This window comes from Salvelinus alpinus, chromosome 21, assembly GCF_045679555.1.
Source record: "Salvelinus alpinus chromosome 21, SLU_Salpinus.1, whole genome shotgun sequence".
Classification (NCBI taxonomy): Eukaryota; Metazoa; Chordata; class Actinopteri; order Salmoniformes; family Salmonidae; genus Salvelinus; species Salvelinus alpinus.
In genome coordinates this window covers 15,748,026-16,036,383 of record NC_092106.1, presented here as the reverse complement: position 1 = coordinate 16,036,383, position 288,358 = coordinate 15,748,026, and the positions used below count along the sequence as shown (strand labels likewise).

The following is a 288,358-nucleotide window of genomic DNA, read 5'->3' as shown; positions in this document are numbered from 1 at the left end:
TATTGGTATATTCCGTTTTGGATAAATGTTGTTCCCTTGCAGATAATCCATTCTGCTATACAGTAGTCAGTGACTGCAGTTATTATTATTGATGTTGTTTGAGGTGTAAATGCTAGTCTATTTGCTTTTGTTATGTGCATTTTGACCAGACATTTAAAAACGTACCTGTTTGATTAGGTGCCAATGGTTTAGCCCGTTTTGTGACTGTATGTTCAGGCTATGTATGCCTTCCTCCATTCATTGTTCACTTTTAAATCCAATATTTCCAACATGTTTTTATTCTATGGTTTGTTCTGTGTGCTCAAACCCTCCTAACCAGACTGACTGATCCTGTTTAACAATGAATACGATCAGTTCTACACAGAAACTCTTTTTAGTCAAACTTTTCGTTCCTCCTTGTGTTTATCATTACCCCAGTCAGGAGGATAAATGAGGATAAGTGTACTCAGATTCAGCCTGGTTATTTCGGGAGTGACATTTTTCACACGTCTCTGAGGGGGTGTCTGTCTGGCTTGTGTTTGACGACATTGATTGACTGTCAACTTCAGCCAGGCCCAGGCGCAATGGATGTAACAGATATGAACATGAAGGGAGGTAGAGAAAGAGAGATGGAGAGAGAGAGAAGGGAGAGAGAGAGAAGGGAGAGGGAGAGAGAGAGGGGGAGAGAGAGAGGGTGGAGAGAGAGAGAGAGAGAGAGAGAGAGTAACAAATGAGCAGAGTAAGACTAGATGCATAACTTCAGAGGGACTGTTTATAGGCATCTTACAGGAAATGTGATATGCGGGCCAATGATATCCACCATAGATCTATTTCTCTTCAAAGCATAATATAGAGGAGGTAAGATGGCTCTAAACAAGCTACATTACACTGCCTTGAATTAAACAGTGAGGCAGTGAGAGGGGAGGGAAGGAAGGAGGAAGAGCGGAGAGGGGAAAAAAACAGCACACACCAGCGGCTCCCCCGCCCTTTAATTGATGAGTTATTAAAATCATTATTTCTCAGAGGCCCAGTTCTATCAGAGAGATCGATGGGAAACACACATCCGAAAAGTTGAGTATGCGCACACACACAGTGTGTGAGGAATGGTCTGGTGGTTGCCCTTCAGACTATGGTGTCGTCCCCCGTCACTGACACACACACACACACGGAGACGAGGAAAACACATCACACGGGTGAATTGATGAGAAGAAAACAGACCAAACAGAACACACTAGTTCAGGTTTATTATAGAACACCATTGCATAACAGGTATGACATGTTATGTTTATTACATGGAGGAGAACAGGAGAAGAGAACACACACTGAAGAATGAAACACATAGGACAACAGAACACACACACACACTCACAGACACAAACATCTGTGAGTGAAGCGATGTAGCGTATGTGTCATGGCTATCTGTCGGCCGGAGGAAATGTCCAATCGGGGAAAAGAGCTGTATCAGTAGGGATGCTCGTTAGTCGGAATATTGGAAATCAATTTACATGAGCAGCGCTGGCAGGAACGGATGTATGGAATGCAACATGTACTCTCGCACGGCTTCTGAGTGGGAAAATGGTCTCTTAGAATGCAATCACTTCCACTAAGAGGGATATATACATTTAATGGACACAATCATATGATTACAGGGCTTGAGTGGAGACTGGAATAATTAATGTGGATGAAAGGCACCTTGAATGTAATGGCCATGAGATAAAACAACAGCAGTGGATAGATGAGATTCTTCCCAGTCCCACTCTCTATGTCAATAAGAACCTATCTGCAAGGTGAGGAAGAGGGGGAGATGGACGGATGGACGGACAGACAGCCGGATGGACAGCGATGGGTGGACGGACAGACAGACAGACAGACGGACAAACATACAGACAGACACATACAGACAACAAACAGATCAGATGACAAACAGGATGACGTGTGTAATAGCCCACATTGGTTGCCAGGATCCCCTGACAGAGTGGCAGTTGCACACACATCAATAGAAAGACCATGGAGGGAGGTGGAAACTGATCGACGAAGCAGCGATAAGGAGCCGCCTCACCTTGGAGGCGACATCAAGCATGCAGATATGGAATTCATTTCATATCTATAATTAAGCAGTTCATCAAGGGTGAGACAACCCCATTTTCACAAGGGTTGGATATAGCCCTGGGTTTATGGATCCAATTCAAAGATATCTGCTCCCCTGAAACGCATACTTACAGTACACACACACACACACACACACACACACACACACACACACACACACACACACACACACACACACACACACACACACACACACACACACACACACACACACACACACACACACACACACACACACACACACACACGCCCAGGCTGGATGCATGAGAATGGGGTGTTAGGGGAGGATGGAGATGGGAGATGATGAGGAGTGAGAGGGAGGGAAGGAGTAAAAAAGGCTAGTGAGATAGGGGGAGTGAGAACATGGGAGAAAGGGAAGAGGGAATAGAGAGGGTGAGGGATGGGTGGGATGATGGAAGAGGTGAGAGAGTGAGAAAATGATCATATGGTCTATCAAAATGTAAAATGGAGCGGTTTGGACTATTCCCCTGGTGCAATTAGCAAGTGAAGAGCTGCTTTGGTAAACATATGGTGAGAGGGAGAGAGAGAGAGAGAGAGAGAGAGAGATAGAGAGAAAGAGAGAGAGAGAGAGAGAGAGAGAGAGAGAGAGAGAGAGAGAGAGAGGGGGTGAGAGAGAGAGAGAGAGAGAGAGAGAGAGGAGGGGCTGCATGGTTTCACACAGTGTCAGAAAGCCTGGCTCTCACAGTGATCAAAGACACTCATTTAGCCCAAACCAGTCTTCCAAGACATGCTAATGAGTTGGAATGTGAGTGAGCACTGGATTGCCAGGAGAAGGAGAGTATGTGTATGTGAGTGGAGAGTGGAGAGTGGAGTCCCACGGGGAAGTGGAGACGGCACCCAGCAGAGTGGAGTCCCACGGGGAAATGGAGACACCATAATGTACTTCTGAAATATGACCCCCTCCTTCACACACTTTTACAGTAGATCTCACTACCGTACCAACTCCACTATGCATTAGTTCACTGTCATGGATCCTGTAAACTACATGTTCAATGGGATACAGTGGACCAGTGCTCTTCACTTCTGATCCACAGGGTGTGATGTGCGTAGACTTCTGTTCAAGCCCAGCACTAGACCTGATTCAGCTGTAGACAAGGGTTTAATATTACAGCTGAGAAAGGCGTATTAGTGCAGGGTTGGGACGATTTCAAAATCCCAGCATACACAGAAGCACACACATCATACGTGGTAGCATACATACAAAACCACGCTCACATTACAGCTATGTGTACTGCTCTTTTGAAGGTGGACATGCTAGCTAGCTGTCGTGTGGATACGTACAGCTTGTTCCAGGGCAAAGATACAAAGAACTGCAGACTGCCTTGAAAGGCCATGTTTTTCACTGATGGTTGTAATCAAATTAAATCAAATCAAATGTTATTGGTCACATACACATAGTTAGCAGATGTTACTGCGAGTGTAGTGAAATGCTTATGCTTCTAGATCCGACAGTGCAGCAGTATCTAACAGGTAATATCTAACAATTCCACAACAAAACCTAATATCTAACAAATTCCACAACAAAACCTAATACACACAATCTAGTAAAGGAATGGGATAAGAATATATAAATATATGGATGAGCAGTGACAGAGCGGCTAAGATGCAATAGATAGTATAGAATAGATAGTGTAGTACACAGTGTACAGTATATACATATGAGATAAGTAATGTGAGATATGTAAACATTCTTAAAGTGGCATTATTAAAGTTAGAGATCCTTTTAATTCTCTATTTGGTTAGGTCAGGGTGTGACTAGGGTGGGCAATCTATGTTTTCTATTTCTTTGTTGGCCTGGTATGGTTCCCAATCAGATGCAGCTGTCCATCGTTGCCTCTGATTTGGGATCATATTTAGGCAGCCCTTTCCCACCTGTTGTTTGTGGGATCTTGTTTTTGTGGAGCTGCCCAGAACATCACGTTTTCTTCTGTATTGTTTTTGCTGCGCCTTGGTCCATTAATTCAGACGACCGTGACAAAAGTGACTTTTGTTCCATTTATTAAAGTGGCCAATGTTATGTAGGTAGGCAGCTGCCTCTATGTGCTAGTGATGGCTGTTTAACAATCTGATGACCTAGAGATAGTAGTGTGTATCTCAGCTTTTGTGGGTTGCCAAAGAGCAGTGGCTTGGTCTTCTGAGGGTGTAGCGAGAGCTTGTTGTCAGCGAACCAAGCTGCTGCCCTCTTGATGTCGTTTCACACTGACTCCTCACACTCCCTGGTGGTATTAGCTGAGTAATACCATACTGTGTTATCTGCATATACAGTACCAGTGAAAAGTTTGGACACCTTGTCATTCAAGGGTTTTTCTTTATTTTTTACTATTTTCCACATTGTAGAATAATAGTGAAGATTTTAAAACTATGAAATAACACATCTGGAATCATGTAGTAGCAAAAAAGTGTTAAATATTTTAGCCAGCCTTGATGACAGCTTTGCACACTCTTGGAGTTCTCTCACCCAGCTTCACTTGGAATGCTTTTTCAACAGGCTAAGGAGTTCCCACATATGCTGAGCACATGTTGGCTGCTTTCCTTCACTCTGAAGTCCAACTCATCACAAACCATCTCGAGGTCGGGTGATTGTGGAGGTCTGGTCATCTGATGCAGCTCTCCATCACGCTCCTTTTTTTTAGGGGTGGATCAGCTTTAATATTGTGGATAGTTTGTAGCTTCCGTCAATGTAATTGTTTGCATCATTTCCAATCCCCCATATATTTTTTGAGTAAATATATATATATATATATATATATATATATATATATATATATATATATATATATATATATATATACATACTGTACAGAGGCCCATTATCAGCAACCATCACTCCTGTGTTCCAATGGCACGTTGTGTTAGCTAATCCAAGTTTATCATTTTAAAAGGCTAATTGATCATTAGAAAACCCTTTCGCAATTATGTTAGCACAGCTGAAAACTGTTGTCCTGATTAAAGAAGCAATAAAACTGGCCTTCTTTAGACTAGTTGAGTATCTGGAGCATCAGCATTTTTGGGTTTGATTACAGGCTCAAATGGCCAGAAATAAAGAACTTTCTTCTGAAACCCATCAGTCTATTCTTGTTCTGAGAAATGAAGGCTATTCCATGCGAGAAATTGAAAAGGCCAGCATCCCGGAGTCGCCTCTTCACTGACATTGACATTGAGACTGGTGTTTTGCGGGCACTATTTAATGAAGCTACCAGTTGAGGACTTGTGAGGTGTCTGTTTCTCAAACTAGACTGTCCTCTTGCTCCCACTCCTTCTATTCTGGTTTGAGCCAGTTTGTGCTGTTCTGTGAAAGGGAGTAGTACACAGTGTTGTATGAGATCTTCAGTTCCTTGGCAATTTCTCGCATGGAATAGCCTTCATTTCTCAGAACAAGAATATAGTGACTGTTTCTCTTTGCTTTTTTTCAGCTGTTTTTGCCATAATATGGAATTGGTCTTTTAATATGGCTATCTTTTGTATACCACCCCTACCTTGTCACAACACAACTGATTGGCTCAAGCGCATTAAGTAGGAAAGAAATTCCACAAATTAACTTTTAACAAGGCACACTTGTTAATTGAAATGCATTCCAGGTGACTACCTCAAGAAGCTGGTTGAGAGAATGCCAAGAGTGTGCAAAGCTGTCATTAAGGCAAAGGGTGGCTACTTTGAAGAATCTCAAATATAAAATATTGTTTGATTTGTTTAACACTTTTTTTGTTACTTCATTATTCCATGTGTTATTTCATAGTGTTGATGTCTTCACTAGTATTCTACAATGTATAAAATAGTAAAAGTAAAGAAAATCCCTGCTACTGTATATGTATACGGCATTTCTCCAGCACTGGTGGAAGGTTATTTATGTAAATACAGAACAGCAGGGGTCCAAGCACACTCCCTTGTGGCATTTAATTCCCCACAGGTACCTGGGCTGACTGTGTGCTTTGCAGTTTAGTGCACTCATTCCTCCCCTGTAAGTATGATGTGAAGCACTTGATTGCAGTGCTGTCAAAGCCTAGTTTGTCAAGCTTTCTCAAGAGCGTGTGGTGGTGAACAGTGTCAAATGCTTTCTTCATATCCAAGAAGTGTGCTGCTGTGACCTACTGACTGTTACATGCACCCACTGTAGTCCTTCAGGACTAGTGAAGATCACAACATGGCCAACATGTTGCGTTATTCTCTTTCCAATCCTGTTTAAATAACCACTGTATAAATGGTTAACACCACCTGCTGGCCGTAAAACTCTGCTTGCCGATGGATTTACTTGGTAATGGATGGTTGGATAGACAAATGATTGATGGCTTGGTAATGGAAGGATGGATGGTTGGATAGATGAATGATTGATAACTTGGTGCTGGATGGTTGGATAGATGAATGAGTGATTACTTGGTAATGGAAGGATGGATGGTAGGATATATGAGTGATTACTTGGTAATGGAAGAATGGATGGTTGGATAGATGAGTGATTACTTGGTAATGGAAGGATGGGTGGTAGGATAGATGAGTGATTACTTGGTAATGGAAGGATGGATGGTTGGATAGATGAGTGATTACTTGGTAATGGAAGGATGGATGGTAGGATAGATGAGTGATTACTTGGTAATAGAAGGATGGATGGTAGGATAGATGAATGATTACTTGGTAATGGAAGGATGGATGGTTGGATAGATGAGTGATTACTTGGTAATGGAAGGATGGATGGTTGGATAGATGAGTGATTACTTGGTAATGGAAGGATGGATGGTTGGATAGATGAGTGATTACTTGGTAATGGAAGGATGGATGGTTGGATAGATGAGTGATTACTTGGTAATGGAAGGATGGATGGTTGGATAGATGAGTGATTACTTGGTAATGGAAGGATGGATGGTTGGATAGATGAGTGATTACTTGGTAATGGAAGGATGGATGGTAGGATATATGAGTGATTACTTGGTAATGGAAGGATGGATGGTTGGATAGATGAGTGATTACTTGGTAATGGAAGGATGGATGGTTGGATAGATGAGTGATTACTTGGTAATGGAAGGATGGATGGTAGGATATATGAGTGATTACTTGGTAATGGAAGGATGGATGGTAGGATAGATGAGTGATTACTTGGTAATGGAAGGATGGATGGTTGGATAGATGAGTGATTACTTGGTAATGGAAGGATGGATGGTTGGATAGATGAGTGATTACTTGGTAATGGAAGGATGGATGGTTGGATAGATGAGTGATTACTTGGTAATGGAAGGATGGATGGTTGGATAGATGAGTGATTACTTGGTAATGGAAGGATGGATGGTAGGATATATGAGTGATTACTTGGTAATGGAAGGATGGATGGTAGGATAGATGAGTGATTACTTGGTAATGGAAGGATGGATGGTTGGATAGATGAGTGATTACTTGGTAATGGAAGGATGGATGGTTGGATAGATGAATGATTGATAACTTGGTGATGGATGGTTGGATAGATGAATGAGTGATTACTTGGTAATGGAAGGATGGCTGGTAGGATATATGAGTGATTACTTGGTAATGGAAGGATGGATGGTTGGATAGATGAGTGATTACTTGGTAATGGAAGGATGGATGGTTGGATAGATGAGTGATTACTTGGTAATGGAAGGATGGATGGTTGGATAGATGAGTGATTACTTGGTAATGGAAGGATGGATGGTTGGATAGATGAGTGATTACTTGGTAATGGAAGGATGGATGGTTGGATAGATGAGTGATTACTTGGTAATGGAAGGATGGATGGTTGGATAGATGAGTGATTACTTGGTAATGGAAGGATGGATGGTTGGATAGATGAGTGATTACTTGGTAATGGAAGGATGGATGGTTGGATAGATGAGTGATTACTTGGTAATGGAAGGATGGATGGTTGGATAGATGAGTGATTACTTGGTAATGGAAGGATGGATGGTTGGATAGATGAGTGATTACTTGGTAATGGAAGGATGGATGGTTGGATAGATGAGTGATTACTTGGTAATGGAAGGATGGATGGTTGGATAGATGAGTGATTACTTGGTAATGGAAGGATGGATGGTTGGATAGATGAGTGATTACTTGGTAATGGAAGGATGGATGGTTGGATAGATGAGTGATTACTTGGTAATGGAAGGATGGATGGTTGGATAGATGAGTGATTACTTGGTAATGGAAGGATGGATGGTTGGATAGATGAGTGGTTACTTGGTAATGGAAGGATGGATGGTTGGATAGATGAGTGATTACTTGGTAATGGAAGGACGGATGGTTGGATAGATGAGTGATTACTTGGTAATGGAAGGATGGATGGTTGGATAGATGAGTGATTACTTGGTAATGGAAGGATGGATGGTTGGATAGATGAGTGATTACTTGGTAATGGAAGGATGGATGGTTGGATAGATGAATGATTACTTGGTAATGGAAGGATGGATGGTTGGATAGATGAATGATTACTTGGTAATGGAAGGATGGATGGTTGGATAGATGAATGATTACTTGGTAATGGAAGGATGGATGGTTGGATAGATGAATGCAGTTCCCAGGGATCTTGTGTAGCACATTAATCTCAGGCAGGTGCATTTGCTCCAGTGTAGCCCAATGACCTGCACATTTCTATCCACACATTTTTTGACAATTAGTGAATAGTATTCTAAGCAGGTCCTCATTGTCTTGGCTTCATAAACATCCTCTGGTAGCTGTATGGGCTAGAGGGTATTGATTTCTTCACGCTTTACAAAATACTAATCAAATCAAATAGTTTGCATCTTGCTGCTGATTGGAACCGTTATGAATTATTGTTGAGTGGATTAATGCTGTGGGTAACTAACCCCAGGCCTAAGGCCTTACCAAGTTAGAAGATCCTATAGCCCATTATCCTATTCTGCAGGAGTGTAAAGAAAGCAAGAAAAATAACCAAATTGATCTAGAATGAGTGGGAACAACCGAGTAGCCTATACAACTGAAAACTAACAAAGTGGAGAGGGACGAAAAGCACAGCGCATTATCACAACACTGACAGCATCAGTATTACATATCACAGAGCTAGAATATGCGGGATCGAGCAGTGCTTTCGGGCGCGCGTGCGCTCAATACCCCCGTGCGCGATAATGCGCTGCACTACATCATTGGTATTAAATATACACGAGCTGCGCGCGGCCAGGTGGATTAGTTGCAGTCTGACACATGCGCACGGACACACACATGCATGCACAGACACACACACGCAACGACACACACAGACAAATAGCTCAATCATTGAAAGTTTTTTCTTCCGCTGTGTGTCAAACTGTCAACTTTGTTGTGAGTCATGTAACTGTTATTTGTCTACGGCATATAGACTTGTTAAAGCAACAGCTATACCCATTATTTTCGGTCTAATCACCAGGATAATTTTCAATAGAAATAAAAAAAATACTGTGTGAACCAAACGTGGTGGAATTCTGCTGGTCACCTTCATGTAATTCTTATGCACAAGTAAGCCTAGTTTATCTCGTTCGATGCACTAAATGAATCAGATTTTATTCTGAGATTTAATTAAGGAGTGAGAGGTCGCCTGCATTTGCCTTTTCTCGGCTAGAAATTGAAAGTCGTGTGGAGATTGGTGGATAGGGTTTTAATGAGACCTTTACAGCTGCGGCTGGCAGATGGAGAAAAGTGCCAGCACACGACTCGAAACCAACGATGAATGACACACGGAATTGCTTCAGTCTACTGTTTTATTTGAATTGGCTGGTAAAGCCAGTTAACAAAATTACCGTTGGAAGACAAGGAAAGTATGTGTGTGTGTGTGAGAGAGAGAGAGAGAGTGAGTGAGAGAGAGAGTTGTACTAACTACACTACCAACAACTACACTACAAATACGGGGCTTCGCTGTCCATGGTGCTGAAAGAACAACTCCCAGCCGTAATTCAACGGGTTGGACTTGGTGAAACTGAGTGCTTGCTTGGAAGACTTTCAGTTTTACTGTAGGCTACCTTTTGCACAGGAGACAGCTGTTGAACGAGACTAGAATTATGTCATAGTAGTCGATTCCAGTGGAACTGTTTATGTTATATTTTAGGAAAGCTTTGCCCATTGGATTCCGCAAAGACCACTCTTCACACATTATCAATCCCAGCAATGACCAAACCAACTGAAATCAGCCCATGCACACACAACGACTCAGACCAATAATTAACACAAATCCATTTCAAAATCATACAACTATCATAGGTAGGTTACAGAATAATCGTCAACATGTCATAAATCACCAACGCATAGGCTACAATGTACTCTTTAAACGATCGATGTAAATGCATTTGAAACAGCAACGGGATCGCTGGAGGCTGGTGTTTAACCTACCTGGTTGATGCACAGGGCAAGACGTTTCCCTTCCCGCGCGCCGCCCAGACTCCCGCCACGCAGCCTCGTGCCTTCTCCTTGATACATGTTTCTGGAACGACACATGCAAAAGTTATGTCAATTAGCGTAATATCTACATTTACACAGTAAAACACAGATGTCTCCGAGTGAGAAGCAGGTGACTATAGTAGGTCTCTCCGCATAGATGCTGGTAAACGTCTATAGAGCTTGTTATGCTAGCTAGAACGTGATGCAGGATTCCATCACTCAAACTAAGTTATAACAGAATATGTCACTTATCAAACACCCACGACGGGTTCATCGCTGTCATATCAGGGTAAGATCTTGACTAACCGATAATTGCCGGTCCTGAGCATAGCTGCCTCTTGCCACCGTCAGATAAAAAACAGCAGTGGAGAAAGTAGAGTGGAGCAGCCCGACAGTCAGACAGAGCCGACTTGGGAATTGTTCTCTCATCCAATAAGATGTTTAGGTCGTGTATGATTTATACCGCGTATGTGTCGCGGCAAAGGGGGAGTAATTTAGCGCTGTAATCAACGTAAATAACCAGTTTCCAAGCTCTCTCTGCAAAGCATGGCGTTAAAATATATATTGTCATTCACGGGTAAGCGGGGAGGAAATTACAATCCTCATGTGTCGCCAGTGGACGTACAGTCGCCAGTCACGGAGTAAGACATGGGAGATGAATATGGGCACATAGATTGAATCACATGTATTTATTTGACAATAGCCTACTGTTGAAGCTGCCCTTGAGGTGCCCTTGTTTTTGATCATTATTGTTTTTTCTTCCGAAAAGTCCTCAAGAAAATGAAAGCATGTTGATCATACATTTTGTCAATGTAATGACAGCAAATCGCTGCAGGAGATCGTGTTATATATGACGCCATGACGATGACGTCATAGTGCCCAACCTTTTAAATAGGCGCACAGTTAGAACAAGGAGCCAGATGTTTCACCGGATGTATAAATCTGAAGCATCTGGTTGGAGTGGTTGGAATCTTCACCCCCCCCCCCCCCACAACATATGGTGAGGAGAGGAAGCCCATTGGCCGGCAGTGGGAGAGTATGAGATGGAACTGGGCTGATTTTCTCATCAAAGAAAAGCCATCCGATACAGCCATCCGAAAATGTTAGTGCACTCTGTTATGAAACAGAGTGCACTAAGTTTTGTAGATGTAAAAATGGCTTTGTTTACAAGGAGTGCAATGGTGAATTGAGATCTTGCACACAGAGAAGGCGTTACCTAACGGAAATATGTAAATACATGCTAGAACACCAATAGGATCTCGCTAGCTCATACTTGGCTCTGCCCACCTCCTTGATGGTTCTGCCCACTATGCTTTATTTGCGCTGATTGAAAACGACACAGATGAACTATCTGGGTTGGTTATACATATCTTTGTAGGTGGCTTGAGATGGTCTGGGTAGACTGACACTCTGTCTCCAACAGTAAGTAGACAGATATGTTATTATCAATGGCATTAACTTGGAAACAATGTAATGAATTCTTCATCAGCTTAGCTTCTTGGCTTAGCCTTTTTAGGTGTATCTTAGTGTGGTCTTATTGATCAAGGCAGGTGAGTTATGTTAGGTTTTACTTAACTTAAACTAGGTAAGTCAAGTGGACAAAAACTGGTAAGGTTTGGAGAAGTGTGTTTTTTTCTCCATTTGTTACAGAGCAGCCAGCAGCAGAAGTCAAGGAGTTGGAGTGTGTGCCGTCACAACTATGGTATTTTCCGGGACTAGAAACAAAAACTTCTCTCTGATGAGTAAGGTAAGAAAAGTGGATATGATCACCACCACCAAATCATTAAGATGTGCATTTCGATCAATAAATATTGTTTCTGTGTTACAGTTAGGAGATAATTACTTAAAACACACTGTTTTGCAATGATGGTCTATAGTAGCCTCAACAGCACTCTCTGGGGTAGCACCAAGCTGTAGCCGGAGGACAGATATTTTCCATCTTCCTCTGGGTACATTGACTTCAATACAAAACCTAGGAGGCTCATGGTTCTTACCCCCTTCCATAGACTTCCACAGTAATTATGACGACTTCAAAGGACATCCTCCAACGTATCAGAGCTATTGCAGCATGAACTGACATGATGTCCATACAATCAAAGGATCAGAGAATGAATCTAGTACTGAAAGCATAAGCTACAGCTAACTAGCACTGCAGTGCATAAAGTGTGGTGAGTAGTTCACTCAAAGAGAGAAAGACAATTAATTGAACAGTTTTGAACAAATTCATTTCTTAAAAAGTTATGAGAAGCAGCGGAGAGAGATAGCAATATTTGTTGTATTTTTTCTTCTTCCTAATTTACCTTTCTCTTACTTAGCTCATTTAGCCCACTCAACAATCTGACTCAAACGGAGAGGAATGCTATTTATGTTAGCTAGCTGGTTAAGGCTATCCAACACTGCAACTCTTACAAGTCAAGGTAAGCTTTTTGTTTTATTAATTTATTGCCACTGCTAAACTCTTTGCTGTACACTGTACTGTGTGATTGTACACATGGATTGGATTGTGAGTTTACTAACGTTAGTTTTAGTTCTAGTAGCTATGTTGAATATGATGTCAGCTAATATGGTGAAAACGATGTGGGCTGTGTAGCAGTTCGCGGTTAATGGTTATGGTATGAAGGTTTAGCTTCGATAGTTTTTTTCCCACCTAGTAACAGACAGCTGTTGTGTTGTACACTGAAGTCCACAAGCAAAGGGAAAAGGTGAGAGGAGGAGTGCACGTAGATGTGAGAAGGAATTATACAACGAGCAAAGTGATGATGCTGTTTGTATGTGACTTCTATGAAAGTAAACTTTGTGTGCAGGTGTGTTCATTCCGCCGATTCTGTTCCAAACGTTTCTTAAACGGAAGCAAACTGAATGAAACGGTGATGGACATACCTGAATTTGTTCTATAGAAACTCTCCTTCCTACCCTGTTTACCCTGTTTGGACTAATGATTACACCCCAGATCAGCTAGGTGCAGGCAAGCGTGTGTTGAATGTGTCACTGTCTGTCACCTTGATTACTCCAATTTGTCTCTCGAACTGTGCACCTACGCTAAAACCTTTCATTTGTCAGCTAGGTTGTAGCAACCCTCATTATGGGTTTATATAGGGCAATTTCGAGGATCATGTAGTAGCCTAAACCTATCAATGTTATATTGAGCTGGGTAAATGAATATGAATAACAGTCATCAAATATGCTGTAATGGAATCATGCAAAAAAAACACCACCCCTGACACACACACACACACACACACACACACACCTTACTTAACCCAATGAGTCCCACTGTCGTAATTTAGGACTTCTGACCCCTTCTAAACATTGTGTTTGAGCTACAGACTTCTGGTTTGTACCATTGGATTAATCTATTTATTTTGCATTAGTCTGTGTCATTAATGGGAGCTGAGCGAGAGTGGTGTTTGTGAGACAAAGGCAAATCCCGAAGGGGCCCGGAGTTGGGTCTTTTTGGCAAAAACCTCCGATTGGTCTGAGTTACAAACTATTAAAAGCTATCTATGAAAAGCTGAGACTGTCACGGACACGCAGTTGTTTTTCTCTGACGCTCACAAGCTACACGAGAGTTGTTAGAAGGTAAGAGGTTTTTCTACATAGAAGATTATAGTAAACCCCAGGACATAGTGTATATAGTACTGTAAGAGGTTCTTCTACATAGAAGATCATAGGAAATCCCAGGACATAGCGTCTATAATACTGTAATAAGCTCACATAGTTGCTGTCACAAACTCCAAACTCCTCACAGTTGTCTCTGAATAGTTGAGCAAACAATTGCTGTACTTACAGCTTTCAGAAAGTATTCATACCCCTTGACTTATTCCACATTTTGTTGTGTTTCAGCTTGAATTCAAAAGGGATTAAATATATTTTTTCTCACCCATCTACACACAATACCCCATAATGACAAAGTGAAAACATGTTTTTAGACATTTTTGCTAATTTATTGAAAATTAAATACAGAAATATATCATTTACATAAGTATTCACACCCCTGAGTCAATACATGTTAAAATCACCTGGGTAAAAATCTTTCTGGGTAAGACTCTAAGAGCTTTGCACATCTCGATTGTACAATATTTGATCATTATTCTTTTTTAAATTCTTGAAGCTCTGTCAAGTTGGTTGTTGATCATTCCTAGACATTTTCAAGTCTTGCCATGGATGTTCAAGCCAATTTATGTCAAAACTGTAACTAGGTCACTCAGGAACATTCAATGTCGTCTTGGTAAGTAACTCCAGTGTATATTTAAGTGATAATGCCCGAGAAGTGTTTGGAGGATATATTGGCGCCGGTGTTGTTAGGCTCGAGATGAATTTGAGGACCGGCAAACCGTGCCAAAAATCCTCCAAACACTGGCTTCGAGGGAATTTATACAACGGGTTAGCAACATATTCAAATAAGGATTGACATATTTTCATTAAAAACGTTATTTTTATACAATTTTTCATACTATTTCATCCTTCCACGAGCTATAGTCCTGACACAAATCTTAGGTTGCTACCCAAGCCGGCTGGTCAGTCGTTCTATCGGTTCAGTTGCCAGAGATGTGACCCAGTCGTTAAGTCTTTTTGTTCTGTATCTATGGACACGACCCAGTCGTTCGTTCTAAATGTTCCATTGCCATACTGGCTTGCAACGTTCTTATCCCTTGCTAGCTAGCCAACTATGGCTAACTTAGTCAAGTCAAACAGTGCAGCCAGAATAACAGCAAAGTAGCTGCATTTGCGTTTGTTTAAGCTGTTTACTAGTGACATTTATTTGGATACATCCATAACAATGAGCTAATGAAGCACAATTTTGCCTGGCATAGAAAACCTGCTCTCTCATCAGGACACTGTTATTCAGAGGAGCTGGCCAACAACACAGCTACAGTAAAACGATCACTTCTGTCACATCCTGACCATAGAGAGCCCTTGTTTCTCTATGGTGTAGGAGGTCAGGGCGTGACTTGGGGGTATTCTAGTTTATAATTTCTATGTTGTGTTCTAGTTTATTTTTTCTATGTTGGTGTTTTGTATGATTCCCAATTAGAGGCAGATGGTAATCGTTGTCTCTAATTGGGGATCATATTTAAGTAGATATTTTTCCCACCTGTGTTTGTGGGATATTATTTTGTGTTTGTGCATGTGCACCACATAGTCACGTTCCGTAGTTCGTTTATTTGATTTATTGTTTTGGCTTATGTTTCACTTTTGTAATAAATATGTGGAACTCAATATTCGCTGCGACTTGGTCCCGTTCTTACGACAACCGTGACAGACTATCCCACCAACAAAGGACCAAGCAGCGTGAAAATGAGGTAAGGAAGTTTTGGACTTGGGAGGACATGAGAGGACACGAGACCCTTCCTTGGCGGGAGTTGCCAAGGAGCATGGAAGGACAGCAACGACACCGGGGACCACGGCCACAGAAACCCCAGATTTGTTTTTTGGGGGGGGGTACATGTAGCTGGCAGTCGAGCAGCGGAGAGTGCCAGAGCCTGTTTGGGAGTCAGAGGAGGAATTTGATGAAAGATATCGGAGAGAGGTGGTAGCGATGAGAATGCTGCCGTACAGGCGTGCTGAAGAGCATGACACCAGTCCGGTGCCAACTGGACTGCGCATCTGGCCTCCAGTGCGCCTTCCCAGTCCGGTACGTGCTGTGTCAGCTTTCCGCACTCGCCCTGAAGTGCGTGTCACCAGTCCAGTACCACATGTCCCGGCTCCACGAACCAGGCCTCTGGTGCGCCTCCCCAGTCCAGTGCGTCCTGTGCCTGCTCCCCGCACTCACCAGTCCGGTGCCACCTGTACCGGCTCCACACACTCGGTCTCCAGTGCGCATTCACAGTCCAGAGCTTCCGGCGGTGGTCCCCGGTCCGGAGCTTCCGGCGGCGGTCCCCGGTCCAGAGCTTCCGGCGGCGGTCCCCGGGTCCGGAGCTTCCGGCGGCGGTCCCCGGTCCGGAGCTTCCGGCGGCGGTCCACGGTCCGGAGCTTCCGGCGGCGGTCCACGGTCCGGAGCTTCCGGCGACGGTCCACGGTACGTAACCTCCGGCGACGGTCCACAGTCCGGAACCTCCGGCGACGGTCCACGGTCCGGAACCTCCGGCGACGGTCCACGGTCCGGAGCTTCCAGGCACGATGTCCAGATCCGCTCCAGGGCAGGAGCCTTCCTCTGCGCCGATGCCTAGTCCAGGCACGGTGCCCAGTCCAGCTCCAGGGCAGGAGCCTTCCTCTGCGCCGGTGCCCAGTCCAGCTCCATGGCCGAAGCCTTCCTCTGTGCCGGTGCCCAGTTTAGGCATGGCGGCCAGCCCAGTTCCAGGGCCGGAGCCTTCCTCTGCGCCGGTGCCCAGTCCAGGCACGGCGTTCAGCCCGGCGCCATGGTCGGATCCGGGGTCTGGAAGGGGCTACGACCGGCACCGGAGCCGCCACCGACGCTAGTCACCCCCCCTAACCCTCCCATTTGGTTTCAGGTTTTGCGGCCTGACCATAGAGAGCCCTTGTTTCTCTATGGTGTAGAAGGTCAGGGCGTGACTAGGGGGTATTCTAGTTTAATATTTCTATGTTGTGTTCTAGTTTATGTTTTATATGTTGGTGTTTTGTATGATTCCCAATTAGAGGCAGCTGGTAATCACTGTCTCTAATTGGGGGATCATATTTAAGTAGATATTTTTCCCACCTGTGTTTGTGGGATATTATTTTGTGTTTGTGCATGTGCACCACGTAGTCACGTTCTGTTGTTCGTATATTTGATTTGTTTTGGCTTATGTTTCACTTTTGGAATAAATATGTGGAACTCAATATCCGCTGCGCCTTGGTCCCGTTCTTACGACAACTGTGACAACTTCAAACTGATGCTGGAAAGACCGCAAACTAGCTGCATTTCGTTTTTACCTGTTTTCTATTGATATTTCTTTGTATATATCCATAAAAATTATGCCAGCTGATTCATGATTTCAACTGGCTGAGAAAAGCTGTTTGTCGGTCTGTCTCGTCCCGACACATTCATTACTATGGGATAGCTGCAGATCGAATTTCAATATTGAAACAATGTTGTAAATGTCAGAGACAAAAAATATAATGCTAGTCTAAAAGAAATGAGAGATAATGTCTAGAGGCTCTTTATAGTGGAGATCAAGTTTATATATTGCCTGGCTGGGCTGATGAGACAGTGTATTGCCCAGTGAGATGGCACAGAGTATATAGGCATTTCAACATCATAGTTTTAGCCGGTGGTAACTTGTGGAATAGACACCAGCTGAAATGCGGTTTTAACCAATCAGCATCCAGGATTAGACCCACCCGTTGTATAATTGGTCTTGTGTTTTAGGTTATTGTCCTGCTGAAAGGTGAATTTGTCTCCCAGTGTCTGTTGGAATGAAGACTGAACCAGGTTTTCCTCTAGGATTTTGCCTGTGCATATTCCGTTTATTTTTATCCTAAAAAACTCCCTAGTCCTTGCCATTGACAAGAATACCCATAACATGATGCAGTCACTACCATGTTTGAAAATATAAAGAGTGGTACTAAGTGATGTATTGTGTTGGATTTGCCCCGAACATAACACTTTGTATTCGGGACATTAAGTGAATTTCTTTGCAACATATTTTGCAGTTTTACTTTAGTGCTTTATTGCAAACAGGATGCATGTTTTGGAATATTTTTTATTCTGTACAGGCTTCCTTCTTTTCACTCTGTCATTTAGGTTAGTATTGTGGAGTAACTACTATGTTGTTGATCCATTCTGGTTTCTCCTATCACAGCCATTAAACTCTGTAACTGATTTAAAGTCACCATTGGCCTCATGGTGAAATCCCTGAGTGGTTTTCCTTCCTCTCTGGCAACTGAGTTAGGAAGGACACCTGTATCTGTGTAGTGACTGGGTGTATTGACACAACATCCAAAGTGTAATGAGTAACTTCACCATGATCAAAGGTGTCTGTTTTATTTTTACGCGTCTACCAATAGATGCCTTTGCAAGGCATTGGAAAACCTCCCTTGTCTTTGTTGTTGAATCTGTGTTTGAAATTCTCTGCTCGACTGACCATACAGATAATTGTATGTGTGGGGTACAGTGATGAGTAGTGATTATAGTGATGACACTATAATTGCACACAGATTGAGTCCATGCAACTTATTATGTGACCTATTCACTCAAGACATTTCAGCTCTTTATTTCTAATTGATTTGTAAATATTTCCAAAAACATAATTCCACTGACATTATGAGGTGTTGTGTGCAGGCCAGTGACACATCTGAATGGAATCCATTTTGAATTCAGGCTGAAACGTAACAAAATGTGTAAAAAGTCAAGGGGACTGAATACTTTCTGAAGGCACTGTGAATTCATGTTGATCACGTTTTTACTTTGGTGGACGTTGTATTTTTTATTGACATTTGTCCCAAAAAATCATGATGCAACTTTTAATCTCAAGTTGTTTTTGTGTTCTACTTGCTCTGGTTGTCCTGAAAATAAGCGAGGCTAATTATAAGGGCTGGATATAAAGGAAGATAAAGAAAAGTCAGATAAAATGAAAAACCCATTTTTGTTGGGGTCTCGGGAACTGATGGGGTTAATAGAAAAAAGTGTGTGTGTGTATGTGTGACATTTGTCTACAAAGCTACATCTACACTGTCACTGGAAGTACAAGAAAATAGTAGAGATCTACACATATACCCTCTGGTAACCCACGGACTCTGCTGTGCAAGGTTTATGTAGCCCTGGTAATAATCGATTCATGGAGCGCGTCCTTTATTTGCCCATTAGTCGAGGAGACGTTGATGCCTTAGTAATGGCACACAGGCTAAAGCTTGGGTAAAGAGACACAAGGCTTTAACAAACAGTGATACAAGCATTCAGTCATTTTAAAGCCGGGTACATCTCTGGATGTATCAGTCTTTACGCAGTGTGGCATGAGAGCTCATGCTGGATATCACTGAAGGCAAGCTTGGGTAAACTCAAACAAACAATTGTAAAGCTTTTCAAAAACGCATCTTTAGACACACGGAAGATGCGCCCAGGTGAAAGAGGCTCTCCAATGGAGACCTGAGGGAGGAGACAAGAGATGAGTTAACTTCCAAAGACATCCAGGTGACCTATGTGGCTGTGACAATATGAATGGGAACAATAACTTCACCTTGTGTCCGATCTCGGACTCGTATAAAAGGATCCTGCTCCCTCTGACCTACAGCCTGGTGTTTGTTCTGGGTCTGACCCTGAATGGAGCACTGCTGTGGGTGGTGTGCTTCCGTACCCGGACCTGGAGCTGCTCTGTCATCTACCTGACCAACCTGGCCGTGGCTGACCTGCTGTATGTGCTGTCCTTGCCGCTGCTCATTGTCAGCTATGCCATGGATGACGTATGGCCCTTCGGTGACATAATCTGCAAAGTCGTCAGATTCTTCTTCTGTACGAACCTCCACTGCAGCATGATGTTCCTCATGTGCATCAGCGTGCACCGTTTCCTCGGTGTGTGCTACCCGATTACTGCACTCCGGTTCAGGACCAAAAACCTGGCTGTTTTGACGTCTGGCTCGGTTTGGGTCCTGGTGATGCTGGAGATATCACCAACCCTTGTGTTTGCCCACACCGGGTTCATCAACAACATGACGGTGTGCTATGAAATGACCAACCCTGGCCAGTTGTATACTTACTTTCCTTACGACATGTTTCTGGATGTGGTTGGATTTCTGGTACCTTTTATGATTATTATAATCTGTTACTGCTCAATGATGAGAGTGCTCTACCGGGCTGGAAGGGACAACTCACAGGTAGGGACAGAGAATCTCAACAAGTCCATACGCACCATTCTGGCGGGGTGCTTGATGTTCGTGCTGTGTTTTGTGCCTTATCACATTGCGCGGATAGTGTACCTGTTCATACGCGTCTATGTATCCAGTGACTGTAGAGTCATCAACTTGGTGATGATCGGCTATAAGATATGGAAACCCCTGGTCAGCTTCAACAGCTGCGCAAACCCACTGCTGTACTTCCTGGGTTCGGACAGGCAACGGAAGAAGCTCTGGGCCCAGTTATTTAGGAGTAAGATGGTCCATCCCGCGGTGTGCACAGTATAGCCAGATATAGTACTCACCGTGTCTGGTACTGCCAGAAATCAGTGACTGATTCTCTTTTTTTTTTTCTCTCTGCAAGTCAGAATTTTTATGTGATTTTAGTAGGTGAATGGCCCATTTTGTTCTATGTCTTTTGGCACAGAATTACCCATTTGTTCAGGCAGCCCTGCTACATAGAGATGGGTCCATCTTAGCCTCTACTGAACTATACTCTGCCACTCAGTCAAAGTGACAAGAGGTTAAAAGACTGATTCTCTGATGTGTTCTTAAGGGCCTTTGTACCCTATTCTGGAAATAACACACAGCACACCTCTTTCTCAGTTTTTTGGAACCAAATATTTTTCCATTTCACAAACAACAAAGTACAGAACTCATTACAATACTAAATCAAACACCTTCAATATATTACAGACACTTAGATATAGTGAAATTTACATACACATTTCTCAGTCACATACCAATAAAGGCATTGGCTGTATTCAGTCATGAAGGTAATATCCTCACCTGTAGGCATGTGCAACAAAAAGGTCGTCCATTCAAACTCAGATGGACTCTGACGTTGACTTTCATATTGTATCGCAGATAAACAGTGCCCTCTGCTGTTGACAGTTGATAACCATATCCACATTGCTGAGGGCTACAGACAAAAAAACACACAAAGAAACTTTCTCAAGACTTCACACTTACTGTACAGGGCATGGAAAACATACACATTATTACACCAAATAGTACTTTCAAGATACATAGTTACGATGTATATAGTAGCTCTTTTACACCATCAAATGTAATTTAGTGATTAGCTTAGAAATGGTAATAAATAAACAAAAAGGCACACATGTGGCTTTATAGCAACATATGGCTTTATAGCAACATATACAAAATACAGCAATAGCTTATCAGTTCTACATCAGTAAAACACCTGAAAGAACATTGAGTGGAGGATATTTTATACCTTTTGTCCAGAAACATGGACACAGACTGAATTTATATGTTGAGGGGGTTAATGCAGAGTAGGCCGCATCACTTCAGTACACTTCTGTGTGCCAGTGAAGACAGGTGGGTACGGTAGTGATCTGGGAGCCGGAGGAAGTAGAAGGAAATTTAGCATCCATGTGCATACGGTGTTTGTGTGTGTGGTGTGTGTGTACCTGAGCTCCTAGTCTGGACAGGTAACGGGTTGCGCAGGCCAAAACCAGACATGGGCCTGAGTTTGGCCAGCTTTTCCTCACTCTGCTGACTGACCCTCTGACACCTTTCAACTCTACAAGGACAGCAGGCGGAGTGGCATAATCATCATGGTAAAAATTGTCCTGAGACAATACTGTAGTATATAAAAGTCAATTTGATCAGACAGAATGACAATCAGATCTGGCAAGGACACAATGGCCTGATAATGATTTTTAACAAACACAGTGAACATCATATGTAACAGAAACAGGCTTTTTTTTTTTTTTTTCATAAAATTTTAACTGTGGCAATTTAAAATTGCCTAAAAGTACAAGATGTAGTTTGAGGTCATTTTTTATTGCAAAAAATAAAATATGGATTTGTCTCCAGGAACAGGGTTGGAGATCTTTGCTCTAGGCAGTAGTACCCATAGAACACATGTTATTTAGAGCTGTTAGAGAGCTCAACTCTAAACAGACAGCACTCATTGCAATTTACACAGACTATTCTGCAGATTACAAAGACAAAACAAACAGCCATCACAACTTTAGTGGTATATGGATAGGCTTCCTCCACCACAATATTTGATCTAATACTATGCTACGGCAAGCCACTTAGTTAAAGCTCGTGATGTCCTGCAGAAAACTGATTCAGGGTTAAAGAATTTGAAGCGATCATTCATTACAATAGAAAAACTATCAAAAGGGATTGACAGAATTATCACTTGATTTAGTGGTTTTCAACACATGAAAGTGTCTCTTGGCAATTTCCTGAGATTGGTCAATAAACAAAAAAACAAAACATTTATCCTTCATTCAGTTGTACAGCAAAGAGGGTTTCCACCCAATTGCCAATGTTATGGCAGCCCCCCACACCTCTCTGATTCAGAGGGGTTGGGTTAAGTGCGGAACACATTTCAGTTGAATGCATTCAGTTGTATAACAGACTAGGTTTCCCCCTTCCCCAATGTTATAGGGTTCTTCAAAGTACTCCTTCTTACACACAAGCCAGGTCATTTTCATGAAGGTCACTGTAAAACTGCTGCATTCAAAATTTGAGTTAAAAGTTAAATGGAATGTAATTATACATTGGGTGAATACTATCAAAAATGTTTCCCCTTTAAATTCCTTTATCACTTTGACAAGGTCTGCCTTAGCCTTGATGGTGTGACAGAGAGTCAAGTTTTACGAGCCTATATGACGAGCCAAGAGAAAAGGAATTTAATGAAGGAACGGCGCTATAAAGAATGTAACACAATGCAGATTCTGAAATCCTCCAGCATAAATCTGTCAAACTAGATGATGCGTATATGATTACTATTGAGAATGACCTCACTGGATGCAAAAGCCGGGAAAGGAGGTTGGTTTTGCGTTGCCAGTTTGACATTTTCTTCATGATGATTACACAGATTATTCATTTATGGGCGTTTCAAAAGTTAAGCACGCCAACTGTTTGTTTCAGATGATCAAAAACTTGAAGTAAAAATGTAAAGACCTTTCTGAACAATATACATTTAACAAAACATGCATAATATAACATTGATGGACAATTAAGTCCTTTCTAACACCCTGGTTTCAGAGAGATGCTTAAAATATTTTTTATAAGAATATTGAACCAGTTCACCTCTTATAGCATAGGTGATTTTACGAAGCAATAAGGCACATCCACACGTGCATTATCGGTGAATAACTTTACATCCCTGGAGTAAAAGTCACTCAGCCTGGGGCCTAGTTCCACAGACATTTAAAAACACGTCAAAGTCAGCTTAAAGTGCTTTCTGGTACCCCACTCTACTGACATTAAACTATGATTGGTGCTGAGGTTTGAGGTTCCAAAGCATGCACACAAACACCAGTCAGTCATTAGCCGGCCCTCACACAGCCACAGGAGGGAGGAGTCAGTGAGGCGGGGAGGAGGAGTCGGTATGTGATGTCAGATCAGAGGCATCTGAGCTGCGATGGGTCAGTATGTTGGTGGGAGGGGTCAGTTACATTGCAGGAATGGGTCAGTATGCAGATGGGAGGAGTCAGTCAGCTCCCTAGGGGGTGATTGACAGCTGTGGCCCAGGACTGTGTGACCTCTCACCTGGAAAACAGCACAGCACAGCACAGGGCCAATGCGTTAGTCTGGGGTACTCTGCACACAGCCACACACCAAAAGCCAACTAGAATGATAATTCCTTCTCTACTGCCCTTGTTGAATTGTTGTTAAGTGAAACATTAACTTCATCCTGTTTTTCACATCAGCATGGGCATGTCAACAAGGGCAGAGGGAAGGAGAGAAGACGTTGGAGAGGTATTGGGCCGAGAAGTGACGCTACATGCAAGAGCAGAAACAGGTTAGACCATAAACGGACCGCGTTCACACGGACCGCGTTCAGGAACAGTGTATGCGAGTTAGGAGAGCCAGAATTGGTTAAGGAGCAAGAAAACAATACATGAAAACATGATGCAGATTGAGCACTAAATACACTCTTGATCTAGATAAAGTCTACATCTTACTCAATCCAGAGCGTCATATGATCTACTAAACTTGCACATGTTCCTTCAGAATGTTAACTACAAACCTCTGATATGGCTTTTCTCAAATGTTTTCAACAAACCCACTTGGGATCATATATGGTAGAGCTTCTCTTACAACTTTCCCTGAGCCTTCAGATAAGGTGAGAGGTTGGGAACTCTAGTGAAGAATATCACAGTTGCAGGCTTTTGTTTTTAGTCCAGCACCAGTTGGATGTTTAATACTAGGTCCTTGCCTTTCTCCTTATGAGTGGGTTGAGAACCAAACGTTCAGTGGCTCTTGTCTATTGAGTGTGAGAGGAAGAGAGGGGGGGAGGTGAAAGGTCATGGATACTCACTCTGAATCTGAATTGGAGCACTTCAGGAGTTTGTCCCTGGCAGAGGCTGAGAGGTTCAGATCTCCTCCTGAAAAGAGAGAGAGGGAGTAATGGAGAGAGAGGAGGGGAGAGAGTGGCAGGGAGAGGAAACAAGGAGGGAGAAGGACAGAAAGAGAACGGGTGGGGGAGAGAGAACAGGAGAGGGATATCAGGTGCTGAGAAGTTGAACTTTTCAATGAAGAAAACCCTGCAGGGGGAAGACAGACAGAGGTGAGAGGACAGTCAGTCACAGCAGACCAGAGTACGTCCATACTATCACTGTAACATATCCCACCACCACATTAAGCACATCCCTGCTCCTGTCCTATAGGCACTCCTCACAGCTCAGACCAATGTACTCGTTATGCTGCTATTACCTTTATTTAACTAGGCAAGTCAGTTGAACAAATTGTTATTTACAATGACGGCCTATCCCGGCCAAACCCGGAAGACGCTGGGCCTATTATGCGCCACCCTACGGGACTCCCAATAATGGCCGGATGTGATGCAGCCTGGATTCGAACCAGGGACTGCAGTGACGCCTCTTGCACTGAGATGCAGCGCCTAGTGACTATGCATTGATAATGAACAGCGAGTAGCAGCAGTGTAAAAACAAAGGGGTGGGGGGGAATAGAAGATAGTCCGGTGGCCATTTGATTAGTTGTTCAGCAGTCTTATGGCTTGGGGGTAGAAGCTTCCTTCTGCTCTGACAATGTTCCCCAACTCTGAGGATTGGTTTTTCCAGCAGGACAATGCTCCATGCCACACAGCCAGGTCAGTCAAGGTGTGGATGGAGGACCACCAGATCAAGACCCTGTCATGGCCAGCCCAGTCTCCAGACCTGAACCCCATTCAAAACCTCTGGAATGTGATCAACAGGAAGATGGATGGTCACACGTCATCAAACTAAGCCAAGCGACTTGAAATTCTGCACCAGGAGTGGCATAAAGTCACCCAACATCAATGTGAAAGACTGGTGGAGAGCATGCCAAGACACATGAAAGCTGTGATTTAAAATTATTATATGGTTATTCCACCAAATATTGATTTCTGAACTATACCAAAGTTAAAACTTAGTATTTTGATGTTTAAAAATGAATATGAACGTATTTTCTTTGCATTGTTCGAGGTCTGACAACACTGCATCTTTATTGTTATTTTGACCAGTTGTCATTTTCTGCAAATAAATGTTCTAAATGACAATATTTTTATTTGGAATTTACTAGAAATGTTGTCAGTAGTTTATAGAAAAAAACTAAAATGTTCATTTTAACCAATACATACGTATAAATAGTAAAACCAGAGAAACTGATCATTTTGCAGTGGTCTCATAATTTTTCAGAGCTCTGTGTGTGTGTGATATATACATATATATATATATCCGTCTGCCTCTCCCCCTCCCCCAGTCTCTCTCTCCTCCCCCCCGTCTCCCTCTCTCTCTCCTCCCCCGTCTTTCTCTCTCCTCCCCCCATCTCTCTCTCTCTCGCTCTCTCTCCTCCCCCCGTCTCTCTCTCCCCTCCTCCCCCGTGTCTCTCACTCTCTCCTCCCCCCGTGTCTCTCACTCTCTCCTCCCCCGTGTCTCTCACTCTCTCCTCCCCTGTCTCTCTCTCTCCTCCCCGTCTCTCTCTCTCTCCTCCCCCCATCTCTCTCTCTCTCTCCTCCCCCCGTCTCTCTCTCTCTCTCCTCCCCCCGTCTCTCTCTCTACTCTCCTCGTCTCTCTCTTACTCTCCTCGTCTCTCTCTCTCGCTCCTCGTCTCTCTCTCTCTCTCTTTCTCTCTCCTCGTCTCTCTCCCTCTCTCTCCTCGTCTCTCTCTCTCTCCTCGTCTCTCTCTCTCCTCCCCCCGTCTCTCTCTTACTCTCCTCGTCTCTCTCTCTCTCTCTCTCTCCTCTTCTCTCTCTCTCTCTCTCCTCGTCTCTCTCTCCTCATCTCTCTCTCTCCTCCCCCCGTCTCTCTCTCTCTCTCACCCCTCCTCTCACCCCTCCTCCCCCCGTCTCTCTCTCTCTCTCTCTCCTCCCCCCGTCTCTCTCTCTCTCTCCTCCCCTGTCTCTCTCTCTCCTCCCCGTCTCTCTTTCTCTCTCCTCCCCGTCTCTCTCTCTCTCTCCTCCCCCCGTGTCTCTCACTCTCTCCTCCCCCGTGTCTCTCACTCTCTCCTCCCCCGTGTCTCTCACTCTCTCTCCTCCCCCCGTCTCTCTCTCCTCCCCTGTCTCTCTCTCTCCTCCCCGTCTCTCTCTCTCTCTCCTCCCCCCGTCTCTCTCTCTCTCTCCTCCCCCCGTCTCTCTCTCTCTCTCTCCTCCCTCGTCTCTCTCTCTCTCTCCTCCCCCCGTCTCTCTCTCTCCTCCCCCATCTCTCTCTCTACTCTCCTCGTCTCTCTCTCTCTCTCCTCCCCCGTCTCTCTCTTACTCTCCTCGTCTCTCTCTCTCTCTCCTGGTCTCTCTCTCCTCGTCTCTCTCTCTCCTCCCCCCGTCTCTCTCTCACCCCTCCCCCCCGTATCTTTCTCTCTCTCCTCCCCTCGTCTCTCTCTCTCTCTCCTCCCCCGTCTCTCTCCTCCCCGTCTCTCTCTCTCTCTCCTCCCCCCGTCTCTCTCTCTCTCCTCCCCCATCTCTCTCCTCCACCATCTCTCTCTCTCTCTCTCCTCCCCCGTCTCTCTCTCTCTCTCCTCCCCCGTCTCTCTCTCTCCTCCCCCCGTCTCTCTCTCTCCTCCCCCCGTCTCTCTCTCTCTCCTCCCCCGTCTCTCTCTCTCTCTCCTCCCCCCGTCTCTCTCTCTCCTCCCCGTCTCTCTCTCTCTCCTCCCCGCGTCTCTCTCTCTCTCCTCCCCCCGTCTCTCTCTCTCTCCTCTCCCCGTCTCTCTCTCCTTCCCCCGTCTCTCTCTCTCTCACTCTCTCTCTCTCTCCTCCCCCCGTCTCTCTCTCTCTCCTCCCTCCATCCATCCATCTCTTTGTCTCTCCTCCCCCCCGTGTCCCCTCACCCATATCTCTCTCTCCTCCCACCATACCTCTTTCTCCCCCTTTTGTTCTCTCTTTGCTTATGGATTGGTTTTCCTTTATACCAAGAGATGTACTATTCTGCCCTGTTACAGTCTGTCTATTGATCAGACACAGCTACTGTCATTTAACAAGGCTATTTCAGGTCTCCGAGTCCCTTTATCTTTCCTACCCACTCAGAGGATTAGATTACATGGTCACCAACTGTTAATACATGTTTTAATCAGCAAGGGAGAAATGGAATTAAAGATTATATTCTAAAAGAGTTTAACTAAAGATAATATTTATCCGAGGTATTTTACATGATGGAGAATAGACATTGTGTTCGAGGGGACGCGCTTGAATGAGGGGACGGGCTTGTGATTAAAAGCTGGCCATATTGGTGATGGTTTTGGCTGATAAGACATGATGAGTGATGGTTCGTGTGCTACTCACTGTCCCAGTCCGATGAAGGGGAAGATGGCCACGTAGTAGCCCACACAGATGATGAAGATGAGCCACAGTTGGAAGGGGAAGACCTTCACATCCGTCAGCTTGATCACTTCCCCTACGCACACAGAACACATGTTCAACACACAGAACCAGTCTTGGCTAAAGCATCACCTTGGGAAAGAGGTATGATAACAGCCAGTCAATAACCCACAGGAAGTAGTACTACGACCCCTGGCCTCTGCCCCGGTCACACTAGAGCCAGCCCAGGGAAACACAGGCTACCTTCACAATGATCAATTCTGACAACAAGATTACACACAACACAATTGGGAGTTGGAGGTTTCCCAGGTGGATAAAGAACTACTTCAATGAACTAGATTCATCCAAGGCAAAATAAGATTGGCTAATGGTGACAGGTAACAGATTAGTAGACGGAACCTCCCCTCCTCCACCTCCCTCACACTAACGCTGTCAGAATTCAGCGGACATGATAACCATAAATAATGACCGTCATCCCTGTCAATGTCATTACCCGGTGTTATTCAGCTCTGATTGGGACACGCATCTGACGCGGTCACAGAGTGCCATGTTAACTCACCGGTCCCTCCCTGTTCCTTGTTGAGGATCCTCTCGGCGCGCTTGTCCAGGTAGCCCAACACCAGAGCACAAACCAGAGAGAATATACAGGTCGCCCCAGCTGGAGAAGAGAAGGAGAAAGAGAGATCGATGAAGAGAGCGCGCGCAAGAGAGAGAACGGGTGAGGAGGGGATAAGGGAGAGAGAGACAGGAAATCATTACATCAGCTATGAACAGGTAGGTGTGTCTCATGAACCCACAGCAGCACCACAGTCCTCAGGAGAAGAGCCAGGGAAGGATCTGTAAAGCCCTGTCTAGTTCAGTCTAAATAAACATGACTGCCTCCTTAGGCCCAACAGTCAGAGTAATTAGATAACAGAGTAGCTCAAAGTTTTGCTTTGGATTTAGTGTCGAGAGCTGTTGCCGGAATGCTTTCAATTTCTTGGAGGTGGTCAATTGTTGGGACCGAGAGACTGAAAGCATCAAAGCTGGGACCGAGAGACTGAAACACAGCTTCTATTTCATGGCCGCCAGACTGTTAAATAGCCATCAGTAGCACCTTAAAGGCTGCTGCCCTATATACATAGACTTGAAATCACTGGCCACTTTAATAAAGGGAACACTCGTCACTTTAATAATCTTTACATATTTTGCAATACTCATCTCATATGTATATACTGTGCTCTATGCCGTTCCGACATTGTTCGTCCCAAATATTTATATAATCTTAATTCCATTCCTTTAATTTGGATTTGTGTATATTGTTGTGAAATTGTTAGATATTACTGCACTGTTGGAGCTAGAAACACAAGCATTTCGCTACACCTGCAATAACATTAGCTAAACACGTGTATGTGATTTGCCTCTCAAACTAAACTCTTTCACATCACATCCCTCCTCTACAGCAGAGGGGTCTGTGGTCCATCAAATATTCTCTATTAACCAGGTGAAATTTCAATAAGTACAGTATGTGGCTAAAGTATGTAGGCTTTGGTTTGAACTAACAGTAGGGTATGGATATATTAGACCCATCTCACAGGCTTAATGTTACACCTTTTTTCCTCGCTCAGTCTCAGTTTCTTAGTCCCCGCCCTTTTTTTATCCATCCCTCTATCAGTGCTGAGATTAGAGAGCATTTGTGATAGAAATGGTATGGTGATGCAGACAGGGCCGTCAGGGCTGGAGAGATATATGTAACCTGAGGCTCAATGTAGACAGCAGGCCTGGAATTGTAGCTCACTCTCCTTCTGATCAAATGTAGGCATGCATCTCTCTCTCTCACACACACAATGTGTGGTTCTATATTATGTCAAGTTTAATGTGGACGCCAGGAAGAGTAACTGCTGCTTAAGAAACAGCTAATGGGGATCCTAATAAAATACACACACACTAGTGATGCGAGGGTTGACTCGTAACCCGCAGTCCCTGTGGTTATATTGGGGGGGCTGGCGGGTGTAGGGTCATGAAATATTGTGTGGATGAAGGGCGGGCGGGTTGAATAAAGAGAAACAATTAATTATAAAAATCCATAAATGTATAATTCTTGTTCCTATCTATAGGCCACATTGAGTTTCATATTTTTAAGTCTAAGATATAGGGCCTAATGGTGTGCATGCCAAATACATGCGCCAATCTCCAAAATGCTTTTGGGAACTTGGGCAGGAAACTGTAACGTCAATCCACTGAGGCAAAAAGGACCGTGTCGGAGTTTAATTCATTAAGAGAAAAGCTGCAGAAACGAGAGGTGAAAATAAGGAAAAGGGAGGGAAGATTTGTTGAAGTGGTAAAAGAGGATGACAGCAGCCTGTTTTGTGTGATGATTGAGGCACTATACAAATTAGACAGTCACAAGACTTCAAATATGGCACGTCACACCTGCAGACAGAGCAAGCCCAACCAGCCAAACCGCGTACCAGCAGGTCAGGTCTCCAGCCCCAAGCCCATCTCATCTTACACGTACGCTGACAGCAAAACGATACCACTGCAGGTGACATACAAGCTCGTTGATGTTTGTGTGGACATTGTTTCGGGAAAGGGCTTCACCTCCATGGCGCAGGGACTTATTAACATCGGAGCCTGTTATGAAGCTGTCAACACCAACTCTGTCATCCCGCACAGACAGTGTGAAGAACAGGCTGCAACAGAGAAGGCTACACTGTCTGAGTCATTCAAAAATACTTTAGATGACGGTGGCGTTGCCATCACCACAGACATGTGGACGGATGATTTCAAGAAAAGAGCATACACCGTGCTCAAGTGCCATTTTTGGACCGAAGAGTGGCAGCTGAAAAGTTGCTCATCATCACCAGCGTGGAGTTTGAAGGCTGACATGCTGGAGTCGGTCAGCAAGCAGTAAACAGAAATACGGCAATTGCTGAAGGACAGAGACCAACTGGGTTGAATTAAGGGCATTTACCAGGACGAGCTGAGTACTCAGACTTCCTGTCAGTCTTCAAGGCAGCATTTTAAGAGCTAGAAGGAGAGACGTACCCCACTCTCCATTTGGTGATGCTCTGGTTTTACAAACTAAAACTACGCGGTGACCCACTCTACACGCGGTGACCCACTCTACACGCGGTGACCCACTCTACACGCGGTGACCCACTCTACACGCGGTGACCCACTCTACACGCGGTGACCCACTCTACACGCGGTGACCCACTCTACACGCGGTGACTCACTCTACACGCGGTGAATCACTCTACACGCGGTGACCCACTCTACACGCGGTGACTCACTCTACACGCGGTGAACCACTCTACACGCGGTGACCCACTCTACAAGCGGTGACCCACTCTACACGCGGTGACCCACTCTACACGCGGTGACCCACTCTACACGCGGTGACCCACTCTACACGCGGTGACCCACTCTACACGCGGTGACCCACCCTACACGCGGTGACCCACTCTACACGCGGTGACCCACTCTACACGCGGTGACCCACTCTACACGCGGTGACCCACTCTACACGCGGTGACCCACTCTACACGCGGTGACCCACCCTACACGCGGTGACCCACTCTACACGCGGTGACTCACTCTACACGCGGTGACCCACTCTACACGCGGTGACCCACTCTACACGCGGTGACCCACTCTACACGCGGTGATCCACTCTACACACGGTGACCCACTCTACACGCGGTGACCCACTCTACACGCGGTGACCCACTCTACACGCGGTGACCCACTCTACACGCGGTGACCCACTCTACACGCGGTGACCCACTCTACACGCGGTGACCCACTCTACACGCGGTGACCCACTCTACACGCGGTGATCCACATCCGCCCAGAGGCATCAAAGGTCCTCACCGAGAAGATGCTGCTCACTCCCACCTCGGAAACTCGCCACGTTCCTGTGCCCAAAATTCAAAACACTGAAGATGCACCTAAACGAAGAACGAGTCACTATGTACGACCAAGCCAGGAGACTGACAGAGCCAGTCAAGTTTCAGCACCACGGACCTGTCCAGCCACGATGCCTTGTGTCGACGCTGATGGAGTTTCAGCACCACGGATAGAGGATTTCATCCAAGATAACATATAATAATAATCATTAGGTCTATTCTTATTAGGTATTTTTATGATTTAGACTGCTATAGGTCTGAATCATTAGGTAAGCCTATACTAGTAGGTTATGGATATTCATACCTATTACTTGCTAAATGGTGTCACCATGCCCCATGGCCTAATAGCCAAATAATGTATTGAAAAAGATTCACATTACAGTTGGAAGCACAAGCAACTACTCCATAAAGAGACCAAGATTTAACTTGACGGAGCGGGAGGACAAGACAGAAGCCGAAGAGATCGACGGAATCCAGAGGTTTAGAAGCACTCACTTTTCCCTGGGGGATTGTGTTGGGGAACGTTTGCTTGCTTTCTGGGAGAAGCAGGAGCATAACTTCACTCAACTCCGGTCTCTTGCAAAGAGAATTCTCTGCATTTCGGCATCAAGCACATCGAGTGAACGCGTCTTCAGCACTGCTGGGCGCGTTGTTGAATCCAGGCGCAATCTGAAACCTGGCACAGTGGACCCTATTCCGTTTCTTAACAGTGCTGCTAGAGAAAGCAAGACATAGTAGACAATTATACCCTCATAACTGGACAGTGGGTACTTCGATTTTCTAAACGTGTGTGTTATAATCTATTTATTTTCTAAACCTATTTTTTCATATATATATATATATATATATATATATATATATATATATATATATATTTCAAATAATTCATATACCGGTATATTAGCCCAGACAGGCAGTCGGCCAACAAGATGTCCATATATTGTTTCACATTTTGTTCTGTTTCAGTAAATAATAGGCTACTGTTCAATAGGCACAAGCCTTTTTAAATGCTCAAGAGAAATGTAATGGTTCAATAAATTGTTTAAGAGAAGAAAAAAACTGCACAGCGCATTTTGGATATTTGCGGGTTAGGGTCGGGTGCGGGCCTCAGATTTTCCCTTTAGCACATATTGGTCGGGTGGTTGCGGATGGGTTATTATCAGTTGCAGGCGGGTGCGGGTGAACAAACAGCTGACCCACGCTGTCACGTTCCTGACCTTATTTCCTTTGTTTAGTCTTTGTTTAGTTGGTCAGGACGTGAGCTGGGTGGGCATTCTATGTTTTGTGTTTCTATGTTGGGTTTGTTGTTTGGCCTAATATGGTTCTCAATCAGAGGCAGGTGTTTGTCATTGTCTCTGATTGGGAACCATATTAAGGTAGCCTGTTTTCACTGTTTGTTTGTGGGTGATTGTTCCTGTTCGTGTGTTCATGTATTTTGTGTTCCCATGTTCAGGACTGTAGCTTCTTTGGTTTTCGTCTGTTTATTGTTTTTGTTCGTCGTTTAAGTATTTCCCATTAAATTATGGATTATCATCACACTGCATTTTGGTCCTCCTCTCCTTCCAACGACGAGAGCCGTTACACACGCATCACTAACACACACTTTTAACTCATCGATCATGAGTGAGACTCCCAGAGTGGTGTGTTCTGTCGAGCCTACCAGGTCAGCGACGCGGTTGTACACCGAGCCCATGATGTTCATGTTGACCGTGCTACCCTGAGGGAGAGGAGACAAGCAAACACTCCCTGATCAGCCACATAAATAATACCTCAAGTATTTGCTTCTGTATTTATATACAGTGTAATACTTAGCTTCCAGCATGTTCTTACCTGGCCATGCTGAGCTGAAGACCAAACACCAGGTTGACTCCCTGACGAAGGCCATGCAGCCGAAACGCGTCGGTTTTTAAACAACTTTGTTTCTATTGAACATGCCATACTAATAAAGGCATTTTAATTAATTATATGAAGAGTGCCTTGGTCCTCCTTTCTTTTTGATGACCAGGTTGAGTTCCTTCTCTTTGAACCAGTTTACTGCATAGGTGTTCTGGGCCACCGCCAGGGACTCACCGCCGATCCTACCCAGAGAGAGCACTTAGTTAGGGGGAGAGAAGTGGCTTGGAGCTGTAGCAAGGACAAGCTCTAAAAAGCATCTTACCCAAACACAAAGCGTCTCCATTAACCAGAATAGATCTAGAAGAGCCCCAACAGCAACTTTAACCTGTGGAAAAACACAGTGGTGAAAAAAAGCAACTCAGCAGTCATGCTTAAAAGTAAAGATAGCTTAATAGAAAATGACTCAAGCAAAAGTCCCCCAGTAAAATACTACTTGAGTAAAAAAGTATCTGGTTTTAAATGTACTTAGGTACAGTGCGGGAAGAAGTACTCAATTGTCATACTTGAGTAAAAGTTCAAAGTAAAAGTTCTACATCAAATTCCTTATATTAAGCAAACCAGACGGCACGATTTGAATGTATGTACAGATGAAGTCGGAAATTTACATACACCTTAGCCAAATACATTTAAACTCAGTTTCACAATTCCTGACATTTAATCCTAGTAACAATTTCCTGTCTTAAGTCAGTTAGGATCACCACTTTATTTTAAGAATGTGAAATGTCAGAATAATAGTAGAGAGAATTATTTCTCTCAGCTTTTATTTCTTTCATCACATTCCCAGTGGGTCAGAAGTTTACATACACGCAATTAGTATTTGGTAGCATTGCCTTTAAATTGTTTAACTTGGGTCATACGTTTCAGGTAGCCTTCCACAAGCTTCCCACAATAAGTTGGGTGAATTTTGGCCCATTCCTCCTGACAGAGCTGGTGTAACTGAGTCAGGTTTGTAGGCCTCCTTCCTTGCACACGCTTTTTCAGTTCTGCCCACACATTTTCTATGGGATTGAGGTCAGGGCTTTGTGATGGCCACTCTAATACCTTGACTTTGTTGTCCTTAAGCCATTTTGCCACAACTTTGGAAGTATGCTTGGGGTCATTGTCCATTTGGAAGACCCATTTGCGACCAAGCTTCAACTTCCTGACTGATCTCTTTAGATGTTGCTTCAATATATCCACATAATTGTCCTTCCTCATGATGTCATCTATTTTGTGAAGTGCACCAGTCCCTCCTGCAGCAAAGCACCCCCACAACATGATGCACCACCCCCATACTTCACGGTTGGGATGGTGTTCTTCGGCTTGCAAGCCTCCCCCTTATTCCTCCAAACATAACGATGGTCATTATGGCCAAACAGTTCTATTTTTGTTTCATCAGACCAGAGGACATTTCTCCAAAATGTACGATCTTTGTCCCCATGTGCAGTTGCAAACTGTAGTCTGGCTTTTTTATGGCCGTTTTGGAGCAGTGGCTTCTTCCTTGCTGAGCAGCCTTTCAGGTTATGTCGATATAGGACTCGTTTTACTGTGGATATAGATACTTTTGTACCTGTTTCCTCCAGCATCTTCACAAGGTCCTTTGCTGTTGTTCTGGGATTGATTTGCACTTCTCGCACCAAAGTACGTTCATCTCTAGGAGACAGAATGCGTCTCCTTCCTGAGCGGTATGACGGCTGCGTGGTCCCATGGTGTTTATACTTGCGTACTATTGTTTGTACAGATGAACGTGGTACCTTCAGGCGTTTGGAAATTGCTCCCAAGGATGAACCAGACTTGTGGAGGTCTACAAATGTTTTTCTGAGGTCTTGGCTGATTTCTTTTGATTTTCCCATGATGTCAAGCAAAGAGGCACTGAGTTTGAAGGTAGGCCTTGAAATACATCCATGGGTACACCTCCAATTGGCTCAAATGATGTCAATTAGCCTATCAGAAGCCTATCTAAAGCCATGACATAATTTTCTCGAATTTTCCAAGCTGTTTAAAGGCACAGTCAGCTTAGTGTATGTACATTTCTGACCCACTGGAATTGTGATACAGTGAATTATAAGTGAAATAATCTGTCTGTGAACAATTGTTGGAAAAATACTTGTGTCATGCACTAAGTAGATGTCCTAACCGACTTACCAAAACTATAGTTTGTAAACAAGAAATTTGTGGAGTGGTTGAAAAATTTGTTTTAATGACTCCAACCTAAGTGTATGTAAACCTCCGACTTCAACTGTATTTACTTGTCACACCTCATTGGACTGCTAATTCCTGCGCATTTTGGACATTGCAGGTGATTCAGTTAATAATTGATCTGCATTTACTTTACGGTTCCGACAGTGTTTTGGGTATCTATTTCTCCGAGAAATGCAGTCTACATTCTATATTGCTGTTAAGCTTGGGTTACAGAACCAGATCCGGTCAAGGCAGCTCAGCTGTTCACATACTGGACACTTCAGTACAACAAGAACAAAGACCACCTGCCCTTCACCTTGAGCTTGAGGGATTCCTTAGTGGAAAGGAACAGGACCATAATTCTTTTCTACAAAAAGTCAAGGGTGGAGTGGGCTAATGCACTGCAGTGCCGATTGATTGGTAAAAAAATCTAAATTCTCAAAATAGACAGATTCTAGTATGACGTTTTATTAAAACAACCTATAATGAGTAACGTTGACATGCAAAGTTCCACCAAAGTTTATTCTAAAATCATCTTAAATTAAAATGTCTTATTTGATTTACATTTGACTTACATAATTCTACAACAGTGGTCTCAACATTGGCATCCAATGGCTAGGTTTGCTGAGCTTGTGTAACTCTACATTGACTGATTTCAAATGTGTTTACAAGGTGACTCTGCCATTGGAGAGGGGGTCACCAGGTATGTCCTGCCCACTGTCATGGAACATTTTCAAAAATGGATTCCTACTTGATGAAGAGAAAGGTATTTTTTATATATTGATTTATAGACTTGTAGATTATGTGAAGCAGTTTTCTCCCAGGTCAGTCAAAAGGACATCTGTTTATTCTCAGGAGTCCTTGCTCCTTGCTCTTTGAGGACGAGCAGGACGATCTTGTTCCTTCCACATCTCAGGCACTTTTGGAAAGTGATTTTTTAATTGCCAGTTTTCATTGTGCACTGTCTTTGTCATTGATCAGTTGGACGGAACCAAGGAACTTTCAATGGATGAGAAATCGCAAGTTCTCTCTGTGACCCTGCCCTAGGACCTGCCAGGCTTCACGTCAGATAACAGGCACTGGCTGAGAGAGAAAATCCTTCTACATGCTGTAAGTTTTTTTATTTGTTATACTTATGCTTCATGTAAGTAAGGTTTTGTTGTGGATATTCAAAGTAAAGTCTAACTCATGGGAAGCAGATGCTTACGTCCAAGTTATAAAATGCCTTCGCTAACATGACTCTTAGTGTCATTATTTAGTTTGCTAAAACATTAGTGCATGAGAAAAAATCAGGATGTTTACCCAAAATACACTGCTCAAAAAAATAAAGGGAACACTTAAACAACACAATGTAACTCCAAGTCAATCACACTTCTGTGAAATCAAACTGTCCAATTAGGAAGCAACACTGATTGACAATAAATTTCACATGCGGTTGTGCGAATGGAATAGACAAAAGGTGGAAATTATAGGCAATTAGCAAGACACCCCCAAAAAAGGAGTGATTCTGCAGGTGGTGACCACAGACCACTTCTCAGTTCCTATGCTTCCTGGCTGATGTTTTGGTCACTTTTGAATGCTGGCGGTGCTCTCACTCTAGTGGTAGCATGAGACGGAGTCTACAACCCACACAAGTGGCTCAGGTAGTGCAGTTCATCCAGGATGGCACATCAATGCGAGCTGTGGCAAAACGGTTTGCTGTGTCTGTCAGCGTAGTGTCCAGAGCATGGAGGCGCTACCAGGAGACAGGCCAGTACATCAGGAGACGTGGAGGAGGCCGTAGGAGGGCAACAACCCAGCAGCAGGACCGCTACCTCCGCCTTTGTGCCAGGAGGTGCACTGCCAGAGCCCTGCAAAATGACCTCCAGCAGGCCACAAATGTGCATGTGTCTGCTCAAACGGTCAGAAACAGACTCCATGAGGGTGGTATGAGGGCCCGACGTCCACAGGTGGGGGTTGTGCTTACAGCCCAGCACCGTGCAGGACGTTTGGCATTTGCCAGAGAACACCAAGATTGGCAAAATCGCCACTGGCGCCCTGTGCTCTTCACAGATGAAAGCAGGTTCACACTGAGCACATGAGCACATGTGACAGACGTGACAGAGTCTGGAGACGCCGTGGAGAACGTTCTGCTGCCTGCAACATCCTCCAGCATGACCGGTTTGGCGGTGGGTCAGTCATGGTGTGGGGTGGCATTTCTTTGTGGGGCCGCACAGCCCTCCATGTGCTTGCCAGAGGTAGCCTGACTGCCATTAGGTACCGAGATGAGATCCTCAGACCCCTTGTGAGACCATATGCTGACACATGCACATTTGTGGCCTGCTGGAGGTCATTTTGCAGGGCTCTGGCAGTGCACCTCCTTGCACAAAGGCGGAGGTAGCGGTCCTGCTGCTGGGTTGTTGCCCTCCTACGGCCTCCTCCACGTCTCCTGATGTACTGGCCTGTCTCCTGGTAGCGCCTCCATGCTCTGGACACTACGCTGACAGACACAGCAAACCTTTTTGCCACAGCTCGCATTGATGTGCCATCCTGGATGAACTGCACTACCTGAGCCACTTGTGTGGGTTGTAGACTCCGTCTCATGCTACCACTAGAGTGAGAGCACCGCCAGCATTCAAAAGTGACCAAAACATCAGCCAGGAAGCATAGGAACTGAGAAGTGGTCTGTGGTCACCACCTGCAGAATCACTCCTTTTTTGGGGGTGTCTTGCTAATTGCCTATAATTTCCACCTTTTGTCTATTCCATTTGCACAACAGCATGTGAAATGTATTGTCAATCAGTGTTGCTTCCTAAGTGGACAGTTTGATTTCATAGAAGTGTGATTGACTTGGAGTTACATTGTGTTGTTTAAGTGTTCCCTTTATTTTTTTGAGCAGTGTATATAATAAGTATAGCAACAAAAGTAACAAATAAACTCTCACTGTCAACTGCGTTTATTTTCAGTAAACTTAACATGTGTAAATATTTTTATGAACATAACAAGATTCAACAACTGAGACATAAACTGAACAAGTTCCACAGACATGGGACTAGCAGAAATGGAATAATGTGTCCCTGAACAAAGGGGGGTTAAAGTAACAGTCAGTATCTGATGTGGCCACCAGCTGCGATAAGTACTGCAGTGCATCTCCTCCTCATGGACTGCACCAGAATTGCCAGTTCTTGCTGTGAGATGTTACCCCACTCTTCCACCAAGGCACCTGCAAGTTCCTGGACATTTCTGGGGGGAATGGCCTTAGCCCTCACCCTCCGATCCAACAGGTCCCAGACGTGTTCAATGGGTTTGAGATCCGGGCTCTTCGCTGGCCATGGCAGAACACTGACATTCCTGTCTTGCAGGAAATCACACACAGAACGAGCAGCATGGCTGGTGGCATTGTCATGCTGGAGGAGCCTGCAGGAAGGGTACCACATGAGGGAGGATGATGTCTTCCCTGTAATGCACAGCGTTGAGATTGCCTGCAATGACAACAAGCTCAGTCTGATGATGCTGTGACACACCGCCCCAGACCATGACGGACCCTTCACCTCCAAATCGATCCCGCTCCAGAGTACAGGCCTCGGTGTAAGGCTCATTCCTTCGACGATAAACGCGGATCCGACCATCACCCCTGGTGAGACAAAACCGCAACTCGTCAGTGAAGAAAACTTTTTGCCAGTCCTGTCTGGTCCAGCAACGGTGGGTTTGTGCCCATATGCGACGTTGTTGCCAGTGATTTCTGGTGAGGACCTGCCTTACAACAGGCCTACATGCCCTCAGTCCAGCCTCTCTCAGTCTATTGCGGACAGTCTGAGCACTGATGGAGGGATTGTGCATTCCTGGTGTAACTCGGGCAGTTGTTGTTGCCATCCTGTACCTGTCCCGCAGGGTTGATGTTCAGATGTACCAATCCTGTACAGGTGTTGTTACACGTGGTCTGCCACTGCGAGGACGATCAGCTGTCCATCCTGTCTCCCTGTAGCGCTGTCTTAGGTGTCTCACAGTACGGACATTGCAATGTATTGCCCTGGCCACATCTGCAGTCCTCATGCCTCCTTGTAGCATGCCTAAGGCATCTTTCTTTTGGTGTTTTTCAGAGTCAGTAGAATGGCCTCTTTAGTGTCCTAAGTGTCTTAATGATCGTTCCACAGGTGCATGTTCATTCATTGTTTATGGTTCATTGAACAAGCATTGGAAACAGTGTTTAAACCCTTTACAATGAAGATCTGTGAAGTTATTTGGATTTTTAGAAATTATCTTTGAAAGACAGGGTCCTGAAAAAGGGACGTTTCTTTTTTTGCTGAGTTTATAATATGATTTTCTTAGCAGTGAGACAGCTAACCATATTGGTATGTGATACAGAAACAGGATTCACGCACATGCTTATTAATAAGGATAATAATAATGACTGTAAAGTATGATGGTGAATGTTAGTCACTCATCTGGTTGATTGCTCTGGTGGTTAATTATCTACAGGTTCACCTAGCTGTTTGATGCATATTTTTTGCTCATCATGATGCTCATGTGAGCGGGTATTTGCATACTTGCATTGATTAGAGTAACCGCTCTGATACAGTAATCAAATACAAAAGTGTGAATGTTAGTGCTGGCCCTTTGCTGAAGTTGTGCACCATAAAGTCTTGAGCTTGGCCAACAGTCTTACTGGGGAGTCAGTATTCATTTATGGCATAGATTGTTTGTTGTAATTAGACCGAAAGCTTTAACACCTATTATTGTACAAAGTACAGTAATTGAAGGAACAGTCATTGCGAAATTAAGCAAAAAAGTAACACAAAACGGAGTGATACGTCAGTCGTAGGAGGCACTTTACTGTACACTTGTTTTTCTTTTGAAATATTTTTTACAAGGGAGGACGACCAAGCAGGTGAAACAAATAAGGAGAGGCCTAAAAGACACCGGTCTTTGGGAGTTTTTTAGCTCCAGGCCAGATACTGTGCCAGTTCTCTTTTCAAGGGCCAGTGACATAGAGATAACACCACAAGTAAGGCAAATGAATTAATAAATAGATACAACAAAACAATAATCTTAGTTAGCCATCCTAAATGTGATATAATTAATAATGTATTTGTCAGATTTAAAACTTCATTAGCTTTGAGTCATAAGATTTCTGTTTTATGATATACTGTAGCTTGCTCAAATGTATAGCTTGCTCAAAACTTACCTTTTAACATTACAATTTCTACATTTTGGTCCCATTCATAATTGTTAGAAGTGTATTTTTTAAATTCCTTTGTAAATGACCACAAACTAATGTAATGTAGGTCTGAAGAAGCTTAATCCTTATGAAGAATGCAACTTAACCAATTATTCTATTATTATTTTTTGATGATTCTGGACAAGATTGTCTGGCCTTGTGACGAGGACATTGATGAGGATACCCTCACCTTGGAGGACCAATGCAGAGTCTTACATTTCCTAAAGAAATGTATAGAAACTGGTTTAAGTCTTCTTCCATTGTTTTATGCACTGATAACCTTATCTTGATGTGAGTCTTTAATCAAATGTAACATTTTCTTTAGAATTTTTTTTATTATTTAATCTCTGATCACACAATCAGGGTGTTTTAAGGGGAATAAGTAATTTGTAAAAATGCCCCAAACACTGTCAGTTCAAGTAAAGGTTTTATGTGCATATATCTTGGTAGGATAGTGTTTCTTTTTTGGAGAGAGGGGTTAAAGTAAGTTTTTCCTTCATTACATTTTCAGCAAATGAAGTCGTCCACATAAGACACCATAGTCATTAGTAAATAATCTCGCTCAACCCCTCTGCTGAACACATCAGACCACAACCAGAGAAATGACAATCACCCTGAGCACAGGAGCCCTGAGGAGTGGAGTTGTAGTTCTGTTTCTCTGTCTCTATCTTACAGAGCACCCAGCAGCAGGAGCCCTGAGGAGAGGAGTTGTAGTTCTGTTTCTCTGTCTCTATCTTACAGAGCACCCAGCAGCAGGAGCCCTGAGGAGAGGAGTTGTAGTTCTGTTTCTCTGTCTCTATCTTACAGAGCACCCAGCAGCAGGAGCCCTGAGGAGTGGCGTTGTAGTTCTGTTTCTCTGTCTCTATCTTACAGAGCACCCAGCAGCAGGAGCCCTGAGGAGTGGCGTTGTAGTTCTGTTTCTCTGTCTCTATCTTACAGAGCACCCAGCAGCAGGAGCCCTGAGGAGAGGAGTTGTAGTTCTGTTTCTCTGTCTCTATCTTACAGAGCACCCAGCAGCAGGAGCCCTGAGGAGAGGAGTTGTAGTTCTGTTTCTCTGTCTCTATCTTACAGAGCACCCAGCAGCAGGAGCCCTGAGGAGAGGAGTTGTAGTTCTGTTTCTCTGTCTCTATCTTACAGAGCACCCAGCAGCAGGAGCCCTGAGGAGTGGAGTTGTAGTTCTGTTTCTCTGTCTCTATCTTACAGAGCACCCAGCAGCAGGAGCCCTGAGGAGTGGAGTTGTAGTTCTGTTTCTCTGTCTCTATCTTACAGAGCACCCAGCAGCAGGAGCCCTGAGGAGAGGAGTTGTAGTTCTGTTTCTCTGTCTCTATCTTACAGAGCACCCAGCAGCAGGAGCCCTGAGGAGTGGCGTTGTAGTTCTGTTTCTCTGTCTCTATCTTACAGAGCACCCAGCAGCAGGAGCCCTGAGGAGTGGAGTTGTAGTTCTGTTTCTCTGTCTCTATCTTACAGAGCACCCAGCAGCAGGAGCCCTGAGGAGTGGCGTTGTAGTTCTGTTTCTCTGTCTCTATCTTACAGAGCACCCAGCAGCAGGAGCCCTGAGGAGAGGAGTTGTAGTTCTGTTTCTCTGTCTCTATCTTACAGAGCACCCAGCAGCAGGAGCCCTGAGGAGTGGAGTTGTAGTGACTGCTGATCATCCTGACATCTTCAGGGACCACTGACTATCTACAACTGAACGCTGATGTGTAACGTTAGAAAAAGTGGCTAAAAGCTGGTAAGCTTTGGAGAAGTGTGTTTTGTTTCTCTGTCTGTATCCTACAGAGCAGCCAGAAGCAGGAGCCAAAGGAGTTGGAGTTGTAGTCACTGCTGACACCACTACGGCTTCGTTAGGGGATATCTACAACTCCTCTTTGATGAGTAAGGTAAGTAGTGCACATGACTAACACCACCACCATGGCATTGCCAGGGACAACAACTCATCGCTGCAGATTGTGGAAGAAGACAAAACACTTTGCACCACTAGCAGTCAACTATTTACTTTATAAGCGTGTGTGTAGTAGACATGTATCACAGGTAGACATTTGGACACTTCTACAAAGTGAGTAACATTTCTCATGGGACTGCAAGCATGCCCTGAGACAATGGGGTCAGGACCCTCATGAAGTCATAGGCCCACTCACTAACTGTAATCACGTGAATTTTCACTCTTAGCCCATGGCTCTTTTCAGTTTTTCTGTCATTTTTCAAAACTTTCTCCTATGAGTACACTACTGTATCGCCGGGGTTTATGCAATTTCCATTAATGTCATTTAGAATTTCCCACAATTCACTTCTGCAGGGTCATCTGTCAGATAATTTAATCTGAGGGTGAAGAATGGTCCTCCCCCTGGCTTCACTCACCGCTCTAACGGCATTGTAGCTCATTCATTTCCTGCCCAAATACCAGGCCGAGTTGCTGGCGAGGGAGGGAGATGATATTTGATTATTATATTAATCAGATGCACATGCAGACGCGACAGTAAATCAGGTCGGAGGTGTCCTAAATCCCCACGCCCATTTTGTGACTCTCCAGAAACCTGACTCAGAGGTGGCGCCAGAAAAGCCAATATATTTGACTCAATTTAAAAATGTATCTGACAAAATATCGATATGATTATTATTATGAATAATACATCCCTGCCAGCCTCTCTTGGTGTTGCAGGTCAAAGGCCCTTCAGTTAAGATTTCACTGCTAATTCCCATCAGAGCAGTGTGCCTGGTACACCCTGTGTCTTCAGTGTCTCTTACCCATCAGTGATTGATTATAATACATCCTAATCTGTTGTTACAGCATCACACATGGAGATCCATCCTACCCCAGCCCCACTCTCAGAGTTTGGAGCTCAAAGTTGCTGGAGACAACCGTTACCCTAGCCCATTCATAGATTGTAGACTAATGCTGGCGCCTTACTATCTGCCACACGGAGGGAATGCCCTGACGTTCCGATGCTGCCTCGATGCTCTGTATAAACATTAATAATCCTCGCTAGCTATACGGTTTTGGAAACATTGAACACTCAACTAAAATATCATCCAAAAATAACTTTACCAATACAAAAGGTACAGCTGTTTTACCACAGAATCCCACAGAGGTTTTTGTGTAACAGTTTTGAGAACTTTTATTTTTCCCTCCCGGTTTCCATTATCTCAGCAGGTAGTGTTGTTGTTGTAAATGTGCAATGCAAATCTGTTTTAAAACGACGCACGGTAAGTTTATCTTTTGTATTTGTAAAATTATTTATCTGTGATATGAAAGTTAAACTCCAAAGGTTTCCAAAACCATATCGCCAGGTAGGATTATTATAAACATTTCTAAACGTTAAAACAGAGCGTCAGCATTGTAGTACACATGGTCCATACGTTCAACTGGGAACCCTATAGGGCTGGTTGTACGCCCCCTTGGGTTCTCGAAAGCTACAATTGCCCCAAAGTGTAGATTTAGGATCAGGTAAACTTATTTGGATTTGTTAAATGAAATGTGTTAAAAGTAACCGTCCAGTGAGAATCTCACTTTTAAACATTCATAAAAGTTCAACTCATACCCAAATAATTTTGATGACTCATCCTATACTCGTATATGTGGCCAAAGTATAAATTGGAAAAAACAACAATTAAAAAAACTCAACTTCAAACTAGTATCTCAAACAGACCGTTTAAAAAAATACTTGCTAATTCTTCATAAAGGATGATGTCATCCTCCTAAGGAAGATGAGCTGGCCAATCAGTGGCCTTTCAACACAGAAAAGCTGCTTTTTAACACACTGTTACGGTCATAGGTCACAAGTGTTCATAGATACTAGATGTTTCTTGTCTGTTGGTCATTTGGAAATCTGGTTGTATGAAGGTAAAATGATACTCACATGACGATGCGTAATGTTCAGTTTTGCTGGAGCTAAAGCACCTGCCTGTACAACTAAGGGTATATAATAAACCGGAGATTCATGCCAGTTAAACTGTGTTGTTGTGTCCTGTTCTACACCTCCAGTGAGTATTAGCTTTGGAATTAGCCTACTTGTCATCTAAATGCTGTGCTAGCTGTAGCCCAGACTAGTCTTAAGTCATAGACTGTTCACTCCCGCAAGGCAAGCGGTACCGGAGTGCCAAGTCTAGGACAAAAAGGCTTCTCAAAAGTTTTTACCCCCAAGCCGTAAGACTCCTGAACAGATAATCAAATGGCTACCTGGACTATTTGCATTGTGTGTGAGGCACATTGTGAGGCACATTGTTTGCGATAATGCAATGATGAACTAAGGCATGTTTGCACATTTCTAGACATATTCGTTTGACTTTCTATCCTTGTTTTAGCCATTTTATTCTGACTGTTTTATGTCCAAGTATTTGCTCACATTTATTGATATTAAAACTAAAAAAATTGTACTATAACTGTTCCAGACTTCTTTTGAACCTTTTTGATGTGAAAAGCAACGGCCAGCTTCATCACAGAGAGGAAGTGAAATGCATTCTGATTGCGCAACATTTCAACATGCAGTCGCGAGAAAAAAGCAGTAGGCCTGCTGATGTGACTGTTGGAGAGAGGAGGGTCTCAGCTTTCTGTAGGTATGACATTTATGTATGACATTCATTTTTCGACTTTCAATATTGACCGTTTTAGCACGATTCGGACAAAAGTATACTATCTTTTGATATAGTAACAGATACTGACTGTTACTTTAACCCCCCTTTGTTCAGGGACACATTATTCCATTTCTGCTAGTCACATGTCTGTGGAACTTGTTCAGTTTATGTCTCAGTTGTTGAATCTTGTTATGTTCATACAAATATTTACACATGTTAAGTTTACTGAAAATAAACGCAGTTGACAGTGAGAGTTTATTTGTTACTTTTGTTGCTATACTTATTATATGTGGGGAAGCGCTCATCTGCCATTCAAGGTGATTGCATAGGTCTGTAGTAAAGCCTAGGCTATGGCGCGTGGGAAGCACGCATCTGCCTTTCAAGGCCTATAGAGGCGACATCATTGGGTGGTATGCTTTAAAGTTAAGACATTCCATTTCATTGGTTACATTGTTGGTCATCACTAGAGGGTTAAATCACAAAACAGGATCAACTATATGAAAAAACATATTTTCTAATTCATCATAATAAGATAAACCTGGAAGAGGCATGGCATGACTGAGTGGTATATGGTATAACTGAGTATTAAAACATAATGAACCATATCTAACTACTGATGTAGCTTTCTCAATGTAGTTTATCATATTACTAGTACTACATAAACTGAGATTGATACCAGAGCACCAGTCTAACCTATTGTAATTCATAAACAATAGTTTGTTTTATATTGAGAAGATATCAATGCACAAGATCGAAACGCTGACAATAATGGTGCTGCCCATGCAAAAATTGTCTTTTGGCCACCTGAGGCCGCTGTAACTTTACCACAGCTTACACAGCTCAGCTGAAGCATTTTGGTTAACCCAAAACCCAGGCTAGAGGGGCTGAGTGAATGTGGGCTGGACTCTGTGGAGGGGGGCCTTTGTGTGAGAGATGCCGTAGAAGGACAGAGTACCTGCCTTGGGATCCAGGAACACTCCTACTCTGGAGGACTGAGGGCCTGATACTTCAGTTGTAACATTATTGTGTGTGAAACAATAACCATCCCTAGAGCACTCTAAACTCCAGGGCTTGTCATTGTATCAAAATAAGGTGTCTCCTCCTTGTCTCTTAATGTCTTTATGTGACACTGCTGTATCAGTACCATCACTTAATTTAACCTCCCAGTAACATCGCCTGCCTGTATCCAGTGTCTGTGAATACTGTGCTATTGCTGTTATTATTTTAGGATTGTGTCAGACTGTTTACTTCAGGTTAAAGAGACTCACATTGTAAGAACTATTCTCTGGTCTTGGGCTCTGGAGGTGGCTGTAAAATATCCGTGTTCACTACAGACACACATTCACACAGAGAGGGAATATTATCATCGTGCCATATTCTAGGGCCCTGCATTTTTCACAATCATGTCACATGATCTGGATTCAAAAAATGTATTTAAAGCTTTTTCATCAAACTGTCCCCATTTCTTTTTATGTCAGACGGTTAAGCATCATCCTCAGACAATTGCTTTTATTTTTGTTGTAATTCTAATTTCTGGATAAGGCTTAAAATACACAATACATCTTGCTATGTCACATGATTGCGCAAAACACAGGGCCCTACATATTACACGTACACGTATAAAGTGATGGCTGTAGGACCTTTCATTGGTCTAAAGTAGACTCGCCAACCAACCAATCAATCAAACTTTATTGTCCCTAAAGTGAAATTTGGTTGGTGAGCAGGGGTTACATGATACAAATTGTCCATATAAAACTTGAGAGCATTAAGAGTTTTAAGTAAAGCGTTTTAGTATTTTAGTATTTACAACCCACCTGGAGTGGTGATCTTGGTCCATTCTCCTTTAAGGAAGTCTTCTAGTTTTTTTTCTCAGCTCAGACACAGACTTGCTCACATCTCCAAAGTATTGAAGAGGACGGACAACGATGATGGGTACGTCTGAAGATTCACTAGGGCAGGAGAGAGACTGATAACTCTGGAGAGAGAGCGAGGCAGAGAGAGAGGGCCAGAGAGAGAGATAGAGAAAAATAAACATCATAGTTTCACATTATTTTAAGTTCATTTTCATATCATATTCAGGGGGGTATTTGGCAGGGTCAATTAAGGTGCACTTCTAGCTCTAAGTCAGTGTTACATGTAATATGTTATTGCAACATTTAACAAGGTAGTATAGTTACCTGAAGAACATGGATGTGATCCTCTGTTTGTGAGAGCTCCTCCAGTTCAGCACCTCTCCTCAGCTATCTCCTGCTCCAGAAGTCCTTCAGCTCACCTCACTTCATTCTTCTCCTGGGCTCTGATCAGCTCTGATCAGCACCTGGTTCAGTGTGCTTTCCAACAGACACTGGGAGACGAATTCACCTTTCAGCAGAACAATAACCTAAAACACAAGGCTACACTGAAGTTGCTTACCAAGACGACATTGAATGTTCCTGAGTGGCCTAGTTAGGGTTTTAACTTAAATCGGCAACCTATGGCAAGACTTGAAAATGGATGTCTAGATACAGTATGATCAACAACTAACTTGACAGAGCTTGAAGAATTTTAAAAGAATAATTGGAAAATATAGTCCAATCTAGGTGTGCAAAGCTCTTAGAGGCTTACCCCCAAATAATCACAGCTGTAATCGCTGCCAAAGGTGTTTCTACCATGTATTGTCTCAGGGAGTGAATACTTCTTTTTCATTATTTAAAAAATTATGTTAGAATTTGTCTTCAACTTTGACATTACAGAGTATATTGTGTAGATCGTTGACCAAAATGACAATTAAATCCATTTTAATCGCAGTTTGTAACACAACAAAATGTGGAAAAGGTCAAAAGGTTAAATAAACTAAAGTAAAAGAAAAATATTTTAAAAAGAGATAGATAAATTCAATAAAAAATAACAAAATGAACCCAATAAAATAACAATGAGGCTATATACAGGGGGTACCGGTACCCAGTCAATGTGTGGGGGTACATGTTAGTCGAGGTAATTTGTACATGTAGGTAAGGGTAAAGTGACTATGCATAGATAATAACTAGCGAGAAAGCAGCAATGTAAAAACAAAGGAGGGGGGTCAATGCAAATAGTCCAGGTGGCCATTTTAGTATTTGTTCAGCAGTCTTATAGCTTGGGGGTAGAAGCTGTTAAAGAGCCTTTTGGACCTAGACTTGGTGCTCTGTACCGCTTGCCATGCAGAAGCAGAGAGAACAGTCTATGACTTGGGTGACTGGAGTCTTTGCCTTCCTCTGACATCGCTTAGTGCATAGGTCCTGGATGGCAGGAAGCTTGACACCAGTGATGTAGTGGGCTGTACACATTACCCTCTGTAGCGCCTTATGGTCGGATGTCGAGCAGTTACCATATCAGGCGGTAATGCAACCGGTCAGGATGCTCTCGATGGTGCAGCTGTAGAACTTTTGAGGATCTGGGGACCCATGCCAAGTCTTTTCAGTCTCCTGAGGGGTAAAAGGTGATGTTGTGCCCTCTTCACGACTGTCTTAGTGTGCTTGGATCATGATAGTTTGTTGGTGATGTCGACACCAGGGAACATGAAACTCTCAACCCGCTCCACTACAGCCCCGTCGATGTGAATGGGGGCGTGTTCGGCCCTCCTTTTCCTGTAGTCCATGATCATCTCCTTTGTCTTGCTGACGTTGAGGGAGAGGTTGTTGTCCTGGCACCACACTGCCAGGTCTCTGACCTCCTCCCTATAGGCTGTTTTATCGTTGTCGGTGATCAGGCCTACCACCGTTGTGTTGTCAGCAAACTTAATGATGGTGCTGGAGTCGTGCTTGGCCATGCAGTCGTGGGTGAACAGGGAGTACAGGAGGGGACTGAGCAAGCACCCCTGAGGGGCCCCCGTGTTGAGAATCAGCATGACAGATGTGTTGCCTCCCCTCACCACCTGGGGCCGGCCTGTCAGGAAGTACAAGATCCAGTTGCAGAGGGAGGTGTTTAGTCCCAGGGTCCTTAGCTAAGGTGGGCACTATGGTGTTGAATGCTGAGCTGTAGTCAATGAACAGCATTCTCACATAGTTTATTTTATCCTGGTGGGGAAGGGCAGTGTGGAGTGCATCATCTGTTATTGCGCCATCTGTGGATCTGTTGGGGCGGTATGCGAATTGGAGTGGGTCTAGATTTTCCGGGACGATGGTGTTGATGTGAGCCATGACCAGCCTTTCAAAGCACTTCATGGCTACCGACGTGAGTGCTACATGGCGATAGTCATTTAGGCAGGTTACCTTCACTTTCTTGGTCTGCTTTAAACATGTAGGTATTACAGACTCGGTCAGGGAGCGGTTGAAAATGTCAGTGAAGACACTTGCCAGACTTGGTCCTCGCATGCTCTGAGTACACGTCCTGGTAATCTGTCTGGCCCCTTGGCCTTGTGAATGTTGACCTGTTTCAAGGTCAAGCTCACATTGGCTACAGAGAGTGTGATCACACAGTCGTCCGGAACAGCTGGTGCACTCATGCATGCTTCAGTGTTGCTTGCTTCAAAGCGAGCATAAACAGCCTTTAGCCTGTCTGGAAGGCTTGCGTCACTGGGCAGCTCGCGGCTGGGTTTCCCTTTGTAGTGCGTAATAGTTTGCTAGCCCTGCCACATCCGATGAGCGTCAGAGCCGGTATAGAAGGATTCAATCTTAGTCCTGTATTGACGCTTTGCCTGTTTGATGGTTCATCAGAGGGCATAGAGGATATCTTATATGAGTACGGATTAGTGTCCTACTCCTTGAAAGTGGCAACTCTAGCCTTTAGCTCGGTGCGGATGTTGCATGTAATCCATGGCTTCTGTTTGGGATATGTACTTACGGTCACTGTGGGGACGACGTTGTCGATGCACTTATTGATGGAGCCGGTGACTGAGGTGGTATCCTCCTGAATGCCATTGGATGAATCCCAGAACATATTCCAGTCTGTGCTAGCAAAACAGTTCTGTAGCGTAGCATCCACAAATTTTGGTCAGACTTTCCAAATGGAGGGAGAGCTTTGTACGCATCTCTGTGTGTGGAGTAAAGGTGATCTAGAGTTGTTTTTCCTCTGGTTACACAGCTGACATGCTGGTAGAAATGAGGTAAAACATATTTAAGTTTGCCTGCATTAAAGTCCCCGGCCACTAGGAGCACCGCTCTGGATGAGCATTTTCTTGTTTGCTTATGGCTGTATACAGCTCATTGAGTGCGGTCTTGGTGCCAGCTTCGGTTTGTAGTGGTAAATAGACGGTTACGAAAAATATAGATGAAAACTCTCTTGGTTGATAGTGTGGTCTACAGCTTATCATGAGGTACTCTACCTCAGGCGAGCAATACCGTGAGACTACCCCTCATCTTACTGGAGATAGTTGTTCTGTCCTGCCGATACACGGAAAACCCAGCCAACTGTATATTATCCGTGTTGTCGTTCAGCTCCGACTCGGTGAAACATAAGATATTACAGATATGTCCCGTTGGTCGGATAGTCTTAAACAGACCTCATCCAGATTATTGCACGTTGACCAATAGAAAGCATGGTAGAGGCGGGTTACACACTCGCCCACTCGCTGACAAATTCTCACAAGGCACCCTGATCTCCGCCCCCCTGTATTTCCTTATTTTCTTCATGCGAATGACGGGGATTTAAGCCTTGTCTGGGAGCAGCATTATATCCTTCACGTCAGACTCATTAAAGAAAAAATCTTTGTCCAGTTCGAGTTGAGTAATCGCTATTCTGATGTCCAGAAGCTCTTTTCGGTCATACGAGATGGTGGCAACAACATTATGTACAAAATGAGTTACAAACAATGCGAAAAAACACACAAAATAGCACAACTGGTTAGGAGCCCGTAAAACGGCAGCCCCCCCTCCAGTGCCATTCTTTCGAATCAGTGTGTTTTGTTTGCAATGAAACTGTCCCTGTTGGCAAATAATTAAATCTGAGACGTCATTAAGAATCTGAGCATGGTACTTTCAAAAGTTAGGCCTACCTTCCAACCCCAGACAGAGTAGGCCTACCTTTCAAGCCCAGACAGAGTAGGCCTACCTTCCAACCCAAGACAGAGTAGGCCTACCTTCCAACCCCAGACAGAGTAGGCCTACCTTCCAACCCCAGACAGAGTAGGCCTACCTTCCAACCCCAGACAGAGTAGGCCTACCGACACAGAAAAATGAAAGCTTTAACTGCTTGCTACCCTTCTTCCATGGCTTAACCAAAAGTGTTTCCCTGAAAGCAGGCTGGACTCAGGGTTGTAATATCCATTGCAGCTTGTAATGCAGCCTAGTTTTATTTACACCATCCCAGCAGCTATCTTAAAAAATTACTTTCATCTGTGCTTCTCCGAGCATGCACTTTGTAGACTATAGCTTATAGGCTATGGATCATTTGATTGAGACCACACTAAATAGCACTTGGTATTGTGTGCCCAGCAGAGAATCAGAGATGAGGGGCAGCATCGGGCACACATCGATATACAGCCTAATAAGCAACTCATTTCTAAAACATTAAGCAATAGTTCAATTCATCAATTACAAATGACATGACCTTCCCCTGGACTAGATTTTAAAAACACTAAACCCTCCCCCTGACTGAAATTGAAAATGCATGAGCCTCCCCCATTTTCCTCCAGGTCTCCATTATGTAAATGTCGATCCATCGTAAATTTACATAAATCTAGTTGTAAGGCACAGCATTTACACTAGTTGGGTTTTTCTGAGTCAATGCATTACAGTTCCACTAGAGGGAGCTATTGCACTGTACATGAGACAGAAGAGGAAGAGAGACACCATTCACTGTTTTCAATGTCAATGAACTTATCCACCATATTTGGATGAGCATAGAATATTCTAGCCTACATGATGGCCTGACAGGAAAAAGCAGGACCCTCCCTAGTGATCAAAATAAAAATAATTGTTGCTCCCTGTGACCCAAAGAGAAAATATTACGACACCCCAATTTTCTTCGCACCCCCTTCCAATAAAAAACATCAGGTCCCTCAAGGTATTGTAGGACAATTTGTAAACTGTCAAATGACTACACTACCCATATATGGTCAGCACTGCTCTACTGAGACTCTTTGCAAATAAGGGCCATGAGATTTAGCCTTATGATTTGACCTAGGCCTACTACATGAGTGTGTTTGGGTTGTGGGTAGCATCCTGGTTCATGGGTAGTCCTATCAAATCATGAGAAATTTGGGACATAGTTTTTAAATGCTCTGGAGTTGAGAACTATAGCATCAATTAGGATCCAGAGGCAAAGTAGTTGAAGAGAATAACAGCACATGGGGGTTATTGAGTTGAAGATTATGTGGGGGTTTTCAATGATTGAAGGAGGGTCGCCGCTAGTGTAATGTAACAAGATTGTGATGACAATATCTGATGTCATATCCTGTTCTCTGTATGTGTATACAGTAGGTGCAGTGGATGCAGATGGGCAGAATAACGTATGGTTTCCAGCACTTGCCAGACGAAGTTCCACCCCAATTCACTTTCAACGGAAGCATGAGGAGCAATGCGCAGTGGATTGTGGGAAGATGAGCAGTGCGAACTAGCGGAGCTATAGAAAAAGTTCAGCTCTTCTCTACTTTATGCAAATTGCATGTGTCCACCACTGCCGTTAACCAATCAGGTGAGGAGCATATGTTTGCTTGAAAAGCTTCCATTCATGATACATAGTTCCACCGGTCATTAGTTCCAGACAAGCACAACCAAAAGAGATGGAGGAAAGCCAATCATCGCTGTGTCTGGTTTTCCAATTCCATATGATTTGCTTTGCTAGAATACAGAGACAAAATCATAAGGTCAATGGCATGAAGGAGGATTGCAGAGATTGTTGGTGTTGATGGTAGGTGAAGAGTTTGTTTGTGCTGCCTGCCAGCTATGAACATCAAACAACCTACACCTCAAAAATGTGATCAAACCACTAGTAAATTAAATGGTGAAATTTGCCCACCAAATAATAGAAATCACCCGTAACACGCGTTATAACATTGTAAATTCTACACTAAGCATGAATTTCCCATGTCATATGCTACCAATTTGATTATGGTATCTTAACATTACGATTCTCACATATTATAACTCATGGCTCTTTCACTATACTTGTGTCATAACATTGATGATTATAGCTCACTTCCTGTAAATACATAGACCTGCATGGACTTTAACGGAGTGGCTGCGGATCCGACTTCTCTGGGCCCCTCTTCCCGACAGTGAAAGGTTTCTACTTCATGCAGTCTCTGCTCTACTAGTTCAACTGCTCAGAGAACAAACTACTCAGGCGAATGGTGCTCGTCTAAATAAAGTTAGATCAAACTTAAATCAATGTGTCAGGATTTGGCCAGGATTGTTCAGGTTTTGGTCACTAGATGCCCCCATTGTGCTTTTTTGACCCTTTTGTTTTTTCCCTTGTTCCAGTTATTATTTGCACCTGTGCCTCATTTCCCTTGAAAGTATTTAAACCCTTAGAGTTCCTCAGTTCTTTGCTCTGTGTTTGTATGTTAGCACCCAGCCCCAGCCATGCTGTGAACATTTGTTTCTCTAGTTAGATTTTCTTGAGGTACTCTGGTTTTGTTCTTGTTTATTTTTGCTTATTCTTTTGAGGTTTGTTTTTTCCCTGCTGTTCTTACCACTTTGTGGATGTTTCCTTGTGTCTTGGAGGATATACAATTTTTCTCTTGGAATTACTTTTGACGTTGTGGATTTATATTTTTTGCCTGAAGATCTTTTCCTTTTTACTTTATTAAACCACCGTCTCTAGTACTGCTGTGTCTCCCTCATCTTCTGGGTTCTGCCGACTATTAGTGGCTCAGTTTCCTAAGTGACTGTTTCTCACACCGGAGACCCAGTTCGTAACCGGGTCCTGACACAATGTCTGCAAGATCACACAATGATAGTATTCTACATAAAATAACCAAATATAATATTATGACGTTACTGTCAGTGACAAATAGCCACATTTCTTATGAGATTTTAGGTTGATTGTGCCAATGGTCACATTTTTCTCTCATGTGGCCAGAACTCAACAGCCACACCACTAGACCAAATATGTGTTTTGATTGGAACTAAACACAGGTATGCTACAGTTTAACACCGTCTGCTGTAAAATCTGCTCATTGTACAACACTGTAGGCTACTTTGAAACAATACTGTATAACTGAAGATCTAGTTGCTTATCCCCACAAAACTGATTGAGATCAAATGGTTGGTATGCAGATGCTTCATGGGAGTTTCACAGGTAAAACTTGAAGATTTATCATTAAAGATTGACAGTGAGAAATGTGAACTGAGGGTGAGTATACCTAACTGTATACCTACAGATCTACAGCCTCGGCCTAATATAAAATGGCATATTCTAAATATTATCTTTTGTGTGTGTTTTTATCCTAATCTAGGAATTTATATAATTTGTTTAAGTTTCCCTAAAACCTATGGTGATAATGAATCACAAAGTGAATCACAAGTTTTAAAAAATAGAGTGGAAAAGTACAGCACTAATACTACCTCTGACATGGCACAATTGACCTACATTTCATCAAGTTTGTACAATGCCATATTTCTGTAATTCAGTGGTAGGTCTGTGAGCAGTATCACACGTGTGACATGACACCTGACAGGTGGAGTTAATGGTAATGGACACAATAATCAGCAGCTATAAACTATGGCCCTCTGACTACTATAAAGGGATAATCTAGGATTCAAACAACAACAAAACGGACACCCCAACACTTTCTTTTGCAAACAGCAGAGGGATGGGGCTGGAGAAATGTAACCACTCTCGCATTCATAGACAGGGCTTTAAATGTATTACAAGGACTGACCATGCATGAGATCAAAAGGATAGTTTAACCATGTTTTAAAAGTATAAAGTGTTTGTTTACAATGTCATTTTTTACAAACAATGGTGTAAACCAAGCTTACATTTCGTAGTTCTGTTCAGGTAACACAGCTGAACTCATGATACATTTATTATTATTATATATATATATATATATATATATATATATATATATATATATAAATAAATAATATTTTGAAGAATATAACTTGTAAATGTCTCATGAGTCATTATTATTATCATTATTATTATAAATGAATAAGTACAAATAGTACAATGTGTTCATTTATATATACTAGCGTTTGGCGTTTCTCACCAGCACTGATTTTGCTGGTAGCTGCTTTATAGATGTTTACATTTGATTTGCAATGACTGTAATATGTAGTTGTTCTATCTACTTTCATAGAATGTACTGACTGGATAAGTCTGCTAAATGACTGTAATATGTAGTTGTTCTATCTACTTTCGTAGAATGTACTGACTGGATAAGTCTGCTAAATGACTGTAATATGTAGTTGTTCTATCTACTTTCATAGAATGTACTGACTGGATAAGAGAGTCTGGTAAATGACTGTAATATGTAGTTGTTCTATCTACTTTCATAGAATGTACTGACTGGATAAGAGAGTCTGGTAAATGACTGTAATATGCAGTTGTTCTATCTACTTTCATAGAATGTACTGACTGGATAAGAGAGTCTGGTAAATGACTGTAATATGTAGTTGTTCTATCTACTTTCATAGAATGTACTGACTGGATAAGAGAGTCTGGTAAATGACTGTAATATGTAGTTGTTCTATCTACTTTCATAGAATGTACTGACTGGATAAGAGAGTCTGGTAAATGACTGTAATATGTAGTTGTTCTATCTACTTTCATAGAATGTACTGACTGGATAAGAGAGTCTGGTAAATGACTGTAATATGTAGTTGTTCTATCTACTTTCGTAGAATGTACTGACTGGATAAGTCTGCTAAATGACTGTAATATGTAGTTGTTCTATCTACTTTCATAGAATGTACTGACTGGATAAGAGAGTCTGGTAAATGACTGTAATATGTAGTTGTTCTATCTACTTTCGTAGAATGTACTGACTGGATAAGTCTGCTAAATGACTGTAATATGTAGTTGTTCTATCTACTTTCATAGAATGTACTGACTGGATAAGAGAGTCTGGTAAATGACTGTAATATGTAGTTGTTCTATCTACTTTCATAGAATGTACTGACTGGATAAGCGAGTCTGGTAAATGACTGTAATATGTAGTTGTTCTATCTACTTTCATAGAATGTACTGACTGGATAAGAGAGTCTGCTAAATGACTGTAATATGTAGTTGTTCTATCTACTTTCATAGAATGTACTGACTGGATAAGTCTGCTAAATGACTGTAATATGTAGTTGTTCTATCTACTTTCATAGAATGTACTGACTGGATAAGAGAGTCTGCTAAATGACTGTAATATGTAGTTGTTCTATCTACTTTCATAGAATGTACTGACTGGATAAGTCTGCTAAATGACTGTAATATGTAGTTGTTCTATCTACTTTCATAGAATGTACTGACTGGATAAGAGAGTCTGCTAAATGACTGTAATATGTAGTTGTTCTATCTACTTTCATAGAATGTACTGACTGGATAAGAGAGTCTGCTAAATGACTGTAATATGTAGTTGTTCTATCTACTTTTATAGAATGTACTGACTGGATAAGTCTGCTAAATGACTGTAATATGTAGTTGTTCTATCTACTTTCATAGAATGTACTGACTGGATAAGAGAGTCTGCTAAATGACTGTAATATGTAGTTGTTCTATCTACTTTCATAGAATGTACTGACTGGATAAGTCTGCTAAATGACTGTAATATGTAGTTGTTCTATCTACTTTCATAGAATGTACTGACTGGATAAGTCTGCTAAATGACTGTAATATGTAGTTGTTCTATCTACTTTCATAGAATGTACTGACTGGATAAGAGAGTCTGCTAAATGACTGTAATATGTAGTTGTTCTATCTACTTTCATAGAATGTACTGACTGGATAAGAGAGTCTGCTAAATGACTGTAATATGTAGTTGTTCTATCAACTTTTGTAGAATGTACTGACTGGATAAGTCTGCTAAATGACTGTAATATGTAGTTGTTCTATCTACTTTCATAGAATGTACTGACTGGATAAGTCTGCTAAATGACTGTAATATGTAGTTGTTCTATCTACTTTCGTAGAATGTACTGACTGGATAAGTCTGCTAAATGACTGTAATGTGTAGTTGTTCTATCTACTTTCATAGAATGTACTGACTGGATAAGTCTGCTAAATGACTGTAATATGTAGTTGTTCTATCTACTTTCATAGAATGTACTGACTGGATAAGTCTGCTAAATGACTGTAATATGTAGTTGTTCTATCTACTTTCGTAGAATGTACTGACTGGATAAGTCTGCTAAATGACTGTAATATGTAGTTGTTCTATCTACTTTCATAGAATGTACTGACTGGATAAGAGAGTCTGCTAAATGACTGTAATATGTAGTTGTTCTATCTACTTTCATAGAATGTACTGACTGGATAAGTCTGCTAAATGACTGTAATATGTAGTTGTTCTATCTACTTTCATAGAATGTACTGACTGGATAAGTCTGCTAAATGACTGTATTATGTAGTTGTTCTATCTACTTTCGTAGAATGTACTGACTGGATAAGTCTGCTAAATGACTGTAATGTGTAGTTGTTCTATCTACTTTCATAGAATGTACTGACTGGATAAGTCTGCTAAATGACTGTAATATGTAGTTGTTCTATCTACTTTCATAGAATGTACTGACTGGATAAGAGAGTCTGCTAAATGACTGTAATATGTAGTTGTTCTATCTACTTTCATAGAATGTACTGACTGGATAAGTCTGCTAAATGACTGTAATATGTAGTTGTTCTATCTACTTTCATAGAATGTACTGACTGGATAAGAGAGTCTGCTAAATGACTGTAATATGTAGTTGTTCTATCTACTTTCATAGAATGTACTGACTGGATAAGAGAGTCTGCTAAATGACTGTAATATGTAGTTGTTCTATCTACTTTCATAGAATGTACTGACTGGATAAGAGAGTCTGCTAAATGACTGTAATATGTAGTTGTTCTATCTACTTTCATAGAATGTACTGACTGGATAAGTCTGCTAAATGACTGTAATATGTAGTTGTTCTATCTACTTTCATAGAATGTACTGACTGGATAAGAGAGTCTGCTAAATGACTGTAATATGTAGTTGTTCTATCTACTTTTGTAGAATGTACTGACTGGATAAGAAAGTCTGCTAAATGACTGTAATATGTAGTTGTTCTATCTACTTTCATAGAATGTACTGACTGGATAAGAGAGTCTGCTAAATGACCTAAATGTAAATGTAAAAATCAATGGCTATATATAATTAATTTAAAAGTAATAAAAGGATGTCCCAATCCCAGAATGCCCCTTTAAACACCATACTATAAATTGTCCTCTGAAACACACTCCTCCCCAACTATAAAAACAATGAAATTCAGATGATAAGTTATGACCAAACGATGAGGATTCAGACATACAATAGGCCTGATAAACCACACTCTTCAAAAATATGTTGCTTCTGCATTCACTGGACCATGCAACTGTAATGGAGGTGTGAACCACAATCACATGCTGAGTAACCTTACCTGAGACCTGAGCGCAGTGGGCTAACACAGTCATGTGTGGTGACAGAGACTCGGGTTTGAACCTAGTGAGTCACACAACCAATGACCATCTCCAGGGGCCAGCAGGGGGGATTTGTTGTGGGATTGTTTCTGATCAAATCTGGATAACAGAAATCTATTTATTTTCCTAAAGCGATTTTTCAAGAGGGGGGGGGGGGTCAGTAAAACATATTTAACAGTTGATTTTGGGAGCTGGATAGTGTCATAAATAAGCAGGCATGAAGGGATAAGCATGCATTGGATTAGTTCAGGGCTGACCTGATTTGTGCATTGATTGCTAGGAGTGAGGAGCAGCTGAAAGGATGAGAGTCGACTGGGGAAGTTTGTAGGGGATTGGGACATGGAAAACATGGATGGAAACAGACTGGGGAAGTTTGTAGGGGATTGGGACATGTAAAACATGGATGGAAACAGACTGGGGAAGTTTGTAGGGGATTGGGACATGTAAAACATGGATGGAAACAGACTGGGGAAGTTTGTAGGGGATTGGGACATGGAAAACATGGATGGAAACAGACTGGGGAAGTTTGTAGGGGATTGGGACATGGAAAACATGGATGGAAACAGACTGGGGAAGTTTGTAGGGGGTTGGGACATGATAAACATGGATGGAAACAGACTGGGGAAGTTTGTAGGGGATTGGGACATGATAAACATGGATGGAAACAGACTGGGGAAGTTTGTAGGGGATTGGGACATGGAAAACATGGATGGAAACAGACTGGGGAAGTTTGTAGGGGATTGGGACATGGAAAACATGGATGGAAACAGACTGGGGAAGTTTGTAGGGGATTGGGACATGGAAAACATGGATGGAAACAGACTGGGGAAGTTTGTAGGGGATTGGGACATGGAAAACATGGATGGAAACAGACTGGGGAAGTTTGTAGGGGATTGGGACATGTAAAACATGGATGGAAACAGACTGGGGAAGTTTGTAGGGGATTGGGACATGTAAAACATGGATGGAAACAGACTGGGGAAGTTTGTAGGGGATTGGGACATGGAAAACATGGATGGAAACAGACTGGGGAAGTTTGTAGGGGATTGGGACATGGAAAACATGGATGGAAACAGACTGGGGAAGTTTGTAGGGGATTGGGACATGTAAAACATGGATGGAAACAGACTGGGGAAGTTTGTAGGGGATTGGGACATGGAAAACATGGATGGAAACAGACTGGGGAAGTTTGTAGGGGATTGGATCATGGAAAACATGGATGGAAACAGACTGGGGGATGACAATAGAAACCACAAAGAGGGAAATATTAAATAAAACAAATCTAGATGGAAATTGTTGGTGACATGGCTACAGTCAAATCCTTTGTGGTAATTCAGACAGATGGGCAACCGTGGAAAAAGAAGGGGAAGGGGGGTGACGTCAAATGGGCAACAACATCCTTATTTGGGGTTTTGGGGGGAGGTGGTGAGGAGGGGGTGTTAATAGCAGGTCTTCCAGTCATTTCTTTTAACGAATGAATGAACAGGCAGATAAGCACTGAGCCGGGCTTTGTAAAGGGTCTCAAAGGAGAGAGAGGCTGAGGGGAGAGCTGGGCACAGACAATAGACTCAACAGAACACCATTATCGTTGGTATGCTGTTAGAGAGTCTGATTTCAGGATTCAGTCTGTCAGAAAACTAACATCAGGGTCAGAAAACCTGTGAACTACATAGGATTTTTTACTTTGTTTGTGGTGTGATTCCTGTATGGTTTGGTGAGTGCAGTCCAAACTGAGCACAGTGGAAGTAGAACTGGAAGTGCTTCTAGACCTGCTGGGATTCTGTTGTAAGAAGCAGCCTCTTCACCTGGACTCGAGGATGATGCTCAAGAAGGTCCGCTTCAAGGTAAGCTATTATTCTCTTATGTTGTTTTTTAGTCAGGGCAAGTGTAGGGCCCTGTGTTTTGGTTAATCATGTCACATGACCTGGATTTGATCGTTTATTTGAAGGTTTTTTGTTAAACTGTCCCATTTATTTTTATGTCAGATGGTTCAGCATCATCCTCAAACAATTGCTTTCATTTTTGGTCTAATTTTCATTTCTGGAAAATGGTTAAAATAAAGGTTAAAATCCAGGTCATGTGACATGATTAACCAAAATACATGGCCCTATTATGATGCATGATTCCAGCTATGGTATTGCTTTATTAGACAATTGCTGAATCTGTAGTTTGTTTTTACATCAAGCTTAGGAACTTAAAACCAATGACCTGAAAAAAGATATGTGTTGTTGTATTTTGTTTTATAACCTCTTTATAAGCACTGTAAGAACTTCAAAAAATATTTGTAATGTGTTAAAGATCACAACCAGGGATAGAAAATGTTAATTTGATTTATAAATACTGTATTTGAAATTCAACATTCAACAGCTGTGTACTGTCCATGTCACCTCTGTGTCACATGTTTGGCCAGCTTACACTGACCGCCCATGCTCTGACAGACCATTATACGGTTATACACCCTCTTGATTAATCCTATCTAATATGATGAGATTCATCCCTTTCGCATTCCACAGAGGGTAGTCACAGAGGAGATGGAATGTTGTATTTACTCAGTAGATTAGAGTTGGTTGTCGCCACTTATTCAAAGGCGGTGGACATTGACCTTAGCGCTGCAGTTCAAATTAGGCCTGCTGTTGTGGCCCATGTGGTGACACCCAGGTGATAATTATGACACCGGGCTTCTCTTCCTGGGAAAGATAACACAACCACTTGGTTGGAGGTTGCCTGGGTTAGGGCTTGGAGTTGAGCGTCAACAACAGATGATCTACTTAACTTTGAGTAGGGGTTTAATGGTGTGGTATAATATCATCATAATACTACTCTGAACATGTGGACTTTTTTGACACCATGATATACAGTGCATTCGGAAAGTATTCAAACCCCTTGACTTTTTCCACATTTTGTTACGTTACAGCCTTATTCTAAAATGGATACAATCATTTTTTTCCCCTCATCAATCTACACACAAAACCCCATAATGACAAAGAGAAAACTGGTTCTTAGAAATGTTAATGTTTATTAAAAATAAAACACAGAAATACCTTATTTACATAAGTATTCAGACCCGTTGCTATGAGACTTTAAATTGAGCTCAGGTGCATCCTGTTTCCATTGATCATCCTTGAAATGTTTCTACAAGTTGATTGGAGTCCACCTGTTGTAAATTCAATTGATTGAACATGATTTGGAAAGGCACACACCTGTCCATATAAGGTCCCACAGTTGACAGTGCATGTCAGAGCAAAAACCAAGCTATGGGGTCGAATGAATTGTCCGTAGAGCTCCGAAACAGGATTGTGTCGAGGCACAGATCTGGGGAAGGGTACCAAAACATTTCTGCAGCATTGAAGGTCCCCAAAAACACAGTGGCCTCCATCATTCTTCAATGGAACAAGTTTGGATTCACAAAGACTCTTTCTAGAGCTGGCTGCTCAGCCAAACTGAGCAATCAGGGGAGAAGGGCCTTGGTCAGGGAGGTCAGCAAGAACCCGATGGTCACTCTGACAGAGCTCCAGACTTCCTCTGTGGAGATTGGAGAACCTTCCAGAAGGACAACCATCTCTGCAGCACTCTACCATTCTGGCCTTTATGGTAGAGTGGCCAGACGGAAGCCATTCCTCAGTAAAAGGCCCATGACAGCCCGCTTGAAATTTTCCAAAAGGCACCTAAAGGACTCTGACCATGAGAAATCAGATTCTCTGGTCTGATGAAACCAAGATTGAACTCTTTGGCCTGAATGCCAAGCGTCATGTCTGGAGGAAACCTGGCACCATCCCTACGGTGAAGCATGGTGGTGGCAGCATCATGCTGTGGGGATGTTTTTCAGTGGCAGGGACTGGTTGACTAGTCAGTATTGAGCGAAAGATGAACGGAGAAAAGTACAGGGAGATCCTTGATGAAAACCTGCTCCAGAGCGCTCAGGCCCTCAGACTGGGGCAAAGGTTCACCTTCTAACAGGACAATGACCCTAAGCACACAGCCAAGACAATGCAGGAGTGGCTTTGGGACAAGTCTCTGAATGTCCTTGAGTGGCCCAGCCAGAGCCCGGACATGAACCCGATTAAACATCTCTGGAGAGACCTGAAAATAGCTGTGCAGCGACGCTCCCCATCCAATCTGACTGAGCTTAATCTGCAGAGAAGAGTGGGAGAAACTCCTCAAATACCGGTGTGCCACGCTTGTAGTGTTATACCCAAGAAGACTCTAGACTGTAATCGCTGCTGAAGGTGCTTCAACAAAGTACTGAGTAAAGGGTCTGAATACTTATGTAAATGTCATATTTCAGTTTTGTAATTTTTATACATTTCCAAAAATGTCTAAATACGTGTTTTTTCTTTGTCATTATGGGGTATTGTGTGTAGATTGATGAGGGAAAACATTTTTAAAATTAATTTTAGAATAAGGCTGTAATGTAACAAAATGTGGAAAAAGTCAAGGGGTCTGAATACTTTCAAACGGTATTGAGCTCTTTGTCCCTGAGAAGGAGCTTCCTATTTTTGGTCATTCTCACCTGTTTTTCCTGTGCATGGGCCATGAGAGAGAGTGTGTGTGTGTGTGTGTGAGAGAGAGAGAGAGAGAGAGAGAGAGAGAGAGAGAGAGAGAGAGAGAGAGAGAGAGAGAGAGAGAGAGAGAGAGAGAGAGAGAGAGAGAGAGAGAGAGAGAGAGAGAGAGAGAGAGAGAGAGAGAGAGAGAGAGAGAGAGAGAGAGAGAGAGAGAGAGAGAGAGAGAGAGAGAGAGAGAGAGACAGTGCCAGAGATAGAGAGACAGAAGGAAAAGGAAATTGGATGCATTCTGTGAGAGTATGTGGAATTTCCTTCTCATGACGCTACAAACAGACGACATGACGACATGGATATTCAGCTAGCGGGATAGACGCTGCGCCGGCAAGATAGAACAGTACACTCCGGTAAGACGAGGGGGGGCGGTCTGTAAACAACAGCTGGTGCACGAAATCTAAGGAAGTCTCTAGATTTTGCTCGCCTGAAGTAGAGTTAATTGTGATAAATTGCAGGCCACACTACTTGCCTAGAGAGTTTTCAGCTATACTTTTCGTGGCTGTTTATTTTCCACCACAGACAGATGCTGGCACTTAAACCGCACTCAGTCAGCTGTATAAGGAAATAAGCAAACAGGAAACCACTCACCCAGAGGCGGCGCTCCTAGTGGCCGGAGACTTTAATGCAGGGAAACTTAAATCAGTTCTACCAAATTTCTATCAACATAGTAAATGTGCATCCAGAGGGAAAGAAATTCTAGATCACCTGTACTCAACACACAGAGACGCGTACGAAGCTCTCCCTCGCCCTCCATTTGGTAAATCCGACCACAACTCTATCCTCCTGATTCCTGCTTACAAGCTAAAATTAAAGCAGGAAGCACCAGTGACTCGGTCTATAAAAAAATGGTCAGATGAGGTAGATGCTAAACTACAGGACTGTTTTGCTATCACAGACTGGAACATGTTCTGGGATTCCTCCGATGGCATTGAGGAGTACATCACATCAGTCACTGGCTTTATCAATAAGTGCATTGAGGATGTCGTCCCCATAGTGACTGTACATACCCCAACCAGAAGCCATGGATTACAGGCAACATTTGCACTGAGCTAAAGGGTAGAGCTGCCACTTTAAAGGTGCAGGAGTCTAACCCGGAAGCTGACAAGAAATCCTGCTATGCCCTGCGACGAACCATCAAACAGGCAAAGCGTCAATACAGGGCTAAGATTGAATCATACTACACCGGCTCTGACGCTCGCCTTATGTGGCAGGCCTTGCAAACTAATACAGACTACAAAGGGAAGCACAGCTGCGAGCTGACCAGTGACACAAGCCTACCAGACGAGCTAAATCACTTCTATGCTCGCTTCAAGGCAAGCAACACTGAGGCATGCATGAGAGCATCAGCTGTTCCGGACGACTGTGTGATCACGCTCTCCGTAGCCAACGTGAGTAAGACCTTTAAACAGGTCAACATACACAAGGCTGCAGGGCCAGACGGATTACCAGGACGTGTACTCCGGGCATGTGCTGACCAACTGGCAGGTGTCTTCACTGACATTTTTAACCTATCACTGACTGAGTCTGTAATACCAACATGTATATAGCCTGTCTTTTTACTGTTGTTTTATTTCTTTACTTACCTATTGTTCACCTAAAACCTTTTTTGCACTATTGGTTAGAGCCTGTAAGTAAGTATTTCACTGTAAGGTCTTCACCTGTTGTATTCGGCGCACGTGACAAATAAACTGATTTGATTTGAAACAGTAGTGTTGCTGTTATGTGTGAGAGATCCACTCCCTCCCAAACAGACCATCAGCATGCTTTTGTTAGGGTCGATCCTAATCCTGTCACTCACATGTTATTTTAGGCCTAGCAATCCTATTTGTTTCCATTTCCTAGAGCAGCTCATGGTACTCAAAGGTATATAGCAAGACTGCTGTTTGAATCTTAAAACAAAACCACTGTTTTCTTTAAAGTATTTGTTATTCATCTGATATTTAATATATTTCACAGAGACGTGAAATATATTAAATATGACGTGAAGAGACGTGAAGAGACGTGAAGTGGAATGAATGATGTATTGTACCACCATTAGCCGAACGTATTTAAGTTTCTTGACCTAGTTAATCATATTATAGCCCATGCCTTATACCTGTTTGGGGTTTCCACCTCTAATTTTAAACTATCACTGTTTTACACTAAACTCCCACTAGGTGGCACTCTTGCTACATAATGTTCAGATCCCTGCTGAATATCTCTGTATGGCTCTGGGTCCATATGTATCAAGATATTCATTTAGGATCAGTGTTACCTTTTAGATCATAATGAATAAGATTACATGGACAGGGGGAACCTGATCCTAGATCAGTAATCCTACTTTAAGATGCTTCATACATACAACCCTCACGTTGAAAGGATAGAATATCCAACTGATACTTGGTCCTTTCTAGCTGTTGAGCAGTCTGTTGCTAAGAGTGAACTAGAATGGGAGAATACATGAAGGGATAGTGAGTTTTGCTAGTTGTTTTAATTCCTCATGGCAAGACTACTCAAAGTGGTCTGTTGTCATATTGCCAGCATAACAATATTAGAATGGAGAGTAATCTCCTACTGACAGTGATGAACCTATTTAGCAGAGAGCAGCTACGATCATTCATATGGTCATCTTGAGTTCTCACTTCATGAGGATGTTAATGTAGAAAATACTAAGCAACATAAAAGGATATGTGGCTACAGAATAGTAACATTTTACACATTTAGCCTGCAGCTAGTAGAAATATTGAATAATCCACTTGTGCTTCTGGAGAAACGGTGACCCATTTCCTTGGAACCTCTGAATTCCCACTATATTGTAGTCTGAAATCACTCCGTGAATTTCCAGCCCAGACTGCAGTACTGTTCCAGACCTGGAATAGGTTGTTTTGTTCACCGATTGAGACGCTGAAATCAGCTCAAAGGATCAAGTCAGTGCCTATCAATCCTTTTGATGTCTGTAATGAACGTTTCCTTCAAATTAGGCCCTGGGCCCTTCATACATGCTCCCACAAAGCCAATAGGAATTGAGTGGGAGGGGGGTAGGAGAAATATGCTATTCATTAAAGATGAAAGGAAAGCAGGGGCAAGCTTTCTACTGACACAGCCTGTCGTGTCTTCATTTAGTTTAACAGTGTACTGCAGGGTTGCATACCAAATGGCACCCTAATCCCTACATATGTGTTTACAGTATGCAGATCAATAGTGGGCTGTAGATAAAGTGCATATTTAATAGTGGCTCCTGAGAACATTGTGTGTATTTATACGGTATTTATCGTCCACTGAACATGGTTGTGAGTTGTTGAAGCTCTGAAGAACCTTGGAGGGGCTCCCGAGTGGTGCAGCGGTCTAAAGCCCTGCATCTCAGTGCTAGAGGCATCACTACAGACCCTGGTTCTATTCCAGGCTGTATCACAACCGGCCGTGATTGGGAGTCCCATAGGGCAGCGGACAATTGGCTCAGCGTTGTTTGGCCGGGGTAGGCCGCCATTGTAAATAAGAATTTGTTCATTACTGACTTGCCTAGTTAAATATAGGTTAAATAAAACATGTAAAACCTTAATGCGATCAATAGAATAGTCGTGGATGTAGAGAGTAGAGGTCGACCTCTAGTAGAGAGGCACTCTGTTGCAACAACCTGGATGAGTAGAGAAACTCAGACAGTATTGGTCAATACAACAACCATTCATTGGGGTTAAAGAGATGAAAAGGTACACTATATTTTCTCGTCTAATGTCTGTGTAATGGACATGGGCAGAGTACCATTTATTATGAATCTTTTTGATACAGGTAATGTATACCATACCTACAATACATTCACAGATGATCATTCTCCCTAGCTTAAAATAATTCATTTGCATACACGCACGGCACGTAGGCACGCACGCACGCACGCACGCACGCACGCACGCACGCACGCACACACACACACAGACACACACACAGACAGACAGACAGTGGTTTGGGGTGGAATTTGTCTCTCTGCTAGTCTATCTCTGTGGGGAGGTTAATTGCATTTAAATAGACGGTTTAGGCTTAGGGAAGCACAGACCACGCAACGTTGATGAAAGACTGCCGCTGCTCTCCAATACACAGCTTTTTAGGCAAATAGTTCTCTCCATCCTAAATGACTTCTACGTGTTATAAGGGCTTTCCAAATATCTGACCCACTTCTGCCTACCTGCTAATGCTTTTCCATCTAGCATTGAATTTCACTTTGATATAGATATATATACAGTATTTTTAAATCAGGAAAATAATGTGCTTTTTCAGAGGCTATAGGAGCTATATTTGTGGCTATGTTGTTGGCGTGTTTGTATTCTGTCTGTGTTAGAGCCAGGCTGACAAGCAGCAGCATCACTGGTTAGGTCAGCCATGACAGCTTGAACCAATTATGACAGCTGAGTCTGAGGCTCTGAGCATCTACAAACAGCAGACGTCTGCAGTTTACGTTCACTTTGAAAATAATAGACATTGCCATTATGTGATTAGTAACTGCCCCAGCTAGTTGTTGTATTATATGCTGTTTTCACCACTTACTATGTTTCAGTCATGTTTGACTCAGTCAACCAAATGAGCTGCAAAAAATATAGAGTTTGCAATACAAGAGTTTAAGGAAGAAATAGACTTGTTAATTTTATGTTGAAGAAGTGAAGCACCTGGTATTAAAATGCAGGAACGCAGTAGGTCAAAATAACTCATTGGATGCATCTTTGGGGCTGTTTCGAGGTAGAGACAGAGAGACTCTGAGCCGTTCAGGACATATCTAAGAACACAAAGAACACAATTATATCTAGCTCTCATGTTATTAATGACTATTTGGGAAAAGGTGGAGGTCCACTCCACGCTATGCAGTCACTGCCCTGTTATATGAGCTGCTGCCCCTCTACACTCTTAGAAGGTGCTATCTAGAACTTAAAAGGGTTATTTGCCTGTCCCCATAGGAGAACCTTTTGAATAACCCTTTTTGGTTCCAGGTTCTATCTATGTGGACAGCCGAAGAACCCTTTTGGAATCCTTTTTTTCTAAGAGAGTAGGGAGTAAATTGCTCTCATCCAATGAAAAGTCCCAGCACCTTACAGTAATTTAAATCTCCTCCAAAATATGCTGGTGACTCAAGGTGAAGCTGTTTCTGTAGGCTTTGTGAGAACAAGTCAGGATTTCTTTAGCCAGAAGAATGACTGCCTTGTGTCCTGCTAGGAGTGGTTGACAGCACAGGAAAACTGAGAGAGAGAGAGAGAGAGAGAGAGAGAGAGAGAGAGAGAGAGAGAGAGAGAGAGAGAGAGAGAGAGAGAGAGAGAGAGAGAGAGAGAGAGAGAGAGAGAGAGAGAGAGAGAGAGAGAGAGAGAGAGAGAGAGAGAGAGAGAGAGAGAGAGAGAGAGAGAGAGAGAGAGACTGTGTCAGCAGAGCAGAGTACAGGACACATTGCTTTCTCCCTCTTTTTGTCATGACAGTGTGATGTGAGACAGTGTGTACAGGACAGGGGATAGACGAAGAAAATCAAACTCCTGTTCTCCCTCTATTTGGATTCCATCCAGGGTTTTGCTGTACACGAAGAAGACTGACAGTGGTGCCCTCTATGTGACAAGCTGTGTGTTTGCTAAGTCCTGCTGTTTTTCTTTTGTTGTTACTGGAAACTTGCCCTTAGGTAAAGTAAACTTCCATCATGCGTTGTTAGAAGAATTGACTTTTTCAGACTGACAATCAGCTGGAGAGAGAAGTGGTGTATGAAAGACTCCAGGTGAGACACAATACTTTGTTTGTGTCGGCTGCATGTGTAGCTCTGTCAGTAGTCTAAAGATTCATTGATGAGTTTGTCTATTTGCATGTTATTCAATATAGTTTATTCTGTATTTTCTGTTGCTGGTTTAAAGGAGGGAGAAACATGAATGAATTAACTAATGAGTGGATCATATGCTTGTTTATCTTGTGATACTTTATTATTGAATTATAAGGGGTTTAAACAAACTGAACTAAATATATAACAAAATGTTATAATTGGTTGAGATTGTGGGGGAATTGTATAGTCAGTCTTGGTTGGATATCATTGGTTGTTGTTTGTGTCAATGCCAACCTCCAGGAGTGGGTCCTGTGACCTTGGCTTATCAGAGCCCCAGACAGACACAATACAAGCTTAGGTTGTCCTCCCCCGAGTCTGCACACTGGAAGCTGAGATCTACAGGGCAGATTGACTAGGTAATGCTTGGCTAGTTGGCTACGATGGAGACCAAACAGACAATGATCATGTCTGTGTACCTCTATCTCTTCTAAATCTCATCTCCTAGTCTCTTTGCAGATTCTCTTTTCAGAGTGGGGAGAGGGACAGAAGGACAGAGGGAGAAAGACAGAGAGAGGGAGACAGGGGGAGACAGAGGAAGAGAGAGAGAGGGCACAGACCCGTTACAAAGGCAACAGTCATTGCCACGTTTAGTCCCTTCTTCTTCCCACCCCTCAAACAGTGGATGCTATTGAGAGAAATAGAGGGAGTGAGAGAGGGGTTTTGCAGTGTGTCAGACACGTTTTGGGGGCCTAGTATACAGAGAAATGCTCCCTAGACACTGACTTAAACTGCAATAATAACTAATTTGTTATGGAAGGTTGTTTTGTTATGTTCTCACAGCAATCAGGGCCATGTCGTCAAATGTGACTATGTTGTTCCACCAGTCCGACTTCTAATGTGTGTACTTCGACTGGCCTGTTCCTTATTTAATTATTTTTATTTTATTTAACCTTTATTTAAATAGGCAAGTCAGTTAAGAACAAATTCTTATTTACAATGACGGCCTACACAGGCCAAACCCGGAAGACGTTGGGCCAATAGTACACCGCCCTATGGGACTTCCAATCACGGCCGGTTGTGATACAGCCTGGATACGAACTAGGGAGTCTGTAGTGACGCCTCTAGCACTGAGATGCAGTGCCTGCGCCACTCGGGAGCACCATTGCTTATTGCTGTTGGAAAGAGCCTTTTTGATACATTATAACTGTTTTAATAAGATGCATGATCCCTTTACCCCGTTAGAGAAATGCACAGTACTGACAGAACATAAATAAGTGGTCTACTCTGCTGTGCTCAAGCGGTTCATGACGCTTCCTTCAGTGCACATGTATGCTGGTGTTGGTGTGAGGTCAAATCTGGCCAATGCCCTTCTAACCCAGTAACACACTTTCTCCTTACTTCCCTGTCTTGCTTCACTGTCAGATCAAATAGGTTATTTTTGAGGGACATACAGTATCTTATATATTGTATACAATAGAGACTACCTGTCATATAGTATATTTATCTTGCTTTTATCTAATGAGTAGTTTCCCAAGCTGTGAGGATGCCTGTCTGTGAGAGAGTGTTATTGTTATAAACAGCTGTGTGATGCGGGGACTTCAGGCCTTTCCAACAGCTGCAATATCTGGGCTTCACACACTACCAGGCGGTGTCTGTCTTTGTAGATACTGCAGACTGGGTGACCTCTACTAAAGCTCTTTCCTCATGTGATTTCCTTTCTTCACTCTTCTTCTTTTATGTCTCGCCTCGAGGCAAGCGCTTCATCCAAAACAAAGAGATAATCATTTTCTGCCTGAATCATACTTTGCAATCTTTTTTCTATTTCATAGTCGGTTATTGCCTGTTTGCAAGGCCTTGGAAAGTGAGCTCAGCATTAGTCTTCACATTGTTCTCTTCAAATTGGTGGTTCCAATGGCTCAGTGAGGTAGAGCATGGTGCTAGCAACACCAGGGTTGTGGGTTCCATTGCTGCTTGGTCCAGATATACACACAGTATGTAAGTTGCTTAGATAAAAGCGTCTGCTAACTGACCATATTAGCATTCACAGCTTTGTTTGGCGGTAGTTAGTTTACAATGAAGGAAACCCAAAATTAGCTGATCATCATCATTACTGGTCCAATATCTGAGAACACACCAGACTGATGGTTGGGGTGTTTTCCAAATGTGTTGTCACGGTAACACATGGTTGGCAGTCCAAATGAGATGATGTCATCATGTGAGGCACTGGTGACATTTACAGCAGTTGAATAGTGCACCTGTTGTCATTTTGTCCAAGGAAACCGCTCTCTCTGGCTACTTGTCTGGAAAATGTCTCATTATAGGCCACATCATTTGATTACACATGAACACAGGATGCTTGTCCAAAACAAGAACTACACTACTATGATATATTGCAGGCTTTCTATTCATATTCACCAGGTTGGAATCTGTGATTCTGAATATCTGAATATGAACAATTAGAAATAGACTTGTTTTGGGAAGGAGATTCCTGAATGTAGCGGAGGGGGAGTAGAGGATTGCTGTCTGTCCGTCCAGAGGATCAGTTTCCATTACTTAAAGGGATATATCCCACACGGTCGTTTCCTCCCCACCCCAACCCTGCTTCCACCTCTTCCCTGTTGCTCCGTCTTCCCATAGTGCTGTCCTTAGCAACAACAACAAGCAATACTTTTTCCTCTACACACCAGACTGGGTTTGAGTTGGAAATTTCTATGGATATCTGAACTCATTTGTGAAGACCTCTCTCTTGTAACTGACTGACATTTGCCACTTGAGGAAGAGGAGGACCAATCTAGAGTCAAAAGGAGAAAGAGGAGGGTGAGTCTGTGACACTCTTGACAAGCAGCATACTGTGTGAAAGGGCTGCCTTTTAACTCCTAAAAGGAGGGAGGGTGGCTGCTGTTTTGTTGCGCTGACACACAGAGCCTTGTGTACTTGTTACTCAGCTTATTCTGGCAACACCACGTTCAAATTCCTGGCTCGCTGCTCATCTTTGTCTGTTTTTTTCTTTCTAAAAAGGGGGACTGCAAGATTAATGAATAGACCAAGGAGTCTATCAAAGGACTGTTGGCGAGGCACAGCCTGACACCAAAGAAGGTGGCACCAGTTGACACTCCAGCCAAACGTCACCTGGCTGGTATAGAGTTACAGACTTTTTGACTCGCTTGGAGAAAGAGAAGTATTGCATTTGCCTGCTGTATTTTCCATTTGGAGAATTTTCAGTTGGAGAAGAAGGAACTCTGTGTACACCATAGGAGCAAGTCCTGGGATAGTCTGTTTTGAGGATCCAGTAAGCCATGGCACCAGCGTTTCTGCCCACTGACCTAAACGGTGGAGCATTATCTCTGTTCAGCTAACATTGGGATCAAAATATTTCTCCCGTCAAATCCCCAAACTAAAATCCAGGTTGTACCAAAGGTAAGCGGGAGTATAGAGCTTAAATTGTGGCGATGTGCAGATGGATAAATGAATAAGGAAAACATTTGATACTTTAGTGAGCCTCATAGTTGGCATGTTGTGAAACATGTTGTGAAACATGCTCAAAAGGGCATGTATTGGCTGAGCTTAGATTAACGTAGTGTAACTGATTGTCATTTAATGTCTCTTTGTTTAACAAAAACAGTTGGGCTGTGGAAATGGAAAGTAGAAATGTTGAATTTGGAGACCAGATGTGTATACTAATCAACATGGTTGCCCCTCACTCTCTCTTGCTCGTTCTCTCTTTACATCATGTGGTTACGATATCAGTTGCTATTTCCCAAAGGCTATCGGTCAGCTCTGTTCTCACACACATTGTCCAATAATTCCCTGGGGGTTTCCCTGGCCATGTGCTGTCTGTATCAGCATGTGTGGTGGGGCAACTGTATAGGGTGGCTGGCCCCTATAACCTAGTGGAGTGGAGGAGGGTCCAGTCACCTAGTCCATTCCCTCTTTCCTCTGGGGGATTATGGACATTGAAAAGAGCTCTTTGTGCCGACCAGCACTGGAATTTCTGTAGAGCTCCATGTCTTTGGGAAACAAACAGCCAAAGTCAACGGAACTTTTGAGCAATGACCTGCTTTTGGAATACCATGGAATACCACTCTAACTCTCAAACTCCTTCTGCCCTATCCCCTAATGGTAGTAGGGAAATATCGGAGCCTGAGAAAGAATGATTCACTCCCTAACGGTTGCACTTGCATTTAAGCCAGGGGGTTAGTTTTAGTCAAGCTTGCCTTGCTGGTCATGCATTTATTAGATAGCAGTGGATTGCGGACAACAAGTGTTTTTGCATGTGAAGGATATATTCTTGTATGGAAATGTTAATCCGATAATTGTAGTGCCCCTCTTCTATCCACTGAGCTGCTCACTGTAGTTTCAGTATTTGTTGGTATGAGTTGTTCAGTGATGTCAGTGCTTGGGTGAGAAATCAGTCACATAACATACAGTCACTCATATTGGCCTTGTAATATGTCTTATGAAGAGGCTATAATGCATTGTAAGACTTTTATACAGTCATTATTATACAGTCTTATCATCACAGAATGTAAGGAGCGGGACTGTAACCCGGAAGCTTATAAGAAATCCCACTATGCCCTCCGACGAACCATCAAACAGGCAAAGCATCAATACAGGACTAAGATTGAATCGTACTACACTGGCTCTGACGCTTTTCAGATGTGGCAGGGCTTACAAACTATTACAGACTACAAAGGGAAGAACAGCCGCAAGCTGCCCAAGGACATGAGCCTACCAGCGAGCTAAATTACTTCTATGCTCACTTCGAGGCAAGCAAGTAACTGATGTGAGTAAGACCTTTAAACAGGTCAACATTCACAAGCCCGCAGGGCCAGACGGATTACCAGGACGTGTACTCCGAGAATGCGCTGACCAACTGGCAAGTGTTTTCACTGACATTTTCAACCTATCCCTGACTGAGTCTGTAATACCAACATGTTTCAAGCGGACTACCATAGTCCCTGTGCCCAAGAACACTAAGGTAACCTGCCTAAATGACTACCGACCCGAAGCACTCACGTCTGTAGCCATGAAGTGCTTTGAAAGGCTGGCCATAGCTCACATCAAACACCATTATCCCAGAAACCCTAGACCCACTCCAATTTGCATACCACCCCAACAGATCCACATATGATGCAATCTCTATTGCACTCCACACTGCCCTTTCCCACCTGGACAAAAGGAACACCAATGTGAGAATGCTATTCATTGACTACAGCTCAACGTTCAACACCATAGTGCCCTCAAAGCTCATCAATAAGCTAAGGACCCTGGGACTAGACACCTCCCTCTGTAACTGAATCGTGTACTTCCTGACGGACCGCCCCCAGGTGGTATGGGTAGGTAACAACACATCCGCAAAGCTGATCCTCAACACGGGGGTCCCTCAGGGATGCGTGCTCAGTCCCCTCCTGTACTCCCTGTTCACTCATGACTGCATGGCCAGGCATGACTCCAACACCATCATTAAGTTTACCGATGACACAACAGTGGTAGGCCTGATCACCGACAACGATGAGACAGCCTATAGGGAGGAGATCAGAGACCTGGTCGTGTGGTGCCAGGATAACAATCTCTCCCTCAACGTGATCAAGACAAAGGAGATGATTGTGGACTACAGAAAAAGGAGAACCCAGCATGCCCCTATTCTCATCAACGGGGCTGTAGTGTGGCAGGTTTAGAGCTTCAAGTTCCTTGGTGTCCATATCACCAACAAACTATCATAGTCCAAACACACCAAGACAGTCGTGAAGAGTGCACGACAAAGCCTATTCCCCCTCAGGAAAATATTTGGCATGGGTCTTCAGATTCTCAAAAAGTTCTACAGTTGCACCATCGAGAGCATCCTGACTGGTTGCATCACTGCCTGGTATGGCAACTGCTCGGCCTCCGACCGCAAGGCACAGAAGTATAGGACCTCTATACCAGGCGGTGTCATTGGAAGGCCCTAAAAATTGTTAAAGATTCCAGCCACCCTAGTCATAGACTGTTCTCTCTGCTACCACACGGCAAGCGGTACCGGATCGCCAAGTCTAGGTCCAAAAGGCTTCTTAACAGCTTCTACCCCCAAGCCATAACACTCCTGGACAACTAATCAAATGGCTACCCAGACTATTTGCATTGTCCCCCCCACACCCCCTCTTTTACGCTGCCGCTACTCTCTGTTATTTATCTATGCATAGTCACTTTAACTAAACCTACATGTACATATTACCTCAATTACCTCGACTAACCTGTGCCCCCGCACATTGACTCTGTACTGGTACCCCCTGTATATAGCCTTGACGTTGACTCTGTACCGGTACCCCTTGTATATAGCCTCCACATTGACTCTGTACCGGTACCCCCTGTATATGGCCTCGCTATTGTTATTTTACTGCTGTGCTTTAATTATTTGTTATGTATTTTAGATTTTTTTACAATTATTTTTCTTAAAACTGCATTGTTGGCTAAGGGCTTTTAAGTAAGCATTTCACTGTTGTCTTTGGCGCATGTGGCAAATACAATTTGATTTGATTTGATTTTGATCTGATAATGATCACAATTGACTGAATAACGGCCATAAATAAGTTATAAAGCATTATGACACATGTATGCTTCAACTAATTAAAGTGTCATACCTTCAACGGCTTTCACAAAGGGTATGATGATCTTGTGAGTCTGTGTTCTGTAGCTCTGCTGTTCCCCACAGTGGAGCAGGTGGTGTGTTTAGCCTGCAGCAGAGAGTGGCTGTAGTCCAAAACGAATAGCTCTGGGCCAGGGCACTGAGCCTGTGTGTTTAGAGCATCAGCTGAGGAAGGAATGACAAAAACTCTTCCAGGCAATGCAGAGTATGTCAATATTGATATCTTGCTTTATTTTCATTTTGACCAGTGTTTTTTTTGCTGCTTATGGAACATGTGGTCGGTTGGTTTGACACGCCTATTATTCCTACAGAATGATTCATTGTAAATCAGAAATAGTTGCACTTTATAATATATAACTCGGCATCAGAAGCGTAAGTGACCATTTAGTTGAGAGATCATTGTGCATATCAAATCTCCAATCTAATGTTTAAAACATCTGCATCTGTTGTTAGCAAATGTTAAAAGTTCTGTTTGCATTTTTGTCTGTTGCACCCTGATCTCTTGGACGGGTTTCCTGAACTACACACAGAGATCCTTGTATCCCTTATATCCCTCTGTTCCTTATAAGAAAGTGACAGAGGCCACTATTGGACCTGGAGACCACTATCGGACCTGGCCTTGGCCTCAGCCCTACAGGAAATGCTGCCTCTGTCGGCCACACAGGATGTCCACATATACTTACACTCAGAACCGTTGAGTCTTCTGCCTGTCCTTCTTTGTTTGTCATCTTCTTCCTCTTGCTGTCGCTCTGTCTTTCCGTGATCCTTCCGTGAAGAGATACAATCTCTTATATGGTTCACAGTTCACACAACACGTCCATCTATTGACTTTCTCAAGCTCTATTTTCTTAAACCTTATTTTAAAATCAGGCATTTTTCATAGGTGCTTCCATAAGATTTTGCTTGTTATATGGAGAATTTTATGAGAAAGTACCATCATACTGGCCAGTTTTACCTATACTTGTCAACCATAACTTGAGTTAAATACTGTGCATTGCTCACTAAACATATAGCCATAAACAACACTTTTAGCCATGTGCAAAAGTGGAAACCATTTATTCTGTCTGGGAGGCCACATCCATTGGTTGTATCCTGTTTACCAATGCTATTCATTAATCCATTCTTAGATTTCTGTTATGCTTTGAAAGCTTTGGATGGTTTTACAATGAATCGTGAAACACTAACTACATCCAAACTTGTGAGGCCAGTTATCCAGTTAAGAAGATAATCTCAGTTTAGACATTCTCTTTTTTATTATGTTAGACTGACCAACCCCAACCACTGACCTTGACTGGCATTGTACACTGCCTATTCCAGATTCCCTTTGTTCTCTGTGGCCTATAATAAACAGTCATATATCTCGCTGGTGCTAAAGAGAAGGAGAGTAGGGAGGGAAGCCTTTGATGCTCTTCACTGTTTAGCACCCTGTACGGTGTACATATTAGGACATACACCCCTCCTGACTGTCCCAGGTGCCCATTGGGTAGGTGAGTCATCTCCAGCCTCTGTCCTAATGATCGTAATGATGCAATCAGCCCATGTTACACAGCATGATCTAAGTCAGAGGAGTGGTTAGGAAGAGGAGTGGTTTGGCGTCAGGCCCTTTTAACACTCGGAGAAGCAGCTACTAAGGTCAGAGGTCACTGGAGGTGAAAGGAAGGGAGGGATGAGGGAATCACTCCCATCAACACTTCCCTCGTCACATTGCCACTATCTCACATCCTCATCAGGGCCGTGTTCAGTAGGGACAAATGTTTTGAAATGAGGAGGTACATAGTTACCTGAGCTTGTCCAATGAAAATCCCGTTTCCATTACCCTTTTCCGTTGCATATTAAAATGTTTAAACGGTGTGTCCTACTGAACACGACACAGATGGAAACAATCACAATCAGAGTTTGTGATTATCAATGGAGATATTTGCATTAAAGGAAAAAAGCCGGTATGATGCATTTCACATCATATGTATCAAAATGCATCATACCGGCTGTATTTCTGTATTTCGAAAGTGACAGTGCATTCGGAAAGTATTCAGACCCCTTGACTTTTTCCACATTATGTTACGTTACAGCCTTATTCTAAAATGGATTAAATAAAAAATGTTGCTCATCAATCTACAGACAATACCCCATAAAGACAAATCGAAAATAGGTTTTTAGACATTTTTGAAGATGTATTAAAAATAAAACACAGAAATACCTTATTTACATAAGTATTCACCTTTGCTATAAGACTCGAAATTGAGCTCAGGTGCATCCTGTTTCCATTGACCATCCTTGAGATGTTTCTACAACTTGAATGGAGTCCACCTGTGGTAAATTCAATTGATTGAACATGATTTGGAAAGACACACACCTGTCTATATAAGGTACCACAGTTGACAGTGCATGGCAGAGCAAAAACCAAGCCATGAGGTCGAAGGAATTGTCCGTAGAGCTCCGAGAGGATTGTGTCGAGGCACAGATCTGGGGAAGGGTACCAAAAAATGTATGCAGCATTGAAGGTCCCCAAGAACACAGTGGCCTCCATCATTCTTAAAAGGAAGGAGTTTGGAACCACTAAGACTCTTCCTAGAGCTGACCGCCCTGCCAAAATTAGCAATGGGGGAGAAGGGCCTTGGTCAGGGAGGTGACCAAGAACCTGATGGTCTGACAGAGCTAGATTGATGAGGGGAAAAAACGATTTAATCCATTTTAGAATAAGGCTGTAACGTAACAAAATGTGGAAAAAGTCAAGGGGTCTGAATACGCTCTGACTGCACTGTATATATCTTGAAAACTTGATTGCTGACCGACAAAACATTTTAGGACCATATCAACAATGGACTAATGAAACAAATACCAAAATAGAGTTTTTGGGTGGAATCTTCAATTATGAAAATTGACCTGCTTTTGGTCTTCTTAATGTAAGTAATTTACGCACCTCCACACACCTAAGAAATAATTGATAAATAAACTTCGAAATTAAAGTTTGTTTTGTGAGTTGTAGAGCTATACTCGTGGCACTTAACGTACAGGTAACTGCCAAAATAAAGGAAAGACTTGAGTAAATGTGTGGTTCTTGAGTTAATTAAGCAATTAACATCCCATCATTCTTAAGGTCATGTATGAAAATAATGATTCCCATTATTTTGTCTACCATGGCTAGAACAAGACATCTCAGTGACTTTGAAAGAGGTGACTCAAAGGAGCATAGGGGGTTTAAAGTGTGTGTGTGTGTGTGTGTGTGTGTGTGTGTGTGTGTGTGTGTGTGTGTGTGTGTGTGTGTGTGTGTGTGTGTGTGTGTGTGTGTGTGTGTGTGTGTGTGTGTGTGTGTGTGTGTGTGTGTGTGTGTGTGTGTGTGTGTGTGTGTGTCAGTCACTAGAGCGGTGGAGTGGTGCAAAACGCAAAATTATGGAATTTCTCATGGAAGTGGTGTTGCATCCCTCCAATAGAGCTCCAGACACTTGTAGAATCACTGCCAAGGTTAATTGAAGCTGTTCTGGCTCGTGGTGGCCCAACACCCTATTAAGACACTTTTTGTTGGTGTTTCCTTTATTTTGGCAGTTACCTGTATAGTGATTTGTGTACAGTCGTGGCCAAAAGTTTTGAGAATGTCACAAATATACATTTTCACAAAGTTTGCTGCTTCAGTGTCTTTAGATATTTTTGTCAGATGTTACTATGGAATATTGAAGTATAATTACAAGCATTTCATAAGTGTCAAAGGCTTTTATTGACAATTACATGAAGTTGATGCAAAGAGTCAATATTTGCAGTGTTGACCCTTCTTTTTCAAGACCTCTACAATCCACCCTGGCATGCTGTCAATTAACTTCTGTGCCACATCCTGACTGATGGCAGCCCATTCTTGCATAATCAATGCTTGGAGTTTGTCAGAATTTGTGGGTTTTTGTTTATCCACCCGCCTCTTGAGGATTGACCACAAGTTCTCAAAAGGTCTGGGAAATTTCCTGGCCATGGACCCAAAATATCGATGTTTTGTTCCCCGAGCCACTTAGTTATCCCTTTTGCCTTATGGCAAGGTGCTCCATCATGCTGGAAAAGGCATTGTTCGTCACCAAACTGTTCCTGGATGGTTGGGAGAAGTTGCTCTCAGAGGATGTGTTGGTACCATTCTTTATTCATGGCTGTGTTCATAGGCAAAATTGTGAGTAAGCCCACTCCCTTGGCTGAGAAGCAACCCCACACATGAATGGTCTCAGGATGCTTTACTGTTGGCATGACACAGGACTGATGGTAGCGCTCACCTTGTCTTCTCCGGATAAGCTTTTCTCCGGATGCCCCAAACAATCGGAAAGGGGATTCATCAGAGAAAATGACTTTACCCCAGTCCTCAGCAGTCCAATCCCTGTACCTTTTGCAGAATATCAGTCTGTCCCTGATGTTTTTCCTGGATAGAAGTGGCTTCTTTGCTGCCCTTCTTGACACCAGGCCATCCTCCAAAAGTATTTGCCTCACTGTGCGTGCAGATGCACTCACACCTGCCTGCTGCCATTCCTGAGCAAGCTCTGTACTAGTGGTGCCCCGATCCCACAGCTGAATCAACTTTAAGAGACGGTCCCGGCGCTTGCTGGACTTTCTCGGGCACACTGAAGCCTTCTTCACAACAATTGAACCGCTCTCCTTGAAGTTCTTGATGATCCGATAAATGGTTGATTTAGGTGCAATCTTACTGGCAGCAATATCCTTGCCTGTGAAGCCCTTTTTGTGCAAAGCAATGATGACGGCACGTGTTTCCTTGCAGGTAACTATGGCTGACAGAGGAAGAACAATGATTCCAAGCACCACCCTCATTTTGAAGCTTCCAGTCTGTTATTCAAACTCAATCAGCATGACAGAGTGATCTCCAGTCTTGTCCTCGTCAACACTCACACCTGTGTTAACGAGAGAATCATTGACATGATGTCAGCTGGTTCTTTTGTGACAGGGCTGAAATGCAGTGGAAATGTTTTTGGGGGATTAATTTAATTTGCATGGCAAAGAGGAACTTTGCAATTCATTGCAATTCATCTGATCACTCTTCATTCTGGAGTATATGCAAATTGCCATCATACAAACTGTGGCAGCAGACTTTGTGAAAATGTATATTTGTGTCATTCTCAAAACTTTTGGCTACGACTGTATGGTGTACTGTATTCTCAGCCGGAGAAAATATAAACTTTGTTTGGGTGATAGACCATGGAAGGGTGTTGCCACAGAAGGGTACTTTCACAATACCACATTTTAAATTGCCTCTCCCTCCATCTCATAAATTGAGTTCTTGTTTTGAGCTAAACCTACTTTTTGAACTGTTTTGCATTCCATGCAACAAAGTGTGACATTTTGCTCAAGCAAATGGCAGTAAGCAAAATAACCATAAACTCTTAATTTATTACTCTTTCTTCAGAGACAGATTTTAAATTAACCCCTCAATGTTGTTATAATGTTGTTTCAAAATGCTTTATGTTGTGTGTTATTAGGAATTCACCAGAGTTTACTAGTCCACCGAGTGAAAACCAGACCAAGTTAAACAACAACGTGCAGCAGGACTTTTCATCACGTTCATGTAGTAAAAATGGAAGTTATTTGTGTTGTATTCTTTCAGTGGCAACAGGTTTGGTCCCAACTCCTAGACTTCTAGTGCCACTTTGTTTCAGTAGGTTGTGTGCTCTCTTGTGATGCAATGGCTGTAGTAACCCTCAATATATCACTTGGTTCAATCACATAAAGAAGTAAGTAACTTCTTGATTGTCCCCCACAATGAATTCGGGGAGGGGCCTGTGGCTCTATCTCCGTCCGTTAGTACGTACATTGTTTGTCACACACGATATCTCAGACAGCACTGGCCTGATTTGGACTAAACTTGGGCGAATGATGTGTCTTGCCATAGAGAGCTGGCGTTTACAAAATTGTACTGATTGGCCAGATGGTGGCGCTATAACACGTGATAGAAAATGCGAAAGGTCATGCCCCTCCCTCCATTTGACCTAAAGTCATGAAATTCAGCACATAGATTTCTCTCCTCACAAGGAAATAATTTGATTCAGGGACCCATAAGGTCCGCCATGATGGATTTTCCACCATTTTGATTTTGTGAAAAACACCAGATTGGCACCGAATGACCAATCTGCACAAAACTTGATATGTGGCATCTATGGACAAAGGTCTCTCAACGCAATACTTTCCATACTAGTACCTAAAACAAAATGGCCGTTACTGACCAATATAAATTCACATGTGCGTGGTCTGGTACATAAATGCATATAAATCTGTCAAGGATATTCATTGCCATAGAGATCCGTCATTTACAAAACTACACTGATTGGCCCAAGGGGGGTGCAACATCATGTGTGGGGGATGACATGTTTACTGTTGCTTTGTTGATTTGTTGATTTGTTGATTTGTTGATTTGTTGATTTGTTGATTTGTATTCTTGTAGGAATATCCTCGTATTGTGCATATTGCATGAATCTTTATATCATCTGATTTACGGTATCTGGTAAAGACTGCCTAAAAGATGCATGCTGGACCTCTTCCCACAGTTGTTTGCTATATTTCTGTGGCCTTGCTCTAAAAACAGAAGGTGCTATTTGGCTCCATCCACATCCAGTTGTGAAGAGCCAAGGAACATTGCAGAGTAAAATTGTTGCCATAATCATATGTTCTTTGAAATGCCAAGTATTTATGTGCAGCCACTTGGTTTCCTATAGTAGGCTGTACATGGTGCCTACTACTAGAACTGCTGTCCTCCCCTCTCTAACCTGTTCCCTGACATGTTGGCGTTCCAGTGTCCATACTAACATACCACTTAGCTAGAATATGTGCCCAATACATTGCTTCATTCTAGAAGGTAAGCTAGTTTTGATATTGTAACAGAGCCATTTAGTGTCAATGTCCATGCCAGCAAGCCCAATAATTGACTGCTTCGTTCTAGGTAGTATGCTAGTGTGAATATTAGAACAGATGATTTCCGAGATGTTTTCTCAGAGCGAAACATCTCCGGGTGAGAAACACATCAAGCCTCAGGGAGAGATTGCTTACATTTTATAGAGACAGTGAATATTTTATCTCTGAGGATAAAACAGTCATGTGAGCAGATATGGCATTTGAAACTGAAATTATGGATTGTTCAGCTTTATGTTTATTCACCAGTAAATGTAACATTACCTCATGAGTAACAGTCAAATGACCTCATTGGCTTATTTAATTTCCTCCCCTCTGCTATCAGGCTCTTCTCATGTCTCTCTTACAGTTAGAGTAACACCTGTGTGTGTGTGTGTGTGTGTGTGTGTGTGTGTGTGTGTGTGTGTGTGTGTGTGTGTGTGTGTGTGTGTGTGTGTGTGTGTGTGTGTGTGTGTGTGTGTGTGTGTGTGTGTGTGTGTGTGTGTGTGTGTGTGTGTGTGTTTGCGCGCGTGTGTGTGTGTGTGTGTTTGTGTGTGTTTGCGCGCGTGTGTGTGTGTGTTTGTGCGTGTGTGCGTACGTGGGGTGGGGAAAAGAAAAGGAGTGAGGGAGTTTATTTGGTGTCACCAGAGAGACGATTAGAACAAGGTGGTTCATCACCAGATGGAGGAGGCAGGGCTCAGAGCTGGCAGAGGAAGATAAACCAGCCAATGAAAATACCATCCTCTCCCTCTCCCTCTCTCTCTCTCCCACCTCAGTTCTAATGCTAGTATTGAGTAATCCTCTGGGTAGGAAGGAACAGGAAGCCAATCATTACCCTGGAACTACAGGACTCCATACGAGACTATTCATTTCTATTCTAATAGCTATTTATTTCAGATGCATCAGCATTTTGGAAGCGCACAAAGAATCTCTTCATTTGAAATTCATGCGCATGGGTAGAGAATCTGTGGAGAATGTTGTCCCACGTGCATTCATATGCATGATAAAACCTGCAAATGCTGTGTTTGGATAGTAGGGAGAGGATATTCCAGAGCGTAGCTTGAGTGGACGCGTTACTAGATATCCAACTGTTAACTCTGTGGTTAAATGAAGGAATCATTTCATTTAGCTCTTTCTGACACCCACCCCTGACACAGGAATCTCCTCTTCCATGCAGTATAAAGGCCTAAAATAGATTTTTGACATGAGCTACCGTAGAATGTCTAGGGAGGTCATATCTTGTTGTTAAGTTGAGGACGATCAGTTCTACACTACCTCTGCTGTTTAGGAGTTTCCCTGTCTTGACTAGGGGACAAAAATAGGGAAGAAATTCCCAAATTCACCAGTCGTATGCCCCGCTATTGCCCGTACTCGCATGCCTTCAGCAAGCCACAAGCTCCCTCCTTCCCTCCAACATTTCTGCTCTCCAACTCATATCCCCATCAAGAAATATTCCTTCATGTGTGAGGGAAAGATCCATGCATGCTCATTTGAAAACAACGCCTGCCTTTATAGCAGTGACTCCAGGCTGCCATTCTTTGCGTTGTTGCTCCTTTAATCTGTGTGCGTGTAGTTAGCAGTGGGCTGGTTCTTTAGAGCGCATCAAGAGAGAAAAGGCTGTCAACAGTATTTGGACAGAGAGCGAGAGAGAGATGAGGCTTTGATGAATGTGATGGTATGTGGTGGGAACTGGCTGAGAATAGGGGCTGGAATCAGATCAAACCAGACTAGATCACAGAGATATATTGGATTAGACAGCGTTCGATGGCGGCCTATTGTATGTTCTATCCAGCTCTCCAGTTGACCTACATTGCCTACATGGAGTTATTCTCTCTGAGTGGTTGCATGTTTGTATTTCTCTAATAGTGTTAATATACACTGTTTCTGCTTCTTGGTCAACTCACTCTAAAGGCTACTTCTACCCCTCACCTCTCTTCCTCTCTCACTTTTCCCTTCCCTATTTCTCTCTGTCCTTTATACATTCCTATCTCCATCTGTTATCAGGGCTTGTGGCTGCCAGGCAGGAATGTGGGCTCAGTTCAGTGTAGCAAGCACAGACAGGTTCGTGTTGTAAATGGGAGCAGGTAGCGAGTCAGGGGTGATTGTTGAGGTAGACGATACACCAGTAGGTAGAGCTGCTGGCAGGTAGCAGATACTGTAGCAGCTTTGAAGGAAGCTCTAATTCGCTCACTCGGTAGTTGAGAGCTAGAATCATTTCGCAATGGAGGACGTATATTTGCTGGACAACTGGAGAAAGGTAATTATTGGATCGCCCTACAACTACACTGTGAGATATGACAAGGGACGTGATGGCTATATCATAAGGTTACTGGGTCTCTCACATATAGTAGTTTCTTAGTATATAGAGTCATGTGAAATATAACTTTGATTGAAGTGTTTTGTTCTGATCATAGTGGTTTTTTTATGTTTGACCCTGGGCGTCGAAGGCATGGATGTCGATTAAGGCAGCCCCCCGCACCTCTCTGATTCAGATGGGTTGGGTTAAATGCGGAAGACACATTTCAGTTGAATACATTCAGCTGGATAACTGACTAGGTATCCCCCTTTCCCTGTTGTCATTTCTATAGGTAATATCAGATATTTTAGCTAATTTCTTGGCTGAGTTCTATCATGACAACAGGATAAACTTAATGATAAAGAACATTGTAATCTATGTTGTAAATCGGGATGCATCAGAAACACATTTTCCAACCCTGCACAACATTTTAGGGATGCTAATTACTCTGAGAAGACTTCCATCCAAGACACTTAAATGTACAAAGATGACTATAAATCTGGGTTGGGTAACATTGCTTGTGGTTTTCTCGACTAAATTTGCCCACAAGCCTCTAATTTCATAGATAATGGATGCATACGTGTTTTCTTAGTCTCACATACACTCACTCTCAAATCTTGTCAATTATAACACGTGTACAAATATAGGCATGAAAAAGTATGTATAGCAATCTGTTGTGGGACGACTCTGTGGAAAAGCCAAAAACCATTGAATAAGAGAGAAAGAATTTGTGGGATAAGGGGAGTGGAGGAGAGGGGTGGATGTAGTAGAGACTGATGGGAAGGCAGACAGACAGACGCAAGGCGGCTGCTATGCATTCCTCTGGATGTGTCAGGTCTCAGGGGAGATCACCCTGTGTGTGTGTGTGTGTGTGTGTGTGTGTGTGTGTGTGTGTGTGTGTGTGTGTGTGTGTGTGTGTGTGTGTGTGTGTGTGTGTGTGTGTGTGTGTGTGTGTGTGTGTGTGTGTGTGTGTGTGTGTGTGTGTGTGTGTGTGTGTGTTTGTGTGTGTGTGTGTGTGTGTGTGTGTGTGTGTGTGTGTGTGTGTGTGTGTGTGTGTGTGTGTGTTTGTGTGGGTGTTTGTGTGTTCATATGTACAGTACCAGTCATTCAAGGGTTTTTCTTTATTTTGACTATTTTCTACATTGTACAATAATAGTGATTAGATCAAAACTATGAAATAACACATATGGAATCATGTAGTAACCAAAAAAGTGTTGAAAAAATATCAAAGTATATTTTTGATTCTTCAAAGTAGCCACCCTTTGCACACTCTTGACATTCTCTCAACCAGCTTCACCTGGAATGCTTTTCCAACTGTCTTGATGGAGTTCCCACATATGCTGAGCACTAGTTGGCTAACTTTCCTTCATACTGTGTTCCAACTCATCCCAAACCATCTCAATTGGGTTGAGGTTGGGTGATTGTGGAGACCAGGTCATCTGATGCAGCGCTCCATCACTCTCCTGCTTGGTCAAATAGCCCTTACACAGCCAGGAGGTGTGTTGGGTCATTGTCCTGTTGAAAAGCAAATAATAGTCCCACTAAGTGCAAACCAGATGGGATGGCGTATCGCTGCAGAATGCTGTGGTAGCCATGCTGGTTAAATGTGCCTTGAATTCTAAATAAATCACAGATAGTGTCACCAGCAAAGCACCCCCAAACCATCACACCGAAATTTTCCGGATTGACTGACCTTCATGTCTTATAGCAATGATGGACTGTCGTTTCTCTTTGCTTATTTCAGCTGTTCTTGCCATAATATGGACTTGGTATTTTACCAAATATGGCTATCTTCTGTGTGCTACCCCTACCCTTGTCACAGGACAACTGATTGGCTCAAACTCAGTAAGACATTCCACAAAAGCACACCTGTTAATTGAAATGCACTCCAGGTGACTACCTCATGAAGCTGGTTGAGATAATGCCAAGAGCGTGCAAAGCTGTCATCAAAGCAAAGGGTGGCTACTTTGAAGAATCTCAAGCATCATTCGTTTAGAACTTTTTGGGTTACTTCGTGATTCCATATGTGTTATTTCATAGTTTTGATGTCTTCACTATTATTATACAATGTAGAAAATAGTAACAATAAAGAAACACCCTGAAATGAGTAGGTGTGTCCAAACTTTTGACTGGTACTGTATGTGTGTGTTGGCTGAGTTCTGTAACAGGGGACATCAGCATTATTTGTACGTAAACGTTGTCTGTCTCCCTGTGTGGTGTGTGTTCTCATCTAATGAATCACATTACTGACTCATCCTGGCTGAGAGGGGCTGAAGGGGGAAACCCAAATCAGCTGTGTCTGTCTTTCTCTAAGAGTACTCATTGATCACTTGTAAGGTCTGACTTTTCACAGTCCCATTGGTCATGCCTAGTTAAACACTCTGGACCATTGTCTTTCACTTGCAATGTATAGAACCTTGTGAATGACCGTGCATGTACAGTATAAACGCCACATGAGACGAGACTAAAGACAGAGACACAAAGAGTAGATTAAGTGTTCATGTTGCCTTTTGTAAACAGCAGGAGTCAGTAACGGCAGAAGCCATTTGAATCCTTCAGAATCCTTTCATCTCTGTTAGTCTCCTTTGTTAGATGATCCTCACACAGGTGTGTCATGTTTTGTTCCATAGGATCTTCATGTGTCAGAGGGCATGATCGACAACGCAGTGGATATGGACAGTCTGAACAGGAACTTGCCTGAATGCGGATGGCAGACCCATAAGGTGTTACAGGTGAGGTGTGTGTGTGCTAGTGTGTGTGTGTGTGTATGGGTGTATATATACTGAGTATACAAAACATTAAGAACACCTGCCCTTTCCATGACATAGACTGACCAGGTGAAAGCTATGATACCTTATTGATGTCACTTGTTAAATCCACTTCAATCAGGGGAGGTGAGGAGACCGGTTAAGTAAGGATTAAGCGTTGAGACAATTGAGAAATGGATTGTGTATGTGTGCCATTCAGAGGGTGAATGGGAAAGACAAAATACTTAAGTGCCTTGTAACGGGGTATGGTAGTAGGTGCTAGGCATACCGGTTTGTGTCAAGAACTGCAACGCTGCTGGGTTTTTCACACTCAACAGTTTCCTGTGTGTATCAAGAATGGTTCACCACCCAAAGGAACATCGAGCGAACTTGACACAACTGCGGGAGGCATTGCAGTCAACATGGGCCAACATCCCTGTGGAACGCTTTTGACACCTTGTAGAGTCCATGCCCTGAGTAATTGACGCTGTTTTGAGGGCAAAAGAGGGGGTGCAACTCAATATTAGGAAGGTGCTCCTATACTGTTTTGTATACTCAGTGTGTGTGTGTGTGTATGCTGCAGTCTCATCTCTCTAACCACAACCTTCCCTTCACTACCACTCTGTGAGGAGTGTTCTCTTAATGGGGAGGGGCACTTGGACTGTGAGGCCATTGTGTGAGCGATACTAAAAACTTGGCAAGTGACGTTGGAAACAAAACGAAATCCTGACTGTCATCGTACTATGTAATTTGGTTTTATTTTTCCAATGTCAAACCATACCCGCGGCATTTTCTCCTCTTCTCTCGATAACCGTGTCCACTGATGTGACATGTCAAGGCTCCCTGAAGACTAACTAGATAAGAGACAAATGGTTCTGTAACAACAAGCTGCCTCTGTACCCACCTGTGGTTAGTATGGCTCTGTGTTGCTGAGTCCTGGGTTCAAATACTATTTAAAATATCCATCTGGGACTCCAGGCAGTGCTTGACTTGGACTGAAATACAGTGTCAGTACTCATTGTGGGTGTCAGTACCATTTATATTTAGGTGCAGGAACGCCTAAATAATTTTGAGCTAATCTATAGGAGGTGCGAGAGAGAGAGAGATGGAGCAGAGGGGCAGGGGGATAGGCTAAGAGCAGTAGACAGAGGTTCAGAGCTCTGGAGTGCCACAGGGGAGCAGTAGCACACAGGAAACTGCAGCTGGGTGACACTAACACAGTAGCAGTAGCCTATACTGACATGCAGGAGAGAGACAATGATTAAACCAGCATAAGATCAAAGTGAGAAATATCAAAGAGAGGCTGAAAGAAGAGACTGAACTTGTTACAGTAGGCCTTTGCCCTATCAAGCAGGAAGCACTTGGATGCTCTTCAGAGAGGTCTTAGTAAGGTTTAATGAGGATATATTGGGGTTGTGTTCAGTAAGGCACACTGTAGCAAAACAAATTGGCAATGGTAAATGAAAATCTTTATTTCTATTGGACAGGTTTAGGTAGCATCTCTGTTTCACTCCATTTCAAAACGTTTTGTCCCTACTGAACACCATCCTGATGACAGACAAAGAGACCCTGTAGCATTTCAACATTTCATCACCACCACCTGCTACAAAATGGTGGCATGGTGATTAGGCCTATCACTAGTCCAAAATGTAATTGCACTACCCCTCAAAGCACTCATGGGCCCTCATATACTACATCTAGTCACTACTGCTAGATGGCCTTTGCCTTAAAGCTATTATCATCTATCTCCCCAATCCTCTTCGCCCGGGCCCAGCTTTAGCAGATCGATCTAATTGAAAGTAGATCATCCTATTTGGACAGCCATGGGTTGCCACCCAAAGGAGAGGCTGACTTCATGATCTGTCGTAACGCTGCTTGGTGTGCAGATGGGTTGATTGTAAAACAGGTGAACGAGAAAGATTATCATCAAGGATATACAACAGACTCAAAGTGGCATGCCATACATTGGGCTAATGATCATTGGGTTCAACCATTTTACTCCCTCTAGTCTTCTACAGTACAATGTTAGAGTAGCCTAGGCATCAAATTAATAAATTTTGACTACAAATGTAATGCAAACCCCACGTGTGCAATACATTCAGAGAGATGCTATGCTGATGATGACGAAGAGGTTCTTCACAGCTTAGCTCATAATGTATGTCTTCCAGGAGGTAATGTCTCTTAATTGCAGTGCTTCAGTGGTTTCCAGCGAGTGCTGTTACCATGACAACTTTTCCTTCTCCCAAAGCCCCATGCTGGTGTTTTTGCTCTGCGGGCATAACTAGGCTCCCTCACAGCTCACACTCTCTCTGTATAAAGCGATATGTAAACAGCACCAGCAGTCAGCTAGAGCAATGCCACCACACAGAGAAGACATTCATACAGGCTTGATGTCCCTGGGCTATGAAATGAACCGTAATGTAGGCCTGTGATCCAGTGTAGCTGCTAAAACAGCGCTAAAACATATTGTTCTCATGAATAGAGAAGGAATGAAAGGGATCATTCTGAATAGCCAACACAGTCATATAATATATATATTTTTTATTTCACCTTTATTTAACCAGGTAGGCTAGTTGAGAACAAGTTCTTATTTGCAACTGCGACCTGGCCATGGTAAAGCAATGCAATTCAACACATACAACAACACAGAGTTACACATGGAATAAACAAAACATACAGTCAATAATACAGTAGAACAGAGAAAACAAAAAGTCTATATACAGTGAGTGCAAATGAGGTAAGACAAGGGAGTTAAGGCAATAAATAAGCCATGGTGGCGAAGTAACTACAAATATAAACACTGGAATGGTAGATGTGCAGAAGATGAATGTGCAAGTAGAGATACTTGGGTGCAAAGGCGCAAGATAAATAAATAAATACAGTATGGTAATGAGGTAGGTAGATAGATGGGCTGTTTACGGATGGGCTATGTACAGGTGCAGTGATCTGTGAGCTGCTCTGACAGATGGTGCTTAAAGCTAGTGAGGGAGATATGAGTCTCCAGCTTCAGAGATTTTTGCAGTTCGTTCCAGTCATTGGCAGCAGAGAACTGGAAGGAAAGACGACCAACGGAGGAATTGGCTTTGGGGGTGACCAGTGAGATATACCTGCTGGAGCGCGTTCTACGAGTGGGTGCTGCTATGGTGACCAGTGAGCTGAGATAAGGTGGGGCTTTACCTAGCAGAGACTTGTAGATGACCTGTAGCCAGTGGGTTTGGCGACGAGTATGAAGCAAGGGCCAACCAACGAGAGCGTACAGGTCGCAATGGTGGGTAGTGTATGGGGCTTTGGTGACAAAACGAATGGCACTGTGATAGACTGCATCCAGTTTGTTGAGTAGAGTGTTGGAGGCTATTTTATAGATGATATCACCGAAGTCGAGGATCGGTAGGATGGTCAGTTGGTCGAGGGTATGTTTGGCAGCATGAGTGAAGGATGCTTTGTTGCGATATAGGAAGCCGATTCTAGATTTAATTTTGGATTGGAGATGCTTAATGTGAGTCTGGAAGGAGAGTTTACAATCTAACCAGACACCTAGGTATTTGTAGTTGTCCACATATTCTAAGTCAGAGCCGTCCAGAGTAGTGATGCTGGACGGGCGAGCAGGTGCGGGCAGTGATCGGTTGAATAGCATGCATTTAGTTTTACTTGCGTTTAAGAGCAGTTGGAGGCCACGGAAGGAGAGTTGTATGGCATTGAAGCTCGTCTGGAGGTTAGTTAACACATTGTCCAAAGAGGGGCCAGAAGTATACAGAATGGTGTCGTCTGCGTAGAGGTGTATCAGAGAATCACCAGCAGCAAGAGCAACATCATTGATGTGTACAGAGAAGAGAGTCGCCCCAAGGATTGAACCCTGTGGCACCCCTATAGAAACTGCCAGAGGTCCGGACAACAGGCCCTCCGATTTGACACACTGAAGTCTATCAGAGAAGTAGTTGGTAAACCAGGCGAGGCAATCATTTGAGAAACCAAGGCTGTCGAGTCTGCCAATAAGAATGTGGTGATTGACAGAGTCGAAAGCCTTGGCCAGGTCGATGAATACGGCTGCACAGTAATGTCTCTTATCGATGGCGGTTATGATGTCGTTTAGGACCTTGAGCGTGGCTGAGGTGCACCTGTGACCAGCTCTGAAACCAGATTGCATACCGGAGAAGGTACGGTGTGATTCTAAATGGTCGGTAATCTGTTTGTTAATTTGGCTTTCGAAGACCTTAGAAAGACAAGGTAGGATAGATATAGGTCTGTAGCAGTTTGGGTCTAGAGTGTCACCGAGGCAGCTTTCCAATCTTTGGGAATCTCAGACAATACGAAAGAGAGGTTGAACAGGCTAGTAATAGGGGTTGCAACAATTTTGGCAGATAATTTTAGAAAGAGAGGGTCCAGATTGTCTAGCCTGGCTGATTTGTAAGGGTCCAGATTTTTCAGCTCTTTCAGAACATCAGCTATCTGGATTTGGGTGAAGGAGAAATGGTGGGGGCTTTGGCGGGTTGCTGTGGAGGGTGCCGGGCAGTTGACCGGGGTAGGGGTAGCCAGGTGGAAAGCATGGCCAGCCGTAGAGTGCTTATTGAAATTCTCATTATAGTGGATTTATTGGTGGTGACAGTGTTTCCTAGCCTCAGAACAGTGAGAGGAGGTGCTCTTATTCTCCATGGACTTTACAGTATCCCAGAACTTTTTTGAGTTAGTACTACAGGATGCAAATTTCTGTTTGAAAAAGCTAGCCTTAGCTTTCCTAACTGCCTGTGTATATTTGTTCCTAACTTCCCTGAAAAGTTGCATATCACGGGGGCTATTCGATGCTAATGCAGAACGCCACAGGATGTTTTTGTGCTGGTCAAGGGCAGACAGGTCTGGAGTGAACCAAGGACTATATCTATTCCTAGTTCTACATTTTTTGAATGGGGCATGCTTATTTAAGATGGTGAGGAAGGCACTTTTAAAGAATAGCCAGGCATCATCTACTGCCGGGATGAGGTCAATGTCATTCCCGGATACCCCGGCCAGGTCGATTAGAAAGGCCTGCTCGCAGAAGTGTTTTAGGGAGCTTTTGACAGTGATGACGGGTGGTCGTTTGGTCGCAGAACCATTACGGATGCAGGCAATGAGGCAGTGATCGCTGAGATATTGATTGAAAACAGCAGAGGTGTATTTGGAGGGTGAGTTAGTTAGGATGACATCTATGAGGGTGCCCATGTTTATGGATTTGGAGTTGTACCTGGTGGGTTCATTGATCATTTGTGTGAGATTGAGGGCATCAAGCTTAGATTGTAGGATGGCCGGGGTGTTAAGCATGTCCCAGTTTAGGTCACCTAGTAGCACAAGCTCAGAAGATAGATGGGGGCAATCAATTCACATATGGTATCGAGGGGACAGCTGGGGGCAGAGGGAGGTCTATAGCAAGCGGCAACAGTGAGAGACTTGTTTCTGGAAAGGTGAATTTTTAGAAGTAGAAGCTCGAATTGTTTGGGTACAGACTTGGATAGTAATACAGAACTCTGCAGGCTATCTCTGCAGTAGATTGCAACACCGCCCCCTTTGGCAGTTCTATCTTGGTGGAAAATGTTATAGTTAGCGATGGAGATTTCATGGTTTTTGGTGGTTTTCCTAAGCCAGGATTCAGACACGGTTAAGAAATCAGTGTTGGCAGAGTGTGCTAAAGGTGTGAGTAAAACAAACGTAGGGAGTAGGCTTCTAATGTTAACATGCATGAAACCAAGGCTTTTACGGTTACAGAAGTCAACAAATGAGAGCACCTGGGGAGTGGGAGTGGAGATAGTCACTGCAGAGAGAGTGTGTAGCCAAGTGAACATATGGGTCCAGTGAGTGGTTGGGCTGACTCGGGACACAGCGATTCAGACAGTTAGCAGGCCGATGCTAACAAGCTAACAGTTAGTAGGCCGGGGCTAAACAAGCTAGCAGTTAGCAGACCGGGGCTAAACAAGCTAGCAGTTAGCAGACCGGGGCTGGCAAGCTAGCAGTTAGCAGACCGGGTTAGCAAGCAAGCAGTTAGCAGGGGCTAGCAGTAGCAGACCGGGGCAGGCAAGCTAGTAGTTAGCAGACCGGGGCAAGAAAGCGAGCAGTTAGCAGGGGCTAACAGTTAGCAGACCGGGGCAGGCAAGCCAGCAGTTAGCAGTTAGCAGATGGGAGTAAGTCTGTTTTTGCCTCTTCGTGCGGTGACGTCGATGGACCAGTCGTGGATTAGTAGGGTTCCAAGTAGCTCTAGGTAGCTAGCAGGCCTAGCAGGTTAGCAGAATGGACCTTCAGCGGGCGTCGCGCCTGAGGGGCCTGTTGGAAACCTCGGGCAGATTATGTCGGTATTCCAGTCGTAGAGGATCGGCGGGGTTCCCTGCCCCGTACCGGCAGTAGAAGGAGTCCGGATATTGTAGCCCAGGAGTGGGCTTCGGTGGTAGCACAGGAGCCCTGGCCGGGCTAGCTTCAGGCTAATTGGTGCTTGCTCCGGGATGGAAAGCTAGCCAGGAGTGGTCACCCGGGATTGCAGTTAGCTAGTTGCGAAGATCCAGATGAAAATGTTCAGAGTTTGCGGTAGGAATCCGGGTATATGGAGAGAAATAGGTCCGTTATGCTCTGGTTTGAGTCACGTTGTTCGAACTGGCGAGAGCTTCCGAGCTAAAGGTTAGCTGATGACCGCTAGCAATGGTTTGCTGACTGATAGCTGGTAGGTAGTTAGCTGGCTATAGAAATACTTAAGAAAAAAGCAGATCCACGCCACATTGGGTGAGGCGGGTTGCAGGAGAGTATTTAGAAGTTGAGGTTTAGGAAAATATTTTAAAAGATATACAAAGAAAAAGATGTAAAAAGATATATACAAGGGACAGGCCAAAGACGTCTGACTGCTACGCCATCTTGGTTTCGAGGGGTTATGTACTGGCTGTTTGTCTGGATTGTGAACATGTATTGTGTGACTATCTTTTGCAGTGAAAGGGAGCATCCATCCATTTGGGGTGCATTAATGGTTAGTCAAAAGGCCAACTGTAGCTTGAGGGTAGTTGTCTAAAGGTCTATTCTCTACCCCTTTTAGCTTTTCCAAAACATTTGATGATATTAAGTCTGCTTCCAATCATTCACTTATACTGCCATATGAGGCCAAATGGAGCTAATACACTGATAATTGAGTATGTGACCTTTCTGTTCGTAGAGCACGCCAGTGGATCTGTTTGAGAGCGGCAAGGCGCTGAAGGTCCAGGCAGAGCGCCCCCATCTGGTCAGTCTGGGCAGTGGCCGTCTCAGTACGGCCATCACACTGCTGCCCCTTCCCGAAGGTGAGCTAATATATCTTCTATCCAAATGTCAATAGTGAAATGTAAAGGAATGTAGATAGGTGAGGTGTAAGAATTTGGTTGGTCCTTACACCGCTTTTGCTCTTTCATATGTGTGCTTTTGAACAGTGAGGATTTGCATGCACACACACACAATGGAGCACAGAATACAGGAACATGCACATGCTCACACATCAGCCCCAGGAGCATAAAACTGACAGTGGCATGTCCTTCACCCTGCAGTGTTCACTTCAATATCACTAGAACCTCTATTGGCTATACCCCAGCCAGAAACACACACACACACACACACACACACACACACACACACACACACACACACACACACACACACACACACACACACACACACACACACACACACACACACACACACACACACACACACACACACACACACACACACACACACGCACCTCAGTCCCAGCAGGATTGAATGTGCTGTGCTCTGACCCGGCTGTCATCTCTCTTTCGGAGTCGGACCATATGACAGCAGGAGTGAGGGCACGGCACTCTGATAGCACTCACCATAATCATCAACCCATCGGTGAAATTGCCACGGGGCAAAACAGGTCGATTCGTCCCCCCTAGAAGTCGGTGGAGCCCCCCAGATATCATATGAACATGTCATGAGCAATGGCAAAATGTGTAGAATTGCGAAAAATTGTCTAATTCCTCCTCCTTATTAATTTTCAAACAGAAATGGGGTGTGCCTTTGGTGGTTCATCGATGTGTCATTCTAGTCATGCACACCGCACCGACGTAGCTAGGTTGTTAGCTAAACTAGGCACTTGTAGCTAACCAGTAACTCCTCCAGTATGTGTTGAGGTCATTTCACAGGATTTGTTTTTAAACGGAAGAAGTAGAGATCGGTAAGAAATGGCACTTCTGTAGCCAAATATCCTATTCATCCATTAAATTTTTTTTTTTGCATTAAATGACCTGGTATGATGGTACATTGATCAGTTGTACAGTTTAAAGCTTTTATTTTTGCGTTTTTGCCCAGTCAACCTTTAAAGTAACTGTCCAGTGTTTCCAGAATTCTATGAAATATGACCTATAATTATGTTTTCCTTCCAAAAATGTTTAATTAGTTATGTTAAAAAAATCAGCTTTTCTGCATTGGAATGGTGTGGGCATTCCCCAACAACCCCAAAAAATGTGAGTATCCCGCTGATTAGCCAGATCATCCTCCTCAGGAGGATGACATCTTCTATGAGGAAATGGCAAGCATTTTTGAAATGGTCTGTTTGAGATAAAAGTTTGACGTGGTGTTTTTTAAGTGTTTTTTCTCCAATTTATGCTTTGGCCACAAATACGAGTATAGGATGAGTTAACAACATTATTTGGGTATGAGTTAACAGAATAGGAACTTTTAAAAGTAAGACTTTCACTGGCCAGTCGTGGCTGCCCAGTGAGCACGGGCTAACTAATATGCACAGGGGTCCATTGTTGCAAGGCTCCGTCGGCCCCATAGTGACAAATGACTACATGGCTACGTTTGCATCAACTATGGGTAGCTACCATAAGAGTTTGGACTTCTGTTAACGTTAAAAAGAAGGAAGTACACAGTGTCCTTCGCCCCGATCCCAGAAGTAGCTAGTTCTAGTTTTCCGGTTGTTGACAAACAGTTTTCTATAACAGCTTGCTTAGCTTTAAAGAAGTCATTCGTCACTATGGAACCCGTGCGAATTGGGTGGCATGATCACGGGCTACCCAATTCGCACGGGGTCCATTGTTAGCAAAGACATCATGTCGTAACGTTAACAGAAGTCCAAACTCTAGCGATAGCTACCCATGGTTGACGCTAACATAGCCACCTAGAGCAATGTAGCTATCAAAACAACGTCATTCGTCACTATGGGGCCGACGGGACCTTGCTAACAATGGACCCAGTGCATATTGGGTCGCCCGTGCTCATTGGGTAGCCACACAGTTACTTTAAAACTGCAACATTTTCTCTCAGCCTCATGGCAACATGTGTAGAATAGCATTACAAAACTGCAACATTTTCTCTCAGCCTCATGGCAAAATGGGTTGAAATGCAGGTTAGCCGTTTTTCCTAAAACAAATTTGTTTACCCCAAAATTATTTGGGGGGGAAGGCCTTCCAATTATCTTTCCACTTATACTGTGTACTCAAAATACCCCTACATATACCCCTCAAAATACCAAAGAGAGGCATAATAAGTAATGTCAAACTGTCTAGAATTGCAGGAAATGTGTTTTAATCTTTATTTATTTAATTGACCCCATGGACCCTCTGTCTACTATTCGTACCCCCCAATTTCTACACCATAATTTGGCCCTGATCTCAACCCCCACCACCCCCCCTGCCTAACACTGCTTTACTACCCTCTCCCTACCTCCTGCACTGTCCACCACCCCCCCTGCCTAACACTGCTTTACTATCCTCTCCCCACCTCCTGCACTGTCCACCACCCCCCCTGCCTAACACTGCTTTACTACCCTCTCCCTACCTCCTGCACTGTCCACCACCCCTCCCTAACACCGCTTTACTACCCTCTCCCCACCTCCTGCACTGTCCACCACCCCTGCCTAACACTGCTTTACTACCCTCTCCCCACCTCCTGCACTGTCCACCACCCCTCCCTAACACTGCTTTACTACCCTCTCCCTACCTCCTGCATTGTCCACCACCCCTCCCTAACACCGCTTTACTATCCTCTCCCTACCTCCTGCACTGTCCACCACCCCTCCCTAACACTGCTTTACTACCCTCTCCCTACCTCCTGCACTGTCCACCACCCCTCCCTAACACCGCTTTACTACCCTCTCCCTACCTCCTGCACTGTCCACCACCCCTGCCTAACACTGCTTTACTACCCTCTCCCTACCTCCTGCACTGTCCACCACCCCTCCCTAACACTGCTTTACTATCCTCTCCCCACCTCCTGCACTGTCCACCACCCTTCCCTAACACCGCTTTACTACCCTCTCCCTACCTCCTGCACTGTCCACAACCCCTCCCTAACACCGCTTTACTATCCTCTCCCTACCTCCTGCACTGTCCACCACCCCTCCCTAACACTGCTTTACTATCCTCTCCCCACCTCCTGCACTGTCCACCACCCTTCCCTAACACCGCTTTACTACCCTCTCCCTACCTCCTGCACTGTCCACAACCCCTCCCTAACACCGCTTTACTATCCTCTCCCTACCTCCTGCACTGTCCACCACCCCTCCCTAACACTGCTTTACTACCCTCTCCCTACCTCCTGCACTGTCCACCACCCCTCCCTAACACCGCTTTACTATCCTCTCCCCACCTCCTGCACTGTCCACCACCCCTCCCTAACACCGCTTTACTACCCTCTCCCCACCTCCTGCACTGTCCACCACCCATCCCAAATGACACCCTATATAATGGCAGCTTATTCCCTATGGGCCTTGGTCAAAAGTAGTGCACTATATAGGAAATAAGGTGCTATTTGGGAGGCAGCCTTGGTCCAGAGGGGAGAGGATGAGAATGCGTGTTGCACTGTGATGTGACATTCCACTGGGTTTTCTCCTCTTATCTGGAGCCCCAGTAGAGATGAGGCTGGACAGGGTCACTGTTGGGCAGAGGGAGGGGGTTGTGAAGGGAGGAATGGGATTTAGTTACAAAGCATTTCTGTTTTTTAGCGTGTCTGCCTAATTTAATGCATGACTGCTGGATATGACATTGACTCCCGCCATGAGTTACAAAGACTTGTCCAATGGACTATATCAGAATAAAACAAGATTACGTTATCATTCACTTATTTTGAAGGTTTCACTTCTCTTGTAAGTTATTCTGTCACTTAATAAATAGGTAACTTTGTCATTATACAGTAACAACATGGACGTTGTACACAGTAAGTAAAACACTGTAGATAAAAGTCAATTTACAGCCACTAACAGCCAGTCAACATACTGTCACATTCTTCTCTTGGCAACATAGTTTGATAAGAGACTGCTTCTATGAACATTGAGGGATCATTCTAGCCTGGTAGTCAAATATTTTAGTGCTTCTTTAGCCGTCTTTTTTATTTTAACAGACAGATCAGGCTACCACCAGGCTAGAATCCCTCAATTCCAGTCTTCATCTTTTGCACATACTCTTCTGGGTATTGCTCCTACAGGTAGGACCACGTTGGGACATGGGGCGATGGACATCAGCATCCAGGGCCCAGGAGTTGCTGCCCAGCACTGCTACATAGAGAACCGGGCAGGGATCATCACTCTCCACCCCTGTGGGAACCAGTGTGCCATAGACGGGCTTCCTGTCACCAAACCGGTCCGCCTGTCACAAGGTATGACTCCTTACAAACAAACTGACTTGTGGAAATAAACCTCAATTGTAAGGAGTCTGTTTCTGCATACCTATAACTCTTATTGTGATCAATTATAGTATCACATTCAACATAGAATAATGACGTACAGCAACAGATGCACATACTGTTTCAAGATGATTTGGCCATTGAGAGGAACTCAATTAGAATCCTGGACTAACCAATGCACATGTATACAATTAATGCCAAAGATCGATGCCTATTTGCTAACTGTGTAACCAGCACTTACAAACCCCAAATCGATTAAGATGGGAGTATTAGAGTCAAGAAATCCATTCAGTAAATGCAAATGTGTGCTTTTTCTAAACACATCGATTGAGAAATAACCACACGTTCCTGTGGGACTGTAGTGAATTATTTGTTACCACAGTAAACTTGACTGTGCTCTCAAGCACACTGCAATATTACAACATGGCTGGAAGGAAGCATATTGATTTTCAATACATCACATTCTTTCACCAGGATGTCTGAATTTATGCTACGAGAGCAACAGGAAATAAAGCAACAGGCCCTCCCCCTGGGAGAGTATCTATGACATTAGTCATAGTACTTACCGTTTCTCAACGGCTTCTTGGCTCCATAGGATCACAGGAACTTGATAGTCATAAACTAAAAAACAGTAACGAGAGAGGTAACGGTTGGAGGCTAATGATGACACTGCCTGTCTCCTGGCATCCCCCATCCTGGATTTTCTTGTAAATCCGAGCAGGGACATTGCTATTTTTATTCCACCCCTCTTACACCAACAGATCCCCAGGGGTAAAAGGTCAAATAATGATTTTTGAGGGAATCATGGATATATGTATATTTTTTGGTACAAAAAATGAATTGTACTGGTGAAGAATAACTTCAAGACCAACGTGGTGTCATTGATTGTGCTGACTCAAGATCTGTGTAATAATATGTAGAGATGAGTTAGTTGATACCTTTGACACTGTAGCGGTCATATTATGTAACAAGCATCAGTGAAAAGTTGGAATTGCTACTGTCATTCAAGATGCAGAAGTTCCTTGGTTTTTCTGGGTGAGTGGTAAGCTATTGAAAAGAATAGACTGAATCCAGACTTGAACATTGTGGTGATATTAAATTTTCATCTCAGAAGGTACAGCATATACCTTGTTCTCTGATGTATAGCACAGAGCAGTGGTCCTGTGAAGAGAGTACGAGACATATTGAGGTCTTTGTTTAAAGCTGAGTGTATGATGTTAACATGTGAACTACAAATCCATTGAACCCTTCCTCATAATAACCTGGTAGTCAGTCAGTCAAACAGACTCAGGAGATACTAAACTAATACTGGAGGAAATGGGTGAGGTTGATTCAGATGACAGAGATTTGGGATTGCACATAGAAGCTCTGACCCAGGGTTAGTGCTCGTCTCACCCCGCCCCACCGAGCCCCCCTCCCACCACACCAAACCTTTTTTTCTTTCTCTCTGGGGTGGATATTAGTTTGAGCCTGTGTGGAAACAGCTGTTCAACTTCGACCATCTCTCCTGCTGCAAGGAGCCCCGGCAAAACAAACGTGCGGGTGTAGTCCACTGCTATAGTGACTGACTGATAAATAGGACATTGCGCGAGGCTGCGTTGGAAGGAGCAATATACAACGAATTGTAACGCAGCATATTTCACTGAAATGGATTGTATGCCTACAGTACGCGTTGGATGAACCAACTGTTCTACTGGCTGCACTACAAGGCAGGTGGACAGCGTATTTTGTGAAAACATAACGTAGCCTATGTGAGTAGCCTGTGGAAGAATACTGACAAATATTACCATAACAAAGGAGTAGTCAGGACAAGCCCGCCTTGCCGCTCTCTTCTTCAACAATCATTTTCCATTCAGGAAAAACACGTGGCTGTTTTTAAAGGAGCAGCTGCGATGTTAACAGCAGAGGGCAAGAGGACTTTCATTTGGATTTAAAGTAAGTGTTATAGTCAGAATTAAAGGTAATGTCTATGTTGTATAGTATTGCAGCTGTGTGAATTTATTGTATTTACCAACTTTTTGCAATTGGTTAATAATCAGTTGTGGCCCACAAACCGAAAGCGAGTCGCTAGATTCGTTTCAGTAGATGGGTGATGTACAGTACGTATACCATTGTAACATTCAAATGAAACATTGTAACGTTACCCTAATCTCGAAAGTAGACATTGTCTCCTTTATTGATATCATAAAAAAAGATAATACACCTGCACCAGTAAAATAACATTGACCCGTTGTATTAATATTGACAGCAAAACATATACAAGGATAAAATCTCTAGCCAAATCCTCCGCTATGACAGGGCAGTGATCTCTTTTCATTTTGGCATGGTCACCAGGTGCCTGTATACTGTTACATTTCTATTCCTGGTCCATGAGACCTAAGCATACTGTTAACCCTGTCTAGAATCTAGACGCAATCTATTCTCATATTAGCAAGCCTACTCAAAACTCCCCCCATTGCATTGACCCCATTGCATTGACCCCATTGCATGCATAAAGAAACAGGAGGTGCACCACCTCTGCAAACAAGCATCAGGCTGCCCTAAAATTCACTCCTTGTTTACAGCTCGGTGAGCCACATATCCTGCTGCTCATGCTTGGTTGAACCTGGACTCCTCTGTCTGTGAGGCCACATCCACAGAGCATTGATAGAGAAATAACCCATAGCCATCTGTTTCACTGACTTGACCAGCAGGAGTATTTATTGTCTTATGTTGTTCTGGCAAAAGGAGGTGAGGGAGGGAGTGCGAACAGTGCACATCTGTTACTAGACCCCCTGACACCTCATTATGCCACTCACAGGAGATGGCAGATAGTTTCAGGATATTGTATCTGGGATAAATGTTATGGAATAGATTTCTCAATTATGAAAGTATATGAAGAGGGAACCTGAAATCAGTATCAATGGTGTCAAATGCCACATTATATACTGTAAGTGGTTGACTGTCTCAAATTAAGTGGATTGTATCTTACCAAAATACTTGACTGTCACCATCATTAATTTTATTCATCACAAGCTTAAAATGTCTCATCGGGTGTTGCTGTATAGGATACCTATACCCTCTTTAGAAAGTAGGCAGACATCATAGTTATGACATGTATTGATATACCAACTCAGTTATGTTGGATATGCCAACTTCGTTATGTTGGTGAAAATAGAATGGTCATATGAGAACTTCCACTGCTTTCCTGTGTATCTCCTCTCTATCTCTTGGTATGTGTGGCTGCACTTTATGGCCTCTGCATTGGCTAAAGCTTTGAGTGATTAACTGGTGAGCTTGAAAGTGTCTGGCCTTTCCTTAAGCAGTAAAACACAACAAAGCCATGGCAACTGTCTTGCTTACTTTTTGGCATCCCTTTGCCCAGTGTGTCCTCTGCTTTAGAGATGTCTGACACTCTAGGTTTAGTATCTGGTCTTCTGTGTTTTATGATGACACAGTTAAATGTGAAATTGTCAAACACTGTGAGCTTAAATGATAGTTAACTAGTAGTAAAGGAATGGAAATACATTTGGTCTTACTACTAGAAGTTGATTTATTGATTGATTTTAAAGTAATGAAAAGTTTATCTGAACTAGAGATAATAGTTCAGGTTAGTCACAGATGGAGGGTAAGAGGGACTCTTTCTTTGTTGAAGCCAACTGGAACTCAGTTGATCTCTATTCTTCATACATGCCCTCACGATATCACAATTCCAAGTATTTGCTCTCAACCCAGTTTCATAGATCTTATTTCAGTGGTCCCAATGGCTTACTTTCCAAGGCTTAATAATGAAGATCTTTTTGGCTAACTATACTACATTTAAATTATGATATGAAAATGCTTTCATATTGTTGCTTGGCAAGGGTTTAACTCCAGGGAATATGGTCTCAATTTATTTTTACACTACAGTGATATATACCAATGTAGTACCCCTCAGGTATACAAACCCAAACTTCTCCTATGGTTTCTTTCATCTACCAGGTTTTCATGAAAGAATATCTCTTGAGGATATTTGAATCCCTGCCAGTGTCAAAGTGTTTTCAGGGAATAATGGTCTGTGCTCTTTGGTGTCACTTCTAGTTGTCAAAGTTACCTTGAAGTAAAGACATATCCACACTCATCTCAGACAACATCATCTGTGATTTTCTGTTTAGAGTATTGAAAATATAGTAATGTCAATGAACCCGTTGACTTCTCTCAATCAAGTCTTCTACTTGAGTAGGCTACATGGTAAACTTTTTGTTGTAATTGAATAACATGAATATGGTAACTTGCAGAGAAAACCCCATACGAGATATGAAAGATGTACGTTGGAGCCATTCCCAAAGTGCACTCACTGTGATGAGAACCCATGAGTTCTGCCAATATTGGAGTATTAAAGGAGGACTCTGCCTCCCTCGCAACGTTGAGAGAATCAATCTCGCTGATTAACTGTGAAGATCTTGGCTGCGCAGCCGCCACCCCCGTTCTCTTCCAACAGCCCCAATTAATTATATTCTGTGAAGATTTTTTCATTTACCATTGAAGCATGTCCTCTCCCAGTGACGTCATGAATTTTAATTTAAAAAATGGCAACGTGTCATATTTTACTGTCAGGTTGTTTTAGCAAACACTTGATTAAACGTTGCGCTCTCTCTCGTGTTGATGTACAGAGATCCAAGTTTTTTTTAAGCTCAGCCTTCTACTGAACAGAGTTATGAAATATTGTTCTTAATACCAGGTCCATTATTTTCCCTGAGTACCCCACCACGCCCCATAATTTTCCTCGAGGCCCAGCACATTTTTTGCCAGATAATGATAATTTTGCACAAAAAAACAATGTTAGACAGGGCGACTGGTCTAAAAATTGACCAGCCCATCTGGCATTTGCCAGAAATACCAGATGGCCAGTCTACCTCTGGACTGGAGAACCCAAGGATCTATTCTACAACCCTGTCACTGGTTTAGTGCTGTCGCTGCCTATACTCTGTCCTCTCCTATGATTAACCAAAGGTGACTGACTAGGGAAGGTCAAATGGCAATGTGACCCCTACAAGTGCTCTAGTGGAGGTCTCCATGGACCAACTAGGGAGTTGGGTTAGATATCTCTGTAGTCTGATTTGGCATAATTGTGGTCTGGTTAGAAAACAGCGGACTGTCATTTGCCCAACAACGCTGTCTCAGTAGAGATAAGCGGAGGAGGAACCCCTAGACAGAGGTACGGTGGGACAGCATGACGAGGGCATGGAGGTGAAGGAAGGTGCTGCAATGAGGAGCTCACACCCTGAGAGTTTTTTTACGTAAGGGAGAATTTTTAGTTCACCCAAAAATTTGAGGCCTCTCACACTTCGGTGTCGTGATGCTAAAGTATTAGCAACATCCACACCGTTGCTTATCATATCAACAATGTATTCTCAGGTCTTAGTAGACTGCTTATAACTTAGTGCACAGAGTTTTCCCTGGTCAGGTCACATGGTCTGGAAATACTCCGGGCACTACTCTTAATACAGACAAATTGTGAATGAAGAGAGTAAGTAAGGAAGCCTCCAGTCTCCAGAGAAATGTTCACATCCAGGTAAGTCTGATGACAAGAGGCAAACATCCAACGTGGACTCTTCTTAGTATGTTGGTCTGTTGTACCGCCAAACCAACAACAAATGATTCATGATATTCATTCTCAATGTGTTACCACCATCAATCCATTTTTATTTCTGTAAGCAAATTCTCCATTTATCTATTCCTCTGTACATTAGCTATAGCTGCAACAAACAACTGCTAGATTTATTGAATTCCAGCACAGTGATTGCCTGGGGACCTTGCTAATGGTATTGACTCGCTCAATTACTATTTGTTATTGTGAAAGATAGTTCAAAATTAAAACGAGGCACTATAATCGCAGATTGCTATTCTACGTGTCCCGTATTCTGATTAGACCTGCATGCTGGATCTAATTTATGATTCCAGTCAAGGAATATCCCCAGGTGAAGGCAAGTGGGCCCAGGCCAACCCATTGGGGAGCCAGGACCACCCAATCAGATTGAGCAAAAAAAGTCAACACACCCATATTTTATCTTTAATACACTTCAGAAATGCTACATTTGGCAAAATGTGTAGAATAGCACAAGAAGCTATAAAACTGCACATTTTCCTCTCTGTCCATGGAAAAATGTATAGAATTGTAAGAAATTAGCTTTAAAACAGCAACATTTTCTCTCAGCCTCATGGCAAAATGTGTAGAATAGCATGAGATTAGCTATAAAACTGTACTTTTGAATCTTTGCCCCATGGCAAAATGTGTAAAATTGCAGGAAATTAGCTGCTTTCCAAAAATACATTTCTTGCTATGCCACTGTCACCAGGTACAGTTTACATGATGCACGGCTGAGCTATACTACCATTTCAGGACATAAATAAATGCCTCACATCTCAGCACTCTGTAAATCTATAGTCACATACTGTTGTTTAGTGTTTCCCTATGCCAAGTTGATCCATCAATATAAGTAGGTCTCTAATGGCTGAATTGATGAGTCCTCATTAGTAATGATGTGGTTCACAGAGAATGACTCTGTCCTGTCACTATGAGTGGCTACTGACTAGCCATTTATGCAGCTGTCATCAACTTTTAATATTGTCCGTGCAGTAACTCACACAACTAATCATATGGTAATTTCACAATATTTTCCTTGCGTTGATATTGCTCAACCACCAGTCCAAGGCTGGATGTTTGGTTTTGCTCTCCTGCCTCTGCCCCTGAGGAAAGAAAAAATATAAAAAATGCATTAATCTTTGAGCCATACTTCAAGGTTCGTACTAGCTAGCCAGTCAAAAGTTTGTTGAGAGAGATTGAAAATTCTTAAACTTGTCATGTCATTGACTCATACCCAGTTTGATGCCTGTGCTTGTCCAGTGTGTTGTCTCACTCTGTTGTCCACACACACACACACACACACACACACACACACACACACACACACACACACACACACACACACACACACACACACACACACACACACACACACACACACACACACACACACACACACACACACACACACACAGGGTGCTGTAGTTTGGAAATAGTGTGAGCGAGCAGCTCTTTGTGTGGTTTGCTGACTCAACCTGCCTGTCTGATCCTTGATGGTCTGTCGTGTCACCGCTCAGCTGTAGATGTAGCAGGCAGCAGGATGAGGCTCCGCTGCCCCTCTGCCCTGGGGCTGTGTGTGTGTGTGCACACTTGCCTGCATATCTGTGTATGTAATGTGTGTGTGTGTATCATTATTCATTGTGTATTTATTCCTTGTGTTATTCTTTTTTGATCATTTCTCTTTTTTTTTTATCTCTGCGTTGTTGGGAAGGGCCCGTAAATAAGCATTTCACCTGTTGTTTAGCAACACAATTTGATTTGATTTGAATGCATATCCGTGTGTGGGGGGTGTCTGGTGCAGCAGGCACTTTTAGTTAACTCTCACTGGAAGCCCCAGACAGAGAGAGGCACACGGGGTCCTACGGCTGCCGAGATCTTTGGATCTTTGGATCAGACTCCCTGAGGGGAGTCTGCTAACATCAGCCCACCATGCATACTGCTTATTCGTACACTGCATGTGTTCCAATAGAGCTGAGTTGTACAGCTGTAATGGGTACAGTAAACAAGGCCATGTTAACCTGACAGTATTTTACTGCTGTGGGTAACGCATAGAGTTCTGCATTCACAGTTCATATCTGCATTCTGCACAGACTGCTTTTAAATACTTTATTTCTCCCTAGGGAACATTTGTGGTGTCAGATACAACCACAGACAAGTCATTACAATCACACATAACAGTGCATTTTTCATCCTCACTTTGCATTTTGACATGTTTTCCTGCTATTACATGACGATGATGGAATGGTGTGCAACATAGTTTAATGCATGCTATTAATACGTTGGATCAGGCCTGTACAGTGCGTGTGTGCTCTCTGAATAGCCAATGAGTTGTGAGGTTGAGTTGGCTTACGGTGTGTGATGGCTGTAGGGTGGGTGAAGGGTGGGTCTGACACTGGGCATGATTGAGTGCCAAAATGCACAATCTCTATCTGCTGAAGAAGAACAGAGACAGATATTCAGCTGATGTGGCGCTCTCCACTAAAATCTTAAATAATACTGTTATAAAATGTCATCCATCTCAGTACTACCATCATCTTGTTTTATGACACTTGTTTTTATGTTAGCTTCCCTTCTTGCCACCTCAGAGATGTATGTTTCATATACTTTATTATCAAATGTGGAAATCAACATTATATATAATTGAAATGGGTCTGTAACTTATCGAATTTCCCTTTAGTCGAACAATTAAAGCTAATGTTTTCACCAAGTCGCCTGTCGACACAATTTAAAAAAAAATCTTCTGCTCCGCTGCATTGACGTCATCTCGTCTCCCTACACTGATGTGATAGTTACCACGGTAATTCAGCTGTGCCTGTGTTTGTGTCCTAATCACTGGCTGTCCTGTCAGAGCCTGTGAAGTAATCAACTATTCTTCCCCACTTCCATGGAATAAAAAGGCATCTGGCTGCATTGTACACACTGCATGTGTCCCAAATGAAATCCTATTCCCTATATAGTGCACTACTTCTGAACAATGCCCTATGGGGCCTGGTCAAAAGTAGTGCACTGTAAAGGGAACAGGGTGAATCTGGATCGCACCCACTGTACAGTGATGGTGCTCTGATTGAAAAGTTTCCATGAAAGCCTTTTTACCCCCAGGTTCTCTGGTTGCTGATGACAGATATCAGTTAGCAGACCACCCACCCCCTATTTACCTCAATCTAAAATATATTTTCAGCTATTCACTGTATAATGGGACTATGTTTGGACAGTACAGTAGCAATCATTGCTTTCTCCTGATTGCTTTTAGTTAGTAGCATACAGGACTGAATAAGAACGTTTGACATGTTTTCGATTTTTCAAATAAGGCTGTAAGTCGATCAGAATAGGCACTACAAGCATAGGGAGTCTTTTCCATAGAGATAAAACTAAATCTATGGTGTGTTCACTCACAAGGCAATGATCACTGCTTACGTAGAAGTGAGTTACAGGCTATGCCTGCCTCTTCATAACCCCTCACCACCTTATCAAGCTGCCAAACCCCAGTGACTTGTAATAACTGATGATGAAAAGAGAAAGTATTTTTCCATTAACACTGTCCAGACTTATTAGATGTGTTTCACTCATTTTACAGAGGCAGCATCAGCATCAGTTGAAGCTTAAGCTGATGAACTGGCCTGGCCTTGGGGAGTTTAATGCAAGTGTTTAGGTCTTAGGCAAGGTTACTCATCACGCGAGCATGGTTCACTGAAACACCTCCCTTACAAATGCTGCTTTCTCAACCGCCCATGTTTTCTTTTACAGGTTGTATGCTGTGTTTTGGCCAGTCGGCTTTTTTCCGCTTCAACCACCCAGAGGAGGCGTTCAGGATGAAGAGCATGATGCCAGAGGGAAGCAGGGGCTCTGGTGGGAACTACAGAATTCACTCAGGTAATACAGTACTGTCACAGGTAATACAATACTGTCACAGGTAATACAATACTGTCACAGGTAATACAATACTGTCACAGGTAAAACAGTACTGTCACAGGTAATACAGTACTGTCACAGGTAATACAATACTGTCACAGGTAATACAATACTGTCACAGGTAAAACAGTACTGTCACAGGTAATACAGTACTGTCACAGGTAATACAGTACTGTCACAGGTAATACAATACTGTCACAGGTAATACAATACTGTCACAGGTAAAACAGTACTGTCACAGGTAATACAGTACTGTCACAGGTAATACAATACTGTCACAGGTAATACAATACTGTCACAGGTAAAACAGTACTGTCACAGGTAATACAGTACTGTCACAGGTAATACAGTATTGTCACAGGTAATACAGTATTGTCACAGGTAATACAATACTGTCACAGGTAATGCAGTACTGTCACAGGTAAGACAATACTGTCACAGGTAATACAGTATTGTCACAGGTAATACAGTATTGTCACAGGTAACACAGTATTGTCACAGGTAATACAGTACTGTCACAGGTAATACAGTACTGTCATAGGTAATACAATACTGTCACAGGTAATACAGTACTGTCACAGGTAATACAGTACTGTCACAGGTAACACAGTACTGTCACAGGTAACACAGTACTGTCACAGGTAATACAAGACTGTCACAGGTAACACAGTACTGTCACAGGTAAGACAATACTGTCACAGGTAATACAGTACTGTCACAGGTAATACAATATTGTCACAGGTAATACAATACTGTCACAGGTAATACAATACTGTCACAGGTAATACAATACTGTCACAGGTAATACAGTACTGTCACAGGTAATACAATACTGTCACAGGTAATACAGTACTGTCACAGGTAATACAGTACTGTCACAGGTAACACAGTACTGTCAAAGGTAAAACAGTATTGTCACAGGTAATACAATACTGTCACAGGTAATACAATACTGTCACAGGTAATACAATACTGTCACAGGTAATACAGTACTGTCATGACAAACTCAAGGTATAGGCCTACCGTTGTATGAACTAATCATACAGAAAAATGTGCAGAAAATCAAATGTAGATGTCCCTCTGGATGTTACAAGATACATTTTGTGAGCACTTCACTTGAACCCTCTCAAATACAACGCTAGCATAATATTCAGAATACATGGCCGATGTCAGTTTATGGCAACCTACGTTGGAGTACAATGACACACACTGAATATAAACTACTGGGGTATATCTAAAGGTAAGCAAAGGGTTAAAAGCAAGGTATTATAAAGACATTTTGAATACCCCGTCAAATGAAAAGACACTGAATAAACAGGGCTACACTTCCTGCACCCAAGGTCCTTGTTTCTGTGTCGCCACAGATGAATGGCTCAGATTGTTAGTGGCAAAGGAAGCAGCTCCCTTACAGGTGCTGAGTTCCACACGCCACAGAAGGCCCCCTATTGCCTTTCCATTTCTGGCCTGGGTGGAGACAGGGTGCAACAGAACCCTGGCTGCCTAGGCCTGCTGGCCCTGGTTTCACACCATGCATGTTTTATGAGCTTCTCATTCCTCTCTAGGCAGAGGTGTTCAGCTTCCTAGCCCTGCCCTGTCCTCTCCTCGCAGGCACAGTGGAGTGTGTTTCCCCTTCTTGGCCACCTTTGGGGGATCTGTCCCAGCATCTTGTTATTTCCTTATTTTGTTGCGTGTTGCCGACGTGCCACCGGAGATAAGTATAGCGCATATACACATTGGGTGTTGGGATCTTCCTGGTTTGGTAATGAATGCTTTTCACTGTTGTTTAAAGGGCTTAATTTCTCCTTAGATGTGTATTCCTTGGTGTGGTCGGTAGAGAGTCTCTGTTCTTACCCTTGAAGTACTTAAATTGTGGATTTATTGTGTGTCACATTAAGGTTGATAGATTTGATTTATGAGTATGATCTCTAAGACATTTCTAGTGCTTTCTTGGTAACACAACCCAGTCACCAACAGTACATTGCAGTAGGCCTATACAGTAGTTCAGCCACGCTCAGTGAGCAGCTCTGACACATTTCCTACCAGGCTCATTCGTATGCCAGCCAGGCAAGCTTTGTTGGATAAGCACTGCTTATTTTAAGTTGAGGGGTATCTTTTACTGTTTCTATTTTTAAACCTCCACCCTATTCTTCCATCTTCCACTTCCTGTGTGTTTCCTCAACCTTTCCTGCACCGCACCCTTTTCCCTGTATATTTTAGGTTAACAGAGGGGATTTAAATGCCCTCTTTATCTTAATGATCTCCTGGCTTCAATCTTAATATTCCATCATTTCAAATGGTTGGGCTCTGCCTAGAAAGTCTGATTTAGCTTACACATTCTACAACTGTTTTTTGATGTAGTCAAAATCCCTCTGTTCATTGTCTATGCAGTACAAATTACAATAGGCAAGGAAATATATCACATTGTAGATAACCTAGAAGACTCAATACTATATAGCCTAGGCATATTATTAAATGAAGTATGAATGACAGTATGATTTCACACTAGTTTCAATGTTAATGTCACATGCACAAGTACAGTGAAATGCCTTTCTTGCTAGCTCTAACGCCAACCATGCAGTAATCAATAACATTGTAATAGTAAAAATAACAAGGTAGAACAAAAACACACTAGATAAAAAAGAACAACACGATAAAGTAAGCATACTATATACAGCAGGGATCATCAACTAGATTCAGACGCGGGCCGATTTGTTCTTTGTGCGGATTTCCCGGGGGCCGGAACACAATTACAAATAATTTGTAGACTGCAAATTGACCGCAAGAAGCCCAAACCAATGCAGTATAATATTTGACTAAAACATCATCATTTAAAGCTTGCTTACATTTGCATACGATCACATCTCTATTATGTATGGGAATATGGGAACATATTTCTTAAATTAAAATCTCTTGGAGCTGATTTCCTGGTGTTTTTACAGTCTTTTATGTCCTGCAATGGAAAAAAAGATATACATTATCAGTCAAAAGTTTGGACACACTTACTCTTTGAAGGGTTTTTCTTTATTTTTACTATTTTCTACATTGTAGAATAATGGTGAAGACATCAAATCTATGAAATAACACATACGGAATTGTGTAGTAACCAAAAAAGTGTTAAACAAATCAAAATATATTTGAGATTTTTCAAAGTAGCCACCCTTTGCCTTGATGACAGCTTTACACACTCTTGGCATTCTCTTAACCAGCTTCACCTGGAATGTTTTTCCAACATTCTTTAAGGAGTTCCCACATATGCTAAGCACTTGTTGGCTGCTTTTCCTTCACTCTGAGGTCCATCTTTTCATACAACTTAGCCAAATACATTTAAACTCAGTTTTTCACAATTCCTGACATTTAATCAGAATAAAAATCCCTGTCTTAGGTGGGTTAGGATCACCACTTTATTTTAAGAATGTGAAATGTCAGAATAATAGTAGAGAGAATGATTTATTTCAGCTTTTATTTATTTCATCACATTCCCAGTGGGTCAGAAGTTTACATACACTCAAATAGTATTTAGTAGCATTGCTTTTAAATTGTTTAACGTGGGTCTAACATTTCGGGTAGCCTTCCACAAGCTTCCCACAATGAGTTGGGTGAATTTTGGCCCATTCCTCCTGACAGAGCTGGTGTAACTGTGTCAGGTTTGTAGGCTTCCTTGCTCACACGCGCTTTTTCAGTTCTGCCACAAATCTTCTATGGGATTGAGGTCAGGGCTTTGTGATGGCACTCCGATACCTTGACTTGGTTGTCTTTAAGCCATTTTGCCACAACTTTGGAAGTATGTCATTGTCCATTTGGAAGACCCATTTGCGACCAAGCTTTAACTTCCTGACTGATGCCTTGAGATGTTGCTTCAATATATCCACATAATTTTCCGTTTCTCATGATGCCATCTATTTTGTGAAGTGCACCAGTCCCTCCTGCAGCAAAGCACCCCCACAACATGATGCTGCCACCCCCGTGCTTCACGGTTGGGATGGTGTTCTTCGGCTTGCAAGCCTCCCCCTTATTCCTCCAAACCTAACGATGGTCATTATGGCCAAACAGTTCTATTTTTGTTTCATCAGACCAGAGGACATTTCTACAGAAAGTACGATATTTGTCCCCATATGCAGTTGCAAACAATAGTCTGGCTTTTTTATGGTGGTTTTGGAGCAGTGGCTTCTTCCTTGCTGAGAGGCCTTTTAGATTATGTCGATATAGGACTTGTTTTACTGTGGATATAGATAGGAAGCGCGTTCACTAAAAGCAGACGAAATGTCAAAAGGTTCCGTAACTGTCAGTAGAAACATGTCAAACGATGTATTGAATCAATCTTTAGAATGTTTTTAACATAAATCTTCAGTAACGTTCCAACCGGAGAATTACATTGACTTCAGATATGCAATGGAACAGAGCTCCCTCTCATGTGAACGCGCATGGTCAGAGCATGGCCAGGTCATGGTAGACCTGACTATTTCCTGTCTCCTTCGGCCCCACTTCACAGTAGAGGCATCAGACAAGGTTCTACAGACTGTTGACATCTAGTGGAAGCCGTAGGAAGTGCAAACTCATCCATATCCCACTGTTTGTTCAATAGGGGCTGTGTTGAAAATCGACCAACCTCAGAATTCCCACTTCCTGTTTGGATTTTTTCTCAGGTTTTTGCCTGCCATATGAGTTCTGTTATACTCACAGACATCATTCAAACAGTTTTAGAAACGTCAGAGTGTTTTCTATCCAATACTAATAATAATATGCATATATTAGCAACTGTGACTGAGGAGCAGGCAGTTTACTATGGGCACCTCTGTGCACCTTTCATCCAAGCTACTCAATACTGCCCCTGCAGCCATCAGAAGTTAACAAGACATTTGTGGAGTAGTTGAAAAAAGTTTTAAGGACTCCAACCTAAGTGTATGTAAACTTCCGACTTCAGCTGTATTACTGTGAAAGAATACCATTCTATTGTTTGAGGAGAGTGCACAGTTTTGAACATGAAAAGTTATTAATAATTAAATTAGCAATTACAGCTGCAAGTCTCTTGGGGTATGATTCTATAAGCTTGGCACTTCTAGCCACTGGGATTTTTGCCCATTCTTCAAGGCAAAACGGCTCCAGCTCCTTCAAGTTAGATGGGTTCCGCTGGTGTACAGCAATCTTTAAGCCATACCACAGATTCTCATTTAGATTGAGGTCTGGGCTTTGACTAGGCCATTCCAAGACATTTAAATGTTTTCCCCTAAGCCACTCGAGTGTTGCTTTAGCAGTATGCTTAGGGTCATTGTCCTGCTGGAAGGTGAACCTCCGTCCCAATCTCAAATCTCTGGAAGACTGAAACAGGTTTCCTTCAAGAATTTCCCTGTATTTAGCACCAACCATCATTCCTTCAATTCTGACCAGTTTCCCCAGTCCCTGCCAATGAAAAACAGCCCCATAGCATGATGCTTCTACCACCATGCCACCACACAGTATCCCAGAGGGAAAAATCATCTAATGTAATTGGATTGAAAAGAGTTGTGTGAGAAAATGGTGCTATGATTTGAGAAATAAAATACTGGTGGTTGTTGTTACTGCATATCCTTGGATATTCTGCAATAATTGGCTGTTGAGACTGTTCTGTATTTTTCTTGTTCATGGCAATTCACTACAAAACTATTCTATATTTTATGCTGCTTACTTTTTTCTTTAAGCAATGGCTTTTTTCTGGCCACTCTTCCGTAAAGCCCAGCTCCTTCAGGGTTATCTTTGGTATCTTTGTTGCTTCTCTGATTAATGCCCTCCTTGCCTAGTCCGTGAGTTTTGGTGGGTTGGCCCTCTGTTGTGGTTCCCTATTCTTTCCATTTTTTAATAATGGATTTAATGGTGCTCCGTGGGATGTTCAAAGTTTCGGATATTTTTTTATAACCCAACCCCGATCTGTACTTCTCCACAACTTTGTCCCTGACCTGTTTGGAGAGCTCCTTGGTCTTCATGGTACCGCTTGCTTGGCGTTTCCCCTTGCTTAGTGGTGTTGCAGACTCTGGGGCCTTTCAGAACAGGTGTATATATACTGAGATCATGTGACAGATCATGTGACACTTAGATTGCACACAGGTGGACTTTATTTAACTAATTATGTGACTTCTGAAGGTAATTGGTTGTACCAGATCTTATTTAGGGGCTTCATAGCAAAGGGTAGTGAATAGATATGCACGCACCACTTTTACGTTTTTTTTGTTGAATTTTTTTAAACATGTTACTTGGACTATTTGGACTATTTTGTGTATGTCCATTACATGAAATCCAAATAAAATCAATTTAAATTACAGGTTGTAATGCAACAAAATAGGAAAAACGCCAAGGGGGTGAATACTTTTGCAAGGCACTGTATATGATAAACAGAGTAGCAGCAGCATATATGGTGTGTGTGTGTGTGTGTGTGTGTGTGTGTGTGTGTGTGTGTGTGTGTGTGTGTGTGTGTGTGTGTGTGTGTGTTAGAGCAAATGATGGAGTGAATGTTTGTATGTGTGTCGGAGTATCAGTGAGCGTAGTGTGTAGGGCTCTGTGAATATGCATAGAGACAGTGCAAAAGTAAGAATCAAATACAAAAGGTCAACTCATATAGTCTGTGTAGCCATTTTGTTAGCTATTTAGTTTGCTATTTAGCAGTCTTATGACATGTGGAATTCAAGCTGTTCAGGAGCCTGTTGGTGTCAGACTTGGTACAGCTTGCTGTGTGGAAGCAGAGAGAACAGTCTATGGCTTGGGTGGCTGGAGTCCTCCTTTCACACCTGATATAGAGGTCCTGGATGACAGGGATCTTGGCCCCTGTGATGTACTGGGCTGTCCGCACCACCCCCTGTAGCACCATGTGATCGAGGGCGGTGCTATTGCCATACCAAGCAGTGATGCAGCCAGTGAAGATGCTCTCAATGTAGAACTTTATGAGGGCCCATGCCAACCCTTTTCAACCTCCTGAGGGGTAAGAGGCGCTGTCGCGCCTTCTTGACAACTGTGCACGTTTGATTTGGACCTCCTCCAGTGCAGCCCCGTCGATGTGGATGGGGACATACTCCCTTCTCTGTTTGCTGTCATCCATGATCAGCTCCTTGGTCTTACTGACATTGAGGGAGAGGTTGTTGTTGTTGGGGCCCCACACTGCCAGGTCACTGACCTCCTACCTGTAGGCTGTCTCATCGTTGCTGGTGATCAGGTCTACCACTGTCGCGGCGTCAGCAGACTTGATGATGGTGTTGGAGTCGTGCGATGATATGGTGTGTGGGCCTCCCACTACAACTCGGGAAGCAATGCAGTTTGTTAGGCTACAGATTAAATAAGTTACGAGGAACTTCACAGGGTTTTGTGAAAGTACACAGTGATGAACTTGATGCTGCTTTCCAATGAATATCGACGGTCTTATTCTGGTGAAATGATCGATGCTTGACTGCCATTTGACAAATACAAATATTCTCCTTCTTATCCATAATAATCTCATCATGTAGTCTAGCCTACTGTACCCGCACAGCCTACCTGCACTGTATTTGCGAGCTGTCGGCTAGAGTGCAGGTGCCCAGACCCAGGTAGGCACATTTGCTATTTAACGTAACAGTTTTTGTGACAAAACTATAGGTAGGGTTGAAATGGAAACATCTTATTTTTATCTGGTACATGAAAACTTAAGCAAAAACAATGAACGTTGTGTGCACTAGGGCATCACGCACTGATTTTTATCCACAACAAGTCTGGTGGAAACAGCACTGGTGTGAAAATGTGAAATTTTTAAAATGCAGATTCTAGGATATTTGCATGAAAATCTGTCGCTAATTGGATGGAAACCTAGCTACTGTGATTGTCTTTAATTAAAATAGCAAAAATACATTTCTCAAGCACAAATTCAACCAGTCTGGGAGTGGTTTGAGTCAGGGACCTAATTGGAGGAGTCTAAAGGGAGGGATATGTAACATAGAAACTAGCTGTTATTGGAAGAGGTTTGAAATTCTCTTTGTTATTGGTCTATTTACTTTTACCTCCTGGTGATTCCGCCAGGCAGGCCAAAACTCCAACTAAGCTAAACACATTCCAGGCAGTCTTCTCAAACGAATCTTACTCTCAAAATGTATTATCATAATTTACACTATTTCACAGTAATATTCCAACCTCATAGTGTGGAAATATATTATATATAAAGCACAGTAAAATCACGTTTTTGACTGCACTGCCCCTTTAAGAAGAAAAACAGACGACATAGGTCCCGCCCCCGTAAATCTAGCAGGCGGTCACATCAGCACCGTGGACAGGGAAGGGAGGGGGAGCGAGCAAGCAGGATAGCGGCGCCTGGCACACGAAACCCGGCTGGAATATCACGTCGGCAGAGGCTCTGTCAACCTTCCCGGGTGCGGAGACCCGGGTAGGCTACAACAGGCTTCGGTAAAGGCAGCTTTATTGAGGTAGGAATGCCGGGCTCCAGCGTTTGGATTTTAGCTGGGCTATAAGTCATTATTAACGACTTAGTCGCAAGCTTACCCATTAATGTCAGTACTGATAATTATTATTATTGGCGCTTTGGTGTTGTACATTATAGGGTCCGTCCAGTGACAGAGAATAATGTATTTTCACGGTCATTATCTACGTTTTAGACATTGTGGGTCTATTCATATTCTGAGACGTTTGACAAACGAAATGCTGGCGACGTCCTACGACCATGTGGCCTGCTGAGAAAATAACGGGGAAAATGAATAACCAAATAAACGAAAATATCCATATAATTGTAATATACACCAAAATGTATTGGGGCCATATGGTGGTCGTGCTGTCACTCAAACGTCATGATGCTTGGATAGTTTTCTGCTTAGCAGATGAAGAGCTCTGGTTGAGTCATTGTAGAAAGACCAGGCGGATAGGCTACTCCCAGCTCTTTGCTGAACAAATAGTGGTTATGCATTATTTGTAAAGCCACTTCATCATCCAGGGCGATGAGATCATCTTTATGAATAGAACGCAAAATCACATGGGCTATTTAATTAAGCTGGTTATTTAATGCAGTGATACACAGTAGCTTGTTTATCCTGGACTGAAAGTAGCCTATTTGAAGGGGATTAAAACAGAGCTGGATTTAGAAAGGCTTTCACTTTTGGCATGTGCATGATATAGACATGTCACATAAATGTGTTCACATACATATTCACATGCACACAGTACATATTTCCAAATACAATAGTTGCCAAAGATGCATGATCTCGCTAATTTGTAATGTACTGTACAGTGACATTGTAGCACTATGACATTTTACGGCAAGGTATTTTTGATTGTGATGTCTTTTCTTTACAATATTTCTATATTTAGACAATAGAAAATAGCCATAGACAAAAGTCAATAGACAACTGTACAGTCTGCAGACATGGATCCACTAAACTAGACATGACATTGTCTGTGACTTAATGGTCAACCTTCAACATGAGGACAATAGACAACTGAACAGTCTGCAGACATGGATCCACTAAACTAGACATGACATTGTCTGTGACTAAATGGTCAACCTTCAACATGAGGACAATAGACAACTGTACAGTCTGCAGACATGGATCCACTAAACTAGACATGACATTGTGTGTGACTTAATGGTCAACCTTCAACATGAGGACAATAGACAACTGAACAGTCTGCAGACATGGATCCACTTAACTAGACATGACATTGTCTGTGACTTAATGGTCAACCTTCAACATGAGGACAAAAACACAAACTCTGTGCTACTTAAATTCCAACAAACATGAATGACATCATACTCGCTCACATGTTCCCACCATATCCATGTCATGTCTGAATGTAAACCCAACTGGATGAATTGATAAATATACAGTGGGGAGAACAAGTATTTGATACACTGACAATTTTGCAGGTTTTCCTACTTACAAAGCATGTAGAGGTCTGTAATTTTTATCATAGGTACACTTCAACTGTGAGAGAAGGAATCTAAAACAAAAATCCAGAAAATCACATTGTATGATTTTTAATTAATTAATTTGCATTTTATTGCATGACATAAGTATTTGATACATCAGAAAAGCAGAACTGAATATTTGGTACAGAAACCTTAGTTTGCAATTACAGAGATCATACGTTTCCTGTAGTTCTTGACCAGGTTTGCACACACTGCAGCAGGGATTTTGGCCCACTCCTCCATACAGACCTTCTCCAGATCCTTCAGGTTTCGGGGCTGTCGCTGGGCAATACGGACTTTCGGCTCCCTCCAAAGATTTTCTATTGGGTTCAGGTCTGGAGACTGGCTAGGCCACTCCAGGACCTTGAGATGCTTCTTACGGAGCCACTCCTTAGTTGCCCTGGCTGTGTGTTTCGGGTCGTTGTCATGCTGGAAGACCCAGCCACGACCCATCTTCAATGCTCTTACTGAGGGAAGGAGGTTGTTGGTCAAGATCTCGCGATACATGGCCCCATCCATCCTCCCCTCAATACGGTGCAGTCGTCCTGTCCCCTTTGCAGAAAAGCATCCCCAAAGAATGATGTTTCCACCTCCATGCTTCACGGTTGGGATGGTGTTCTTGGGGTTGTACTCATCCTTCTATTCCTCCAAACACGGCGAGTGGAGTTTAGAGCAAAAAGCTCTATTTTTGTCTCATCAGACCACATGACCTTCTCCCATTCCTCCTCTGGATCATCCAGATAGTCATTGGCAAACTTCAGACGGGCCTGGACATGCGCTGGCTTGAGCAGGGGGACCTTGCGTGCGCTGCAGGATTTTTAATCCATGACGGCGTAGTGTGTTACTAATGGTTTTCTTTGAGACTGTGCTCCCAGCTCTCTTCAGGTCATTGACCAGGTCCTGCCGTGTAGTTCTGGGCTGATCCCTCACATTCCTCATGATCATTGATGGCCCACGAGGTGAGATCTTGCATGGAGCCCCAGACCGAGGGTGATTGACCGTCATCTTGAACTTCTTCCATTTTCTAATAATTGTGCCAACAGTTGTTGCCTTCTCACCAAGCTGCTTGGCTATTGTCCTGTAGCCCATCCCAGCCTTGTACAGGTCTACAATTTATCCCTGATGTCCTTACACAGCTCTCTGGTCTTGGCCATTGTGGAGAGGTTGGAGTCTGTTTGATTGAGTGTGTGGACACGTGTCTTTTATACAGGTAACGAGTTCAAACAGGTGCAGTTAATACAGGTAATGAGTGGAGAACAGGAGGGCTTCTTAAAGAAAAACTAACAGGTCTGTGAGAGCCGGAATTCTTACTGGTTGGTAGGTGATCAAATACTTATGTCATGCAATAAAATGCAAATTAATTACTTAAAAATCATACAATGTGATTTTCTGGATTTTTGTTTTAGATTCCGTCTCTCACAGTTGAAGTGTACCTATGATAAAAATGACAGACCTCTACATGCTTTGTAAGTAGGAAAACCTGCAAAATCGGCAGTGTATCAAATACTTGTTCTCCCCACTGTATATATATATCTATATTTACATACACATACATACTGAGTATACCAAACATTTAAAAACACCTTCTTAATATTGAGCTGCACCCTCCCATCCTTTTGCCCTCTGAACAGCCTCAATTTGTCAGGGCATGGACTCTACAAGGTGTTGAAAGCGTTCCACAGGGATGCTGGCCCATGTTGACTCCAATTTTTATTTTTTTATTTTTTTATTTCACCTTTATTTAACCAGGTAGGCCAGTTGAGAACAAGTTCTCGTTTACAACTGCGACCTGGCCAAGATAAAGCAAAGCAGTGCGACACAAACAACACAAAGTTACACATGGGATAAACACACGTACAGTCAATAACACAATATAAAAATCTATATACAGTGTGTGCAAATGTAGTACGATTAGGGAGGTAAGGCAAGGCCAATGCTTCCCACAGTTGTGTCAAGTTGGCTGGATGTCGAACCATTCTTGATACACATGGGAAACTGTTGAACATGAAAAAAAAACAGCATCGTTATTTTCACGTACATCAGATAGGTGCAGTGGAATGTGTTGTTTTCCAAGGTCAGACACAGTAGTACAACGCCCCTGGAGAAAATTAAGGTTAAGTGTCTTGGGGATTCGAACCAGCAACCTTTCGGTTACTGGCCCAACACTCTAACCGCTAGGCTGCCTGCCATCATACCAATGATGACATTGCTTATTCCTATTAGAGCCTATTAGCATATCATATTAATACCATAGGTTACACCTGGATGTCCCCTTGTTCTCCCTAATCTACCACATTGACATTATGGGGAGGCAGCGAGTTGCCTGAGATTTCGATTGAATTATCACTGTGCCCTGGCCTGCGCTGCTCTCCAGCCACACACTAAGTGGGTTATACTGGCACATTTTCTCCTCAATCTTTATCTATCCAAAGCCTGTCTTTTGCAGGTGTCTCTGTCTGTCTGTCTGTCTGTCTGTCTGTCTCTCTGTCTGTCTCTCTGTCTCTCTCTCTGTCTCTTTCTGTCTGTCTCTCTCTGTCTATCTCTCTCTGTCTGTCTTTTTGTCTGTCTCTCTGTCTGTCTGTCTCTCTCTGTCTATCTCTCTGTCTGTCTTTTTGTCTGTCTCTCTCTCTCTCTCTGTCTCTCTCTCTGCCTCTGTCTGTCTGCCTCTCTCTGTCTGTCTGCCTCTCTCTGTCTGTCTGTCTCTCTCTCTGTCTGCCTCTCTCTGTCTGTCTCTGTTAATCTTTCTCTCTGTCTGTTTCTCTCACTCTTTCTCTGCCTCTTTTATCCCTCCGTTTTCTCAGTAGCATTTCTTCATGCAAATTGTGGATTGGGTAAATCAAGTTGGGCAGCAGGTGGCTTTAAATTTAGAAGCGCTCTAAGATAATTGATGGATTGAAGTGTAGCCAACCTATAAAACATAAGTGCCAATTGTAGGTACTTGTGCTAAGGGCTCTGGTTAAATCATAAAAGTAACAAGACACTTTATATTAATGAGAGGTGATGCAACCGTAAGATACAGTCCATTTATGAACTTTATGGTCCATTCATTTCTCTCAACATCATCTCATTATCTATTCAGCTCTTAGAGCCTATGTCTGTTTCTATTTGGTATCTATACTGTATAATATATATATACACTGCTCAAAAAAATAAAGGGAACACTTAAACAACACAATGTAACTCCAAGTCAATCACACTGTGAAATCAAACTGTCCATTTAGGAAGCAACACTGATTGACAATAAATTTCACATGCTGTTGTGCAAATGGAATAGACAACAGGTGGAAATTATAGGCAATTAGCAAGACACCCCCAATAAAGGAGTGGTTCTGCAGGTGGTGACCACAGACCACTTCTCAGTTCCTATGCTTCCTGGCTGATGTTTTGGTCACTTTTGAATGCTGGCGGTGCTTTCACTCTAGTGGTAGCATGAGGCGGAGTCTACAACCCACACAAGTGGCTCAGGTAGTGCAGCTCATCCAAGATGGCACATCAATGCGAGCTGTGGCAAGAAGGTTTGCTGTGTCTGTCAGCGTAGTGTCCAGAGCATGGAGGCGCTACCAGGAGACAGGCCAGTACATCAGGAGACGTGGAGGAGGCCGTAGGAGGGCAACAACCCAGCAGCAGGACCGCTACCTCCGCCTTTGTGCAGGGAGGTGCACTGCCAGAGCCCTGCAAAATGACCTCCAGCAGGCCACAAATGTGCATGTGTCTGCTCAAACGGTCAGAAACAGACTCCATGAGGGTGGTATGAGGGCCCGACGTCCACAGGTGGGGGTTGTGCTTACAGCCCAACACCGTGCAGGACGTTTGGCATTTGCCAGAGAACACCAAGATTGGCAAATTCGCCACTGGCGCCCTGTGCCCTTCACAGATGAAAGCAGGTTCACACTGAGCACATGTGACAGACGTGACAGTCTGGAGACGCCGTGGAGAACGTTCTGCTGCCTGCAACATCCTCCAGCATGACCGGTTTGGCGGTGGGTCAGTCATGGTGTGCGGTGGCATTTCTTTGGGGGGCCGCACAGCCCTCTATGGGCTCGCCAGAGGTAGCCTGACTGCCATTAGGTACCAAGATGAGATCCTCAGACCCCTTGTGAGACCATATGCTGGTGCGGTTGGCCCTGGGTTCCTCCTAATGCAAGACAATGCTAGACCTCATGTGGCTGGAGTGTGTCAGCAGTTCCTGCAAGAGGAAGGCATTGATGCTATGGACTGGCCCGCCCGTTCCCCAGACCTGAATCCAATTGAGCACATCTGGGACATCATGTCTGGCTCCATCCACCAACGCCACGTTGCACCACAGACTGTCCAGGAGTTGGCGGATGCTTTAGTCCAGGTCTGGGAGGAGATCCCTCAGGAGACCATCCGCCACCTCATCAGGAGCATGCCCAGGCGTTGTAGGGAGGTCATACAGGCACGTGGAGGCCACACACACTACTGAGCCTCATTTTGACTTGTTTTAAGGACATTACATCAAAGTTGGATCAGCCTGTAGTGTGGTTTTCCACTTTTACATTTTTAGTGTGACTCCAAATCCAGACCTCCATGGGTTGATAAATTTGATTTCCATTGATAATTTTTTTGTGATTTTGTTGTCAGCACATTCAACTATGTAAAGAAAAAAAAGTATTTAATAAGAATAGTTCATTCATTCAGATCTAGGATGTGTTATTTTAGTGTTCCCTTTATTTTTTGGAGCAGTGTATATACCGTATATATTGCAGTGATCATAGTCTTTACTCATAGTATAGCTTAGTGAGTGATCATAATATTTACTCTGACCACCATTTACATGTATGTGTACTGTATAGTAGGCTATGTACTGTATACCTGAGACTGATATTAGTTATGTATTCCCTACAGATACAGTGAGCCTGGTCAATGGGAACCATCAGTCAGGAGCGTCCCAGTCGCGCCACCCAGCCCCCGGGGAGAGAGACTCCCGCTCCGAGCATAGTGCCATCGTCAGCTCCATCGAAAAGGACCTCCAGGACATCATGGACTCCCTAGTCATGGATGATCCCCAGCCTTCCTCTTCAGACCACCCCATCCCCCACTCCCCGCTGTCCCCCATGGTCAACGGAGGAGGCCGATACCTCCTCTCCCCTCCCACCAGCCCAGGAGCCATGTCGGTGGGCTCCAGCTATGAGAACACCTCCCCACCCTTCTCCCCCCTGTCCTCTCCCTCGGCGGCCAGCAGCGCAGACAGCTACACCAGCCCTTCTCCCAGCGGCTGCCTGGACCCCCAGGACCCATCCCTGCCCCCCGTGCCGGTCCGCTCATCCAGCTACAACTACACAACTACACCACCCATCCCCCAGCCAAGGACCATACTGACCAACTACAGCCCTGGCGGCGGGGTGCAGAGGGTTTCTGAGAGCCCTAGGCACCAGAGGAAAGGTCTCCTGGAAGCCCCCCAGAGCCCCAAGCCAGCCCGCAGAGGCCAGAGCCTGGACAGCCCAGGGGGGGTGGGTTCAGAGAGCTCTAGACTGACCCACCTATCTGTTGCCTCAGCCGATGCCGGGTACATGGGCATGGGCAGGAACACAGTGCCAAGTAGCCCCAGACTCACGGCCAAGTTCCCCTACACCTCCACGTCCTCCTCCTCATCCAGTCCCAGGACGAAAGCGGGCACCATCCTCCAGGAGCGCCCGGCCAGCCCCTTCAGAGAGCAAGCGGACCACTCCCTCACTTCCAGCCCCTCCAGACAGCTGCTATCCCAGCCCAGCAGGGCCTTTCAGCCTCCCCTGGACCCCATCGTCCACATCATCCAGGGGGGCTCTCCACTCCAGCAGCACCACCCCTTCCCCCACCCCCGCACGCTGCAGCCCCCAGAGAGCCCTCGACTGTCTCGCAGGAACCTTGAGCTCAGCAGCGGCGGCAGCAGCATGAAGGAGCTCCCACCTCTCAGCCCCTCCATGGCTCGCAGAGGGGTGCCTGTTCTCCCGGGGGCTCTCCCTGGAAGTATCCCCACGTTGAGAACGCCTGAGAGCCCATCATCATCATCATTGGGGAAGTTGGGAGTCCCGGAGAGCCCCAGGCTCCTACGCAAGGCCGGGTCCCCCGCGGAGGACCAGTTTGGCAGCAGTGTGGTCCGAGCCCGCAGCCCCTCCCCCACAGCAGGGTTGATGATGATGGAGAGTGGGGGAGGGGGGAGGAAGGCCAGCTTTGGGAACGCCCTCTCCCCTGCTTACAGCCTGGGCTCTCTGCCTGGCTCCTCGCCTCTCGCCAGCCCCAGGGGCCATAGGAAGATGTCTGGGGGCCCCCGGGATCAGAGGGGCCCCCACCCGGGCATGCGGGAGCGCAAAAACAGCATCTCTGAGATCAGCGACAACGAGGACGAGCTGTTGGAGTACCACCGGCGCCAGAGAGAGGAGAGGCTCAGGGAGCAGGAGATGGAGAGACTGGTAAGTAGAGCGGCCTGCTCTTAGCTGGATCAACTGTTAGCTGTGAGCTAGGCTAGTTGTTCACACCAATCATCATTGACCTACGTGATGCAGGGTAATAGCAACCTAGAAGTTATTGGATTGGTAGAACAATATTTATCCAACTAATACTATCAATTAAATGACCATTCATTTTTCTACTGGTCATCAAGATGGTCTAGGGCGGTGGTCACCAAAAATAGGAACGCAAGGCTTTATCGTTGTTTTTTTTTCACAGAAATGTTTGGCGATCGACTAGGCATGCCTTGGAGATCGGCCAGTCGATCGCCAAACATTTCTGTGAAAAAACAAAAACTATAAAGCTTTGCGTTCCTATTTACATTTTATTATTCCTATTTTTTAGCTACCCTTCGTGCCGGGTAGGCAAAGTGTTCCCATTTTTAACCATTTCATGTGTCTGAAGGTACAAACTCTGCCTTCCCTGCGGGCCCGGAGAGCAAATCAAGTGCACTATAGGCCTACCGCTGGCCAATCGGATGGCTCAGATTGCCTGCAGTAACGTAGCACACGTTAAAGAAAGTTACAGCAAAGTTGATACTGTGAGATTTGAAAACTTCTAAAACCATGACTAGAGAGAGACTGTCAACGAATAGAGCACAGAGCGGCTGTTTTTATGAGGGTAACTTCTTACTCAGCACTGTCAACACTCTATTCAACACTTTTATAAGCCATAAAATGCACGTTCTTCCTACTTCCACTCGTGCTACAACCAGCACTCCAGCTGTAATGAATGAGTAGGTAAGTGTCTCGTTATTATTGGGGTCTTGTGTCTTTTTTAATATTGAGGAATATTTCACTTTCTCTGTTCATAGGAGTTACAGCATGAATTTGTGCATGAAATAATGCGGTGCGACTCAAGTTTCGCCCTCAGCTGAAAGGCAGTGTATCTTTTTGGTCAGTGTCAGTGGAGGAAAGGGAGAGCGGAGGTACGTTGAGGCGAGCCCTCAGTCGGCTCTGCTGCTCCGCTGTGTCTCATTGCTACAGTACGTTTTTGAAGCAATGTTCAGCAAAATCTGAGCGGTGGATCTTGGCTTGCATTTTGACTCAGAAAGTGATCTGGACTCAGAAAAGGTTGGTGACCAGTGGCCTAGGGGATAACTCAGCCGCTTGGGAATATTCCCAAATCCAGCTCCTGGCACTATGCTGACAGAAAAATCTCTCTCCCTGCTTGTCTCTCTCTCTCCACTATTTATCCAATAAAAACAACAATGAAATCAGAACGTTCTTAGATGGGCCCCCTCATGGTTTTCACATAAGAATTAAATCAGAATTATACCGTCATACACAACATGTTTATGATGAAGCTACTGGATGTGCTGAGCTGTAGTTTGGCTTATAGCCTTTCTTTAACCACCATGTTTAGTCTGCCTCCACTCAAGTGTTCCTCCACATGACCAGTTAACCATTTGTTTAACCTAAGAGGATGGGAGTGGAGAGCACAGTGAAGTCCATATTTGTGAGGAGTAGGGATTGTAAAAAAAACTCTGAATCCCGACTGAAACCTTCTAATCTGCCAACGTGCGGTGACTAAACGTCCAGGTTTTTCCATGGCAACCCCATTGTTTGTTGTCCTTTTTTGCACTGAAGAGGGGAGGGAGCCGTAGACATCTTGGATCCGTCTGTGTCCCTGATGAAGCGCCTGAGTCCTTTTATATCTGTGTGATGAATACTCGTCTGCCTCCTTGTAGGTACACCATAGCAATAGAATGACTAGAATGGGAAACCCCCCTCAGACCTTGGCAATATGAAGTTAGTCATGGGTACATTCTATTTCTATGAGTAGGGTGCTGCTGCCAAAATGAGGGCAGTTCTTTTGGGCAGAGGAGGAATGACTTGCAACTCTGTGTACACTGGGCTACGCTCTGGTTACCAACAGGAGCATTACTTCCATTACACAGCAGGAAAACCATGTCTGGCAATCCCAGAATGGACACAATCTGTCTTTGTCTCCTCCGTCACCCCCATGTGTTGGAGTAGGCTGCTGCCCTAAATGTAAGAGAAATGTCTGTTCCAATTCAGCGAGAAAAGCAATTGCCAGGATTGTTAAGGACAAAAAGGTCCCCCAACCTTATCAGTTAAATTGTATTTGTGATTCTCTCTGTGTAGATGGGGTTTACATTGAAAGGATGGTTATTACAGCGAACCATAACGACCTTTGCCGTTAGACTGGGAAATATTGACATAGGACAGAATGTAAATAGCAGAAGGAATCTCGGGGAATGTACATAAGCCACGCGGATAAGGCATGTGGTTTATGGAGAAAGGTGCTAAGGGGGACAGATTGTAGGGATTTACGTTTTCTTTGTCAACTGCCGTTCTGACTTTCAAAATGTAAGATGGGTGGTTTGGCGAATTACGTAATGCCTGCGTGATTAGTAACCTTGTCTGAAGCCAGAAGGCTTGCATTAGCTCCCTGAGCAAATGCCTAGGCTTTAGCTTAGTGAGCTAGCTATCCCATGTATAACCAGATTAAGCCCCTGGCATATGAGCTTTGCCACTGGTATGATAGTATTTTCTTTGTTAGGAGGGATCGAGAGGGGTGTTATATGTGTTCACTGTGAACCCAGGTGTGCTCAGCTCATGCAGCACTGAATGAAGGATTTGGATCCCGTAACCATTATTACCATGAGCTATTTCTGTATCCATTTTAATCGACCCAAAGATTCTGTTCTGTCCGGGTCTTTAAGATCCAGCAACTAGACACAGAAAGAACTGTGCAGAGCTAAGCATGACATATGGTCCTTGTAAGTGGAAGGCCATAGACTCCTGCAAGATGGGGAGAGGCAGCGCAGCGAGCCAAGCGTAACACAGGTCCTCAGTGTCTCTCACTGGAGCTGCCAGGGGAAGTGGGAGGGATATGGGGTGGGGGGAGGTGTACAGTCCAATCATTGAGGCTATATTTACCCCAAAAGAGACACACTTTCTCTACCCAAGGACCCTGTCTGTCTGTCTGTCTGTCTGTCTGTCTGTCTGTCTGTCTGTCTGTCTGTCTGTCTGTCTGTCCGCCCGCCTGCTCTGTCTATCTGTCTGTCTGTCTGTCTGTGTTCGTCTGTCCGCCCGCCTGCTCTGTCTATCTGTCTGTCTGTCTGTGTTCGTCTGTCCGCCCGCCTGCTCTGTCTATCTGTCTGAAAGAAGTCTGTCAGTCTCCCAGCAACATGCTGCAGGCCAAGCCAGGCCAGGGGTAACTAACTACACTTTGTCGCTAAGTTATTTTCGGATGCAGTCAGTCAGACCCTGGGGATCAGTGTCATGCCCGAAGCAAGGAGGTATGCTGGGTACAGCTATCTATCCCTACAGAGGGAGGCAGCACAGGCTCTCTCTGGCATCCTGAAACTATCAGCACGGTTTATACATAAGACTTGTTTACTGTACCAAGCATACTCAATTATTTGAGTGTTCTGGAAAGACATTTGTGTGATCTGTGGACCGAGATAACATAAGTGTTCACCAGGGACGACATCATTCGTACCGTCTGTTTACAATGTTTACACAGCGCCTTCATTCTCTTTCATCCAAGTATAATGTGCCACATAAACCAGTGAAACGGTATCTAAGATGTTATTTTTGCCAGCCAATCAAAGGTGAGCTCTATATCATATAGGAGTCCAGACAGTTAAGGATATTATTTCTCACGTCTGAGCTGCCTTTGACACATGGTTGCTTAGTGAAACACTGCCTTTGCAAAGACAATTGGCATATGGCGTTAGTCACTGGCTGGCTGCTCTGACTGTCAGACAGTGTTGTGAAAACGCCAGTCTACTGAAGATGATCTCATTGTTGTAATGAGAGGACCAAGGATGATGAAATCACATATTCCATTACTTTTATAATGCTGACAAGTTTTGTCATGCTCACAGAAACATTTTTAAACTTAGCTAAACAAAAATACCCATATTTGTCAGCTGAGCGTCTCAGAATTAGCATGGATACAATTTAGGTTATTATTGTTCTCTCTAGCTCGAGGGACATGCAGTGCATTTGAAAAGTATTCAGAACCCTTGACTTTTCCACATTTTGTTACGTTACAGCCTTATTCAATAAAAAAAAAACATTTTTAAATGTCTTCATCAATCTAAACACAATACCCCATAATGACAAAGCAAAAACAGGTTTTTAGAAATCTTAGCAAATGTATTAAAAATTAAAAATTGAAATATGACATTTACATATGTATTCAGACCCTTTACTCAGTACTTTGTTGAATCATCTTTGGCAGCGATTACAGCCTTGAGTCTTCTTGGGTATGATGCTACAAGCTTGGTACACCTGTATTTGGGGAGTTTCTCCCATTCTTCTCTGCAGATCCTCTTAAGCTCAGTCAGGTTGGATGGGGAGCATCGCTGCACAGCTATTTTCATGTCTCCAGAGATGTTCAATTGGGTTCAAGTCCGGGCTCTGGCTGGGCCACTCAAGGACATTCAGAGACTTGTCCCGAAGCCACTCCTGCATTGTCTTGGCTGTGTGCTTAGGGTCGTTGTCCTGTTGGAAGGTGAACCTTCGCCCCAGTCTGAGGTCCTGAGTACTCTGTAGCAGGTTTTCATCAAGGATCTCTCTGTACTTTGCTCTGTTCATCTTTCCCTCGATCCTGACTAGTCTCCCAGTTCCTGCCGCTGAAAAACATCACCACAGCATGATGCCACCACCATCATGCTTCACCGTAGGGATGGTGCCTGGTTTCCTCCAGATGTGACGCTTGGCATTCAGGCCAAAGAGTTCAATCTTCGTTTCATCAGACCTGAGGATCTTGTTTCTCATGGTCTGAGAGTCTTTAGGTGCCTTTTAGCAAATTCCAAGTGGGCTGTCATGTGCCTTTTTAATTTAGGAGTGGCTTCCGTCTGGCCACTCTACCATAAAGGCCTGATTGGTGGAGTGCTGCAGAGATGGTTGTCCTTCTGGAAGGTTGTCCCATCTTCACAATGGAACTCTGGAGCTCTGTCAGAGTGACCATCGGGTTCTTGGTCACCTCCCTGACCAAGGCCCTTCTCCCCTGATTGCTCAGTTTGGCCAGGTGGTCAGCTCTAGGAAGGGTCTTAGTGGTTCCAAACTTCTTCCATTTTAAGAATGATGGGGGTCACTGCGTTCTTGGGGACCTTCAATGCTATAGACATTTTTTGGTACCCTTCCCCAGATCTGTACCTCGACACAATCCTGTCTCAGAGCTCTATGGACAATTCCTTTGACCTCATGGCTTGGTTTTTGCTCTGATATGCACTGTTAACTGTGGAACCTTTTACATAGACATGGTGTGCCTTTCCAAATCATGTCCAATCAATTGCATTTACTGCAGGTGGACTCTAATCAAGTTCTAGATCAGTGGAAACAGGATGCGCATGAGCTAAATTTCGAGTCTCATTGCAACAGGTCTGAATACCTATCTAAAAAGGTATCTCTGTTTTTTATTTTCTCTCTACCCCTCTCTCTTTCGCCCCCTCTCTTTCTCTTTCCCTGTCTCTTTCACCACTTCTCTTTCCCTGTCTCTTTGTGCATGCAATTTTGTCTGTGAAGAATTTCTAGCAAAGAGAGATTGACTTTTCAGAGTCGGTGAGAATGTCAGAGAAAAAGCTTGGCTCTTCACAAGAGAGCGAAAGGTCTTCTCTGCATGACTGGCATCTTTGTCAGTGTTCACATGGATTAGCACACCAAATATACCCAGCACACTAAATATAACCAGCACACCAAATATATTCTTGGCTGTACTGTCCTGTCATCGGACAACGTGGCTTAGGTTTAGACCTAGAACAATGCCCGGTCAGTCACTGGTCAAAATCTGTGGTCAATCATAGGGCTGTTGCGGTGACCGTATTACCGCCACACCGGAGGTCACGAGTCATGAAGGCAGTCAAATTCCACGTGACCATTTATTCACGGTAATTAGGCTTCTCCAAGCTCTGATGCTGCTGATGGTCATTAGTAGCCTACCAAACTTGCTAACTGCCTGGAACTCAGCACTCTATTGTCCCTATAAACACCATGACATCAATGCAAATGTAAATGAAAATCTTCTCAAACACTTCATGAGAGCCCATGAGCTCATGTTGCACAACATTTCTATAGGCTATGAAATGTGCGCGTGAAAACAGAGTGATGCCCTCTATTAAAAAGAGGAGGATCCCATCATCTTTCTATAGGCTAGGTCTACTATATTTATTTCTCAACTTTCCTAATATTAAGTACATTGCTTATCTTTACAACAGGAGTATAGCCTACCTGGCTGGCATGAAAATGAACCACAGGAAAAACATCCTCCGTTCTCCATTTAAGTGCAGAGATTACATGTATTTTTTTCCCCTGCCCCTGTTTCGAGACAGGTGCATGATAATGGTCCATTCTAAATCAAAACGAATTTCACACGTATATGTAAAGAATATTAAAACAAGAATAGTCTGATGGGTGACAATATTAGCTTATCACTTGTGAATTACAGTTGAAGTCGGAAGTTTACATAAAAACTCAGTTTTCACACTGACATTTAATCCTAGTAAAAATTCCCTGTCTTACGTCAGTTAGGATCACCACTTTATTTTAAGAATGTGAAATGTCAGAATAATAGTAGAGAGAAGGATTTATTTCAGCTTTTATTTCTTTCATCACATTCCCAGTGGGTCAGAAGTTTACGTACATTCATTTTACACATACATGCATTTTTGGTAGCATTGCTTTTAAATTGTTTAACTTGGGTCAAAGGTTTCGGGTAGCCTTCCACAAGCTTCCCACAATAAGTTGGGTTAATTTTGTCCCATTCCTCCTGACAGAGCTGGTATAACTGTATCAGGTTTGTAGGCCTCCTTGCTCGCACAAACTTTTTCAGTTCTGCCCACACATTTTCTATAGGAATGAGGTCAGGGCTTTGTGATGGCAACTCCAATACCTTGACTTTGTTGTCCTAAAGCCATTTTGCCACAACTTTGGAAGTATGTTTGGCCACATTGTCCATTTGGAAGACCCATTTGCGACCAAGCTTTAACTTCCTGACTGATGTCTTGAGATGTTGCTTCAATATATCCACATAATTTTGCTTCCTCATGATGCCATCTATTTTGTGAAGTGCACAAGTCCCTCCTGCAGCAAAGTACCCCCACAACATGATGCTGCCACCCCGTGCTTCACGGTTGGCATGGTGTTCTTCGGCTTGCAAGCATCCCCCTTTTTCCTCCAAACATAACGATGGTCATTATGGCCAAACAGCTCTATTTTTGTTTCACCAGACCAGAGGACATTTCTCCAGAAAGTACGGTCTTTGTCCCCATGTGCAGTTGCAAACTGTAGTCTGGCTTTTTTTATGGAGGTTTTGGAGCAGTGGCTTCTTCCTTGTTGAGCTGCCTTTCAGGTTATGTTGATATAGGACTCGTTTTATTGCGGATATAGATACTTTTGTACCTGTTTTCTCCAGAATCTTCACAAGGTCCTTTGCTGTTGTTCTGGGATTGATTTGCACTTTCGCATCCAAAGTACGTTAATCTCTAGGAGACAGAATGAGTCTCCTTCCTGAAGGGTATGACGGCTGCGTGGTCCCATGGTGTTTATACTTGCGTACTATTGTTTGTACAGATGAACATGGCACCTCCAGGCATTTTGAAATTGCTCCCAAGGTGAACCAGACTTGTGGAGGTCTACAACATTTTTTCTGAGGTCCTTGGCTGATTTCTTTTGATTTTCCCATGATGTTAAGCAAAGAGGCACTGAGTTTGAAGGTAGGCCTTGAAATACATCCACAGGTACACCTCCAATTGACTCAAATTATGTCAATTAGCCTTTCAGAAGCATCTAAAGCCATGATATCATTTTCTTGAATTTTTTTAGGGTGCATTATGGCCACACAAAGGGGATGCCGCCGGGAAATTCGAAGGCATTATCAAGTGTTTCTCAAATTGTGAATGAGAGACTGACGAAGTGTGTACAGCCTGCGCAAAAACAAAGCAGTGTCAGGTTTTGGCCAGGACTGTTCAGGTTTTGTTCACTAGATGTCCCCCTTGCACCTTTTTTGTACCTTTTGTTTTTCTTGCTCTAATTATTGTTTGCACCTGTAAGTCATTCCCTTGTTAGTATTTAAACCCTGTGTGTTCCTTAGTTCATTGCTCAGTGTTTGTATGTTAGCACCCAGCCCCAGCCCAAGCCTTGTTGTGATCATTTATTTTCTCTTGTTTGATTTTCCAGAGGTTCTCTGGTTTTGTTCTTGTGTTTTTTGGATTAGTCTTTTGAGGTTTGTTTTTTCCCTTGCTGTTCTTACCACTTTGTGGATTTTCTTTGTATTTTTGGAAGATTTCCTTTTTTATTAAACCACCATCTCTAGTACTGCTGTGTCTGCCTCATCTTCTGGGTTCTGCCATTTATTAGTGACTGTTTCTCGCACCGGGTCCTGACAAGCAGAGCTCATGCCTTTCAAGCAGCTTTAAAAAAAATCATCATTAGAGTTGCATTATGCAGCCTTACAATGTATTAACCTCAAAATGAAGCATATAGGAGTACCTATTTTTTTGTTAAAACAGAATAGCCGCATGTGCGCACTTCCTCAAATCGTTTGGAGAAAATATCCTTTCTACTTTATTCAGCTTTGTTCAATTGTTTTCTTCATACTATAAAATAATTCCACAGACTTCTAAGCAAATCTTGTTTGCTAAATTAACTAGCCCACAGCCATATGGTATAGCCAGATCAGGACAACTCAGAGTATGCTATTTTGTTCTTCTGAAATAGACTCAATTTTCTTCATATCATGTTTCTTTAGACCTGACTAAAATAAATAATGGATTTATTGTGAAGGTGTATATTACATGGATTTATTAGACTTTTTAAAATGTAGATGTTCCAAAGGTCTGCATCAGTGGCTTGTAGGCTGTGTGTGGAAGCCATGAAAGGATAAATGTGTTTGTTAACTAACGGTCAATTACCGTGAGCCCGACCAGTTATTTGCTTGACAATCACCGGCTGACGAAATTTGGTGACCGTCACAGCCCTAGTCAGGTAGCTGTGGTTGATTTTAAACACTTGTATATTTTGTAGTTCTTACAGCAGTATACAACTTTATTATTCTAACTACATTCCATCATTAGGTATAGAGTTAGAAGCATCCATGGAGGCCTGTGTGTGTGGTTTTAAAGCACAGTGAGTATCGAGTTTACTAGCCAGGGAAGATTCTAGTGATCCCCACAGCTTGATTGAGAAAAGAGAAACCCAGATTATCTGTGAGTAGACAGTAAGTAGCAAATCTCTCATTCATACTCCATTTGAAGGGAAGCTATTGTAGTCTAGTCTGTGCGAATAACAATAAATATGCTCTGTGTCTATTTTAGGTTCTCTGTGTCAGTTCTACCGCCCCATTGTCACGATTTGCCAAATACGGCACGCTACCATGCTGTTTGAAAGCAATCATTGGTTGGGTGCTTAAGATGGCATGTGAGGTGAACAAAAATATGTTAGGCTATCTGCATTCAGAGAACATTCAGTGAGATAGAGGTCATAGGGCTGTCACAATTATCATGTAATCGTGTAGCTGACTATTATGGACAATAACCATGATCTGAAATTTGTTTTCGTCATTACCATCTTAATGCATTCATTTTAGATGAAGGGGGATTCAACTTTATATTCAAGTAGATAAAGTTTACCCAATAGCAGTTTTTCATTTTTACATGAATTAGGTAAATCATTTTACGAGCAAATTGGAACGACCGGGAGGAGAAGATTCATTTCCAGAAGTTGCAAGCGGTCAAAAACCCTCTGTCTGAAAAGAGGACAAGGGATAGTTCAGAAATGTTTTCTTGACAAAAAATGTTTTTCTAAAAAAGTATTTCCACTAGAGGGACTATTCTTACCTTATTGTATTTTAGTAGAGCTCCTACTTTATGGTCTACCAAGGGTGTGCAGAAACAAGTCTCAAGACTAGAGTATTTTAAACAAATAGGCCCCCAATAGCCTACTTCATTAAAAACCACAACTTGTTTTTCTGATCTGTTGATTTGGCTGTAGGATTCTTAATATTTTATCAATTCTATTAGGATATAAATATTAATCAGTAACATAGGCGTGTTTATGTAAGCCACATCCCGTTTGAGGAAGTCAGCCCCATGTAGTGAGCTCTGACCCCTCCTCCCAGTGTCTAAGCCTCTACCCCTGGGCCTGAGGACAGAGGAATGATCTCCATCCGAGCTCTGTTGAAATGTGAGGAGGTGAATCACAACTGAACAAGCCAGCACTGGGAACAGAACCTAGCAATAGAGCCACAGTGCAGCCACAGCTTACTGTACATACTACACTGATCTAGGACCAGTAATGGAGCGACGTAAAGTCCTCAATGGAAGCGGATCGTAAGCACACAGAGCGGGACAGAGCAGGGACCAAGCCATGCTGTACTTACTCTCTCTGGCTCAGGAAGACCCAGCTTTCCTCTCCAATGTGACTGCACTCATGAAGGTAACAGGGGACAACTCTAATATTAGCAATTGTGGAACAGTTGCTGCTGTCTCTGTCTATATTTAAATGTGATTTGGTATGTGTCAGTGTGTTTGGATGGTGTTAAAGGCTTGTGTCGGGTATTCATTGTTTCGTTGGTTATAACTGCATTAGCAAGAGAGAGCTACACAGACAAGTTTTTAAACTGTTAACGCAATTATTGTTTGTTGCTCCAGATTAGATGTGGAATTGGTAGGAAACAATGGGTTGTGTGTGTACGTGCGTGTCTGCCTGTATCTGCTTGAGTTGGTGTGTATGTGTGCATGGGCCTGTGCGTTCCTGCATGTGCTGAAGTTGGTGTGTTTTGTTGAGTTCATAGGCTGTTAATTTGCAGAGCAATTCACAATGGTGGCTTTCAGATTAACAGTGTATTTTTACGGTTTCAACCTGTTTTTAGACTTTGGAGATTTGGCTGGTTAGAGCATGTGAAATATGCTTAATGTGCTTGATATCCAATTGGTAGTTACAGTCTTGTCCTATCGCTGCAACTTCCGTGCGGACGAAAGGCGAAGGTTGAGAGCCATGCATCCTCCGAAGCACAACCCTGCCAAGCCGAACTGCTTCTTGACACACTGCTGGCTTAACCAGGAAGCCAGCCGCACCAATGTGTCAGAGGAAACACCGTACAGCTGGTGACCTGAAGTCAGCGTGCATGCACACGGCCGCCACAAGGAGTCGCTAGAGCGTGATGGGACAAAGACATCCCAGCCGGCCAAACCCTCCCCTAACCCGGACAAAGCTGGGCCAATTGTGCGCTGCCTCATGGGTCTCCAGGTCGCGGCCGGCAGATCCGGGATCAAACCCGGAGCTGTAGTGATGCCTCTAGCACTGTGCTGCAGTGCCTTAGACCTCTGCGCCACTCGCGAGGCCAGAATAAAAGTTTTATATTAGGCCTGTTCTCCAAGTCTGTACTGTTGAATTAACAATGTTATGCTAAGATGACCTTGAATTGAATGATTAAATTCTCACAGAGAAACATACCATGAAACTGTTACGCTTCCTTTCATAGTGCATCCTATCCACACAACGTCAAACACACTCAGCTTCAAGACCTCTGCGTCTGTCGCTAAGAGATTGCCTTGACTCTAGAGTCGTGTTAGTTAGGAACCAAATGGACTGAAACAGGGAGGGATAACCTAGTCCAATAAGACGGGCTCATTTTACATTTCCATTGTAAGGAAACCAGTATGTACTTTTGTTATTTGAGTGAACTATCCTTTTTAATGAGCACAACCCAGGCCACAGTGAAAACTCCAACCTGAGGGTGTAAATTCTTGGAGGTCAGGGGTCATTCATCTTCTACTGTGTGGCTGTGAAGTCTGAGTTAAGCCAAGTCAACATCCTGCTGTGCCACTGTGTTCTGTCTTCTCAGACAGGGGCCCAGCCAAGGGGAGGAGACAGAGAGAGAGAGGGAGAGAAAGTGGGGAGACAGAGAGTGAGAGACCGTATGTCCATTTAACCTCACCTGGACAAACCTGGTCTTATGGCTATCATAGAAAGCATGCTGCAATATCATAAAAGCTACTAGTTGTATGGTGGTGTAGACTTGGTGCTTCCATGTTCTCCTGTAGTGCATTGTTTTGCATTTAGATATTGTGGGATGGATGATGGGCACAACACAATGTATAGGTTTGGAAATCTTTGTCATCTAGTCAGCTTCTAAAACGGGATCATACTTCACTTGCATCTTTCCTCGAAACTTGTCTCTGTTTTTTATTTGACATGTGGCTGTAAGACCAGCCTTACTGCCACTCAGAGAGACATCCAGGGGAAGGTGGCTGTTGTCTCATTAATAGAGGCATCATTAGTTTTGAATGCAAACCAGTTCGACCAGGGACAACAAGTTTCCTCTCAAACATAGTCAGTGATACAGGCTGCATCCCAAATGATATCCTATTTTACCCTATGGGACCTGGTCAAAAGCAGTGTACTGTATAGGGAATAGGGTATCATTTGAGACATGGACACCAGCACAGGATGCTGCTGGAGGGCTAGACTTCCATGTGGCTGTTTGAAGCTGCCGTTTTAATTAGCGCGAGCTAGTGACTAGCGCCACAGAAACCGCCGTGATTTTTCATCTGCCTCCCCGGAACTGTACATGATAAAAAAGCAAGAGGAAGAGAGAGATAGAGAAAAGAAGAAGAGGTCAATCTTCAATGTGGTTGTTTTCCCAGTGTTCGCTGCACTAAGGAGAGTGTGACGTTCTTTTATCCCTTGGGTTATGAGTTGTGAAGAATGCCTTTGTATCAGTGAGACTCTGAATTTGTTCTTGGTAACTCGGCGGCTGTCCTTGTTGCATGTCTACAGTGCAACATTTTAAGCAATACCAAAACATGTTCCAATCCAACGCCTGACAAGATGCCTACAATATGGGCATTTCCCACAGGGGTGTTGGTTGTTTTCTGGTCAGTGTATATACACTGAGTGTACAAAACATTAAGAACACTTGCTCTTTCCAGGACATAGACTGACCAGGTGAAAGCTATGATCCCTTATTGATGTCACTAAGTCCACTTCAATCAGTGAAGATGAAAGGGAGGAGACCGGTTAAAGAATCATTTTTAAACCTTGAGACATGGATTGTGTACGTGTGCCATTGAGGGTAAATGGGCAAGACAAAATATTTAAGTGCCTTTGAACGGGGTATGGTAGTAGGTGCTAGGCACACCGGTTGTGTCAAGAACTGCAACGGTGCTGTTTTTTTCATGCTCAACAGTTTTCCTTGTGTATCAAGAATGGTTCACCACCCAAAGAACATCCAGCCAACTTGACACAACTGCGGGAGGCATTGCAGTCAACATGGGCCAACATCTCTGTGGAACGCTTTTGACACCTTGTAGAGTCCATGCCCTGAGTAATTGACGCTGTTCTGAGGGCAAAAGGGGGAGTGCAACTCGATATTAGGAAGGTGTTCTTAATGTTTTGTATACTCAGTGTAATTTGACCATGCCATCAGAAAATATGTCATTGTAACCAGCTTTTCTCGCTTGGAAAAGGATGCAGAAGTGCAAAACAAGGACAGGAGAAAGAGGAACAGAAAAAAGGAGGAAGAAGGGCGAGAGACTGGTACAACCACAGATTCACATTGGAAAGAAGGCAAGAATGAGGAAGAGATGCTTTGATTCAAAGAATAGGCCTTGTCGTTAAATGTTAGGGAGAGTGGCACTGTGGGAAAGCTACTGACTTACTCAAAGAAAGAGGATGTTGATAGAGTGAGGGATAGTCCCGGTGTTCGGGGAATGCCTTAAAATCGCTGGCTAGAAATTAGTGTGCCTAAATGTACCAACGAGGAGCATCAATCACTTTCTGTAAGACGCCATTTATCCTCACTCCAGACTCTTTATCAAATCTCATGTCAAGCAATTACCCTAACATTTTACTGGGATGTAATCTCCTTTGACTTTCTTAACTGTACACTTCATTTACTCATTTGATCACTGCCACTCAGTTAGCTAAACAGGCTAAGTACATTCTGCTAATATGATAAGGAAAGCTAATGATGCTTAGAGAGCTCGCTGCGAGTGTGTGTTGTGCTGTCACATTTTGTCTGTCGATGAATTTAAATGGCGGTGGGAGGAAGAATGACTCAGTAAACAGTGCAGAACAACATGAAATAACCAGGAATGAGTCATGGCTAAATGGAACGTGGGTGGGTTAGTTGGTGGAAGTACTGCCATCTTTGAATTGTAACCAGTTTGACTATTGAGTAGTACTGTCAACCCGGACCTTGGCTTTTCTGGGTCTGTGGGTTCAAATCCCAGGTTGGCCATAGCAGGGACGGACCTTGTTGTACAGTATTTTACTTCTCATTAAGTATTTTCCTGTGGAGCAGACAGACTGTAGTGTAACTGTAAGGCTGGTTGTGGTTTAGACTTGTGACTGAGCTGATCCCTTGAGTCACGCTTTAGCAGATAAGGAAAGAGGCCCATTTGGAATAAGTCTTTAGCTTGGCTAGGAAATCCAGTCAGTGTTCCTCCTGTCAGCAAGCTGGATCTGCTACTACTTCAACGCTACTTCAACGCTGGAGCAACATCAAATTCAACTCTTCCATCTGAATAGGTCAGACATGAGAACATGCAGTATGTACAGTCATGGCCAAAAGTTTTGAGAATGACACAAATATACATTTTCACAAAGTCTGCTGCCTCAGTGTCTTTAGATATTTTTGTCAGATGTTACTATGGAATACTGAAGTATAATTACAAGCATTTCATTAGTGTCAAAGGCTTTTATTGACAATTACATGAAGTTCCGGATGCCCCAAACAATCGGAAAGAGGATTCATCAGAGAAAATGACTTTACCCCAGTCCTCAGCAGTCCAATCCCTGTACCTTTTTGCAGAATGTCAGTCTGTCCCTGATGTTTTTCCTGGAGAGAAGTGGCTTCTTTGCTGCCCTTCTTGACACCAGGCCATCCTCCAAAAGTCTTTGCCTCACTGTGCGTGCAGATGCACTCACACCTGCCTGCTGCCATTCCTGAGCAAGCTCTGTACTGGTGGTGCCCCGATCCCGCAGCTGAATCAACTTTAGGAGACGGTCCTGGCGCTTGCTGGACTTTCTTGGGCGCCCTGAAGCCTTCTTCACAACAATTGAACCGCTCTCCTTGAAGTTCTTGATTATCCGATAAATGTTGATTTAGGTTGATTTAGGTGCAATCTTACTAGCAGCAAATATCCTTGCCTGTGAAGCCCTTTTTGTGCAAAGCAATGATGACGGCACATGTTTCCTTGCAGGTAACCATGGTTGACAGAGGAAGAACAATGATTCCAAGCACCACCCTCCTTTTGAAGCTTCCAGTCTGTTATTCGAACTCAAATAAGCATGACAGAGTGATCTCCAGCCCTGTCCTCGTCAACACTCACACCTGTAGTAACGAGAGAATCACTGACATGATGTCAGCTGGTCCTTTTGTGGCAGGGCTGAAATGCAGTGGAAATGTTTTTTGGGATTCAGTTCATTTGCATGGCATCTTCATAACATTCTGGAGAATATGCAAATTGCCATCATACAAACTGAGGCAGCAGACTTTGTGAAAATTAATATTTGTGTCATTCTCAAAACTTTTGGCCACGACTGTACACTAGGTAGGAATGTGAGTCAGAGGCGTGTTGTTTAATGAGGCCACTAAACATCTTTCATTGTCAGCACTACACCTCCGTGTTTACACAGGTCTGGAGACACTGGAGGGGTTTGGGGGTGGGACTCTGTAGAAGGGATGGGTTTGTTTATCTGTCTCAGCGAGGGAGACTTGGATTTGTTTGAATGGACTCCAATGAGCTTCACTGTCCTCCTAGAGCTATGCCTTTCACACCTCCACAATGAGAGTAAGTAGCCCACTGATTTGCTGAATTTTATTTGCTGTACTGTAGATGATCAAAGTGAATTTTCATTGATTGATCGATTTAATAATTGATAGTTGTTGTTTTTTACTCTTGAACATGGTGAACTTTAAACAACAAAATAAACAAAAATATAAATGCAACATGCAACAATTTCAAAGATTTAGCTGAGTTACAGTTCATATAAGAAAACCAGGGGTCAGAATGAGTTTTTCCCCACAAAAGGGCTTTGTTACTGACAGAAATACTCCCCCCCCTTCTCCCATCTGACAATCCCGCAGGAGAAGAAGCCGGATGTGGAGGTCCTAAGCAGGCGTGCTTGTATGTGGTCTTCGGTTATGAGGCCGGTTGGACACACTGCCAAATTCTCAAAAACAATGTTGGAGGCGGCTTATGTTAGAACATTAAATTCTCTGACAACAGCTCTGATGGACATTCCTGCTGTCAGCATGCCAAATGCATGCTCCCTTGAGACATCTGTGGCATTGTGTTTTGTGACAAAACTGCACATTTTAGAGTGGCCTTTTTTTGTCCCCAGCACAAGTCGCACCTGTGTAATGATCATACTGTTTAATCTGCTTCTTGATATGCCACACCTGTCAGGTACATGGATTATCTTGACAAAGGATAAAAATGCTCACTAACAGAGATGTAAACGAATTTGTGTACAACATTTGAGTGGAATAAGCTTTTTGTGCGTATGGAACATTTCTGGGATTTTTTATTTAATCTCATGAAACATGGAACCAGCACTTTACATTTTTGGTTTACATTTTTGTTCAGTGTAGTATTAGGCCTACATAGTGTTGTGTGGATGCTGCCATGCTGGTTGTGGAACTCGAGGAAACTCTTGGAATTCTCTGTGTTATATAAATCGGTATCAAAGCACGAGACTAGCGGGTGCTAGACCATTAACAGCCATGTGTTTAATAGGTAGCGGATGTGAAGTAATATACTATGTTGTGATTGGAACCAGTCAGTAACTTAGATCTACACGGAGCGGAAGCTGCAGAATCAGAGTGAGACGTGTGGGCCAACTTGGAGATCCAATGAGTTGCCCTCTTCTCCCCTCCTTTCGCCTCCTCGGGTTCTGACTGTGCCACCAGGTTTTGGTATCGTGTGCTTTAAAGGTGCTTGGAAAACTCTAGTCCCACCTTGCCTCTGCCGTGCCTTTACCCTGGGGGAGCCAGCTAATGACATCTACAGAGACTGTTTAAGGCTCATAAACTGAGGGATTTGACCTTTTTAAAATCGCTCCGCCATTTCCTGGTTGTTGAAACTATAATAGTTTGCCTAATTTCAGTTTATATGACAAAATAAGATAGTATAATGTAGAGAATCATTGTACCATCTTACCCGCTGTGAAATACATTTTCCATAACCAAAAATGTTGTTTCAGCTGTTTGAAGCAGGTGTACAAAACCGAAAGTAAAAGAAGCATAATTTAACATTTATTTATCTAGGCAAGTTAGTTAAGAACAAATTCTTATTTACAATGACAGCCTACCCCGGCCAAACCCGGACGACGCTGGGCAAATTGTGCGCCGCCCTATGGGACTCCCAATCACGGTCAGTTGTGATACAGCCTGGAATCGAACCAGGATCTGTAGTGGCGCCTCTAGCACTGAGATGCAGTGCATTAGACCGCTGCGCCACTCGGGAGCCCCCCAAAAAATGTACAAACGGGAAGCATAGAAATAGCGCACATTGAACAGATCTACTGCTTCTTAGACTTGCTTTCAGTAGAAGAAGAAGTAGTAGAAGAATAGATCTATAACTCACATTTCTATGTGGATTTGGTCAGGTCATCCAAAAAGTTACATATTGACACTTAAGTCTGTGGTGGCCTGGGACTTGAACATAAAAACACTTTAGGCACTGGGAGCTCTGCTTGCTAAACAAAAGAGGGTACTTTGTGCTCAAACAAGAGGAGTAGAGGTCCTCAAACGGTGCGTCAGAAGGCGAGGTGCTCAAACGGTGCGTCAGAAGGCGAGGTGCTCAAACAGTGCGTCAGATGGCGAGGTGCTCAAACGGTGCGTCAGAAGGCGAGTTGCTCAAACGGTGCGTCAGAAGGCGAGGTGCTCAAACGGTGCGTCAGATGGCGAGGTGCTCAAACGGTGCGTCAGAAGGCGAGGTGCTCAAACGGTGCGTCAGATGGCGAGGTGCTCAAACGGTGCGTCAGAAGGCGAGGTGCTCAAACGGTGCCTCAGAAGGCGAGGTGCTCAAACGGTGCGTCAGAAGGCGAGGTGCTCAAACGGAGCGTCAGAAGGCGAGGTGCTCCACTCTTGAAGGTCTTTAGACACTAGCTCTGCTTGCAAAAAGAGCGATGGAAAAAACATTCTAGCAATTTGCTGGAGTTAGCAAAGTTCTGGCAACCAGTCACTGAACATAAGATCAGAAAATCACATAATGCGAAGATTGTGTCTGCGCTAATTTGACGCTGTCATGCTGATTCATGTACAGAGAAACACATGGGCATCTAAGCTCTTTGAACCTAGACAGACAGTAGGCCTACTATGTTCAGACAGTCTGTTTGGACACAGCGATTATGTTGACTCTCGGTTAACTTTCTAACAGCATCAAAAAGTAAACATGCCACACAGAGAGGTGGTGGGAATAGAGAGAACGTATAGTATGTTATCCAGATATTCTTTGCAGACCTCTGTTCAAATAGTATTTTCTTCCAAATATTTAAGCAGCTCTGTCTGGCACAATGGAACCAATGGAATGGTACCAAAAGTGCAAACCTGCCCGTATGGCACTCAGGCCGGGTCGATCAAATGCTCAAAGTATTTGAAAAAAAATTAAATAAATTGAACCCGAGTCTGATTCTCTATAGTCCAGGGCCATGCACTGCCAGCCAGGTCATGTTACATGGTATGAGAGAAAAGCTGCTGGATGCCATACAAACTTTAAAGCCCCAAGAATGCCTGCTGTCGGTATGCTCTGTTTCTTAGTAGACTACATTCTTAGCAAACAAAAATGCAGGGAACAAGAGAATATTTTCTGTTTTTCTCAGCTGTTGGTGTAGTCAGGCCTGCATTCTCTAGACCTAATTCACTAATCAGTGAATCCAGAAAGGGAAGGCATGGTGCCATTTCCAGATGAAAGTCAGTAAGATGTGGGTGTTGTGCATTGCAAATGGAGGCTCCACTGTTGTTATGCTTTCCCCTCATATCTCTAGTGAACATATTGTAGCCCAGGGCTTGTTCTTCTAACCATCTGTTAAGTGGCTAGCTCAGATTACAGGTTAAGGTAATGTAGGGTTTGGTGAGGACCCCACTTACCTAAATCACAGGGAATCACTGTCTGAGTGTGCATCAAAAAGAGCCTACCACCTGAAAACTTTAGTCATATGCTACATGTTTATTTTTCCTTCATTTAGCTAGGCAAGTCAGTTAAGAACACATTCTTATTTACAATGACAGCCTAGGAACAGTGGGTTAACTGCCTTGTTCAGGGGCAGGACAACAGATTTACAAGTTTGGGGATTTGATCTAGCAACCTTTTGGTTACTGGCCCAACGCTCTAACCACTACGCTACCTGCCACCCCAAGTATCCCTAGTTAGGTGTTACCTAGCTGGTTTTAGACCTTGGTATCAAATCTGACTGAGTAATGTGGTGCTGGTGCTATTTCCATGTGATCAAAACATCGCCTTTGTCTGAAAATACAAAACATAACTCATCTAGAATTTATTTTTATTTTTCTAATATTCTTTGTCTGTGTTTATCTGTCTGAGCACTGTATTCTACTGACTGCCTAATAACCTTTTCACAATACTTAGTCGAGCCGAGCTGTACTGAGCTGGCCCGGTTACCGGAACCGTGCTGGAAAGAACAATGTGAAAAGAAAAGCCAAGTCCAAGTCGGCACAGTACAGTTGGTTCGACACAATAGAGTGAACATGTACTCGTGTCTCTGTAAGACCAGAGTCGCTGCGTCTGCAGCAAAGGGTTTACAGCAGGGGCCAGTTGAATTCTAGACGTTAAAGGTCACCCCAGAGGTCCCCTGGTGATGAGCAGCAATGGACTGCTGCAGAGGTGGGCCAGCACACCTCTTAGAATGACACCTGTTTCTACAATCACTGTGTTTGTGAGACCCCTGAGTAGAACCTCTAGACACTGGCAATGCACTGCCATCTTGTTGTTTCAGGGGTGCACAGGCAGTCTATATGTCTGCTCATTGGGATCAAGACACGGTCGTCAGTATAGTACCTATAGTTAACCTACTAACTTCCTGTGACCCAGTTAAAGGACACAATAACTATGAACACGCCAACATCCACAAACATGTCGGTTTTGTTTTGTTTGGTAGGCGTGTGATCTGTACTGCGTATAAGACAGGCTTGGTCTGGCCTAGCCATTGCTGGAGCTAGATCTGTCCCTGATAAGACCTGGTTCCTCCACAGAGGAAAGATGCCATCACTGGGGGGAGGTGGGTTCTGGAGAGGGTCCTGTTTATCTCCACCCACCTCCAAATTGCTCATTTCCAGATTGGCATCAGTGGCAGCCACACACAGGAAATGAGATTTGGGGCGAGGGCGAGGAGGAGGACATATTTGCAGCTGAGGCTGGATGTAATCAGTTCTTTTATGTTTCTCTGTCCACAGGAGAGGCAGAGGCTGGAGACCATCCTGAACCTGTGTGCCGAGTACAACAAGGGCGACGGGCCCTTGGGGGGTGAGGCAGAGGGGAGGATGGGCTTCCCTGGGGGCCTGGGACCGGGGGAGGGGGAGGCCAGGAGACCCTCTATGGACAACTTGGCAGGGTCCAGCTCGCTGCGTCGTAGCATGGCCCAGAGACAGCAGAGGGAGAGCGACGAGGAGAACCTCAAGGAGGAGTGCAGCAGTACAGAGAGCACCCATCAGGAGGTGAGGATGCCACTTCCTCCCCAGGCCCTCCACAATGGAGACCGATACCAGGTCAGACGTAGGGCCGTCTATTATCACTTTCATCATTTCTACTACTTACGATGAGAACTACAGGCATGACGTTGAAATGACAACAGCATGAAAGCGCTTACTGCATGCATTTAATGTGGAAAATTGCTAGACATAGCCCGACCTTGAATTTTGACATGATTGATGGTTAAAAGGATGAAGATCACAACATTTGTTTGCCAAGCGACAGTGTTTAACAAGGAGGCATGTGATGTAAATAGTCCCTCCCTAACCTAATGTGTGTGTCTGTGTGTGCGTGCAACCGACTGAAACAGTTAACTACTGCAAATGGGCAATGCTCTTCACACTTATATGTGACAATGTGCCTGCCTCTTCTGTCTCTCCCCCCCTTCAGCATGAAGAGCAGTCTGTTTCTGGCGGACCGGGGCGGACAGAGCTGGGTTACTTGGAGGACGAGAGAGTCAGAGTGCTGGCCCGAGTCGACGAGCTCAAATCACGAATTACAGAGCTGGAGCAACAGCTACAGGAGTCCAAGCAGGAGGTAAGAAAGTCCATCAGTTCAATTTCCAGATAGTAAGCTACTTCTAATACTAGAAATATATGTGGGGAAGCTGAAGGAAACGATATACTGTGTGTGTGTTTGTTTGTGTGAGTGTGTGTGTGTGCATTCACATACATTTAGTAACACAAACAAGCAGAAAGTGATTGAATGAGCACTGGGTGGTGTCAAGTCACATGCACCGCTAGGTCTGCTGTCTGTCAGGGAGCTCTGTGATTGGAGCAGGGGGCCAGGGGGGCTCTTGTGTGACGGGTGTGTCCCGTTCCCAGGCGGAGATGGAGCGGGCCCTGCTGCAGGGGGAGAGGCAGGCGGAACTGGACCAGATAGAGTCAGAGACGGAGATCATCGGACAGCTGCAACACAAGCGCAACGAGCTAGAGAACGCCATCCAGAGGGAGAAAGACAAGGTCGGACCCTGGGGGAAAACACACACACACAGTATAATCTCCTGTACACAGTAAGCAGTCTTACCACTTGCACATTAGTTTTAGCTCCATTTTATAAACCTGTCATTCCAACGTTACTGTGTTGTATTTTAATGGAGAATCCAACAGAAAAAGTGCTTTTGTTAGTGAACTGTTTGTGTTGTCCTAGCACTCTGGAGAGTCCTTATTGGAAAGACGGTGGGTATGCAGACAGGGAGGTGAGATTTGTGAGATCTCAACATCGTGTTGTTTAAACACCACAGACACAACCCAGCCTTCCTTTCCCTCCACTGGACTGTCTGTTATAGTTCCTGTTCAGGTGGATGGAACGTTACAGAACATTCACGTAGAAATGTATCCTGTAGAACATATATACCATTTTCTGACGGATAGAAAAAGGATTCATGGCAGTTCTGTTTGTGATGTTTCTGCAGTGTTCCGAACGTTTCACATCACTGACTATACATCTTGTAAACCTCAAAGGGACTGAACAGCCTTTCTGGTCTCTTGACATTCCTTAAAGGCATTGCCAAATCCTGGATGGCTTCCCAAGACCGTATCTAGTTGGTTTTGCCATCCCAAGGTAAATTCACCCAGCCATAGCAGTCGCTCTTCAACCCCCCCCCAGCGAGGAATGCTCCATCCTTGCATCTGTTATATGCATTGATGTTTTACCTTAGAAGAGCTTTGGACGATGGCTCTTAGACTTAAGTATGGGTGTTTTTTCTTTATTTTGGTTCTTCGTTTTCCTTGGTGGTTTCTCTGTCTCTCTCCTCAGGGCTTTTTCTTCTGCTGCAGCTCGGCTCCACTAACCATCCTCCATTAACCTCTAATCCTCTCACTGCTTCACTCAGCAATTTCCTCTCCTCCTTTCCTCCACTGTCAGCCTGAAATCCATGTATGTTATTAGCACTTGTCTTATACGTGTCCGAAATGGCTCTATTCCCTATACAGTGAACTACTTTTGACCAGGGCTCATAGGGCTATGAAGGGAATAGGGTGCCATTTGGGACGTAGGTGTGAATCGATCCTTTAGGTTTCTACTTCGCTGAAGCTTTCGGGACAGGATGCTAGTGGGTATGAGTGGCTGGCTACTAAAAGTATATCTGTGGGAGTCCTTTTAGGACTATTGTGTAGGCTACATTGCCCACCACATACAGTAGTTCATAACATTACAGAGGGCCTCTATCTGAAGGCTTTACACAACTGTATGTTGTTTTCACCTAGTCATGTCACTCCACGGATGTAGGCTTTATGTAGACACACTTAAACTGAGAATCTGAAAGGGGCCATTTTCTTGTCTTTCCTTAAGGCTTTAAAAAAAAAAAAAATATCATGTTATTTGTAGATTACTGACAATTTCGGAGAGTCTCTCTCTCTCGCTCTCACTTCCTGTGTTCAAGTTAGTACCTTGAGACCCTGTCGGTCTGTCTCAGCTAAAACTACAAATCAAAACAAATGCTTCAACTAGAAAAACGACCTGTATTGTATTGTCCCCTTCTCTACTTTTATTGCCATTGGTCACAGACAGAGGTGGAGCCAGAGCAGGGTGACAGTTAGGCAGATTGGAGAAAAGGAGTGCCACTCAAACCCCAAAGCACCGCCCACACCCCTCTCCCACCATGTGACTTTAGATAATGCAGTAATGCTAAAAAGGTTCTTGGTCTGCAGAAGGTTTCCCTCTCTCTCGTGCATGGTCTACTCTACTGGTTGTACAGTGGTGACCCTCTATAGAGGTAGTTTACCAGGTGCTTTCACTACAATCACACCCAGGCTCTAACTCTCCTTATTCCACACATCCTCTCCTCTTCTTCAAAACATATTGGAGGAAAAGATCCAAGGTTTTTCCCCTTTGACCTTCCATTGCGTTTCGAAGGAGACGAGGAGAGCAGACGCAGGGAATTGAGGAGAGCCTATTGCGAAAGAGCTCCATACTGTACCAGTGAAAGCTTTTATTCCCTCCAGGGGTTTTGATATCACAGCCTGGGTGCCAGTAGGGCAGTAGCCAGAGCACTAGTTACCCATGCTTACACCGCCTGTACTCACATGCTGCAATAACAACAAAGATCTGTTGTTATTGATCGTTCCGTAAGCTTTTAACCAGATGCCCAGAGGGTACCCAACCCTGCTACCCTTCAGTTAACAGACGTTGACCTTCTGTAATTCATGCTTTAGCAGTGGGCCTTACTATGATCAACTGTTTTGTCTAATTTGGTATGAGCGAAACCCACAAAGTGCCTGGAAAATAACGGATTGGTATTTTCTGCTGTTTTATAATACAACAGTTTTAAAAACATTTCAAACACAATTATAGCCAACCATGATAACTAAAGCAACACACTAATTAGTAACGATATGCTGCTCATGGTTCATTTTGGGAAGCCCGAAGAAGCAGGAATGTGACTTCTGATCATTCTAGCATTTCTACACATCCTGTTCAAAACTAACTGGACTGACCTAAAGTATTAATACCAAAGTCACATGAAAATCTGGATAGGCCAATAATAATAATAATAATTAAAAAAATTAAGTCACATGAAAATCTGGATAGGCCAATTATTATTATTATTATTATTTATTTATTTTAAATTCAAGCCACATGAAAAAGAGAGGCACCACCCAAAGTGTTTTTTCACTGTGACGTGAAAAAACAACCACAGCTGAGCCAAAACAGAAACTATTTCATGTTTGATCAAATAGCAAAATCTCCTGTTCCATCGCAGACCAGTGTTATCATGAGCATCGAACCCTGCAGCTTGGAAATGTCTGGGAACAAGAAGTCTGTTCAGACCTGTTTGAGGCCTGGGTCGTGTTCTTTAGGCACCGAAAGGGGGGGGGGGAACTGACTTAAACAAGGAGAATGTACCTGGACTTGTCCAAAAAGAAACGCAAATTTTTGCTTTCCATTGCAATTTTTTTTTCTTCGTTTTCAGTGTTGTGCCCTGCAGTCCAGCACTTTTAAAGTTAGTCACTGGGGATTGAATTCACAGTATTATAAACTCCACAGATGCCCATGTCCCTCGTCCTCTGGCTTATCCACTGTTGTGACCTCTAACATCGGAAGCTTTTTGCATGGCGTGGATTTGAGCAAGTGTTTTTTTTTTGCTTTCTCTCTCTGTTGTCCCCCCCTTTCTCTCCTCCCTCCCACCCGGATGGTGTGTTCTCTTTCTAGGAGAGGGCAAATGTTGACGCAGAGCGCCGAGCCCTGGCGAACCTCCAGGAGGGCTACAGTGAGCTGAAGAACCAGCTTCATAACTGCCCCGAGTCACTGAGGGAGCAGTTACACGAACAGCTCAAAAGGGTCAGTCGTCAATCCACCACCAAGACCACCACCCACAACCACCCCTGAGACCCAGAGACAGGCAGTGTCCCCCCAGCCCTTGTACCCCTCCACACACCCACCCATTTCCTCCACCCTCATCTCTGAGCTACGCCAATCCAACATTTTGAAGGGAAATTCCAGCAGAGCCACATCACAATTAGCGTATACTTACCTCCAGATTATTGAAGTACCCAGTAAGAGAATGACATTTTCAGGAAAAGCTGAAGTGGTGTACTGACGGATTTACAAGTGTAATGTCTACTGATCTCCTGGATAAAGTGCATAGAAGGCTGCACTTGACGGCCAAAGGAACGGAATTGGAAATCAAATTCTATGATGAACACTGAAAAATGTTCGTAACATCCAAGAAGATGGCATACAGATTTAGGGTAGGTTTCCTGGACACAGATTAATCCTAGACCTGGACTAGAAAGTATGCTCAATGGAGATTCTACATGGACTAGACTAGGCTTAATCTGTGTCCGGGAAACCTGCCTTTAATGTTTATGCCAGATGCCAGTCGGTGATTGCTGCATAGTAGGCAAAACACTATCTTGGTATCATAAGACCTGGTGCATACCTCTTCAGATACTGTTACTGGGACCTTTACCCCTTTAGCCGGGACCTGTTGCACTCTGCACGTATGAAAATCCTGTCTTGTGCCCCTCGCCTACGTGCTAATGCCACAAGCTGCTGGAATTTCCCCTCTCCTCTCTCCGCCACAACGATGTGCTATGCCTCTGAGCAAACAGAAGGAGTGTCAAAATGGCTCCTAATGACTTTGGGGCGAGGTGCTGCATTGTGGTGATTTCTGGGTCGTATGTGCATTGCACGCGTTTCACACAGGAGTGTGTGTGCTGTCTGTCATGTTGGTACAGTCTCTGCATCTGGAAGCATCCCTCTCTTCTTGATTTGTGATGGCTTATAACCCCTTAATAACTGCTTACTAATCTATTAATGTAGACACTTTCCACTCCCTGTCCTACTCTCTTTTCATATCTTTCCTCTGAATGGAAATGGGTTTGTTTTGTGTCTGAATAATGTTTTATATCGTCAGCTCTCTGAAAAGTCAGTCCATAGAAAATGTATCTTAAATAGTTAAAATGTATCAGCCAATTACATTTTGCACGTTAGCTCTATTCACTTTGCTGTCCTCTCCACGTAGAGTAGCATGACATATTGGCTGACTGACTTGACATGAGAACAATTGCTATACAATTTCCCTTCGTTACAGGACAGAAAGCAGATATAATACATTTTGTATACTTCTACATTTGCAAATGCCGCCTTGTACGTCTCATTGGGTCATGTTCATTAGGCAGCGAATGGAGGAAAATGGACTGAAACGGGGCGGTCCACCTGGACAAAAATAAACAAAACATTTTCCGTTGCGTACACTGATGAACACGACCCTGATTTGCTGTAGACATTCTTCAGAAGTGCGACAGAGGCCCTTGAGTGGCCTGCTCTCCAAACACAGAGGGCCTGAAGATGTCAGTGTTGACATGAGCCTTCACTCGTCAACGTCAGTAACGCTCCGATTAACTGACAGCAAGGGCAGGCCCTCGTCTGGCCCCCTGCAAAGCATAAGTCCTCACATCTCTGTGTGGGTTTCTTCGGCTTATGGTAAAGAATCAAAGGCATTCAGTTGGGTTCTCGCATGCAAATCAGCTATAAAATCCAGTATAGAAGATAGTACTGTATAAGTACTTTAGTATTACTACAGTAAAAGCACAGTATTACCTTTTGTAACATATAGATAGATAGTGCAGCAGAGAAGACTGCTTGTCACCATTCAATCAACCTACTGGGCTATAAAATCTTCCAACCAATTAGATTCGCATGAGGCAGTTTCCTCAAGATATGCATGTAATATTGATTGCTGTGTTGTTGCTGCTGTATACCACAACATCTTCATAATGTTATGGTGCTTCTCCATTGGTGGCATAGTTAAGAACCTAGGATACAATGAAGAGAGAGTCTAATGGCAAAGTTAACCCAAATAAGATAATATTCAAATCTATCAACGCATGATCAACGTAGTCATAGTGATAAACAGAACTCCACCAATCGTGTGATAGAACCTCCATGCAGTTTACTCTGCGTTTAAAAGGACTCAGCACAAGGACTTGAAGCACATTCATTCCGTGGCCTACCGCCCCTGGTTGTTCTGGCTTGGCTTGGGCCTTGACCGCCGTGGCTGAGGAGCATGGTCATTGGAGAGAGTCAAGGGGGAGGAGGGGGCTGGCCTGACCCTGTGGTGACCTTGTGGGGTGTGGTGGGGCTGTCTGTCTCTTGGGGTTGGTAGTTGTTGGTACTTTAGAACCCTTTTCACACTATCGTGCCAACCCATACCAGACTCTGCTTGCTCGGGTATTTTCTAAACACATTGTGCTTTCTATGATGAATGCGTGAACAGGCAGGCCAAATACAGCTCGGCTCGGCTTGGCTTGGCTCGGCAGTGTGAAAACTGTATATTATAGGAGGCTGAGGCCTGGTGTGGTTGTGACCCATTGTGATGGGCTCTGTGTGGGATTCGACAGGAGGGCGAGACCCTGGAGTCAGAGACAAAGCAGTTTGAGGACCTGGAGTTCCAGCAGCTGGAGAGGGAAAGCAGCCTGGAGGAGGAGAGGGAGATCATCAGCCAGCAGCTGCTGCAGGAAAGGGCTGAGTACCACACCAGCGTGGCCAAGAGGAAGGTAATGGACTGGACCACAATGGCTACTCCTATCTATTCTGGCAACCCTTCATCATATCTGGAGCTGTGAATATGAATGTCTGTCAGAGAAACTAGCTCATTTCTGATGATGGCCAAATACCTTTACAGGTTGAGTGTAAATAGTATGATGATTCACATCAAGGATGGTGTTGGTGGGGATAGCTGACAAAGACATGATACATGATCACTGCTTTGTTTTGAGTGTAGTGTACACTACCATTCAAAAGTTTGGGGTCACTTAGAAATATCCTTGTTTTCCATGAAAACATACATGAAATGAGTTGCAAAATGAATAGGAAATATAGTCAAGACGTTGACAAGGTTATAAATAATGACTTTTAATTGAAAAAATAATTGTGTTCTTCAAACTTTGCTTTCGTCAAAGAATCCTCCATTTGCAGCAATTACAGCCTTGCAGATCTTTGGCATTCTAGTTGTCAATTTGTTGAGGTAATCTGAAGAGATTTCACCCCATGCTTCCTGAAGCACCTCCCAATAGTTGGATTGGCTTGATGGGCTCTTCTTACGTACCATACGGTCAAGCTGCTCCCACAACAGCTCAATAAGGTTGCGATCCGGTGACTGTGCTGGCCACTCCATTATAGACAGAATACCAGCTGACTGCTTCTTCCCTAAATAGTTCTTGCATAGTTTGGAGCTGTGCTTTGGGTCATTGTCCTGTTGTAGGAGGAAATTGGCTCCAATTAAGCTTCGTCCACAGGGTATGGCATGGCGTTGCAAAATGGAGTGACAGCCTTCCTTCTTCAAAATCGCTTTTACCCTGTACAAATCTCCCACTTTATTACCACCAAAGCATCCCCAGACCATCACATTGCCTCCACCATGCTTGACAGATGGCGTCAAACACTCCTCCAGCATCTTTTCATTTTTTTCTGCGTCTCACGAATGTTCTTCTTTGTGATCCGAACACCTCAAACTTAGATTTGTCTGTCCATAACACTTTTTTGCAATCTTCCTCTGTCCAGTGTCTGCATTCTTTTGCCCATCTTAATCTTTTTTTTTATTGGCCAGTCTGAGATATGGCTTTTTCTTTGCAACTCTGCCTAGAAGGCCAGCATCCCGGAGTCACCTCTTCACTGTTGATGTTGAAACTGATGTTTTGCGGGTACTATTTAATGAAGCTGCCAGTTGAGGACTTGTGAGGCATCTGTTTCTCAAACTAGACAATCTAATGTACTTGTCCTCCTGCTCAGTTGTGCACCGGGGCCTCCCACTCCTTTTTCTATTCTGGTTAGAGACAGTTTGAGCTGTTCTGTGAAGGGAGTAGGACACAGCATTGTACGAGATCTTTAGTTTCTTGGCAATTTCTCGCATGGAAATTGGCCTTCATTTCTCAGAACAAGAATAGACTGACGAGTTTCAGAAGAAAGTTCTTTGTTTCTGGACATTTTGAGACTGTAATCGAACCCACAAATGCTGATGCTCCAGATACTCAACTAGTCTAAAGAAGGCCAGTTGTATTGCTTCTTTAATCAACACAACAGTTTTCAGCTGTGCTACCATAATTGCAAAAGGGTTTTCTAATGATCTATTGGCTTTTTAAAATGATAAACATGGACTAGCTAACACAACGTGTCATTGGAACACAGGAGTGATGGTTGCTGATAATGGGCCTCTGTACGCCTATGTAGATATTCCATAAAGAATTTGCAGTTTCCAGCTACAATAGTCATTTACAACATTAACAATGTCTACACTGTATTTCTGATCAATTTGATGTTATTTTAATGGACAAAAAAATGCTTTTCTTTCAAAAACAAGGATATTTCTAAGTGACCCCAAACTTTTGAATGGTAGTGTATATTTTCTCAATTTAAAGTCATCTTGTTGAGTACCCCTTTAATTCATCAATAACTCTTTAAACATGTTGTCTTCCAGGACAAGGTGGCAGCTCTGGAAGGCCAGGCCAGTCAGCTGGGACAGCAGGCGTCTCAGGAGTGTGACAGGCTGGCTAAGGACAGGAACCTTACCCTGCAGATGCTCCATAAGGTAACATTACAATACAGTCTATATCTGGCCCAGCAGCCACTACAATCTACACATTGTTGGTTATTACTCTGTTTTTTGTAATTGGACAGGTGATTCCCATGGAACACCTTTGAAAATGACTATAATTAGAATCTAATCATTATCACTCTCTGGTCTTGCTTGACAATGTGAGAATCGCACACAGCCGCCTCAGATTAAGTCTATTAATTAAGAGCTTGTTGGCGTTTTTCCCATTTGTCAACATTTCACTTTCAATCTCGGCGTATGTGCTGCCTTGTCCCCTGCTTTTCTGCAAGTGGCACATGTTCTAATTTGGTAAAGAAACTATGGCAATCCGTAATCAGGACAGAGTCCGATACTTATGTGTTCTGGTGTCTCTGTGTTCTAGGAGAAAGAGAGACTATCGGCCCTGGAGAAGAGGTACCTCAGCCTTACTGGAGGAAGGTCTTTCCCTAAGAGTTCCAGCACCATGAAAGAGGTGAGGGGGGTTTATCTTACGCTCCTTCAGGGGTCACACAGACAAGGACAGTTATCTACCATGACGCAGATATATGAACGGACCTCCGCTCTGATCACTTGTCTAAAGCCACACTCCTTCATTTGTGTATACTGGCAAAGACTAACAAAGACCACCACTAAAGATGTTAACAATGGAGAAAATGACCTCCATTACATTGTCATATGCAAATAGTAGGCTTAGGATACTAGATTTCTATGATACATCTGTTGTTCTCAATTCATTATTTCAAGTTACACAATTACAGACTGTGGCTGTAAGGGGACTTTTATGGTTTTCATAGTTGAGATGGTAGAATGTTTAACTGGTGAATAGGACTTCAGGTTGATATCTCTCTCTCTGTTTTTACATGCGGTGTAGGTCTAGTGTGTGCTTGTTCTACCACTGGTGTGCCAGAGTAACCATTTATTTACTGTGTTTAACACGATGTGGTGTCCGCTTGTGAAGTTTGGCCTTATTTACATTGCGTTCGGATAGTTAGATGCAGCTGATCACATCAGTAAGACTGGTTTGATCTGATAATTCAGATCCGACTGACATTTTTGGGATTGGAAACATCTGCAATTTGATGATGGATTGTACATATCTCAACTCAGGCCAGCGAGATACTGAATCCGTGGGCTGTGTCGTTTAGTCTGAAAACATGAACCGATTAGTCTGGTGCTAAACTCTCGTCCAATTCTAACATATCCTATCAACCTCCATTCTTATGCATTTAGCCCACGTTCATTACAATAGATGCCAATCAGTTTCATTGTTGAATTGGATATAATGGACTTTTTTAGACCACTGTAAACTAGGCCTATTAAACTGAATATAACCCATACAAGGGCACTCAATGTGCAGTAACACCTATGTTTGACCCTTTTGTGATTGACAGTTATTATCCCAATACTGTATTGACACTTGTGTAGTTCAGAGGGACATAAACAGTAACTGTACACTACAGCAACTGGAGCTGAAACCAGTGTCCCTGACTTCCTGTTGAAACAGGAAGTGCTCCATATCAGCGAGATTGACCTTTTAGAGGACTCCCACTCCCAGCATCCTCTCTGCCGACCCGCTGCTTTCTATTTAAGCTCCTCCTCTCAGTTATACCCATGGGGCAGCCCGACAGAGGTAACCAGACTAACTGTCAGTGCAAATGTTCCTGCATGACACCTGAGCTCACTCACTGTAACCCCCCTATGCACAGTATGTCTTTGTCCAACACTTAAAGGCCCACTCTGTGATATTTACAGCTTTATAGGAAACCAAGGTGCGAGGTTGCCATTTTGTTGTTGTTTTTTAATTAAGGAGTGGGCCTTTAAGAGGTCTGCGTGAGTTATGTCTTGTTACCCCCAATGACTCCCAGCAAATTGCACCCATATGTAGCTTAAAAACACATTTGTTCATCCTGTGAGGCCCTTGAAGTACAGTACTGATTTGAATGTCGTCATTGTTTGTCTTTATGAAATACTTGGTCTGTTGGATTAACTGTTGCCATTTTAATTGATGTGTCTCTTCAACTTTTAGAATGGGGAAAAGCATAAACAACTCATGCTACAACGGGTGTGAAGATGCTGTTTGTGAGACGGTTTAGCCAGAGGCTCACATGCATGGTGCTTTGTCTCTCATTGAAATGTACTATTCTGTTTGTGTAGTTTTTTTTTATTTTTTATTTTACCGTTATTTTACCAGGTAAGTTGACTGAGAACACGTTCTCATTTGCAGCAACGACCTGGGGAATAGTTACAGGGGAGGGGGATGAATGAGCCAATTGTAAACTGGGGATTATTAGGTGACCATGATGGTTTGAGGGCCAGATTGGGAATTTAGCCAGGACACCGGGGTTAACACCCCTACTCTTACGATAAGTGCCATGGGATCTTTAATGACCTCAGAGAGTCAGGACACCTGTTTAACGTCCCATCCGAAAGACGGCACCCTACACAGGGCAGTGTCCCCAATCACTGCCCTGGGGAATTGGGATATTTTTTTTATTTTTTTTTTAGACCAGAGGAAAGAGTGCCTCCTACTGGCCCTCCAACACCACTTCCAGCAGCATCTGGTCTCCCATCCAGGGACTGACCAGGACCAACCCTGCTTAGCTTCAGAAGCAAGCCAGCAGTGGTATGCAGGGTGGTATGCTGCTGGCTGCTGGTTTGTGTAGTACACTTCTCTCAATTAGCGTTTTGCTATCCTTTGAAGATGGCGAGAGCTTGTTGACGTCACTGTTATTGTATTCTTTCGCAGCGTGTTTTCAGTTCTCCAGCCCGATGTGAGGCTTGGGGAATTGTGGGAAATTAGAGGGTAGAGAGATGCTGTGCTCATTATTTATTCCATTCATATAGTTGTTCATGTTTTTCACACAAACGTATGTGTTTTATGTTTTAAAAACACAAGATAAAGCAGCAGCTTGTCTTAGGTGGTTGTAAAGTGTACGTATATTATATGCCTGTGTGTGCACATGCACCTTTTTGAAATGGGTGCACATCCGTGTGTGTATGAGTATGCATATTATGAAAAGGACGTGTCATGGAGTGAGCTCATGGCCTCTTGTCCTGTTTGGTTTGCGTTGCGTTGGCTCTCAGGAGTACATGAAGCTCTCGGATGTCTATAGGATGTATGAGAGAGATTGCCATGACACCCAACTCACCACCTCTGCTCAGCACGGCCTCTCGCTCATCCTAGACGCAGCTGTCCCCTGCGAGGTACCATTGCTCTCTCTTTCTATCACTCTCTCCATCACTTTCTATCTCTCTCTCTGTCTCTGTCTCACTCTATTCTCTCCTTATCACTCCATCTTTTCATTCTTTACCTGTTGCTCTTCCCTCTAGCTGTCATCTTGTAGGTAGCTTACTGTACTTACATACTGGTATATTGGCTTTCTGCTAGATGGCCCTGTCCTTGTTATAATCAGCTCAACTAACCTCTGCATTACTGATTTGAGAATGAGAATTTTGAGGATAATGGTACCAGACCTGGATGAAATGCTGTACATATGTCATATACATTCAAATACTTGCCAGTATTTTTTAGGTGAGCTTGATTTAGCTTGGAGCTTGCACTTTTGGAACTATTTCATTGGTTCCATTGTACCAGGCAAACTGAATCAAACACAGCTCATGTATTTGACATACTGTATGTATTTGACCCAGCTCTGGATGGTACAATGGGTTGATATTATTGAAAGACTATCCATATGAGGGTCAGGTTTACTGACATGTATTTCACATGCTGTACTTGTAGCTTCTGTTTTCCTCCCTGTTGACGTGGGTCCTTCTGTGCCTGTGTTTCTCTATCTTTCCCTATTTGCCCTTTGACATCCTGTCTGCCTGTTTATATGTGGCTCCCTGAATGAAAGGAGTATTTGACTGTGGGCCAGTTAACTCAGATCTTTGGGATGCCGAAGGTCGAGTCCTCCCCTACCTCTCCTCTCCGGCCCCTCCAGTCAGGAGCGGGAGACCCTGCCTTCTCCTGCCTCTCCGTTCCTCACGGTTCCTCCCTCTCTCTCTCTGTTGAGGTGTGTGTCTCTCTATTCCTTCTCACCCATCTCTCCTCCACCTCTCGTTTCTGTGAAGATGCCCAAATGACCCCTCTACCCCAGTGGACAAAGCTAGTTGAAATGACATCAAACCACCAGTTTACAACCATGTTTGTAATTGTTTGTAAACTGGTTGTATTGATGTCATTCATTTCAATAGGTTTTTTCCATTGAGAGACCTATATGTCAGCATTTGCTGATGTTTCAAGAAGATGAACATTAACACACACAAAACATAACATTTAGAAAACTACCAGATCCTCTTATTTGCTCATTAATGCTTTGTTTTCTTATTTCTCTTCCTCCTCCACTCCCTTGCTCTGTCCATCCTGTCCTTTGCCTCTCTGTTGCCTCTTACTGTGGACTCTTAACTGCGGCCCTCCAGTACCAGCCTGAGCGCAGTAGGCCTCAAATCCCTACTCTTGATTTAGAGCAGTGGTACCAGGAGGTGATGGCTGCTGGGGAGAGCAGCCATCTCTGCCCCCCTCTCCCAGCTAAATCGCTCTTCCCTCGCAGGCCTATGCAGGTAATTCTCAGAGGTGCTGCCTTCTCCTCCTCTTTTCTATTCCTCCCCATGTTTTACTCTTCCATTGTTTCTGTTCTGTCTTCATGTTCTCACTTTTGATGAAAATGCCTTTTCAAGTGCAGTGTGCTTTGTTGATTGAGCTAATTGTTCATCGATGGTCTGCCTGGACCTTTTTTTAAGTATCTTCTACATGCTTTATGGTAATATTCACTTACTTTTTGAAAATCTTCCTCTGATTTGTCATCCAAAGGGTCCCAGCTATAACATGTAGTGTCGTTTTGTTAGATAAAATCCTTCTTTATATCCCAAAAGGTCAGTTTAGTTGGCGCCATCGATTTTGAGTAATCCACTCATTCAACATGCAGAGAAAGGAATCCGAATATCTACCCCTAAACTTTGTTTCAAACATGTCAAAATATGTTTCTATTTACTCCTCAGATACCCTAAAATGTAATCAAACTATAATATTTCTTACAGAAAGAAGTATGTTCAATAGGAAACCAATTTTAGCAGGTGTGTAATGTCTTCATGCGCGCGCAAACACTAATTTCCAAGACTGTGTCCTTCTGCTAAAACGGATATTTCTTATTTGTTTTTTAAGTTACAAGCCTGAAACATTGAACATAGACTGCTGACACCCTGTGGAAGCCATAGGAATTGCATCCAGGGAGCTAATTCTCAATATGACCTTTCTCTTGCATATCTAAGAGGATGGTCTCTCAAAAAAATAAATTTCCTGTTGGTTTTTCTTTGGATTTTCTCCTACCATATCTATTGTGTTAACATTTCTACAAACTTCAGTGTTTTCTTTCCAATGGTACCAATTATATGCATTTCCTGGCTTCAGGGCCTGAACTACAGACAGTTTACTTTGGGCACGTCATTCTGACAGGAAGTGGAGAAAAAAGGGGCCTAGCCCTAAAGATGTCATTACATTTGCACCTGAATATGAAATCTTCAAAAATTATTATTTATAATGTGCATTGTATTCTATTTACTGCTAGGTTATACTACAGTACATACAAGCATAGCCATAGGGTTGGGGTCAATTCCAAGTACTTGAAATATTAATTGACCCCAACCTGGGTATAGCTTAGACTGCAATACATTTCTGAAGATTTAAAGGCACAATGAAAAGCCATAAGACCTCATGCTGTGTGGCCAAGTGAGGCCGTGGGACAAACCACCTGACGGTTGTGGTTACAACAGTCTTCACACTGGCATCTGCAAGTAAAGCACTTTGACACTGATTCTGTCATTACACCTGTGGGAGGAATCAAAGGATCACCAATACAAGGGATGTTGTGTCAAGGCTGTGGGTAACTGGTGAAAGGAGTCAGGCGCAGGAGAGCTGAGATGCGTGGACAAGGTATTTAATACAAGACAACACCAGTATAAACACAATACTATGGTGCGGGAACAATACCGGTACCACGAAATAAACGGGCGTAATAACAAAACCCGGCAACAAAATACCAGCCGTCAGTAACAGCCTGAACAATAGAACAAACACACACACAAACATGGGGGAAACCAGAGGGTTAAATAATGAACATGTAATGGGGGAATTGAAACCAGGTGTGTAGAAAACAAAGACAAAACAAATGGAAAGTGGAAAGGCGATGGCTAGAAGGCCGGTGACGCCGCACACCGCCCGAACAAGGAGAGGGACCGAAGTCGTGACATGTTGTTGGTGCTGCCATAATAATCACTGTCTCTGTCTGTCTGATATCTCAGTAGTAGCTGTAGTGATTTAAAGTACACTCACCAAAAGTAGGCTGCTTTAACATTTCAAAGATATCAATCAATGTCAATATGTTGGTTGAATTGAAATGCCTTTGAAACGCTAAAAAAGCCAATTTTTTTTGTATTTGTACCCTACTCTACTTCTCATAGCATCTCCCACCAGACTAGTTTTGAGTAAGCATCACAGTTTATATTCCTCATTCCATTTAATGTAATACATGTTTTACTATGTGCGGGGTAACCTCGAACAATTAGTTTACTGTGTTTGATAGCTGATCCTGGTCCGTCTTCACTCCTCCCAGGTGTTCCGCTCCAAGCTGGACAGTGATGCTGGACAGACGGTACATCAACCCAAAGCAGGCTCCGGATCCCACCTGCAGTGCGGAGCTGCCACACTGGGACGCAACACAACCTCCAAGGTAAACCTCGTCACCTCCGCTCCATCTCTATTGGTTGGCTAGTAGGCTCCTCAGCGGATCATGTAGTAATCAACTATTATTATCATTTGAGGTTCATTTGAAAAGCACACATTTGCATCTAAAAGCCGAATTGCAGCCTACAACCAAATTAAAATACTACATAGAATGTACTGGTTAAAATACTACATAGAATGTACTGGTTAAAATACTACATAGAATGTACTGGTGTAGGAGGGAGGTCACGTTTGTGGCTGGATTTTGTAGCTCGTGTAGATCTCTTCTGAGGCAGCCATTTGCTGTAATCTTGCAATCTAGCTAGCTTCATCATCATAGTTTGTGGTAAGTTTCTATGAGGAAGACTAAAGTACATAATGCCCTTTATACACAATCAATCTGAATGTAGTGTATGTATCCTGCTCAGGTCACCTGGTGATTGATTTGACCTAGCATATGGTTACATACTGGTAAACAACAGCAGGTTATGTGTTGTGTGTTACATGATAGTATCAGATTACATTTGATAGTATTAGATGACATTGCTCACAAGACCGAGAGTTTAAATGCATAGCATATGATGTTTTATATACTGTCCAATTCACTGGTTATCTTATTGGCTCTTGGCCTTGCCTGCCAGTCAATGACGACCACATTGGAAATAAATATTTTTGTGTAAACCTTGATGGCTTGTCATTTGTGTACTTGCATTGATATGTTGCTGTATATGTTTTTCATTGTTAATTGAATTTAATTAATCAATCAATCTCCTCCTTTTGTGTCCTTCTAGAGGCCGCTGATGGTTCCCAACAGTACCGGCAGTTTGCCACGGAACTTGGCTGCCACCATGCAGGACATAGAGACCAAGAGAGCGCTAGCCTTACAGCAGAAAGGTAACCGTCTTTTGGGGGTTTACACGAGACTACTCTGTCCCATGTTCTGGTCTGAGGCGAGAGTTTCAGCAGTAAACATCAACATGGAATAAGTATAGTTATAATGTGTTTAAGATGGTCCTCTCCAAGATTTGTCTGTCATTTTCAAGATTTCCTGTCATGCTTCAGAGAAACCACACCCCGTCCCTGTCTCCATCACCCCACTTCCCCCTCACCCAGTCTCTGCTTCCACGGTTACGACCCCTCCCTCGCTTACCTCCTCTAGCTCAGATTTAACCACCATGTTGTCCTCCTGTCTGTCACTCTGTCCTTCCGTCCCTCCATCCAACCATCCCTCTCTCCATTACTGTCCTCCACTCTCCATGTCACAGAGTCCTCCTTGCCTTCCACGTCTGAGTCTCCCTGCTCCACAATGGACAATCCCACAGACCGACAGATAGACAGACAGACCTCTGAGCCTGGGAGTGGGTTTGGTCTCATGTTAATTTCCTAAAAGTCTGACGTTCGTCTCATATAAACTCTCCATCCTTCTTTTTCTTCATGTTCTTGTCTGTCTCCATCCTCCTGCTGAGAATCAACAATGCATGCGTTTGGTAGAAGCAGTGCTTTTCATCTGTCGGGCCACCTTTGTTCCTCTTCAACTTTGCGCCTGTTTTTAAAAGAGGTATCTGTCAGTTATATGATGGATAGCGAGCATGGGTTTGAACTTGAAGGTGACTTCCTTGGGTTACTGGATCATTTTGTATTAGTATTTCTGCTGCTAATGTACTTAGGAGGCTTTGGTGATGAGGAAACGTGTTTCTGGTTGAATTGTGCTTGGGCTTTTGATAATACCGAGTACATACTATACATGTTGTATGTTTGACGTATGTGTGGGGCCTGGTTTCATCTGTCGCTGACCTGTGGTATCTACATTACATGGACTCACAGGCAATCTTTAGGTATTCTCTTTTCATAGCTGGGTGACGCTGATCATCAGGACCTTTTTCTTGGCAAGTGGATGTGAGTGTGTTTGAGTTAGTTAGTGGGTGAGTCTGCATGCTGAGGGCGTTGCCATGCACCCTGGAACTGTCATCACGGGACATAATGGGGTATCCCTGGACGTGATGAAACCACCCCCCAGATCAGCTGTGACTTCCTCCCTCTCCCTCCACCCCCAGGCCACCAGGTGATCGAGGAGCAGCGTCGTCGATTGGCTGAGCTGAAGCAGCGGGCTGCAGTGGAGGCCCAGTGCCAGTGGGATGCGCTCCACGGCTCTCAGACCCACCTCAGCACCCAGTATGCCCCTTCCCATGCCCACGGACCTCCCATGGTGCACCACTCCATCCTGCACCACCAGCCGCCGCCGGCGGGCGAGCAGCCGTACGACACACTGAGTCTGGAGAGCTCTGACAGCATGGACACCAGCGTCTCCACCGGCAACAACTCGGCCTGCTCCCCCGACAACATGTCCAGGTCAGAGAAACGTACACACACACACACACACACACACCCACACGCATATCCTCGAACACACACACACTTCACCGACAACATGTCCAGGTCAGAGCGAGGAACACTCAGCTTTACCTGACACAAAGTACACACAAATACGGACTAATTTATGCCAAGGAATCTCCAATAAGTAACCACAGGGGTCAAGCTGTGTCTTGTATCAGTACATTATTCATTATTGTCTGTCTAATAGTGACAAAAGAAGCCTTTGTGTCTGCTCAGCTGTTGTCAGTATTCTGGTGGATATTTAATGTATGCTACTGAGCCGAACCAAACCAGGTTGTCTGTCCTGAACTGGTCTGCTGGAACCAAACCAGGTTGTCTGTCCTGAACTGGTCTGCTGGAACCAAACCAGGTTGTCTGTCCTGAACTGGTCTGCTGGAACCAAACCAGGTTGTCTGTCCTGAACTGGTCTGCTGGAACCAAACCAGGTTGTCTGTCCTAAGATGGTCTGCTGGAACCATGCTGAAAAGGACGATGTGTAAAGTATCCAAGCCAGCACAGTTTGGTTTCAGTCAGCACGATAGTGTGAAAAATCTATATTTCTCTAAATCCAGTTCAAACATTCTACAACTTAGAATTCAAATGTGAACAGGTTGTCTTTGTGACAGAGAAAGGCACTCCCAGTCCGTACAGAACTCGTCAAGTTTGTTGTCGTGCATGAATTATCACCGGCCATAATGAGGCCTACAAAAATGTCAACAGGGAAACACTCTTCCATAAACACATGAGTGACTTCTGAAATATAGTCAAATGACTAGTTAAATATAGTCTTAAGACTAGTGAAAGACACTCTGCACAGATAAAGAGGGGTTTCCCTGAGCCAGTTGATATGAAAGGTAGGGTGTGTGTGTGTGGTCACACAGATTAGGCAGATGTGACCATCCCCTTTTGGATCTGGTGAAAGCACAGCTGTTTCTCCACTTTAAACAGGTAATCAAATATTGCATGTAATTATCAGGCCCAAGCACTCATTAGGGTTGTGTTCAGTAGGCAGGAAATTGAGAGAAAAAAAACTGTCCGAAGAGGGGCGGTTACTATCTGGACATGTCCAATGAGAAACAGTCATTTGTCTTCTGTTGCAAAACGTGTTAGAATGTTGACCTTCACATGCCTTATTAATGAACACAACCTTGCACTCACTGTCCACTAGGCACCACCTGGCCGTACAGGACATATCCAGTGTATACGAGCATTGGACCTCTAAACAGTTATAGACATGTCATGACCCATTTTATAACTGTCTGTGATAGTTCATAACTATTTGTGGTAGTTAGTGTCCACATGGTAAGTTACTGTTTTTATGACCAGTGATGACAGGTGTTTTTAGGACTTACTTACTTAATCCTCTTCGTTCCTATGTAAGAAGCTTGCCGATCTTTATACATTTTGGGCGTGGTTTTCCATGACGGGCCACAGTTTTAGGACTTAAAAGTATTAATACTCTGTTACCCATAAATATATTGAATGATGGATGTCATTGGTAGTTGAGATGTAACTCTGACTGTCTGGTTTGCAGTGCCAGTGGGATGGACGCGCTGAAGATCGAGGAGATGGAGAAGATGCTGAAAGAAGCCCACCTAGAGAAGGCCAGGCTCATAGAATCCAGAGTAAGACACCACCTCACACACCATGTCTAGCTTCCTATCAGATCCCATACTAACGTCTTACTTCAGTGTTTACAGCCAGAAGAGGACTGGCCACCCCTCCGAGCTTGGTTTCTCTCTAGGTTTCTTCCCAGGTCCCTGCCTTCTAGGGAGTTTTTCCTAGCCACTCTTCTACCTCTGCATTGCTTTCTCTTTGGGGTGTTAGGCTGGGTATCTGTGAAGCACTTTGTGACAACTGCTGATGTAAAAAGGCTTTATGTTCATGATCTTCTCTCCAGGAGCGTGAGAGCCATGCCCGTAGGCAGATGCTGGAGGAGGAGAGGAGGCGGCGCGAGGAGGCTGAGAAGAGGCTTCAGGAGGAGACGGTGCACAGGCAGCAGCTGGTGGACAAGGAGGTGAAGATGAGAAGCAAGAACTTCTCCCAGGTGAGCCTCAGGCCCGCCAACAACCTACAAAATCCAATCAAAAATAATATGCAGTTTGAGATCTGTCTCTCTGATCCTCTGTTAGTCGTACAGGCTTTCGAAAGACTGGTTACACGTCTGTTTCCTTCTTTCCTCAGGCCCGTCCTATGACTCGTTACCTGCCCATCCGCAAGGAGGAGTTTGACCTGCGCTCCCACATCGAGTCATCCGGCCACAACGTGGAGACCTCTCACCACGTGATCCTCACAGAGAAGATGTGCAAGGGTTACCTGGTCAAGATGGGCGGCAAGATCAAGTCGTGGAAGAAACGCTGGTTTGTCTTCGACCGCCTCAAAAGGACCTTCTCCTATTACGTTGGTAAGGAAAATGCTGCCATTTATATACAAACATATTTGTGTCTTATTGCTCTGATCGAGCCAATAGGAGATACAGTACATGGCATATTCATACCCCTTGACCTCAATGTAGACCGTATTTGTGAAAGGTGGTGTAAATGAGGTCGGTGGAGATTAACATTAGGATACACAAGGGTAATGCACATTTGTGGTTAGCGGTTTGGTAGCAGGCTTTAGATACAGTAATATGCAAATGCTTGGCGATTTGAATGATAAAACAGCTAATTATGAAATAATTACTTTATATAAAATTGCAACTACTTTCCTAGAAAATTATGCTTTTATTATTATTTTTATGTAGCAGGGATCTAGTGCAGTTTATGCCTGAAGGTAAAAAGGGGCATAAAGTTACCCCCGGTTCCTCTTGTGTTTTTGCAGTGGTTGATGAAATAAGCTGCAATATTGTACCGTAAGAATGTAGAAATCAGGGGCTCTGTTCAATCTTTAATGCTTCAGCGTTACAGATCCCGCAATATAGATTAAAAGTAATTTCCGATTGAGTCGACATGCAGCGTTTACTATGAATGCAGTCTCCACTAAAGGGGGGGAATATTGCCTTTAAATTCCAATCACGCTGTAAAGCTGAATTTCTGCGAGGAGGATTGAATAGAGCCCCAAGTCTAAAATACAATAGTCAGACACTGCAACCTATTTAAAACTAAAAGGAAGCTGTGTTCTCTACAAAGAAATTACTTGAAATATACATATATTTTTTGGCTGCAATATTATTCAAATGGACATGATGATACAGTATGTTCCTTTTATGACACTGGCTTAGGAAATACTGTAGGAGCTCAATAATAGAATTGTGATAAACAATGAAAAGGATTGTCCTTATCTACATAAATTCCATGACTCTCTCTCCCTCTGTCATCAAAGAAACTGTACTGTAGGAATCAAAAATAATAATGTGATGTTTATCTCCTCTACAGACAAGCACGAGACCAAACTGAAAGGAGTCATCTACTTCCAGGCCATTGAAGAGGTCTACTACGATCACTTGCGTATCGCCACGAAGGTACTTTCCGTGTTATCTACCCAACAATCGGAAAACAATCTTTATGCAGAACACAATGAAATCCTCTTTTAATCACTTTTTCTTTTTACGCTTTCACTGTACTGATTAAATATTTATCTTGAAGCTCTTTTGTTTTATACACATTTTGCTTCTTCTACGCTTTCATTTCTCTTCTCACTCTTTTTCTTTGACTGGCTGGTTTCACAGAAAGGATTTTTCAACCTCAATTTGGCCAATGTATGTATCACTTTTTGTCTGTGAGCTCATAGACCGACCCATTGCTTGTTCTCTGCCCCCCTTACCCCAGTGTGTGTGTTTGGTTGTTTGTTTACACAGTGTTCAGATAGAAATATGTCATGTAGAATAGATAGGATTGTCTGTCATGTAGAATAAGGATGTGTCAGCTCTACATATTCCATTGCTATCTGCAACTTTCAGTTGAATACCCACCAGGGGCGTAATCATGCATGATTAATACAAAAAAAGACAGCCATTACAGAACAGTGCATCTCTGGATCCTCACATTTCCCCCCCTTAGTTTCATATTTGTCTGAAGTGCCTGCATTGGAGTTGTTTGCCAAAGCAAGCCTTTTTAGTGATAATTCACTTGTCTGTTCCTCTGTGGAATTGGTTGTGTTTGAATCTGTCCCTTAAATTGAAACAGTCTAAATAAGGGTCCAGGTGTGTGTTTGCGTGTGTGCATATCAGTGTTGTATTTCACATACTGTATATAGCTTATGAACTCCTAAGAAGTGCATGTGTGCAACTGTAAAATATGTGCGTTGGGCACATGCGTTTTATGGTTTGTGTGTAGAATAATGTCATGTTTTGTGTGTGTGTGTGTGTGTGTGTGTACTGTCCTGCTGTATTTCTTGTATCCTGTTTTGACTCTGTCTCCTTCAGCACTTTTCTGAGCTCCTGCCTCCTCAGTTTGGAAGAGAGGTGTGTGTGCCTGCCACGCCCTGATGAACTGTGTGTTGTGGATAAACACGTGGTAGCGCAGCGTAGTGCTCACCTTTCTTTTTACATGTTCAAAAGACAGAAGTGTGACTCGGCCTAGGAGAAGCCCCACTGTCCGGCAACAAGACAATCAGTTGAAAAAAATCTACATGGGCAAATGTGTAGCAACTAACTCTTGCCTGTGGTTTTTGGGTTGTCGTTTATGATATTTGATTATTGTAGCGCACCCATTATACTAACCATCATGACCAATTAATTTAGGAAAAATATGTAGGGACAGAGTATGATATTGGTTATTTTAGTTGAATCAGAGACAATATCCGAGGGTAGCACGTAGAAAAAAACTCTCCACCCACATTCTGCATTCGATCTAGCCTCCAATGATCCCCAAAAAGGATAAGGGTAGCTTCTGCACTTTCACACCCCTTAACATCGAGTGCTAAATCGGAGTCATTAAATGATACGTCAGCTCCATATTACTGACCTTTGACCTTTCTCTCCTCCAATCCCAGAGCCCCAATCCCTCGTTGACCTTCTGTGTGAAGACTCATGACAGACTCTACTACATGGTGGCCCCTGCCCCGGAGGCCATGAGGATATGGATGGACGTTATAGTAACCGGAGCCGAGGGCTACACACAGTTCATGAACTAATAGGGGAGACTTGCGTATGTTGACATAAGGAGACTGTTTCGGCAGGAACACTTCAATAGATTCAGGCCTTTCCTTCTAGCGCCTCTCCCAATGTTGGGAAATTGCCTTTTTATTTTGTTACGTTCATTATATCTATTTTTAAATCTCACATCTCTCACTTTACAATAGACATTTTTTCTCCACTGGTTTTTCTACTTGCTTCTGCCCACTGATTAAAAAAGGGAGCCCTGGAAGAGAGAGACACACACACACTGTATATAACCAAAACGACAACTGTCAGACTTTCTGCTCAAAAGCCTTTCTATATTGCCAAATGGAGATCTTGTTTTAGTTACAGGCTCTTGTGTGAGAGCTATTTTGTGTATCAGTAAATGTCTTTGATATTTTTTTATTTTTTTTCATACACACTATATGGAATATTGCCAAATGACATAACAATAGTTTCAAACAGATGGTCGTTTTTATGGAATGTTTCAAATAGAATACGAAGGCATTTGCCCAAATCTACTTAAGTTTATCAGTGAGCGAAAGATGTAATCATTTAAGAAATGCTTAAAAGAAATTCTATTGAAAATGTTGGAGAATAAACCGAATTTAAATCAGTAAGACCATGACACAACACACCAACTCAGGAGTCCATACTTAATTTGAGTTCCCGTCACAGATGAAACTAGATCTTGATCCATCTCTGTGATCTTACTCTACTGCTGAACTAGATTCCACTGTGTCCGTCTTGTACTTTGCAACTCCTAAAGACACACACACAGTCTGTTTGCCAAGTCCTGATAACTTGATCTTATGATAACTCGACCCCTTGCGTAAACAGCCATTCCATCACTGCCAGCCTACAACACCAGGAGCTCTAGGGACTACATAAATGAGACAACAGTACATGTCATTATAATAATGTTAATCATGCTGTGCCTTGATGTGTCATAATACTCCTAGTCTGTAACTGTTGATCGTGCTGGTCTACAATCTTTGTTAACAGTATCAGAATTCAACAGACTTGCATGGGGAAGGGAGAGGGGAGTCTGACTGCTGTTTTGATGCAGCAATACACAAGTACATGTGAAGAGTAACCTCCCCTGAATTCCAAATCAAGTTCAAGCCCCCACTACATCCTATGTTCTTGTGTAGATCTGAGAGGATTGGATTGGTAAACAGGTGGTTGCTCCATACTGCTCTCTGATACTCCAGGTGGAATTGTCGCAATATAATATTGCTTACACTTATCCAATTCTTTCAGATCTCCACAAATGCACAGGAATTTTGGATTCAGGGTGCGTTTCAGCTTTAATAGAACGTCATGATCTGGTAACTTGACATAATCATTGTAAAGGACTCAGACAGGCTACATGATCACAACAACATTTATAAATCACCATCTGAATATCTTTTTAAAGAAGACTATGCTGTGATTTTGAACATGTAAACCTGAGTGTTCAGGTTTATTGAGAAGCATTGTGAAATGTAGTTATCTTTTTCTATTTATGGCTAACCTGCCTGAGATACAGTGGTACTGTAAACCATGTCACTGTCAAGTAGAGGAAAAGAGACTAGTGAGAAAAGACCTTAATATATTTTCCCGTTTATATTTTCCCCGGGTGCAACCAAATATTCAGCATTGGTCAGAGGTATATCAAAGTGTTATAAAAAATTAAACTTTTATACTGTAAAAAGATGCCTGTATGAAAATGTAATTTACTCATCATTCAACCAGTATTGTATAAAAAGCAATTTACTTGTTTTTGTCATTTCAAAAGAATGGTCAGAATACACTTCAGTTTTATGAGTTCTGTATTTATTGATACAGTATACCATACAACTGTCTACACTCCCTCAACACTGTGTAGAACATCTCACACACTCGCACCATCTTCAGACTATATTATGTTGACGGTACACTGTTTATAGGGCACTTTCATGTATGGATTATATGATTATTGTCAGATCTATTAAAACAGAAATGTTACTGTGAGTCTGTGGTTTGAAATCATAGCAACATGGTCATGGTTTTATTAAAACATGCATTTCATTTTCAGTAGATGCAGTCATGTGCATTCTCATCATCGCAGTAGAAACACTGAAATGCTACTTTTGAAATAACGATCTCACATAATCACTTTAGTAATAGCAGTTTTAGGGTTACAGTTTAAAAAAAAAACTGAATTAAAAAGGTACATTTTAAGGCCCATGTATTAAACATATTAAAAAAATTGTTAAAAACAGATCACAAGTTGGTCAATGCGGTACCATGAACTGTAAGCATCAAATATAATAAATGTAGCGGTTTTATGAAAACATGACTTCCTTGATAGGAAAGCAATTGTTTGAGACATGGTCCAGTCAGCTTGTGATTGGCTCTCTGTCTGTCACACTTCATTGATTTCATCACCTGTGAAAATGTCAAACATCAATAGAACATTCCCTGCTTGTCCTAGGATTTTACTCTATAAAACAGTGAACATACACATTTGTCATTTAGGCTAATTTCACAAACTGAAAACAAACAAAGTATGAGACATGTAGGTTTGGTTGTAGAAAGCTTGTTATGTACTTACTCTCTGCACATGGGGAGCTGTATTCACTCACAGCTTCATCACCTGAGAACAGAACAGATAATGCAGAGGTCAGGTTCTTCTGCTAACTTTACTTCCCTTTCAGTCAGTCAACATCATTAAACTCCCACTTCAGGGGTGAACCAATGGGCCCACTGGTGATGTCTTGTTTCCTTCTTTAGGGAACAAGAGTTATGTATGTAACCCAGACAGGTTTGCCAGTGCCACCAAATATCAAATATTTCAGAGAGAAATGGGTGGTTTGGAAACTGGTTAATAGAAACGTGTAGTCTCCATTAATAGACAAAAAGCAACATCCAAACAACTACTGTATATGTTGTTATTTTCAATTCATGGTGCTCTTTTTTCAAAGGACTAATATTTCTGGGACTAATATAGCCTATGGGGAACAATGTTTTCGGTGCATGAGAAGACGTTTTTACTGTCGGTGTTAGATGGAATTCTTACTTGTCTGGTAGTAGTCATACACTTTCACCACAGCTGGTTTCAGATTCCTCACAGGCACATCCTCCTCTATGGCCAGGCTGTACGTCTTAGTTTCCTTCTGCTTCAGCTGGAAGAAAAGGAAATCATACATTTGACACTGCAGTTCAATGTTATTGATTCATATAGTGTTCCTGTATAAAACATCCACTACGGTCTTACTTTGATGTTACTGTTCAAGTTAAATCCAGTGTGTGGATGCAAATGAGACCACATCCAACTAGGTTTTCTGTAACCGATAAAGACAGCAACCTGTTTAGACGCAACATTCATTATTCATGTTCCTACCCCATCTAGGTAGATTATGACATGTCCTTCCTCCAGGTCAACTCGCTTGACAGTGGGGTCATTTTTCAACTGGAAGAACAGAACACAGGTTAACATTGTCATAGACAGTAGAACTGATATGTCCAAAAAACAACCACTGGCATTGACAATACTTACAATTAGAACAGACGCCATTATCATTATTATATATCAACTAATCCTGGAGGGGATTATACTTAGGGCCAGGAGTGTTCCCCAACCTGGTAAAACTCCTGGCCCTGATTAAACTGTATATGCGTTCCCCTCAACTAATGCTCTCTTATTGACTCACAGGCCTGAGGGAGGACTTGTCCAGGACGAAGCCGGAGAGAAGCTTGACATTGATGATCACCATGTTGGTCTCCTCTCGCCGACCGTTGTACCTGTCAGTCAAACCGGGTCAGATGAAGGTAAGAAACTGTATTACCCTAAAAAGTTGCAAATATGTATAAATCGCTCCATTTCCTGGTTGCTACAGTTCTACTAGTTTGCCTAATTTATGTTTATGTGACAAAACAAGGAGTAGCACAGTATGAGTCATAATACCCATAAAACCTAGAGGTCAAACAGGGAAATGACGTTTTGATAACCGTGTAAATCTCTCCAGGATAGGTGACTTTTATCAATATGTATTCAGCTGTATTTTTCCCCAAAAAATGAAATGCTTTTTAGCTGCTAATATTGCTATCATAAAGAACTACAAATGCCATGATGATCTGGACGAGACTACCGAATCAAGGCAAAAGGTAAGAATATCTGGGTTAACTATCTAATGTTAAATGTAGTAATGAATAAATAGGCTACATTTCTTTCAATGAACAATTCTGTGAACTGTCTTGTACACATTTTTAATTGACACAATACCAGTTAGAAAAGTAGCAGATAGAGATGACGTGCAGGAGCTTGCAGGGATTTGTAGTTTTGCATGATGTCTACTTTGATGCTAATTAGCGTTTTCGCATCTGAGATAAATTGAGCTAAAAATATTGATAAGTCACTTTGTCCGAGAGAGATTTACAAGGCTATCAAAACGTCACGCCAGGTAAGCCTACACAACACACAGCCCTTATTTTAAGTGTTTCTAAAATGAACAGTCAAAAAAACGACCTGAACCATTTCCCTGCTTGACTGCTAGGTTTTCTGGGTATTATGACACATCCACTGTGGGGCTCTATGGTGTAGAGAATCATTGTACCATCTCAACCTCTTTGAAATATATTTTCAATAACAACAAATATTGTATTTTCTGCTGTTTGAAGCCGGTGTACAAAACTGAAAGTAAAAGATGCAAAAACTAAATGTAAGAATGGGAAGCATAAAAATAGTGCACATAAAAACAGATCTACCGCTTCTTAGACTTGCTGTCAATGAGAATGACAGATCTATAACTCACATTTCTATGTGAATTTGGTTGGGTTGCCCAAAAAGTTACATATTGCAGCTTTAAAGATATTGACATCTACACACTGGTGGTTCAGTCACTTTTTTCACTTGTCCTACCAGTATCAGTCAGATGCTATTTCAAGGTTAAAAGGAATACCACTGTACCTTACATCCACAGACACAATCAGAGATTTCTTGGTGCCGTCGCATTTCCCCAGTGTCTCTGTTGAGATGTTAAAAGTAGAGAAATCAGGAGGAGGGGGAATATTGTAGTGCATGGCGATCTGAAAAGAAAACCGAGACAATGACATTGAGATGCATGAAATCAACATCCACATTTCAATGTACAGTACACAGGCATTTCCGTTAATGCTGACACTCTAGGGTTGAAACGTTCGTTTTTGTGCAACAGTGTGCCCTACTGAACACAAACCAGACACTCAGTACTGCATGTAGAGAGGCAGCAAAGGGCAAATGACTGGAGCCTGACCTGCACAAACACGCAGCTCTTGCCCTGTGCCTTGATGTTGTAGTCCCCAGGGACCTCCTTCAGCTGCTCCTCCTGATAGAGCAGCCTGTTGTTCTGATTCACAGTGAACTCCATATTCAGGCCTCCGGCTGAGCTCACACTGACTGCACTTGCGCCCTCTGGACTGAAGGTGGCAGCACCGTACTTGGCCAGGGCCTGCAGCGCTACCACTGTGTCCTGGTGACAGGGGAAGAAGAGGGAGATAATGTTGCAAATACAAATCTGGATGACTACAGCTTGGGTATGGATGGAGAGAATCAATATAACAAAGCAATACAATAAGAATGTAAAATTAATCACAACAATTCAAGGAAATCCATACAATGTGTTATGAAGTAAGGCTTTAATAAAATGTCCAATATGCTACATTTCATATAAAAATAAGTATTTGGTGTGATCAATGTTGAACCATGTACTAACAGTAGGATCGACAGGCAGATGAGGTGCTAGAGTGAATGAATGTCTACCAGACCAATAAAGTACCTGTGTGGAAGCAAAGCCTCCGTAGGGGTTCTGCTGCTGGGCCAGCCAGTGGACGATGGCGGTGGAGTAGTCCAGCCCAAAGCCTGGCATGGAGGGGCCTGAGAGCAGCGCCAGCAGCACGTAGGATGTCATTTCCACCTCCAGAGAGTCCGTCTTCCGCCCAGAAGCCTCTGCTCTCTGCCAGTGACGATTGCCACCTGTGGTAATTTTCGTTGTCAGTAGAAACAGTGACTGTTTCACGGTAGTCAGACAGACAGGTAAAGACAAAGACATTTTCACAAAGAGACAAGACACATACCTGAGGTATCAGCAATCTTGTCCAGGTGGGTGATGAGCTTGGCCCTCATGTCCTGGTTTTGTGCCAGGGTGAATGTGTAGGACAGCAGGGCTGTGGTGTAGGTGTTCTCCAGCTTGTTAGACACTGCTGCCTTCAGACACACCAGACTCTTCTCCACCATGGGGTCCTGACACACCCACATATAAATACAACAGTGTTGTGTTCATTAGGCACCAGACAGAGGAACACTGATTGAAACTGTGAGGGAATACCTGGACCAATAAGAAATGCTAATTTTCAGTTGCAAAATGTCTATGGGTTTTCCACTGCGTTCCCTATTGAATACAACAAAGACCGTTTATCTGGTCTTTAATATGGGTATGAGTACTGAATAATGTTAGCAATACAAATAAATTAACAGGTGTATGCATGCACAGTACCAGTCAAATTTTGGACAAATACAAATAATACTACTAATACTACTAATACTTTCCTTTATTTTGACTATTTTCTTCATATATTTTATATTTGAGATTCTTTAAAGTAGCCACCCTTCGTCTTGAAGACAGCTTTGCACAATATTAGCATTTTCTCAACCAGCTTCACTTGGAATGCTTTTCCAACAGTCTTGAAGGAGTTCCTACACATGCTGAGCACTTGTTGGCTGCTTTCCCTTCACTCTCCGGTCCAACTCATCCCAAACCATCTCAATTAGGTTGAGGTCAGGTGATTCTGGAGGCCAGGTCATCTGATGCAGCACTCCATCCCTCTCCTTCTTGGTCAAATAGCCCTTACACAGCCTGGAGGTGCGTTGGGTCATTGTCCTGTTGAAAAATAAATGATCGTCCCACTAAGCACAAACCAGATGGGATGGCATATCACTGCAGAATGCTGTGGTAGCCATGCTGGTTAAGTGTGCCTTGAATTCTAAATAAATCACTGACAGTGTCACCAGCAAAGGACACCCACACCGCCTCCTCCATGCTTCACGGTGGGAACTACACATGCGGAGATCATCCGTTCACCTACTCTGCATCTCACAAAGACACGGCGGTTGGAACCAAGAATCTCAAATTTGGACTCATCAGACCAAAGGACAGATTTCCACCAGTCTAATGTCCATTACTCGCGTTTCTTGGCCCAAGCAAGTCTCTTCTTCTTAATGCTGCCTTTCCTGTGGCGGTCCTCATGAGAGCCAGTTTCATCATAGCGCTTGATGGTTTTTGCGACTGCACTTGAAGAAACTTACAAAGTTCTTGAATTTTGGTTGAGAGAATGCCAAGAGTGTGCAAAGCTGTCAAGGCGAAGGGTGGCTACTTTGAAGAACCTGAAAAAGTAAAAAAATAAAGAAAGAAAGGTATTAGGTGAACAATAGGTAAGTTGTAACGGGTTTCGTCCTCTTCGTCTGACGAGGAGTAGTAGGAAGGATCGGAGGACCAATGCGCAGCGTGGTAAGTGTCCATAATGATATATTTAATAAATCAAACAGAACACTGAACGAAATTACAAAAGTACAAACAACCCGAAACAGTCCCGTATGGTGAAAACACTAACACAGGATACAACCACCCACAAAACCCAAAGGAAAACAGGCTACCTAAATATGGCTCCCAATCAGAGACAACGACTGACACCTGCCTCTGATTGGGAACCATACTAGGCCAAACACAGAAATAGACAACCTAGACATACAACATAGAATGCCCACCCACATCACACCCTGACCAAACAAAACATAGAAACATACAAAGCAATCTATGGTCAGGGCGTGACATAAGTAAAGAAATAAAAAAGTAAGACAGTGAAAAATAACAGTAGCGAGACTATATACAGTAGCGAGGCTATTTACAGTAGCGAGGCTATATTCAGGCACCGGTTAGTCGGGCTAATTGAGGTATTATGTACATGAATGTATATTCAAAGTGACTATGGATATATGATAAACAGAGAGTAGCAGCAGCGTAAAAGAGGGGTTGGGGGGGGGGATGGGGGCACACAATGCAAATAGTCCAGGTAGCCATTAGATTACCTGTTCAGGAGTCTTCTGGCTTTGGGGTAAAAGCTGTTGAGAAGCCATTTTGTCCTGGACTTGGCGCTCCGGTACCGCTTGCCATGCGGTAGTAGAAGGAGAACAGCCAACACTGGGGTGGCTGGGGTCTTTGACAATTTTTATGGCCTTCCTCTGACCGCCTGGTGTAGAGGTCCTGGATGGCAGGCAGCTTAGCCCCAGTGATGTACTGGGCCGTACGCACTACCCTCTGTAATGCCTTGCGGTCGGAGGCCGAGCAGTTGCCGTACCAGGCAGTGATGCAACCAGCCAGGATGCTCTCGATGTTGCAGCTGTAGAACCTTGTGAGGATCTGAGGACCCATGCCAAATCTTTTCAGTTTCCTGAGGGGGAATAGGCTTTGTCGTGCCCTCTACACGACTGTCTTGGTGTGTTTGGACCATTCTAGTTTGTTGGTGATGTGGACACCAAGGAACTTGAAGCTCTCAACCTGCTCCACTACAGTCCGGTCAATGAGAATGGGGGCGTGCTCAGTCCTCCTTTTCCTGTATTCCACAATAATCTCCTTAGTCTTGGTTACGTTGAGGGATAGGTTGTTATTCCGGCACCACCCGGCCAGGTCTCTGACCTCCTCCCTATAGGCTGTGTCGTCGTTGTCGGTGATCAGGCCTATCACTGTTGTGTCGTCTGCAAACTTAATGATGGTGTTGGAGTCGTGCCTGGCTACGCAGTCGTGGGTGAACGGGGAGTACAGGAAGAGACTGAGCCTGAAGGGCTCCTGTGTTGAGGATTAGCGTGGCAGATTTGTTGCTACCTACCCTCACCACCTGGGGGCGGCCCGTCAGGAAGTCCAGGATCCAGTTGCAGAGGGAGGTGTTTAGTCCCAGGATCCTTAGCTTAATGATGAGCTTTGAGGGTACTATGGTGTTGAACGCTGAGCTGTAGTCAATGAATAGTATTCTCACATAGGTGTTCCTTTTGTCCAGGTGTGAAAGGGCAGTGTGGCGTGCAATAGAGATTGCATCATCTGTGGATCTGTTTGGGCGGTATGCAAATTGGAGTGGGTCTAGGGTTTTTGGGATAATGGTTTTGATGTGAGCCAATACCAGCCTTTCAAAGCACTTCATGTCTACAGACGTGAATGCTACAGGTCTGTAGTCATTTTGGCAGGTTGCCTTTGTGTACTTTGGTAACAGGGACTATGGTGGTCTGCTTGAAACATGTTGGTATTACAGACTCATGATTCCATATGTGTTATTTCATAGTTTTGATGTCTTCACTATTATTCCACAATAGTAAAAATAAAGAAAAAACATGGAATGAGTAGGTGTGTCCAAACTTTTGACTGGTAATGTATGTATATAAACTCAATATTGTATAGCTAACCTTGTGGGGACACACAATTCAGTCACATTCAAAATCCTATTTTCCCTAACCTTACCCTTCACCCAAAAACCTAACCCTAGCTCATAACTTTAGCACCTAACCCTAAAAATAGCATTTGACCTTGTGGGGACCAACAATATGTCCCCAGTTGTCCCCATAAGAAGAGTTAAACATGTCCACACACCACACACACACACACTCACACAGTGCCTGGTTCTCTCTAGACGTGACGCTTGGCATTCAAGCCGAAGAGTTCAATCTTGGTTTCATCAGACCAGAGAATCTTGTTACTCATGGTCTGAGTCTATTAGGTGTCTTTTGGCAAACTCAAAGCGGGCTGTTATGTGCCTTTACTGAAGAGTGGCTTCTGTCTGGCCACTCTACCATAATGGCCTGATTGGTGGAGTGCTGCAGAGATGGTTGTCCTTCTGGAAGGTTCTCTAATCTCCACAGAGGAAATCTTGAGCTCTGTCAGAGTGACCATCAGGTTCTTTGTCCTCCTTGACCAAGGCCCTTCTCCCCTGATTGCTTGAGTTTTGGGCGGTCAGCTCTAGGAAGAGTCTTGGTAGTTCTAAACTTCTTCCATGTAACAATGATGGAGGCCACTGTTTTCTTGAGGACCTTCAATGCAACAGAAATGTTTTGGTACTCTTCCCCAGATTCGTGCCTCGACACAATCCTGTCTCGGAGCTCTACGGACAATTCCTTCGACCTCATGGCTTGTTTTTTTCTCTGACATGCACTGTCAACTGTGGGACCTTATATAGACAGGTGTGCCTTTCCAAATCATGTCCAATCAATTGAAATTACCACAGGTGCACTCCAGTTGTAGGAACATCTCAAGGATGATCAATGGAAACAGGATGACCTGAACTCAATTTCGAGTCTCATAGCAAAGGGTCTGAATACTTATGTAAATACGTTATTTCTGTTTCTATTTTTAATAAATTAGCAAACATTTCTAGAAACCAGCTCCAGCTTTGTCATTTTGGGGTATTGTGTGTAGATTGATGACAAAAACATTCAATTGAATCCATTTAAGAATAAAGCTGTAACGCAGGGCTGTCCAACCCTCTTCCTGGAGATCTACTGTCCTGTAGGTTCAGTCCAACCCTAGTTTAGCATATCTGAATCAGCTAGTTAAGGTCTTGTTGAGCAGCTAATTAGTAGAATCAGGTGTGTTAAATTAGGGTTGGACTGAAAACCCACAGGACAGTAGATCTCCAGGAAGAGTGTTGGGCAGCCCTCCTGTAACCTAACAAAATATGGATAAAGTCAAGGGGTCTAATACTTTCCGAATGCACTGATGGATATATAGAGATGTATTTCGATCTATGAAATAGTGGAACGGCTAAGCAGAAACATCCCCTAGGTCTGTACATTTTGTGATAAAAGCACCAAATGTGGCCTTCTTGTTTATCAATATGATGAAAAAGATATGGATAAGGAAAGAGAGAAAGATCAAACGGTGATAACTCACAGTAGTGTTGCCATCCAGCTCCAGCAGTGCAGCGGTAATGTAGGCAGTGAGTGACACTTGATCCCCGACCCCTCCCTATAACACCAAAGGATGACAGTAAACTTCATACAGTACTCTCAGGTGCTACAGAGTTTCAAAGTCACTCTGATATCGGCAGATATCAGGCAAAAATCATTGCAGTGTTTAAAACAACATTTGCATTGTATGGTGCACCAAGATAAAGAACAGGCTGGGAAAACCTGTTCAGCCCCTCAGATTCAAGTGTACTGTTGTGTAGATACACAAAAGATGTCAGGCCTAGTCAGACTCCGGTAACTTTGGGGAGGTGGTGTGTTTTCAGGACAGGCTAAAACATGCTTGGGATTCTTGTTGTGCTCAGCACGTGCTTTTTTGGGGCACACGTGGGGTCCTAAGGTCCTCCTGAACAGTACATTATCCCAGGTGTCAGTGCAGGATGAATTATACAAAGTACACATATTTGATGTTACGACTAGGTATTGTTATCAAGTTACATTGCACTAAATAGAATGGGACACTTTTGCACCAGAACCTCCTGCTGAATCTCTGCCCTTAACGTCACATTTTCACATTAGGCGGTAGCTGTAAAATACCCTTCCTGCTCTTATTTCCAGCTAAGCTCTGATTCGCCTTTACCTTCATGCCGTTATGGAAGAGTTTCCCCACGGATGTGATGCAGCCATCCTTCTGCTGGTGACTGGCCAACCAGGCCTTGGCCTGGGCAATGTGGGCGGGGTCCACAAAGATGTAGGGCTTGGCCCCGCCAAAGGACTTCAGCACAAAGGAGGTGAGCCTGAGAGGACACAGGGAAGATGTTACTGGAGTTACTAAGACTAAACTCAGCAAAAAAAGAAACGTCCCTTTTTCAGGACCCTGTCTTTCAAAGATAATTCATAAAAATCCAAATAACTTCACAGATCTTCATTGTAAAGGGTTCAAACACCGTTTCCCATGCTTGTTCAATTACCATAAACAATTAATAAACATGCACCTGTGGAACGGTCGTTAAGACTAACAGCTTACAGACGGTATGCAATTAAGGCCACAGTTATGAAAACTTAGGACACTAAAGAGGCCTTTCTAATGACTCTGAAAAACACCAAAGAAAGATGCCCAGGCTCCCTGCTCATCTGCGTGAACATGCCTTAGGCATGCTGCAAGGAGGACTGCAGATGTGGCCAGGGCAATAAATTGCAATGTCAGTACTGTGAGACACCTAAGACAGCGCTACAGGGAGACAGGACGGACAGCTGATCGTCCTCGCAGTGGCAGACCACGTGTAACAACACCCACACAGGATCGGTGCATCCAAACATATCACCTGCGGGACAGGTACAGGATGGCAAAAATAACTGCCCGAATTACACCAGGAACGCACAATCCCTCCATAAGTACTCAGACTGTCCGCAAAAGGCTAAAACTAAGGGCTTGTAGGCATATGGACTAAGGGCTTGTAGGCATATTGCAAGGCAGGTCCTTCCTGCAGGCTCATCCTGACATGACCCTCCAACATGACATTGCCACCAGCCATACTGCTCGTTCTGTGCGTGATTTCCTGCAAAACAGGAATGTCAGTGTTCTGCCATGGCCAGCGAAGAGCCCGGATCTCAATCCCATTAAGCACGTCTGGGACCTGTTGGATCGGAGGGTGAGGGCTAGGGCCATTCCTCCCCAGAAATGTCCGGGAACTTGCAGGTGCCTTGGTGGAAGAGTGGGGTAACATCTCACAGCAAGAACTGGCAAATCAGGTGCAGTCCATGAGGAGGAGATGCACTGCAGTACTTATCGCAGCTGGTGGCCACATCAGATACTGACTTAATTTTGATCCCCCCCCTTTGTTCAGGGACACATTATTCCATTTCTGTTAGTCACATGTCTGTGGAACTTGTTCAATTTAGGTCTCAGTTGTTGAATCTTGTTATTGTTTACTCCATGTGTAACTCTGTGTTGTTGTCTGTTCACACTGCATTGCTTTATCTTGGCCAGGTCGCAGTTGCAAATGAGAACTTGTTCTCAACTAGCCTACCTGGTTAAATAAAGGTGAAATAAAAATAAAAAATAAAAATGTTCATACAAATATTTACACATGTTAAGTTTGCTGAAAATAAACACAGTTGACAGTGAGAGGATGTTTCTTTTTTTGCTGAATTTTGATGTGGTGAGCCTTACCTAAACTATGGATCATAGAATCTAGATAACAGTGGCTAGTAGCCATACTGTATGTGCTGAAAGCCAACCCTAACTTTGCCACGATAACAAATCGGCTTCAGCACATCCTAATATGGATTTGCGACGATCACATTCTACCTTTATTACATACTGTTAACACCCTTAAATCAAATGTCATTTTCTAGAGTGACTTAAAAAACAACACATCTAAATTGTGGAAATATCTAAGAGACGGTATTATGACTGTGTGGACTTCCAATAAACTGACCAGGTGTTTCCAGACTCATCACTCTGCCCAAAGGCACTGTAGGAGCCATCATCATGCTTGTAGTTGAGCTCTCTCTGGTAGCCTGCAACACAAATGGCCAAATGAACAAACAGACTCCTTCTAGGGACAGGTACTGTACGTGGAAGGTGCAGTTAACTGGTTTTGTGCCAAATATAGACAACATGTTGTTGCTAGTCAGAGGGGAGATGCACACAGAAATGATCAGACTACAAACTGTCAGAGACCGTGATCATCTTTGCAGAGTCCTGTTCAATCACAGCTCATTATTTAAAAAGCACAAGGCTTATTGCAAATTATCTTGTCAGATCCCATTCTATGTATTAAATTAAGCATTTGCCTTCAGAATAGATAGCAGCCTATTTACCAGGGTTGTGTCCAGTAGGGAGATTTTTTTTTTTAAATGCTATTGAGTAAAATAGGCTGTAACTGAACATGTCTGATAATAAATGCTTGTTTTTCGTTGCAACATATTTTAAACCAGTTTTGTTATGTTGTGCCTTACTGAACCAGACCCAGCTTCCTCACCACTCTCTAAGAAGCCTGTGGCCCTGGTCTGGATCTCCTTGGTGAGCTGCCTGGTGCTCTGCAGGTAGTTGAGGATGTAGATGTTGGGAGCAAACAGCACCATGTTCTGCTCTCCACAGCCATAGGGCATCTTCAACAGGCTGTCCAGGTTCTTTATGGCCCGACCCATCAGGTCGCCTGGTGAAAGAGACCAACCATTGAAGCAAGCAATCAAACATTGGTCTCTAGTTAATGGCAGTTATTTGACCTGCAGATCCCTGTTCCTTACCCTAACGTTAATCAATGCTTATCCCTATCCTCACCCATGACCTTAAGGCAATCATAGATCTGCAGGTTGAATAGTTGAATATCCACTTCCCCCGTCATGAATAGAGGGATGAAAAATCCTTGCCTACACTTCATCTGCACCAAAAGGAAAACATAACCTGAACATTTTATAAAACTTAGAATTAGGTGTGAAAACTCAGACAGAGTATTCTCACCTAGTACTGAGAGGGAGGCCTTGGCAGAGCCCTCCACAAACACCTCAGGCAGCTTCAGAGAGATGTCCTTCTCCACTGGGCCTTCTCGTGACGTGAGACAGATAAATGAGACAGACTGAGTGACTTGAAAACCGGTATAACCAATTAAAAAGTATTTAATCTAAACCAAAACAAATACACGTCAACTTAATCATCAGGGTAATTATGAGAAAGTAAAATGACTGATAGAGGTCAGGAGATTACCTGCAGGGCAGAGCAGGGCGTTGTGGCTAACCGTCTCCTGGGTTCCCTCGGCCTAATAGAGGGAAACTGACTTTTTTCAGGAAAAACAGCACCAAAATAAAAGTCTAATGATGACAACTCTAGTTCATTCGATCCTAAAATTTATATGGTAATCACTTAAAGGTTAATTAAATGTTTTTGACCTGAAAAGTAGACTGTTCAGATAAGTCTACGTCCCAGGCCGTCTGTTGTGTCAGTCCAGCTATACGACTCAATCCAAAATATATGCATTAAGTAATTCACGGATTACATTTTTCTTCAAACTTGTAAGAATATCTCCTATTTATTTGTTATGCATGGGCCGGTGTCTAACTGTATTTGACCTTAAAACACCAAACCATGCAGGGGATATAAAGTCTAATGTATTTACCCTTACCCTAGTGCTACTGAAATTTTTTTATCAATGTGGGAGAAAGAACAGTGGATTTGCTATACAGGACAAACACTCACCTCTACCAGCAGTGTTTGCACAATGGTGTCAATGCGTCCTTTCTCTGGCACCGTGGCCACTTCGTTTCCGCAGAGCTCCTCAGTCTTCAATGCCTCGGCGCTCACTTTCACACTCACCTCCCCTATAGTTCAGGCCAGGGAGACATTAACATGCAAGTCTGGACCAGTCACCCATCAGCGTGCTCCGTTTCACCTTCTCATCCTAAAGTTAAATCTAGACTTGGTTTCTTCTATCGTAAATTGCTCCTCTTTCATCCCAGCTGCCAAACTAACCTTAATTCAGATGACCATCCTACCCATGCTAGATTATCGAGACGTAATTTATAGATCGGCAGGTAAGGGTGCTCTCGAGCGGCTAGATGTTCTTTACCATTCGGCCATCAGATTTGCCACCAATGCTCCTTATAGGACACATCACTGCACTCTATACTCTTCTGTAAACTGGTCATCTCTATATACCCGTCGCAAGACCACTGGTTGTTGCTTATTTATAAAACCCTCTTAGGCTTCACTCCCCCCTATCTGAGATAACTTCTGCAGCCCTCATCCAACACCCATTCTGCCAGTCACAATCTGTTAAAGGTCCCCAAAGCACACACATCCCTGGGTCACTCGTCTTTTCAGTTTTCTGCAGTTAGCGACTTGAACGAGCTGCAACAAACACTCAAACTGGACAGTTTTATTTCAATCTCAATCATGGACACTCTTACTGACCGTTGTGGCTGCTTTGCGTGATGCATTGTTGTCTCTACCTTCTTGCCCTTTGTGCTGTTGCCTGTGCCCAACAATGTTTGTACCCTATTTTGTGCTGCTATCATGTTGTGCTCCTGCCATGTGTTGCTGCCGTGCTGTGTTGTCATTTTAGATCTCTCTTTATGTAGTGTTGTGTTGTCTCTTGTCGTGATGTGTGTGGTGTCCTATATTTTTTATATAATTTATTTTTAATCCCAGCCCCCATCCCCGCAGGAGGCCTTTTGGTAAATAAGAATTTGTTCTTAACTGACTTGCCTAGTTAAATAAAGGTTAAATAAAAACATTATTTAAAAAAGAATCCTCTAGCCTCTCCTCAGTCACTCATGTACCCTGGCTCAACTGTTCCCTCCCTCGTTCCTTCCTTCCCACCCACCCACCCTCGTTCCTTCCTTCCCACCCACCCTCATTCCTTCCTTCCCACCCACCCTCATTCCTTCCTTCCCTCCCTCCATTTCTTCGATACCCCTGAGGGAGATCTTTCTGAGCACATCAGATATCCCTCTTGACGTTAGTACAATCGATTGTCAACATTTCTTTACAGTGCTAGGATATATACAAGGAATGTATTTGAGCCATGTCTATTGGATACATAACTGAATATTCTTACATTTCAGTCTGACGAGAGCTGTGCGAAGTGAATAACGCTGTCCTTAGGCACTACAGTGGTACCACAGACGGCAAAATTCCCATCCTACCCCCTCTTTGGCCCTAACCCGTCAACATTTGCATTAATTAAGGGTCTGAATAGGTATACGCAGTTTAGTGGAGTTACCTCCATATTTATTACACCTTACAGAAGAGTTAGTGGGAAGGACCAAGGTGCAGGGAGTACATTTGGAGCCTTGTGATAGATTGACAGAGAGTAATGTATGGCTCACCCAGAGCAGTTGGGGTGAGGATCCACTTGAAGGTCCTGCTCTCTTCAGCACACAGACACAGGGTGTACTGGCAGCCTTCACATGGCCTGGCTGTGAACTGGTCCGACTCAGCTAGAATCACCTTCACCTAGGAGAAACACATGGGGTCAATCTCAAGTCTTTCCTAGATTCCATGTGTCCTCTTCTCTCGTCCTTAATGTCAGAGTGTCAGGTTGTCTACAGGGACTATCCAAATGAAGTGGGACTGGAGAGGTAAAAGAAATAGACAATACTGGGAGGGTTTACCATGATACACTTGGAGAGGTAGTTGAACACTGTGGCCTTGAGTGTGAACACCTCCCCCCGGATGACAGAGTAGGGCAGCGTCAGGCTCACAAAGAAGGGTTGGAAGGCAGTGAGGCCAGTGTTGGGAGCCAGGCCAAAACCCACTGAGGAAGTACAGAACGCCCCTGCAGCCCACTTAGTGATGGTGTCAGGGACAGTCTTCTCAACATTCACCTTTCCTGTATCTCTGGTGGTGGAAAGGGTGCAATAAAAACAAAATGTATATTACCATTTGAACACATGGTTTATGGTCAATTCAAAAAAGGTTAAATAACCCCCCCCCCCCCCTTAAAAACAACCCCTTGGACAAAAACATACCTGTATTGCCCTTTTACAAGGCATTGTCAGCTCAGCACCCCATCAAAAGGGATGTGCGTTAAACTAAATAGAAATTGGACTACAAATATGGTGTCTGTTACAGTGCTTACCCCACAGGCACCAGGTCCCAGATCCAGGTCTCAGGGAAGTATGTGCGGACGGTCTCCTTGGGCCCGTCAGAGGCTCTAGCGCCTGAGGTCTCTCGCGTCATGTAGACAACTGACAATGGAGCATCAAATTCATCTACGTATTTAAATAGGATAGATGTAAATAGAAACCAATCCTTTATTAGGTTAAGACTAGAAAGGTTTACACATTAGCGTATCATACCGTTTTCTACAATATCGTCTACAATATCGTCATCCATAGAAAAGCGTGGGTTACAGTCAAGAGGTTTTTTCACGTCGGAGTTGGTCAGGATCTTGATTCCAACTTCCTAAAATTAAAAAGTACAAAAAATTCTAAAACAGTGTCCAGAAATAAAGGCCATATCATACCGGTATTTCAGTTTAGCTAAATTATGTGGGTGATAGTTTTAAAACCCAAACATTTTTGTAGATACTGTGTACATGTCTTTCTACTTATTTCTGAAACATCACTTCACAGATTGCATTCCATTTTAATTTATTCAGTGTCTACTTCAAAAAGACCGCATTTTAGCCTGAACCTCTTACTTAAATATTAAGTACACACACACACTTTCCATATCCCACACAGACAAAAACAATAACAGCAAACTTATTTGAGACTCTTACTTTAAAGATGTTGTAAACGTCGTTTTTGTCGTTGTTGGGGCCAAACCAGAATGAGCGTTTTTTCCTATCAGGTACGGGTGTTGCTTCCAAATCCTCGGCCAGTTTAGGTGCAGGAGGAAAGGGCACCTCCATCTCCTCTTCAATGATTGGAGGAAATGGTAGGCATGGGTAGGGGTCAAAGTCTTCTACTCTGTGTGAATATCCAGACAACTTCTTAACAGGCAGCTGACTGAAGATCTGCAGAGAGAGAATATACCTCTTGTAATACTGACTAGATCATCCGCAGCATCTTGACATGGTCAGAGCGTGGTCAGGAAGTGATCAGAGGTTACAGGGTCAGTATGAGGTCAGTGCATAGGATAACACTTGGGTTAAATACATATAGCAAATACTTGATTTAGCTTGAGTGGTACAAGAGAACCAATGGAATAGTCCCAAAAGTTTAAACTTTAAGTATCAGACAGTTGCTAAAACATGGTTAGAAGAAGCTGAAAGTAAGCCGGATCCTATCTTGAAATACATGGGTGCACAAAATCAATGCCAAAGGAGGATTTGTGTGATCGTGGTTAAGCTTCAGCTTAGTGTGGTGAGTCAATGGTTAGTAAGTGGATGAGCTGTGTACTGTCCCAAATTGCACCCTACTCCTTATATAGTGCACTACTTTAGACCAAACCCCTTTGAGGCCCAAAAGTATTTCACTACATAGGGAATAGGGTGCCATTTGGGACGCCCCCATGGAGAACGTACAGACTTTAAGCTGAGCTCCTGTTCAGGCTGCAGCAGCAGCACACTCTGGTCGATGGCCCTGAGAGAACAAAGAGACCCTGGGTGGGCCTGGAGGCTCAGAGAGGTCTTCTCCCCTGGCAACTCCTGGAGGGACGAGAACTTCAGGGACACCTGGAGAGGAGAAAAGGAGAACACAGCCCAGCAAATGTTTAAATATATCTTCTGTGCATCCAGAAAGTATTCATACCCCTTGACTTACACCACAGTTTGTTGTGTTACAGCCTGAATTCAAAAATTGTTTTAATATGTTTTTCTCCCTCACCCTTCTACACACACAACAATAACAAAGTGAAAACATGTTTTAGAAATGTTCGTAAATATATTTATAATGAAATACAGAAATATCTAATTTACACAAGTATTCATCCCGAGTCAATACTTTGTATTAGCGCCTTTGGTGGCGATTACAGCTGTGAGTCTTTTGGGGTTAAGTCTAAGAGCTTTGCACACCTGGCTTGTACAATATTTTCTCATTATTCTTTAAAAAAAATGTCATCAATGATCAACAATCAACTTGACAGAGCTCAGACAGCCATTTTCAAGTCTTGCCATAGATTTTGAAGTCGATTTAAGTCAAAACTGTAACTCAAGAACATTCAATGTCGTCTTGGTAAGCAACTCCAGCATAGAATTGACCTCGCCGATGACAAGCATACCCATAACATGATGCAGCCACCACCATGCTTGAAAATGCAGTATGAAGAGTGGTACTAAGAGATGTGTTTTGGTGGATTTGCCCCAAACAAAACGCTTTGATATTCAGGACATAAAATTAATTTCTTTGCCATAATTTTTGCAGTATTACTTAAGTGCCTTGTTGCAAACAGGATGAGGACCACACAAAATGTAAAAAAACACAAAATGTGAAAAAAGTAAAGGGGTTTGAATACTTTCTGAAGGTACTGTATACTAACATATATGTCCAACACATTGGTTCATTTCAAGTACAGTAGCAAAGTGCATATTGGAACAGAGCCCACATATAATAATAGTGCTAGAGTACTGTGTAGAGGAACAGAAACAGACCCAACGATTTTGTGATGATCCAAGAGGTGCAGTTGAAGCATTTCATATCATAGTCTGATGCAAAGTCATTTTGGAAATCGATTGTAGTGCACGTTGCCCCGATATATCAATATGGCTCAGGCTCTCTGATGTGACATTTTGACATCTCATGTAGCTGGTGAAAGGTGCCTAGTGCCTACCTTGTTTTTCAGGCAGAGGTGAATGGGGAAGTCTCGACTGTCTGCTACTGCCTCCCCATCAGGCAGCATGGTATACACCACTACCTGGGCTAAAGGGGTCAGCTCAGGAATTTGCTGCAGCGAGAGCGTCAGCTCCCCTTGGTTTACTGAAATGAGACAGACAATGTGATTGAAATTAAGTCACCGTAAACCACCAGTCATCCAATACGGACGGACCTTGTGATCTGTGATTAGTCTATGAAATGTAAATATACTTTGCACTGTGCAGTAAGAACTTGTATTGAAGATATAATCTGGCTGATTGAATCCTGTCGAGACAGATTTTCATCCCATGACAGTTTAATGCCATTAGGCCTTTCAATAAGGTATATTCTCTAATCAAGTGAGGTTCTGTGAAGTCCTAAAGAAAAAATGTCAGGAAGCATTCGGGAGAATCCAAGAAAAATTTATTTACCTTTTCCTTCAATAACGGCCACAGGAAGACGGCCGTGCTGCTGAATGCTGCCTCTAGATATAACCTGGGACATAAAATAACGTTTCAGCTGCATGTAAAGTATTGTACGGTTTGCCTGATCCATTCTTAAAATCTTTCCAGACATGACAATCAAATACCAAAGTAAGTAATATATATATTCTGAAAACCACAGACAAAGTAAGTGGAAAAACAGGTTGTATTTTGAGTGAAACATCCCTTTAACCTTACCAGATAGAAAAAATCCAGGGTCTTCTGTCCCTTTATCAGCTCCTCCCCCTGGATGATGTAGCGAGCAAGAACAATACCGTCCTTTTTACAGGAGAACTTCCCTTCGCCCTGCATTATCTTCACAAAGCTCTTGCTCTTGGAATAAAACTTCCTTGCGAAATGGTTAGCGGATGTATATTCTGGTCTAAGCACACTGCGCATGTACGGATAATCCTCCTTAAACTTTTGATAACGAGCCTGGTTGAAGAAATACAGAAAATGTATGAAAAATAAACAACTGTAATACACCATGAGAAATTAATGATCTCATTCTGAACAAACATTTTCATATTTAAATAATATATCATTAAATATTTAGAGGAAAACATGAGTGAGTGACAACTGACCGACAGAGACACAGACTCAGAACTCCATAGAGAAGTGTCTAGAGAGAAAGAAGCAATGCCCTTGCTGTCTGTGGTGAGAGTCCAGTTCTCAGATGTGCCACTGTTTTGTAGGAAGAGATACACAGGCTCATTGGGAATGGGAGTAGAGTCTGGACCGGTCACTTTGATCTGAAAACACAGGACAGGATGACTGCAGATGTCCAATATACTACATGTAAACTCCCATTGCACACAACACATCAAAATCATGATTTAGATGCTACAAATGATACGTTAACATTTATCACAACTTCTTTCACAAAGATTTTCCTGAGCAATCCGTTTCCCTGCCGTGTTATTAAAAAGGCATTTGTTAATATATTTTGTCCTCACCTTCCCCTCGTATGCAATCCCTGGTTTATATGCTTGGGGCACGTCCTCAAAACTAACAGTTATGATGACATTGGTGAAGCTTGCCTTACCACTACCTTTAAGGATGACCCCTGGAGAGAACACAGGCAAGGGTCAGAGGTTAACAGTTGAGCATGTAAACACCTCTACGTTAAAGATGAAGTTCTCTCCTACCCGTTCCATATTCCTCCATCTCAGTCTCCACTTCAAAGTCATCAAACTTAGATTCATTTAGACCGAACCGGGTCACGTCAATAATTTGGGTTGCACAACCAGTTTTGTCGGTCTAGGGAGAATGAGTACAGTTTTTGTAGGTCAGCTTAGCTCCTCTATGAAAGCATGCTTCCATAAACCTCACACATTTCACCACAGTGAGTTCCATTTGTCATCAAAGGATTTAGCGTAACAAGAATAAAAAATACTTACTTTCATAAGATACAACTCACAGATATTACTAGAATCATATAACCAGTGACGTCGATTGGCATTTCTGCAAACTTTCGTCGTGACAGACCCCATCACTGGTTTTCCATAAGTGTATCTAGAAACAAAGTCACCAGAAGAATGACAATTCAATAATGGTAAATACATGTGTTGTAAAAATAGAAACAGCTGTGAACATGAGCAAGTATCAAACATGGGACAGTATCTATAAAGTATAGTCTATGCAACACACACATTAAGTCCTAATATTCTGCCCATAAAATGTCCTTGTATTAAAGCTTGTTTGTCATTATCATTATCTTGCTGGTCATTATCATCTTATTGTCTGTCATGCTCGATCGATCATCTTCGTCACTTACTTTCCACAAACTCTCAGTGTTGCTTGATTGTCCAGAATAGTTATTGTTTGGGGAAGATGGACTTTCACCTCATATTTGGGCAACACTGTAAAAAAGACATGTTGATATTACTTCTTCATTGTCTGTTGAACTACACCAAAAACAAATCACAGACCACAATTTAAATCACCATGTAATCACAATGTAAAAACAATAGAATCAGACACAAGACATCACCATATTCTTTGATGTCAAAGTTTTGGGAGGTTTGTTCTCCCTTCTCATTCCATGCAGTGATGACGTAACTTCCTTGCATTGCCTCTGCAGACATGGGGTGGGACAGGTCCAGAATTCCACTCACTGTTGACTGGTTCAACCACTGAGCAATGCGGTTGGAGTTGGGGTCCTGTACAGATTCATAATAGGTTGAAGGAAGATATTTTTGTTACAGAGGCAGGCATTGTATCAATTCATGCCTCAGTACATATTGGCAGGTAATATTTTTGATGGGAGATCCTGACATTATTATTGCTTATGTTATATATGCAGATTTGGTTTTTAGGTGCAATAGATGTGAATGAGTCTCACCTGAAGTTCCACTGTTTCATACTAGAAAAGAGAAACAAACATTCAGCATTTACATTGGGCCCCCCAATTTTTTTTTTTAACTGTATTTTTTATTACTACCCAGAATTGTTTGGTGTCAGAAATGGGTTTAAAACATTAAATACATAACTTTCCAAAACAGTTTCCACAGTACAGGCATCTACAGAGCTACAGTACAGAGCAGGCCTTGAGATCCTGTTGATTCAGATGCTCTGATCAAACAGCCGAGCTAAATGAACTCTGACCACATGTTTGCTGATCCACCCACATACACTCACCCACACTGCCCAATAAAAAATGGGACTGCAAGAGAATGAAATCATTGCTCCATCACGTCCCTTCCTTACTCAACTACAGTAAACCTCTCCCAAATGACACAGCACCTCCCTAGAATGTTCCAATGCTGACTAACACCGGCTGTCCTGTACAACCCAACTTAAAAATGCTTTGAAAGACTAACTTTATTTTTATTGAATAACACTGAGAGTAACTTACCATCTGATTGAATGACAAGAAACTAGCATCCAGCGAGACGATTCGGAACTTGACTGGAAAAGTGGTGGGAACATTTATCTATATAGCATCTGTCTATATACAGTATATTCATCATCCATTTCAGTAATGACCTTTCCTCAATATAAGTATGTATAATTATCATTCAACATTATTAACAGACGAAAAGGGTCAGTTTAGTACATTATTTGATCAATAATGAAATGTATCTAACTACCTGTCTGTCCAGGTTTGTAGACTGGTTTGTCTGTCTGGAAAATGGTGAGGAATCTTTTGGGCTTGATAAAGATCTTGGTCTTTTTACTCATCTCATCCTTCCTCCCCTTGATGCTGACATGGACAGTGGCCACACTGTCAGCCTTCACTGTGGGTACCTGTACAGCACGAAGAACAGGACAATGGATGTTTTTAGAAATTCTAATATTCTCTAGCTCCTAACCTTAGCTTGGCTCTCCTAATAGTAGTTTGAGAAGAGAGCTTTTTGTTAAAATGGTGGATAGTCATACTTCACTATGCTGAGGTTAAAATAACAGCCATTACATTTCATAGGTTGGATCATTTTGCATACAGCCTGGAAACCAAGTTGAGTTCCACACAACATGACTGAGTTACAACCAAACTATTCAGAATAAAAGACTGAAATTAATGTATGTTGTTGAATGAATGCGCATAGCTAGCTTGAGTCTAAGAATAGTGTTTTGTTTAGATAAAGAATGACCAGTACAGAAGAAGAGTCAGGAGTTTCTATCAAATGTAATCTGATATACACAGAGTATACAAAACATTAAGGACACCTTCTCTTTCCATGATAGACTGACCAGGTGAATCCAGGTGAAAGCTATGATCCCTTATTGATGTCACTTGTTAAATCCACTTCAATCAGTGTAGATGAATGGGAGGAGACAGGTTAAATAATCATTTTTAAGCCTTGAGACATGGATTGTGTATGTGCACCATTCAGAGGGAGAATTGGCAAGACAAAATATTAAGTGCCTTTGAACTGGGTATGGTAGGTGCCAGGTGCACCAGTTTGTGTAAAGAACTGCAACACTGCTGGGTTTTTCACACTCAACAGTTTCCCGTGTGTATCAAGAATGTTCCACCAACCAAAGGACGTCAAGCCAACTTGGGCCAGCATCTATGTAGAACGCTTTCGACAACAAGTAGAGTCCATGGCCCGACAAATAAAGGCTGTTCTAAGGGCAAAACATAATATAGGAAGGTCTTCTTAATGTTTGGTATACTCAGTGTATGTACAACTGGTGGGGGTTACTGTTCAACTAAAATCAATATGACGCGAGGCACAGGTTGTGTAACACCCAACACTGACGGGAAGAGACCCAATTCAAAGTGTCAGCTACTATTAAAGCTGATGGCTCCGGTCAGTGTTAGTTAAGTAAACAAATGACGTCAACATTTAACAAATTGGCTTGTTGACTGTAGTCGGGATGCTTTTGCATGTGAGAAGATAGAATAGGGCCACATTCAGTAGATCACATTGTTGTGGAACTTTGCAGTTAGAAATGTCATAGATAGAGCTGGCATGATTCCTTAATCTACATGTCAGAGAGGCATGTTGGCGCTACATAATATATTTCTATCAAAGCCTTCCACAATGTTGTAGCCTGCTGAACACAGCACAGTTGCAGCTGACCTGGAAGGAGGTGCAGCGATAGAAATCCTGTGTTACGGCTTCCTCCAGTAGAATGGTGCTGCTGCCATCCTCCATCTCCCTCGACACCTTCAATGACAGAGGCTCTGTGGCTTGGTGGACCTGAGCACAAAGTTTCTCTGTGGTCCCTCCTACCACTTTCGAGCTGACCGTCACCAGGTAAATCCTTAAAGGGGAAAGAGTCAGCATGAATGCAGCTGTGGTAATAATACTTATGTGGCAGTGTACTCAAACTGCTCCTTTGTTCCTCTTTTTGTTCCTACTGATGTTTTAACGTTGGGGACAAAGTTATCTTAATCGTCTCTAGCTATGTGCCCCACTCAGAGAGGCCAACCAATGAGAAATGGAGGACACAATTGATTTTGTTTTGGACAGTGTTAGAGGGAATACCAATGAGTTGTCTTAATGATCTGTCAACCATGTCTTGGGGATGATTAAACAGAGAGACATTGGAGGAAAGCACACCAATAGGGGGGCAGTGTCTGTCAACATCTCTCAGGTGCACATTTAAGGGCTAACTCTATTTGAATTTTCAACCCAAAATCTATAGTTCTAATTGCCAGCATGTCTCACAACATGTGAAAAGCCTCACAACATGTGAAAAGCCTCACAACATGTGAAAAGCCTCACAACATGTGAAAAGCCTCACAACATGTGAAAAGCCTCACATGCTCAGAGAGAAAGAGAGAGGTCCTGTGGCCTTACCACTATATTTTTTGTATTATTATTCACACATGGAGACAATTGCAAGCAGACATTCAGTTATATCAGTACATATAAACGATTACATTATGTAATATTAGGTTTATAACTAAAATAATTATATTGCTCAGGTGGACTATTCTACACCTGCAAGTGCAAAGTGTGCAGAATAAGGAGTAGATTTAATTATGTTGCATGCAGAAAGGCATGTAAATACAAATTGCTGATTGTGTGTTTAATCTACTACCAGCTACATCAAATGTTTTGTAGCGTACTTACGTTTTGAAGGTGCTCGATGTCACAGTTTGTACAATCACTGAGGTGATCAATACAAGGGAAAGTAAGTGGAGAGCCATGGCAATAGCTTCGGTACACAGCCGGTCTTCCTCCGCACTTCGAAATGCTCCCTTCCCTCGTCCAGATGAGATGGTCAGAAAAGTTGCACAAACAGTGGTATTTATACCCAAATGCACCCTCGTGTCACTCCCTTCCAAATTATTTGGAACACTGCAGCCACCTCCTGTTTCCTCCTAATTCCACATAAGTTCTCAAATAGTCACAGCCCCCGACTAATGGGATGGTCAGAATGACGACCAAAACACCTCAAGCTATTTTTCCAGACACATTTAGGCGGGAACACCTGATAGAAGAAATGCCTGTGTAGCCTGGCTGACCTATCGATTTAGCCCACCTGTCAATTTAGCCATTAGCCATGTAAAAAGCCACCACAGGCTACAGCTTTCTGCTTTGACTGATAAAATGCAACATATTAGCTCACCAATAGCATATTTATGTCCCATTGTGTCAGCAATATGTCAATATCAACAGCGAAATATTGTCATCCAATCTAACAGTAAACATAGTGGATCAATATACTGTACCAGTCAAAAGTTTGGACACACCTACTAATTCCAGGGGTTTTTCTTTATTTTTACTATTATCTACATTGTGGAATAATAGTGAAGACATAAACTATGAAATAACACATATGAAATCATGTAGTAACCAAAAAGTGTTATTCAAATCAAAACATATTTGGGATTATTCAAAGTAGACTCCCTTTGCCTTGATGCAGTGACTTAGACCGCTGCGCCACTCATGAGGCCTATTAGATTGCTTCAACACAGCTTGATGCTACCATTCATACATTATAAAGCTTTGTGTATCCACAATCCTTTCAATGGCGCATAACTTTCAGAATGTTCAAACTAAAACATTTTGAGAGCTTAAAACTTCTTGTCAATATGGGGGCGCCATTTCGACTTTGTAAAGATTTGTTCCCAAATTAAACTGCCTCGTACTCAATTCTTGCTCGTACAATATGCATATTATTATTACTATTGGATAGAAAACACTCTCTAGTTTCTAAAACCGTTTGAATTATATCTGAGAGTAAAACAGAACTCGAGTTGGAGCAATCTTCCTGTCAGGAGTTGAGAAATCTGAAATTGGGAACTCTGTACCTGGATCAGTTAAATAATTTGCAATTATTCTATTGGTCGACAAGCACTGCATGCGATTTCCCCTGGATGTCAGCAAGCGTTGAGAGTTGGAATGGTGTTGCTAGGCAGATCTGAGGCAGTATAAATAGGCTTGGCACGAGGGGTGCACCCTTTTCATCGCTCGCCATGACGCTAGACAGACCTCAGAATGGCATTCTGAGAAGCTCACGTTATCGGCTTTAGATATATCCGTCTCTGATTTTATTCGATATAGGTGTTAGAAACATCATAACGTAGTTATTTTAAACCGAGTTATATCAGTTTATATGAGTATATTGCGATTTTCGGAATTTCCTTTGTTCTGCGTTATGAACAGTTGGACACCTCTGCGCCACATAGCTAATGTTTGCTGCTAGTTCCAAAGTTGAAGAGGGCATTCTACAGCCGAGCAACGATTATTATGGACAAAGGACACCTTGCCCAAGATTCTGATGGAAGCTCAACAAATAGTAAGAAGTCTTTATGCTGTTAATTTGTATTTATGTTGAAAAATGTTAAACAATAATTCCGCCATTAATTTCGGTGCGGTCTCGCTGTAACGCACGCTGTATGTCGTAGTAATGTTAATTTAAAAAATCTAACACAGCGGTTGCATTAAGAACTAATGTATCTTTCATTTGCTGTCCAACCTGTATTTTTTAGTCAAGTTTACGATTAGTTATTGATTAGATTAGGTGCCTCTCCAAGATGGCGCCGGACAGATTGCTTGAAGTTTGGCTACTGTTGACATTGTATAACCATGATTTGTGCCGCTACATATGCACATTTTCGAACAAACCCTATATGCATTGTGTAATATGATGTTACAGGACTGTCATCTGATGAAGTTTATGAAGGTTAGTAAAAAATTATATATCTTTTGCTGGTTTGTTACGATCGCTAACCTTTGCTGCTGGTAAATGGCTTGTGTTTCTGGCTATTGTGGTAAGCTAATATAATGCTATATTGTGTTTTCGCTGTAAAACACTTAAAAAATCTGAAATATTGGCTGGATTCACAAGATGTTGGTCTTTCATTTGCTGTACGCTGTGTATTTTTCAGAAATGTTTTATGATGAGTATTTAGGTATTTGACGTTGGTCTCTGTAATTATTCTGGCTGCTTCGGCGCTATTTCAGATTGCAGCTGCAATGTAGAACTGTGATTTATACCTGAAATATGCACATTTTTCTAACAAAACATATGCTATACAATAAATATGTTATCAGACTGTCATCTGATGAAGTTGTTTCTTGGTTAGTGACTATTTATATCTTTATTTGGTCGAATTTGTGATAGCTACCTATGCAGGAAAAAAATGGTGGGAAAAAAAAGTTGTGTCTTTTGCTATGGTGGTTAGCTAATAGAAATACATAGTGTCTTCCCTGTAAAACATTTTAAAAATCAGAAATGATGGCTTTCATTTGGTGTCTTGGACTTGTGATTTCATTTTATTATATGATATCCCTGTGGCTTTAGGCTAGGCTATGCTAGTCAGCTTATTTGATGGGGGGATCCCGGATCCGGGGTTGTGACTCGTTAGAGGTTGAAAACCCATTCTATGGCGTATGATGTTATTGTACTCACTCTAGCTTACTATACTAGGCCACTATAAACCCACTATAAGAACTCCCCAAACAACAAACCACCCCAAAATAACTCACTTTAAAGCTAGAATCCTTAATTGAAACAATAACAAAGCTTCTCCCCGCCCCTGTTTTGCTTAAAAGCAAAGGGATGAGGTTGAATCAATGTAGCCACTCTCGAATTCACACACACAGAGCTATGGATGCAAGGACTGACCACCCATGATATCAAATTTATACAGTGTTTCTTCACACTTACATTGTTTAAAGACATTGGAGTAAAACAAGCTTATATTTTGGGTTATGATGGGGTAACGACAGCTAAAGCACAAATCATTTTGACACCTATCTTTTTTAGATTTTTTTTGTATTTCTTGTTAAACAAAATATTTATATTTTTTGCATGCAATATAGCTTTGCATTATTTATTTTATAGTCTTTTTTGCTCATCTTTACCAAAGTGCCAATAATTTTGGGTGTGACTGTATTTTATGTTTTATGTGGACCCCAGGAACAGTAGTTGTTGTCTTTTTGGCCTTGCCGCCGTTTTCGCACTTTCCGACCCTGAACCATCAAATTTTGGTTCAGGCACAACACCAACAACCCCTCACTGTCTTGGGATGTCTATCTGAAAGCGGCAGTGGTGGGATTCAAACCCGTGTCGCCATGGGTTGGCATAACCTTTACTCTACTGTAATGTACTGAACTGTACTGAGCTGTATTGTACTATACTGTACTGTATTGGACTGCACCTTGGCATAGATTCTACAAGTGGAGGGATGGGACACAATTATTCCATGAGAAATGCCATCATAAAAAATACATTCTTATGGTGGTGGAAAACACTTTCTCAGGCGCCGGTCCAAAATCTCCCACAAGTGTTCAATTGGTTTGAGATCTGGTGACTGAGACTGACATGGCATATGGCTACATCTTTTTCATGCTCACCAAACCATTCAGTGATCACTCGTGCCTTGTGAATGGGGGCATTGTCATCCTATGGGGGCATAGCCATCGTAGACAAAATAATGGTGAAAAAAATGGCCTGCCCAGCATTTTTATACATGACGCTAAGCATGATGGGATTGCTTAATTAACTAAGAAACCACACCTGTGTGGAAGCACCTGCTTTCAACATATACTTTGTATCCCTCATTCAATCAAGTGTTTCCATTATTTTGCCAATTATCTGTACTTTTCTAGTCATTATTATTCGCCTTCCGCTGCTCTAGCGCAGATATTCACAAACTGGGGTACTTGTACCCCCAGGGGTACGCGCAATGCCGTCAGGGGTACGCAAAATAAAAATGTGATTCACATTTAAAAATAATAATAATAATAATATATATGTATATATATACAGTTGGTCAAAAAAGTATTTAGTCAGCCACCAATTGTGCAAGTTCTCCCACTTAAAAAGATGAGGCCTGTAATTTTCATCATAGGTACACTTCAACTATGACAGACAAAATGAGGGAAAAAAATCCAGAAAATCACATTGTGATCACAAAATCACTGCTTCTTAACACAATGCGCCTCCAACCCAGAAGCCAGCCACACCAATGTGTCGGAGGAAACACTGTGTACCTGGCCCCCTTGGTTAGCGCGCACTGTGCCCGGCCCGCCACAGGAGTCGCTGGAGCGCGATGAGACAAGGATATCCCTACCGGCCAAACCCTCCCTAACCCGGACGACACTATGCCAATTGTGCGTCGCCCCACGGACCTCCCGGTCGCGGCCGGCTGCGACAGAGCCTGGGCGCGAACCCAGAGACTCTGGTGGCGTAGCTAGCACTGCGATGCAGTACATTGTAGGATTTTTAATGAATTTATTTGCAAATTATGGTGGAAAATAAGTATTTGGTCACCTACAAACAAGCAAGATTTCTGGCTCTCACAGACCTGTAACTTCTTCTTTAAGAAGCTCCTCTGTCCTCCACTCGTTACCTGTATTAATGGCACCTGTTTGAACTTGTTATCAGTATAAAAGACACCTGTCCACAACCTCAAACAGTCACACTCCAAACTCCACTATGGCCAAGACCAAAGAGCTGTCAAAGGACACCAGAAACAAAATTGTAGACCTGCACCAGGCTGGGAAGACTGAATCCGCAATAGGTAAGCAGCTTGGTTTGAAGAAATCAACTGTGGGAGCAATTATTAGGAAATGGAAGACATACAAGACCACTGATAATCTCCCTCGATCTGGGGCTCCACGCAAGATCTCACCCCGTGGGGTCAAAATGATCACAAGAACCACACGGGGGGACCTAGTGAATGACCTGCAGAGAGCTGGGACCAAAGTAACAAAGCCTACCTTCAGCAAGGGCATTGAAGATGAAACGTGGCTGGGTCTTTCAGCATGACAATGATCCCAAACACACCGCCCGGGCAACGAAGGAGTGGCTTCGTAAGAAGCATTTCAAGGTCCTGGAGTGGCCTAGCCAGTCTCCAGATCTCAACCCCATAGAAAATCTTTGGAGGGAGTTGAAAGTCCGTGTTGCCCAGCAACAGCCCCAAAACATCACTGCTCTAGAGGAGATCTGCATGGAGGAATGGGCCAAAATACCAGCAACAGTGTGTGAAAACCTTGTGAAGACTTACAGAAAATGTTTGACCTCTGTCATTGCCAACAAAGGGTATATAACAAAGTATTGAGATAAACTTTTGTTATTGACCAAATACTTATTTTCCACCATAATTTGCAAATAAATTCATTAAAAATCCTACAATGTGATTTTCTGGATTCTTTTTCTAATTTTGTCTGTCATAGTTGAAGTGTACCTATGATGAAAATTACAAGCCTCTCTCATTTTTTTAAGTGGGAGAACTTGCACAATTGGTGGCTAAATACTTTTTTGCCCCACTGTATATACATTTTCTTTTTTTTTTTACAAAAAAACTAATCTTCACATTTTCAAACAGTCCATTTATATTTTCCAACGGGGCTATACATTTGGGTGAGGTTTTTTTCTCGCCTGAGTAGCCTCGTTTCACTGTCAAAAATAAAATTAAACCATCTAGTGTTCAGTGAAATAACAACACAATGTCAAATACAGGTAGCCTAGTCAAAAAATTAACATCCAATCACATTAACCGTTACTCTCTCGCGGGAATTCCACTAACGGTCCATATGTAGCCAAACGTAGCTGCTGCTCATTCCGTTTGCTCGAAAATGGATAAATGGTTAAAAAAAGTGTCCATAGAGACACATACCAGCTCTACTGGTAGTACTGCTACTACCAGCAGTACTACACTTGCACCTGTCGACGACACAAGTTGTTCTGCTTCCACGAGCACATCCAATGCTAGCATCAGTAATTCTACATTTGTTGTTAACCCAGCTAGCATGGACACTGACAGTTGTGAATCTGATGCAGCTGAAGAGCTACTGCCCCCTTACCCGTGAAAGCACCGAACAGACAGGGATGTTGGACCATCGAAGAGGCGCAAATATGATGAGAACTAGATTGATTTGGGGTTCACTTATATTGGGAGTAGTGCCTTTCCTCAGCCACAGTGTGTTATATGTGCAAAAGTACTATCTCACAACTCGATGAAACCTTCACTCTTGCGCAGACATTTGGAAACAAAACATGCCAATTTGAAAAATAAGCCACGGGAGTTTTTGGAGCGAGAATGAAGACAACTTTCGAGTAGTAAGACATGTATAAAAGCAACAGATACCATTAATAAGAAGGGGCTAGAAGAGTCTTATATGGTGACCTACCGAGTGGCTAGGACAGGCAAGCCCTATACTATTGTGAAGGACTTAATTCTTCCTGCTGCCGCAGATATGGCTGGGACAATGCTGGGGGAAAAGGTTAAAACAACTATACAGACAATGTCTTCATCAAACAACACTGTTTCACATCGCATCAGTGACATGGCAGGAGATGTTTTGAAACAATTACTGCTTGGCATACAAGCCAGGGAATTCTATGTGTTACAGCTGGATGAGACAACAGACGTGGCGGGCCTGGCACAGCTCCTGGTATATGTCCGTTACGTTTATGGGAGGTCAATTAAGGAAGACATCCTATTCTGCAAACCAGGACAACATGAAATTACATTTTTAAAGTCCTGGACTGCTGTTTGACATCAAATGGACTTTGGTGGTCAAGATGTGTTGATATCTGTACTGATGGCGCCAAAACCATGACAGGGAGATATAGTGGAGTGGTAACGCGTGTGCAAGCAGTTGCTCCCGATGCCACTTGGGTACACTGCAGCATCCACCAAGAGGCTCTTGCTGCCAAGGGAATGCCTGACAGCTTGAAAGACATTTTGGACACTTCAGTGAAAATTGTCAACTTTTTTAAAGCAAGGCCCCTGTACTCTCGTGTATTTTCTGCACTATGCAATGATATGGGCAGCGACCATGTAACACTTTTACAACTTACAGAAGTGCGCTGGTTATCAAGGGGCAAAGTATTGCCATGTTTTTTTTAATTGAGAGAAGAGCTTAAAGGTTTCTGTACTGACCATCATTTTCACTTGTCTGACCTCTTGCTCACACGACTGGGCTATATGGGTGATGTTCTTTCTCGCCTGAATGATCTGAATCTAGGATTACAGGGAATCTCCGCAACTATATTCAATGTGCGGAACAAAATTGAGGCTAGGATTAAGAAGTTGGAGCTCTTTTCAGTCTGCATTAACAAGGACAACACACAGGTCTTTCCATCATTATGATTTTTGTGTGCAAATTTCCTCAAGCTTACGGTTAATGTCAAATGTGATGGAGCGAAGCACCTGAGTGAGTTGGGTGCGCAATTAAGCAGGTACTTTCCCAAAACGGATGACACAAACAACTGGATTCTCTATCTCTTTCATGCCCTGCATCCAGTCTACTTACCGATATCTGAACAAGAGAAACTCTTCGAAATTGCAACAAGCTGTTCTGTGAAAATGTAATTTAATCAGAAGCCACTGCCAGATTTCTGGATTGGGCTGCGTTCAGTTTCTTGCCTTGGCAAATCGCGCTGTTAAGACACTGATGCCCTTTGCAACCACGTATCTGTGTGAGAGTAGATTCTCGGCCTTCACTAGCATGAAAACAAAATACAGGCACAGACTGCGTGTGGAAAATTATTTAAGACAGACTCTCTCCAATACAACCCAACATTGCAGAGTTATGTGCATCCTTTCAAGCACACCCTTCTTGTTAACCTGTGGTGAGTTATTCACAATTGTCGATGAACAAATAAGGTTTTATATGTAAGATGGTTAAATAAAGAGCAGAATTATTATTATTATTTGTGCCCTGGTTCTATAAGAGCTCTTTGTCACTTCCCACGAGCCGGGTCGTGACAAAAACTCACACGCATTCTTATGTTTAATAAATGTATCGTATAGTGTGTGCGTGTGTGTGTGTGTGTGTGTGTATGTGTGGCAGGCTTACAATGATGGTAAAAAACAAACATTTGAGAGTGCGCTGACCCTGGTGCTAGAGGGGTTATGCAACTGGAGGTTGAATGTTTGAAGGGGAACGGGACTATACATGGTTTGGGAACCACTGCTCTAGCGCAAAATCGTACAGGCAGACTGTCTCCAGGTTGCTTGGAAAACCCTTTTTGATAGTACTATTACTTTTCATACTACAACCACATTTGCATAAATCACAATGAAGAGAGAGTCTAATGGCAAAGATAACCCAAACAACACAATATTCAAGTCACAGCTTGATCAGTGCTAAACAGAACTCCTCCAATGCTTAGATAAAACCTCCATATGCAGCTAACTCTGTGTCGGTCTGAAAATGACAACGCAGCACTCTTTTGAAGCACTTTCTTTCCGTGGCTTACTACCCTTGGTTGATATGGCTTGGCCTTGATTGCCACTGCTGAGGAGCATTGTCATTGGAGAGAGCCAAGGGGAGTGGCCTGACCCCATGGTGACCTTGTGGGGATGTGGTGGGGATGTCTGGTTGTCTGTCTCTTGGAGTTGGTAGTAGTTGTTACATTTTAGAATCCTTTTCACACTATTGTGCCAACCCGCACTGTACTGTGCTGGCCCTGGTATATCTTGACACATTGTCCTTTAACACAATTCCAGCAACTATGCTGAATGCCAATAGCAGAACCCTTGAAGAACCCTTTTTGATTGAGGGTACAAGCCCTTGGGGTTCAATGGAGAACCTTCTCCACATATGGTTCTAACTGGAACCAAAAAGGGTTCTCCTATGGCGACAGTCAAAGAACCCTTTCAGAACCCTTTTTTCTAAAGGTGTAGGGACTATATAATGAGACCACATACAACAGTACTGGATATGTAATAATAATATTAATCATTCTGTGCCTTCCAGCAACTATGCTGAATGCCAATAGGAGAACCCTTTGAAGAACCCTTTTTGATTGAGGGTACAAGCCCTTGGGGTTCAATGGAGAAACTTTTCCACAGATGGTTTTAACTGGAACCAAAAAGGGTTCTCCTATGGCAACAGTCAAAGAACCCTTTCAGAACCCTTTTTTCAAAGGGGTCGGGACTAAATAATGAGACCACATACAACAATACTGGATATGTAATAATAATGTTAATCATTCTGTGCCTTGACATGTCATAATTCTCCTGGTCTAACTGTTATTTGAGCAGAATCGTGCTGCTCTACAGACTTGCATGGGGAAGGGAGAGGGGAGTCTGACTGCTGTTTTGATGCAGCAATACACAAGTGCATGTGAACAGTAACCTCCCCTGAATTCCAAGTTCCAGCCCCCACTACATCCTACGCTCTTGTGTAGATCTGAGATGATCGGTAAAGAGGTGGGAGCTCCATATCGCTCTCTGATACGCAATGTGGAATTGTCGCCATTATACTATTGCTTACACTTATCCAATTCTTTCAGATCTCCACAAGTGCACAGGGTATATGGGCTTGTTTTCAGACTCAGGGTGTCTTTCAGCTTTAATAGAATGTCAAATGATCTGGTAGCTTGACATAATCATTGTAAAGGACTCAGACAGGCTACACGATCACAACAACATTTATAAATCACCATCTGAATATCTTTTTAAAGAAGACTATGCTGTGATTTTGAACATGTAAACCTGAGTGTTCAGGTTTATTGAGAAGCCTTGTGAAATGTAGTTCTCTTTATGGTTAACCTGCCTGACATACAGTAGTACTGTAAACCATGTCAGTGTCAAGTAGAGGAAAACAGACTCGTGAGAAAAGACCTTAATATATTTTTCTGTTTATATTTCCCCACACCGAAATGGGTGCAACCAAATATTCAGCATTGGCCAGAGGTATATCATATCACTGTTGATCATTATCAGTGTTAAAAAAAATTATTCTAAGGTAAACTTTTTCATATGGCACCTGTATGATTATATAGATTTCCTAAGATCTATTAAAACAGAAATGTTACTGTGAGTCTGTGGTTTGAAATCATAGCAACATGCATTTCATTTTCAGTAGATGCAGTGCATTCTCATCATCGCAGTAGAAACACTGAAATGCTACTTTTGAAATAACGATCTCACATAATCACTTTAGTAATAGCAGTTTTAGGGTTACAACAGCAGGTTGTGACGTGTTGGCACAAATCAAAGTAACAAAACAAAATAAACAGAGTTAAAAGGTAAAATCCTACAGCCCATCTCTGCCCACCTATTCAAATTGACGTAAGAAAAAATGTGTTCACTTACAATATTAAAAACGGTTTATGAGTTAGTCAATGTGGTCAATGTGTTACCATGAACTATAAGCATCAAACTAAATAAATTGAGAAGATTCATGAGCTCTGCCTAAAAAAACATTCCTACGTATGAAAGCACTTGGTTGAGCCCGGGTCCAGTCAGCTTGTGATTGGCTCTCTGTCTGTCACACTTCATTGATTTCATCACCTGTGAAAATGTCAAATATCAATAGAACATTCCCTGCTTGTCCTAGGATCTTACTCTATAAAACAGTGAACTTATACACATCTTCACAGGGCCGGCTCCAGGCATAAGCGGTTGCTTAGGGCCCCCTTGACCAAATAAGGGTTCTCCTATGGCGACAGTCAAAGAACCCTTTCAGAAGGGGGCCCACCCAAAGAACATCCAGCCAACTTGACAACTGTGGGAAGCTTTGGAATCAACATGGGCCAGCATCCTTGTGGAATGCTTTCAACACCTTGTACAGTGGTTTCCTGACGAATTGAGGCTGTTCTGAGGGCAAAGGGGGGTTCCTAATTTTCGGTATACATCGTTTTAGAGAGGGGGGGGGGGGGGGCACTCAGTCGGGATCTCAACTTTCTGTTACGTTTTAGAATTGTAGAATACACAAGGTGCAATTTCAAAATGTGGTTGTGCAGACACTGACAGTCACCCAAATCAGCCATGTTAGCTAACGATTTTTAGATTGACCTCTCTGACCTCCAGAGAGCCCCTCATTGATTTTTTAAGTGACTCTCATATCATTAAGATGCCATAAGTCTTGGCAAAATGTTTAGAATTACAGGAATTTAGCTGTAAAACTACACCTTTTTTCTCTCTCTGCCACAAGTCAAAATGAGTAGCATTGCATGTAATTTGTTATAAAATTGCTAAACTTCTCCCTGCCTCTTGGCAAAATGTGTAGAATTGTAGAAAGCTTACTTTAAAACTGCAACATTTTCTTTACTCCTCATGACAAATGTGTAGAATTGCAGGAAATTAGCTTTACAACTAAAATACTTCTCTGTCGTCAAGAGGGGGGCCACTAAAATGTTTTGCCTGCAAGGTGCGAATCTGTATGAGACATGTAGGTTTGGTTGTAGAAAGGTTGTTATGTACTTACTCTCTGCACATGGGGAGCTGTATTCACTCACAGCTTCATCACCTGAGAACAGAACAGATAATGCAGAGGTCAGTTTCTTCTGCTAACTTTACTTCCCTTTCAGTCAGTCAACATCATTAAACTCCCACTTCAGGGGTGAACCAATGGGCCCACTGGTGATGTCTTGTTTCCTTCTTTAGGGAACAAGAGTTATGTATGTAACCCAGACAGGTTTGCCAGTGCCACCAAATATCAAATATTTCAGAGAGAAATGGGTGGTTTGGAAACTGGTTAATAGAAACGTGTAGTCTCCATTAATAGACAAAAAGCAACATCCAAACAACTACTGTATATGTTGTATATGCGTTCCCCCCTGTGGTCCCGTGTGGCTCAGTTGGTAGAGCATGGCGCTTGCAACGCCAGGGTTGTGGGTTCATTCCCCACGGGGGGACCAGGATGAATATGTATGAACTTTCCAATTTGTAAGTCGCTCTGGATAAGAGCGTCTGCTAAATGACTTAAATGTAAATGTAAATGTTATTTTCAATTCATGGTGCTCTTTTTTCAAAGGACTAATATTTCTGGGACTAATATAGCCTATGGGGAACAATGTTTTCGGTGCATGAGAAGACGTTTTTACTGTCGGTGTTAGATGGAATTCTTACTTGTCTGGTAGTAGTCATACACTTTCACCACAGCTGGTTTCAGATTCCTCACAGGCACATCCTCCTCTATGGCCAGGCTGTACGTCTTAGTTTCCTTCTGCTTCAGCTGGAAGAAAAGGAAATAATACATTTGACACTGCAGTTCAATGTTATTGATTCATATAGTGTTCCTGTATAAAACATCCACTACGGTCTTACTTTGATGTTACTGTTCAAGTTAAATCCAGTGTGTGGATGCAAATGAGACCACATCCAACTAGGTTTTCTGTAACCGATAAAGACGGCAACCTGTTTAGACGCAACATTCATTATTCATGTTCCTACCCCATCTAGGTAGATTATGACATGTCCTTCCTCCAGGTCAACTCGCTTGACAGTGGGGTCATTTTTCAACTGGAAGAACAGAACACAGGTTAACATTGTCATAGACAGTGGAACTGATATGTCCAAAGGACAACCACTGGCATTGACAATACTTACAATTAGAACAGACGCCATTATCATTATTATATATCAACTAATCCTGGAGGGGATTATACTTAGGGCCAGGAGTGTTCCCCAACCTGGTAAAACTCCTGGCCCTGATTAAACTGTATATGCGTTCCCCTCAACTAATGCTCTCTTATTGACTCACAGGCCTGAGGGAGGACTTGTCCAGGACGAAGCCGGAGAGAAGCTTGACATTGATGATCACCATGTTGGTCTCCTCTCGCCGACCGTTGTACCTGTCAGTCAAACCGGGTCAGATGAAGGTAAGAAACTGTATTACCCTAAAAAGTTGCAAATATGTATAAATCGCTCCATTTCCTGGTTGCTACAGTTCTACTAGTTTGCCTAATTTATGTTTATGTGACAAAACAAGGAGTAGCACAGTATGAGTCATAATACCCATAAAACCTAGAGGTCAAACAGGGAAATGACGTTTTGATAACCGTGTAAATCTAAATGACTTTTATCAATATGTATTCACCTGTATTTTTCCCCCAAAAATGAAACGCTTTTTAGCTGCTAATATTGCTATCATAAAGAACTACAAATGCCATGATGATCTGGACGAGACTACCGAATCAAGGCAAAAGGTAAGAATATCTGGGTTAACTATCTAATGTTAAATGTAGTAATGAATAAATAGGCTACATTTCTTTCAATGAACAATTCTGTGAACTGTCTTGTACACATTTTTAATTGACACAATACCAGTTAGAAAAGTAGCAGATAGAGATGACGTGCAGGAGCTTGCAGGGATTTGTACTTTTGCATGATGTCTACTTTGATGCTAATTAGCGTTTTCGCATCTGAGATAAATTGAGCTAAAAATATTGATAAGTCACTTTGTCCGAGAGAGATTTACAAGGCTATCAAAACGTCACGCCAGGTAAGCCTACACAACAGACAGCCCTTATTTTAAGTGTTTCTAAAATGAATAGTCAAAAAAACGACCTGAACCATTTCCCTGCATGACTGCTAGGTTTTCTGGGTATTATGACACCTCCACTGTGGGGCTCTATGGTGTAGAGAATCAATGTACCATCTCAACCTCTTTGAAATATATTTTCAATAACAACAAATATTGTATTTTCTGCTGTTTGAAGCTGGTGTACAAAACTGAAAGTAAAAGATGCAAAAACTAAATGTAAGAATGGGAAGCATAAAAATAGTGCACATAAAAACAGATCTACCGCTTCTTAGACATGCTGTCAATGAGAATGACAGATCTATAACTCACATTTCTATGTGAATTTGGTTGGGTTGCCCAAAAAGTTACATATTGCATCTTTAAAGATATTGACATCTACACACTGGTGGTTCAGTCACTTTTTTCACTTGTCCTACCAGTATCAGTCAGATGCTATTTCAAGGTGAAAAGGAATACCACTGTACCTTACATCCACAGACACAATCAGAGATTTCTTGGTGCCGTCGCATTTCCCCAGTGTCTCTGTTGAGATGTTAAAAGCAGAGAAATCAGGAGGAGGGGGAATATTGTAGTGCATGGCGATCTGAAAAGAAAACCGAGACAATGACATTGAGATGCATGAAATCAACATCCACATTTCAATGTACAGTACACAGGCATTACCGTTAATGCTGACACTCTAGGGTTGAAACGTTCGTTTTTGTGCAACAGTGTGCCCTACTGAACACAAACCAGACACTCAGTACTGCATGTAGAGAGGCAGCAAAGGGCAAATGACTGGAGCCTGACCTGCACAAACACGCAGCTCTTGCCCTGTGCCTTGATGTTGTAGTCCCCAGGGACCTCCTTCAGCTGCTCCTCCTGATAGAGCAGCCTGTTGTTCTGATTCACAGTGAACTCCATATTCAGGCCTCCGGCAGAGCTCACACTGACTGCACTGGCGCCCTCTGGACTGAAGGTAGCAGCACCGTACTTGGCCAGGGCCTGCAGCGCTACCACTGTGTCCTGGTGACAGGGGAAGAAGAGGGAGATAATGTTGCAAATACAAATCTGGATGACTACAGCTTGGGTATGGATGGAGAGAATCAATATAACAAAGCAATACAATAAGAATGTAAAATTAATCACAACAATTCAAGGAAATCCATACAATGTGTTATGAAGTAAGGCTTTAATAAAATGTCCAATATGCTACATTTCATATAAAAATAAGTATTTGGTGTGATCAATGTTGAACCATGTACTAACAGTAGGATCGACAGGCAGATGAGGTGCTAGAGTGAATGAATGTCTACCAGACCAATAAAGTACCTGTGTGGAAGCAAAACCTCCGTAGGGGTTCTGCTGCTGGGCCAGCCAGCGGACGATGGCGGTGGAGTAGTCCAGCCCAAAGCCTGGCATGGAGGGGCCTGAGAGCAGCGCCAGCAGCACGTAGGATGTCATTTCCACCTCCAGAGAGTCCGTCTTCCGCCCAGAAGCCTCTGCTCTCTGCCAGTGACGATTGCCACCTGTGGTAATTTTCGTTGTCAGTAGAAACAGTGACTGTTTCACGGTAGTCAGACAGACAGGTAAAGACAAAGACATTTTCACAAAGAGACAAGACACATACCTGAGGTATCAGCAATCTTGTCCAGGTGGGTGATGAGCTTGGCCCTCATGTCCTGGTTTTGTGCCAGGGTGAATGTGTAGGACAGCAGGGCTGTGGTGTAGGTGTTCTCCAGCTTGTCAGACACTGCTGCCTTCAGACACACCAGACTCTTCTCCACCATGGGGTCCTGACACACCCACATATAAATACAACAGTGTTGTGTTCATTAGGCACCAGACAGAGGAACACTGATTGAAACTGTGAGGGAATACCTGGACCAATAAGAAATGCAAATTTTCAGTTGCAAAATGTCTATGGGTTTTCCACTGCGTTCCCTATTGAATACAACAAAGACCGTTTATCTGGTCTTTAATATGGGTATGAGTACTGAATAATGTTAGCAATACAAATAAATTAACAGGTGTATGCATGCACAGTACCAGTCAAATTTTGGACAAATACAAATAATACTACTAATACTACTTTCCTTTATTTTGACTATTTTCTTCATATATTTTATATTTGAGATTCTTTAAAGTAGCCACCCTTCGTCTTGAAGACAGCTTTGCACAATATTAGCATTTTCTCAACCAGCTTCACTTGGAATGCTTTTCCAACAGTCTTGAAGGAGTTCCTACACATGCTGAGCACTTGTTGGCTGCTCTTCCTTCACTCTCCGGTCCAACTCATCCCAAACCATCTCAATTGGGTTGAGGTCAGGTGATTCTGGAGGCCAGGTCATCTGATGCAGCACTCCATCCCTCTCCTTCTTGGTCAAATAGCCCTTACACAGCCTGGAGGTGCGTTGGGTCATTGTCCTGTTGAAAAATAAATGATCGTCCCACTAAGCACAAACCAGATGGGATGGCGTATCACTGCAGAATGCTGTGGTAGCCATGCTGGTTAAGTGTGGCTTGAATTCTAAATAAATCACTGACAGTGTCACCAGCAAAGGACACCCACACCGCCTCCTCCATGCTTCACGGTGGGAACTACACATGCGGAGATCATCCGTTCACCTACTCTGCATCTCACAAAGACACGGCGGTTGGAACCAAGAATCTCAAATTTGGACTCATCAGACCAAAGGACAGATTTCCACCAGTCTAATGTCCATTACTCGTGTTTCTTGGCCTAAGCAAGTCTCTTCTTCTTAATGCTGCCTTTCCTGTGGCGGTCCTCATGAGAGCCAGTTTCATCATAGCGCTTGATGGTTTTTGCAACTGCACTTGAAGAAACTTACAAAGTTCTTGAATTTTGGTTGAGAGAATGCCAAGATCGTGCAAAGCTGTCAAGGTGAAGGGTGGCTACTTTGAAGAACCTGAAATATACTACATCAAACAAATTATTTGTCACGTGCGCCGAATACAACAGGTGTCACCTTACAGTGAAATGCTTACTAACCAACAGTGCAATTTCTAAGTAAAAAAATAAAGAAAGAAAGGTATTAGGTGAACAATAGGTAAGTTGTAACGGGTTTCGTCCTCTTCGTCTGACGAGGAGTAGTAGGAAGGATCGGAGTACCAATGCGCAGCGTGGTAAGTGTCCATAATGATATATTTAATAAATCAAACAGAACACTGAACGAAATTACAAAAGTACAAACAACCCGAAACAGTCCCGTATGGTGAAAACACTAACAAAGGAAAACAGGCTACCTAAATATGGCTCCCAATCAGAGACAACGACTGACACCTGCCTCTGATTGGGAACCATACTAGGCCAAACACAGAAATAGACAACCTAGACATACAACATAGAATGCCCACCCACATCACACCCTGACCAAACAAAACATAGAAACATACAAAGCAATCTATGGTCAGGGCGTGACAGTACTCCGGCCGCAAAACCTGAACCTATAGGGGAGGGTCTGGGTGGGCAACTGTCCGCGGTGGCGGCTCTGGCGCGGGACGTGGACCCCACTCCACCATAGTCTTAGCCCGCTTAAGTGGCGTCTTTGGCGCGGCGACCCTTGCCGCCGACCTAGGACTGGGGACCCTAATAAAGGGCACCACTGGACTGAGGGGCACCTCTGGACTGAGGAGCAGCTCCGTACTGAGGGGCAGCTCCGGACTGAGGGGCAGCTCCGGACTGAGGGGCAGCTCCGGACTGAGGGGCAGCTCCGGACTGAGGGGCAGCTCCGGACTGAGGGGCAGCTCCGGACTGAGGGGCAGCTCCGGACTGAAGGACAGCTCCGGACTGAGAGGCAGCTCCGGACTGAAGGGCAGCTCAGGCGGCTCCTGACTGAAGGGCGGCTCAGGCGCCTCTGGACTGAAGGGCGGCTCCGGAGCCTCTGGACTGAAGGGCGGCTCAGGTGCCTCTGGACTGAAGGGCGGCTCAGGCGCCTCTGGACTGAAGGGCGGCTCAGGCGCCTCAGGACTGAAGGGCGGCTCAGGCGCCTCTGGACTGAAGGGCGGATCAGGCTCCTGACTGAAGGGCGGCTCAGGCGGCTCCTGACTGAAGGGCGGCTCAGGTGGCTCAGGACAGACGGGCGGCTCAGGCGGCTCAGGACAGACGGGCGGCTCAGGCGGCTCAGGACAGACGGGCAGCTCAGGCGGCTTAGGTCAGACGGGCGGCTCAGGCGGCTCAGGACAGGTGGGCGGCTCAGGCGGCTCAGGACAGACGGGCGGCTCAGGCGGCGCTGGACAGACGGGCGGCTCAGGCGGCGCTGGACAGACGGGCGGCTCAGGCGGCTCAGGACAGAAGGGCGGCTCTGGAGGATCCAGACTGGAGGGAGGCTCTGGAGCGTCCGGACTGGAGGGACACACAGGAGACTTTGTTCTTAGAACAGGCACAGTACTCACCAGGCTGGAGAGATCTACTGGAGGCCTGGTCGTTGGAGGAGGCACAGGATAGACCGGTCCGTGGAGGCACACTGGAGGTCTCGAACTAAGGACCTGCACAACCCGTCCTGGCTGGATGTTGATTTTATCCCGGCACTTGCGGGGCGCAGGCACAGGACGCACTGGGCTGTGCAGACCCACGGGAGACACAGTGCATAGGGCTGGTGCCATATAACATGGACTGAGGAGACGCACTGGAGACCAGATACGCTGAGCAGGCTTCATCGCACCTGGCTCGATGCCCACTCTAGCCCGGCCAATTCGAGGAGCTGCGATGTAACGTACCGGGCTAAGCACACGTACGCATCTCCGCATAACCCGGTGCCTGCCCGGACCACCTCTCTCCACGGAGAGCACGGGAAGTTGGCTCTGGTCTCCTACCTGACTTAGCCCCACTCCCCGTGTGCCCCCACCCAATACATTTTTGGGGCTGCCTCTCGGGCTTCCAGCCGCGCTGCCTTGCTGCCTCCTCATACCACCGCCGCTCAGCTTTCACTGCCTCCAGCTTTGCCTTGGGGCGGCAATATTCCCCAGCCTGTGTCCAGGGTCCTTCTCCGTCTAGAATCTCCTCCCATGTCCAAGAGTCCAGAACTCGCTGCTGCCCGATACCACGCTACTTGGTCCTTTTTTGGTGGGTGGTTCTGTAACGGGTTTCGTCCTCTTCGTCTGACGAGGAGTAGTAGGAAGGATCGGAGGACCAATGCGCAGCGTGGTAAGTGTCCATAATGATATATTTAATAAATCAAACAGAACACTGAACGAAATAACAAAAGTACAAAAAACCCGAAACAGTCCCGTATGGTGAAAACACTAACACAGGATACAACCACCCACAAAACCCAAAGGAAAACAGGCTACCTAAATATGGCTCCCAATCAGAGACAACGACTGACACCTGCCTCTGATTGGGAACCATACTCGGCCAAACACAGAAATAGACAACCTAGACATACAACATAGAATGCCCACCCACATCACACCCTGACCAAACAAAACATAGAAACATACAAAGCAATCTATGGTCAGGGCGTGACATAAGTAAAGAAATAAAAAAGTAAGACAGTGAAAAATAACAGTAGCGAGGCTATGTACAGTAGCGAGGCTATTTACAGTAGCGAGGCTATATTCAGGCACCGGTTAGTCGGGCTAATTGAGGTATTATGTACATGAATGTATATTCAAAGTGACTATGGATATATGATAAACAGAGAGTAGCAGCAGCGTAAAAGAGGGGTTGGGGGGGGGGGTGGGGGGCACACAATGCAAATAGTCCAGGTAGCCATTAGATAAGGAGTCTTCTGGCTTGGGGGTAAAAGCTGTTGAGAAGCCATTTTGTCCTGGACTTGGCGCTCCGGTACCGCTTGCCATGCGGTAGTAGAAGGAGAACAGCCAACACTGGGGTGGCTGGGGTCTTTGACAATTTTTATGGCCTTCCTCTGACACCGCCTGGTGTAGAGGTCCTGGATGGTAGGCAGCTTAGCAACAGTGATGTACTGGGCCGTACGCACTACCCTCTGTAATGCCTTGCGGTCGGAGGCCGAGCAGTTGCCGTACCAGGCAGTGCAACCAGTCAGGATGCTCTCGATGTTGCAGCTGTAGAACCTTGTGAGGATCTGAGGACCCATGCCAAATCTTTTCAGTTTCCTGAGGGGGAATAGGCTTTGTCGTGCACTCTTCACGACTGTCTTGGTGTGTTTGGACCATTCTAGTTTGTTGGTGATGTGGACACCAAGGAAATTGAAGCTCTCAACCTGCTCCACTACAGTCCGGTCAATGAGAATGGGGGTGTGCTCGGTCCTCCTTTTCCTGTAGTCCACAATAATCTCCTTAGTCTTGGTTACGTTGAGGGATAGGTTATTATTCCGGCACCACCAGGCCAGGTCTCTGACTGCCTCCCTACAGGCTGTCTCGTCGTTGTCGGTGATCAGGCCTACCACTGTGTTGTCTGCAAACTTAATGATGGTGTTGGAGTCGTGCCTGGCTACGCAGTCGTGGGTGAACGGGGAGTACAGGAAGAGACTGAGCCTGAGGGGCTCCTGTGTTGAGGATTAGCGTGGCAGATGTGTTGCTACCTACCCTCACCACCTGGGTGCAGCCCGTCAGGAAGTCCAGGATCCAGTTGCAGAGGGAGGTGTTTAGTCCCAGGATCCTTAGCTTAGTGATGAGCTTTGAGGGTACTATGGTGTTGAACGCTGAGCTGTAGTCAATGAATAGCATTCTCACATAGGTGTTCCTTTTGTCCAGGTGTGAAAGGGCAGTGTGGCGTGCAATAGAGATTGCATCATCTGTGGATCTGTTTGGGCGGTATGCAAATTGGAGTGGGTCTAGGGTTTTTGGGATAATGGTTTTGATGTGAGCCAATACCAGCCTTTCAAAGCACTTCATGTCTACAGACGTGAATGCTACAGGTCTGTAGTCATTTAGGCAGGTTGCCTTCGTGTACTTGGTCACAGGGACTATGGTGGTCTGCTTGAAACATGTTGGTATTAAAGACTCATGATTCCATATGTGTTATTTCATAGTTTTGATGTCTTCACTATTATTCCACAATAGTAAAAATAAAGAAAAAACATGGAATGAGTAGGTGTGTTCAAACTTGACTGGTAATGTATGTATATAAACACAGTATTGTATAGCTAACCTTGTGGGGACACACAATTCAGTCACATTCAAAATCCTATTTTCCCTAACCTTACCCTTAACCCAACAACCTAACCCTAGCTCCTAACTTTAGCACCTAACCCTAAAAATAGCATTTGACCTTGTGGGGACCAACAATATGTCCCCAGTTGTCCCCACAAGAAGAGTTAAACATGTCCACACACCACACACACACACCCTCACACAATGCCTGGTTCTCTCCAGACGTGACGCTTGGCATTCAAGCCAAAGAATTCAATCTTGGTTTCATCAGACCAGAGAATCTTGTTACTCATGGTCTGAGTCTATTAGGTGTCTTTTGGCAAACTCAAAGCGGGCTGTTATGTGCCTTTACTGAAGAGTGGCTTCTATCTGGCCACTCTACCATAATGGCCTGATTGGTGGAGTGCTGCAGAGATGGTTGTCCTTCTGGAAGGTTCTCTAATCTCCACAGAGGAAATCTTGAGCTCTGTCAGAGTGACCATCAGGTTCTTTGTCCTCCTTGACCAAGGCCCTTCTCCCCTGATTGCTTGAGTTTTGGGCGGTCAGCTCTAGGAAGAGTCTTGGTAGTTCTAAACTTCTTCCATGTAACAATGATGGAGGCCACTGTGTTCTTGAGGACCTTCAATGCTGCAGAAATGTTTTGGTACTCTTCCCCAGATTCGTGCCTCGACACAATCCTGTCTCGGAGCTCTACGGACAATTCCTTCGACCTCATGGCTTCGTTTTTTCTCTGACATGCACTGTCAACTGTGGGACCTTATATAGACAGGTGTGCCTTTCCAAATCATGTCCAATCAATTGAAATTACCACAGGTGCACTCCAGTTGTAGGAACATCTCAAGGATGATCAATGGAAACAGGATGACCTGAACTTAATTTCGAGTCTCATAGCAAAGGGTCTGAATACTTATGTAAATACGTTATTTCTGTTTCTATTTTTAATAAATTAGCAAACATTTCTAGAAACCAGCTTCAGCTTTGTCATTTTGGGGTATTGTGTGTAGATTGATGACAAAAACATTCAATTTAATCCATTTAAGAATAAAGCTGTAACGCAGGGCTGTCCAACCCTCTTCCTGGAGATCTACTGTCCTGTAGGTTCAGTCCAACCCTAGTTTAGCATATCTGAATCAGCTAGTTAAGGTCTTGTTGAGCAGCTAATTAGTAGAATCAGGTGTGTTAAATTAGGGTTGGACTGAAAACCCACAGGACAGTAGATCTCCAGGAAGAGGGTTGGGCAGCCCTCCTGTAACCTAACAAAATATGGATAAAGTCAAGGGGTCTAATACTTTCCGAATGCACTGATGGATATATAGAGATGTATTTCGATCTATGAAATAGTGGAACGGCTAAGCAGAAACATCCCCTAGGGCTGTACATTTGATAAAAGTGATAAAAGCACCAAATGTGGCCTTCTTGTTTATCAATATGATGTAAAAAGATATGGATAAGGAAAGAGAGAAAGGTCAAACGGTGATAACTCACAGTAGTGTTGCCATCCAGCTCCAGCAGTGCAGTGGTAATGTAGGCAGTGAGCGACACTTGATCCCCGACCCCTCCCTATAACACCAAAGGATGACAGTAAACTTCATTCAACATCATACAGTACTCTCAGGTGCTACAGAGTTTCAAAGTCACACTGATATCAACCGATATCAGGCAAAAATCATTGCAGTGTTTAAAACAACATTTGCATGGTATGGTGCACCAAGATAAAGAACAGGGTGGGAAAACCTGTTCAGCCCTTCAGATTCAAGTGTACTGTTGTGTAGATACACAAAAGATGTCAGGACTAGTCAGACTCTGGTAACTTTGGGGAGGTGGTGTGTTTTCAGGACAGGCTAAAACATGCTTGGGATTCTTGTTGTGCTCAGCACGTGCTTTTTTGGGGCACACGTGGGGTCCCAAGGTCCTCCTGAACAGTACATTATCCCAGGTGTCAGTGCAGGATGAATTATATAAAGTACACATATTTGATGTTACGACTATGTATTGTTATCAAGTAACATTGCACTAAATAGAATGGGACACTTTTGCACCAGAACCTCCTGCTGAATCTCTGCCCTTAACGTCACCTTTTCACATTAGGCGGCAGCAGTAAGATACTCTTCCTCCTCTTATTTCCAGCTAAGCTCTGATTCGCCTTTACCTTCATGCCGTTATGGAAGAGTTTCCCCACTGATGTGATGCAGCCATCCTTCTGCTGGTGACTGGCCAACCAGGCCTTGGCCTGGGCAATGTGGGCGGGGTCCACAAAGATGTAGGGCTTGGCCCCGCCAAAGGACTTCAGCACAAAGGAGGTGAGCCTGAGAGGACACAGGGAAGATGTTACTGGAGTTACTAAGACTAAACTCAGCAAAAAAAGAAACGTCCCTTTTTCAGGACCCTGTCTTTCAAAGATGATTCATAAAAATCCAAATAACTTCACAGATCTTCATTGTAAAGGGTTTAAACACCGTTTCCCATGCTTGTTCAATTACCGTAAACAATTAATAAACATGCACCTGTGGAACGGTCGTTAAGACTAACAGCTTACAGACGGTATGCAATTAAGGCCACAGTTATGAAAACTTAGGACACTAAAGAGGCCTTTCTAATGACTCTGAAAAACACCAAAGAAAGATGCCCAGGCTCCCTGCTCATCTGCGTGAACATGCCTTAGGCATGCTGCAAGGAGGACTGCAGATGTGGCCAGGGCAATAAATTGCAATGTCAGTACTGTGAGACACCTAAGACAGCGTTACAGCGAGACAGGACGGACAGCTGATCGTCCTCGCAGTGGCAGACCACGTGTAACAACACCCACACAGGATCGGTGCATCCAAACATCACACCTGCGGGACAGGTACAGGATGGCAAAAATAACTGCCCGAATTACACCAGGAACGCACAATCCCTCCATCAGTGCTCAGACTGTCCGCAATAGGCTGAGAAAGGCTGGACTAAGGGCTTGTAGGCATATTGCAAGGCAGGTCCTTCCTGCAGGCTCATCCTGACATGACCCTCCAACATGACATTGCCACCAGCCATACTGCTCGTTCTGTGCGTGATTTCCTGCAAGACAGGAATGTCAGTGTTCTGCCATGGCCAGCGAAGAGCCCGGATCTCAATCCCATTAAGCACGTCTGGGACCTGTTGGATCGGAGGGTGAGGGCTAGGGCCATTCCCCCCCAGAAATGTCCGGGAACTTGCAGGTGCCTTGGTGGAAGAGTGGGGTAACATCTCACAGCAAGAACTGGCAAATCAGGTGCAGTCCATGAGGAGGAGATGCACTGCAGTACTTATCGCAGCTGGTGGCCACATCAGATACTGACTTAATTTTGACCCCCCCCCCCTTTGTTCAGGGACACATTATTCCATTTCTGTTAGTCACATGTCTGTGGAACTTGTTCAGTTTAGGTCTCAGTTGTTGAATCTTGTTATGTTCATACAAATATTTACGCATGTTAAGTTTGCTGAAAATAAACACAGTTGACAGTGAGAGGACGTTTCTTTTTTTGCTGAGTTTAGATGTGGTGAGTCTTACCTAAACTATGGATCATAGAATCTAGATAACAGTGGCTAGTAGCCATACTGTATGTGCTGAAAGCCAACCCTAACTTTGCCACAATAACAAATCGGCTTCAGCACATCCTAATATGGATTTGCGACGATCACATTCTACCTTTATTACATACTGTTAACACCCTTAAATCAAATGTCATTTTCTAGAGTGACTTAAAAAACAACACATCTAAATTGTGGAAATATCTAAGAGACGGTATTATGACTGTGTGGACTTCCAATAAACTGACCAGGTGTTTCCAGACTCATCACTCTGCCCAAAGGCACTGTAGGAGCCATCATCATGCTTGTAGTTGAGCTCTCTCTGGTAGCCTGCAACACAAATGGCCAAATGAACAAACAGACTCCTTCTAGGGACAGGTACTGTACGTGGAAGGTGCAGTTAACTGGTTTTGTGCCAAATATAGACAACATGTTGTTGCTAGTCAGAGGGGAGATGCACAAAGAAATGATCAGACCACAAATTGTCAGAGACTGTGATCATCTTTGCAGAGTCCTGTTCAATCACAGCTCATTATTTAAAAAGCACAAGGCTTATTGCAAATTATCTTGTCAGATCCCATTCTATGTATTAAATTAAGCATTTGCCTTCAGAATAGATAGCAGCCTATTTACCAGGGTTGTGTCCAGTAGGGAGATTTTTTTTTTTAAATGCTATTGAGTAAAAGAGGGAGTGTAGGCTGTAACTGAACATGTCTGATAATAAATGCTTGTTTTTCGTTGTAACATATTTTAAACCAGTTTTGTTATGTTGTGCCTTACTGAACCAGACCCAGCTTCCTCACCACTCTCTAAGAAGCCTGTGGCCCTGGTCTGGATCTCCTTGGTGAGCTGCCTGGTGCTCTGCAGGTAGTTGAGGATGTAGATGTTGGGAGCAAACAGCACCATGTTCTGCTCTCCACAGCCATAGGGCATCTTCAACAGGCTGTCCAGGTTCTTCATGGCCCGGCCCATCAGGTCGCCTGGTGAAAGAGACCAACCATTGAGGCAAGCAATCAAACATTGGTCTCTAGTTAATGGCAGTTATTTGACCTGCATATCCCTGTTCCTTACCCTAACATTAATCAATGCTTATCCCTATCCTCACCCATGACCTTAAGGCAATCATAGATCTGCAGGTTGAATAGTTGAATATCCACTTCCCTCGTCATGAATAGAGGGATGAAAAATCCTTGCCTACACTTCATCTGCACCAAAAGGAAAACATAACCTGAACATTTTATAAAACTCAGACAGAGTTTTCTCACCTAGTACTGAGAGGGAGGCCTTGGCAGAGCCCTCCACAAACACCTCAGGCAGCTTCAGAGAGATGTCCTTCTCCACTGGGCCTTCTGGTGACGCGAGACAGATAAATGAGACAGACTGAGTGACTTGAAAACTGGTATAACCAATTAAAAAGTATTTGTCATCTAAACCGAAAAAAATGAACGTCAACTTTATCATCAGGGTAATTATGAGAAAGTAAAATGACTGATAGAGGTCAGGAGATCACCTGCAGTGCAGAGCAGGGCGTTGTGGCTAACCGTCTCCTGGGTTCCCTCGGCCTAATAGAAGGAAACTTACTTTTTTCAGGAAAAACAGCACCAAAATAAAAGTCTAATGATGACAACTCTAGTTCATTCGATCCTAGAATTTATATGGTAATCACTTAAAGGTTAATTAAATGTTTTTGACCTGAAAAGTACACTGTTCAGATAAGTCTACGTCCCAGGCCGTCTGTTGTGTCAGTCCAGCTATACGACTCAATCCAAAATATATGCATGAAGTAATTGACAGATTACATTTTTCTTCAAACTTGTAAAAATATTTCCTATTTATTTATTATGCATGGGCCGGTGTATAACTGTATTTGAGCTTAAAACACCAAACCATGCAGGGGATATAAAGTCTAATGTATTTACCCTCACCCTAGTGCTACTGAAAACATGTTATCAATGTGGGAGAAAGAACAGTGGACTTGCTATACAGGACAAACACTCACCTCTACCAGCAGTGTTTGCACAATGGTGTCAATGCGTCCTTTCTCTGGCACCGTGGCCACTTCGTTTCCGCAGAGCTCCTCAGTCTTCAATGCCTCGGCGCTCACTTTCACACTCACCTCCCCTATAGTTCAGGCCAGGGAGACATTAACATGCAAGTCTGGACCAGTCACCCATCAGCCTGCCCCTCCATCTGCTTCCTCCCTTTCACCCTCTCATCCTAAAGTTAAATCTAGACTTGGTTTCTTCTATCGTTCTATCGCTCCTCTTTCACCCCAGCTGCCAAACTAATCCTAATTCAGATGACCATCCTACCCATGCTAGATTATGGAGACGTAATTTATAGATCGGCAGGTAAGGGTGCTCTCGAGCGGCTAGATGTTCTTTACCATTCGGCCATCAGACTTGCCACCAATGCTCCTTATAGGACACATCACTGCACTCTATACTCTTCTGTAAACTGGTCATCTCTGTATACCCGTCGCAAGACCACTGGTTGTTGCTTATTTATAAAACCCTCTTAGGCTTCACTCCCCCCTATCTGAGATAACTTCTGCAGCCCTCATCCAACACCCATTCTGCCAGTCACAATCTGTTAAAGGTCCCCAAAGCACACACATCCCTGGGTCACTCGTCTTTTCAGTTTTCTGCAGCTAGCGACTTGAACAAGCTGCAACAAACACTCAAACTGGACAGTTTTATTTCAATCTCAATCATGGACACTCTTACTGACCGTTGTGGCTGCTTTGCGTGATGCATTGTTGTTTCTACCTTCTTGCCCTTTCTGCTGTTGCCTGTGCCCAACAATGTTTGTACCCTATTTTGTGCTGCTACCATGTTGTGCTCCTGCCATGTGTTCCCACCCTCGTTCCTTCCTTCCCACCCACCCTCATTCCTTCCTTCCCACCCACCCTCGTTCCTTCCTTCCCACCCACCCTCGTTCCTTCCTTCCCACCCACCCTCGTTCCTTCCTTCCCACCCACCCTCGTTCCTTCCTTCCCACCCACCCTCGTTCCTTCCTTCCCACCCACCCTCGTTCCTTCCTTCCCACCCACCCTCATTCCTTCCTTCCCACCCACCCTCATTCCTTCCTTCCCACCCACCCTCATTCCTTCCTTCCCACCCACCCACCCTCATTCCTTCCTTCCCTTCCTCCATTTATTCGATACCCCTGAGGGAGATCTTTCTGAGCACATCAGATATCCCTCTTGACGTTAGTACAAGCGATTGTCAACATTTCTTTACAGGGCTAGGATATATACAAGGAATGTATTTGAGCCATGTCTAATAGATACATAACTGAATATTCTTACGTTTCAGTCTGACGAGAGCTGTGCGAAGTGAATAACGCTGTCCTTAGGCACTACAGTGGTACCACAGATGGCAAAATTCCCATCCTACCCCCTCTTTGGCCCTAACCCGTCAACATTTGCATTAATTAAGGGTCTGGATAGGTATACGCAGTTTAGTGGAGTTACCACCATATTTATTACACCTTACAGAAGAGTTAGTGGGAAGGACCAAGGTGCAGGGAGAACATTTGGAGCCTTGTGATAGATTGACAGAGAGTAATGTATGGCTCACCCAGAGCAGTTGGGGTGAGGATCCACTTGAAGGTCCTGCTCTCTTCAGCACACAGACACAGGGTGTACTGGCAGCCTTCACATGGCCTGGCTGTGAACTGGTCCGACTCAGCTAGAATCACCTTCACCTAGGAGAAACACATGGGGTCAATCTCAAGTCTTTCCTAGATTCCATGTGTCCTCTTCTCTCGTCCTTAATGTCAGAGTGTCAGGTTGTCTACAGGGACTATCCAAATGAAGTGGGACTGGAGAGGTAAAAGAAATAGACAATACTGGGAGGGTTTACCATGATACACTTGGAGAGGTAGTTGAACACTGTGGCCTTGAGTGTGAACACCTCCCCCCGGATGACAGAGTAGGGCAGCGTCAGGCTCACAAAGAAGGGTTGGAAGGCAGTGAGGCCAGTGTTGGGAGCCAGGCCAAAACCCACTGAGGAAGTACAGAACGCCCCTGCAGCCCACTTAGTGATGGTGTCAGGGACAGTCTTCTCAACATTCACCTTTCCTGTATCTCTGGTGGTAAAAAGGGTGCAATAAAAACAAAATGTATATCACCATTTGAACGCATGGTTTATGGTCAATTCAAAAAAGGTTAAATAACCCCCCCCCCCCCCCCCCTTAAAAACAACCCCTTGGACAAAAACATACCTGTATTGCCCTATTACAAGGCATTGTCAGCTCAGCACCCCATCAAAAGGAATGTGCGTTGAACTAAATTGGACTACAAATATGGTGTCTGTTACAGTGCTTACCCCACAGGCACCAGGTCCCAGATCCAGGTCTCAGGGAAGTATGTGCGGACGGTCTCCTTAGGCCCGTCAGAGGCTCCAGCTCCTGAGGTCTCTTGCGTCAGGAAGGCAACTCCCCTTAATGAACCATGAATTTCATCTACGTATTTAAATAGGATAGATGTAAATAGAAACCAATCCTTTATTAGGTTAAGACTAGAAAGGTTCACACATTAGCGTATCATACCGTTTTCTACCATATCGTCATATTCCATAGAAAAGCGTGGGTTACAGTCAAAAGGTTTTTTCACGTCGGAGTTGGTCAGGATCTTGATTCCAACTTCCTAAAATTAAAAAGTACAAAAAATTCTAAAACAGTGTCCAGAAATAAAGGCCATATCATACCGGTATTTCAGTTTAGCTAAATTATGTGGGTGATAGTTTTAAAACCCAAACATTTTTGTAGATACTGTGTACATGTCTTTCTACTTATTTCTGAAACATCACTTCACAGATTGCATTCCATTTTAATTTATTCAGTGTCTACTTCAAAAAGACCGCATTTTAGCCTGAACCTCTTACTTAAATATTAAGTACACACACACTTTCCATATCCCACACAGACAAAAACAATAACAGCAAACTTATTTGAGACTCTTACTTTAAAGATGTTGTAAACGTCGTTTTTGTCGTTGTTGGGGCCAAACCAGAATGAGCGTTTTTTCCTATCAGGTACGGGTGTTGCTTCCAAATCCTCGGCCAGTTTAGGTGCAGGAGGAAAGGGCACCTCCATCTCCTCTTCAATGATTGGAGGAAATGGTAGGCATGGGTAGGGGTCAAAGTCTTCTACTCTGTGTGAATATCCAGACAACTTCTTAACAGGCAGCTGACTGAAGACCTGCAGAGAGAGAATATACCTCTTGTAATACTGACTAGATCATCCGCAGCATCTTGACATGGTCAGAGCGTGGTCAGGAAGTGATCAGAGGTTACAGGGTCAGTATGAGGTCAGTGCATAGGATAACACCTGGGTTAAATACATATAGCAAATACTTGATTTAGCTTGAGTGGTACAAGAGAACCAATGGAATAGTCCGAAAAGTTTAAACTTTAAGTATCAGACAGTTGCTAAAACATGGTTAGAAGAAGCTGAAAGTAAGCCAGATCCTATCTTGAAATATATGGGTGCACAAAATCAATGCCAGAGGAGGATTTGTGTGATCGTGGTTAAGCTTCAGCTTAGTGTGGTGAGTCAATGGTTAGTAAGTGGATGGGCTGTGTACTGTCCCAAATTGCACCCTACTCCTTATATAGTGCACTACTTTAGACCAAACCCCTTTGAGGCCCAAAAGTATTTCACTACATAGGGAATAGGGTGCCATTTGGGACGCCCCCATGGAGAACGTACAGACTTTAAGCTGAGCTCCTGTTCAGGCTGCAGCAGCAGCACACTCTGGTCGATGGCCCTGAGAGAACAAAGAGACCCTGGGTGGGCCTGGAGGCTCAGAGAGGTCTTCTCCCCTGGCAACTCCTGGAGGGACGAGAACTTCAGGGACACCTGGAGAGGAGAAAAGGAGAACACATCCCAGCAAATGTTTAAATATATCTTCTGTGCATCCAGAAAGTATTCATACCCCTTGACTTACACCACAGTTTGTTGTGTTACAGCCTGAATTCAAAAATTGTTTTAATATGTTTTTCTCCCTCACCCATCTACACACACACAACAATAACAAAGTGAAACATGTTTTAGAAATGTTCGTAAATATATTTATAATGAAATACAGAAATATCTAATTTACTCAAGTATTCATCCCGAGTCAATACTTTGTATTAGCGCCTTTGGTGGCGATTACAGCTGTGAGTCTTTTGGGGTTAAGTCTAAGAGCTTTGCACACCTGGCTTGTACAATATTTTCCCATTATTCTTTAAAAAAATATTTATCAATGATCAACAATCAACTTGACAGAGCTCAGAGAGCCATTTTCAAGTCTTGCCATAGATTTTGAAGTCGATTTAAGTCAAAACTGTAACTCAAGAACATTCAATGTCGTCTTGGTAAGCAACTCCAGCATAGAATTGACCTCGCCGATGACAAGCATACCCATAACACAATGCAGCCACCACCATGCTTGAAAATGCAGTATGACGAGTGGTACTAAGAGATGTGTTTTGTTGGATTTGCCCCAAACAAAACGCTTTGATATTCAGGACATAAAATTAATTTCTTTGCCATAATTTCTGCAGTATTACTTAAGTGCCTTGTTGCAAACAGGATGAGGACCACACAAAATGTGAAAAAACACAAAATGTGAAAAAAGTAAAGGGGTTTGAATACTTTCTGAAGGTACTGTATACTAACATATATGTCCAACACATTGGTTCATTTCAAGTACAGTAGCAAAGTGATGTGCATATTGGAACAGAGCCCACATATAATAATAGTGCTAGAGTACTGTGTAGAGGAACAGAAACAGACCCAACGATTTTGTGATGATCCAAGAGGTGCAGTTGAAGCATTTCATATCATAGTCTGATGCAAAGTCATTTTGGAAATCGATTGTAGTGCACGTTGCCCCGATATATCCATATGGCTCAGGCTCTCTGATGTGACATTTTGACATCTCATGTAGCTGGCGAAAGGTGCCTAGTGCCTACCTTGTTTTTCAGGCAGAGGTGAATGGGGAAGTCTCGACTGTCTGCTACTGCCTCCCCATCAGGCAGCATGGTATACACCACTACCTGGGCTAAAGGGGTCAGCTCAGGCATTCGCTGCAGCGAGAGCGTCAGCTCCCCTTGGTTTACTGAAATGAGACAGACAATGTGATTGAAATTAAGTCACCATAAACCACCAGTCATCCAATACGGACCTTGTGATCTGTGATTAGTCTATGAAATGTAAATATATTTTGCACTGTGCAGTAAGAACTTGTATTGAAGATGTAATCTGGCTGATTGAATCCTGTTGAGACAGATTTTCATCCCATGACAGTTTAATGCCATTAGGCCTTTCAACAAGGTATATTCTCTAATCAAGTGAGGTTCTGTGAAGTCCTAAAGAAAAAATGTCAGGAAGCATTCGGAAGAATCCAAGAAAAATTAATTTACCTTTTCCTTCAATAACGGCCACAGGAAGACGGCCGTGCTGCTGAATGCTGCCTCTAGATATAACCTGGGACATAAGATAACTTTTCAGCTGCATGTAAAGTATTGCACGGTTTGCCTGATCCATTCTTAAAATCTTTCCAGACATGACAATCAAATACCAAAGTAAGTAATATATATATTCCGAAACCACAGTCAAAGTAAGTGGAAAAACAGGTTGTATTTTGAGTGAAACATCCCTTTAACCTTACCAGATAGAAAAAGTCCAGGGTCTTCTGTCCCTTTATCAGCTCCTCCCCCTGGATGATGTAGCGAGCAAGAACAATACCGTCCTTCTCACAGGAGAACTTCCCTTCGCCCTGCATTATCTTCACAAAGCTCTTGCTCTTGGAATAAAACTTCCTTGCGAAATGGTTAGCGGATGTATATTCTGGTCTACACACACCGCGCATGTACTGATAATCCTCCTTAAACTTTTGATAACGAGCCTGGTTGAAGAAATACAGAAAATCTATGAAAAATAAACAACTGTAGTAACCTTAGAGAATACACCATGAGAAATTAATGATCTCATTCTGAACAAACATTTTCATATTTAAATAATATATCATTAAATATTTAGAGGAAAACATGAGTGAGTGACAACTGACCGACAGAGACACAGACTCAGAACTCCATAGAGAAGTGTCTAGAGAGAAAGAAGCAATGCCCTTGCTGTCTGTGGTGAGAGTCCAGTTCTCAGATGTGCCACTGTTTTGTAGGAAGAGATACACAGGCTCATTGGGAATGGGAGTAGAGTCTGGACCGGTCACTTTGATCTGAAAACACGGGACAGGATGACTGCAGATGTCCAATATACTACATGTAAACTCCCATTGCACACAACACATCAAAATCATGATTTAGATGCTACAAATGATACGTTAACATTTATCACAACTTCTTTCACAAAGATTTTCCTGAGCAATCCGTTTCCCTGCAGTGTTATTAAAAAGGCATTTGTTAATATATTTTGTCCTCACCTTCCCCTCGTATGCAATCCCTGGTTTATATGCTTGGGGCACGTCCTCAAAACTAACAGTTATGATGACATTGGTGAAGCTTGCCTTACCACTACCTTTAAGGATGACCCCTGGAGAGAACACAGGCAAGGGTCAGAGGTTAACAGTTGAGCATGTAAACACCTCTACGTTAAAGATGAAGTTCTCTCCTACCCGTTCCATATTCCTCCATCTCAGTCTCCACTTCAAAGTCATCAAACTTTGATTCATTTAGACCGAACCGGGTCACGTCAATAATTTGGGTTGCACAACCAGTTTTGTCGGTCTAGGGAGAATGAGTACAGTTTTTGTAGGTCAGCTTAGCTCCTCTACGAAAGCATGCTTCCATAAACCTCACACATTTCACCACAGTGAGTTCCATTTGTCATCAAAGGATTTAGCGTAACAAGAATAAAAAATACTTACTTTCATAAGATACAACTCACAGATATTACTAGAATCATATAACCAGTGATGTCGATTGGCATTTCTGCAAACTTTCGTCGTGACAGACCCCACCACTGGTTTTCCATAAGTGTATCTAGAAACAAAGTCACCATAAGAATGACAATTCATAATGGTAAACACATGTGTTGTAAAAATAGAAACAGCTGTGAACATGAGCAAGTATCAAACATGGGACAGTATCTATAAAGTATAGTCTATGCAACACACACATTAAGTCCTAATATTCTGCCCATAAAATGTCCTTGTTGAAAAGCTTGTTTGTCATTATCATTATCTTGCTGGTCATTATCATCTTATTGTCTGTCATGCTCGATCGATCATCTTAGTCACTTACTTTCCACAAACTCTCAGTGTTGCTTGTTTGTCCAGAATAGTTATTGTTTGGGGAAGATGGACTTTCACCTCATATTTGGGCAACACTGTAAAAAAGACATGTTGATATTACTTCTTCATTGTCTGTTGAACTACACCAAAAACAAATCACAGACCACAATTTAAATCACCATGTAATCACAATGTAAAAACAATAGAATCAGACACAAGACATCACCATATTCTTTGATGTCAAAGTTTTGGGAGGTTTGTTCTCCCTTCTCATTCCATGCAGTGATGACGTAACTTCCTTGCGTTGCCTCTGCAGACATGGTGTGGGACAGGTCCAGAATTCCACTCACTGTTGACTGGTTCAACCACTGAGCAATGCGGTTGGAGTTGGGGTCCTGTATACAGATTCATAATAGGTTGAAGGAAGATATTTTTGTTACAGAGGCAGGCATTGTATCAATTCATGCCTCAGTACATATTGGCAGGTAATATTTTTGAAGGGAGATCCTGACATTATTATTGCTTATGTTATATATGCAGATTTGTTTTTTAGGTGCAATAGATATGAATGAGTCTCACCTGAAGTTCCACTGTTTCATACTAGAAAAGAGAAACAAACATTCAGCATTTACATTGGGCCCCTAAAAAAACATTTTGAAACTATATTTGCATTAATTCCCAGAATAGTTTGGAGTCAGAAATGGGTTTAAAACATTAAATACATAACTTTCCAAAACAGCTTCCACAGTACAGGCATCTACAGAGCTACAGTACAGAGCAGGCCTTGAGCTCCTGTTGATTCAGGTGCTCTGGTCAAACAGCCGAGCTAAATGAACTCTGACCACATGTTTGCTGATCCACCCACATACACTCACCCACACTGCCCCATAAAAAAAATGGGACTGCAAGAGAATGAAATCATTGCTCCATCACGTCCCTTCCTTACTCAACTACAGTAAACCTCTCCCAAATGACACAGCACCTCCCTAGAATGTTCCAATGCTGACTAACACCGGCTGTCCTGTACAACCCAACTTAAAAATGCTTTGAAAGACTAACTTTATTTTTATTGAATAACACTGAGAGTAACTTACCATCTGATTGAATGACAAGAAACTAGCATCCAGCGAGACGATTCGGAACTTGACTGGAAAAGTGGTGGGAACATTTATCTATATAGCATCTGTCTATATACAGTATATTCATCATCCATTTCAGTAATGACCTTTCCTCAATATAAGTATGTATAATTATCATTCAACATTATTAACAGACGAAAAGGGTCAGTTTAGTACATTATTTGATCAATAATGAAATGTATCTAACTACCTGTCTGTCCAGGTTTGTAGACTGGTTTGTCTGTCTGGAAAATGGTGAGGAATCTTTTGGGCTTGATAAAGATCTTGGTCTTTTGACTCATCTCATCCTTCCTCCCCTTGATGCTGACATGGACAGTGGCCACACTGTCAGCCTTCACTGTGGGTACCTGTACAGCACGAAGAACAGGACAATGGATGTTTTTAGAAATTCTAATATTCTCTAGCTCCTAACCTTAGCTTGGCTCTCCTAATAGTAGTTTGAGAAGAGAGCTTTTTGTTAAAATGGTGGATAGTCATACTTCACTATGCTGAGGTTAAAATAACAGCCATTACATTTCATAGGTTGGATCATTTTGCATACAGCCTGGAAACCAAGTTGAGTTCCACACAACATGACTGAGTTACAACCAAACTATTCAGAATAAAAGACTGAAATGAATGTGTGTTGTTGAATGAATGCGCATAGCTAGCTTGAGTCTAAGAATAATGTTTTGTTTAGATAAAGAATGACCAGTACAGAAGAGTCAGGAGTTTCTATCAACTGTTATCTGATATACACAGAGTATACAAAACATTAAGGACACCTTCTCTTTCTATGACAGACTGACCAGGTGAATCCAGGTGAAAGCTATGATCCCTTATTGATGTCACTTGTTAAATCCACTTCAATCAGTGTAGATGAATGGGAGGAGACAGGTTAAATAATCATTTTTAAGCCTTGAGACATGGATTGTGTATGTGCGCCATTCAGAGGGAGAATTGGCAAGACAAAATATTTAAGTGCCTTTGAACTGGGTATGGTAGGTGCCAGGTGCACCAGTTTGTGTAAAGAACTGCAACACTGCTGGGTTTTTCACACTCAACAGTTTCCCGTGTGTATCAAGAATGGTCCACCAACCAAAGGACGTCAAGCCAACTTGGGCCAGCATCTATGTAGAACGCTTTCGAAAACTTGTAGAGTCCATGGCCCGACAAATAAAGGCTGTTCTAAGGGCAAAACTCAATATTAGGAAGGTCTTCTTAATGTTTGGTATACTCAGTGTATGTACAACAGTGTATGTTAAACTAAAATCAATATGAAGCGAGGCACAGGTTGTGTAACACCCAACACTGACGGGAAAGAGACCCAATTCAAAGTGTCAGCTACTATTAAAGCTGATGGCTCCGGTCAGTGTTAGTTAAGTAAACAAATGACGTCAACATTTAACAAATTGGCTTGTTGACTGTAGTCGGGATGCTTTTGCATGTGAGAAGATAGAATAGGGCCACATTCAGTAGATCACATTGTTGTGGAACATTGCAGTTAGAAATGTCATAGATAGAGCTGGCATGATTCCTCAATCTACATGTCAGAGAGGCATGTTGGCTCTACATAATATATTTCTATCAAAGCCTTCCACAATGTTGTAGCCTGCTGAACACAGCACAGTTGCAGCTGACCTGGAAGGAGGTGCAGCGATAGAAATCCTGTGTTACGGCTTCCTCCAGTAGAATGGTGCTGCTGCCACCCTCCATCTCCATCGTCACCTTCAATGACAGAGGCTCTGTGGCTTGGTGGACCTGAGCACAAAGTTTCTCTGTGGTCCCTCCTACCACTTTCGAGCTGACCGTCACCAGGTAAATCCTTAAAGGGGAAAGAGTCAGCATGAATGCAGCTGTGGTAATAATACCTAAGTGGCAGTGTACTCAAACTGCTCCTTTGTTCCTCTTTTTGTTCCTACTGATGTTTTAAAGTTGGGGACAAAGTTATCTTAATCGTCTCTAGCTATGTGCCCCACTCAGAGAGGCCAACCAATGAGAAATGGAGGACACAATTGATTTTGTTTTGGAGAGTGTTAGAGGGAATACCAATGAGTTAGAGTCTTAATGATCTGTCAACCATGTCTGGGGTATGATTAAACAGAGAGACATTGGAGGAAAGCACACCAATAGGGGGGCAGTGTCTGTCAACATCTCTCAGGTGCACATTTAAGGGCTAACTCTATTTTAATTTTCAACCCAAAAATCTATAGTTCTAATTGCCAGCATGTCTCACAACATGTGAAAAGCCTCACATGCTCAGAGAGAAAGAGAGAGGTCCTGTGGCCTTACCACTATATTTGTTATATTATTATTCACACAGAGGCAATTGTAAGCAGATATTCAGTTATATCAGTACATATAAAAGATTACATTATGTAATATTAGGTTTATAACTAAAATAATTATATTGCTCAGGTGGACTATTCTACACCTGCAAGTGCAAAGTGTGCAGAATAAGGAGTAGATTTAATTATGTTGCATGCAGAAAGGCATGTAAATACAAATTGCTGATTGTGTGTTTAATCTACTACCAGCTACATCAAATGTTTTGTAGCGTACTTACGTTTTGAAGGTGCTCGATGTCACAGTTTGTACAATCACTGAGGTGATCAATACAAGGGAAAGTAAGTGGAGAGCCATGGCAATAGCTTCGGTACACAGCCGGTCACTTCGAAATGCTCCCTTCCCTCGTCCAGATGAGATGGTCAGAAAAGTTGCACAAACAGTGGTATTTATACCCAAATGCACCCTCGTGTCACTCCCTTCCAAATGATTTGGAACACTGCAGCCACCTCCCGTTTCCTCCTAATTCCACATAAGTTCTCAAATAGTCACAGCCCCGACTAATGGGATGGTCAGAATGACGAACAAAACACCTCAAGCTATTTTTCCAGACACATTTAGGCGGGGACACCTGATAAAAGAAATACCTATGTAGCCTGGCTGACCTATCGATTTATCTCACCTGTCAATTTAGCCATTAGCCATGTAAAAAGCCACCACAGGCTACAGCTTTCTGCTTTGACTGATAAAATGCAACATATTAGCTCACCAATAGCATATTTATTTCCCACTGTGTCAGCAATATGTCAATATCAACAGCGAAATATTGTCATCCAATCTAACAGTAAACATAGTGGATCAATATACTGTACCAGTCAAAAGTTTGGACACACCTACTAATTTCAAAGATTTTTCTTTATTTTTACTATTTTCTACATTGTGGAATACTAGTGAAGACATCAACACTATGAAATAACACACTTGGAATCATGTAGTAACCAAAAAAAGTGTTAAACAAATCAACATATATTTTATATTTGGGATTCTTCAAAGTAGCCACTCTTTGCCTGGATGACAGCTTTGCACAGTCCTGGCATTTTCTCAACCAGCTTCATGAGGTAGTTTCCTGGAATACATTTCAATTAACAGCTGTGCCTTGTTAAAAGTTAATTTGTGCAATTTCTTTCCTTGTTAATGCATTTGAGCAAATTAGTTGTGTTGTGACAAGGTAGGGGTGGTATACAGAAGATAGCCTTATTTGGTACATGACCAAGTCCATATTATTGCAAGAACAGATCAAATAAGCAAAGAAAAAGACAGTCCATCATCACTTGAAGACATGAAGGTCAGTCAATCTAGAAAAAATAACTTTGAAAGTTTCTTCAAGTGCAGTCGAAAAAAACATCAAGCGCTATGACGAACTGGCTCTAATGAGGACCGCCCAGGAAAGGAAGAACCAGAGTTAAATCTGCTGCAGAGTATAAATTCATTAGAGTTAACTGCACCTCAGATTGCAGCCTAAATAAATGCTTCACAAAGTTCATTCAACAGACATTTAACCTAACATCCCCTACCACCTAACATCGTAACTGTTCAGAGAAGACTGTGAATCAGGCCTTCATGGTCGAATTGCTCGAAAGAAACACCTACTACAGGACAGCAATAATAAGATTGGACATTAGACCGGTGGAAATCTGTCCTTTGGTATGATGAGTTCAAATTTGAGATTTTTGATTCTAACTGCCATGTCTTTGTGCAACGCAGAGTAGGTGAACGAATGATCTCTGCATGTGTGGTTCCCATCCTGAAGCATGGAGGAGGAGTTGTGATGGTGCATTGCTGGTGATACTGTCAATTATTTATTTAGAATTCAAGGCACACTTAACCAGAATGGCTACCACTGCATTCTGCAGCGATACGCCATCCCATCTGGTTTGCTCTTAGCGGGACGATCATTTGTTTTTCAACAGGACAATGACCCAACACACCTGCAGGCTGTGTAAGGGCTATTTGACCAAGAAGGAGAGTTATGGAGTGCTGCATCAGATGACCTGGTCTCCACAATCACCCAACCTCAACCCAATTGAGATGGTATGGGATGAGTTGGACCGCAGAGTGAAGGAAAAACAGCCAACAAGTGTTCAGCATATGTGGGAACTCCTTCAAGACTTTTGGAAAAGCATTCCAGGTATAGATGGTTGAGATAATGCCAAGAGTGTGCAAAGCTGTCATCAAGGCAAAGGGTGGCTACTTTGAATAATCCCAAATATAAAGGATATTTTGATTTGATTAACACTTTCTTGGTTACTACATGATTTCATATGTGTTATTTCATAGTTTTGATATCTTCACTATTATTCCACAATGTAGAAAATAGTAAGAATAAAGAAAAACCCTGGAATGAGTAGGTGTGTCCAAACCTTTGACTGGTACAGTATATTGATCCACTATGTTTACCTTTAGATTGGATGACAAAAGCATGCTGAAGTGGCAAAGTCAATTTCCACGTCTACAGTTATTGTTATTTTTGGTCGTAAACATTATTTTGAGTTACTTCTATGGGTGTTCAATTTATTTTACAGTACAAGGGGAGAGTTGTGAAAAGATTTGTAACTTTGGGGAGGGTGCATCCCCTCCCCCCAGTATATTTTGATCTGTCGCTAAAGCTTGCTGTATCCTCAATCATTTACATTTTAGTCAATTAGCAAATGCTCTTATCCAGAGCCACTTACAGTAATGACTGCATCCATTTTCATATTGGTCCCCCGTGCGAATCAAACCCACAACCTTGACTTTGCAAGCACCATGCTCTACCAACTGAGGTATACGGGACGATGGTGAAATGCAGACTTCAACTTCCCGAATATTTTTTGCAGCAACAATTAAGCTTAAAAACCCATTGTATTGTAATGAGGCTATAGTTCTTCCTCTAGCCTATTAAACTTGCCCACTATAATAACTCCACACCTAAAAACCGATCGAAAATAACTCACTTTAACTAACCCATGACAACCCTATAACTACAACTACCATTACAGAGGCCTACTTCTGTCTTTACCAATTCTGTTTCACAACCATTAATACTTCAAGACTAGCAAGCACACACATTTACTTTAATAAATACTGTTTGCTAAGAATGTTTGCTGCACAGTAATACATTATAATCTGTCCGATTACAGTAGTGTTTTCACTGAATTATCTCAAAGTTTTACTTGATAAAATCCAGCAAGATGTATCTGAAGTAAACAGTGTGAAACTGATAATGCAACCTCCATACCTGGTTTAGAGTGTGTACTTGAATAGAGCAGTAAAACTGGTAATGCAATGTCAATACCTGGTCAAGAATGTGTTCTTGCCTGGAGCTGTGAAACTAGTAATGTACATGGCAACATTTGTTTTTGTCCATACTGTACAATCTACCTGAGCTGCTCAACCAGTCTTTACTTTATTTTTATTTTATTTATTTCACCTTTATTTAACCAGGTAGGCTAGTTGAGAACAAGTTCTCATTTGCAACTGCGACCTGGCCAAGATAAAGCATAGCAGTGTGAACAGACAACACAGAGTTACACATGGAGTAAACAATAAACAAGTCAATAACATGGTAGAAAAAAGAGAATCTATATACAATGTGTGCAAAAGGCATGAGGTAGGCAATAAATCGAATAATTACAATTTAGCAGATTAACACTGGAGTGATAAATCATCAGATAATCATGTGCAAGAAGAGATATTGGTACTGGTGTGCAAAAGAGCAGAAAAGTAAATAAATAAAAGCAGTATGGGGGGTGAGGTAGGTAAATTGGGTGGGTAGTTTACAGATGGACTATGTACAGCTGCAGCGATCGGTTAGCTGCTCGGATAGCAGATTTTTAAAGTTGTTGAGGGAGATAAAAGTCTCCAACTTCAGAGATTTTTGCAATTCGTTCCAGTCGCAGGCAGCAGAGAACTGGAAGGAAAGGCGTCCAAATGAGGTTTTAGCTTTAGGGATGATCAGTGAGATACACCTGCTGGAGCGCGTGCTGCGGGTGGGTGTAGCCATCGTGACCAGTGAACTGAGATAAGGCGGCACTTTACCTAGCATAGCCTTGTAGATGACCTGGAGCCAGTGGGTCTGACGACGAACATGTAGCGAGGGCCAGCCGACTAGGGCATACAGGTCGCAGTGGTGGGTCGTATAAGGTGCTTTAGTAACAAAACGAATGGCACTGTGATAAACTGCATCCAGTTTGCTGAGTAGAGTGTTGGAAGCTATTTTGTAGATGACATCGCCGAAGTCGAGGATCGGCAGGATAGTCAGTTTTACTAGGGTAAGTTTGGCGGCGTGAGTGAAGGAGGCTTTGTTGCGGAATAGAAAGCCGATTCTTGATTTGATTTTGGATTGGAGATGTTTGATATGAGTCTGGAAGGAGAGTTTGCAGTCTAGCCAGACACCTAGGTACTTATAGATGTCCACATATTCTAGGTCGGAACCGTCCAGGGTGGTGATGCTAGTCGGGCGTGCGGGTGCAGGCAGCGACCGGTTGAAAAGCATGCATTTGGTTTTACTAGCGTTTAAGAGCAGTTGGAGGCCACGGAAGGAGTGTTGTATGGCATTGAAGCTCGTTTGGAGGTTAGATAGCACAGTGTCCAAGGAAGGGCCGGAAGTATATAGAATGGTGTCGTCTGCGTAGAGGTGGATCAGGGAATCGCCCGCAGCAAGAGCAACATCATTGATGTATACAGAGAAAAGAGTCGGCCCGAGAATTGAACCCTGTGGTACCCCCATAGAGACTGCCAGAGGACCGGACAACATGCCCTCCGATTTGACACACTGAACTCTGTCTGCAAAGTAGTTGGTGAACCAGGCAAGGCAGTCATTAGAAAAACCGAGGCTACTGAGTCTGCCGATAAGAATATGGTGATTGACAGAGTCGAAAGCCTTGGCCAGGTCGATGAAGACGGCTGCACAGTAATGTCTTTTATCGATGGCGGTTATGATGTCGTTTAGTACCTTGAGCGTGGCTGAGGTGCATCCGTGACCGGCTCGGAAACCGGATTGCACAGCGGAGAAGGTACGGTGGGATTCGAGATGGTCAGTGATCTGTTTGTTGACTTGGCTTTCGAAGACCTTAGATAGGCAGGGCAGGATGGATATAGGTCTGTAACAGTTTGGGTCCAGGGTGTCTCCCCCTTTGAAGAGGGGGATGACCGCGGCAGCTTTCCAATCCTTGGGGATCTCAGATGATACGAAGGAGAGGTTGAACAGGCTGGTAATAGGGGGTGCGACAATGGCGGCGGACAGTTTCAGAAATAGGGGGTCCAGATTGTCAAGCCCAGCTGATTTGTATGGGTCCAGGTTTTCCAGCTCTTTCAGAACATCTGCTATCTGGATTTGGGTAAAGGAGAAGCTGGGGAGGCTTGGGCGAGTAGCAGCGGGGGGGGCGGGGCTGTTGGCCAAGGTTGGAGTCGCCAGGAAGAAGGCATGGCCAGCCATTGAGAAATGCTTGTTGAAGTCTTCGATTATCACGGATTTATCGGTGGTGACCGTGTTACCTAGCCTCAGTGCAGTGGGCAGCTGGGAGGAGGTGCTCTTGTTCTCCATGGACTTTACAGTATCCCAGAACTTTTTGGAGTTAGAGCTACAGGATGCGAATTTCTGCTTGAAAAAGCTGGCCTTTGCTTTCCTGACTGACTGCGTGTATTGGTTCCTGACTTCCCTGAACAGTTGCATATCGCGGGGGCTCTTCGATGCTATTGCAGTTCGCCACAGGATGTTTTTGTGCTGGTCGAGGGCAGTCAGGTCTGGAGTGAACCAAGGGCTATATCTGTTCTTGGTTCTGCATTTTTTGAACGGAGCATGCTTGTCTAATATGGTGAGGAAGTAACATTTAAAGAATGACCAGGCATCCTCAACTGACGGGATGAGGTCAATATCCTTCCAGGGTACCCGGGCCAGGTCGATTAGAAAGGCCTGCTCGCAGAAGTGTTTTAGGGAGCGTTTGACAGTGATGAGGGGTGGTCGTTTGACCGCAGACCCGTGGCGGATACAGGCAATGAGGCAGTGATCGCTGAGATCTTGATTGAAGACAGCAGAGGTGTATTTGGAGGGCAGGTTGGTCAGGATAATGTCTATTAGGGTGCCCATGTTTACGGATTTAGGGTTGTACCTGGTGGGTTCCTTGATGATTTGTGTGAGATTGAGGGCATCAAGCTTGGATTGTAGGACTGCCGGGGTGTTAAGCATATCCCAGTTTAGGTCACCTAACAGAACAAACTCTGAAGCTAGATGGGGAGCGATCAATTCACAGATGGTGTCCAGGGCACAGCTGGGAGCTGAGGGGGGTCGGTAGCAGGCGGCAACAGTGAGAGACTTATTTCTGGAGAGATTAATTTTTAAAATTAGAAGTTCGAACTGTTTGGGCATAGACCTGGAAAGTATGACAGAACTTTGCAGGCTATCTCTGCAGTAGATTGCAACTCCTCCCCCTTTGGCAGTTCTATCTTGACGGAAAGTGTTATAGTTGGGTATGGAAATCTCAGAATTTTTGGTGGCCTTCCTAAGCCAGGATTCGGACACGGCAAGGACATCAGGATTGGCAGAGTGTGCTAAAGCGGTGAGTAAGGCAAACTTAGGGAGGAGGCTTCTGATGTTGACATGCATGAGGCCAAGGCTTTTTCGATCGCAGAAGTCAACAAATGAGGGTGACTGGGGACATGCAGGGCCTGGGTTTACCTCCACATCACCCGAGGAACAGAGGAGTAGTAGGATGAGGGTGCGGCTAAAGGCTATCAAAACTGGTCGCCTAGAGCGTTGGGGACAAAGAATAAAAGGAGCAGATTTATGGGCGTGGTAGAATAGAGTCTGGGCATAATGTGCAGACAGGGGTATGGAGGGGCGCGGGTACAGCGGAGGCAAGCCCAGGCACTGGGTGATGATAAGAGATGTTGTATCTCTGGACATGCTGGTCTCAATGGGTGAGGTCAATGGGTGAGGTCAGACGTGGTTGTGTCGACAGAGAATCCAAGCCAGATGGCGATGGCGAAAGAGAGGTTGTGAATTGTAGAATAGTGTTTGCTAACTGGTGCTAGCTTCGTGGCAGTGGCACTAGCTCTTCAGCTAGCCGGCAGATGGGCCTAGCTCGAGGCTAGCTCAAGGCTAACTGGTGCTTGCTTCGGGACAGAGGTGTTAGCCAGTAGTAGCCACTCGGTTGCAGCTAGCTAGCTGTGATGATACGGTGTAATTGTCCAGAGCTTGCGTCAGGAATCCGGTGATGTGGTAGAGAAAAAGCAGTCCTATATGCTCTGGGTTGATATCGCGCTTGCAGACTGGCAGGTATCGGCCCGGTATTGAAGCTGGCTGTGTCCGAGTTAAGGGCGAAGACCGCAGCAGTGGCTAACTGACTACTAGCTAGTAGCTAGTTATCTGGCTAGCTTCTGATTGGGGTTACGGTTCAAAAGTATATACAAAATAGCAGGTCCGTACCACATTGGGTGAGGCGGAATGTAGGAATGTATATTCAGTTCCTAGATGGAAAGTGAAATTAAAATAAATACGAAATGTATACGAAAAATACGAATACTATTTACACGGGACAAGACAGGACAAAGACAAAGACACATCCGACTGCTACGCCATTCTTGGAACTAGACCACCTAACATCGTAGCTGTCAGGTTCTCCCTAGGAGAGGTGGGTGTGGAGTCAGGCGCAGGAGAGTACGAATTACAAGAAGTGCGTTTATTTACAAGTCCATCAAGAACAGGCACAGGACCACAACAGCAGCCACTAAACAACAGGAACGCAGTCCAGAAAAAACACCTGTTCAACAGAACAAACCAAACGCAACCCAAACAAATGACAGATACACAAACAATCCCGCACAAAACCGAGAGGGTAGGGCGAGATTAAATACCCCACTAATGAACCTAAACTAGACACAGGTGAACAACAAGACAGACAAAACCAAACTAAAAACAAAAGGGATCGGTGGCAGCTAGTAGACCGGCGACGCCGAGCGCCGAGCGCCGCCCGAACAGGGAGAGGAGCCACCTTCGGTGGAAGTCATGACAGTACCCCCCCGACGCGCGGCTCCCGCAGTGCGCCGACGCCGGCCTCGAGGACGACCCGGAGGGCGAGGCGCAGGGCGATCTGGATGGAGGCGATGGAACTCACCCAGCAGAGATGGGTCCAAGATGTCCCCCACCGGCACCCAGCACCTCTCCTTCGGACCGTACCCTCCCAATCCACGAGGTACTGCAGGCCCCTCACCCGACGCCTAGAGTCCAGGATGGAACGTACAGTGTACGCCGGGGCCCTCTTGATGTCCAGGGGGGGCGGAGGGACCTCCCGCACCTCAACGTCCTGCAGTGGACCAGCTACCACCGGCCTGAGGAGAGACACATGAAACGAGGGGTTAATACGATAGTAAGGGGGCGCTGTAACCTATAACACACCTCGTTTATTCTCCTCAGGACTTTAACCTCTTTCAGCTACGGGGCACTATTTTTATGTTTGGAAAAATAACGTTCCCAAGGTAAACGGACTATTTCTCAGGCCCAGATGCTAGAATATGCATATAATTAGGATAGAAAACACTCTAAAGTTTCCAAAACTGTCAAAATATTGTACAGAACTGATATTATACAGAACTGATTTTGCAGGCGAATACGTGAGGAACTCCAACCCGGAAGTGCATTTTATTTGGAAAAATCCCTGTTCCATTGACTGCCCCTCCTCCATTTAAAGGGGTATCAACCATATTCCTTTTCCAATGGCTTCCTCAGGCTGTGACCAGGCTTTAGACATAGTTTCAAGCTTTTATTTTGAAAAATGAGCGAGATTTATCAAAACGCGTCAGGTGTCCTTTGATTAGTTCATGCGCCCGAAAGTTGTAGCTCGACATTTTCTTTCTCTGTAGTATTGAATAGTTTACCGTCCGGTTGAAATATTATCAATTATGTATGTTAAAAACAACCTGAGGATTGATTATAAAAAACGTTTGACATGTTTCTACGAACATTACGGATACTTTTTGGAATTTTCCTCTGCCCTTCAGGACCGGAACGAGCCTGTGGTTTTCTGAACATAACGCGCAAACCAAATGGCGGTTTTTGGTTATAAAACTAATCTTTATCGACCAAAAATAACATTTATTGTGTAACTGGGAGTCTCGTGAGTGCAAACATCTGAAGATTATCAAAGGTAAGCGATACATTTTATTGCTTTTCTGACTTTTGTGACCAAGCTAATTTGCGGCTAGCTGTTCTTACTGTTTTGTCTAGTGATTGATAAACTCACAAACGCTTGAATTGCTTTCGCTGTAAAGCATATTTTCAAAATCTGACACGATAGGTGGATTAACAACAAGCTAAGCTGTGTTTTGGTATATTTCACTTGTGATTTCATGATTAAATTTTTTTTTGTATTATTTTTGAATTTGGCGCTCTGCAATTCAGCGGTTGTTTATGAAAATGATCCCGCTAAAGAGATCCGTGCGTCAAGAGGTTAAATGGCCCCACAAACCATGGGCCCAGCTTCCGGCAGGGTATGCGGAGGGGCAGGTTTCGGGTCGAGAGGCAGACCCGAAAGTGAGGCCCCCGATGCGAACACGGGGGCCTCACTGCGGTGGCGGTCAGCGCTCTCCTTCTGCCGCCCACCGGCCCGTTTCAGGGATTCCTTGACGGGTCTCCAGGTTTCCTTTGAGCACTGCACCCATTCCTCCACCGCAGGAGCCTCGGTCTGGCTCTAATGCCACCGTACCAGGACCAGCTGATAGCCCAACATGCACTGAAACGGCGACAGGTCCGTGGAGGAGTGGCGGAGTGAATTTTGAGCCATCTCGGCCCATGGGACGAACCTCGCTCACTCTCCTGGCCGGTCCTGGCAATACGACTGCAGAAACCTGCCCACATCCTGGTTCACTCTCTCCACCTGCCCATTACACTCTGGGTGAAAACCCGAGGTCAGGCTGATCGAGACCCCAGACGCTCCATGAACGCCCTCCAAACCCGGGACGTGAACTGGGGACCCCGATCAGAAACTATGTCCTCAGGCACCCCGTAGTGCCGGAAGACATGTGTAAACAGGGCCTCCGCAGTCTGTAGGGCCGTAGGGAGATCGGGCAAAGGGAGGAGACGGCAGGACTTAGAAAACCGATCCACAACGACCAGGATTGTGGTGTTCCCCTGTGACGGAGGAGGATCGGTGAGGAAGTCCACCATCAGGTGTGGCCAAGGCCGCTGTGGAACGCGGAGGGGCTGTAACTTCCCTCTAGGCAGGTGTCTAGGAGCCTTACACTGGGCACACACCGAACAGGAGGAGACATAAACCCTCACGTCCTTGGCCAAGGTGGGCCACCAGTACTTCCCATTTAGACCTCCCACTGTCCTATCAATCCCCGGATGACCAGAGGAAGGTAGCGTGTGGGCCCACCTGATCAATCTATCGCGAACACCAAGTGGGACGTACCTCCGACCAGCTGGACACTGTGGTGGAGTAGGTTCTAACCGTGACGCCCTCTCGATGTCCGCGTCCACCTCCCATACCACCGGTGCCACCAGACAAGAGGCCGGAAGTATAGCGATGGGATCGATGGACCGAGACGGGACAGTGCGTCGGCCTTAGCGTTACGGGAACCTGGTTTATATGAGATGGTGAAACTAAATCTGGCTAAAAACATCGCCCACCTTGCCTGACGAGGATTCAGTCTCCTCGCCACCCGGATGTACCCCAGATTACGGTGGTCAGTCCAGATGAGAAAAGAGTGTTGCACCCCCTCAAGCCAATGTCTCCACACCTTCAGAGCTTTTACCACAGCCAGCAACTCCCGGTCCCCCACATCATAGTTCCGCTCCGCCGGACTGAGCTTCCTCGAAAAGAAAGCGCAGGGGCGAAGCTTCATGGGCATGCCCAAGCGCTGTGATAGCACGGCTCCAACACCAGCCTCGGACGCGTCCACCTCTCTATGAATGCCAAACAGGGGTTCGGATGCGCCAATATGGGAGCATCGGTAAACAACGCCTTCAGACGACCAAAAGCTCTGTCCGTTTCCTCCGACCACCGCAAACGCACCGGCCCCCCCTTCAGCAGTGAGGTAATGGGAGCAGCAACCTGCCCAAAACCCCGGATAAACCTCCGGTAGTAATTGGCAAACCCTAAAAACCGCTCCACGTCCTTTACCGTGGTCGGAGTCGGCCAATTACGCACGGCCGCAATGCGGTCACACTCCATCACCACCCCAGATGTGGAAATGCGATACCCCAGGAAAGAGACGGCTTGTTTGGAGAACACACATTTCTCAGCCTTGACGTACAGGTCATGCTCCAACAGTCTCCCAAGTACCCTGCGCACCAGAGACACATGCGCGGCGTGTGTGGCGGAATAGATCAGAATGTCATCGATGTAAACCACCACACCCTGCTCGTGCAGGTCCCTGAGAATCTCGTCCACTTGGGTACACTGCAGTATCCACCGAGAGGCTCTTCCTGCCAAAGGAATGCCTGACTGCTTGAAATACATTTTGGACACCAGTGAAAATTGTAAACTTTTTTAAAGCAAGGCCCCTGTACTCTCGTGTATTTTCTGCACTATGCAATGATATGGGCAGCGACCATGTAAAGCTTTTACAACTTACAGAAGTGCGCTGGTTATCAAGGGGCAAAGTATTGACATATTCTTTTTAATTGAGAGAAGAGCTTAAAGTTTTCTGTACTGACCATCATTTTCACTTGTCTGACCTCTTGCTCACAAGACTGGCCTATATGGGTGCTGTTTTTTTTTCGCCTGAATGATCTGAATCTAGGATTACAGGGACTCTCCGCAACTATATTCAATGTGCGGAACAAAATTGAGGCTAGGATTAAGAAGTTGGAGCTCTTTTCAGTCTGCATTAACAAGGACAACACACAGGTCTTTCCATCATTATGATTTTTGTGTGCAAATTTACTCAAGCTTACGGACAATGTCAAATGTGATAGAGCGAAGCACCTTAGTGAGTTGTGTGCGCAATTAAGCAGGTACTTTCCCAAAACGGATGACACAAACAACTGGATTCTCTATCTCTTTCATGCCCTGCATCCAGTCCACTTATCTGAACAAGAGAAACTCTTCGGTGAAAATTGAATTTAATCAGAAGCCACTGCCAGATTTCTGGACTGGGCTGCGTTCAGTTTCTTGCCTTGGCAAATCGCGCTGTTAAGACACTGATGCCCTTTGCAACCACGTACCTATGTGAGAGTGGATTCTCGGCCCTCACTAGCATGACAACTAAATACAGGCACAGACTGTGTGTGGAAAATGATTTAAGACTGAGACTCTCCAATACAACCCAACATTCCAGAGTTATTTGCATCCTTTCAAGCACACCCTTCTTGTTAACCTGTGGTGAGTTATTGTCGATGAACAAATAAGGTATTATATGTAAGATGGTTAAATAAAGAGCAAACTTATTATTATTATTTGTGCCCTGGTTCTATAAGAGCTCTTTGTCACTTCCCACGAGCAGGGTCGTGACAAACCTCACACGCATTCTTATGTTTAATAAATGTATCGTATAGTGTGTGTGTGTGTGTGTGTGGCAGGCTTACAATGATGGCAAAAAAACTAACATTTGAGAGTGCGCTGACCCTGGTGCTAAAGGGGTTACGCAACTGGAGGTTGATTGTTTGAAGGGGAACGGGACTATACAATGTTTGGGAACCACTGCTCTAGCGCAAAAACGTACAGGCAGACTGTCTCCTGGTTGCTTGGAAAAACCTTTTTGATAGTACTACTACTTTTCATACTACAACCACATTTGCATAAATCCCAATGAAGAGAGAGTCTAATGGCAAAGATAACCCAAACACAATATTCAAGTCACAGCTTGATCAGTGCTAAACAGAACTCCTCCAATGCTTAGATAAAACCTCCATATGCAGCTAACTCTGTGTCGGTCTGAAAATGACAACGCAGCACTCTTTTGAAGCACTTTCTCTCCGTGGCTTACTACCCTTGGTTGATATGGCTTGGCCTTGATTGCCACTGCTGAGGAGCATTGTCATTGGAGAGAGCCAAGGGGAGTGGCCTGACCCCATGGTGACCTTGTGGGGATGTGGTGGGGATGTCTGGTTGTCTGTCTCTTGGGGTTGGTAGTAGTTGTTACATTTTAGAATCCTTTTCACACTATTGTGCCAACCCGCACTGTACTGTGCTGGCCCTGGTATATCTTGACACATTGTCCTTTAACACAATTCCAGCAACTATGCTGAATGCCAATAGGAGAACCCTTTGAAGAACCCTTTTTGATTGAAGGTACAAGCCCTTGGGGTTCAATGGAGAACCTTCTCCACATATGGTTCTAACTGGAACCAAAAAGGGTTCTCCTATGGCGACAGTCAAAGAACCCTTTCAGAACCCTTTTTCTAAAGGTGTAGGGACTATATAATGAGACCACATACAACAGTACTGGATATGTAATAATAATATTAATCATTCTGTGCCTTCCAGCAACTATGCTGAATGCCAATAGGAGAACCCTTTGAAGAACCCTTTTTGATTGAGGGTACAAGCCCTTGGGGTTCAATGGAGAAACTTTTCCACAGATGGTTTTAACTGGAACCAAAAAGGGTTCTCCTATGGCAACAGTCAAAGAACCCTTTCAGAACCCTTTTTTCAAAGGGGTCGGGACTAAATAATGAGACCACATACAACAATACTGGATATGTAATAATAATATTAATCATTCTGTGCCTTGACATGTCATAATACTCCTAGTCTAACTGTTATTTGAGCAGAATCGTGCTGCTCTACAGACTTGCATGGGGAAGGGAGAGGGGAGTCTGACTGCTGTTTGATGCAGCAATACACAAGTGCATGTGAACAGTAACCTCCCCTGAATTCCAAGTTCCAGCCCCCACTACATCCTACGCTCTTGTGTAGATCTGAGATGATCGGTAAAGAGGTGGGAGCTCCATATCGCTCTCTGATACGCAATGTGGAATTGTCGCCATTATACTATTGCTTACACTTATCCAATTCTTTCAGATCTCCACAAGTGCACAGGGTATATGGGCTTGTTGTCAGACTCAGGGTGCATTTCAGCTTTAATAGAACGCAAATGATCTGGTAGCTTGACCTAATCATTGTAAAGGACTCAGACAGGCTACACGATCAGAACAACATTTATAAATCACTATCTGAATATCTTTTTAAAGAAGACTGCTGTGATTTTGAACATGTAAACCTGAGTGTTCAGGTTTATTGAGAAGCCTTGTGAAATGTAGTTCTCTTTATGGTTAACCTGCCTGACATACAGTAGTACTGTAAACCATGTCAGTGTCAAGTAGAGGAAAAGAGACTAGTGAGAAAAGACCTTAATATATTTTTCTGTTTATATTTTCCCCACACTGAAATGGGTGCAACCAAATATTCAGCATTGGCCAGAGGTATATCATATCACTGTTGATCATTATCAGTGTTAAAAAAATATATTCTAAGGTAAACTTTTTCATATGGCACTTGTATGATTATATAGATTTCCTAAGATCTATTAAAACAGAAATGTTACTGTGAGTCTGTGGTTTGAAATCATAGCAACATGGTCATGGTTTTATTAAAACATTAATTTCATTTTCAGTAGATGCAGTCATGCGCATTCTCATCGTCGCAGTAGAAACACTGAAATGCTACTTTTGAAATAACGATCTCACAATCACTTTAGTAATAGCAGTTTTAGGGTTACAACAGCAGGTTGTGACGTGTTGGCACAAATCAAAGTAACAAAACAAAATAAACAGAGTTAAAAGGTAAAATCCTACAGCCCATCTCAGCCCACCTATTAACATTGACATAAGAAAAAATGGGTTCACTTACAATATTAAAAACGGTTTATGAGTTAGTCAATGTGGTCAATGTGTTACCATGAACTATAAGCATCAAACTAAATAAATTGAGAAGATTCATGAACTCTGCCAAAAAAACATTCCTACGTATGAAAGCACTTGGTTGAGCCCGGGTCCAGTCAGCTTGTGATTGGCTCTCTGTCTGTCACACTTCATTGATTTCATCACCTGTGAAAATGTCAAATATCAATAGAACATTCCCTGCTTGTCCTAGGATCTTACTCTATAAAACAGTGAACATATACACATCTTCACAGGGCCGGCTCCAGGCATAAGCGGTTATATCGCTTGCTTAGGGCCCCCTTGACCAAATAAGGGTTCTCCTATGGCGACAGTCAAAGAACCCTTTCAGAAGGGGGCCCACCCAAAGAACATCCAGCCAACTTGACAACTGTGGGAAGCTTTGGAATCAACATGGGCCAGCATCCTTGTGGAATGCTTTCAACACCTTGTAGAGTCCATTTCCTGACGAATTGAGGCTGTTCTGAGGGCAAAGGGGGGTTCCTAATTTTCGGAATACATCGTTTTAGAGGGGGGGGGGGGGGGGGGCACTCAGTCGGGATCTCAACTTTCTGTTACGTTTTATAATTGTAGAATACACAAGGTGCAATTTCAAAATGTGGTTGTGCAGACACTGACAGTCACCCAAATCAGCCATGTTAGCTAACGATTTTTAGATTGACCTCTCTGACCTCCAGAGAGCCCCTCATTGATTTTTTAAGTGACTCAAATATCATTAAGATGACATATGTCTTGGCAAAATGTTTAGAATTACAGGAATTTAGCTGTAAAACTACACCTTTTTTCTCTCTGCCACAAGTCAAAATGAGTAGCATTGCATGTAATTTGTTATAAAATTGCTAAACTTCTCCCTGCCTCTTGGCAAAATGTGTAGAATTGTAGAAAGCTTACTTTAAAACTGCAACCTTTTCTTTACTCCCCATGACAAATGTGTAGAATTGCAGGAAATTAGCTTTACAACTAAAATACTTCTCTGTCGTCAAGAGGGGGGCCACTAAAATGTTTTGCCTGCAAGGTGCGAATCTGTATGAGACATGTAGGTTTGGTTGTAGAAAGCTTGTTATGTACTTACTCTCTGCACATGGGGAGCTGTATTCACTCACAGCTTCATCACCTGAGAACAGAACAGATAATGCAGAGGTCAGGTTCTTCTGCTAACTTTACTTCCCTTTCAGTCAGTCAACATCATTAAACTCCCACTTCAGGGGTGAACCAATGGGCCCACTGGTGATGTCTTGTTTCCTTCTTTAGGGAACAAGAGTTATGTATGTAACCCAGACAGGTTTGCCAGTGCCACCAAATATCAAATATTTCAGAGAGAAATGGGTGGTTTGGAAACTGGTTAATAGAAACGTGTAGTCTCCATTAATAGACAAAAAGCAACATCCAAACAACTACTGTATATGTTGTTATTTTCAATTCATGGGGCTCTTTTTTCAAAGGACTAATATTTCTGGGACTAATATAGCCTATGGGGAACAATGTTTTCGGTGCATGAGAAGACGTTTTTACTGTCGGTGTTAGATGGAATTCTTACTTGTCTGGTAGTAGTCATACACTTTCACCACAGCTGGTTTCAGATTCCTCACAGGCACATCCTCCTCTATGACCAGGCTGTACGTCTTAGTTTCCTTCTGCTTCAGCTGGAAGAAAAGGAAATCATACATTTGACACTGCAGTTCAATGTTATTGATTCATATAGTGTTCCTGTATAAAACATCCACTACGGTCTTACTTTGATGTTACTGTTCAAGTTAAATCCAGTGTGTGGATGCAAATGAGACCACATCCAACTAGGTTTTCTGTAACCGATAAAGACAGCAACCTGTTTAGACGCAACATTCATTATTCATGTTCCTACCCCATCTAGGTAGATTATGACATGTCCTTCCTCCAGGTCAACTCGCTTGACAGTGGGGTCATTTTTCAACTGGAAGAACAGAACACAGGTTAACATTGTCATAGACAGTAGAACTGATATGTCCAAAAAACAACCACTGGCATTGACAATACTTACAATTAGAACAGACGCCATTATCATTATTATATATCAACTAATCCTGGAGGGGATTATACTTAGGGCCAGGAGTGTTCCCCAACCTGGTAAAACTCCTGGCCCTGATTAAACTGTATATGCGTTCCCCTCAACTAATGCTCTCTTATTGACTCACAGGCCTGAGGGAGGACTTGTCCAGGACAAAGCCGGAGAGAAGCTTGACATTGATGATCACCATGTTGGTCTCCTCTCGCCGACCGTTGTACCTGTCAGTCAAACCGGGTCAGATGAAGGTAAGAAACTGTATTACCCTAAAAAGTTGCAAATATGTATAAATCGCTCCATTTCCTGGTTGCTACAATTCTACTAGTTTGCCTAATTTTGTGACAAAACAAGGAGTAGTACAGTATGAGTCATAATACCCATAAAACCTAGAGGTCAAACAGGGAAAATTTCCAATCGTTTTCTACCTGGCATGACGTTTTGATAACCGTGTAAATCTCTCTAGGACAGGTGACTTTTATCAATATGTATTCAGCTGTATTTTTCCCCCAAAAATGAAACGCTTTTTAGCTGCTAATATTGCTATCATAAAGAACTACAAATGCCATGATGATCTGGACGAGACTACCGAATCAAGGCAAAGGTAAGAATATCTGGGTTAACTATCTAATGTTAAATGTAGTAATGAATAAATAGGCTACATTTCTTTCAATGAACAATTCTGTGAACTGTCTTGTACACATTTTTAATTGACACAATACCAGTTAGAAAAGTAGCAGATAGAGATGACGTGCAGGAGCTTGCAGGGATTTGTACTTTTGCATGATGTCTACTTTGATGCTAATTAGCGTTTTCGCATCTGAGATAAATTGAGCTAAAAATATTGATAAGTCACTTTGTCCGAGAGAGATTTACAAGGCTATCAAAACGTCACGCCAGGTAAGCCTACACAACACACAGCCCTTATTTTAAGTGTTTCTAAAATGAACAGTCAAAAAAACGACCTGAACCATTTCCCTGCTTGACTGCTAGGTTTTCTGGGTATTATGACACATCCACTGTGGGGCTCTATGGTGTAGAGAATCATTGTACCATCTCAACCTCTTTGAAATATATTTTCAATAACAACAAATATTGTATTTTCTGCTGTTTGAAGCTGGTGTACAAAACTGAAAGTAAAAGATGCAAAAACTAAATGTAAGAATGGGAAGCATAAAAATAGTGCACATAAAAACAGATCTACCGCTTCTTAGACTTGCTGTCAATGAGAATGACAGATCTATAACTCACATTTCTATGTGAATTTGGTTGGGTTGCCCAAAAAGTTACATATTGCAGCTTTAAAGATATTGACATCTACACACTGGTGGTTCAGTCACTTTTTTCACTTGTCCTACCAGAATCAGTCAGATGCTATTTCAAGGTTAAAAGGAATACCACTGTACCTTACATCCACAGACACAATCAGAGATTTCTTGGTGCCGTCGCATTTCCCCAGTGTCTCTGTTGAGATGTTAAAAGTAGAGAAATCAGGAGGAGGGGGAATATTGTAGTGCATGGCGATCTGAAAAGAAAACCGAGACAATGACATTGAGATGCATGAAATCAACATCCACATTTCAATGTACAGTACACAGGCATTTCCGTTAATGCTGACACTCTAGGGTTGAAACGTTCGTTTTTGTGCAACAATGTGCCCTACTGAACACAAACCAGACACTCAGTACTGCATGTAGAGAGGCAGCAAAGGGCAAATGACTGGAGCCTGACCTGCACAAACACGCAGCTCTTGCCCTGTGCCTTGATGTTGTAGTCCCCAGGGACCTCCTTCAGCTGCTCCTCCTGATAGAGCAGCCTGTTGTTCTGATTCACAGTGAACTCCATATTCAGGCCTCCGGCAGAGCTCACACTGACTGCACTGGCGCCCTCTGGACTGAAGGTGGCAGCACCGTACTTGGCCAGGGCCTGCAGTGCTACCACTGTGTCCTGGTGACAGGGGAAGAAGAGGGAGATAATGTTGCAAATACAAATCTGGATGACTACAGCTTGGGTATGGATGGAGAGAATCAATATAACAAAGCAATACAATAAGAATGTAAAATTAATCACAACAATTCAAGGAAATCCATACAATGTGTTATGAAGTAAGGCTTTAATAAAATGTCCAATATGCTACATTTCATATAAAAATAAGTATTTGGTGTGATCAATGTTGAACCATGTACTAACAGTAGGATCGACAGGCAGATGAGTTGCTAGAGTGAATGAATGTCTACCAGACCAATAAAGTACCTGTGTGGAAGCAAAGCCTCCGTAGGGGTTCTGCTGCTGGGCCAGCCAGCGGACGATGGCGGTGGAGTAGTCCAGCCCAAAGCCTGGCATGGAGGGGCCTGAGAGCAGCGCCAGCAGCACGTAGGATGTCATTTCCACCTCCAGAGAGTCCGTCTTCCGCCCAGAAGCCTCTGCTCTCTGCCAGTGACGATTGCCACCTGTGGTAATTTTCGTTGTCAGTAGAAACAGTGACTGTTTCACGGTAGTCAGACAGACAGGTAAAGACAAAGACATTTTCACAAAGAGACAAGACACATACCTGAGGTATCAGCAATCTTGTCCAGGTGGGTGATGAGCTTGGCCCTCATGTCCTGGTTTTGTGCCAGGGTGAATGTGTAGGACAGCAGGGCTGTGGTGTAGGTGTTCTCCAGCTTGTCAGACACTGCTGCCTTCAGACACACCAGACTCTTCTCCACCATGGGGTCCTGACACACCCACATATAAATACAACAGTGTTGTGTTCATTAGGCACCAGACAGAGGAACACTGATTGAAACTGTGAGGGAATACCTGGACCAATAAGAAATGCAAATTTTCAGTTGCAAAATGTCTATGGGTTTTCCACTGCGTTCCCTATTGAATACAACAAAGACCGTTTATCTGGTCTTTAATATGGGTATGAGTACTGAATAATGTTAGCAATACAAATAAATTAACAGGTGTATGCATGCACAGTACCAGTCAAATTTTGGACAAATACAAATAATACTACTAATACTTTCCTTTATTTTGACTATTTTCTTCATATATTTTATATTTGAGATTCTTTAAAGTAGCCACCCTTCGTCTTGAAGACAGCTTTGCACAATATTAGCATTTTCTCAACCAGCTTCACTTGGAATGCTTTTCCAACAGTCTTGAAGGAGTTCCTACACATGCTGAGCACTTGTTGGCTGCTCTTCCTTCACTCTCCGGTCCAACTCATCCCAAACCATCTCAATTGGGTTGAGGTCAGGTGATTCTGGAGGCCAGGTCATCTGATGCAGCACTCCATCCCTCTCCTTCTTGGTCAAATAGCCCTTACACAGCCTGGAGGTGCGTTGGGTCATTGTCCTGTTGAAAAATAAATGATCGTCCCACTAAGCACAAACCAGATGGGATGGCGTATCACTGCAGAATGCTGTGGTAGCCATGCTGGTTAAGTGTGGCTTGAATTCTAAATAAATCACTGACAGTGTCACCAGCAAAGGACACCCACACCGCCTCCTCCATGCTTCACGGTGGGAACTACACATGCGGAGATCATCCGTTCACCTACTCTGCATCTCACAAAGACACGGCGGTTGGAACCAAGAATCTCAAATTTGGACTCATCAGACCAAAGGACAGATTTCCACCAGTCTAATGTCCATTACTCGTGTTTCTTGGCCCAAGCAAGTCTCTTCTTCTTAATGCTGCCTTTCCTGTGGCGGTCCTCATGAGAGCCAGTTTCATCATAGCGCTTGATGGTTTTTGCAACTGCACTTGAAGAAACTTACAAAGTTCTTGAATTTTGGTTGAGAGAATGCCAAGAGTGTGCAAAGCTGTCAAGGTGAAGGGTGGCTACTTTGAAGAACCTGAAATATACTACATCAAACAAATTATTTGTCACGTGCGCCGAATACAACAGGTGTCACCTTACAGTGAAATGCTTACTAACCAACAGTGCAATTTCTAAGTAAAAAAATAAAGAAAGAAAGGTATTAGGTGAACAATAGGTAAGTTGTAACGGGTTTCGTCCTCTTCGTCTGACGAGGAGTAGTAGGAAGGATCGGAGTACCAATGCGCAGCGTGGTAAGTGTCCATAATGATATATTTAATAAATCAAACAGAACACTGAACGAAATTACAAAAGTACAAACAACCCGAAACAGTCCCGTATGGTGAAAACACTAACAAAGGAAAACAGGCTACCTAAATATGGCTCCCAATCAGAGACAACGACTGACACCTGCCTCTGATTGGGAACCATACTAGGCCAAACACAGAAATAGACAACCTAGACATACAACATAGAATGCCCACCCACATCACACCCTGACCAAACAAAACATAGAAACATACAAAGCAATCTATGGTCAGGGCGTGACAGTACTCCGGCCGCAAAACCTGAACCTATAGGGGAGGGTCTGGGTGGGCAACTGTCCGCGGTGGCGGCTCTGGCGCGGGACGTGGACCCCACTCCACCATAGTCTTAGCCCGCTTAAGTGGCGTCTTTGGCGCGGCGACCCTTGCCGCCGACCTAGGACTGGGGACCCTAATAAAGGGCACCACTGGACTGAGGGGCACCTCTGGACTGAGGAGCAGCTCCGGACTGAGGGGCAGCTCCGGACTGAGGGGCAGCTCCGGACTGAGGGGCAGCTCCGGACTGAAGGACAGCTCCGGACTGAGAGGCAGCTCCGGACTGAAGGGCAGCTCAGGCGGCTCCTGACTGAAGGGCGGCTCAGGCGCCTCTGGACTGAAGGGCGGCTCCGGAGCCTCTGGACTGAAGGGCGGCTCAGGCGCCTCTGGACTGAAGGGCGGCTCAGGCGCCTCAGGACTGAAGGGCGGCTCAGGCGCCTCTGGACTGAAGGGCGGCTCAGGCTCCTGACTGAGGGGCAGCTCCGGACTGAGGGGCAGCTCCGGACTGAGGGGCAGCTCCGGACTGAGGGGCAGCTCCGGACTGAGGGGCAGCTCCGGACTGAGGGGCAGCTCCGGACTGAGGGGCAGCTCCGGACTGAGAGGCAGCTCCGGACTGAAGGGCAGCTCCGGACTGAAGGGCAGCTCAGGCGGCTCCTGACTGAAGGGCGGCTCCGGAGCCTCTGGACTGAAGGGCGGCTCAGGCTCCTGACTGAAGGGCGGCTCAGGCGGCTCCTGACTGAAGGGCGGCTCAGGCGGCTCAGGACAGACGGGCGGCTCAGGCGGCTCAGGACAGACGGGCGGCTCAGGACAGACGGGCGGCTCAGGCGGCGCTGGACAGACGGCGATCTATGGTCAGGGCGTGACATAAGTAAAGAAATAAAAAGGTAAGACAGTGAAAAATAACAGTAGCGAGGCTATATACAGTAGCGAGGCTATTTACAGTAGCGAGGCTATATTCAGGCACCGGTTAGTCGGGCTAATTGAGGTATTATGTACATGAATGTATATTCAAAGTGACTATGGATATATGATAAACAGAGAGTAGCAGCAGCGTAAAAGAGGGGTTGGGGGGGGGATGGGGGGCACACAATGCAAATAGTCCAGGTAGCCATTAGATTACCTGTTTAGGAGTCTTCTGGCTTGGGGGTAAAAGCTGTTGAGAAGCCATTTTGTCCTGGACTTGGCGCTCCGGTACCGCTTGCCATGCGGTAGTAGAAGGAGAACAGCCAACACTGGGGTGGCTGGGGTCTTTGACAATTTTTATGGCCTTCCTCTGACACCGCCTGGTGTAGAGGTCCTGGATGGCAGGCAGCTTAGCCCCAGTGATGTACTGGGCCGTACGCACTACCCTCTGTAATGCCTTGCGGTCGGAGGCCGAGCAGTTGCCGTACCAGGCAGTGCAACCAGTCAGGATGCTCTCGATGTTGCAGCTGTAGAACCTTATGAGGATCTGAGGACCCATGCCAAATCTTTTCAGTTTCCTGAGGGGGAATAGGCTTTGTAGTGCCCTCTACACAACTGTCTTGGTGTGTTTGGACCATTCTAGTTTGTTGGTGATGTGGACACCAAGGAAATTGAAGCTCTCAACCTGCTCCACTACAGTCCGGTCAATGAGAATGGGGGTGTGCTCGGTCCTCCTTTTCCTGTAGTCCACAATAATCTCCTTAGTCTTGGTTACGTTGAGGGATAGGTTATTATTCCGGCACCACCAGGCCAGGTCTCTGACCTCCTCCCTATAGGCTGTGTCGTCGTTGTCGGTGATCAGGCCTACCACTGTTGTGTCGTCTGCAAACTTAATGATGGTGTTGGAGTCGTGCCTGGCTACGCAGTCGTGGGTGAACGGGGAGTACAGGAAGAGACTGAGCCTGAGGGGCTCCTGTGTTGAGTATCAGCGTGGCAGATGTGTTGCTACCTACCCTCACCACCTGGGTGCGGCCCGTCAGGAAGTCCAGGATCCAGTTGCAGAGGGAGGTGTTTAGTCCCAGGATCCTTAGCTTAGTGATGAGCTTTGAGGGTACTATGGTGTTGAACGCTGAGCTGTAGTCAATGAATAGCATTCTCACATAGGTGTTCCTTTTGTCCAGGTGTGAAAGGGCAGTGTGGAGTGCAATAGAGATTGCATCATCTGTGGATCTGTTTGGGCGGTATGCAAATTGGAGTGGGTCTAGGGTTTTTGGGATAATGGTGTTGATGTGAGCCAATACCAGCCTTTCAAAGCACTTCATGTCTACAGACGTGAATGCTACAGGTCTGTAGTCATTTAGGCAGGTTGCCTTCGTGTACTTGGTCACAGGGACTATGGTGGTCTGCTTGAAACATGTTGGTATTACAGACTCATGATTCCATATGTGTTATTTCATAGTTTTGATGTCTTCACTATTATTCCACAATAGTAAAAATAAAGAAAAAACATGGAATGAGTAGGTGTGTCCAAACTTTTGACTGGTAATGTATGTATATAAACTCAATATTGTATAGCTAACCTTGTGGGGACACACAATTCAGTCACATTCAAAATCCTATTTTCCCTAACCTCACCCTTAACCCAAAAACCTAACCCTAGCTCCTAACTTTAGCACCTAACCCTAAACATAGCATTTGACCTTGTGGGGACCAACAATATGTCCCCAGTTGTCCCCACAAGAAGAGTTAAACATGTCCACACACCACACACACACACCCTCACACAGTGCCTGGTTCTCTCCAGACGTGACGCTTGGCATTCAAGCCAAAGAGTTCAATCTTGGTTTCATCAGATCAGATAATCTTGTTACTCATGGTCTGAGTCTATTAGGTGTCTTTTGGCAAACTCCAAGCGGGCTGTTATGTGCCTTTACTGAAGAGTGGCTTCTGTCTGGCCACTCTACCATAATGGCCTGATTGGTGGAGTGCTGCAGAGATGGTTGTCCTTCTGGAAGGTTCTCTAATCTCCACAGAGGAAACCTTGAGCTCTGTCAGAGTGACCATCAGGTTCTTTGTCCTCCTTGACCAAGGCCCTTCTCCCCTGATTGCTTGAGTTTTGGGCGGTCAGCTCTAGGAAGAGTCTTGGTAGTTGTTAACTTCTTCCATGTAACAATGATGGAGGCCACTGTGTTCTTGGGGACCTTCAATGCAACAGAAATGTTTTGGTACTCTTCCCCAGATTCGTGCCTCGACACAATCCTGTCTCGGAGCTCTAGGGACAATTCCTTCGACCTCATGGCTTGTTTTTTTCTCTGACATGCACTGTCAACTGTTGGACATTCTATAGACAGGTGTGCCTTTCCAAATCATGTCCAATCAATTTAAATTACCATAGGTGGACTCCAATCAAGTTGTAGAAACATCTCAAGGATGATCAATGGAAACAGGATGACCTGAACTCAATTTCGAGTCTCATAGCAAAGGGTCTGAATACTTATGTAAATACGTTATTTCTGTTTCTATTTTTAATAAATTAGCAAACATTTCTAGAAACCAGCTTCAGCTTTGTCATTTTGGGGTATTGTGTGTAGATTGATGACAAAAACATTCAATTTAATCCATTTAAGAATAAAGCTGTAACGCAGGGCTGTCCAACCCTCTTCCTGGAGATCTACTGTCCTGTAGGTTCAGTCCAACCCTAGTTTAGCATATCTGAATCAGCTAGTTAAGGTCTTGTTGAGCAGCTAATTAGTAGAATCAGGTGTGTTAAATTAGGGTTGGACTGAAAACCCACAGGACAGTAGATCTCCAGGAAGAGGGTTGGGCAGCCCTCCTGTAACCTAACAAAATATGGATAAAGTCAAGGGGTCTAATACTTTCCGAATGCACTGATGGATATATAGAGATGGATTTCCATCTATGAAATAGTGGAACGGCTAAGCAGAAACATCCCCTAGGGCTGTACATTTGATAAAAGTGATAAAAGCACCAAATGTGGCCTTCTTGTTTATCAATATGATGTAAAAAGATATGGATAAGGAAAGAGAGAAAGGTCAAACGGTGATAACTCACAGTAGTGTTGCCATCCAGCTCCAGCAGTGCAGCGGTAATGTAGGCAGTGAGTGACACTTGATCTCCGACCCCTCCCTATAACACCAAAGGATGACAGTAAACTTCATACAGTACTCTCAGGTGCTACAGAGTTTCAAAGTCACTCTGATATCGGCCGATATCAGGCAAAAATCATTGCAGTGTTTAAAACAACATTCGCATGGTATGGTGCACCAAGATAAAGAACAGGGTGGGAAAACCTGTTCAGCCCTTCAGATTCAAGTGTACTGTTGTGTAGATACACAAAAGATGTCAGGACTAGTCAGACTCCGGTAACTTTGGGGAGGTGGTGTATTTTCAGGACAGGCTAAAACATGCTTGGGATTCTTGTTGTGCTCAGCACGTGCTTTTTTGGGGCACACGTGGGGTCCTAAGGTCCTCCTGAACAGTACATTATCCCAGGTGTCAGTGCAGGATGAATTATATAAAGTACACATATTTGATGTTACGACTATGTATTGTTATCAAGTTATCTAGTTACATTGCACTTAATAGAATGGGATTATTTTGCACCAGAACCTCCTGCTGAATCTCTGCCCTTAACGTCACCTTTTCACATTAGGTGGCAGCAGTAAGATACTCTTCCTCCTCTTATTTCCAGCTAAGCTCTGATTCGCCTTTACCTTCATGCCGTTATGGAAGAGTTTCCCCACTGATGTGATGCAGCCATCCTTCTGCTGGTGACTGGCCAACCAGGCCTTGGCCTGGGCAATGTGGGCGGGGTCCACAAAGATGTAGGGCTTGGCCCCGCCAAAGGACTTCAGCACAAAGGAGGTGAGCCTGAGAGGACACAGGGAAGATGTTACTGGAGTTACTAAGACTAAACTCAGCAAAAAAAGAAACGTCCCTTTTTCAGGACCCTGTCTTTCAAAGATAATTCATAAAAATCCAAATAACTTCACAGATTTTCATTGTAAAGGGTTTAAACACCGTTTCCCATGCTTGTTCAATTACCATAAACAATTAATAAACATGCACCTGTGGAACGGTCGTTAAGACTAACAGCTTACAGACGGTATGCAATTAAGGCCACAGTTATGAAAACTTAGGACACTAAAGAGGCCTTTCTAATGACTCTGAAAAACACCAAAGAAAGATGCCCAGGCTCCCTGCTCATCTGCGTGAACATGCCTTAGGCATGCTGCAAGGAGGACTGCAGATGTGGCCAGGGCAATAAATTGCAATGTCAGTACTGTGAGACACCTAAGACAGCGCTACAGGGAGACAGGACGGACAGCTGATCGTCCTCGCAGTGGCAGACCACGTGTAACAACACCCACACAGGATCGGTGCATCCAAACATCACACCTGCGGGACAGGTACAGGATGGCAAAAATAACTGCCCGAGTTACACCAGGAACGCACAATCCCTCCATCAGTGCTCAGACTGTCCGCAATAGGCTGAGAAAGGCTGGACTAAGGGCTTGTAGGCATATTGCAAGGCAGGTCCTTCCTGCAGGTTCATCCTGACATGACCCTCCAGCATGACATTGCCACCAGCCATACTGCTCGTTCTGTGCGTGATTTCCTGCAAGACAGGAATGTCAGTGTTCTGCCATGGCCAGCGAAGAGCCCGGATCTCAATCCTATTAAGCACGTCTGGGACCTGTTGGATCGGAGGGTGAGGGCTAGGGCCATTCCCCCCCAGAAATGTCCGGGAACTTGCAGGTGCCTTGGTGGAAGAGTGGGGTAACATCTCACAGCAAGAACTGGCAAATCAGGTGCAGTCCATGAGGAGGAGATGCACTGCAGTACTTATCGCAGCTGGTGGCCACATCAGATACTGACTTAATTTTGACCCCCCCCCTTTGTTCAGGGACACATTATTCCATTTCTGTTAGTCACATGTCTGTGGAACTTGTTCAGTTTAGGTCTCAGTTGTTGAATCTTGTTATGTTCATACAAATATTTACACATGTTAAGTTTGCTGAAAATAAACGCAGTTGACAGTGAGAGGATGTTTCCTTTTTTGCTGAATTTAGATGTGGTGAGCCTTACCTAAACTATGGATCATAGAATCTAGATAACAGTGGCTAGTAGCCATACTGTATGTGCTGAAAGCCAACCCTAACTTTGCCACAATAACAAATCGGCTTCAGCACATCCTAATATGGATTTGAGACGATCACATTCTACCTGTAACGATTGTTCTCCTCCTCGTTTGAGGAGGAGCATGGATCGGACCAAAACGCAGCTTGTGTGGAATACATGATGAATTTATTTAAACAAGACGAACACGAAGCACACTTGAATAAATTACAAAATAACAAAAACGACGTAGACCGACCTGGACATGAGAACTTACATAACACGAAGAACGCACGAACAGGAACAGACTAAACAAACGAAACAGTCCCGTGTGGTACATACACAGACACGGAAGATAATCACCCACAAACAAACGGTGTGAACACCCTACCTTAATATGGTTCTCAATCAGAGGAAACGTCAAACACCTGCCCCTGATTGAGAACCATATAAGGCTAAATAACAATGAACCCAACATAGAAACACATAACATAGAATGCCCACCCAGCTCACGTCCTGACCAACTAAACAAAGACAAAACAAAGGAAAATAAGGTCAGGAACGTGACACTACCTTTATTACATACTGTTAACACCCTTAAATCAAATGTCATTTTTTAGAGTGACTTAAAAAACAAAAACATCTAAATTGTGGAATAATCTAAGAGACGGTATTATGACTGTGTGGACTTCCAATAAACTGACCAGGTGTTTCCAGACTCATCACTCTGCCCAAAGGCACTGTAGGAGCCATCATCATGCTTGTAGTTGAGCTCTCTCTGGTAGCCTGCAACACAAATGGCCAAATGAACAAACAGACTCCTTCTAGGGACAGGTACTGTACGTGGAAGGTGCAGTTAACTGGTTTTGTGCCAAATATAGACAACATGTTGTCGCTAGTCAGAGGGGAGATGCACAAAGAAATGATCAGACCACAAATTGTCAGAGACTGTGATCATCTTTGCAGAGTCCTGTTCAATCACAGCTCATTATTTAAAAAGCACAAGGCTTATTGCAAATTATCTTGTCAGATACCATTCTATGTATTAAATTAAGCATTTGCCTTCAGAATAGATAGCAGCCTATTTACCAGGGTTGTGTCCAGTAGTGAGATTTTTTTTTAAATGCTATTGAGTAAAATAGGGAGTGTAGGCTGTAACTGAACATGTCTGATAATAAATGCTTGTTTTTCGTTGCAACATATTTTCAACCAGTTTTGTTATGTTGTGCCTTACTGAACCAGACCCAGCTTCCTCACCACTCTCTAAGAAGCCTGTGGCCCTGGTCTGGATCTCCTTGGTGAGCTGCCTGGTGCTCTGCAGGTAGTTGAGGATGTAGATGTTGGGAGCAAACAGCACCATGTTCTGCTCTCCACAGCCATAGGGCATCTTCAACAGGCTGTCCAGGTTCTTCATGGCCCGGCCCATCAGGTCGCCTGGTGAAAGAGACCAACCATTGAGGCAAGCAATCAAACATTGGTCTCTAGTTAATGGCAGTTATTTGACCTGCATATCCCTGTTCCTTACCCTAACGTTAATCAATGCTTATCCCTATCCTCACCCATGACCTTAAGGCAATCATAGATCTGCAGGTTGAATAGTTGAATATCCACTTCACCCATCATGAATAGAGGGATGAAAAATCCTTGCCTACACTTCATCTGCACCAAAAGGAAAACATAACCTGAACATTTTATAAAACTTAGAATTAGGTGTGAAAACTCAGACAGAGTATTCTCACCTAGTACTGAGAGGGAGGCCTTGGCAGAGCCCTCCACAAACACCTCAGGCAGCTTCAGAGAGATGTCCTTCTCCACTGGGCCTTCTGGTGACGCGAGACAGATAAATGAGACAGACTGAGTGACTTGAAAACTTGTATAACCAATTAAAAAGTATTTGTCATCTAAACCGAAACAAATGAACGTCAACTTAATCATCAGGGTAATTATGAGAAAGTAAAATGACTGATAGAGGTCAGGAGATCACCTGCAGGGCAGAGCAGGGCGTTGTGGCTAACCGTCTCCTGGGTTCCCTCGGCCTAATAGAGGGAAACTGACTTTTTTCAGGAAAAACAGCACCAAAATAAAAGTCTAATGATGACAACTCTAGTTCATTCGATCCTAGAATTTATATGGTAATCACTTAAAGGTTAATTAAATGTTTTTGACCTGAAAAGTACACTGTTCAGATAAGTCTACGTCCCAGGCCGTCTGTTGTGTCAGTCCAGCTATACGACTCAATCCAAAATATATGCATGAAGTAATTGACAGATTACATTTTTCTTCAAACTTGTAAAAATATTTCCTATTTCTTTATTATGCATCGGCCGGTGTATAACTGTATTTGAGCTTAAAACACCAAACCATGCAGGGGATATAAAGTCTAATGTATTTACCCTCACCCTAGTGCTACTGAAAACATGTTATCAATGTGGGAGAAAGAACAGTGGACTTGCTATACAGGACAAACACTCACCTCTACCAGCAGTGTTTGCACAATGGTGTCAATGCGTCCTTTCTCTGGCACCGTGGCCACTTCGTTTCCGCAGAGCTCCTCAGTCTTCAATGCCTCGGCGCTCACTTTCACACTCACCTCCCCTATAGTTCAGACCAGGGAGACATTAACATGCAAGTCTGGACCAGTCACCCATCAGCCTGCCCCTCCATCTGCTTCCTCCCTTTCACCCTCTCATCCTAAAGTTAAATCTAGACTTGGTTTCTTCTATCGTTCTATCGCTCCTCTTTCACCCCAGCTGCCAAACTAATCCTAATTCAGATGACCATCCTACCCATGCTAGATTATGGAGACGTAATTTATAGATCGGCAGGTAAGGGTGCTCTCGAGCGGCTAGATGTTCTTTACCATTCGGCCATCAGACTTGCCACCAATGCTCCTTATAGGACACATCACTGCACTCTATACTCTTCTGTAAACTGGTCATCTCTGTATACCTGTCGCAAGACCATTGGTTGTTGCTTATTTATAAAACCCTCTTAGGCTTCACTCCCCCCTATCTGAGATATCTTCTGCAGCCCTCATCCAACACCCATTCTGCCAGTCACAATCTGTTAAAGGTCCCCAAAGCACACACATCCCTGGGTCCCTCGTCTTTTCAGTTTTCTGCAGCTAGCGACTGGAACGAGCTGCAACAAACACTCAAACTGGACAGTTTTATTTCAATCTCAATCATGGACACTCTTACTGACCGTTGTGGCTGCTTTGCGTGATGCATTGTTGTCTCTACCTTCTTGCCCTTTCTGCTGTTGCCTGTGCCCAACAATGTTTGTACCCTATTTTGTGCTGCTACCATGTTGTGCTCCTGCCATGTGTTGCTGCCATGCTGTGTTGGTCTCTCTTTATGTAGTGTTGTGTTGTCTCTTGTCGTGATGTGTGTGGTGTCCTATATTTTTTATATAATTTATTTTTAATCCCAGCCCCCATCCCCGCAGGAGGCCTTTTGATAAATAAGAATTTGTTCTTAACTGACTTGCCTAGTTAAATAAAGGTTAAATAAAAACTAACTAAAAAAAATTCTCTAGCCTCTCCTCAGTCACTCATGTACCCTGGCTCAACTGTTCCCTCACTCGTTCCTTCCTTCCCACCCACCCTCATTCCTTCCTTCCCACCCACCCTCATTCCTTCCTTCCCACCCACCCTCGTTCCTTCCTTCCCACCCACCCTCATTCCTTCCTTCCCACCCACCCTCGTTCCTTCCTTCCCACCCACCCTCGTTCCTTCCTTCCCACCCACCCTCGTTCCTTCCTTCCCACCCACCCTCGTTCCTTCCTTCCCACCCACCCTCATTCCTTCCTTCCCACCCACCCTCATTCCTTCCTTCCCACCCACCCTCATTCCTTCCTTCCCACCCACCCACCCTCATTCCTTCCTTCCCTTCCTCCATTTATTCGATACCCCTGAGGGAGATCTTTCTGAGCACATCAGATATCCCTCTTGACGTTAGTACAAGCGATTGTCAACATTTCTTTACAGGGCTAGGATATATACAAGGAATGTATTTGAGCCATGTCTAATAGATACATAACTGAATATTCTTACGTTTCAGTCTGACGAGAGCTGTGCGAAGTGAATAACGCTGTCCTTAGGCACTACAGTGGTACCACAGACGGCAAAATTCCCATCCTACCCCCTCTTTGGCCCTAACCCGTCAACATTTGCATTAATTAAGGGTCTGGATAGGTATACGCAGTTTAGTGGAGTTACCACCATATTTATTACACCTTACAGAAGAGTTAGTGGGAAGGACCAAGGTGCAGGGAGTACATTTGGAGCCTTGTGATAGATTGACAGAGAGTAATGTATGGCTCACCCAGAGCAGTTGGGGTGAGGATCCACTTGAAGGTCCTGCTCTCTTCAGCACACAGACACAGGGTGTACTGGCAGCCTTCACATGGCCTGGCTGTGAACTGGTCCGACTCAGCTAGAATCACCTTCACCTAGGAAAAACACATGGGGTCAATCTCAAGTCTTTCCTAGATTCCATGTGTCCTCTTCTCTCGTCCTTAATGTCAGAGTGTCAGGTTGTCTACAGGGACTATCCAAATGAAGTGGGACTGGAGAGGTAAAAGAAATAGACAATACTGGGAGGGTTTACCATGATACACTTGGAGAGGTAGTTGAACACTGTGGCCTTGAGTGTGAACACCTCCCCCCGGATGATAGAGTAGGGCAGCGTCAGGCTCACAAAGAAGGGTTGGAAGGCAGTGAGGCCAGTGTTGGGAGCCAGGCCAAAACCCACTGAGGAAGTACAGAACGCCCCTGCAGCCCACTTAGTGATGGTGTCAGGGACAGTCTTCTCAACATTCACCTTTCCTGTATCTCTGGTGGTAAAAAGGGTGCAATAAAAACAAAATGTATATTACCATTTGAACACATGGTTTATGGTCAATTCAAAAAAGGTTAAATAACCCCCCCCCCCTTTAAAAACAACCCCTTGGACAAAAACATACCTGTATTGCCCTATTACAAGGCATTGTCAGCTCAGCACCCCATCAAAAGGGATGTGCGTTAAACTAAATAGAAATTGGACTACAAATATGGTGTCTGTTACAGTGCTTACCCCACAGGCACCAGGTCCCAGATCCAGGTCTCAGGGAAGTATGTGCGGACGGTCTCCTTAGGCCCGTCAGAGGCTTCAGCTCCTGAGGTCTCTTGCGTCATGTAGGCAACTGACAATGGAGCATCAATTTCATCTACGTATTTAAATAGGATAGATGTAAATAGAAACCAATCCTTTATTAGGTTAAGACTAGAAAGGTTCACACATTAGCATATCATACCATCTACCATATCGTACAATTCCAAAGAAAAGCGTTGGTTACAGTCAAAAGGTTTTTTCACGTCGGAGTTGGTCAGGATCTTGATTCCAACTTCCTAAAATTAAAAAGTACAGAAAATTCTAAAAACAGTGTCCAGAAATAAAGGCCATATCATACCTGTATTTCAGTTTAGCTAAATTATGTGGGTGATAGTTTTAAAACCCCCCCAAAAATTGTAGATACTGTGTACATGTCTTTCTACTTATTTCTGAAACATCACTTCACAGATTGCATTCCATTTTAATTTATTCAGTGTCTACTTCAAAAAGATCGCATTTTAGCTTGAACCTCTTACTTAAAATGAGACTCTTACTTTAAAGATGTTGTAAACGTCGTTTTTGTTGTTGTTGGGGCCAAACCAGAATGAGCGTTTTTTCCTATCAGGTACGGGTGTTGCTTCCAAATCCTCAGCCAGTTTAGGTACAGGTGGAGGGGGCATCTCCATCTCCTCTTCAATGATTGGAGGAAATGGTAGGCATGGGTAGGGGTCAAAGTCTTCTACTCTGTGTGAATATCCAGACAACTTCTGAACAGGCAGCTGACTGAAGACCTGCAGAGAGAGAATATACCTCTTGTAATACTGACTAGATCATCCGCAGCATCTTGACATGGTCAGAGCGTGATCAGAAAGTGATCAGAGGTTACAGGGTCAGTACGAGGTCAGTGCATAGGATAACACCTGGGTTAAATACATATAGCAAATACTTGATTTAGCTTGAGTGGTACAAGAGAACCAATGGAATAGTCCCAAAAATTTAAACGTTAAGTATCAGACAGTTGTTAAAACATGGTTAGAAGAAGCTGAAAGTAAGCCGGATCCTATCTTGAAATACATGGGTGCACAAAATCAATGCCAAAGGAGGATTTGTGTGATCGTGGTTAAGCTTCAGCTTAGTGTGGTGAGTCAATGGTTAGTAAGGGGATGGGCTGTGTACTGTCCCAAATTGCACCCTACTCCTTATATAGTGTACTACTTTAGACCAAACCCCTTTGAGGCCCAAAAGTAGTTCACTACATAGGGAATAGGGTGCCATTTGGGACGCACCCATGGAGAACGTACAGAGTCTAAGCTGAGCTCCTGTTCAGGCTGCAGCAGCAGCACACTCTGGTCGATGGCCCTGAGAGAACAAAGAGACCCTGGGTGGGCCTGGAGGCTCAGAGAGGTCTTCTCCCCTGGCAACTCCTGGAGGGACGAGAACTTCAGGGACACCTGGAGAGGAGAAAAGGAGAACACATCCCAGCAAATGTTTAAATATATCTTCTGTGCCTTTAGAAAGTATTCATACCCCTTGACTTACACCACATTTTGTTCTGATCCAGCCTGAATTCAAAAAATGTTTTAATATGTTTTTTCCCCTCACCCATCTACACACACACAACAATAACAAAGTGAAAACATGTTTTAGAAATGTTCGTAAATATATTTATAATGAAATACAGAAATATCTAATTTACACAAGTATTCATCCCGAGTCAATACTTTGTATTAGCGCCTTTGGTGGCGATTACAGCTGTGAGTCTTTTGGGGTTAAGTCTAAGAGCTTTGCACACCTGCCTTGTACAATATTTTCCCATTATTCTTTAAAAATATATTTATCAATGATCAACAATCAACTTGACAGAGCTCAGACAGCCATTTTCAAGTCTTGCCATAGATTTTGAAGTCGATTTAAGTCAAAACTGTAACTCAAGAACATTCAATGTCGTCTTGGTAAGCAACTCCAGCATAGAATTGACCTCGCCGATGACAAGCATACCCATAACACAATGCAGCCACCACCATGCTTGAAAATGCAGTATGACGAGTGGTACTAAGAGATGTGTTTTGTTGGATTTGCCCCAAACAAAACGCTTTGATATTCAGGACCTAAAATTAATTTCTTTGCCATAATTTTTGCAGTATTACTTAAGTGCCTTCTTGCAAACAGGATGAGGACCACACAAAATGTGAAAAAACACAAAATGTGAAAAAAGTAAAGGGGTTTGAATACTTTCTGAAGGTACTGTATACTAACATATATGTCCAACACATTGGTTCATTTCAAATACAGTAGCAAAGTGATGTGCATATTGGAACAGAGCCCACATATAGTAATAGTGCTAGAGTACTGTGTAGAGGAACAGAAACAGACCCAAAGATTTTGTGATGATCCAAGAGGTGCAGTTGAAGCATTTCATATCATAGTCTGATGCAAAGTCATTTTGGAAATCGATTGTAGTGCACGTTGCCCCGATATATCCATATGGCTCAGGCTCTCTGATGTGACATTTTGACATCTCATGTAGCTGGTGAAAGGTGCCTAGTGCCTACCTTGTTTTTCAGGCAGAGGTGAATGGGGAAGTCTCGACTGTCTGCTACTGCCTCCCCATCAGGCAGCATGGTATACACCACTACCTGGGCTAAAGGGGTCAGCTCAGGCATTCGCTGCAGCGAGAGCGTCAGCTCCCCTTGGTTTACTGAAATGAGACGGACAATGTGATTGAAATTAAGTCACCGTAAACCACCAGTCATCCAATACGGACCTTGTGATCTGTGATTAGTCTATGAAATGTAAATATACTTTGCACTGTGCAGTAAGAACTTGTATTGAAGATGTAATCTGGCTGATTGAATCCTGTTGAGACAGATTTTCATCCCATGACAGTTTAATGCCATTAGGCCTTTCAACAAGGTATATTCTCTAATCAAGTGAGGTTCTGTGAAGTCCTAAAGAAAAAATGTCAGGAAGCATTCGGGAGAATCCAAGACCAATTAATTTACCTTTTCCTTCAATAACGGCCACAGGAAGACGGCCGTGCTGCTGAATGCTGCCTCTAGATATAACCTGGGACATAAGATAACTTTTCAGCTGCATGTAAAGTATTGTACGGTTTGCCTGATCCATTCTTAAAATCTTTCCAGACATGACAATCAAATACCAAAGTAAGTAATATATATATTCCGAAAACCACAGTAAGTGGAAAAACAGGTTGTATTTTGAGTGAAACATCCCTTTAACCTTACCAGATAGAAAAAGTCCAGGGTCTTCTGTCCCTTTATCAGCTCCTCCCCCTGGATGATGTAGCGAGCAAGAACAATACCGTCCTTCTCACAGGAGAACTTCCCTTCGCCCTGCATTATCTTCACAAAGCTCTTGCTCTTGGAATAAAACTTCCTTGCGAAATGGTTAGCGGATGTATATTTTGGTCTACACACACCGTGCATGTACTGATAATCCTCCTTAAACTTTTGATAACGAGCCTGGTTGAAGAAATACAGAAAATGTATGAAAAATAAACAACTGTAGTAACCTTAGAGAATACACCATGAGAAATTAATGATCTCATTCTGAACAAACATTTTCATATTTAAATAATATATCATTAAATATTTAGAGGAAAACATGAGTGAGTGACAACTGACCGACAGAGACACAGACTCAGAACTCCATAGAGAAGTGTCTAGAGAGAAAGAAGCAATGCCCTTGCTGTCTGTGGTGAGAGTCCAGTTCTCAGATGTGCCACTGTTTTGTAGGAAGAGATACACAGGCTCATTGGGAATGGGAGTAGAGTCTGGACCGGTCACTTTGATCTGAAAACACGGGACAGGATGACTGCAGATGTCCAATATACTACATGTAAACTCCCATTGCACACAACACATCAAAATCATGATTTAGATGCTACAAATGATACGTTAACATTTATCACAACTTCTTTCACAAAGATTTTCCTGAGCAATCCGTTTCCCTGCAGTGTTATTAAAAAGGCATTTGTTAATATATTTTGTCCTCACCTTCCCCTCGTATGCAATCCCTGGTTTATATGCTTGGGGCACGTCCTCAAAACTAACAGTTATGATGACATTGGTGAAGCTTGCCTTACCACTACCTTTAAGGATGACCCCTGGAGAGAACACAGGCAAGGGTCAGAGGTTAACAGTTGAGCATGTAAACACCTCTACGTTAAAGATGAAGTTCTCTCCTACCCGTTCCATATTCCTCCATCTCAGTCTCCACTTCAAAGTCATCAAACTTTGATTCATTTAGACCGAACCGGGTCACGTCAATAATTTGGGTTGCACAACCTGTTTTGTCGGTCTAGGGAGAATGAGTACAGTTATTGTAGGTCAGCTTAGCTCCTCTATGAAAGCATGCTTCCATAAACCTCACAAATTTCACCACAGTGAGTTCTATTTGTCATCAAAGGATTTAGCGTAACAAGAATAAAAAATACTTACTTTCATAAGATACAAGTCGCAGATATTACTAGAATCATATAACCAGTGACGTCGAATGGCATTTCTGCAAACTTTCGTCGTGACAGACCCCAGCACTGGTTTTCCATAAGTGTATCTAGAAACAAAGTCACCAGAAGAATGACAATTCAAAATGGCAAATACATGTGTTGTAAAAATAGAAACAGCTATGAACATGAGCAAGTATCAAACATGGGACAGTATCTATAAAGTACAGTCTATGCAACACACACATTAAGTCCTAATATTCTGCTCATAAAATATCCTTGTTTAAAAGCTTGTTTGTCATTATCATTATCTTGCTGGTCATTATCATCTTATTGTCTGTCATGCTCGATCGATCATCTTAGTCACTTACTTTCCACAAACTCTCAGTGTTGCTTGTTTGTCCAGAATAGTTATTGTTTGGGGAAGATGGACTTTCACCTCATATTTGGGCAACACTGTAAAAAAGACATGTTGATATTACTTCTTCATTGTCTGTTGAACCACACCAAAAACAAATCACAGACCACAATTTAAATCACCATGTAATCACAATGTAAAAACAATAGAATCAGACACAAGACATCACCATATTCTTTGATGTCAAAGTTTTGGGAGGTTTGTTCTCCCTTCTCATTCCATGCAGTGATGATGTAACTTCCTTGCGTTGCCTCTGCAGACATGGGGTGGGACAGGTCCAGAATTCCACTCACTGTTGACTGGTTCAACCACTGAGCAATGCGGTTGGAGTTGGGGTCCTGTACAGATTCATAATAGGTTGAAGGAAGGTATTTTTGTTACAGAGGCAGGCATTGTATCAATTCATGCCTCAGTACATATTGGCAGGTAATATTTTTGAAGGGAGATCCTGACATTATTATTGCTTATGTTATATATGCAGATTTGGTTTTTAGGTGCAATAGATGTGAATGAGTCTCACCTGAAGTTCCACTGTTTCATACTAGAAAAGAGAAACAAACATTCAGCATTACCATTGGGCCCCCAAAAAAACTTTTTTAAACTATATTTGCATTAATTCCCAGAATAGTTTGGAGTCAGAAATGGGTTTAAAACATTAAATACATAACTTTCCAAAACAGCTTCCACAGTACAGGCATCTACAGAGCTAGAGTACAGAGCAGGCCTTGAGCTCCTGTTGATTCAGATGCTCTGATCAAACAGCCGGGCTAAATGAACTCTGACCACATGTTTGCTGATCCACCCACATACACTCACCCACACTGCCCCATAAAAAAAAATGGGACTGCAAGAGAATGAAATCATTGCTCCATCACGTCCCTTCCTTACTCAACTACAGTAAACCTCTCCCAAACGACACAGCACCTCCCTAGAATGTTCCAATGCTGACTAACACCGGCTGTCCTGTACAACCCAACTTAAAAATGCTTTGAAAGACTAACTTTATTTTTATTGAATAACACTGAGAGTAACTTACCATCTGATTGAATGACAAGAAAGTAGCATCCAGCGAGACGATTCGGAACTTGACTGGAAAAGTGGTGGGAACATTTATCTATATAGCGTCTGTCTATATACAGTATATTCATCATCCATTTCAGTAATGACCTTTCCTCAATATAAGTATGTATAATTATCATTCAACATTATTAACAGACGAAAAGGGTCAGTTTAGTACATTATTTGATCAATACTGAAATGTATCTAACTACCTGTCTGTCCAGGTTTGTAGACTGGTTTGTCTGTCTGGAAAATGGTGAGGAATCTTCTGGGCTTGATAAAGATCTTGGTCTTTTGACTCATCTCATCCTTCCTCCCCTTGATGCTGACATGGACAGTGGCCACACTGTCAGCCTTCACTGTGGGTACCTGTACAACATGAAGAACAGGACAATGGATGTTTTTAGAAATTTTAATATTCTCTAGCTCCTAACCTTAGCTTGGCTCTCCTAATAGTAGTTTGAGAAGAGGGCTTTTTGTTAAAATGGTGGATAGTCATACTTCACTATGCTGAGGTTAAAATAACAGCCATTACATTTCATAGGTTGGATCATTTTGCATACAGCCTGGAAACCAAGTTGAGTTCCACACAACATGACTGAGTTACAACCAAACTATTCAGAATAAAAGACTGAAATTAATGTATGTTGTTGAATGAATGCGCATAGCTAGCTTGAGTCTAAGAATAGTGTTTTGTTTAGATAAAGAATGACCAGTACAGAAGAAGAGTCAGGAGTTTCTATCAAATGTAATCTGATATACACAGAGTATACAAAACATTAAGGACACCTTCTCTTTCCATGATAGACTGACCAGGTGAATCCAGGTGAAAGCTATGATCCCTTATTGATGTCACTTGTTAAATCCACTTCAATCAGTGTAGATGAATGGGAGGAGACAGGTTAAATAATCATTTTTAAGCCTTGAGACATGGATTGTGTATGTGCGCCATTCAGAGGGAGAATTGGCAAGACAAAATATTAAGTGCCTTTGAACTGGGTATGGTAGGTGCCAGGTGCACCAGTTTGTGTAAAGAACTGCAACACTGCTGGGTTTTTCACACTCAACAGTTTCCCGTGTGTATCAAGAATGTTCCACCAACCAAAGGACGTCAAGCCAACTTGGGCCAGCATCTATGTAGAACGCTTTCGACAACAAGTAGAGTCCATGGCCCGACAAATAAAGGCTGTTTTAAGGGCAAAACTCAATATTAGGAAGGTCTTCTTAATGTTTGGTATACTCAGTGTATGTACAACTAGTGGGGGTTACTGTTCAACTAAAATCAATATGAAGCGAGCCACAGGTTGTGTAACACCCAACACTGACGGGAAAGAGACCCAATTCAAAGTGTCAGCTACTATTAAAGCTGATGGCTCCGGTCAGTGTTAGTTAAGTAAACAAATGAGGTCAACATTTAACAAATTGGCTTGTTGACTGTAGTCGGGATGCTTTTGCATGTGAGAAGATAGAATAGGGCCACATTCAGTAGATCACATTGTTGTGGAACTTTGCAGTTAGAAATATCATAGATAGAGCTGGCATGATTCCTTAATCTACATGTCAGAGATGCATGTTGGCTCTACATAATATATTTCTATCAAAGCCTTCCACAATGTTTTAGCCTGCTGAACGCAGCACAGTTGCAGCTGACCTGGAAGGAGGTGCAGCGATAGAAATCCTGTGTTACGGCTTCCTCCAGTAGAATGGTGCTGCTGCCACCCTCCATCTCCATCGACACCTTCAATGACAGAGGCTCTGTGGCTTGGTGAACCTGAGCACAAAGTTTCTCTGTGGTCCCTCCTACCACTTCCGAGCTGACCGTCACCAGGTAAATCCTTAAAGGGGAAAGAGTCAGCATGAATGCAGCTGTGGTAATAATACTTAAGTGGCAGTGTACTCAAACTGCTCCTTTGTTCCTCTTTTTGTTCCTACTGATGTTTTAAAGTTGGGGACAAAGTTATCTTAATCGTCTCTGGCTATGTGCCCCACTCAGAGAGGCCAACCAATGAGAAATGGAGGACACAATTGATTTTGTTTTGGACAGTGTTAGAGGGAATACCAATGAGTTGTCTTAATGATCTGTCAACCATGTCTTGGGTATGATTAAACAGAGAGACATTGGAGGAAAGCACACCAATAGGGGGGCAGTGTCTGTCAACATCTCTCAGGTGCACATTTAAGGGCTAACTCTATTTGAATTTTCAACCCAAAAATCTATAGTTCTAATTGCCAGCATGTCTCACAACATGTGAAAAGCCTCACAACATGTGAAAAGCCTCACATGCTCAGAGAGAAAGAGAGAGGTCCTGTGGCCTTACCACTATATTTTTTGTATTATTATTCACACATGGAGACAATTGCAAGCAGACATTCAGTTATATCAGTACATATAAACGATTACATTATGTAATATTAGGTTTATAACTAAAATAATTATATTGCTCAGGTGGACTATTCTACACCTGCAAGTGCAAAGTGTGCAGAATAAGGAGTAGAATTAATTATGTTGCATGCAGAAAGGCATGTAAATACAAATTGCTGATTGTGTGTTTAATCTACTACCAACTACATGTTTTGTAGCGTACTTACGTTTTGAAGGTGCTCGATGTCACAGTTTGTACAATCACTGAGGTGATCAATACAAGGGAAAGTAAGTGGAGAGCCATGGCAATAGCTTCGGTACACAGCCGGTCTTCCTCCGCACTTTGAAATGCTCCCTTCCCTCGTCCAGATGAGATGGTCAGAAAAGTTGCACAAACAGTGCTATTTATACCCAAATGCACCCTCGTGTCACTCCCTTCCAAATTATTTGGAACACTGCAGCCACCTCCCATTTCCTCCTAATTCCACATAAGTTCTCAAATAGTCACAGCCCCGACTAATGGGATGGTCAGAATGACGAACAAAACACCTCAAGCTATTTTTCCAGACACATTTAGGCGGGGACACCTGATAGAAGAAATACCTATGTAGCCTGGCTGACCTATCGATTTAGCCCACCTGTCAATTTAGCCATTAACCATGTAAAAAGCCACCACAGGCTACAGCTTTCTGCTTTGACTGATAAAATGCAACATATTAGCTCACCAATAGCATATTTATTTCCCACTGTGTCAGCAATATGTCAATATCAACAGCGAAATATTGTCATCCAATCTAACAGTAAACATAGTGGATCAATATACTGTACCAGTCAAAAGTTTGGACACACCTACTAATTCCAAAGATTTTTCTTTATTTTTACTATTTTCTACATTGTGGAATACTAGTGAAGACATCAACACTATGAAATAACACACTTGGAATCATGTAGTAACCAAAAAAAGTGTTAAACAAATCAACATATATTTTATATTTGGGATTCTTCAAAGTAGCCACTCTTTGCCTCGATGACAGCTTCATGAGGTAGTTGCCTGGAATACATTTCAATTAACAGCTGTGCCTTGTTAAAAGTTAATTTGTGCAATTTCTTTCCTTGTTAATGCATTTGAGCAAATTAGTTGTGTTGTGACAAGGTAGGGGTGGTATACAGAAGATAGCCTTATTTGGTACATGACCAAGTCCATATTATTGCAAGAACAGATCAAATAAGCAAAGAAAAAGACAGTCCATCATCACTTGAAGACATGAAGGTCAGTCAATCTAGAAAAAATAACTTTGAAAGTTTCTTCAAGTGCAGTCGAAAAAAACATCAAGCGCTATGACGAACTGGCTCTAATGAGGACCGCCCAGGAAAGGAAGAACCAGAGTTAAATCTGCTGCAGAGTATAAATTCATTAGAGTTAACTGCACCTCAGATTGCAGCCTAAATAAATGCTTCACAAAGTTCATTCAACAGACATTTAACCTAACATCCCCTACCACCTAACATCGTAACTGTTCAGAGAAGACTGTGAATCAGGCCTTCATGGTCGAATTGCTCGAAAGAAACACCTACTACAGGACAGCAATAATAAGATTGGACATTAGACCGGTGGAAATCTGTCCTTTGGTATGATGAGTTCAAATTTGAGATTTTTGATTCTAACTGCCATGTCTTTGTGCAACGCAGAGTAGGTGAACGAATGATCTCTGCATGTGTGGTTCCCATCCTGAAGCATGGAGGAGGAGTTGTGATGGTGCATTGCTGGTGATACTGTCAATTATTTATTTCGAATTCAAGGCACACTTAACCAGAATGGCTACCACTGCATTCTGCAGCGATACGCCATCCCATCTGGTTTGCTCTTAGCGGGACGATCATTTGTTTTTCAACAGGACAATGACCCAACACACCTGCAGGCTGTATAAGGGCTATTTGACCAAGAAGGAGAGTTATGGAGTGCTGCATCAGATGACCTGGCCACCACAATCACCCAACCTCAACCCAATTGAGATGGTATGGGATGAGTTGGACCGCAGAGTGAAGGAAAAACAGCCAACAAGTATTCAGCATATGTGGGAACTCCTTCAAGACTTTTGGAAAAGCATTCCAGGTATAGATGGTTGAGATAATGCCAAGAGTGTGCAAAGCTGTCATCAAGGCAAAGGGTGGCTACTTTGAATAATCCCAAATATAAAATATATTTTGATTTGATTAACACTTTCTTGGTTACTACATGATTTCATATGTGTTATTTCATAGTTTTGATGTCTTCACTATTATTCCACAATGTAGAAAATAGTAAGAATAAAGAAAAACCCTGGAATGAGTAGGTATGTCCAAACCTTTGACTGGTACAGTATATTGATCCACTATGTTTACCTTTAGATTGGATGACAAAAGCATGCTGAAGTGGCAAAGTCAATTTCCACGTCTACAGTTATTGTTATTTTTGGTCGTAAACATTATTTTGAGTTACTTCTATGAGGGGGGAGGGTGTTCAATTTATTTTACAGTACAAGGGGAGAGTTGTGAAAGATTTGTAACTTTGGGGAGGGTGCATCCCCTCCCCCCAGTATATTTTGATCTGTCGCTAAAGCTTGCTGTATCCTCAATCATTTACATTTTAGTAAATTAGCAAATGCTCTTATCCAGAGCCACTTACAGTAATGACTGCATCCATTTTCATATTGGTCCCCCGTGCGAATCAAACCCACAACCTTGACTTTGCAAGCACCATGCTCTACCAACAGGTATACGGGACGATGGTGAAATGCAGACTTCAACTTCCCGAATATCTTTTGCAGCAACAATTAAGCTTAAAAACCCATTGTATTGTAATGAGGCTATAGTTCTTACTCTAGCCTATTAAACTTGCCCACTATAATAACTCCACACCTAAAAACCGCTCGAAAATAACTCACTTTAACTAACCCATGACAACCCTATAACTACAACTACCATTACAGAGGCCTACTTCTGTCTTTACCAATTCTGTTTCACAACCATTAATACTTCAAGACTAGCAAGCACACACATTTACTTTAATAAATACTGTTTGCTAAGAATGTTTGCTGCACAGTAATACATTATAATCTGTCCGATTACAGTAGTGTTTTCACTGAATTATCTCAAAGTTTTACTTGATAAAATCCAGCAAGATGTATCTGAAGTAAACAGTGTGAAACTGATAATGCAACCTCCATACCTGGTTTAGAGTGTGTACTTGAATAGAGCGGTAAAACTGGTAATGCAATGTCAATACCTGGTCAAGAATGTGTTCTTGCCTGGAGCTGTGAAACTAGTAATGTACATGGCAACATTTGTTTTTGTCCATACTGTACAATCTACCTGAGCTGCTCAACCAGTCTTTACTTGACCACCTAACATCGTAGCTGTCAGGTTCTCCCTAGGAGAGGTGGGTGTGGAGTCAGGCGCAGGAGAGTACGAATTACAAGAAGGGCGTTTATTTACAAGTCCATCAAGAACAGGCACAGGACCACAACAGCAGCCACTAAACAACAGGAACGCAGTCCAGAAAAAACACCTGTTCAACAGAACAAACCAAACGCAACCCAAACAAATGACAGATACACAAACAAGAGGGTAGGGCGAGATTAAATACCCCACTAATGAACCTAAACTAGACACAGGTGAACAACAAGACAGACAAAACCAAACGAAAAAGAAAAGGGATCGGTGGCAGCTAGTAGACCGGCGACGACGACCGCTGAGCGCCGCCCGAACAGGGAGAGGAGCCACCTTCGGTGGAAGTCATGACAGTACCCCCTCGACGCGCGGCTCCCGCAGTGCGCCGACGCCGGCCTCGAGGACGACCCGGAGGGCGAGGCGCAGGGCGATCTGGATGGAGGCGATGGAACTCACCCAGCAGAGATGGGTCCAAGATGTCCCCCACCGGCACCCAGCACCTCTCCTTCGGACCGTACCCTCCCAATCCACGAGGTACTGCAGGCCCCTCACCCGACGCCTAGAGTCCAGGATGGAACGTACAGTGTACGCCGGGGCCCTCTTGATGTCCAGGGGGGGCGGTGGACCAGCTACCACCGGCCTGAGGAGAGACACATGAAACGAGGGGTTAATACGATAGTAAGGGGGCGCTGTAACCTATAACACACCTCGTTTATTCTCCTCAGGACTTTAACCTCTTTTAGCTATGGGGCACTATTTTTATGTTTGGAAAAATAACATTCCCAAGGTAAATGCTAGAATGCTAGAATATGCATATATTTAGGATGGAAAACACTCTAATGTTTCCAAAACTGTCAAAATATTGTCTGTGAGTATAACAGAACTGATTTTGCAGGCGAAAACGTGAGGAACTCCAACCCGGAAGTGCATTTTATTTGGAAAAATCCCTGTTCCATTGACTGCCCCTCCTCCATTTAAAGGGGTATCAACCATATTCCTTTTCCAATGGCTTCCTCAGGCTGTGACCAGGCTTTAGACATAGTTTCAAGCTTTTATTTTGAAAAATGAGCGAGATTTATCAAAACGCGTCAGGTGTCATTTGATTAGTTCATGCGCCCGAGAGTTGTAGCTCGACATTTTCTTTCTCTGTAGTATTGAATAGTTTACCGTTCGGTTGAAATATGATCAATTATGTATGTTAAAAACAACCTGAGGATTGATTATAAAAAACGTTTGACATGTTTCTACGAACATTACGGATACTTTTGGGGAATTTTCCTCTGCCCTTCAGGACCAGAACGAGCCTGTGGTTTTCTGAACATAACGCGCAAACCAAATGGCGGTTTTTGGTTATAAAACTAATCTTTATCGAACAAAAATAACATTTATTGTGTAACTGGGAGTCTCGTGAGTGCAAACATCCGAAGATTATCAAAGGTAAGCGATACATTTTATTGCTTTTCTGACTTTTGTGACCAAGCTAATTTGCGGCTAGCTGTTCTTACTGTTTTGTCTAGTGATTGATAAACTCACAAACGCTTGAATTGCTTTTGCTGTAAAGCATATTTTCAAAATCTGACACGATAGGTGGATTAACAACAAGCTAAGCTGTGTTTTGGAATATTTCACTTGTGATTTCATGATTATAAATATTTTTTGTATTATTTTTGAATTTGGCGCTCTGCAATTCAGCGGTTGTTTATGAAAATGATCCCGCTAAAGAGATCCGTGCGTCAAGAGGTTAAGTGGCCCCACAAACCATGGGCCCAGCTTCCGGTAGGGCATGCGGAGGGGCAGGTTTCGGGTCGAGAGGCAGACCCGGTCCCCCGATGCGAACACGGGGGCCTCACTGCGGTGGCGGTCAGCGCTCTCCTTCTGCCGCCCACCGGCCCGTTTCAGGGATTCCTTGACGGGTCTCCAGGTTTCCTTTGAGCACTGCACCCATTCCTCCACCGCAGAAGCCTCGGTCTGGCTCTAATGCCACGGTACCAGGACCAGCTGATAGCCCAACATGCATTGAAACGGCGACAGGTCCGTGGAGGAGTGGCGGAGTGAATTTTGAGCCATCTCGGCCCATGGGACGAACCTCGCCCACTCTCCTGGCCGGTCCTGGCAATACGACTGCAGAAACCTGCCCACATCCTGGTTCACTCTCTCCACCTGCCCATTACACTCTGGGTGAAAACCCGAGGTCAGGCTGATCGAGACCCCAGATGCTCCATGAACGCCCTCCAAACCCGGGACGTGAACTGGGGACCCCGATCAGAAACTATGTCCTCAGGCACCCCGTAGTGCCGGAAGACATGTGTAAACAGGGCCTCCGCAGTCTGTAGGGCCGTAGGGAGATCGGGCAAAGGGAGGAGACGGCAGGACTTAGAAAACCGATCCACAACGACCAGGATTGTGGTGTTCCCCTGTGACGGAGTGAGGAGACGGCAAAGGGAGGAGACGGCAGGACTTAGAAAACCGATCCACAACGACCAGGATTGTGGTGTTTCCCTGTGACGGAAGAAGATCGGTGAGGAAGTCCACCAACAGGTGTGGCCAAGGCTGCTGTGGAACGCGTAACTTCTCTCTAGGCAGGTGTCTAGGAGCCTTACACTGGACACACACCGAACAGGAGGAGACATAAAACCTCACGTCCTTGGCCAAGGTGGGCCACCAGTACTTCCCATTTAGACCTCCCACTGTCCTATCAATCCCCGGATGACCATAGGAAGGTAGCGTGTGGGCCCACCTGATCAATCTATCGCGAACACCAAGTGGGACGTACCTCCGACCAGCTGGACACTGTGGTGGAGTAGGTTCTAACCGTGACGCCCGCTCGATGTCCGCGTCCACCTCCCATACCACCGGTGCCACCAGACAAGATGCCGGAAGTATGGGGATGGGATCGATGGACCGAGACGGGACAGTGCGTCGGCCTTAGCGTTATGGGAACCTGGTTTATATGAGATGGTGAAACTAAATCTGGTGAAAAACATCGCCCACCTTGCCTGACGAGGATTCAGTCTCCTCGCCACCCGGATGTACCCCAGATTACGGTGGTCAGTCCAGATGAGAAAAGAGTGTTGCGCCCCCTCAAGCCAATGTCTCCACACCTTCAGAGCTTTTACCACAGCCAGCAACTCCCGGTCCCCCACATCATAGTTCCGCTCCGCCGGACTGAGCTTCCTCGAAAAGAAAGCGCAGGGGCGAAGCTTCATGGGCATGCCCGAGCGCTGTGATAGCACGGCTCCAACACCAGCCTCGGACGCGTCCACCTCTACTATGAATGCCAAAGAGGGGTTCGGATGCGCCAATATGGGAGCATCGGTAAACAACGCCTTCAGACGACCAAAAGCTCTGTCCGTTTCCTCCGACCACCGCAAACGCACCGGCCCCCCCTTCAGCAGTGAGGTAATGGGAGCAGCAACCTGCCCAAAACCCCGGATAAACCTCCGGTAGTAATTGGCAAACAATAAAAACCGCTGCACGTCCTTTACCGTGGTCGGAGTCGGCCAATTACGCACGGCCGCAATGCGGTCACACTCCATCACCACCCCAGATGTGGAAATGCGATACCCCAGGAAAGAGACGGCTTGTTTGGAGAACACACATTTCTCAGACTTGACGTACAGGTCATGCTCCAACAGTCTCCCAAGTACCCTGCGCACCAGAGACACATGCGCGACGTGTGTGGCGGAATAGATCAGAATGTCATCGATGTAAACCACCACACCCTGCTCGTGCAGGTCCCTGAGAATCTCGTCCACTTGGGTACACTGCAGTATCCACCGAGAGGCTCTTCCTGCCAAAGGAATGCCTGACTGCTTGAAATACATTTTGGACACCAGTGAAAATTGTCAACTTTTTTAAAGCAAGGCCCCTGTACTCTCGTGTATTTTCTGCACTATGCAATGATATGGGCAGCGACCATGTAAAGCTTTTACAACTTACAGAAGTGCGTTGGTTATCAAGGGGCAAAGTATTGACATATTCTTTTTAATTGAGAGAAGAGATTAAAGTTTTCTGTACTGACCATCATTTTCACTTGTCTGACCTCTTGCTCACACGACTGGCCTATATGGGTGCTGTTTTTTTTTCGCCTGAATGATCTGAATCTAGGATTACAGGGACTCTCCGCAACTATATTCAATGTGCGGAACAAAATTGTTGGAGCTCTTTTCAGTCTGCATTAACAAGGACAACACACAGGTCTTTCCATCATTATGATTTTTGTGTGCAAATTTACTCAAGCTTACGGACAATGTCAAATGTGATAGAGCGAAGCACCTTAGTGAGTTGTGTGCGCAATTAAGCAGGTACTTTCCCAAAACGGATGACACAAACAACTGGATTCTCTATCTCTTTCATGCCCTGCATCCAGTCCACTTATCTGAACAAGAGAAACTCTTCGGTGAAAATTGAATTTAATCAGAAGCCACTGCCAGATTTCTGGACTGGGCTGCGTTCAGTTTCTTGCCTTGGCAAATCGCGCTGTTAAGACACTGATGCCCTTTGCAACCACGTATCTGTGTGAGAGTAGATTCTCGGCCTTCACTAGCATGACAACTAAATACAGGCACAGACTGTGTGTGGAAAATGATTTAAGACTGAGACTCTCCAATACAACCCAACATTCCAGAGTTATTTTCATCCTTTCAAGCACACCCTTCTTGTTAACCTGTGGTGAGTTATTGTCGATGAACAAATAAGGTATTATATGTAAGATGGTTAAATAAAGAGCAAACTTATTATTATTATTTGTGCCCTGGTTCTATAAGAGCTCTTTGTCACTTCCCACGAGCCGGGTCGTGACAAACCTCACACGCATTCTTATGTTTAATAAATGTATCGTATAGTGTGTGTGTGTGTGTGTGTGTGTGTGTGTGTGTGTGTGTGTGTGTGTGTGTGTGTGTGTGTGTGTGTGTGTGTGTGTGTGTGTGTGTGTGTGTGTGTGTGTGTGTGTGTGTGTGTGTGTGTGTGTGTGTGTGTGTGTGTGTGTGTGTGTGTGTGGCAGGCTTACAATGATGGCAAAAAAACTAACATTTGAGAGTGCGCTGACCCTGGTGCTAAAGGGGTTACGCAACTGGAGGTTGAATGTTTGAAGGGGAACGGGACTATACAATGTTTGGGAACCACTGCTCTAGCGCAAAAATGTACAGGCAGACTGTCTCCAGGTTGCTTGGAAAACCCTTTTTGATAGTACTACTACTTTTCATACTACAACCACATTTGCATAAATCCCAATGAAGAGAGAGTCTAATGGCAAAGATAACCCAAACAACACAATATTTAAGTCACAGCTTGATCAGTGCTAAACAGAACTCCTCCAATGCTTAGATAAAACCTCCATATGCAGCTAACTCTGTGTCGGTCTGAAAATGACAACGCAGCACTCTTTTGAAGCACTTTCTTTCCGTGGCTTACTACCCTTGGTTGATATGGCTTGGCCTTGATTGCCACTGCTGAGGAGCATTGTCATTGGAGAGAGCCAAGGGGAGTGGCCTGACCCCATGGTGACCTTGTGGGGATGTGGTGGGGATGTCTGGTTGTCTGTCTCTTGGGGTTGGTAGTAGTTGTTACATTTTAGAATCCTTTTCACACTATTGTGCCCACCCGCACTGTACTGTGCTGGCCCTGGTATATCTTGACACATTGTCCTTTAACACAATTCCAGCAACTATGCTGAATGCCAATAGGAGAACCCTTTGAAGAACCCTTTTTGATTGAGGGTACAAGCCCTTGGGGTTCAATGGAGAACCTTTTCCACAGATGGTTCTAACTGGAACCAAAAAGGGTTCTCCTATGGCGACAGTCAAAGAACCCTTTCAGAACCCTTTTTTCTAAAGGTGTAGGGACTATATAATGAGACCACATACAACAATACTGGATATGTAATAATAATGTTAATCATTCTGTGCCTTGACATGTCATAATTCTCCTGGTCTAACTGTTATTTGAGCAGAATCGTGCTGCTCTACAGACTTGCATGGGGAAGGGAGAGGGGAGTCTGACTGCTGTTTTGATGCAGCAATACACAAGTGCATGTGAACAGTAACATCCCCTGAATTCCAAGTTCCAGCCCCCACTACATCCTACGCTCTTGTGTAGATCTGAGATGATCGGTAAAGAGGTGGGAGCTCCATATCGCTCTCTGATACGCAATGTGGAATTGTCGCCATTATACTATTGCTTACACTTATCCAATTCTTTCAGATCTCCACAAGTGCACAGGGTATATGGGCTTGTTGTCAGACTCAGGGTGCGTTTCAGCTTTAATAGAACGTCATGATCTGGTAACTTGACCTAATCATTGTAAAGGACTCAGACAGGCTACACGATCACAACAACATTTATAAATCACTATCTGAATATCTTTTTAAAGAAGACTGCTGTGATTTTGAACATGTAAACCTGAGTGTTCAGGTTTATTGAGAAGCCTTGTGAAATGTAGTTCTCTTTATGGTTAACCTGCCTGACATACAGTAGTACTGTAAACCATGTCACTGTCAAGTAGAGGAAAAGAGACTAGTGAGAAAAGACCTTAATATATTTTCCTGTTTATATTTTCCCCACACTGAAATGGGTGCAACCAAATATTCAGCATTGGCCAGAGGTATATCATATCACTGTTGATCATTATCAGTGTTAAAAAAGGTACACTTTTTCATATGGTACTTTTGTGGATGATTATATAGATTTCCTAAGATCTATTAAAACAGAAATGTCACTGAGTCTGTGGTTTGAATTCATAGCAACATGGCCATGGTTTTATTAAAACATGCATTTCATTTTCAGTAGATGCAGTCATGTGCATTCTCATCATCGCAGTAGAAACACTGAAATGCTACTTTTGAAATAACGATCTCACATAATCACTTTAGTAATAGCAGTTTTAGGGTTACAACAGCAGGTTGTGACGTGTTGGCACAAATCAAAGTAACAAAACTAAATAAACAGAGTTAAAAGGTAAAATCCTACAGCCCATCTCAGCCCACCTATTAACATTGACATAAGAAAAAATGGGTTCACTTACAATATTAAAAACGGTTTATGAGTTAGTCAATGTGGTCAATGTGTTACCATGAACTATAAGCATCAAACTAAATAAATTGAGAAGATTCATGAGGTCTGCCTAAAAAAACATTCCTACGTATGAAAGCACTTGGTTGAGCCCGGGTCCAGTCAGCTTGTGATTGGCTCTCTGTCTGTCACACTTCATTGATTTCATCACCTGTGAAAATGTCAAACATCAATAGAACATTCCCTGCTTGTCCAAGGATTTTACTCTATAAAACAGTGAACATATACACGTCTTCACAGGGCCGGCTCCAGGCGTAAGCGCTTATATCGCTTGCTTAGGGCCCCCTTGACCAAATAAGGGTTCTCCTATGGCGACAGTCAAAGAACCCTTTCAGAAGGGGCCCACTCAAATAACATCCAGCCAACTTGACAACTGTGGGAAGCTTTGGAATCAACATGGGCCAGCATCCCTGTGGAATGCTTTCAACACCTTGTAGAGTCCATTTCCTGACGAATTGAGGCTGTTCTGAGAGCAAAGGGGGGTTCCTAATTTTCGGTATACATCGTTTTAGAGGGGGGGGGGGGCACTCAGTCGGGATCTCAACTTTCTGTTACGTTTTAGAATTGTAGAATACACAAGGTGCAATTTCAAAATGTGGTTGTGCAGACACTGACAGTCACCCAAATCAGCCATGTTAGCTAACGATTTTTAGATTGACCTCTCTGACCTCCAGAGAGCCCCTCATTGATTTTTTAAGTGACTCCCATATCATTAAGATGACATAAGTCTTGGCAAAATGTTTAGAATTACAGGAATTTAGCTGTAAAACTACACCTTTTTTCTCTCTGCCACAAGGCAAAATGAGTAGCATTGCAAGTAATTTGTAATAAAATTGCTAAACTTCTCCCTGCCTCTTGGCAAAATGTGTAGAATTGTAGAAAGCTTACTTTAAAACTGCAACCTTTTCTTTACTCCCCATGACAAATGTGTAGAATTGCAGGAAATTAGCTTTACAACTAAAATACTTCTCTGTCGTCAAGAGGGGGGCCACTAAAATGTTTTGCCTGCGAGGTGCGAATCTGTATGAGACATGTAGGTTTGGTTGTAGAAAGCTTGTTATGTACTTATTCTCTGCACATGGGGAGCTGTATTCACTCACAGCTTCATCACCTGAGAACAGAACAGATAATGCAGAGGTCAGTTTCTTCTGCTAACTTTACTTCCCTTTCAGTCAGTCAACATCATTAAACTCCTACTTCAGTGGTGAACCAATGGGCCCACTGGTGATGTCTTGTTTCCTTCTTTAGGGAACAAGAGTTATGTATGTAACCCAGACAGGTTTGCCAGTGCCACCAAATATCAAATATTTCAGAGAGAAATGGGTGGTTTGGAAACTGGTTAATAGAAACGTGTAGTCTCCATTAATAGACAAAAAGCAACATCCAAACAACTACTGTATATGTTGTTATTTTCAATTCATGGTGCTCTTTTTCAAAGCACTAATATATCTGGGACTAATATAGCCTATGGGGAACAATGTTTTCGGTGCATGAGAAGACGTTTTTACTGTCGGTGTTAGATGGAATTCTTACTTGTCTGGTAGTAGTCATACACTTTCACCACAGCTGGTTTCAGATTCCTCACAGGCACATCCTCCTCTATGACCAGGCTGTACGTCTTAGTTTCCTTCTGCTTCAGCTGGAAGAAAAGGAAATGATACATTTGACACTGCAGTTCAATGTTATTGACTCATATAGTGTTCCTGTATAAAACATCCACTACGGTCTTACTTTGATGTTACTGTTCAAGTTAAATCCAGTGTGTGGATGCAAATGAGACCACATCCAACTAGGTTTTCTGTAACCGATAAAGACAGCAACCTGTTTAGACGCAACATTCATTATTCATGTTCCTACCCCATCTAGGTAGATTATGACATGTCCTTCCTCCAGGTCAACTCGCTTGACAGTGGGGTCATTTTTCAACTGGAAGAACAGAACACAGGTTAACATTGTCATAGACAGTAGAACTGATATGTCCAAAGGACAACCACTGGCATTGACAATACTTACAATTAGAACAGACGCCATTATCATTATTATATATCAACTAATCCTGGAGGGGATTATACTTAGGGCCAGGAGTGTTCCCCAACCTGGTAAAACTCCTGGCCCTGATTAAACTGTATATGCGTTCCCCTTAACTAATGCTCTCTTATTGACTCACAGGCCTGAGGGAGGACTTGTCCAGGACGAAGCCGGAGAGAAGCTTGACATTGATGATCACCATGTTGGTCTCCTCTCGCCGACCGTTGTACCTGTCAGTCAAACCGGGTCAGATGAAGGTAAGATACTGAATTACCCTATAAAGTAGAAAATATCCAGAAATCGCTCCATTTCCTGGTTGCTACAATTCTACTAGTTTGCCTAATTTTGTGACAAAACAAGGAGTAGTACAGTATGAGTCATAATACCCATAAAACCTAGAGGTCAAACAGGGAAATGTTCCAATCGTTTTCTACCTGGCATGACGTTTTGATAACCGTGTAAATCTCTCTAGGACAGGTGACTTTTATCAATATGTATTCAGCTGTATTTTTCCCCCAAAAATGAAACGCTTTTTAGCTGCTAATATTGCTATCATAAAGAACTACAAATGCCATGATGATCTGGACGAGACTACCGAATCAAGGCAAAGGTAAGAATATCTGGGTTAACTATCTAATGTTAAATGTAGTAATGAATAAATAGGCTACATTTCTTTCAATGGACAATTCTGTGAACTGTCTTGTACACATTTTTAATTGACACAATACCAGTTAGAAAAGTAGCAGATAGAGATGACGTGCAGGAGCTTGCAGGGATTTGTAGTTTTGCATGATGTCTACTTTGATGCTAATTAGCGTTTTCGCATCTGAGATAAATTGAGCTAAAAATATTGATAAGTCACTTTGTCCGAGAGAGATTTACAAGGCTATCAAAACGTCACGCCAGGTAAGCCTACACAACACACAGCCCTTATTTTAAGTGTTTCTAAAATTAATTGTCAAAAAAACGACCTGAACCATTTCCCTGCTTGACTGCTAGGTTTTCTGGGTATTATGACACCTCCACTGTGGGGCTCTATGGTGTAGAGAATCATTGTACCATCTCAACCTCTTTGAAATATATTTTCAATAAAAACAAATATTGTATTTTCTGTTGTTTGAAGCTGGTGTACAAAACTGAAAGTAAAAGATGCAAAAACTAAATGTAAGAATGGGAAGCATAAAAATAGTGCACATAAAAACAGATCTACCGCTTCTTAGACTTGCTGTCAATGAGAATGACAGATCTATAACTCACATTTCTATGTGAATTTGGTTGGGTTGCCCAAAAAGTTACATATTGCAGTTGTAAGGATAATGACATCTACACACTGGTGGTTCAGTCACTTTTTTCACTTGTCCTACCAGAATCAGTTAGATGCTATTTCAAGGTTAAAAGGAATACCACTGTACCTTACATCCACAGACACAATCAGAGATTTCTTGGTGCCGTCGCATTTCCCCAGCGTCTCTGTTGAGATGTTAAAAGCAGAGAAATCAGGAGGGGGAATATTGTAGTGCATGGCGATCTGAAAAGAAAACAGACAATACCATTGAGATGCATGAAATCAACATCCACATTTCAATGTACAGTACACAGGCATTTCCGTTAATGCTGCCACTCTAGGGTTGAAACGTTAGTTTTTGTGCAACAGTGTGCCCTACTGAACACAAACCAGACACTCAGTACTGCATGTAGAGAGGCAGCAAAGGGCAAATGACTGGAGCCTGACCTGCACAAACACGCAGTTCTTGCCCTGTGCCTTGATGTTGTAGTCCCCAGGGACCTCCTTCAGCTGCTCCTCCTGATAGAGCAGCCTGTTGTTCTGATTCACAGTGAACTCCATATTCAGGCCTCCGGCTGAGCTCACACTGACTGCACTGGCGCCCTCTGGACTGAAGGTGGCAGCACCGTACTTGGCCAGGGCCTGCAGTGCTACCACTGTGTCCTGGTGACAGGGGAAGAAGAGGGAGATAATGTTGCAAATACAAATCTGGATGACTATAGCTTGGGTATGGATGGAGAGAATCAATATAACAAAGCAATACATTAAGAATGTAAAATGAATCACAACAATTCAAGGATATCCATACAATGTGTTATGAAGTAAGGCTTTAATAAAAATGTCCAATATGCTACATTTCATATAAAAATAAGTATTTGGTGTGATCAATGTTGAACCATGTACTAACAGTAGGATCGACAGGCAGATGAGGTGCTAGAGTGAATGAATGTCTACCAGACCAATAAAGTACCTGTGTGGAAGCAAAACCTCCGTAGGGGTTCTGCTGCTGGGCCAGCCAGCGGACGATGGCGGTGGAGTAGTCCAGCCCAAAGCCTGGCATGGAGGGGCCTGAGAGCAGCGCCAGCAGCACGTAGGATGTCATTTCCACCTCCAGAGAGTCCGTCTTCCGCCCAGAAGCCTCTGCTCTCTCCCAGTGACAATTGAAACTGTGAGGGAATACCTGGACCAATAAGAAATGCTAATTTTCAGTTGCAAAATGTCTATGGGTTTTCCACTGCGTTCCCTATTG

The 288,358-nt window shown here is 43.4% G+C and overlaps 7 protein-coding genes across 30 annotated transcripts in view; 2 read left to right on the top strand and 5 right to left on the bottom strand.

Moving 5' to 3' along the window:
• The window catches only part of LOC139547913 (schwannomin-interacting protein 1), a 385,387-nt gene extending 374,871 nt beyond the window's left edge, over positions 1 to 10,516 (bottom strand). The window contains exon 1 of the mRNA XM_071357097.1: positions 10,426 to 10,516. Within this exon, the coding sequence (XP_071213198.1) occupies positions 10,426 to 10,512 (87 nt within the window). The 5' untranslated portion in view covers positions 10,513 to 10,516. The remainder of the gene's footprint in view (positions 1 to 10,425) is intronic.
• A 9,050-nt stretch (positions 10,517 to 19,566) lies between these two features.
• LOC139547498 (P2Y purinoceptor 3-like) lies at positions 19,567 to 20,529 on the top strand. The gene has a single exon (XM_071356371.1). The coding sequence runs from the start codon at positions 19,567 to 19,569 to the stop codon at positions 20,527 to 20,529; it is 963 nt and encodes a 320-aa protein (XP_071212472.1).
• Positions 20,530 to 60,816: 40,287 nt separating this feature from the next.
• Positions 60,817 to 171,464, top strand: LOC139548583 (pleckstrin homology-like domain family B member 1). Of its 21 annotated transcripts, none has more exons than XM_071358342.1 (28): positions 60,817 to 61,107; positions 87,984 to 88,085; positions 95,257 to 95,380; positions 99,522 to 99,692; positions 109,069 to 109,194; positions 124,004 to 125,547; positions 145,985 to 146,296; positions 146,670 to 146,816; positions 147,104 to 147,241; positions 147,783 to 147,842; positions 150,432 to 150,560; positions 153,125 to 153,280; positions 155,200 to 155,310; positions 155,699 to 155,788; positions 158,401 to 158,520; positions 159,174 to 159,332; positions 159,739 to 159,879; positions 161,928 to 162,044; positions 162,829 to 162,931; positions 163,303 to 163,395; positions 164,092 to 164,386; positions 165,945 to 166,035; positions 166,311 to 166,457; positions 166,595 to 166,814; positions 167,785 to 167,870; positions 168,078 to 168,107; positions 168,774 to 168,812; positions 169,343 to 171,464. In XM_071358342.1, exons 1-28 carry the CDS (start codon positions 61,081 to 61,083, stop codon positions 169,481 to 169,483), a joined length of 5,019 nt encoding a protein of 1,672 aa, XP_071214443.1. In that variant the 5' UTR covers positions 60,817 to 61,080; the 3' UTR covers positions 169,484 to 171,464. The 21 variants fall into 21 exon arrangements, with proteins under 21 accessions (XP_071214443.1, XP_071214446.1, XP_071214447.1 ...); XM_071358345.1 differs by lacking the exon at positions 60,817 to 61,107 and adding an exon at positions 69,247 to 69,535; XM_071358346.1 differs by lacking the exon at positions 60,817 to 61,107 and adding an exon at positions 72,658 to 72,991.
• Positions 171,266 to 195,821, bottom strand: LOC139548587 (alpha-2-macroglobulin-like). 2 transcript variants are annotated; one of them, XM_071358368.1, is made up of 36 exons: positions 195,668 to 195,821; positions 194,669 to 194,852; positions 193,232 to 193,388; positions 192,997 to 193,049; positions 192,484 to 192,504; positions 192,133 to 192,301; positions 191,917 to 192,001; positions 191,540 to 191,654; positions 191,288 to 191,399; positions 191,096 to 191,205; positions 190,724 to 190,891; positions 190,338 to 190,574; positions 190,089 to 190,152; positions 189,635 to 189,780; positions 188,391 to 188,540; positions 187,644 to 187,880; positions 187,219 to 187,324; positions 186,999 to 187,131; positions 186,532 to 186,757; positions 186,247 to 186,373; positions 184,616 to 184,737; positions 184,127 to 184,178; positions 183,884 to 183,967; positions 183,402 to 183,578; positions 182,856 to 182,937; positions 181,055 to 181,211; positions 180,401 to 180,475; positions 175,548 to 175,713; positions 175,250 to 175,446; positions 174,728 to 174,943; positions 174,403 to 174,521; positions 173,147 to 173,237; positions 172,837 to 172,905; positions 172,513 to 172,618; positions 172,048 to 172,089; positions 171,266 to 171,881 (listed from the first exon to the last, which is right to left on the bottom strand). In XM_071358368.1, exons 1-36 carry the CDS (start codon positions 195,742 to 195,744, stop codon positions 171,859 to 171,861), a joined length of 4,455 nt encoding a protein of 1,484 aa, XP_071214469.1. In that variant the 5' UTR covers positions 195,745 to 195,821; the 3' UTR covers positions 171,266 to 171,858. The 2 variants fall into 2 exon arrangements, with proteins under 2 accessions (XP_071214469.1, XP_071214470.1); XM_071358369.1 differs by having other exon boundaries at positions 186,999 to 187,107.
• A 9,809-nt stretch (positions 195,822 to 205,630) lies between these two features.
• On the bottom strand, positions 205,631 to 232,964 carry LOC139548588 (alpha-2-macroglobulin-like). Its single transcript, XM_071358370.1, has 36 exons — positions 232,830 to 232,964; positions 231,905 to 232,088; positions 230,475 to 230,631; positions 230,240 to 230,292; positions 229,725 to 229,745; positions 229,372 to 229,540; positions 229,156 to 229,240; positions 228,780 to 228,894; positions 228,528 to 228,639; positions 228,336 to 228,445; positions 227,964 to 228,131; positions 227,565 to 227,801; positions 227,317 to 227,380; positions 226,867 to 227,012; positions 225,617 to 225,766; positions 224,870 to 225,106; positions 224,456 to 224,552; positions 224,233 to 224,368; positions 223,768 to 223,993; positions 223,483 to 223,609; positions 221,901 to 222,022; positions 221,412 to 221,463; positions 221,167 to 221,250; positions 220,705 to 220,881; positions 220,150 to 220,231; positions 218,505 to 218,661; positions 217,841 to 217,915; positions 210,888 to 211,053; positions 210,590 to 210,786; positions 210,068 to 210,283; positions 209,743 to 209,861; positions 208,496 to 208,586; positions 208,186 to 208,254; positions 207,862 to 207,967; positions 207,218 to 207,259; positions 205,631 to 206,301 (listed from the first exon to the last, which is right to left on the bottom strand). Exons 1-36 carry the CDS (start codon positions 232,904 to 232,906, stop codon positions 206,279 to 206,281), a joined length of 4,449 nt encoding a protein of 1,482 aa, XP_071214471.1. The 5' UTR covers positions 232,907 to 232,964; the 3' UTR covers positions 205,631 to 206,278.
• Positions 232,965 to 240,252: 7,288 nt separating this feature from the next.
• LOC139548586 (alpha-2-macroglobulin-like) lies at positions 240,253 to 273,687 on the bottom strand. 3 transcript variants are annotated; one of them, XM_071358365.1, is made up of 36 exons: positions 273,527 to 273,687; positions 272,589 to 272,772; positions 271,150 to 271,306; positions 270,915 to 270,967; positions 270,399 to 270,419; positions 270,048 to 270,216; positions 269,832 to 269,916; positions 269,456 to 269,570; positions 269,204 to 269,315; positions 269,012 to 269,121; positions 268,640 to 268,807; positions 268,241 to 268,477; positions 267,998 to 268,061; positions 267,548 to 267,693; positions 266,297 to 266,446; positions 265,550 to 265,786; positions 265,198 to 265,291; positions 264,978 to 265,110; positions 264,513 to 264,738; positions 264,228 to 264,354; positions 262,376 to 262,497; positions 261,887 to 261,938; positions 261,642 to 261,725; positions 261,160 to 261,336; positions 260,607 to 260,688; positions 258,498 to 258,654; positions 257,836 to 257,910; positions 252,020 to 252,185; positions 251,722 to 251,918; positions 251,200 to 251,415; positions 250,875 to 250,993; positions 249,602 to 249,692; positions 249,292 to 249,360; positions 248,968 to 249,073; positions 248,503 to 248,544; positions 240,253 to 240,916 (listed from the first exon to the last, which is right to left on the bottom strand). In XM_071358365.1, the coding sequence occupies exons 1-36, from the start codon at positions 273,601 to 273,603 to the stop codon at positions 240,906 to 240,908; spliced, it is 4,431 nt and encodes a 1,476-aa protein (XP_071214466.1). In that variant the 5' UTR covers positions 273,604 to 273,687; the 3' UTR covers positions 240,253 to 240,905. The 3 variants fall into 3 exon arrangements, with proteins under 3 accessions (XP_071214466.1, XP_071214465.1, XP_071214468.1); XM_071358364.1 differs by lacking the exon at positions 240,253 to 240,916 and adding an exon at positions 247,089 to 247,577; XM_071358367.1 differs by lacking the exon at positions 240,253 to 240,916 and adding an exon at positions 247,089 to 247,577 and having other exon boundaries at positions 264,978 to 265,086.
• A 9,763-nt stretch (positions 273,688 to 283,450) lies between these two features.
• On the bottom strand, positions 283,451 to 288,289 carry LOC139548579 (alpha-2-macroglobulin-like). The gene is made up of 8 exons (XM_071358338.1): positions 288,080 to 288,289; positions 287,557 to 287,772; positions 287,237 to 287,352; positions 285,964 to 286,054; positions 285,654 to 285,722; positions 285,330 to 285,435; positions 284,862 to 284,907; positions 283,451 to 283,947 (listed from the first exon to the last, which is right to left on the bottom strand). The coding sequence occupies exons 1-8, from the start codon at positions 288,209 to 288,211 to the stop codon at positions 283,944 to 283,946; spliced, it is 780 nt and encodes a 259-aa protein (XP_071214439.1). The 5' UTR covers positions 288,212 to 288,289; the 3' UTR covers positions 283,451 to 283,943.
• Between the last annotated feature and the right edge of the window lie 69 nt (positions 288,290 to 288,358).

What these genes read in the sequence shown, in the direction of transcription:
- LOC139547498 (XM_071356371.1), top strand. Translation starts at nt 19,567, where the DNA reads ATGAATGGGAACAATAACTTCACCTTGTGTCCGATCTCGGACTCGTAT.
- LOC139548583 (XM_071358341.1), top strand. Translation starts at nt 85,279, where the DNA reads ATGGAGGACGTATATTTGCTGGACAACTGGAGAAAG. An exon ending in ACAATGGAGACCGATACCAG is followed by an intron (nt 146,297 to 146,669) that starts GTCAGACGTAGG and finishes CCCCCCCTTCAG; the next exon opens with CATGAAGAGCAGTCTGTTTC. An exon ending in CCCTGCAGATGCTCCATAAG is followed by an intron (nt 155,311 to 155,698) that starts GTAACATTACAA and finishes TCTGTGTTCTAG; the next exon opens with GAGAAAGAGAGACTATCGGC.
- LOC139548587 (XM_071358368.1), bottom strand. Translation starts at nt 195,744, where the DNA reads ATGGCTCTCCACTTACTTTCCCTTGTATTGATCACCTCAGTGATTGTA. An exon ending in CTACAAACCTGGACAGACAG is followed by an intron (nt 193,050 to 193,231) that starts GTAGTTAGATAC and finishes CCACTTTTCCAG; the next exon opens with TCAAGTTCCGAATCGTCTCG. An exon ending in CGCCCTGCTCTGCCCTGCAG is followed by an intron (nt 183,968 to 184,126) that starts GTAATCTCCTGA and finishes TCACGTCACGAG; the next exon opens with AAGGCCCAGTGGAGAAGGAC.
- LOC139548588 (XM_071358370.1), bottom strand. Translation starts at nt 232,906, where the DNA reads ATGGCTCTCCACTTACTTTCCCTTGTATTGATCACCTCAGTGATTGTA. An exon ending in ACATCGAGCACCTTCAAAAC is followed by an intron (nt 232,089 to 232,829) that starts GTAAGTACGCTA and finishes TTCCCCTTTAAG; the next exon opens with GATTTACCTGGTGACGGTCA. An exon ending in AGAGCTGCGTGTTTGTGCAG is followed by an intron (nt 209,862 to 210,067) that starts GTCAGGCTCCAG and finishes TTTTCTTTTCAG; the next exon opens with ATCGCCATGCACTACAATAT.
- LOC139548579 (XM_071358338.1), bottom strand. Translation starts at nt 288,211, where the DNA reads ATGACATCCTACGTGCTGCTGGCGCTGCTCTCAGGCCCCTCCATGCCA. An exon ending in GAGGTTTTGCTTCCACACAG is followed by an intron (nt 287,773 to 288,079) that starts GTACTTTATTGG and finishes CCCTGTCACCAG; the next exon opens with GACACAGTGGTAGCACTGCA. An exon ending in AGAACTGCGTGTTTGTGCAG is followed by an intron (nt 287,353 to 287,556) that starts GTCAGGCTCCAG and finishes TTTTCTTTTCAG; the next exon opens with ATCGCCATGCACTACAATAT.
- LOC139548586 (XM_071358364.1), bottom strand. Translation starts at nt 273,603, where the DNA reads ATGGCTCTCCACTTACTTTCCCTTGTATTGATCACCTCAGTGATTGTA. An exon ending in ACGTTTACAACATCTTTAAA is followed by an intron (nt 265,292 to 265,549) that starts GTAAGAGTCTCA and finishes TTTTAATTTTAG; the next exon opens with GAAGTTGGAATCAAGATCCT. An exon ending in AGAGCTGCGTGTTTGTGCAG is followed by an intron (nt 250,994 to 251,199) that starts GTCAGGCTCCAG and finishes TTTTCTTTTCAG; the next exon opens with ATCGCCATGCACTACAATAT.